The sequence below is a fragment of the Dipodomys merriami genome, unplaced genomic scaffold, assembly GCF_024711535.1.
Source record: "Dipodomys merriami isolate MVZ:Mamm:240054 unplaced genomic scaffold, mDipMer1.0.p SCAF_285, whole genome shotgun sequence".
Lineage (NCBI taxonomy): Eukaryota > Metazoa > Chordata > Mammalia > Rodentia > Heteromyidae > Dipodomys > Dipodomys merriami.
In genome coordinates this window covers 80861-369218 of record NW_027204326.1, presented here as the reverse complement: position 1 = coordinate 369218, position 288358 = coordinate 80861, and the positions used below count along the sequence as shown (strand labels likewise).

Here is a 288358-nt window from a genome sequence, read left to right as displayed (position 1 = left end):
TCAGGAGGCTGAGGTCTGAGGATCACGTTAAAAGCCACCCTGGGCAGGAAAGTCCATGAGACTCTTATCTCCAATAAGCCACCAGAAACCCGGAAGTGGCACTGTGTCTCAAGTGGTAGAATGCTTGCCTTGAGCTGAAGAGCTCAGGGACAGTGTCCAAGCCCAAGTTCAAGCCCCACACCTGACAGGAAAAAAAGAGATGAAGGAAGAAAGAAAGCAAGAAAGAAGGCAAGAAAGAAAGCAAGGAAGGAAGGAAGGAAGGAAGGAAGGAAGGAAGGAAGGAAGGAAGGAAGGAAGGAAGGAAGGAAGGAAGGAAGGAAGGAAGGAAGGAAGGAAAGAAGAGGAAGTCTTTCTATGTACCGAAAAGTCTGCCCACCATCGTTGTCATGACAACTTGCACCCAGATGATTCTGTCAACGCTCTGGCCTCGGGGTCCCTTGGTCTTCCTCTGTGGAAGGAGCAGCCTCACCACCAGGGCTGCACCCACGTCTGTGTCGCTCACGCCTAAGTCCCATTCTTTTCATTCAAGCTCATGCTCTTTGGCCACCACCTCTCCCACTCGCTTCCTCTGGGTGGCACTGGTCTTGTCACCGGATCCCTTCGGTGACTCATCTTTCCTTTTCCCATGTGAATTCCATAGCCCGTCACAGTCCTCTCTGACTCCATCCACCCTCACTACGTCATCCTCCTTGGCAAATCCATTAACTCCTCTCAGCCCCGTACACTACAATTTCACATCTAATTATTTCTGAAAGCTTGTAGCCGTATTCACTGCTCTCAAAACACTTCCCAGGAATTCGAGTGTTTTTTGATTGCTATTTGGTCATCATAACACAGTCCCATCATCTATTCACCCTTGTACTCCTTTATCTGGTTCATAAACTCCTGTTTATCCTCAAATATTGAACACCTTCATTCCCATTTTTTGTTTATTAAATAACTGGTGAATTGCTTGGTGTTTTCTTGGTATAATTGTAGCAAACAAAAGCAAATTCCTAAAAACTACCAGCACCAAGTCTACCGGTCAGCCCTGAGCACTGCAAGTCTGAGCGCCTTAACTCTTCTGAGTGAATACCTCCAAACTCATGGTTTAGGGAACCCTTCATGTCTACACCCGCTTTCTTCACCTTCTCATCCACACGAGAGCATTATGCATCCTATTTTCTCCCACTACTAAATCATTACCATGGATGCAAATATACTATTACTTTTTCCAGTCTTTTGAAGAAATAATAAAACCACTGTTTTCTTTCTCTGTCTTTTAGAGTACCAGATATGAAAAAGTTAAAAGTTTGTTATCTACTCATTCTTTTCACTGCGCCGGCTTCCATTTTGTCTTTGTTGCATCCCAGTAAGCATTTGGTATTGCCACTCCTCTTACAAAAGATATCAATGACCTCTCTCTTGTTGTATCCCTGGATACAATTGGCCTGACCAATGCAGTGGACACATTTGAGCATCCCTTTTGTCCTTCATAAAGTTTTTATTTTGTTTCTAGTCTAGTACAGATCCTTCCACCACGCTAGTTGTCCTTCCTTGGTATGCTTTGATGATTGCTCTTCATCTCCCCAACTTCATAATCATTGAAATCCAGAGGCGTTTGGTCTCCCATGTCCTCTCCTCTCATCCCTTCTCTTGCTGACATCTCCACCTCCATGCTGGCTGCTCCCAGCGGATGTTTCCAGTGGATGTACATGTCTCCTTTACATTCCTGCTTCATAAATCTGACTTCCCACTCTCTATCTTCCATTCTTTCTCTAACTTATTCCAAACCCAAATTCTTGCTCTTGCTTTCAAAACCTGATTCACCCTTAGAAGTTATCTAGATTTCTGTGTTCAATTTTTCAAAGAATTCTTTCAATCCTCTCTGTGTGTCTTTCTGTCTATCTCTCTGTCTCTATCTCTCTGTGTCTCTCTATTTCTCTGAGTCTCTCTGTCTCTCTTTCTCCCCCCCCCTTTCTCCCTTCCAGCCCTCTCTCCAAAAGAACTATTATGCTGAAATTTTCACCATTCTTGGAAATACTCAGGTGCTGATTGTTGCCTGAGCTTTCTATTTCTTCAAAGCACTCAGTGTGTGAGGAGTAACCAGCTCCACATATTGTACATGTTATGTGCTTTAACCTCCAGCATGACAGTATCAATGCAGAGAAATGTTTCTGCTCTTCCACTCAACACTTGTATGATTTGCAGAAGGAAAACCAACTGCAAGATGATAATCAGATACACATACCCCACCCACTTGACAAGATCTAGGCCAACCGCAACATTCTCTGCTCTGGTGGTTCCTATTTTCCTGAATCAGAAGTGAGTGCTGCTTCCCTCTGTGCTTCAGGCCTTTGCCCCAGATGCCAGCACTGGTCGCTCACACTCTGCATCCCGCGCCTCCCTGCTGGACTTCCCAGGCCGCACTGTCTGCCCCACGCTGGTGCACATCTCGGTCAGCACCAGGGCTCTGCCCACAGAGCCTTAGGCTTGTATTCTATAAATTGAAAACAGACACAGGTGTATTGCAGTTCCAACTTTAAAACCACAGAACAAGCCTAAAATCTTCATGAAACAAGAGAGTAATGCACAAAGTAAACTTAGGGTAATGAACAGAATATATTTGTTTAAATTTTTACAACTCCTAGTGTTCAAGATGCACACTCAAAATTAAAAACATGCTCGGGTAAGAAAGTAATGTGCCCGAGCTGGGTCATCAGATTCTCCTCTTGGAAACTTCTGGCATGGAAAAACTCCTCTGTTTGTAAAACTGTAAACACACTAGGATCTTTGGGATGAAACAAAGGATTAAGAACAAGAATAGGCTGAGAGTCTTGCAGAATTTGTTTAAAATACTCCAGGCCTGAGCGCAGTTTGTTTGATCTCTGTCTTCTGCTTCTTCTAGTATGTTGAGGGAGTTGCTCAATGCCTCAGCCCAGTGTCTCTCTGTGTCTGCATCTGCATCTCTAACTGCTGCAGGCTGCATGGCACCCTAAGCCCAATATGCCTTTGCTATCTGAGGGCCACAAGGCAACTTCCTTTACTACGACTCTATAGCAACAATACTCCTGGTTAGCGCAAGACTGCAAATGCACCTGCACCTACAAGATTCTTCCAAATACTCAAAGTGTTCAATCCTTGTTTGTTCCATCTTTGAAAATACTCCCGTGGTTGGTAAGGCAGTTTTCTACATAGAAGGAGGATCTCTGGTCATGTGAGTTCCCCCAAACAATGAATGTTTTTCATATCTTATTTCAGAAGACAAGGAATTTGGGCTATGCTTTCATTGATTCAGCTCCAATCAGCAATTAATTACACATGTGATTTAAATGCTCAAAATAATTGTGTTTAATTCCCAAGAAAAGAGAATCTACTTCATCAGCAAAAGTAATTTAATTTAATGTTAGCAAACTCATTTCAACTGCATTGGAACGCATGTGATGGAGGCATTGTCTCTCATACAGATCAGACCACAAATAGCTCTTTCCAGACACAGAACTCCAGTGCTCACGTGTACTTCATTTGTTTCTGATAAAGAAAATATTTTTCTTCCCAAACAGTAACATGTCTTACCGGAAACAGTTATGTTCTATTAAGAAGCTGTAACCTCCTAACTTGGCAGCTTACACAGCCCACAAATCATCAATTTCCAGATAAATACAATCACTTTGCAAATCACTGAAAGATTTTTTTAAGGTGCTGACTAAGAACTTTGTGGGATTTGCTGAACTACTTCAATTAAAATATATATTGATGCATTCTATGTCCCTGAGAACAGCAATATGGTAATAAGCTCTAAAAACTCAGATCTGTGCCTTTTTGTGGCAGCAGCCTACTCTTTTTCCTTTCTCTAATCAGTAATCAGTTCTTCTAGAGGTTTATATGTTCAGTATGTAATTTGATTTTCTTCCCTGGCAGGCTCTTACATAGACTGAATACAGAGATTAAAAGTACATATATTTAGAATCAAGAAAACCATAATGTATGTTTTTGCTGCTCAACAATGCCAGGGCCCTGTACATTAATCAAGGTAGCAGCGAGCTCAGAGAAATAGCTGATCTTTATTCAGTGCTTCAGTATCAGATACAGAACAAGGGAGAGGCAGGGGCTGGTGAGCTCTTACCCGAACAGTTTTTCATCATTTGATAAAGGAGCTCCTCTTTCACTCCAGCCCTGAACCTTAGGAAGATATGGGATGATGAGGCCGTCATCGCATTGCACAGTGCTACGTGCCAGTCTGGGACTCCCGTCTGGTCCTACCAAGGGATTGCCCCTCCTTTTTCCTTTCATAATGGAACTGTATCTTTAAATGCAGTATCCAGACTCTACCTTAACACAAAACACCTGTTGGGGTGAGATCCCCCCCACTCCGCTGGTTTGGGCATGGTCTCTGCTCTCTCTGATGGGATGCGGTAACTGTACCTGGGTTACACCCATCTCCATCAGAAAGAATGACTTTGCCCCATTTGGGAAAAATTATATTAAGTGAAGTAAGCCAGGCCCAAAGAAACATAGGTCCCATGGTTTCCCTTATCTGCAATAACTAGTACATGTGTAAGACAAGCAGAAAAGGCCAAAAGCTATGTACATATGACCATATAAGATGATGTTAAGCAAAATGAACTCCAAGACAGGAACACAAATACCTTTTTTCTTTATTGCTATTGTTTCTAACATATTTATAATGTACCATGTGATTTTTTTTGTTGCTTTGTATGTTCCTCCCCATGGTATAACCCCTGCGTTCACTGTATTTGATGTCGGTGCCCTGCATCTTGTATACACTTCTCTAATTCAGGGAGGGGAAGGGAAAAAACAAAATGCTTACATAAGGATACAGGTTGACCCATTGTAACAATGAGCTGTACAAAACACTATGTTGAAAATGAACTTTACAACTTCAGTGTGGTGGGGAGCGGGGGGAGTTGTTGTGGAGGTGGGAAGGAAGGGGTAGTAGGGGGAAAACAAAGGAGGAGGCAACAATGCTCAATAGGAAATGTGCTCATTACCTTGCTCAAGTAACTGTAACCCCTCTGTACAGCATTTTTACAATAAATAAGTACAAAAAAACAGAACACCTGGTGATGGGACTGCAGATAAGAGACTGGGAACAGGTTTCACCCAATGTAAGATTTGATAACTCATCCCATCCACTGACTAACACAGCTAAAATTAGAATAATCTTGATGATTAGACCTAAGTAATAAAATGGCAAATATTCATGGACAGGTTATGGAGATTTTTTTTCCCAGAGAATTTAAGGTTGATTTTTTTCTAACTCATTGGAAGAATCAAATCTGTCACTTTCTAGCAGAGATACATTGTGTGTGTGTGTGTGTATGTGTGTGTGTGTGTGTGTGTGTGTGTGTGTGCATGCCAGTCCTGGGATTTTGGTGCTGTCCCAGAGCTTTTGTACTCAAAGCCAACCAGCCACTTGAGCTACAGCTCCAATTCTGGCTTTTTGGTGTTTTATTGGAGATAAGTCTCAGGACTTTGCTGAGTGGGCTGGCCTTGAACCACAGTCCTCAGATCTCAGCATCCAGAGTAGCTGGGATTTACAGGCGTGAGCCACCAAGCACTTGGCTGAGACACATTTTCCTCATTATTATTTTTGGGGGGGGAGGTCCAGTCGTGGGACTTGAACTCTGGGCCTGGGCGCTGTCCCTCAGCTCTTCAGCTCAAGGCTAGCGCTCTACCACTTGAGCCACAGCACCACTTCCAGCTTTCTTTTTCTTTTTGCTTATGTGGTGCTGAGGAATCGAACCCAGGGCCTCAGGCATGCAAGCCAAGCGCTCTACCACTGAGCCACCTTCCCAGCCCTTTCCTCGTTATTATTAAGGTGCTGTACAAAGGTTGCAATTCCATAAGTCAGGTTATGGATACGATGCTTCTTCCACAGTGTCACCCCTTCTTCCTTGCCCCCTATTTTCCTGAGATACATTTTTAGAATACAATAAGGGGACGCATGTTTTCTGCCACATGTGGAAGTTGAAAACCTATAGCAAGACAGAGTTTTCTCTGCATGGTTTCTATGAAGATGAGCTTAAGTACCCGGGGTCCGCACAGACCAGGCCTGAACAAACAATAGGATTAAAAACTAAGGGAAGGGCAGCTGAGGGGGGAGACACATTGAGATGACTGCTTTGTGCAACGGTAGCTCCTTTGTACAACACTTACAGATAATTAACAAAACATTCTAAAATAAACAAGTGAAATGAATTGGAGACACTCCTAGGGGTGGTGGGATGCCAACGGGCTCACCTTTGGTTTGTCTGCTGTCCTCCCACATTTCCGTGTCCAGACGAGCGGTGTATTACGCACAAAGAAGCCTCTCAAAGCACCTGTGGAGCAATGCCTCCCTGGCTCCACCCTCTGTCCTCCTGTTTGCAGGTGCCCTTTTCTGCTCCCAGTCCTCCCTCTGGGAAGGACACAGGGAAATGTTCCCTAACTGCTAACAATCCTCTCTGCAGGAAGATACCAGCTGTTTCAGTAAAATAAGTAAATACGTTTCCAATCAGCCCAGCCACTCTTCAACGCAGCCACTTAATGCATTAGAACCATTCATTATTATAGCACAATTTTAGACCACATAAAAATAAACCACAACTGGTCCTTTTGATCTAACATGAACGAATGTCAAGAAAGCTCAACAAGGCCCTTCTGTGCTACGACTAGACAGATTTGATGGCTGTGGGGTATGGGGAGCGCTGGTGGGTTGGGAGGGTGGGAAATAAAGGAAGATCGTGGACTCTAAATAGCACCCAGTTGTGGTGCTGACCTCAGTTCAATACACTCAGCCCCAAGCAGTCAATGGCTTCCAAGGGAAGACAGAACCTGTCAGGAATTTGGAGTATCTCTAGCACCTTGGGTAGAACCCGTCAAATAGCATGCAACCAGGAAGTCCTGTGAATTAAGCACAGACAAGTAGATCTATTTACCTCCACCCCCACCCCCCAGGGAACAGCTTCCCAAGTCCCAGCCGGAGCAGCCATGGCCCTGTTGAGGGATGTGGGGACCAGGGCCCTGGGTTGCCGTTCCAGTCTGGATGGAAGAGACAGGAAAGTTGGCACGTGTGACCAGAGGGTGCGAGCTTCCGCTCAGGCACCCGATGCCAGCGCTGCGTCCTGCAGCTGAGGATGAGCTGTGACTAGGCGCAGCCCAGCCCCCGGTGAAGACACACCTGATTACAGACAGCAGTGACACACACGAGGCGAGGAAGGCAAGCGCTCACACTCCAGGGTCACCCCGTCCTCCGTCAAGCCAGCCACCGCACACGTCACCGGTTCGGCGTCCACGTCTTGTTCTTCTGTAGCTTTGCCAGCCCAAGCCCAATAGCAAGAGCACATGGGGGGGGGGGGGAAAGCAGGCTGCGGGTGGAGCCTGCCGTCGGCCTGGGGCTGTTGGCAGTCGCTCTCACAGGCTCCCTGTGCCATCACGGCCTGGAGGCAGGCTCAGAGAGGCTCAGCAGCCCTGGCCGCTCACCTCCCACTGCAGCTTCCCCGGGCCATTCTCATTTTCCTCATCACCTCCCGCCCCGACCCAAGCCTCCTCCCTCCCCATGCACAGCCCTTGGCCCACGGAGCCAGGCAGCTGCCAGCAGAACCTCAGTCACTCTTGCTCTAAGATGAAAATCACTGGGTCTTCCAGTGTCCTCCAGGAGTGACGTTTTTGATCCACTTCAGAGCGCGGCCAGCAAAGGAATAAAGCCCCAGGTGCTAACACAGGCTGCCATTGACTACCCTGCCTCCACCCTCTGGTCCACCACCCGGTGGTCTGAGCCGATCACCAACTGAGGAAGCGGCCACGGAAGGTGGGATGAACTTCAGCAGAAGGAGCGGTGCTGCACCGGCCCCAGTGACCCATATCTAGTGACCCCAGGCAAAGGAGACATAATTATGATACTTTCCTGTAAGCGATAGTGATGGTTCCAGCTGAATTAGTCGAGGCGGCTTGTGAGAAGGACACAGCGAGGCTTTGCCCTACGAAATGCTCTACAATTTAGAGGTTGCTTGATTCTCTAAGAAGGTAATCGTATACCACTTGGAAACCAATCCCAAACATTTAGAGCTGGCACGAAGTCTACCCACAGGTAGGTGGATATTGAGCAGCGAAGAGATCAAGGCTGGCACTGGGAAGAGGGACTGCTGTGACAATCCTGGTGTCAGACCTTAGCAGTCAGAGTGGAAGGCTAGACAACTGCAGATCAGAGTCAAGTAAGCAAGGGCAGTTCACAGGATTCCTTAACCCTCACTTATCAGCAGTTCGCTTTTCAAGCACCATCTTCTTCAGAAACTCACTTCTTATAACACAGAGAAGAGCGGGGCCTTCAGGCATGTGAAATAAAAGATGAGAGTTGGACGTCATCCGGAATGCACACCCACTCCCTGTTCTCCGCGCGCAGCGTGACCTGGACGCCCTCTGGAGAACCTCGTAGGGCACACAGACTCCCTGAGGGTGGGGAACTCCAGTCCAAGAAGGAGGCGCTGAGGAATGGCCGAGATGTCCTCTCATCCACCAACTGCGGGTGGGAGCTCTCGGAGCACAGGGACCTATTCCAGGCTCATTCTCGTGAACACAAGCTTGGAAAACAAATGGAAATGGTAGACGGAAGAGCCTCACAAAGGTGAGGAACGCCATGCAGACTTGTGAACAAGGAAAGCACTGGCACCCGTGGCTCAGGCAACAGAGACACCAGCACGGAGCCTGGAAGCTAGGGTGCCACCAAGACACCTGCCCACGGACCCAGCTGGCCACTTCAGATACTTTCCCCGGGCTGCAGCAAGGGGAGAGCTGGGAAATGCACATCTCATCATGTCATTTCCAGCTTTAAAATCCTGCAGTCGGAGGCCGGGCTGTCCACAGGGAAGTCCAAGGTCGTCAGATGGTGGGATAGCTCACAGGCCATGCGCAATCAGGCCAGGGCCTGCATGATCCTCAGCCTGGGCTGGTCTTTCTAACCTCCTTTCTTTTCCAATCTTGTCTTCTCGTCCTTCTCTTTCTCCTTTCACTTTTGCTTCCCCTTTTCCTTTCTCCTCCACCTCTTCTTCCTTTTCTTCTTCTTTCTCCTTCTTTTGTCTCTCTCTTCCTTTCTCTGTCTGTCTCATTATCTGTCTCTTTCTTTTCTTTCTGTCTCTGTCTCTCTCTGTGTCTCTGTCTACAGCTCTGTCTCTTTCCCTCTTACTTACTTACACACACACACACACACACACACACACACACACACACACACACACACACACACATTTATTTTGTCTTTATGCTCAGAAGTCACACCAGGCTTACAAGTTCCTTTGCTTACTCTTTATATCTTTCTGTGTGTCTCTTACTCCAGGCTCCTTGAATGATTTGATACTCCAGTCAGAATCACTGTTACCCATCCTCCCTCCACTCACTCCTACTTATTTCCTCTCAGGCCTCAATCTCATTGCCACATCCTTACCAAAGGCTCCTTCAGAAAGCCAGATTTCATGCTACTCATTCCAACTTGTGCCAAATTTGCTAACGCATGTGGTTTTTCTCCCACCAAATTAAAGCACCTGTAGGTGCAAGGATCAGCTTCCAGGGCAGGTCTGGAAGATAGAAGCCTTGGGGGATATTGGGGGGAGGAGGGAGGAAACAAGCAGGGAAGGAAGAAAGTGAGATTTCAAAGGCAACACTCTCACCATTGTGCTATAATCTCTGAAGAAAATGGGGCAGAGGCTCTGATTCCTTTGATTTAAGAAACACTCTTTCTGCAGTTAGTGATGTGAAGTAAATGTAACTTTGAAATGTTTGCAGTATACTAGCAAAGATTATATAGTTGGTAGCATGCAACAACAAAATAAAAACTCAGAGTGAGTTAAAACTCCATATATAATGTTCTCATATGAAAGGAGTTGGGCGTTGCTAGGTGGTTCTTGGGCATTTCAAGGGTCGGGCACCTGCCCACCGCCGTAGCCTTCCTCGATACCTCCTCATCCTCACAGGATAAGCACCAGCTTGTCATCCCAGGACATGGTGAAGCAGGGGAGAACAGCAGAGTCTTGTGAAATACTGACTTACACTCCTTCATCAGAACGTGGAATTATCTCAGCCAGAAAAAAAGGACTGGAAAATGTAATGCTCTTCAGGCACATAATAAAAAAATCAGTGCTGTTACCAAGGAATTGGAGCAAACAGGTCTAGATCAACACGCAATAGCTTCCTGCCATGGTAACTAGTTCTTCCTGCACCAATCATTTGATGATTCTTTTCCACAAATCTCCAAAGTAACAACACAATTCCAGGCTCTTAAAATTGAAACCGGTCTCAACGGCAAAGCTACAAGGAGCAAAAGAAAACAGACAAAAAATAAATAAGTAAAATGAAATGAAAACAAAAAGAGCCCAATAACCAACAGCACGGTGAGTAGCCACCTGACACGCAAAGTTATACGAAAATGGAAAATGTGTTCCTGAGGAGTCTGCCCTCGGCCCCAAGCACGCCTCCCTGCAATGCACTACACACAGACCAAGTTAGGCTTTGCCGACACCTCTAAGTCAATGGGTAGCCTACTGCCAGCATTCCCGCCAAGAGCACGGATTTGATCAATCACGTCGCCTAGCTCGTGCGGAGCAGCACCATGCACCACGCGATTTCCAAGCTCCGCGTTGCTGACGAGAAAGGCTTGTAACGTATTTCCAGGGAGGGAGCGCGCGTGCGGGTCCCAGAGGCGCCCATGTTGTCTCTCTTTACCTCCCCAAACAGCTTGACGAGGGCTGGGCAGCTGGGCCGATGGAGTTCTGTTGTACATTAATGGGGATGGATGACAGTGACAGAAACTCGAGTGTCACAGGTGCCGTGCGGCGGGGGCCGGGGTCTGAGAGATGGGCTGTGATGGGACCATCTGTCACCCGAGTCAGGGATGTTCTCCAACCTGAGCCGTGCGTGGTGCCAGGCCTCCACCTGATGTCAGGCAGCCTGTTTCTTTATTTAAAAGAAACGTAGCCAGGGCTGGGGGCCAGGGAAGAGGCTGCGGCTCCTCACCGCAAGCCACAGGAAAGCTCATTAGCTTCATCTGCAAGCCTGTGTGACCCAAAGCTGGGTAGTTCCAGAGAGAAGGGTGAACTGTGCTTGCCTCCCTAGGGACTAGGACTCTAGGCCTTTGCCCTCTGCCCTTATGGGACATTCTACCAGGCATCTGACCCAGACTTATGAGCCCACATTGGCCCATCTGAGCCCACAATCCTATCCCTCCCCAGTGCTCAATCCATTGGCTGTTTCATATTAGAGCACCCTGCTTCAGCCTGGGCACATTCCCACTGCGTTATACAAACATAAGTTTAGTTACAGTTCTTTGTCAAACTCCTAGGACAAGCAGGCCTTTAGGACTAAAGTAGAGATTGGCGTCAGAGAACCGAGGAATGGTTGATTCCTGGAAGCACGCCGCTTCACACCTGCCTTCTTCAACCGGCATCTGGACAGGCCTTGGGGGCCGCGCTTCCTCTCAGCTCTGCAGCATCTCTGGTGGGGAAGGTAAGTGAGGAGCCCTGGACCCTGCACTCAGCCGCAGCCCCAGGCTGGCACTGGTCCCCTGCAGAATTCAACCTGGAGTGAAGAGCTCTCTCCACCAAAGGGAAGCTCATTCCTCTCACAGGCCGGCCCACTTAGAACCTGCCTTGCCAGTGAGTGATCTTGAAGTCATTGGACCTGGCCAGCTTGCTCATGGTGTCAGCGCCAGGCTCGGGGAAACCATGCCCGGTGCTTGCATAGCATCTGAACCCATCTGTGCTCCTCTGGCCCCAGAGCCTGGGCGCTCAATAGGAAGATGGGCCCCTGTCAAAAGCTCAGTCTTCTCCAGCCTTGACCCCCGTTGTCTCTAGAAGATTCACAGTGTTGCTCTGGGGCTTCCCTGGGGCAGAGTGAGGGGAGGGGAGCTGCTGGCCCAGCACAAGAATCTGGGGAGTCATCATGCTTTCCCAGGAGGCTTCCATGCCCTGGTGTGTCTAACACCACATTGGTACAGACGTGCTTCTTGCCTGGTGGGGCTGGATGGCCGGCTGTACAGGCAGACACATGCTTGCCTTTCATGGTCAGGATGTGTACACCCTTCCACATGGGGATCCTCTGGTGACGTCCCACTGGGAGTTTTGGTGACAGGCACATGTGACGGTGGCCTGAAAACCAAAGCACCTGGGTACTCAGGATTGTCAAACTGGAGTGGCCCTTGGCCTTCTCCCGGGGGTGGCTTGGAGCAGGTGGGGCTGCAGGTGGGAGGCAGCCTTGAGCCTTCCCAGGAATCAGCAGGTGAGGACATGGCTGACACCCAGCCACGCTGCCCAGCCACCTCCCCCCAACACTCCCTTTGGAGTCTGCTGTTTGCCTTAGTTTCCCATGCTTACCCGTTCTCCAACTTGACATGCATGCTAATTGGGGAGAGCAGGGAGGCGGGGGCGGGGAGGGGGAGGAAGAGGAAAAGGGATTCTGTACAACCCAAGTAACACAGCAGGGTGCACAAAATGCCTCTCCGGATCTTTAATAAAAAGAACCTTTTGAGATCCTGGAAGGCAGGTGTGTGCTAAGCGGAGAATTCTGGTTTTCCCTCAAGACCTGCCACACATGGATTTGGAAAGATGATAAGGAAGATCTAGTCATAAAATAAAAGCGGATGCTCCACAGCGCCTTTCCCGTCACCCTGAGGTGAGGCCCAGGACCAGCCGGGGCTGGAAGCAGACCGGCAGCCACCTTGCCTGCATAGACGCACACACCCCGGAGAAGGGAGGCCCGCGCTGAGGAGCAGCTTCAACACAAAACCCAAGGCAATCTCATCTTCCCTACAGACCCACGACAGCCTGTCAGTCCCTAGAAAGTGAAGGCAAGCCAGGCCCTTGTGAGCATGCTCAGGACACAGCCCCGGGGGCTGTCAACGTGCCTCAATAAGAGACATGCCCTGGAGACAGCCGGCGTTCACCAGGCTCTGACCCTCTGTGACTTCAATGTCACGTCGGGTCACAGTCTCCTGGAAGCTGGCTCATGCTTGCAAGTGTAAGGCTACAGAGAGAGCAAGTCGAGGAGCTGAGATCTGAACAGAGAAAAACTAGAGTCTGGTGAGTCTCCTGCATGGCCCCCCACAGCTTCCCCTCAGCACAGCGCTGATCACCCAGCCCTCTGCTCCACAGAAGCCCCCGTGAGTCGCCTTCAGACCACAATGAAGCGCGTAGAGAAGAGTGGGGCGTCCAGTCTAAGCAAAGCCAGGAGATGGAGAGGCACAAGCATGGGCTTTTCCCTCAGGAAAGCTGGCCGGTCTGTAAGAACCCAGAGAGGACCTACAGCCCACCAGCCTCTGGATGAGGCTTCCTGACGTTACCCTCGCTGCTCCTGTAGTGCAGATATGATGAGCCCACGAGACAGAGACAGTGCCAAGGCCCACACTGCGGACGGCACGTCGTAGAAGATCCTGAAGACTGGGACTTTGGGGTCCGGGCTGAGGTCTGTCTTCACTCACCTCACACACACCCACACATGATTGTCCTGAGTGTGGAAACACCCCTGCACAATCGCACACAGTGGACCCAGACCCTGTGGGTGTCCAAGCCGCTGTAGCGTGGGGCGCTGGCTGCTCTGTGTGCACTCTGCAGCCCGGCACCTGCCGGGTGGGGCTGGCAACGCTGCACTGACCTTCCTGCCCAGCAGCTGGCCGTGGACGGTTACAAGTCGTCACCAGCCTCTGCAGCTGTGTGGAGCGGCCCCCGAAGGCCAGCTCCCAGCAGACAGAATCACCCACTCCTGGTCCAACTCTAGCCTGTGGCCTTGGTGGGGAGGACCTCACTTGTTGCTCTGAAGAATCGCGTGGCTGGGGGCTTTAGTCTGCCCTGTTGACAAACCAGCCATGGACAACCCAGGGGTCCCTGTGGTGTGTCCCTGGTGAGGGTCATTGGAAAGCGATGGTGACAAGTCTTCCCGACACCTTCCCTGAGCATGCACCACAGGGCACTGGGAGAGGCATTCACAGCCACTCAGGCCCCCTTCCCGAACTGCCTTCAGTGACCAGCATCCTCAGGAGGCAGACGAACCACCATTACCTCCTGTGACGTGACTCGGGGTTCATGTGAGCCAAGCCAAGGTGGCCTTGCTCAATCACCTCAACCTCATGAAGGTCTTCTAGCCCCCTCCCTCATTTTCCTTCCTTCCTTCCTTCCTTCCTTCCTTCCTTCCCTCCTTCCCTCCTTCCCTCCCTCCCTCCTTTCTTCCTTCCTTCCTTCCTTCCTTCCTTCCTTTCTTCCTTCCTTCCTTCCTTCCTTCCTTCCTTCCTTCCTTCCTTCTTTTCTTTCTTTCTTTCTTTCTTTCTTTCTTTCTTTCTTTCTTTCTTTCTTTCTTTCTTTCTTTCTTTCTTTCTTTCTTTCTTTCTGCAGGCAGTGGGCCTTGAACTCAGGGCCTCATGCTCTTTCTACACTCGCTATCTCTCTCAAGATTGGTGCTCTACCATTTAGGTTCCTAGCCCTTCTTTTCAAATGAGGACACTGATAATCAGAAAAGCAAGGGCTAGCCGAGCCTGTCCAGATTTCACATGAGGAAGTCCATCTCCATGATGAAAGTAGAACTCAGTAAGATTATACTTTCATGTCTAGCACCCCAACAGTGATTGTGATCGGCATCCGAAAGCCACATTACCAATCAGTCACAGGGAACATAATAAATACAAATCAAACAGCCAACCATGTGTGCTTCATCGTCCCTTAGTATGTTTCTGGCTCTGTTCCTGAAATACAAAGAAATATAAAATTTAATGTTTTGTGTTAAGATCAGAATCTCATGATTTATACTGGTAATCCCTGCTTTGGGACTAGGGTTGAAGTATTTTTAACCTTTTCCTATTTTTATATATGACTAACATCAAGCCTAGTGCAGAATAAGCATTTGAGTTCTGGCTCTCATTTTTCTTTTTTATATCTGGGAAGATATGAAATAAAAGCAACAACAAAACCAGGCACAATACTGTGCTCTCAGCTAAAACCTCTGAGTGTGTTTTTGTTCTAGGAAAGCTATTTGCTGCACATGGAAACATGCTGGGGATGGATGATGCAGCCTGTCCAGCTTTACTGAAGATATTTTCAGGGCAGCAAATGCATCATGTTTATTTAAATACACATGAAAACCAAATTTCCCTCCCCTGTCTACCTTTCCTGAGCAACAAAGAAATACATTTCATTTGAGAGCTGATTTTACACTCAGTTCTTTCTACAACACTTTCTGCTGGGGAAGTGTTGGGCCCGCAGGGAACTGGCATCTGTGTCAGTCCGAACCTTCTCCAGAGCTAACAGTGCCTGCCTTCCACCTAACAGGTCTGCTCTGCAAGAGAAACTCCAACACATACTAGACCCAACAGGCATACGTCGATTCACAGACATTGTAACCAGTCACGTTGAAATTACAACCTTCACTTGACGGTTAGCGACTTCTATCTATCTTGAATACTGATTGCCTTAGTAAGTCTTGCAATTTTTGTTAAAATTAATGCTTTACAAACCCTGTTTGGGGATCCTCTTTGCACCAATCAGGAATGAGGCTCTTCCTGGACAGAACTAATTTTTTCAGAAGGATATTTTATTCTCAAGTGGAAAGGCTGTGCCTAGAGAAAGTTTGTGGCACAGAATAAAAAAGAAAGAAAATAGATTAGACAATGAAACAGGAGGCTGAGATCTGAGGATTGTGGTTCAAAGCCAGCCTGGGCAGACGCATCCTTGAGACCCTTATCTCCAATTAACCACCAGAAAACCAGAAGTGGCACTGTGGCTCCAGTGGTAGAGCACTAGCCTTGAGCTGAAGAACTAAGGGACAACACCCAGGCCCAGGGTTCAAGCCCCATGACCAAAAAAAACAAATTAAATATAGAAGTACTCTATGACCCAGCAATTCCACTCCTGGACATTATCTAAAAGATCACAAATCAGGATACAGTAAGGCCAGAACAACCATGTTTACTGTCACACTATTCACCATAGCTAAGGTATGGAATCAGCCAGTTGTCCCTCAATGGATGCATAGGTCGAGCAAATGTGATACATAGATATATACATATATATACATACATATACATATATATATACCCACACATGTATATACACCCATATATGTACACATATATACACATACACACAATGGAATTTTACTCATCCATTAGAATGATATTGTGCCATTTGTAAAGAAATGGAAAGACTTACGTTAAGTGAAGTAAGTCAGGCCCAGTATGGAAGCTAGAATTAGCCTATGAATCTGTAAGCAAACATACTGGCTGGTATGCAAGTGGTTACAAATGCATTAGCTGAAACATGATAGATTGAAGGTAGAACTCAGTATAATTCCTTAGAAAGGCAAAGTCAAAGCTCAACAAAACAAACACCAGGAAACAGGTACTTGCAAGGGACAGAGTAGGGATAAGGGAGAGAGGTAGACAAATGGAGAAGAGAAGTGGGGAGAATGTAAAGAATTCAGTGCATATACTACAACATCAAGGAACGTACGGGGAAGGGTGGCTGTGAATGGCAGGTGAGAACATTGATCGAGATGCATTATAAGCATAAACTGCTTTGTTAGATGGCAACTTCTTTCTACAACTACTTAAAAATACAAATAGCAATTTTAGGCAGACATTTCTACACTCAGGACTCTATTTATTTCTTTATTATTTATTTGTCAGGAACTAGTTCATTTTAAGATAAATTCACTCTTTCACTCTACATCAGTGGGCAGAAACAATAAGATGCCATTAAAGAAAGCTAACTACAAGTATTTCTGGAATTGTGGCCACAGAATTGGCTTTCTTTCCCCCAAAGCAGAAGCCAGCTTATATTATCTTATTCATGTACTGCTATCTTCACTTTGGAGGGAAGGTTAAATTATTCTGAAAGCTATGAACCATCTACATATTTATTCTTTTTAAAGGTTCTGTGGTGTGTTAGCATCTGTATTGCCAGAAAACAAAATTTTCTTCAAAGTTATTCTTGGGCAGGGCTGGGACTCAACCCATATGTCTCTCAGCAAGTTGCAGCTCTAGGCTTTAATTTATGTGACTTGTTCCAAACTTGTCTGCAGTGTCATTTGGTTGAATGAATGTGTGGCGCCACCTATGGGTAGGACCTCCTAAGTTCACCTTCCTTTCTATAAAGGGAGCTTTTCAATCAAGTATTTGACAAACCCAGGATTTTTGAGATTATTCAATATTCTTCTAGACTGTGTGAGTGACAAATAAAGAAAACATTGCTTTTTATCAACTTATTCTTTCCCTGAAATATTTGGAGAAGAACTTCTCTTCTGCTTGGACCCTTAGACTGGGTGAATTCATTGGAAAAGACAAAGAAGTGTTTTCTCCTCTTCTCTAGCGTCTTAAAATATTTCCCTTGTCTCCCCTTCCAGAACTGCTTAAATACTTGTCTGTGCTCCTGCTCTTCAGGAAGAGAAGAAGATCATGCCAGGTCAGCAATTAGTAAGCTAACCCCAAACTGTGAGCATTCGTCTATACTGTTTTTGTTCACCCAATTGCTCAAATATGTAGACTGTAATGACTAAAAATTCCTCATGGATAGAAGCCGAGGGAGAATTTCACAGTGCATTATCCTTACACAATAAAGATCTTCCAGAAAACACTCAACCCATTATAACCTTAGAACTCAGATCCATCCTCAAACTACCCTGGGCACGTGTGCGCACATGCATACACACACACACACACACACACACACACACACACACACACATACACACGTGCGCGCACACACACACACACACACACACACACACACACACACACACGACCATATATACCATGTCATCCTTCCTCCCCAATTTTCTAAGTTATTATAAGTTATTGAAAGACGACTGGAGAATTTTCTTCTTTAATGAGTAGGAACGGAAAACCAATAGAAGCAAAACACTGTTTCCATTGACATTAAGCACCTTGACTCACACCTTCCTTCGCATCTTTACCATAAATATCATGGGCATGCACATATCATATCCAAACTTCAAAATGCATGCATTACATGGGGCCAGTGTTTGCACTCAATAAAGCTTTCAAAAATCAGGAGTTGGATGGAAAAAGGAAATTATTTTTTAATATTTCTGTTAAATCCATCTGCCCAAATGATAGCCATTTGTTTCCTCTCCTTTTTTTCTCTTAATCTTCGACATAACAAAGAGCAGTTGGGCAGCTACTGCTGGTGAAACTCAGCGATCAACTATCTTGTAAATGAGAAGCTGTGGTTGTAAAAATGGATTTGTATATCACCGGGAGTGGCGAGCGTGTCTGTCTTGTAAATTTAATTAAACAGCAGGTGCAGGAATCAGGTCATATGGCTTTGATGTGCCCCGTGCGAGGGTGACAACCAGACAATGATTCTAATATGGAGACATTTGCATACATTTGCATTGGACCGCAGCGAGCTCTGCGGCTCTCACCCACTTTCCTATTTTATTTCTAGGAAGTTGAATAAGATTTAAATGAATGATTTCTATTTAGACTTTGGAAAAATGAAAGCAAGGTTGGAGCACTAAGGCAGGAGACCAGGATCGGGAGATGCATCCTCCGCGCACACTCCCAAAAGCATCCGCCCCAGCTGATACGTGGAGACTGCCTCCAAATGGAAGGAAACAGACAGCGAGAGGCGGAGAGAAAAAAATCCACACTGTGTGTGCTTCCTCCTTTCGGTCTTTGAAGAAGGTGTGGCATTGATTAAGCTCTTCCTTCAGGGTATTTGCCCTGGGTGGGTCACAATGATTGTCTTTGCTCCTGAGCTGCAAATTCTGGAATATAAACGTTTCAGATAGCGCCGTTGGCATCTTGCATAGTTTTCTTTTGTTAGATAAATAAATGGCATGTTTTTCTGCAAGGAGCCTCTTTTGCTCTTACTGTTTTGTATATCAGAACAGAATAAAAATGCCATGGCTTTACCTAAGGTACTCTGGACCGAGCCTGACAAGTGCTGAAGTACTGAGCAACGATCTTCAGAGGAAATCACTCGGGGAGTCTACATGCTCCCTGGGTTTTCTGAATCAGCTCCCCTCCTGAGCTGCAGGCTCGCAGTTCCTTATTACAAATCCCTGTTGCCTCTATGCCCACATCCACTTCCTTCCCAGCGCCTGGAATTTCTAAGGCTGCACCAGGCTGATCCTGTGGCTTACACCCTTTCTCCTGAGTGGAGCCCTTTCACCCACAGGAGACACAGAGCAGCAGGGCTCTCTGTATTTGACGCTAATTCTTGTGGGCATCATTGGAAAATAGGATGTCAGAAGAAAAGATGTAACTGGGTTTCTAGCAAATCTGCTTTGATAACCGTTTATTGTAAGCAAATCCTGTTACTAGGTACAGTGGAGATTTCAAGGATGTCAGCTTTTATGTGTATATTTCCTTAACTGTGATATTATACAATCGTTGATATTACACAATCTAATTAACTTGCTACTGGTTATCAAATGTGGTTTTAAAGAAAATCTCTTTAAACGCTACATAGAAAGTGGGGAAACCTTTGCTTTTGCCTTTTGGCATCGTTCTGTTTATTTCCCTTGCCGTTAACTAGTTGGACAAAGGGTTTCAACTCAACCTGCCAGTCCATGAGGACAACACGTCCTGAACAATGTCGCTCCTTCCATCCCTCTCCCATCTCTCCCAGCCCCGTCCCTCCCCTCCCGTTGCTGCTTCCATCTCCACAGGTACCTTGAATGCTGTGCCTGCCTTTGCCACCCCTCCCTCCCTCCTTCCGTCTACCTTTAAGGTCATTGCTGAGACACTCGGCCCGCTGTCTCCTAACTGCATGCCAGATTGGAACTGCTGGTGTTTCCCACTGTGTGGCAACTCTCCGGGGGCAGGAATGGCCTCTGTTTGTCACTATGGAGTCAGCTGTTAGTCCAGTGTCTGGTATGCAGTAGGAGTTGATAGACAGATAAATAGACTAGATAAAATGGGGGGGGATTAAAAATTAAAACTAAGACTAAGTGTAGATGACTGGCCATAATGACAGCTTATACCTGACACCAAAAAACCAGGAGGGGGTGAGTGCACCCCTGGGAAGAATGTGGTCTGGAGGTCACCGAGGCACGCACGCAGACAGATCTTGCAGAGGCCCCTGACTCTAGAATCTCTGCTGTGTTAAGGTCACAGCCACCACAGAAGGCCCACAGCCTACGCATGCGCCAAGCCCCAGGCAGCTGCTGTGACAGAGGCAGATTCACTACGTCGAAAAGTCTGAGAAGAGATGCAATTGCCGACCGCCTTCTCAGGGCTGGAAGCAAGGCCAGCCAGACGTCCCGCCGTCCAGCACAAAGTTAAGTTCTGACTGTTCAGCTTTCGTGATTTCTCCAATTGGACCCCTTCTGCATCCTAACGAGGCAAAGCGCATCTAGCTGCACCACCTCGCAGCTGGCAATTGTCTGCCAAATCGTATCTCCCTGCCTAAGACAGAGCCCAGCACAGATCACACACATCCAGTCCGTCCGGGGAAGAGCCAGACACAAGTCCTGATAGCAACAAGCCACGAAAGTCTTCACATAGCCCTGATTGTGACAGCTGGAAAAGCTTCGCCACATCAGGACCAGCGGCATCTACCCTCCGTGTCCCTCACACTCTGGCTGGTCCCCTGGGGAGCTGGATGGCACCGCACCCCCAGGGCAGGCTGAGAGGCCTCTCCTTCACCGTCGCTCTTTTTGGGTTCAGAATTGTCTCATGCACGTCTCCGTCGGGGACTCAGATCACAATGGCCCTTCCATCCTCGACCCTCCCCTGTCATCGCTGGACTTTTGAGAACGGGACCTAGGCAACGTCTGACCTGTGACCCCTGGCTGAACCAGCATCCCTTTTGTCAATGTTGGACCAGCCAGCCCCAGCAAGTCCATGGGGATGGCCAGTGAGCTGTGCATCCTGCCGCTCTGCTTCTCTCCCACAGATCCACAAGAAGGGACCAAGCGGACATCTCACCTGGCCCTCACCCCAGCTCAGATGGCCTGTGCACCAGGTCACCCTACCAACAAGACCAGCAAGGGGCCTGTGGGCACTCAAGCAGAGTGTTTTCCTTTCCCTTGCAGAGAGCTATTCTATTGTGATTGCATCCACTGCGACCACCCTGGAGGGAGTTTTCTCTCTAGCTGTTTGGTTGCAAAGAGATGTCATGCACTTTGTGCGGCTCCCTCCTAGCCACTCACATGCACTGGATAGACAGCGGCGGCTGCACCACGCAACACAGTGGGTCTGACTTCACTCCGAGGGGAGCACATTCCTCGCACACAGTAGGTACTTGAGCCGGCAGCTGGATTTAGATGTGCCTTCTGGTGTGTCCATTCACACCTTCCCTCTGGGGGGGCCCATCCTTGACCTTCCTCTCTGCTGGTGGGATTGAATCCACACTGAGCACCTATCAACACTTGCTGCTGTCCTGCTTAATTACAGCAGAGCACCTGATGTCTCCCAGGCTCTCTGGAGGCAAAGTGACATCTGGAAAGCCCTTGGCCAGGCCCCCTCCAGGCCCCTCCACTGTACCAGAGGAGGAAATAGGCGTGTGAGTCATGCACGTTGGTCAGAGGGGCAGCGTCCCTCCACAGAGACCAGGGCGAGGACGGAGTCTTCAGATCCGAATGAGCTGCGACACTGCTGCGGTTCTGGGGTAACAGCAGGATCTGAAGGAAGGGCCGGTCCTCTGAGGAACCCCACCCCAGGGCCCCTCTGTGGCTCCCTGGCCGAGCGACTGGCTTGACAGCTGCGGTTTCCAGGCAAGTCATCCAGCTGTGCTCACAGTTCATAGCTCTTTGTCCCCTCCATGTTTAGCTGTCTCCCGTGAACGCGCAGTTCCTCTGAAGTCTGTCTTGTAACTGACTATTACCCTTCACAAAGTCCTGTGGTTTGGGGAGTTGGGTTTTCTTCCTGAGCCACGTCTCTTCCAGCCGAACATGGGGAGCGTGGGGACCGCGGATGCAGGCGCACAGCCCAGCGCCATGTGATGCACAGCTTTGCTCTCCAGAACTCCACTGGCTGCTTTGAGACCCTGAAAGTGACAAGTACAGCAGTCAGTAACTTTCCATGCCGTTGCTCGGAGTTATGATTTCAGGGGTGATCCAGTGGCAGATTGTCACAGTGGCTTGTGGCACACTCAGCGCTGTTACTAAACATGATGGGGAAATGAAGTGGGAGGAGGAGGGTGTAGACCAAGAAGATACATCCCCATGTGGACTGGAAGGCAGGTGTTCATGAGTAACAGACAAGAAAGACACACAACAGACAACATAGGACATTACAGCATTTATGTGGCTCCCTTTAGGTCCTCTGCCTGCCCTTTTTTCTACCCCAGACTTTGCACATGTTGGCCACTACAGAAACGGTGTCTTCTTCCGGCCCCTGTTTCCCATCCTGACCTGAATTTGCTCCAAGTGAGATTCATGTTAAGCAGAAACGGGAAATGTGTTACTGGTTATAAGCAGACCAGCTTCTAAGGCAGCAGCCTTATCTCTAAGCATCGGAGAAATGCAAATCAAAACCACAGTGGGATATCTACTTCACTCTCAATAGGTTGGCCATGACCAAAAAGACAATAGATAAGAAGTGTCAGTCAGGATGTGGAAAAAGAGAACCCTTGCATAGTGCTGGGGCCGGTGCAGGTTAATGCAACCAGTATGGGAAATAGCGGGGAGCTCCTTACGTCTAAAACTATAGTTATCAATGACATGGCACAGGCATATGTATGTATGTGCATATGTATATATGTATGTATACATAGAGGGGACATTGAAACTAGAATGCTACAGAGACAGCAGGAGCACTGTTACAATGGACGTGACTACTATCCTTCATGAAACACTGTAGTTTAGGAACTTGTCTTCTACTTCCTGCAATGATGTGTGAGTGATTGTCTTGCAGTGAGCATTACCAATTGTAAGAAAGGCTAACTGAGAAAAGTAACTAGTTCTTAAAGATACAGTAAAACCATGAAGCTGAAGGCCTGAGAGAAAAATGGTAACGCTGACTGCCCATAGTCTGAGTCACCATGGCCAAGGCACAGAGTCAATCTGCATGTCTGTGAACAGATGAGTGGATAAAGAACATGTACTATATATGTAACGTTGCAAAACAGCTCAGCCTTAAAAGAAACAAAGGTAATGCTGCCATCTTCCACAGTGTAGATGAGCGTGAAATAAGCCAGGCACAGAAAGGGTCATTCTGAAACATGTTCATCCATGCTGAACGTGAAGGAGTTGAGCGCATGGACATGAGGCATTGGGCAAGCATGGACCAGAGCTCCTGTGCTGCAGAGCTCCATCTGAGCCCAGGGAGTCAGAGTTCTCACCACCCCATTCTGCTCCCCCGTGTCTGTCTGTCAACTGTCCGTGTGGTGGAGGGGTGCCCCGGCATGGCACTGAGAGGCAAGGCCTTGTCAGAGGCCTTCAGCCAATGGATATCTGCCCTAGAATAAGACCCCCAACCCCTTCTATTTTGTCTCCTGGCCATGAGATAGGTGATTCTGTTCTACTGGCTCCCAACCACGACATTGCCGTGCCACGGAACCAAAATAAAGGGAACTGAACTCTCCAAAAAACGTGAACCACAATAAATCTTTTTTCTTTATAAACTGACTAGCTGGGATAGTCGTTAAGGTAACAGAAAGCTGACTAACATACCTAGGGATAAGGAAGTATCTTTATGACAATCTGTTGTCACAATTCAGTTTGAGTCTTTGACAGCTGTATGATTGGTTTCAATGTCTAGGCTATTCAGACAGTTATACCTGCTCCCCTCAGTACCTGTCTTTTAGTACCAGCTTGCTTTTCCCTTCTTCTTGCTGCAGGAATATCAATGGGCATCCCATTTATGGATAAATATCGAGAATTTGTCCTGGAGGAGAACTGTGTTCGACCAAGCATCACAGCTTCATCTCAACAAGACACGCGAGCATGGCGGTTGAGTCTCTGTCTGTGTTCATCCTACTTCTAGTGGTGTCTGACATGTGAGTTTGTTTCTGAATGGCAGAGAGAAGTGAAATGCATAGACATTTGTGCAAATTAAACTTGAGCAGAGATCCAAATGTAATGGCAATAGAAAGAATGCCCAGGAAATCTGTCTCAGTGGAAAACAATACTCATGCCTCTCCCCACCTCCCCCCACCCCCAGCCACACACACTCATTCCTTGTTGCAATCCATAAGGCCAGGATTGTATAATAGACTGAAGAGCATTTTATGAAGTGTTTTATTTTAACTCAGCATTGGATTCATACACAAAAAACATGAAAATAGTCCAGGGATTTTGAATGTGTCCCATTCTTAGTTTCCTCCATTATCAACATCTTACCTACCTCAATGTGGAACACATTTGATACAACTAATGAATTGCAATGAGCTGACATCGACACATTATTATCATCTACTTTAGTTGGATATCCTTAACTTTACCTAATCTATTCATTCTCATCATCCAAGATCCAGGCCAGAAATATTGTAAGATTTCCATTCATTACATCTTCCTTGACTTGTTGGAAATGACAGCTTCTCAGCCTTTCCCTATTTTGGATGACCTGACCTTCAGAGTTCTAAGAATGTTGGCTGTCTCATCTGTACAGTGTCTCTCAATTTGGGCTTTTTCTGATTGTTTTTCCCAAGACAAACTCTAGACTTTGAGAAGGAAGATGGCAAGTATAAGATATTGTTTTGTGTCACTGTAAAGAGTCCATGATTTCAGGGTGATTTGTTATTGTTGAGGCTTTATAGGGGGTGGAGAGGTGGCATTGTTTGCGTGTTTGTTTCTGTCACCTCTGGGCTTGAATTCAGGACTACTCTTGGAACCATTATCCCTCAGGTCCCAGGCTCCTGAGTAGCGAGGGTCACGGGTGTGAGCCACCTGTGCCCTGTCATGATTTGTTATTGTTGATGTTCACCTTGATTGTGTGGCCAAGGTCATGGCTGTCACTGTAAAGTTTCTCACTTCCCCTTTTCTGAACTGTACTCTGGAAGACGTTCTCCATGAACTCATGCACAAGCAATAGAGATTTGCACTTCCTCTAGGGGCAATAGATCTACAACATTTGTGTAAAACTTGAAGATTTATATTTTACCCATTTATCTGTTCATCTTTCCATTTATACATGCTTTATCAATAAGTAGTATTCATAAATATTTATTATTGTATTATGCACACTTATTATTTTATGTCTTTTGGGCATGTTCCTATCAATGTGGGGTCTTTGTGGGTTTTTTTCAAGACTGGACTCCAACTCAGTATATGACACTTTTGCTCATTGGCTAGCTCTCTACTACCTGAGCCATGCCTCCAACTCCTTTGATTTAGTCTCAGCCTTTTTGCTTTATTTTCCAACACTGTAAGATGTTCCTGGCTCATCTTTCATATTTCCTGACCAAGTCCTGCAATCAGATATTTTTCATGAAGTCCTAATGTCTCTGCTTTTGGATAGAGCAAAGAATATACTAACCTGTGTTTGTTCCTGTGTCTATAAACATTTTCATATGTTGTCACCTGCATCTCTGCTCAGTAGTAGGTTCTGAATTAAGATCACATGAGGATGTTCTTTTTAATTAATCAAAAGTAAGAAGAGAGATGGAAAATATATTTTTGTTGACCTTTCTACTAATAAGCAAAGAGGTAGGAGATCTGAGAAATACTGATAATCCTATTAATACCCAGAGCTCAAGGTAAGCCAAAGTAGAGTGCTCTCTGGATGAGCAGCACACTTCTGTCTTGAAAGCTGGCATGGACTCGGGTTTCTTACCAAGACTGATGTTCCAGGCCACTGCTATGCTTCACTCAATGAGGCAAACCCATCGCATGAGTATAAAGAAGCTGTGGCCTTTGGGTGGCAGCACAGATGTGCAGAACAGGGAGAACTGACAAGGGCACTCACCTCACCTCCAGAGCAAAGCAGACACAACACACTGAGGAATGACCACAGGGTCGACCAGAACTCCTCACCATAACAACAAAAGTGAGCGACGCAAACAGAGCACATTGCCCACTCAGACAGGTCCTAGGCAAGGTGACCTTCTCTTATGGGACAAAAGATACCCTGGGGATGGGACAGGCACAGAACAGCCCAGATTATATGCAAGAGACTCTTCCTAGAACAAAGACCAGCTGTCACCACTGAAGGAAACCAGTGCAGGAGTCAAGAAGGTGAGGGAAGAGAAGTTGTATTCAGACAGGAGGAAGGACAGCAGCATAGCTCCACAGGCAGCCTTGTGGCTATTGAGCATGTGAGGATAATGGGAAGGCGATCAGTCAGCAGGAGAGCTGTGGACCCCAAAGGGAGGCGGACAACAAGGAAGATAAAAATGGTGAAAAACTGGGCTTTTTAATAAAGGTAACAAATTTTTAAAGATGCATCTTCCTGTCAACAGAATGGCCACTTCGAAGCAATGTGGTCTTTACAAAAGAAGAATGGGATAAAGTAGACTGCCTTAGGAAGCAGAGAGGCCCCACCCTCAAGTCCTTTCTGAAAATGGGAGGACATGCAGGGCAGAGGAATAGGGATCGACAAGGAAACTGAAATAGACACCTGGTTCCTGGTACAAAGGCAAACAGACCCGACATATAGTAATGGTGAAGTTCTGGTCATTCTTACATGTCTATATATTGATGATTCATATAGACACTTCTCGTTCTTACATGTCTACATATTGTACATTTAAAGAGAGACTTCTGAGCAGGTTGCCGTGGTTTTAGAGCAAATGTGCCAGCTTTGCTTCCCTCTGAAGGCGGTGGAAGGTGGGAGGGCTCCCGAGGTCAAGCTGCTGGCAGATGAAGGAGAACTGATGTCTCTCTAGCTTGGCTCAGTAGAGTCACGAGGATGCTAAGCTGCCAGGCATGGCACAGCTGGCTCTGTCTAGCGGTGGACTCGGCTGGACAGTTCTGAGCTATTATAGCTTAGTGGCACACTCCACATTTGCTCTGGACTTCAAGGTTTTATCATTTCCTGCAGTGAGGACCTCAACCACAGCCCTGGGGCCTCTGCTCACCCTTAGTCGGCATTCCCAAGCCATGGTGTCCCTGGACAGCCCCCAGAGGTGTCTGGAGCTTCAAAATTCCTGAGTGTGGCCTCATTTTCTGCGGCTTACACTTTTATCACTCTCTGACAGCCATTTGCTCTTTCTTCCCAAGCCTCTTATAACTTATTTTAAATCAAGCTCCATGGCCAAGTGTTCTGTACACCACCAAGTTGGAATTGACCCTTGTCCTTGAGGGGCAAGAAAGCCTCCCAGGCTGGTGACACGCTGTCATCAGGACATAGGGTCGCAGAGCTGGTGACACCCTGCCACATCCCAGGACATGGAGACACAGAGAAGCCCAGTCTCCATCAGTCCTGCCTGTCACAGCACATGAATCTCTGCCTCACAAGTCCATGGGATGGTGGCAAAACTGAGAGAAAAAAAAATGAAGAACTGGGTTTTCTTTGCTCTATATGTAATGCAATTATGTATCACTCCATTTTGTGCCCTTTTCCTTACTTCTGACTTCATCTATTGGACATGTTGGAACCGGAATAAAGGTAAGGTTAACTTGTTTCTCAGAGGTCAGAAAACATTATGAAGGTAAGTATAGCTGGAAGAAGTACACGAAAAGGTTTTAATCTGCCAATCCTAAAGCCAGGTAAGGAAAGTGAATGGCACCAAAATATACCTGCCATTACACTTTCAATGGAAATGGAAGCAGTTCCTCTGTGGATTTTTTTTTATTCCACATAGACAATTTAAACCTTTTCCATTGTAATCAATAAAGTAGCCTACCTAGTATCCCAGATTCTGTTTGTCTTTTTCAACTCATGCTGAAAAATCTTCCATTTTCAAAGGGCTCCAGAAAGAAAAGAGGAGAAAAAAGAGAGAGTGATGCCAAGTAAAGCTAAACTCACTACAACTGTGGCCCTTCCTCATTTATTTTAAGATTTTTTATTGTCATGTTTTAGGAACAAATATTCAGAATTCCTCAGGTGCCTGTATAAAAATATACACGGTAGGTTCAGCAGAAAATACCCAAATCCTTTTTGCACAAAGTATTTCAGGCAGTTTTATTTTATACTGTGATCTTGAGTTGAGACAGAAACTATGGACGAGATACTATGGACTATAAAAATGTTCAACAAGAAGCTTGACTGTGACCCAATTAGATGGAACCAAAGCAAATAGCATTTTTTTATTCTGTATCTAAAAGTCCCACTCATAAATTTAAGGTCACAGACAGTAAAGACCAAAGAAAGATAGTAATTACAAAAAAGGTGTTGTATTTTATAATTCTCAGAACTGAGGTATTTAATTATGCTTAGGTCATAGTGCCCCTAAGATTTGTACAGTAAACAACCTACACAATGGTGTACAGGAATGTGTTCTCTATAAGGAGTTAGTATGCAGAAAGGGTGAGGGAGGGGCTATCATATTCTGCCTCAATGTTGGGCAAGAATGAAAAAGAATGTTTGTGTTTCTTAAATAGATACTGAAAAGACATGCAGTATCATGAAAAAGAATAGCCAATTTCAAATCCTGGATGTGGACTCTGAGGCAAATGAACTCATCTATCTTTGTCAATAAAATGAGGATCATAAAATGAAGCCCAAAGAGAAATTGTGAGAATTTGATAACCATTGTGTTATTTTTTATTGCTCTATGGTGCATCACATGCATTAGGATAATATTGATAATATACAGTGTTTAGCACATTGCGGCAGTTTTTCATTCATTTATTTTATTTGCTCTTTGTGATTTGTGGCAACTTTCTTAATCTAACTCATGTTCTTCCCTGCTGTGCCAATGCTCGAAATTTCAACGTTTATTTACTTGACTCTCTTGCAGCTATGATGCTGGTAGTGAGTGCTTGATGCCCCTCAGCAAATACCCTCATCTAAAAAAAAATCATCCTTCTGACTGGATGTGGTGGTCCACATCTGGAATCCCAGAATTTAGGAGGCTGATACAGGAAAATGATGAGCTCCAGGCCAGCCTCAGCTATATAATGAGATTCTGTTTCAATCTCCTTAAAATAATAAAACTATTCTTAGTATTAAACCAGTGTTGCACTGCTATTTATGAAAAGAAAGGTAAGCTATCTAAAATTGTGTTTTGGGGTCCCTGACTGAGAGGAAGCATGTGACAGCAGTCTTTTGTTCCTGGTAAATACCCTACGGGTCCATTGCATCTGATAATGGCATGGTGGGTAAATAACTGTACAGGATCTGGTCATGATAGATCCTAGGATCTGGTGATGAACCCCACATTTAAGGCTCCTGCAGTGATGCAGGAACATGTCTAGTTTTCTAATGATTTAAGTTTGCTAGAATTCACGTTAGTGCAAAGTGGCTTAGAGGTTTTGAAAAGTATCTGGGACATGCATTTCTCCAGGGGATGACACTGAATAGATTTAAATATTTTTAGTCAATACGTCAAACATAGGGAGGAGATGTGTCAAATTTGGTGTCAGTGTGCAGCCTTCTGAGTAAAGAGTGTTTCTTGGATACACAGGTACTTCTGAACTGCCCAATGGAAGCCCCAAACTTTCCTTAAAACTGTCTTTTGATGAAAAAAAGAAAACCACTGAACTCTCTCTCTTTGGGCTGCAGGGTGTTGGCTTTCAAAACACACATATCCAATGAGAAGGTTCTCATCCTCTGTGGTGTCTCCCCACCACAGGTAAGTATCATCAACCAGGTAAGGGATGCACAGTTCAGTCTTTTTCTAGAAAGGACCCACTTACCCTCCTGGCAAGTGAGGAACAAGTTCAAGGCTCCAGGATGGTATAGATACTTTTTTAACCTTTCCCTTTGTCTGGTTTTTAGGCAATGCTAGATTTATCCTTCATGGCTGCCTGAATGTCAGATCTTCCTCCCAACCTCAAAACCTCTTGTCACGGTGGTCAAGTTTGGGAGAACTTGCTGGGGCCCGCTCTCTGCTGTCCTCTGCCAGTGCACAGGTCCCACACCCAGTTTTTGTCCTGGATCCTTGCATTCTCCTAAATGGGCTCTATAAGATGTCTTTCTTTTGATAATGAGGAGTACAGTTCCCTCAGCACTGCTCAAAGGAATCTCTTCAATACATCAGTGAAAGAGACGGAGAAGAAAACAGAAAATGAAACAAAGAGGCTCAGAGTATCTTTTTTTTTCTTGACAAGAAGAGGGTTTGAAGTCGGAGCATTGTACTTTTGAAGATGGCGTACTACCACTTTGGTCACACCACTTTTTGCTTTATGTTTTCATACAAGGTCTCATGCTTTATTTGCCTGCACTGGACTTGCACTGTGATCCTTATATCTCCATCTCCTAAGTTGATGAGATGACAGGACTGTGCCACTTGTTTTGATATTCTCTCCCTTCAAAGGGCTGTCATATTTCATCCAACTGGAACAATGGTCCTCAGTACAGCCTGGGTTTCTTCTGGTGTTTTCAGCCCCCCTTCCACCTCCAATGTGTCACTGTACTCCCCTTCTGCACACACTCTTTACTACTCATCTTCAGGGCCCCTGTGGAGTCCTGAGTTCAAAAGCAAAAGGATTAGACGTAATTAGGTGCTGTGAACAGGCCTTATAGAATCCCTATTGATGGGAAGCACTTTAAAAACCTATACTGAAAGTGAATTCCAAACTGTTACAACCATGGCAGCACAATTGAAGGGAGAAAAGCTGACATTAAATTCACTCCTAGAAGAAAGTGATAGATCCGAGCCGACCTCAGTGCCCCTCCTGGTGAGACTGTGGCTCTGTCATTGCCCTTGGGGCCCAGTCTCCATGTCTGGGCCAGGGTGCACTGTGGTCTCCCCCCAACGTCACTCTGTCAGTGACCTCTAAAACCAACGTTGGTCACCATCCAGACACCTGCTCTCATACGGGGCATATCATCTTTCATTTGCCAGAAACTAGCCCTGAGTACCTTGGTCTGTCTGGACACTTCCCTCCCTTTCCCATTCATAGGAAAAACAGAAGGAAAAGAAAATTGATGGCTCTAATCATTCAACAGGAGTCGGATAAGCCAAGATCCCACCTGGCCTGGTGTGGTGAGCCTCCCCGAGCCCCACCCAGGGACCAGGATCTGCAGCCTGTGGAAAGGCCTCCTGAGCAGACTGGGGGTGGGGCACAGCCCCGGCTCAGCCACCATGGCTCTGACCCTCCTCCCTGTGTTCTGCGATGGTGCTGCTGCTGCCTCGGATGTGTTTCCATTTCAGGCACAGCAAACATGTGTAAATACTTTATTAAAATTAAAAAAGAGCCCAGCACATGAAGTGAAAGCTGTTCCCCTCTGATTGATTTTTCAAAAGCTCCCTAGACTGCTTCTGTACAGATGTCTGCAAAATGATTGGATGCAAAGTGGGTTTAATTCATAAAAGCAATAAAACGTTGCTTATTGACTGAACAGATGAACTAGCTGAGGGGGGATAATTTGGAGTTCTTATTGGAAATGCTTTGAAGAAGTGTAATGATAGTGGAGAGACAGAGCCTTATTAGCTGTGGTAAATATATTTTCCTACAGAATGCTTAGGAGATTTTGACATAACTAGAAAACAACCCTTACAATTTCAGTTACGCTGACTTTTGGGCTAAACATGTACAACTTGCAGTCTCATAAATCACAGTAACCCTTGATTTCCACCATTTCAAATCCGTATATGAATTTCTGAAGGGTTACTCCTCCCAGCCCTGGAGATATGGGGTCATTGGTTCTCGTCCACAAATACAAGAGAGGGAGACAAAGACCCGAGCACTGCTACCATACTGCTCAGAGGCTGTGCAGCCAGCTAAGGGGTTCTGAAGAACCGGCTCTCCCTGGAGAGTAACGTCTGCTAACACGAAGAACGCTGCGCTCCTCTGGTGCATCAAGAAATGATTCTGTTTTCCCCAGTCTTACAGCTCCATTTTTTTTTGGGTCCGGTCGTGGGGCCTGAACTCTGGGCCTGGGCGCTGACCCTCAGCTCTTCAGCTCAAGGCTAGTGCTCTACCACTTGAGCCACAGCGCCACTTCCGGCTTTTTTCTTTTTGCTTATGTGGTGCTGAGGAATCGAACCCAGGGCCTCAGGCATGCAAGGCAAGCACTCTACCATTGAGCCACCTTCCCAGCCCCTTACAGCTCCATATTTAAGAGTATGTTGCTCTTAAAAGTTCTGAACACTGCAGCTGCAAGATAACTGAACTGTGCTGCCTTCTTACACATGAGAGATAGGTGGCAAGTGTTCAAGTCTTTGTGTTATGACATGGCTAGCAAAGGATGTCCCTCAGATGCCAGCCCCTTTGCCCTCGTTTACTGATCTTGAATTCAGTCAATACCATTTAAATATTTTAAACTCTGTTTTTATGTAAGTTAATAAGCAGGAACATACACAATGAGTATAACTCAGAAAAAGACTATAATAAATATCGATCAAATGGGTTGTTAGAACCGTGTGTGTCCATCTACAATGTGAAACTGTGTTAGGAGAAACCTGGTCCATCCAGGAAGCCTCTTTCCTGAGCCAATGAGATGATGCTGCATGGATTCCAACATTGGGTCCAGAAGACCACATCCCCTTCCTGTGCAGTTTCAGAGGTGAAACCCAGAGTACCATTAGAAACATTGGCACCTTTAAAGAGCACATCATCTGCTGGAATTTATTTGCATGCCCTCTTCCAAGGAGACAAGCACACCACCTCCCCTCTGCTTGTCACTGTAGGTCACTGCTGGTGGGCTTCTATATTAGGCAAATAGATCAAGAGTCCATCTCACCTCTAGAACTTCATCCTTGGCTTGCTTTGTCAGTTTAGCAGTTATAATACAGATTTGTCATCAAGTGGAGGCAATGTAAATATTCAAACAAATTGTTGATGAGTTCAAATGTCGGTGCCATGGATATTTGAATCATATTTTATAGCATATTAATACTAACTTTATTTCTTAGTCTCTGACAAAAGAAGTGCTAAAAACACATCTGGGATGGATAGAATACCGCACATGCAAAACCCACTCTTGCTCCAAGCTCTGTTCCAATGATCTGGTTAAGAAAAAGGAAGTCACTTTAACCATTCATTTTTATTAATATATTTTTATTGTAAAGATACTGTACAGAGGGGTTACAGTTACATGAGTAAGGTAATGAGTACATTTCCTATTGAGCATTTCCCTCTCATTTGTTTTTCCCCTACAGTTCATTTTAACCATTTGTGTGTATTCCCTCCTACCTTCAATCTCAAAGAGATTCCACAGCCCACACTTCTCATAGTGGCTATCTCCGATGGCCAGCTGTCTGTCCTCATGATTACCATGGAAGGGCCAGGTCCCTTTCTACATGGACCACTGGGTCAGCAGCTCCTTGAGAAACATCAGAAAGTCTCAGAACCCTTGCAGACCTGTTTTTACCTCTTTATGCATTTATACTCTGAGGATAAATCCTTCTCAGAGCATCGAATCTTCCCTTCCAGTTCACCAGGGAAGAGCTTTGAAGCCCTTCACTTATGAGTGTAAAAGACTCCGTCTTTGCTCAACTTGGGAAACCACTGTCTATCTTTCAATTTACTTCACTTATTCCAAATTAAAGACTATAAAGCAAAAAGCACATGGAAAGAAAATGTCTCCAATATGTATTTATATTCTATTGAACAAAGAAATGAAGAAACAGTGCAATTTAAGATTAGACTGCTCCAGTCAATTACTTAATGATGGAGCTGACCTTGAAACTCAGTATTGCTCACCCAGTTAGCTTTTACATTTTGCTTCATTTTAGGACAACTTTGGTGAGTGTAACTTGAGGGTTATGGAACACAGTTTTCAAATTCATATCCTCGTTGTGACATCCCCCAGGACTATGGCTTTGCACCAATGTTTGGTGGCCCTGCTTTCCATTGTACAAATAAGAATAAGGCTGCTACCTATAGCCAGGCATCAGTGGCTCACACTTGTAATCCTAGCTACTGGAAGGCTGACAACAGGATTTCAGTTCAAAGCCAGTGTGGGCAGATAAATCTAAGAGACTTTTATCCTCAATAAACCAGCCACAAGCCAGACGTAGAAGTGTGGCTCAACTGGTAGAGCATCAGTCTTGAGTGAAAAAGTTAATAAACAATATAAAGTTCTGAGTTAGAGCCCCAGTACTGCCGCAATTTTTAATTACCTATAAAACATTCAGACAGTATTAAAAGCTCTTAACTTTATAGTATCTATTATATATTGTAATGAAGAGCATGCTTTCAGATATAGCAAAGCATCTTGTGCTTTTAACATGAAAAGACACATTTCTATACACACTTGGTTCTGAAGTGGCAATCTGTAATCAAAAAGAAAGAACAAGCATTGGTCATGAGTAACAACACCCACTTCTCTGTACTGTGTTGAGAACATCTCTCACAGAGAAGATGTTCAATGTTCACACCTCTTCTCTACTGGGTCAAAACATAGATTAGTTCAGGCAGTGGGATACCACTTGGTGGACAGAGGGGATAGTGGTTAGCCTTGAGTCTACAGTTGTGACAGATACAAATGAGTTCCATAAGAAAAGAAAAAGAGCTAGTGAAATAGAACCAAATACCATGATGGACAATAAGAAAATTGGAAGTGATGAAATTAGAAAAAAAATCTAGAAAAAAATCTAAAACAAAAGAGGATTTGTTTTCCTTTGAAATTACTGTACTAAAATTTCTGAGGTGCTAACTCTACAGTAACTTTCAATAAACAGCCATACCATCTAGTGCATAAAGCTCACGTCCAAATGGTTCAATCCAGGAGGCAGATTAATACTTAACTTTTCTTAAAGATCTCACAGTACTCTCTGTATTGACTATATTGGCACATTAACTGGATGGGAAAGAATTTGAAGTAATTTATCCTATCAAATCTAGTCTGGGTTTTTGAGTTTTGCCATTTATCTTACTAGATTGAAGACAACTTTTCTTATATGGTATTTCACCATATTCTTCCTGTGTCACTGGCGATCATGTTCAAAGGCCACCGGCCAGAACAGAAAGTAGAAACAGTATTGGGTTGACTTAGAACCATTTATTTCTACTCTTCTACCTGCCACCAGCCCCCGATGCAATATGGACAAAACAGACCAATGCACAAAGCGTTGCTTTCCTCGTCTGTAAATGGGATATTTGTTTCATGGTCTCTTCAATGGTCCTCCACAGGGCTCATGAGCTTGGTAGGACTGCGCTTGATAAACCCAAAAGGAAACAGGGAGGGTCACCTTTAGTGTCTGCAGAGAGCCTGCTACTTGCGTTTGAATCTTTTGAAGTTGAACAAAGACAGCAGCATCAGAGCTCTCTGAATTGGAGCATTAGTCACAGCCAGGGCATAAATGACAGCTCCCTTCCATTCTCCGTACCAATTTTAAACAAGTAATATGAAGAGAGTCTGGTGTGTTTAAATCTCTTTTGAAAGTGTTTTTGCTGCACTTCATATTGTGTCCAGTCTCCCTTAGGTCAAGCACCCTTCTGTTACATTCTCCATGGTTATGCTCACTACACTATGAATATTCATCTGATTAATATTTCCAGAACCACGAGTTAAAAATAAAATATCTATTCAAACACAATAGGCAAGTTATTTTATGAGATGGACATATTATAGGATCTGAGTGGTCTATGACAGCGTGCGTCCCTTATCTATTCTCATGTAAGAGACAAGAAAGAAAGAAAATCAGAATCAGAGGTCAGCTTTTCAAAAATGCAGCTACCAGAATTTCAAACACTCCAGCCAGCAGGAGAACAAAGCTGAGAGAACAATGCCCCTTCTTTGAATGAAGGTGTATGGATAGTGAATCAAAGATTGTCTTTGACTCTGAGAGAGTAAATTGTTTTCAAAAATGTGGAATGAGACAATTTATCTCAGTTATAACTATTGGAGGTATAAATTTCTATCACTTTTAGGGCTCTTACAAAAGTAGATGCAGAGGAAAAGAAGGGCGTTGAAGATGTGGGGGGAGGTGGAAAGGGCAGGAGAAAGAATGTGTCAAAACACTTTAAGAAATACACAGCATTCATGGAAGCAAAATCATGTCTTCTTTTTCAAAAAATGCATTTCAAAATCAATGTTCTGTGCATAAATGTTACATGAATACTAGCATATAAGCAAGTATATTATTATATGGAGGGGTATATATATGCATTTGCATGCTCCTACTGTCTATAAAATTGAAGCGTTTCTTTCAACTATCATGGAATTTCATGCTTATGCATCTAAAATACTGGTATATGTGCATGTGTCTACCTGAATACACACATATGTGTTTCACATAAATAATTACCCTAAGAGGAAAGATGACCTTCTACTAAAAAATCTTATACTGTGAATTTGTAGTTGGGTGTAGACCAGCTTGAGAATTAAAGACTCCCAGAGGGACTAATCTTTAGAGACCCCACATTCTTTAGTGTTACCCTAAGACCCTACCCTGTTAACAAGATATAACTTATCTAAGAAAGAAATCTCCCCATCGTCTGGTAGAAAGAAGGGATAAAGAATAAGGAATAAGAGATAAAGAGAGTTCTCTGTGTACTTCAAGTCCTTTAGCAAAGGAGTTCCCACAAAAGAAACTACGTTATCAAGTTCTAACATCTGTGCCTTTTATTATAGTCTAACTGATTTGGGAAAGTAATCAAGTTTAAGTCCCTTGATGCAACATTCTTGTCTCAATTAAGGGATTGGTGAGGGTGTGGGGCCCAAAAACCTTAGGGAATACAGGGGTATGGGTTCCCTAGAGCACTGAGCCTGGCCATAGCAATATAAAATGTCTTCCCTCCCAGATTCCAGCATCTCCATTAGACACCTGTCACACAACAGTGTCAAAGTAAATGACAATTAAAATAACAACGATTAACATTCAAAGGACCGCAATGAAGAAAATGTAGAACACACAACAACAGATGGGTCAGGCAAGCAGAAGATGGACATTCTGAGAGAGAACAAAAGGAAGTGCTAGAAATCAGACACACTGAAATAGCGAAGAGAATGCCGTCCAAGGGATTGTGAGCCAATTTGCCACGCCGACTCCAGTGGAGTCTGCTTAGCATGGGAAATCATCTATCAGACCAAGATAGGGGCTTCAGAGACCTATCTCTGAGTCTTGGGACTTCACTGAAGTCTACCTCAGAGAATGGGGCTTTACAGAAACCTATCTCCAAGTTTTGGGACTTCACCGAAGTCTACCTCGGAGAATAGGGCTTCTAAGAGGCCTACTCCTGGAAAAAGGCTGGCAAGCCCCTGGGAAAGATGTGTTTCTGTCTTTCTTCTCCTCATAAGAGTGCCTATTAATCTTTTACTGTTTCTGCTGCTCATTGTGCTTACTCATTGTCAACGTTCCCTTATTCAAAGCTCTTTCTTAAGAGTGTTGACGACTCCAATATCTGATGAGTGTCTCAAAAATATGACTAACTCACCAGAGTTAAGTGCTACCCTGCAACCCCTCTTATGAAGGCTAGTAGACAAGTTATAAGTAAATATAAAAGTATTGGGGGTTTCACAAAATCAATCCAGCAGAAGGAATTGTAAGAGATTTACAAGAAGCTGTAGGCGCGGCTAGAACAGAAAGAATGTATGGCAATTGCGGAGATAACTACTTAGGAGAAAGAACTTCCTGGTACTCTCATTTACTAAGAGACTTGCTAGATCTAGGCCTCCGTGACCTTACTATTAAAGAAGGAACAGGAAAAATCTTATGGGATAATTAAGGCCTCTATAGAAATAAGGTAATGGTTAGTTGGTGACAAACGCCGAAACTCATTATATTTCTTAGAGATAAGTCGGAAACAAGTGCCTTTCAGGCGACCAGCTGGTGACCACCCAAGAATGAAGCCCTGCAGCAAGATTGTGTAAACTTTTGCCCTTTCAGGCGACCAGCTGGTGACCATCCAAGAATGAAGCCCTGTAGCAAGATTGTGTAACCTTTTGCCCTTTTCTTATGAAGACTTCTGTTATAAAAGTTTGTTATCCTCTGCATTAAATCGCACTCAGCACTCAGCACTCAGCATCCACTCCTAAGGTGTGTGAGTTGTCTGTTTGCCATCTCCCCATCCTATTCCAGGTTCCTCCCCTAGGTATCCTCCGTCATCCCGACAGAACCCGGTCCGCGGCACCAATTGTTTAGCCAAGGAAGGAATCAGACCTCTAGAAAACAGTCAGCAGATACATCTCACACTGGAAGCAAAGATGTAAAGAATGACAAAGGAGCGGAGGTACAAATGTTAGGTAATTGCAAAAGATATAGCATAGTTGAGACAGGAATATCAACAAAGGAGATAAAATGATTGAAAAGGTGTTTAAAGCAATAAGAAGTAAAAATCTTCTCCAAAATTAATGTCAGTCATTAAACCACAGATCAAACACAAAAAACAGAAATACATACCCAAAGTTTTACAACATCTACAGTCAGGTATATCATGTTCAAACTGAATAAAGTTAAGGAAAAGGAGAAAAAAACTTGAAAGAAGCCAGGGAAAGGGAAGGGATAATTTACATTGGACGCTTCATCAGATCCCATGCACCCAGGAAGACAAAGGAGTGAAATATTTAGCCTTGAAAGAAAAGAAACACTTGTGTTGAATTCTATTTTCAGTGGTCAAATAAATACTTTTTAAAGCAAACAAAAATTGAAGAAATTCGTCACCAAGAGCTTTGTGCAAAGGGTAAAGGATTTGAGGATTAAATGAAAGTAAAATAATACTACAATAATACTACCTATTTTTCTCATTTTCAATGGATCAAACGGCTTCATTGTTCAAAGTAAACATAACCGTTTGTTCTGTGCTCACAGCTAATGGATAGTAAAGTAAATAATACAAGAAATTCAGAATATTCTGTTATAAATTACAATTCCTAGAAGCAGTCATGGTGCTATTAGGAAGTAAACTTAAATAAGCTATAATGTAGATTACAAAATCCAAAGTCACCACAAAAACTTAAATGAATCTAAAACCCAGTCATGTCCATTTTCTTATCATTTGTGTGTGGTGGTAGTATAGCAAATATGTAAATCTATATACTTGTCAAAAATCAATGACAATGCATGTTAAAGGATACACTTTAGTGCAAATACACTAAAACTATGAAAATTGAGCCAGATGTCAAGAAATCTAAAAATGGAATGTCAAATGTCAAACAAATCCACCTGCCTTTCAGATGTATGATATACCCTTGCTAAAGGTATAACGGGTACTTAGAAACTGCCTTTGCTAAAAAGCACCGACCCCTGGCTTCTCCATGTGTCCAAAAGGTCACCGTGAGCAGGGCAAGAGCTTTGCATCTGTTTGCTCTGAGCTGTCCACCCTGTGGTCACCTTGAAGCCATCCCCAAATCAAGGAAGGACAGAGCTGATGGGAAATGTCCAGTGACAAGTCAAACTCCAGACACCAGTGCTCCTGTGGCCAGGTGCAGGTCCACCATCCCAACACGATTATCAACCGGACCACACCTCTGGCCAGTACTGCTTCACGGGACACATACCTCTCAAAGGTTAATGTTGGATTAGAGCTAGAGGCAAAAGGGTGTGTGTGTGTGTGTGTGTGTGTGTGTGTGTGTGTGTGTGTGTGTGTGTGTGTGTGTGTGTGCGCGCGCATGCGCACGCATGCATATTTATGAAAATACTGGTAATGTATACACACATAAGTTGTCTACTCTATCCATTGAGAGGCCCTCAGCATCTGAGCTTCACTGACCACAATGTTTCTATTTGGATGTCTCACTAGCAGTCCACTATAAGAGGGGCCAGGACTCCCTGGAGAAGCATGCGAATCTAGGACGAGGCTGGGAAATATACAGAACTTGTGGCAGCTCATTGTAGAAAATACCAGCATTCCATAAATGAAAGGATGAGGCCTTACCATGCCAAAGGGAAATAAAAGCTGACCCCATAGTGCTCCCATTTATAGAGGTAGAACCACCGTGAGCACCATGAAGAGCATAGTATTTCATTACAAATGATGGCATAAAGCAAATCCACAGCCATGTAAACAAATGATCGCATACTCACAAGGATGAAGACAAGCCTCTGGTTCAAGGCTGGAGAGCGGCCTGCACTGGTGCTGTCCAATGAGGGAGGTGTGTGGTCTACCTTCTACCCTTGGGAGTGAGGATGACTCGGTGAGCCACCTCCAAGAGCAGAGACTAGAGAGGAGAAATGGTGACTTTGCAATGGGAAACCTTGCTGAGTGGTCAGGTTAATCTCACCTGCTGTTAAGTGGACACCAGATACCTGCTGACATGATCTGATCATGACAGGAAGGGACTACCACAAAAGATGGGGGCATGCGAAGACTAACAGAATAAGTACCAAGAAATGGGCACTTGCTGGGGAGGAGGGGAGAATTCAAGAGGAGAATGGTAGAAGAATGACCTGGAAAACAAGTCAAATGCAGCAAAAATGCATCCTATATGCCACAGAACTGAGAAAAACAAGGGAAGGGGTGAGTCCAAGGTGGGTGGAGATGTTGAAGGGATGACAGAGACCAAGATGCATTGTATCCATAAACCACTTTGTGAAATGGCAAAATAAATAAAAACATAAAGTCAAAATTAAGAAAGGTGAGGGAAGGGATGGGGCAGGGACATGCAAATGGGACCTAAAATGGAGGATTCTTGGGGATAAGAGGAAGAGATTACAAGGCTTCTGAGAGAAAAACATTGTGACATACTTCGCAACTCACAGCCTCTGTTAAGATGAAAATAACCCACCAACATCATAGTATACGGGTACCATCCAGGGGTCTTGGATTCTTTCTCCACCGAACAAAGAATTGGGAGGCAGGAAAAGTGGAACAAAGACAAAGTTGCTGGAATGTAAGTCTATGACACCGGGGATGGAAGGAGAACCTCAGAGCTATGGGCAGGTTGCTATAAGCCCACAATCCAGACCAGGACAGCTACATTACTCTGTATGAGGTTTTCTCCACCTGCTTTTCCTGGCAAGGAGGATGTCAGTATAGATTTCTCTGTACAAGAGAGCTAGAAGGAGGCCTGGAAATTGGTTACCTGATACAGGCTCATGGCGTCCCTCTTTTATAATGCTTTTGCTAGAGTCTCAGCTATGCTCGTATGTGGTTATGTCACTATTCTCCTTACCCCAAAGGGAAGGGTTTCTGCCCCCTGTGTGGGTCTGTTTTGATTTCATCAGGCTGTCTGTCTTCCCCAGGTCTTCTCAATGGGCTGTTTCCACCCCCGGGGTCCCCATGAAGAGGAGGGGTGTCACCTTCACTAAGTTGCTGTCTCGATTTATCTGTCCCATCTTTCCCTTCTGCTTCTCCTTCAGTATCGTTAGATGCCTATGAGTCTCCACCATCACCACCTAAGGACTAGCAACAGGCTGGGCCTACAAAAACTAATGGTGCCAGGAATTATCAACCTTTAATTTGACAAAACACAGACTCAGCCCCTAAACCACACCCTGCAGGTCAACTGGACCTGCTGCTGCTCCTCTGTTTCTTGAAACTTGTTGTTCTGTAAAACCCCCCTTCAGCCTAGTTGAAAACTACGTTCTCTCGTGGTGACCAGCCCCATGGGGTGGTTCTAGGGAGAGACCTCATGCCCCAAGCCCTCAAGCGTCAACAGTTATCTATGCCAGCATAAACATACTTCCCACCCTAGAGAAGACACGCTACTAGTCTATTGAAAGCATTTTCTTCTTTTCCTGATAAACTTTTCCATCTCTGCTCACAAGTTGCAAGAATTGGAATCGCCTTGCTAACTCTTGAGTAACCAGAGACCGAGTCTACTTGTGAGAAAATAAATGCACAAATGTTTCACAAAATGCCTCACCAGAATTCCTCCAACCGTCCAATGTCACCACGGACATGGAGAGCTTGAGAAAGTGGCACAGGCCAGATGAAGACACAGGGAGAGTGACAGCTCAGTGGCATGTGGAGTCCTCACGGGTCCCTGGGAACAGGAAGTGGGCGGTACTGGAAACTTGGTGAGATCCAAAGAAGGAATGGAGTTGGTTGCTGAGAGTGAGTCCACACTGGTTTCTGCTCTTGAGTCCACACTGGTTTCTGCTCTTGAGTCCACACTGGTTTCTGCTCTTGAGTCCACACTGATTTCTGCTCTTTTTTTTTAAGTTTCCAGTGGAAAGTTTTAATGAGAGCATATAAAACCACAGGGATACAATTAAACTTAACCATGAAAATGCGAACGCTTCTGTTATATCTGTGCATCCACAATTTAACAAAAGATAAAAGCATTTTCCTTTACACTGATTCTGTGTTCAGGATATCCACTGGATTGCTTTTTTCTTCAAAATCCCATTATGCCTTTGTCACTGGTAAGTCAGTTCAGCAATTAACCTTGGTTCTTGCATCCAATAAGAAAAGAATTAAAGCAAGATGAAAAATTCAGTGAATGTGATGGGAAAGTTTATTTTTAGTCATCTTTAGGAGCCATATAAGCACATAAATGTTTCTGGGTGAGAAATTCAGGGATGAGAATCTCCCATTTGAGGCCTGCTCCGAACCCTGTGTCTGGGACAAAGTGCAGAATAGAACATGAGAGCAGGGGAAGACTAAAGAACTCCCCACTAGACAGAGCAGGGAAACTGCTAAGAAACACTACAACTGCCTCTGTAACCTTCGTCAGGGGTCATTAGATAGCACTTGGGCAATCCTTTGGCATAAACTCTGATAAACTGGCTGATTGACAGGTGTCATTTATACATCAGATGTGCACCTGCACTTCCTGCTGCCTGGGATAATTGTGTGCATGCTTCTCATCGACGTTGAGGAGACTCCAAAGTCCTGAGTGCTAGGACACCAAAAGTCATTGTAGATATATCGTCCTTGTCCCCTGTGTGAGTGTACTGGAGGGGAAGTCTATATTCCTGGGGAAATTCCCTGTTTATTGGGGCATGGAACCAGTTTGTCCAGCCCCAGGAATTTTAAGCACCATTTGGTGATCTCAGGAGGTCAAAGGGTGATCTTACAGGTAGACACAGGGCCAGCCTTCACTAGTGGTCCCAGTCACCATGGAAAGTGCACTCTGCCTGTGACCCTGGAGACCCTGGACCCCGGACTGTCTGCCTGCCTCATCTGGCTCCTCTGAAAAGGCAATTCTTCAGACTCAAAAGTGTAGGAGCCCCAGTACATTTGCCAGCTCAAAAGGTGAGTAGGTAATATGATCTAATGCAGTGACCCCGCAATTTGTATTACCTTCTCACTCAAAAATACGGTTGTCACTCATCTTCTGAGACGTAAAAGGATAAGATTTATTTCTATATTTCTCCACACGTTTTTGTGAGCATCCGTTAATTGTAGAAAGGAGTCTCCTGAGACATGTCCATACGTGCACACGAGGCTCTGATTGCTTACAGTGGACAAGCAAGCAGGGATAACCTGGTGAGATTTCTCTTCCTGTGACAAAATTCTTCAAAGAACAACTTGGAAGCCATTGCCCATTTAGAGTTTTGAGACCATAATGGCCAGGATGATGAGGGTCTAGATCTTTCTAAGATACCTCAGCAATCTTCCCTTTGCCCACGTGCAATGCCCCTCACTGCTTTTTAATGGCCTTAATCTCATAGTTACTCTTTTCTTGGTCCCAACTTTCAACAGGCTCCAATTATATATTTTGTTCAAATCTTTCTGATCTGCTTTTTACTCGCAAATCTCTATAAATGGGGCCAAAAGCAGTCAGTAATAACTATTGTACCATGGGATGAATGCCAGGCTTCTGAGATTTACTCGAGATTTACTCGCCCTGAATGCATTGATGTTAAATCTAGCCTCACTCGAGCTTTAGAATATAGACAACATATCAGCAACTCCATTGCCAGAATGGAACATACATGACCTCAGGTCTAGTTCCTAACAAAGTCTCTTGCCCCTATGAAATTATTGCATATGCAGTCTTTACGGGTCCTCAATCCTGCAAGAATTCTGGCCTGTGTTCCTCCAGTCACCCACTGAGCTCTGCTTAGAGCATCCTACAACTCCTCTAGCCCACATCTCCAACTGCTTCCAGATTCCTCCCACATGCCAGTTCCACGAGCCCAAGAACCACTACTTGGTCAGGTTTGGTCACAACAAATATTCCATGTCTCTGACATCTACTCTCTATTAATTCTTTCTGCATCATTCTGATGAGGCGCTTGACAAAAGTGACTTCAAGGGGAAAGGATTTCTTTTGTCTTCTGGTTTCAGAGGCCTCTGTCCACCATGGCTCGCACCAATGTTCCTGTGCCTATGGGTAAGACAGAAGTCTGCAGTGGGACAAGATGACAACGCCCATCTCCATGCTTTCACAGATTCTGATCGAGGCAATTCGGAAAAGGTATTACTAAACTTATTTTTCTTATCACACATTGGGACCCAAGTGAGTTGGACATTTTGATCATTCATTACTAAAGCTTATAATGTATTTCCATGTTAAGCGAGAAGAACAGAAAGCTCAATTTACATCCCAGTGTTAAACCATGTATATAACCCAAGTTTGTTTAAAAAATACATATTAAGAGGGATTAACAGAATGTTAAGATGCCCCAACCGCATTCTCTCCAACTCTGTGCCTCAGAAACGGCTCTGCAGAGATGCTTCTGGAATGAGGGATGTCTTGTTTCTTAACTGCAATACAATTTCACAGAACGTGGAAATGAGAGACAGAAAAGAACTATTAAATCATCATGTCTGCTCCCTGCCGGCACAAGATTGCTCCCTGCAGTATATTTTCCATTGCTTTGTCGATTTTGAAATGGCTCAAGCAAGGAGGTTTCTCTCTCCTCCCACGGGAGACTTCAATGGTTTAATGGCACTCGCTGCTAAGATGGCTTTAATTTTCCTTCGCTCAATTTTCCTTTGCTTCATTCTCTTCTGTCTTTTCCAGTTACACTCCCTTGACTTCGCTCCCCACACCCTTGCGCTTTGGGGAGTCGTATCATCTGCTAGTCATCCCAGGCCCGCATGAATGCAGCCCTTTTCATCTCTACTCTGAAACCCAGCACTGGGCTTTCCTTTCATTGTTCTCCTTGACTTTTCCTTGGACGCAATTTGATGTGTCATCAGTTAACACCAGGGCAATTTAAGCAAAATAGAGTTACACTATTTGGATTCCATTTATTCCAGAACTCTATGCCATATGCTTCCTATATATTGGGATAAAATCAGGCTCTTTTGTCATCATTTTTAACATTCACTTAATAGACAGCAATGAGCTATGAAGAATCACACACTGTTTGCCCCCAGATTTAAAACCCCATCCCAATACATTCCAGTGTAGCCAAAAAGATGTGGACAACCTTTATGTGACAAATTACACGATTAGAGCTAAACCAACTTCCTAATCATGCATAGCTTTCCATGTTCCTCTTATATAATTTTAACACGAATAGGCTATGGTTTATTTTAAGTAAAATACAGTGTGGCATTATTACAAATAATAATACATTCAGTAATTTTTTCTTTCCATATAAGAAAATTGTGATACTTACAAATATTTGTGTTGGGCGTGTGTTTGAACTCAGCACCTGACACATGCTAGGTGAGTACTCTACCGCTTGAGCCACAACTCTAGTGCTTTTGTGCGTTTAGTGTTTTACACTAACTGGAGTCTTAAGTTTTACCCTGGTTGGTCTAAAACTATGATCCCCTTGTCTGTACTTTCTGGGTAGCTGAGACTATAGGCATGTGACACCTCTCTTGACCTAGATCTTTGTGCTATGAAAATTAGCAGCCTTATTCTTCCTCACTCTGTGAAGGATTGTAGGAGGAAAGCAATCAAACACTGAGCATTTGCCTGAAGCAACTGAAGTCTGAATGTTCCTCAGTCTTTGTTTCCTTTCTTTCATTAGTGCTCAGAGTTTCTGTTCTGGTAGGAGAGGGGACAATTTTCAATGTGGAAACATTTCTAAGTAAACACATCTGGTGAATTGTCAAAAGTTTGAGGGCTAGCTATCTAATGTTGTTGACATTTGTTACTACTCATGTCTTCATCCTAAATGAATATTCTATTTCTTATCTAATCTTGAATTTATAATTTGGAGTATGCTTTACTTCCCCAAGGAAGACCTCTAGAGTCATCCAGGGTTCATTACAAACCCATCTTGGCTTTTTAGATCATGTCAAGGGACTTCTGCAACCACAGCATGAACCAGGATGAAGGTCTAGGGACTTACCGGAGCTGAGGGAAATGCTGCTTCCTTGTCACGTGACCAAATGCAGACTCCCAGAAACATATCAAAATATTTAAGCATAAAATCAATTCATCATAGTTTGAAAAGTCATTTTAACACTGAAATTATTATAAATTCTGATAAATAGTAGCTATAGTTTTAAGAAATAAAAACCTAAGAGGCCTTCTTTAATTAATAAATTTCTGATCTACAGTCTGAGTGACTTTCCTTCATCAAGACTTTCTGAACTATAGACCTACCCTTAAGAAAGAACCCACATATTACTCACCATTAGCTGATGTAATTAATGTGCTGTAGAACAAATTCTGGGACTGATTCCACCACAGCAGCTCCTATAAATCTAGCACAGTGCTCTTTGCAAAGTAGAAATTCAAGTATGTGATAGATTTATTCAGTTATTGAATTTATTAAGAGATTAAGAGAACCAGACAGAAATCTTCAGGAAGCTTATTAAACAAAGAGTCCCTAGTCCTTAATTGCTAAATTGAGCTGACACCATGCAGAGACAGGAGAGTGGGAGGTGAAGGCTGTTTTCTTTGCCCTGTGATTGTGTGTGGTTTGTGGTCTGTACTTGGCCCTGGGTCTCCTGTCCTTGAGAGTAGCTTTCCACCAGAAGTGTCCTACTGGGCCAAACATCCCATTTGTTCCCCCAACCTGGGCAACAGGGTAACAAATCATGCAGAATTACCGTCAGCCTCAAGCCCCACCAGAGGTTCTTCAAGATGCCATCTGGGCTGATGTGATTTATCCAGATGTATTTCTTAAATCTTTAATTAGCAACAGGTTTTGCATGAGGACAGAATGCAACCTCTGGGCTACTTCATCTGCCTCCTGGGAAGGCTTGGATCCAAACATGTTCTCCTCACTCGCTCCCACTGTAAGTATTCTTTGTTAGACATAAGGAAAGACAATAATCTTTCTGGTGCTCTATTGAAGTCTGCACAGTGGAAACATATATATATATATATATAGATAGATAGATAGATCCTATATATATCCTATATATATAGGCTCTGCAACAGTTTCTTCAACAGAATCAGCAACTTGGGAAGAAGAATGCGTGCATGCTGGTTGCATGCCTGCTTCTGTCAGTTTTTGAAAGAGGGAGAGCTGAAATTTCAGACAATCTTTCTCAATTACCTCTTGTACTTCTTTCAGCTTTTCAACACTTTTTGGAAGCTGTGTTATTAAGTATGTCAATTAACCTAATCAAAGCCTGTATACTTGTAATATTCTGTAGATAAATTCACCCTCGTGTTGTTACAGAAAGCTCTTCTTTGTCTCCAGTAGTTCTTATTTCCTCTAGAATACAGTTTCAATGCAAATATAATCACTCTAGTTTTCTAATCTGTCAATTCCAACATACTGATACTGCTTATAATTTAGGGGCACAGAAGCCCTGAGTGTCTTGCAGAATGTATTTTAATCTTCTATTCAATCCACTATGACAATCCCTATATTTTCATTCACTGTTTAGACCATTTATATTTAATGGGATGTTTGCTAACATTTGGTTAAAGCTATTACTTGTTTAATCATTGTTCTATCTGTCCTAATTTTTCTTTTATTTAATCCTATTTTCTTTTTTTTGAATTTCAATTTTTTTTATTTTTAATTGTGAAAATACTGTACAGAGGGGTTACAATTAGATGGGCAAGATAATGAGTACATTTCTTATCCAGCATTGTAGCCTCCTCCTTTGTTTCCCCTTCCCATCCCTTCCCAGCCTCTCCCCCCCGCCCCCCCCCACCCAAACCTCCCCTCCCACCACCAAAGTTGTAAAGTTCGTTTTCGACATGACAGCTTGTACTTCTCATTGTTGCAACGGGTCCACCTGTATCCTTTTTAAACGACTTGTTTTTCCCCTTCCCCTCCACAAATTATACCAACATCAGATACAGTGAAAGCAGGAGTTATACTGTGGGGGAGAGACATACAAAGAAACAAAAAATAGTCTTATAAATGCGTTAGAAACAAATGCATGAAAGAAAAAAAAACATTTGAATACATATCTTAGGGTTCGTTTTCCTAACATAACCTTATCTGACCTTTTCTGCTTGACTCATACATATACTAGATATTGCAAATAAGGGAAACCATGGGACCTATGCTTCTTTGGGCCTGGCTTACTTCACTTAATATAATTTTTTCCAACTCTTTCCATTTCCTAACAAATAGGGCAGTGTCATTCTTTCTGATGGAGGCATAGAATTCCATTGTGTATATATACCACATTTTCTTGATCCATTCATCTACTGAGGGGCATCTGGGTTGGTTCCATATCTTAGCTATAGTAAATAATGCTGCAATAAACATAGTTGTGCTGGTAGCTTTAGTGTGGTCTTGTTTGTAAACATTTGGGTAAATGCCCAAAAGTGGAAGCTCTATGTGGAGTCTTTTGAGGAAGCTCCATACTACTTTCCAAAGTGGTTGAACAAGTTTACATTCCCACCAGCAATGAAGTAGGTTTCCCTTCTGTCCACATCCCCTCCAACATCTGTTGTTATTAGAGTTCTTGATTTTTGCCATTTTAACTGGGGTGAGGTGGTAGTTCAATGTTGTTTTGATTTGCATTTCTTTTATGGCTAGGGAGGTTGAACATTTCTTCATGTGTCTATTGGCCATCCTTCTTTCTTCTTCAGAGAAGATTCTCTTCAAGTCTTTAGCCCACTAATTTATTGGGCAGTTGTTTCTTTGAGGATTTGTTGTTGGGGGATTTAATTTTTTGAGTTCCAAGTATATTTTAGATATGAGACCCTTGTCCATTGTATGGGTAATGAAGATCTTCGCCCAATCCGTGGGCTTTCTATTGATCTTGCTAACTATGTCCTTTGCCATGCAGAAGCTCTGCAACTTCATGCAATCCCATTTGTCCAACCTTTCTTTGATTTGTTGTGTTTCTGGGTCTCTATTAAGAAAATTTTGGCCTGGGCCAAGGAGACCTAGGGTTTCTCCTATTCCATCCTGTAATGATTCCAGAGTGTCTGCTTTGACTCAGAGGTCTTTGATCCATTTGGAGTTAATTCTGGTGCAGGGTGATATAAGGATCTAGCTTTAGTTTTCTACAAGTAGTTAACCAATTTTGCCAGCACCATTTACTGAAGAGGCTTTCTTTTTTCCATTCTATTTTTTTAGCTCCCTTATGGAAGATTAGATGGCTATAGGTCTGTAGGTTCATTTCTGGGTTTTCAATTCTATGCCATTGGTCCTGAGGTCTGTTCTTGTGCCAGTACCAAGCTGTTTTAATTACTATGTCTTTATAGTAGAGTTTGAAATTTGGTATTGTTATTCCTCCAGCAGTGTTCTTTCCATTGAGGAGCGTTTTTGCTATTTGGGGTCTTTTATTGTTCCATATGAATTTTTGGATTGCCTCTTCTATTTCCTTGAAGAATGAGTTTGGAATTTTGATAGGTATCGCATTGAATTTGTAGATAGCCTTGGGAAGTATTGCCATTTTCACGATGTTAATCTTTCCAATCCAGGAACATGGGAAGTTTTGCCATTTTCTAAATTCTGTTTTGATTTCCTTTTTCAAGTTTTTAAAGTTTTCATCATAGAGGTCCTTCACTTCTTTGGTTAAGTTAATTCCTAGGTATTTTTTTTTTGTGGGGCTATTACAAATGGAGTTGCTTTCCTAATTTCAACCACACTTTTCTCATTGTTGGCATACAGAAAAGCCATTGATTTTGGGAGGTTAATTTTATACCATGCTACTTTGCCAAAGTTTTTAATCAGCTTGAGTAATTTGGGAGTGGATTCTATGGGATTCTTTAAATACAAGATAATATCATCTGCAAAGAGGGAGAGTTCTATTTCTTCTTTCCCTATTTGGATCCCCTTTATGTTTGCATCTTGTCTTATTGCTGTAGCTAGGCATTCTAATACTAGATTGAAGAGAAGTGGAGAGAGTGGACATCCTTGTCTTGTTCCTGAGTTAAGAGGAAATGGCTTTAGTTTTTCACCATTAAGTATAATGATGGCTGTAGGTTTGTCATATACAGCCTTAATTGTATTGAGGAATGTTCCATGGATTCCTAATTTTTCCAAAACCTTCATCATAAAGGGGTATTGGATCTTGTCGAATGCTTTTTCTGCATCTATTGAGATAACCATGTGGTTTTTATCCTTGCTCCTGTTGATGTGATGAATAATATTAATTGATTTGCGTATATTGAACCGGCTTTGCATCGCTGAAATGAATCCCATTTGATCGTGGTGTATCATTTTTTGGATGAATTGTTGAAGTCAATTGGCCAAAATTTTGTTGAGAAATTTTGCATCAATGTTCATCAAAGAAATGGGTCTATAGTCCTCTTTCTTTGATGAGTCCCTGCCTGGTTTTGGGATGAGGGTTATGATGGCTTCATAGAATGTGTTCAGGTGTGAGCTCTGCTTTGAATGCCTTGTAGAATTCTACTGTAAAACCATCTGGTCCCGGACTTTTCTTAGCTGGGAGGTCTCTTATTGCTGTTTCTATTTCAATGCTTGATATGGGCCTGTTAAGATGGTTTAACTCATCTTGGTTTAGTTTTGGCATGTCAATATTTGCTAGGAAAAGGTCCATTTCTGCCAAGTTCTCAAACTTATTAGCATAAAGTTTTGAGAAGTATTCCCTTATAATGTTCTGAATCTTGGTTGTTACTGTGGTAAAGTTTCCCTTCTCATCTCTGAGTTTATTTATTTGGGTGTGTTCTCTTCTTTTTCTGTCTGTATTTGCACAGTCAGTAGTCTGCAGATACAATCTAGTTCAACAGATACATCTATTCAACATCAAACAACTATATATTAATGGGCTACAAACCGCAAAGAAGAATTTGGTAAACCAGAAATTATTAGGTTTAGGGAGAGATGTGGGTAAAAAATAGGAATAGAGTGATGTGGGAAGGCACAGGGAGAGTTAACTTAACTAAGTCCTAATCTCAAAGCAGGAAATAGGTTGAATAGGATGAAAGTAAAGAGAGAGAAAAAAAGAAGACAGAGAAAGGGAAAAAAGAGACCAGAAAGAATAGAAAAGTAAAAATTAAAAATTTTATGCAGAGTCAAAAACAAACTATTCAGAGAAGAATGTGGATATAATAAGAGAAGGGGAGAAATATAAAGGAGATGTGAAAAACTTAAAAATAAAAATATTACATAGGTTTAAAGAGATAGTACTGCTATTAAGGAATTTAAGTCTAAGAGGTTTTGAATTAAGTAATAAATTTGTGGATTAAGTGTGTACACAATGGGGTATAAGGTCTAATAATCGACTATGGGTTTATCTGAGGATGTGAAGAACAACAATTAAGTCACATAAAGAAGAACCAAAGAGAAGAAAAGGTGAAAAGGATAAGAAAGAAAGAAAAAAAGATCAGAAGTTCAGTAGAGCTAAAAAAAAAAACAAAACAAAATTTTAAGAAAAAGAAAGAAAGAAAGAAACACACACACACATAGCCCCCTAAAATAAAAATTATAAGAGGAAAAAAAGTTGCTAGAAAACAATTGCTTTTCAAAAAAGGTAAAAATTAAAAATTTTAAAAAAAGTTTTAAAAAATTTTTATAAAAGGTACAAAAAAAAAGAAAAAAAATTCCTTGATTTTTTTGGGAGGGGTGGGAAAATCCTGTATCTCCCTTGTATCTGTAACCAGCCTCTTGTTGGAGTCTCTGGTCTGCTTGTGGTGTTTGATTTTCCTGTGGCTTTGATGGTTTCTTCAGTCAGTTTTTTGAACAGGCAGAAAAATGCTCTGCTTTACCCAGGATTTTGTGATCCTCCTCCCAGGTTAGTTCAATGGGAGGGGGATCTGCTTTGAATATCACAAAAGAGGGAGATGGCTTTTTCCTCAAGTTTGGAGATGCTGTGATGAGTAGAGGCCTTTCAGCAAACTGTAGCTTTTCCCGGGGGCTAGTTTGTGAGAAACTCACAGAGTCCAGCCTGGAGCCACTCTCAGGGTTTCTGTTTACTGAATTTCAATTGATTGGCAAGACTGCTAGAGGGAGGGGCAGCCTCTGGCCCTGATTACCCAGTGAAGAAAGCCACTCCTGGGGCTGGCATCAGAGCTAGGTGACTTTTCCCTGGGTGGAGCTGAGTCTGGCAGGTCAGGTTAGGTTCTTGTGACCTGCTAAATGACTCCAGTTTTCTTTCAAGGCCTGAGTTGGAGCTAGCAGCTCCGCCGAGCTTTGTCAGTATCCAAGATGGAGATCTCCGGTACTGGGGGATAGGGGGTAGGGGTGGCCTTCCCCCCTCTGCTCCCTGAGAAGGAGTGAGGACGTTAGGCTTCTACTCATGCCTAGTCTTGGTTCCTGGGTCTTCTCTGGTCTGCGAACTGCAGGATGAAGATGTCTGCTCCTTGTTGGTTCTTGCTGGTGTTGAGTAGAATCCACTCACCCGCCACGTCTGGCTCCTTCATTCCAGACTCTCTGTTTTGCAGCAGCGGCAGCTGCTGGCAAGTGCTCAGATCTGTCTCCTTGCCTGAATTTTCCCTCTCTGGCCTAACTCTCTGTCCTGTGATGGCACACTTGGTGTGATTCTCTGGCTTAGGACTGTTCACTGGAACTCCAAAACTGCTTTCTATGTGAGAGCTTGTTTAGCATCCAGCTTCTCCTCTGCCATCTTCCCACATGAATCTCCTATCTGTTCTTTAACAGTTTCTTTTTGTTACTAGTTTTGAGAAATTTCACCATGCTGTGCCTTGATGCATCTTCATGTATCTGGTACTTACATTTCACCAAGCCTTTTCTGTTATAGCAAGTTATGGTCACTGAAAATGAATTCAATTATATGTAAATTTTCTAATGCTCTTTCTGCTTTTAATTCTTCTCTGTTTGTTCTTTCCACTCTGATTCAGTTTCTTAGCCAGCTCAGCGCTATAACTTTCTGCAAAGAACTTCCTTTTCATATCATTTCTCCCCGTGAATGAATACTATACACAATAATATGTATATATGTATATGTACATATATAATTTTAACATCATTGTTTTCCAATTCTAAACTGAGTCACTTCTAACCAGGCTTTTAATTCATTGGTTGGTTTTCTGTTTTTTGTTTGTTTTCTTCTTTTGTTCTTCTTTTGTACTAGTAGTGGGACTGAAACTCTGGGCCCTGTTCTCTCCTTTGGCTTTTTTTGCTCATAGCTGGCTCTCTACTGCTTGAGCCACACCTGTACTTCTGCCTTTTTTGCTGGTTAATTAGAGATAAGAGTCTTGTGGACTTTTCTGTTCAGCTGGCTTTGAACCGGGCTGCTCAGTTCTCAGCCTCCTGAGTAGCTAGCATGCCAGGCATGAGTTAGCAGCCTCCAGCTCTGCTTTCCTACCTTGAATTTAGCAGAGCATTGTCGCCAGCTCTGGTTCTAAATTAGGATGTGTCAACCCTAGCACCCTCCTCCACCTGACTGAGACTCTCAATGTGCTGCTTCCTCCTCAAGTGTGAACAACACCTTTCCTCACTCAAACATATGACTCAATAAATGGCTGCAAAAAGTAGTCTAGTAGTATACCCCACAGCTGACTGTAGCCATTGCCTGGAAATGTCAGCTGCATCTTTTCACATGCACTGGATATGCATAGAGGAGGAACTTAATACTTTGTGTACTGAGAGCATCTCTGGATTCCCAGGAACCCAGCTTCTAAAGATTTAGTTCTAACTCCACTCCTAATCCAGAGCTTAATAGAATAAAATCAATAAAATGATGTGTTCAGCTATCCCACTGACAGGAGGATGTGCAGGTGTTGACTTTCTGGCAAACATCTTCCTTCACCATTCACAGGAGCTAACCTCTAGGGATCATCCCTAGAGACAGCAGAGAAGTTACCCTGGGGCTGAGCCTACACATCTTTTCAACCACAGAGTTTGTCAACAGCCAGGAAAGAACAACACTAAGCCAGGGATCCAGGCCAAACTTAGCTGGCATCAATAGCAGTGGAAACAATACCACTTCTGGCAGGAGAATGGGTGTGAAGAGGCTATTTAATGAAGACAGTCAGGTAGACAGCCAGTCATCCCCTCTGTGGAAAGAAGCTGAAATGCTGGGGCGGAAAGAGGGAAAATCTACCTTCGATTTCACATATGTGTTTCTAACATCTAGATCATCTTTGGAGCTGCTGATGGCCCTAGAGCTTTATTATAAGGCTTACAAAGAAGAAAAGAAAGCTAGAAAGCAAGCAAGAAAAAGAAAGAAAGAAAGAATGAAAGAAAGAAAGAAAGAAAGAAAGAAAGAAAGAAAGAAAGAAAGAAAGAAAGAAAGAAAGAAAGAAAGAAAAAAGAAAGGCTAATGTAACACAATATGTTTAAAAATCTGTGACTCTTCTTTCTGGGTTTCCAAGGCAAGACTAGAAAGCCTATGTCTCCATGTCCCATCTCCACAGGGAGGCATAATGTTTGACCAATGCCGTTGTCCATGCTTCTGTCTCTGCCATGTGGAGCTCCAGCATGGTCTTATGACTTCCTGCACTCACTGAAATATGAAGAATGGATAGCACTGGTGGGAGTCCCGACTTGAGGTAACCTTTTGCTCCATTTCTCAGCAATGTTTCAGACAGTGTTTGATCTGACAGCTTGATGGAGAGAGAGCCAAACCTTCATATGAACATCCCATACAGGGGACAGCTGACACCTCTGGATCTGCATTCCTTTGTCCCAGGGTATCCCCTACCCTCCCTGCAGACTTCTATACCCTACCCCATCAGACCACAAAAGCTGTCTCACTATTGCCACTGCCTTCCCATTTCTTCATCAATGCTTTTGTCTACATTGATGCTATTGTCAACATTAGGGAATACAAACTTATCCATGCCTGATTAAAGCCATTCCTAACACATAGAAAGTAACCCACCATCTGCTGGCTGCCATCAGTCTTTCCCTTATCTTCCTACATGGACAGCTCCTGCTAACCATACCTTCACTGCTTGAATAGACAGCCCCCATTTGTATTATCACAACTCATGGGTTATCTCAAGGCTAGAAGACAGATATCCCCCAGTCCCTTCCACAAAGCCTTGCTGATTCCCCAAGTTGCAGCTCAGATCCCTTCCATTCTGTCAAGTCTACCCTTGGAGTAGCCAGCCCTAAGACCACCACTGACACTACCAGAACATGGCATTTCACTTAAATATCACATTTGGCATTTAGTTGTACATGTCTGTGTACTTACCAATTGCCATATGAAGAATGTATGTTCTTTAAAAGCATTCTTCCAGTTAAGAAAACATGATTCAGATACACAGTGTCTTGCTTAAGATTAAGTTCGTAAATTGTAGCATTATAGCTTGGGCCTCTTTCTTCATGGCCCTTGCTCTATTATCACATGATCTGCAAACCTGCGTCCTGCTCCTATAGAACAGGGGAATCAGGAACAAGACTGTGGATGTTAATTCTGTCTTTCTAGTTGTTCTTCAACAAGATTTTTATAGATTTATATCCATAAAATTTATATCCATAAAATTAATTGAGGATATCATTGGGGTTTCTTAGCCCTTTGCAATAAGGTAGAATTCATGGTAGGTCTTTCTTGAAAGATCTCTATCTCAATTCCTTACTAAAGGGGGTCACTGCCTAGATGGTGCCCAGGGTCTTACCTTTGTCATTTGGTGAAAATAAAAATAAAGTTTTCTTAAATCCCTTTGGTCTTTTATAGCACAAATATCGCCATGCCGTTCTACAAAGAGCCAAAAACAAAAACAAACAAACAAACAAAAAAATCTTTCTTCAAGGAAACTGTGTACCAGATCTCAAGGTCAAATCAAGGAGCTGCTTTATGAACATTTTAATCTGAAGTTCTCCTACAGGTTGAGGGCATTGTTGAGGAAATGCATATTTTTCTCTCCTACACCTTCCCTGTCGGTATTCCAGGTTAGAAATTCTGAAGCTTTGCAACCAACATCTTCCTGTTCATTGACAATAGGCCCCATGGTGGGTCCCTGTGGTGGGAGTCAACGTTTTCATGCTGTGTACACCTTTCAAAGGAAGTCCTTGCCTGAGACAAATTTTCTCCAAAGGTTGTAGTTAGTCATTTTCTTCTTGTTAATAATTCCACACACATTGATCTCACAGCAGCTGGTGATTATTTGGCACAAAACACTCTAGAAAAAAAAGAAATGTGCTCCAGTACCTGTTTCCCACTTGGGCCTCTCCTTGGGAAACCAGAATACTCTGAATAGCTTGGTGAAAATGGCGAGTATTCCCAACAATAAAGCCTCAAACTTTTTATCCACCTGCCCTCAGGAACAAAAGGAAAACATTTTTTTTCTATTCAACTGAATTTCTTCAAGCAGCTTCGAGAACAAAGCCATCGATAGCTTCACCCCAGTGCAACTCAGGCATAAACCATTAAAACAAGGCACTGGCTTTTCAAGACCAACTTCTCCGCTCTGCCCCCCCAGCATCTCCTGCAAACAACGATGCCTTGCCATGCAGGGCCTCAGAGCTACACCGGAGCTCATTGGATGCTGGAGAAGCCACTCCACGCGAGCAGCGTGGATCCTTGGCTGTGGCCTCCTCAGCAGCTGAGTCATTGAGTATAAACAGTAGGTGCTCAAATGTGACTTGTCAAGCAAACCAATGTGCATTTCTTGGACAGCTATCCGTATCCGTTGTCAAATGCCAGAGGAAAATTAAGATATTTTTTAATATGATTATAATTGTTGCTTTTCTAAATTCCCTTACCGGTATAGTCTGAAAGGCCCTGTGAGGTTTGTCAGGTATATCATACTCAGATGCATCTAGGTTTCTTGTTCGTGGAACTTGCTTTCAGCTAGCTTTATCAATTTGTCTCCACTTCACCGCCTCCAAATGGGGGTGGGGTTTGGTATAAAACAAACTTGTCATTGAAAATATTTTTTTGTTCTGAAGGCGTTAATATTCCTCTGCGTCTCAAGGTGAATTAAAACTCCTGTAAGGAATTCAAAGCACCCTACAATTATTCCCAGCCAAACATTCTATGTCCCACTTGTATGTTCACACTCTGATCTCTTTACAGGAAAGCCTTCTCATTTTTACTTCACCAAGCAACTGTTTTCCATTCTCCCAGAGGTATCTCCAGTCAAAGACTCTCCAAGAAGCCACCTCTAACCACTGCAACAAAAGTCAGCCCCATGAACGCCACCCTCCCAATAAGTGACTCTCACCATTCATTTTGGTCAAAAGTGATGCTAAGTCAAGTCAGTCTCAGTGAAACCAGGAGCACGTGTTTTTTTTTGTTTGTTTGTTTTTTGTTTTTGCTCATATGTGGAAGTCATGTCTAAGTTACAAACAGATACAAAATCATATATAGGCTCATATGTATATAAATATATTATCTAAAGTATGGTATGCATAGGGGAGATTTGCAGTGGTGTAACTCCTTCCGACAGGTAACTCCTGTTTAACATAATACTGTCAGGAAAGGGGGAAATCAAGGGAGCGGAGGCTGAGAGTTGAAAAGAGGAAAGGTGGGCAAATACTATTATTTAGTCAATGTTCAGATATAAAAAATGGAACCAGGTAACTTAAGAGGATGGGCAAGGTTGGGAGAGATGGGGAGAAAGATGAAAGGGGAAACAGTGAACAAGATGCGTTGTACTCATCAAATCACATATGGAATCAAAATCCTTTTGTACAACTACTTAAAGATAAGTTAACTTGTTTGGAAAAGCAGCATTGTTGCAGGAATTAAAATTCAGTCCTAAATAGGACTCTTAGACAAAAAACTGCAGCTCCTAAGAAAGCCTACTAATGAATATGGGGGCTATCTGTTTTGTGGTGAGTCACTTGTCACCTAACAGTGAACTAATCAGAGAAGTCGTGACCATGGCTGGAGGGGTGTGTATAAGGAGGTATGTTTCTGTGGCCAGTAATATGTGGAAGTGTGAGCTCATCAATTATTTGAGCAAAGGAATTTGGCCATTCTATCCAACCCCACCCGAAGCTCACAAAGACCTAGGATTGAAGTAGAAGGAAACTGATGAACATTTGAAGAATCACTTTGGCTTCCCACTGCAGCCTGCAAAGTTCTCGCACAGTGATGGATGGGGCAGGTGAGGGAGAAGGGACAATGAGGCCAGGATGGTGTGTCTGAAGGAAGATTCAGTCCTTCACAGAGACAATAACCTTTAAAACCCATTCTACAGTGACTGTGATCTTCAACTAAAGATGACTGAGAAGGAAGAAGATGTACTCAGAGTAAAGCCATAAGTCCCACATGCCAAGGCCGAGGAAGCCCATGAGGAGGAGAATGGTGAGATGCTCAGGATAGCCAGAGAGGGTTGGGCCAGGATGAAGAGCATAGGAAGGGTGGGAAGGACTCACCCAGAGGACAGTCTGAAAAGCAAGGAGACCTCAGAACGATCTCAGAAGGTATCATGGCACCCTTATCTACCTTTCATTCTCACAGGCTCCAGTCTCTCTGGTTCTTAGTCCTCATCTGTGCTTTGTTTTCTACTCTTGACCTTAACATAAAACCTTCTACTCCTCAATGAGTGAACTCTTTTCCATGTAAGTCTGGAACCATTATGCATTTCAGATCTCTTCTTTCTTATTTAGCCTTGGAGATTCTTACAGAATGCAATCTTATGTGTACCCACACCCATGGGGAAGAGGTACCTCTCTGCTTTGAAATCCAAGTCAGAAGCTGGTCAGATTTTCCTGTAGAGGTCCTGCAATAAAATACTGTAGCCTTTCCAAATCATAGCTGGTCACCTCTTTCACTTGCTTTTTGTCTTGTTTGACAACCATTTGAAAACTACTGTGACTAGTCCTTGTTCTTGGGCCTGCTGAAATAAGCCATAGGCTAGTTTGTCCCTTGATATCATAGATACTGGCTTTCAGAAGACAGTTGATAATTGTGTCTTTCCAGGAGCAGTTGACACTTTTTGAGATAAAGACATCATGAGATCAAATTTGAAAATGTTGAACTTAAGCTTCCCTGAAATACTATCTGGGGATATTGAGTTTTCATTCAGATGTACAGAAGGGGTGCTCAAGGAGAAATATGGACATAACCCACACTTATCTGGTGATAATGAAATTGACATAGAGTTTCTGCAGCATTACAATCTTCATTATTGCTGTAGTATAATGTCAGAGATGCTTAGATACCTCTGTATACTGACCAGTTTTCCTTAGCCTTTTGTGATTTTTATACCTTCTATTGGTGACAACTTTTCCTCTGCCCATTATATAATCGTTAATAGTTTTCCTTTTCTGTAAAACAAAAAATTGGCAGTTTCTTTTTATATGAAAAATCTTTATTTTTATTCTTATTTTATAGATTTATTTTTATGTATTTATAATTGTACCTCAGTATATTGAAAATCTTATTATGTTTTGACTTCCAATATGGCTTTTGGAAAACTCAGATATCAAATTGTTATTTTGTGTGCCTAATGGTTCCTTTCTATTATAAACATATTCTCTTTGCCTTTGTTCTAGTTTCATTAGGGAGTGGCAATGTGAGGATTATTTTACTATTCTTTTTTAGAGGTTTTTAGGGTTTCTAGATCTAAGGACTGATTTCTTCAAGAATTCTAGAAAAAAAAAGTTGTCACTAAATTATTTAAAACTTCATGAGCACTGATTTGCCAAAAGTTAATCATTTCAGTTGCTCTGCCAGTATTTCTACTTCACATCCCTGGGGACTCTACAGGGTCTCACTCAACTTCTACTTCTCTCTCAGCTGTGCTCAGTTCTCTTCTGTCTCCAAAAAGATTTTAGTGTGATTTACTATATCATTTTTCTTCATTCTTTTCACTTAATCCTCTTATAAACCTTTTTTTCCATTCTCTTGTTTTTGTAGGTATTATAACATTTTCAATTACCCTCAATATACATGAATGAAGAGACATGTTCCCAAGAAATGATATCCATGCCCCTGAACTTCTAACCTTAAGTAGAAAAGAGATGTTGCTGGAGAAATTAAGCTTATAGATCTTGAGACAGGGAAATTGGTTTGTGTCTCTAGGTGGATCCAAACTCATTACCTTTAAAGGAGAGAAAATTCAGAAGAGCTCTGTCTTTGTTGTTATTGTTCTACATGTACTATGTGATTTTTTTTTGTTTCCTTTGTATGTTCTTCCCCCTATGGTATATCCCCTGTTGTCACTGTACTTGATTTTGGTACCCTCATCTTATATATACATTTGTCTAATCTGAGGAGGGGAAGGGGAATAACAAAATGCTGGAACAAGGGCACAGGATGACCCATTGCAATAATGATACCCACAAGACAGTATATTGGAAATGAACTTTACAACCTCAGTGGGTGTGGGGAGTGAGGGAAGGAGGTGAGGGAGGGAAGGGATAGTGGGAGAGCAACAAGGGAGGGGGTAACAATGCTCAACAAGAAATGTACTCATTACCTTAACATGTAACTGTAAGTCCTCTGTACAGTATCTTTACAATAAAAAAAAGAAACAGAAGAGAAATGCCACAGGAAGATACAAAATAAATTAAGAGATTCTACAAATGAGAATTCCACTCAGCCTTGCTGACTCAGTAATGCTGAAAATTCCTCCCCGCAAAATGACTATGAAGACACTGTCACTGGGAGAAAACGGCATCTTGGATTAACAATGGCTTCCTCAAAGGACCTTAATCACAAGAAACCAGACGTACCAACAACGTGTGTGGACTGGGAAGTCACTCCCTCCACAGACTGCTCAAAACCCTAGTCAACTGTCAGCTAGAATTTGAATTGATGAAATCTGGGACATAAAAGTCTGATGAGCAAACTTGGACTTTTAACCTACATTAGTTTCTAGATAGCACACTGCATATTGTTACACAACCGTAAGTTGGGATAATGGTCCACAGAAACAATAGAAAATAAATGAAACATGTTAAACATAATATCAAAGCTTTACTATATCTATTGTATTGTCCACAGACAGCACTATTGGTAACACCAGGAAATTCATTAGGATTGCTGAAGATCACCCCCAACTCTTGGAACTCCTGAGCTAGAATTCCACTGTAATCAAATCACAGGATCCCAAGGTGATATGATAAACTTCCTGAAGCAATGTGCTTGACTATGTCAGGTCAGCCACAGTCAGGTACTGACTGAAATCTTTGTGGAATCATTAGAGTGTCTTGTTTCTGGGCATTCGTGCTCATGTGCCTTGATTCCTTGTGTATTTTATGACTTTTGTGAGTTCCAATGTGTTGGCATATTTCCTGTTCAATTTCTGAATGTTAATGTGTTTGTAGATCTTTACTGAGTTGATCTGGGGATCCTGAGGTCCTAAACTCATAACAAGCTGAGTTCCTTCAGGAAAGAACTGTATTGGCTTTTACTAGGAGTTAGAGACACTCCGTCCCAGCTTGGCAGTTCTCAGAGTGTAGACTTAGGTCCACACCTCTGTATGGCTCTAATTTTGGTTGTGAGTTATCAGGATAATTTCTTTTATCGTCAACTTTGGACAGATATCTGAGACAGGTGATTTACCTGTAGTTACCTGAGGAATTAGTATGTTTTAGTTTTCCCTTGTTGAAGGGTATCCCTGAAAGCAGGGGTTCAGGTGAATACATCTACTGAAAAACTTCCACAGATGATTTTGGCTGCAAAAAATTTTCCCATATTCCATATGGCCTTGAAAGTTGAAACCTGAACACATGTTTACTGGGTTACAAATGTCCTCGTGTTGATGGCTTATCTCGTTACTGTGATTATCTTTAGTTTTGGGGTGGTCTTCATTTTCATTTAATTATTCATATAATTAAAAGATTTTATAGATAACTAGATAGACCATAAATAGATGTGCCTGGGAAAATATCTTTTTATTCTAATCATTATATCTAATTAATATACATACTGATGGAATCAAATCCTTCTGCTGAAACTAAATCTCGGGCAGTAAGTAGGTCCATGGTCAGGTGCCAAGGTGAAGGACTCCTGAGCTCCTTGCACCAGATGCAGGATTGTTATTGGCTTGTCAAGTTGAGACTAATGTCCATGTGTGTGAATATTCTGTTTGGGAATGAGGCTGTCCCTGGTTTTGGTATCACTTTTTAAAGTAAACAGTTGCTAACCCGGACCAGGTACTGGAGGTTGGATATGGGTGTTACCCCCTGAAAGAAGCAGGCTTGAAGGAACAACGTTTTAATTCTGAAGTTTAAGATGGTTTCCCTTGTGATAGTCAAGTGCAGATGTCAGCCAATCTGTTAGCCTGGGCTCAGAAGAGAAATATGGGCTTGAAACCATTTGGGACAACAAGAGGAAGGACAAATATTTCACCTTGTCAGCTGGAGAGAACCGAGCTGTCAGACCCTGAAAGGAAATGTTAGGGGAAATTCACAAATGGCCACAGGAACCAGAGACTGGTAAACAACATTTGCATAAAAACGTATGCATTCTCAGTAGTAAGGTTGTTCTAACAGAATTCTGACAACAGTAGCACCTGAGAGGTGGGTTGAAGACAGAGGCATTTGTTTACCTCATTATCACCTTGCAAAGAAAGGAAAAACATCTCAGGATTCACTTTATTTTTAAGTGGTATGATGTTGTATGAAGTTATTTAATCTTCCCTTAAACAAACAAACAACACAACACAAAAGGAACAGAAGGTAAGTACCATAAACAGAAGCTGGAGAAAACTCGGGAAAGGTAGTCTGTTATGCTGTGAGGTGGTACCTGGCCTTCCTTAGTTCAGCTCCACTACAGGTGCTGTCTGGTGCCACCTGCAAAACTTCAACTTGATGAAAGAAACCCCTGGAGCAGAGTCTGCGTCTGAGTAGGGAGGTCCGGACTTCCTAGCCGGGCTTTCCTCAGACTCAGAATCTGCCTTGTGCCTGCTGTGGCCCTGTGACCCAAGATCCCCCTCACCCCCTGCCCCCGCCACCCAGGGCCCAACCAGAGCTGGCCCTGTCTGTTGCCTCCTGTGGTTGGAGGTCCTGACTACTCTCCAGCTCTTCTTATTCACCAGGCCCCCATCATAGTCATCTTTCTAGACAGAGATCTACACTTGGTACCTTTACTGCAAATGTCACCTCTTGCATCCCACCTTTCAGATGAAAGCACCACAGATATGGATCTTGGCATGAGTCCCACAAAAGATTGCCATCGTTACTAACAGCCCACAGCTACTCTGGGAGAGTCTAACTCTCATTAGGCTCTGAGTTCTAATGGTCTAGAGTAAACCCAGCAGACAGGTCACATCTGCTCCCAGCCTCCCTCCTTAGAGCTCAGCTCATGTCATGGTCCTCTCCATGTCCCAGGAGAGTGCAGTGCAGGTGGCGTAGACATGTTGATGGATCTCTGTTCCTTGAAAGAGGGAGGTTTCCAGAGATTCAAACAATCCATTCAACAAATATTTTGTGGCATGCGATTGTGGGCACAATAAATTCATAATAGTAGCAAAAGTAATATCCTTGTCCTGTCTTTATGACGTTCTCATAGGAGTTAGAGTAGGAGGCGAGAGACCAAGAATAGCCCATCTATAGAACATTCCCATGGTATTCAATGTCAGGAAGAACAGCACAGTGAGAAAGGAGAGGGGAACGGTATGGTCCTCAGTGTCCAAGAAAGGACCCCTGTCATTCTTACTGCATTTACACAGAGATCTAGCTGGTGAGAAGGTGCATGGACTGTCTCAAGGCCAACTGACCCCACAGAAAGAACCTAAGGGAGAGGTTCCGGGGCTGCTGGCTCATCACATTCAGAAAAGAAAGGGGAAAGCACGGAGGCCTCAGAGGGTGACGGTGAATGCAAGGGGTTTGGCCATGGACGAGGCTCACCATCTCGGCTTTCCCATCTATAAACTTGGAGTAACACAATGGCCTCAAGCTTGGGGGTTTGCCATGAAGAATAATGTGTTGACATAGAACAGGACTCAAAGTGTGCACTGTAAAAATAGACATTTTAGGCTGGGAAGGTGGCTTAGTGGTAAAGTGCTTGCCTAGCATGCATGAGGCCTTGGGTTCAATTCCTCAGTACCACATACACAGATAAAGCTGAAAGTGGAGCTGTGATTCAAGTGGTGAGCACTAGCCTTGAGCAAAAGAAACTCAGGGACAGTGTCCAGGCCCAGCCCCAAGACTGGCAAAAAATGGACATGTTCTATCCTGGGATTTTATGAATACGATCCCTTTGCCTGATGTTGGCTGCATACACCTGTAATCCTACTGACTTGTGAGGCTGAGATCTTAGGGTAGAGGTTTGAAGCCAGCCCAGGCAGACAAATCTGAGAGACTCTTATCTCCGATTAACCAACAAAAAAGCCAAAAGTGGAGTTATAGCTCAAGTGGTAGATCACCAGTCTTAAGCAAATTAGCCAAATAATAATGAAAAGCCTTCATCCCTAGCCATAAAAGAAATGCAAATCAAAACAACATTGAGATATCACCTCACTCCAGTTAGAACAGCAAAAATCAAGAACTCTAACAACAACAGATGCTGGAGGGGATGTGGACAGAAAGGAACCTTACTTCATTGTTGGTGGGAATGTAAACTTGTTCAACCACTTTGGAAAGCAGTATGGAGGTTCCTCAAAAGACTTCACATAGATCTCCCCTATGATCCAGCAATCCCACTTTTGGGCATTTACCCAAATGTTTACAAACAAGACCACACTAAAGCTACCAGCACAACTATGTTTATTGCAGCATTATTTACTATAGCTAAGATATGGAACCAACCCAGATGCCCCTCAGTAGATGAATGGATCAAGAAAATGTGGTATATATACACAATGGAATTCTATGCCTCCATCAGAAAGAATGACATTTCCCCATTTGTTAGGAAATGGAAAGGTTTGGAAAAAATTGTATTAAGTGAAGTAAGCCAGGCCCAAAGAAGCATAGGTCCCATGGTTTCCCTTATTTGCAATATCTAGTATAGGTATGAGTCAAGCGGAAAAGGTCAGATAATGTGATGTTAGGAAAATGAACCCTTAAATATGTATTTTAATGTTTTCGTTTCTTTCATGCATGTGTTTCTAACGCATTTATAAGATTATTTCTTTGTTGCTTTGTATGTCCCTCCCCCACAGTGTAACCCCCGCTTTCACTATATTTGATGTCAGTATAACATGTGGAGGAGATGGGGACAAACAAGTCGTTTAAGGATTCAGGTGGACCTGTTGCAACAATGAGAAGTACAAAATGTCATGTCAAAACCAGCTTTACAATGTCGGTGGGGGGGGAGGGGGGTATAATTGGGTGGGGGGAGGGGGGAGGCTGGGAAGGGAGGTGAAGGGTAAACAAAGGAGGAGGCTGCAATGCTTGGTAAGAAATGTATGCATTATCCTGCCCATGTAATTGTAGCCCCTCTGTACAGTATGTTCTCAAATAAAATAAAATAATATTAAAAAAATAAAAAAAAGAATGTAAAGCCTTGAGTTCAACTCCAGTACTTGCATGAGAGAGAGAGAGAGACAACAGAGACAGAGAGACAGAGACAGAGACAGAGAGAGTAGATAGATAGGATCTATTGATTATATCCAGTCAGATCAGATAGGATAAAGGGTTGATGACTGAAAAGAATTTTGTTCATGAAGAAGGTTAGTACCACCATACAAGGAGAGTTTATAGGCAGAAGTAAAATATTAAGTATGCATTGATGACTTATGCATTAATTCTTTTCAGGTAGAAAGAGGGTATCTTAATACCAATTATGACAAAAGAAAACCAAAACAAGCCACATAAAAGGTCTTGATTGACGAATTTGTGCTCTTGCTAAAAATGGGGAATGTAAATTGCTTGTAAATGTATGCAGCACAAGACTGTCCCAAAGGCAAAACTCACAGTCAAGCATCTTTGAGGGTAAACTCTAACAAGCATGCAAATGAACTCAATGAGAAGGTGCTGTTTCTAACTCTGAAAATCCTTTGTTCGGTAGAATCCATACAGTATTCAGTTCTTCATCATTTCTTTGTTGAACAGTGATTTTTTTTCCCAATGTAATCCTAGACTTGGGCAGGTGCAGCTTCCAGAATCACAGAAGTCAGGGTCAGGTGGGGCGCTCAGAGAGGACTCATAGGTAGAGAAACTCTCTGGAAAGGAAATACAACTCATGCAAGGCCATGGAGGACCAAGACCCTGCCAGGCCCAGAACGCTGGACATGACTTCTTTTCCACACCTCATTTCTACTTCTGAGATTGATCATGCAGTACTTCTCATCCTGTCAGTCAGTTACACTACCCCATCTCCATAAAGAAATACCAAAATGTCTTGGAAATATTTTTTGTTAATACTTCATAACGGTTTTATCTTGAAGATAACACCGGTGCAGAATACCTATAGAGTTGAACAAAATTCTGGCAAAAATTCATATTTGGACAAGTGCTTTTAGTCTCAAACCTACCACACACCAGCACATTTTGCCAATTGAGGCTGAAGAAAAATTCCATTTTTTAATCTAGAAAGGTGGAAGTCCTCTTGTGGAAGGACTCCATTTCAAACTCCAAAGTAAAGCTAACAAAAGTAGCACATTTTCACAAAACTGCAGAAGCTTGATTTAGTCAGTGAGAATTTTTCTTTCACACAGATCTTTGTCATCTCTCAGCTCCAGGGAGGAGGGGGCGCTTAATGACAAATTAACAAGGTGCTACTGTCTTGAAACTAGGAGACGTTTTAGCACATTGACATTCAGCATTATGACCTGCTTCTTGCTAGACTGCTAATTAATATTTGCACTGGCTACAGAATTAGCTTGTGTTTTAAGCCTATTTCATATTCACAGACAGCCTCTAAGCAAAGCAGGGTTTTTTTCTTTCATCAAAAAGCCAACTTTAACTTTTTTATTAATATTTATAAGAAGAACTAATAAGTATCAAATTTTGCTAGACCAACAGGCAACCCGCATGCTTTATCCGAAGTGCACCACAATTGAGCAAGATAGATAATATTGCTTCCATTTTGTGATTTAGTATCTATAAAAACTGAAATAATTTACTCAGGAACCTCTCATTGGAGAGAGTTATACCTGAAAACTCAGATCTTCTTTCTTAGTGTGAAGATGTTCTGAAATTGACCTAACCATCATCACCACTAAAGAAAGTCCACTCCAAACAGAAGTAGAAACCAATTCAAAAATCTAAGTGTTGCCAGGAACCTGTGGCTCACACTTGTAATCTGAGCTGCTCTTGAGGCTGGAATCTGAAGGATCTCAGCTTGAAGTCAGCTGGGGAAGAGTTCAAGGAGGCTGAATCTCCAAAATAATCAGTAAAATGCAGACTGGGGGAATGGCTCAAGTGGTAGAGCACTAGCTGAGCGAGCAAGCAAACAGAGCAAACACAAGGCTCTGAGCATAATCTCAGGTACCAACAAGAACAAAACTGAATATTCCTAAGGGATGGATAGCTGCCGTAAACTGTTTATGTCAGGATGAATTCATATATTGAAGCCTCCATCTCCTTTGTGATCATGAGTGGAAGACAAACCTCAGGGCAGTAAAAGGCCATGTGGGAAGGACCTATGAATGGGACTAGTGCCCTTGCAAGAAGAGAGAATCAAGAGCGCACATCCTTTCTCTCTCTCTCTCTGAATGTGAGAGGAGATCTCCAGAGGCCGCAGACAGGGGGGTGCCCTCACCAGACATCCCACCACCAGGTCCTTGACCTGCAACTCCCAGCCCCCACGCCTGTGGGTGAGGAGTCAGTCTTCTGTGCAGTAAGTTGTCTTAGCAGATAACCTGCATTACTATGGTCTTCATTCTCCAAGAAGAAAGAAATCAACTGCTCCTCATGCCCAAATAGTTTGGCTGGGAGTTATATTAATACAGCAAAGCCCAGAAATCCCACCAGCATGCACACCCAAATTCACAACAAATAACTTTTCTTTTTCCCAGTCTGTGGGATTCTTTTATCTTTCATATAGATTGTTGTCATCTCTCACCTCTTGGAGGGGGGGAAGGGGCAGGGAGTCTTAATGACAAATTAACAATTTCAATTCAGTCTGTGCTCTGGCATGAACCCTAAATCAGATACTTTGAGCAGCCCTGTCCCAGTGTTTCTTTGTGGACACAAGACAGTTTTCTTAATATCAAGAGAAAATAGTGCAAAATACATGAACGTGTATTTTTTTTCAGTCCGGTCTTGGGGCCTGAACTCTGGGCCTGGGCACTGTCCCTCAGCTCTTCAGCTCAAGGCTAGCGCTCTACCACTTGAGCCACAGCGCCACTTCCGGCTTTTTTCTTTTTGCTTATGTGGTGCTGAGGAATCGAACCCAGGGCCTCATGCATGCAAGGCAAGCACTCTACCACTGAGCTACCTTCCCAGTCCTATGAACGTGTATTCTATCTAATCAACTATGTCTTTGTGAAAGAGTTCACAAAAGTACAATTAAGTGGATGAATAAATTTCGATTCACTCTAGAAATTCCTCCTCACAGTCACCAGAACATCAGCAAAACTTAGCTTGTATTAGTTGTATCATTCCCATACTTGCATACAATGCGCCCCCATCAAAGTTGACCCCCCCTTATATTCCCTCATTTCATTCTACCTTCTTAAAACAATTTCAACAGGTTTGATTGCCCTATTTGCATATATGTAAATAAAGTCCTTTGAGCATATTTAATCTCCATCCTCTTTGTTGTCCCACCTCCAGTTGATAACTCCCAACAGAGCCTGCTTTACTTTGCTGTCATTCTTTTTTGTTTTAATTTATTATTGTACATTAATTGTACAAAGAGTTTTCATCATGGTGGGTCACACATGCATATATTTTAATTTAGTCATATTAACCCCCTCTGTTGAACTTTCTCCCTATCCCCCCACCCACTGTTCAACAGTTTTCAGTGAATTCATTAGCCATCTAGATATATAGACACAATTTATTTCAATGTTATTTGTAATTTGTCATTATTTATTTATTTATTTATTTATTTATTGTTATTGTAAAGGTGATATCGTGAGGGTTACACAAGTCAGATAAAGAGTACACTTCTTTTGGAACAATGTCACCTCTTCCCTTGCTCTTCTGGTTTTTCCCTCCCATCCTCAGTTACAAGCTGTATAGTTCATTTTCAGCAAGGTATCTAGTGACTGTCACTGCTGTTCACCCTTTGTCCCATTACTTCTATTGCTTCCCCTTACCCTTCCCCAAACAGATAAACTTACATACAAGACAAAAGGTACAGAAATCAAAAACAGTAAAAATAAATAAATATTATTTTATAAGGTCAGATGCACATAGATATTGCACCTATGTGATTCTCTCCAAAGAACATCCTCCTTTGGTCTCACTCTGTGTGACTCTTTAGAAACCTGTATAATTTATCATGTCCCAGTGTATTTTTTTCTTTTACATTCCAGTGTATTCACTTGTAGGTTAGTAGGTACATTTTAGTTTAGTTACCACAAATGAGAGAATGTTTCTTTGGTTTTGGCTTACTTCACTTAATATAAATTTTTTCCAAGTCTCCATTTTCATCCACTGAGGTGCATGTGATTGATTCTATATTTTGGCTATGGTAAACAATGCTACAATGAACATGGTTGTGATGGTGGCTTTAGTGTGGCCTTGTTTGTGGTCATTTGGGTAAGTGCCAAGACTGGGATTGCTGGAGCATAGGGGAGCTCAGTGTTTAGTCTTTTGAGGAACCTCCATACTGCTTTCCAGAGTTGTTGAACAAATTTACATTCCCAAGAGTGTAACAGAGTTGTCTTTTGACCACATCCCTACCAGCATCTCTTATTGTAAGTTTTCTTGATAATGGCCATTCTAACTGGGGTCAGGTGGAATCTCAATGTTGTTTTGATGTGCATTTCTTTTAAGGCCAGAGATGTTGAACATTTTTTCATGTGTCTATTGCCATTCTTAGTTCTGGCAATTTTCTCTTTAAGTCTTTGGCCCATTTACTAACTGGATTGTTGTTTCTTTGGGGGTTTCAATTTTTTGAGCTCTAACTATATTTTAGATATGAGGCCCTTCTGATGCATAGCTAGTAAAGATCTTCTCCCATTCTGTGGGCTATTTATCCTGCTATCTATGTCTTTGCCATGGAAAAACTCTTCAGTTAATTCAATCTCATTTATCCAGTCTTACTTTGATTTGTTGTGATTCTGGATCTTTACTCAGGAAGTTTAGACCCATGTCTAGTAGCCCTGGTGATTCTCCTGCCCCTTCCTGTAATATTTTCATGGTATCTGGCCTCACACTGAGGTTTTTTGATACATTTAGAATTGATTCGGATGCAGTGATATACAAGGATCTAGCTTCAGTTTTCTGCATGTGGATACCCCATTTTGCTAGCACCATTTTTAGAAGAGGCTGTCTTTCTTCCAACCTGTGTTTTTGGCTCCCTCATCAAATATTATGTGACTATAAGGTTGTGGGTTCATTTCTGAGTCTTCTATTCTATTCCATTGGTCCTCAGGCCTGTTCATATGCCAGCTCCAAGCTGCTTTTAGTATTATGGCTTTATAATAATGTTTGAAGTTTGGTTTTGATACGCCTCCAACACTGTTCTTCCTCTTAAGAATTCCTTTTGTTATTTAGGGTCTTTTGTTATTACATATGAATATTTGGATTATTTTCTCTATTTCATTGAAGAATGTTGTTAGGATTTTGGTGGCTATTGCATTGAATTTGTGAATTGCTTTGGGCAGTATTGCCATTTTGACAATGTTAATTCTTCCAGTACAAGAGCATGGAAGTTTTATGTATTTCCTTAAATATGCTTTGATTTCTTTTTTCAGATTTTTTAAGTTTTCACAATAGATGTCCTTCACATTTTTGGTTAAGTTAATGCCTAGCTTTTTTTTGAGGCTAATAAAAATAGAGGCACTTTCCTGATTTCAGTCCTACACTTCTCATTGTTGGTATACAGAAAAGCTACTGATGGTTCTGGGTTAATTTTATAACCCACTAATTTGCCAAAGTTTCAGATCAGCTCAAGTAACTTGGGGGAGGAATCTTTAGGGTTCTTTAAATACAGGATCATGTCATCTACTTTTCCTTTCCCTCTTTGGATCCTCTTTACATTTTTCTCTTGCCTTAAAGCTCTTACTAGTAATTCTAGTACAATATTGAACAGGAGTGGAGAAAGTGAACATTCTTTTCTAGTTCTTGATTTTAGAGGAAATGGCTTTAGATTTTTTTGCCATTAAGTATACTGGCTGTAGATTTGTCATATACAGCCTTTATTGTATTGAGAAATGTTCCATGGATTCCTAGCTTCTCCAGAGCTTTTATCATAAAGGGGTGTTGGATCTTGTCAAATGCTTTTTTGGTATCTATTGAGATGATCTTGCGGTTCTTGTCCTTGCTTCTGCTGATTTTTTAAATACATTAATTGACTTATGTATATTGAACCATCTTTGCATCCCTGGAATGAATCCTGTTTAATCATAGTTTATAATTTTGGGGTGTTATTGCTGAATTTGGTTGGCCATAATTTTATTGAGAAGTTTTGCATCAATGTTCATTAAAGAGTTTTTATCATGGTAATTCACACAAATCATGTATTTTAATTTAATGAGACTAGCTCCCTCTATTGCTCTTTCTCCCCATTCCCAACTTATTGTTCAACAGATTTCAGTGAATTTCTTAGCCATCTATATACATAGACACAATTTATTTCAATTTTATTTGTATTCCATCATTCTTTCCTCTCTTTTCTTTTCCTTCATCCTGGAAAGAGTTCCACAATTACAACTATGTTGGTGTTGGTGGTGGTGTGGTGGAGGGTGTGTGTGTATGGTATAAGTTCCAGAAATGAGTGAAAACATGAAGTATTTGGCTTTGTGATCTTGACTTACCTCATCCAACATAATGATCTCCACTTCTACCCATTTTCCTGCAAAATTATGATTTTCATACTAGCTGAGTAATATTCCAGTGTATACTTATATCTTGATGCATTCAATGGTTATTGGATACTTCAGCTGATTTCATTTTTAGGGGATTGTGAATAATGCTGCAATAAATGTAGGTATGTTGTGACCTTTCTTGTATATCAATTTTCTCTCCTTTAGATAAATGTCTGAAAGTAGAATAGCAGTTTCATAAGGTAAATCTTTCTTTTTATGAAAAACATCCATATTCATTTCCACAGTAGTTGAACTACTTTACATTCCTTTCAACTGTGTGTGAGGAATTCATCTCCCCCATATCCTCTCCTGCACTTGCTGTTTGTTTTCTTGATGGCTGCTTTCTGAGTGGGTTGAGATAGATTTTGCTGTAGTATTAATTAGTATTCCCTTCATGGCTAAGAAAGTTGAACTTTTCTTCATATATTTTTTGGCCATTAAGATTTATTCTTCTGAGAACTGTCCACTCAACCTTCTTCCCCCTTAATATTAGCTTATTTGTTCTTTTACTGTTTAGTTTTTGAACTATGTATATTTCTGAATGTTAATCTCGTAGCTGTTAAATAGCTAGTAAAGATTATCCCCCATTTTTGGAGGTTATCTCTTGGTTCTCATCACTGTTTCTTTTGCTGTGAAGAAACTTTATAATTTTATGCATATCTACTAATCAATTTTTGTTCTTTTAGGCAATTGGAGTCCTAGTCAGAAAATAATCCCCTTCCAGAGTCTCCCCTATTTTTTTCTACTGGAGTTTTCAAAGTTTCTGATCTTAATATGTAATGAATTTGGGCTTGAATTATGTACAAGGAGAGAGGATGGGGTATCGTTCATTGGCAGGTAGAAAATCTGCATGCTGTCCAAGCAACATTTGTTAAAGAGGTTGTCCTTTGTTCAGTGAATGTTTTTGGCTACTTTATCCAAACATAGATGTCTACAGTGGTGTAAATATTTTTAGGTCTTGGTCTTCTATTCTGTTCCATTGATCTTCACATCTGTTTTTGTGCCAGTATCACACAAAATGTTAGAAAATCTCCAGGGTCACATAAGTAAAACCATTATAACTACTTCAACTGTAAAGAATGTAAAAATTCTTATACTGCATTAAGACTTTGGACATGTATAGTATGAGTTCTGTAGATCTCCCAGTTTAGGACTCAATGTGTTTCTTCATGAAGAGCACTAGAGGAAGGGCAGTTCTGTGCATTGGAGGTGTTGACTCAACATGCTGATGCTGCTTGCTCCCTGGGGCTATCCACACAGGGATGGACAGGTAGAGCATAAATTCAGGCTGCACAGATAAGGCCTGACCCTTTTGTCCACCAAAAGCTCAACAAACATGGGCTTAATGAGTGTTAACAAGGCGCCCAAGTGAAAACCATGATAAGGAATCCAAAACCAAAGAATCAATTACAGTGCCAAGAGAGATTCACTAGCAGATGTGAAGTCACAACAGGTTGGCAAGTCAGAAAAGCAATAAACAAAGAGCTTCAGAAGTATCAAGTGATGGGTATGATGCTGGAGTCCATGTTAGTTCTTCCCAGTAGGGATAGAATATTGTAACCTTAACCAAAAGGAGAGGTAGAAGAACTATAAGGAAAGAGAACTATTAGACATCATAAGCAAGCAAAGTACCAATTGAAAGAGATTTGGAGCTAAAACCAAGTCGTACATATTTCCCATGATTTGATAATGTTTACTAAGAGCTATATTAATATCCAACATCTTTGGAATATGTATAAGGAATGCATCAACTCAAAATCACATGGCTTGACCTAATAGGCATTGATGTTGCCCCAATGTCCATGTAATCTGTCCTTATTGAGTGGTTCCCACAGAGCTCCTCTACAAGGCAGCATCCATCCAGGGATCCTGGCATCTTCAAGTACTTCAGAGCCACCCAGGACCCCAAGATGTTCTCCACATCCTCAGCAATGAGGGAAGGACAGGCTGCAGAACAGGCAGGGGGCTCTCAGGCACCGTCATGCTTTTCTGTATCTCAGTGGCCATATGTGGCCACAAGTATTTTAAGAAGGCTGGAAATGTGAGCTTCTGCCTCTTCAGCCAGTGTACACATATTCCATTCAGGTTCACTCCAAGCAGGCCCAAACTTAAGTAGCTATTGGATTTACTCTATGAGATAAGTAGTGGAGACTTTTAAAGCTATTAAGTAGAAATTAAAATTTGATGACATGCATGCATATCTACAAAAAACAACTATGGTAAGAAATAACAAGAATGAAAGCATGCTGGCAGTAAGAATTTAAAACATGACTTTGTACATTGAGCAAGGCCTCCAACAGCACCTGGAGTTGTGCCCCTTGTACCAAGCAGGTCAGGGAGCTGACCTGCTCCCTGCCAGAGGAAACCAGAAGTCAAGCCCTGGCACCCCCAGGCTCCCTGGATTCCTCTAGGTGAAGTATTCTTCACTTTATTTTGTGTTTCGACTGTATTTTGAGTCTCATTACTCTCTTCTGTATTTCTTTTCTTCCTTGGTGATCAAGGTCAATACTTGAACAGATGGCATTCCAAACTTCAGCTTGAAAAGGATTGGGAGAAAGATTAAACGTTCTTCATGTACAAACTTACATTGATAAGGAAATCAGTCAATTTCTTGTTTTAAAGAAAATGTGTTCATGTTCAAGTTGACATCTTACTTATTTTTTTAACTTTCATTACTTGTAGTATATAGTTCGTGAACACTTATCTGGAAAAATGGGAAGCATAGTAAAGGAAAATGATATCCCCTCCCCCCAGTAATGGAGGTATTAACATAAACTGGCTTTGATTTATGTCAACCCAATTGGGGGAGATTTAAATCTCATAACATTTTTTGAAACTTGTCTTTTCTGAATTTCCTATTAACTTCCAATATCCATGTGTGCATTATACAATGAAATCACACTGCATATACAATCTGTAATTTAATCAGGTTTCAGAATCAGTCAATACATCTCTTATCATTAGTTCAGGGGCTGTCATGCTATCCAGGGGCTCACTGCCACTATTTGACTCCCATAATCAAGATGACTTTTGAAGATCATTTGCTGTGAGTTAAAAAAAAAACAACACTTTGATGAGCAGGTCAAAACTTTCTAAGTAAAGATTCAGAAACACAAAAAAATCAAAGAAAGACTTGATAAATGGGATTGCATCAAACTTAAAAGTTGCTGCATGGCAAAGGACACAGCGTACAAGCTAAAGAGAAAGCCCACAGAATGGGAGGAGATTTTTACCAGAGAAAGATTTGATAAGAGTAAGAACCTCCTCTGTATGGTATTTTCACAATAAAAAAAAGAGTAAGGACCTTATATTCAGAATATATTAAGAGCTCAATGATTTAAATCCTCAAATTTCAAACTCTCAAAGAAACAAAAACTCAATAGGCTAAGGACTTAAAAAGAGACTTCTCAGAAGAAGTAAAAATGTCCAGCAGACCCAAAAGAAATGCTCAACATGTCTTACCATTTAAAAATGTATTTCAAAACATCAGTGAAATTCAACCTCAACCCTGTTAGAATGGCCATTATCAAGAAAACGAACAATAACGAATGCTAGGGAGGATATGGACAAAAGAAAACTCTACACTGTTGGTGGGCATGTAAGCTTGTTCAACCATTCTGGAAAGCAGTATGTTGGTTCCTCAAAAACGTAAATAAAGAATGACCTATGATCCGGCAATTCTACTCCTGGGGATTTATCCAATAGATCACAAACAAGGATATAGTAAAGCCACAAGCACAACCATGTTAATTGCAGCATTATATACCATGGCCAAGAAACAAAATCAGCCCAGATACCCCTTGATGGATGAATGGATCAAGAAAATGTGGTATATACATACCATGGATAATTTCAGTCATCCATCAGAATGATATTGTGCCATTCATAAGGAAATAGAAATACTTGGAAAAATTATATTAAGTGAAGTAAACCAAACCCAGAGAAAGAAAGGTTGAATGTTTTCCCTCAGTTGTGGTAGCCAGAATATACAAATAAACCTGCAAGTAAAAATTTTGGGTGGTATGCAAGTGGTTACAAATGGATTAACTGAAGTATGGTAACTCTATGGAGATCCCAAATAGGGTAATTCCTTAGAAAGACAAAGACAAAGCCCAACAAATAAGCCCCCAAAATAAGGTACCTGCAAGCGAGTGGGGGCACGGGGAGAGAAATAGACAAATGAGAGGGGAGGGTGAGAATGCAGTCAAAAACCCATTATTTATACTACAAAACTAAGAGAGTAAGGGGAGGGATGGGTTGAAGTGGGTTGAGAATAATGAAAAGGGTGATATTGACCAAGATGCACTATATTCATAAACTGCTTTGTTAAATGGCTACTCCTCTGTGCAGCTATTTAAAGATAACAATAAAGAGAAGCAGTTCAGGGATGGCTCTCAGTCCCAGAGTTCAAACCCCAAGAAAACACCAAAAAGTAAATTAATTAACCATTTTGATAGGTATCTCGGTATTTAGGTACCTGATTAATTTCCTATGATAAATCTCAATTTTTTAAACTCCATGCATTTTCTAGAAAAGTGTTTTTTGTAGAAGTCACAAAAGAATATGGATTGATGTTCTCATCTTAGTTAACCTAACAAATTTCAATCTATGTCTGACACACATTCAAACACAGCACGAATTGTCAAGATATTTGGGCTTTAGGCTGGACCTTTATTTTCATAGTAGTTTTAATGTTTGTCCACACCAAGTTTATCCTCTTTCCCCTCTGAATGCCTAACATCTTCTTCAAAAAGATCCCAGAGGACATACCATAAAAACTGTCTGCTGCCTGGAGCTCTCTCTCTGCCTCAGAAAAACAGCAAATACAGAGCACCCAGTCCTCAGGAATTCCTGGAAAAAGCCACTTGGTATTCATGACTCCTGAGCTTCTCCATGCTGAAGATCCCACAGGAAAATGCAATGATGAAGGCTACCAACTCTCTGATGGGTCTTTTATTTGGAATCGTTACCTACTTTTATGTTCTCTGTGATTATCCATTCCAACTTTCTTATTGGTGGTTTTGAAAATATTCTCTCATTTTCCAGACTAAAGTACTGGGGGCTGAAGGAGAGATGTGACCCTTGTTTTATCTAGACAGAGCTTCTTTACATAAGTATCTGCCCCAGGCTTGGTTTGGATGGCCAGTAGATAACTTCCACAAATGGAATTGCTACATGCTATCATCAGTCAGTACCTCAAGACAAGGGGGGAACCTGACATGGAGGCCTCCTTCTCCCAAAGACAGTGACTAGATGTATGATGGACCTATGTAATACCAAACTCTTGGGGTACCCTGAGTATGCTGTTCCTTCCTGAATGTAGTACACAAAACATGGGAGGTCCATGACCAGGCCATGTACAAGCAAATGTAAACCTGCCAAACAATCACACTCTGGGCTGTTTCAACCCAAAGAGAGAGAGAGAGTTAATATGCAAAAATTATACAATAGATTCTTGTCATTTCAGAACTTGAATTTTCCTCTCACCTACCAGATCCTGCTATTAGGGGGACTGGGTAGGTGGTTCAGTGGTAGAGTGCTTGCCTTGCATGCAAGAGGCCTTGGGTTCGATTCTTCAGCACTACATAAATAGAAAAACACCAGAAGTGGCGCTGTAACTCAAGTGGTAGAGCACTAGCCTTGAGCTGAAGAGCTGAGGGACAGTGCCCAGGCCCAGAGTTAAGGCCCCAGAAGCAGCAAAAAAAAAAAAAAAAAAAAAAAAGGATATTTGATCTCTTAGAAACTGAATTTTAAACCACTGCAGTCAGAGCTGAATAAGAAGAGAAAGACCAGTCAAGGAATCAGTCCTAAGGCAGAGACACACTTAGACTTGGTTTCACCTGTTGCGGTTTCACCTGCTGAGTTGGTGCTGTGGGCTGACTATGGTCCCCTTGTTCACTCCATGATATTCTGGAGGTTCTAATCCCTGGGATTTTTTGTCTTACTAGACAACCAGAAGTAAGATGTCTTCCTATGAAATCCAGCCTTCTGGCTGCTCCAACCACAGCTGTGTTTGAGTGAAGAAGATCCTGGCCTGTTTGAACCTGGACTCTGTTGACTTCCATTTGGATACTAGAAGCTGCCTCACTCAAGAAGAACAAAATCTGCCTCAGACTATCATTGACCATCTTCAAGTGTCAGAGTGCTGACACTCTGAGATGGTCACTTTAAAGTATGGTATGTGACCTAGGGAAAGGCTTCCCTGACTTTGAACCTCAGCTCACACCTACAGAGTGTAAGTCAGTATTTGGGGGGACCTAAGCCCAAGCACTCACTTCCCCCAGGATGTTCATGGGGATTCTACGAGCCTCTGTCCAACCATTGCTCTCCTTTATCATTCTAAGGGACACAGCAAAATTCACAATGTCTTGGTCTATACTCCCAGGGCATACAGAGAAGGTAATTACAGAAACTCCACCCTGGAGTTAAGGAAGCAAATGTCTAACTCCAGCCAAAGGTGAGAACAATTAATATAAACCTTCTTCTAGATGGTGCTTTCTCGCTCCAGTATGGAAGAGCAGCCTGTGGCAGTGGCAAAGCTTGATAGGGAATGTCCTGTGGAAAACCTAGAGACAGATTTGTGTGATAGCTAAGGGGGCTCCTGACTGCTCTGGGGATGGCGGCACAGAGCCCTGGTGCCTGAATTCTCCACTCCAGGCCTTTGACTGGCATTCATATCTAAGATCAAAATCTTTCCTGAGTCACTGTGACTGGTCTCAGGATCCTTCGGATAACATGCATTGCCATTAATACTGCAGACCAGTGTGGTAGGGGGTGGGACATCCTGTTGCTGAGGCAAACCCAGTGTATGAGGAGGCGGGACATCCTGTTGCCTCTGACATCCATACTGCAGACTCCATTGCCTCAGGAGGTAGAACATCCTATTGCCTCTGATCTCAGGTCCTTTGGCTGTGAAGCTCTGTGTACCTAGAATGATTAGTTCACTTAGCTACTACTAAGCAGACCTAGTTACCATGTATCATTTGTTTTATATAAGTGAGGATGCATATTCATTCTCTTCTTTAATCTTATAACAGCTTCAGCAGTAGGGTATGAATTCTGTGTGTGTGTGTGTGTGTGTGTGTGTGTGTGTGTGTGTGTGTGTGTGTGTGTGTGTGTGTGTATGTGTGTGTGCTGTTCCTGGGCCTAAAACTTAGGGCCTGGGTGGTGTCCCTGAGCTTCATTGCTCAAGGCTAGTACTTTATCACTGGAGCCACAGCTCCACTTCCAGCTTTTTTTGGTGTTTAATTGAAGACTAGTGTCTCACAGACTTTCCTGCCTGGGCTGGCTTTGAACTGTCATTCTCAGATCTCATCCTTTTGAGTAGCGAGGATTATAGGTGAGCGCCACTGACACCAGCATGAGTTTTCTTTTACATCTTGGGAAGTTGGGACTTGGACCAGATGATTGATTGACTTGAGGCTATGTAGCTTTCCAAGTCCAGATTGAGTGTTGTAAGCCTGTCTTTGGGAGTCTCTATTCTGTGCTATTCATACAGTACTGCCACCATCTCCTAATTAAAACAAACAAACAAACATGGGTCTGCTCCTGTTGAGGATTGCCCAGCACCTGGGAGGTTTTAGTGAAAACCTAGTGTGCTTTCTCCTGCTTTGACCACAGCAGTCTCTGTGGGTGGATGGCAGGACTCATCCTTAGGAAGGATGCCCTAAGTGTGAAGAGTAGCCACTCTTCCAAAGAGCACCCGCAGATCCCCCTGTGATCCTGATCTTGCTGGAGATTCCAGACACTTCCCGTGGCGATGGTGGTGTCCACTCTGCTCGGCTGGAGCTCCAGCTTCATTCAATCCATCTCAATTTTTCTTCCTCTCTTTTGTTTTCTCTTTCTAGCTATGATATATATGTAATATAAATTGTATGACCAACCTGTCAGCATTTCAAGACTCTATTTACTGATGCAGTAAGTTTCCCATTGTGACTTGAAAGTTTATAAACTCTGGCCCCTTGTTAGTGTTCCATGATGTTGGAATGTTCCTGAGCACAATGGTGAGAGGAAAGTAGATCAGTCACGGGGCTTCTTGGCACAGCCATCCTGAGTGCTCCTGCTTCAAGTGTCAGAGCTACATTCACTCCAAGATTCCACGCTCTGCCTGGAGATCTGGGAGAATCCCAGCTTCTAGGTCATGGGCCTGTGGTTCCAGCTACACCCGCCTGAGCTCAGAAAGCAATAGTTGGGCCTGTCCAAGGATGGCTTTGCTTCCTGACTTCATTGTTGCATGTGAGCGTCCTTTAGCAAATCAAGTAACCAAGTTTCTTACTGAAAATGTCCACAGGATATCTGGTTGGGGAGCACAGAATACCAGCACACTTGTTTATTCCTGGGCCCTGTGGTTCAGGACAGATCCCAGGTCTTTCGTATCTTCCTGGATGAGGAAGGACAGCAGCCTGGAGACTGAAATTGTGCCAAGGTGGTGGTAAGGCCATTAGCAGTTACTGATTGGGCCCAGCGTCTCTGCTTCTTACGAAGGAATGGGTACTCAAAGCCAGGATGCAGCATTTAAAGACATGCTGATCCATCAAAGATGGCCTTTAATGAGGTTTTGTATTTCTCCCTGATTTCTTTTCACAAGGTTTTGTCTCCCGTTGGGCTTTTTCTGCTTCAGGTAAGAATATGTCTGGGCTGGCCAGGGTCCTGGACACCACAGGTTTTCTTCTACTGCAACAGCGACACCTGCTGTTGAGAACAAAGTTGGCAGTTGCCACAAAATTCTGCAAGTCCGCATATTCTTTTTTTTTTTTTTTCTCATTCTTTGTTTCAATTTTTATTATAAAGGTGATATACAAAGGGGCTGGGAAGGTGGCTCAGTGGTAGAGTGCTTGCCTCACATTCATGAGGCCCTGGGTTTGATTCCTCAGCACCAGAAAAACCAGAAGTGGTATTGTGGCTCAAGTGGTAGAGTGCTGACCTTGAGCTGAAGAGCTGAGGGACAGCGCCCAGGCCCAGAGTTCAAGCCCCACGATCAACAAAAAAAAAAAAAAAAAAGTGACATACAGAGAGGTTATAGTTACATAAGTCAGGTAATGAGTACATTTCTTCCCTCATTTTCTCCCAGTTTTTTCCTTCCCAACTCCCCTCTCCCACAAGTATAGTTCATTTTCAACATAGTGTCTCCTGAGTATCATTGCTGAACTAGTTCACCCTTTGTCCTACCATTTCTGTGAGACTTCTTACTTACCCTCCCCCAAATCAGATGAGCATATGTACAAAATAGAAGGTACAGAAATCGGCTCATGAATGTAATCCTAGCTACTCAAGAGGCTGAGGTCTAAGGCTCGCAGTTCAAAGCCACTCCAGGCAGGAAAGTCTCTGAGATTCTTCTTCCTTTTTTTTTTTTTGTCAGTTGTGGGGTTTGAACTCTGGGCTTGGGCGCTCTCCCTAAGCTCTTCAGCTCAAGATGATCTCTACCACTTGAGCCACAGCACCACTTCCAGTTTTTGAATGGTTTATTGGAGATAAGAGTCTCACGGACTTTTCTGCCCAGGCTGGCTTTGAACAGAGATCTTCAGATCTCAGCTTCCTGAGTAGCTAGGATTTCAGGCTTGAGTCACCAGCGCCTGGCTAAGTCCATGAGATTCTTATCTCCAATTAACCGCCAGAAAACTGGAAGTGGCACTGTAGCTTAAGTGGTAAGGCACTCACCTTAAACTGAAGAGCTCAGGAATAGCACCCAGGCCCAGAGTTCAAGTCCCATGACCGACCAAAAAACAAAGACAAAAACAAAAACCTCTTGTTTCTATTTCTTGGGGTTGATTTCAATAGAATATGGGCCAATCTACAGCCCCCTTCTCACATGGAGAATCCATATTAAGAATCAAACTGGCTATTAATAAAAAAAAAGACATACATTAATGCAGAGAGGCAAACGAGTCCTGTTTCAGAGGAAAATGATCATTTGGTTTCCTTAGGCCTCCTTTCCCCAACTACAAATTAAGAGGTTCCCATTGGGTGACCATGGATGAAACTTTACCCCCTCGCACATATGTTAAGTAGTTACCTCCGGTGCCTATTGTATCAGCTGTCTCTGGCTTCCAGCTCTGGCTTGAGGACAAGATGAAGAACGAGCTTGGACAGATGCTGGAAGCCAGCTACCAGCAGGTACCATATGCGATCCTCACCAAGTTCCCATGATTCAAGGCGAAAGGCTCCATCCCCACCAGCACCCACCGTGGCTTCAAGCCCTGCAAATCTGCCATAGTCCCCATGTTCCTGCAGAAGAGAGTCCTAGCTCTTCCCCTAGAGGTGAAGTGAAGCCTAATGTCTGCAGATGCTGGCTCACTGTGTGCTGTGAAAGACAGGCATTCCAGTACGCAGGCGCTGTGCGGCCACAGAGCCGGCCACCTCTGCAGACAGGTCTCCTCCAGGCGGTTTTGGCCGGTCTTCAAGGGCTGTCTCTATCCCTCCACCGGCTCTAGTCTAGCCGTGGAACCTGAGCTGGAATCTGCAGGATCTGTGGGAATGTCCCCGGCTCCTGGGTGCACTCCCAGCCCCATGGGACTGGAGGGTATGGGGAGACTTTATTTTCCCTCTCTCCCAGGCCGATTTCACTGATCCTCTACACTTACACTGTTTCCTCCATCCTGGCATCTGGGCTGAAGGCTGCAACACAAACACTGAGACCAAATTATTATTTTTTAAGGAGAGACAGAGACAGAGACACAGAATGAGAGAGGGAGAGAGAGAGGGAGGCAGGGAGGGAGGGAGGCAGGGAGAGGAAATCTTGCCATTTCAGATGGGGCAGCAGATGGGGCTCTTGGCTCTTGCCAGGGTTTCAGCTGACCCCGGGCACCACGCTGGGGAAGCACGCTGTCACTGCCCACCCAGGCATGCAGAGACCCCCGTCCCTTCCCGCTTCCGTGCCCCCACCGTGAGAGGGAATCGTAGGATTAGCTGGTGAGTTTTTGCTATGTGACCCAGGCAGCTGTGGTGCAGACTCTGCTCCTGGATACCTGGCCTCCCTTCAGCTTTGAAATCTGGCCTGTCTTCCCTCCAAGCCTCGACTTTACCCTCTGAAGCTGGAAACCAGGCTGCCAGCCCCTCATCCCTGCCGCATGCGGTAAGAGAAATGTGTGGAAAGTTCCCTGGTGAGCAGTTTGCACGTAGTAGATGTTCAGGGAATGTGGCTCCCCTTCCTTTTTAATATATGCCCAGCCGAAGATATGCACGTCTCTTCGCAGCTTTCTCCTCTCCCAGCTGGTGAAAACTAGGACCAGGACTACCACCTCCTCTTGGATGGCATCTGCAAGGCAAGCTCTGGCGATACATAGGACACGTGTGATCAGCACTTGGGACTCAAGTGCCTAATCTCAAATGGTTTAAACTATGGAAATTTGGCCCACCTTTAGTCCCAAATCTTGAAGCTGTCCTCCTGTTTGTGATCAGCCTGTGCCAACTCATTCTGACTATTTTCAGCTGTTCCAAGCCCTCACTTCCTTTGATTCCTGTGTGAACTGTTCATTTTAATGATGATGATGATAATAATAATAATAATAATAATTTGCTTCAAGCAAATCAAACTCTTTGCCCCTGTTATTTAAAAATATAGCTGGCTTAGTCAAATGTTACTGTTAGACATACTGTAGAATCCAAAAAGGAATTCCACTGGGACGCATGTGAATATGAAGAAGTACTTAATATCACACACATTGTGAAGGAAGCATGGGAAGAAGAGAAGGAATACAAGACCCAAGCCAAGCTAAGTTCCCCAGACCGATGGAGGCCAAGGCACCGAGCCTCACACAGGACTCCCTGTCCAGAGGAAGAACAGAAGATCACAGCCTGTCACGGCCCTCAAGACTCAAGGAATGAGGGAAGAAACAGCAAATCGGAAATAGAAAAAAAAAAAAAAAAAAGTAGAATAGAATCTAGGAAAACTCATCCCTGACTGGCGCATCAGAAGGGGCTTCGTGGAGAGTGGCAGAAATCTGGATCATAATGAGTCTGCAACTTCAGTCACGTGCCTACCTTCCCGCTGGTTCTCCTTCGTACCCCCAGGGGGCTTGCTACCCACAGACACGAGTGATGACGCCCACCGGTAGCACACTCGTGCACTCCCTGAAGGCTCTGATGCGCTTCTGTCCAAACCGCAGACTAAAAAGCACTTCCGGTTTATGGACGTCTGCGGGAGATGCTTTGCCAGAGTGACAGGCAGCGTGCTCTGCTTCTCAGCACAGCTCCTGCGGGGGACTGGGGTCTTTCCGGGGAACCTCCGCCCCTTTTCAGGGTGTCTCCGGGCCCCGTGGAGCCTGCGGGGGGCTCAGCTAGGGAAGTGCGCAGACCCTCAGTTCCCCACCTCTCCAAGTGGCCTGTAGAGTAGTGCTGTGCACAGTGGACATTCATGCCTTTACCATCTGCCGACTCAGGGCATAGCTCTGAAGTGAAAACCCGAAGTCAGTGCAGATGAACACGTCATGTCTCTCCAGTCAAGGCCGACCTCTCTCCAGGGACACCTATGTCTTTGGGAGTCCAGGAACATGACCAGTGATGTGTCCTTGATGTGTGTGTGTGTGTGTGTGTGTGTGTGTGTGTGTGTGTGTGTGTATGAAGACAGCCTCACCAGTGGGGCAGCAGCCCAGTGCAGGCAAGCCCTGAGCAGCTGCCTTAACCACGAGGCTCTCCTGTTCTCTTTCTTCAGACTCGGCTGATTCCTCTGCGGCTTCACGTGACGGCCTGTGTGCAGATCAAAATCTCAAACTTGAGGCTATGTCTTTAATCCCAGGTACTCAGGAGGCTGAGGGTCCTGGTTCAAGAGTCTGGGTAAAACATTAATGGGATCTTATCTCAATAAAAATCTAGGCTCATCCTGGTCATTCCAGCTCCACAGAAAGCATAAGTAGGTGGATCACAGTCTGGGAGGAGGCGGGGCAAGCATAAACACAGGACCTCGAGTGAAATCTAACTAAATCAGAAGGAAAAGCTGCGGTGTGGCTCTCAGGTTCTTCAGCCCTGGCCTAGCACCTCCAAGGCCCTGAGTTGACACATCAGCCTCCACCCTCGCATTCCCATGTGGGGAAACTGAGTCCCAACCGCACAGGGGCCATTCACACGGCAGCTTCAAGGCAGAGTGGAAAGCAGAATGAAGTGGGTGATCAGTGCCCTTCTGTGATGTCGGTGTCTCTCCGTGACCACCGGGGACCCATCCCCAAAAGGACAGCAAGTTGTGTCTCGATGTACGTTCTGAGATCTTCAGCTCCCTGCCGGTGGTCAGTCAAGCGCTGGCTGGAAGGAGCGGAGAGGAATACATTTGGGAGAAATCCGCTGGCTCCCCATTTATTTCTCTTTAAGTGCCGAGGAACTTTACAAAATCTGTCTGGATAGCTGGATTTCAGGGGGGGAGGGTGGAAATGAGGTGTCAGGAAGAAGCGAAAGGCTACTAAGACACAGTCCCCCTCTGTATCCCTGGGACACAACCCCGCTCAGACAGGAAAGACAAGAGAAGAGTGGCATCTGCCCTGAACGCGCACAGCGGTTGCTCCCAAAAGCACGCTGTGCCACAGCAGGGCCCTGTGCTCTGGGCTGGGCGTCCCTGGTGATCCAGGGATGATCCACGTGAGCGTGAGCGCGTGCAGAAGGGCCGCTGCTGCCCCGGGTGGGTGAGGGACTTGAACGCCCTCAGATCTGGGCTCTTGGAGCCATTTCCCTGCGCCTCCCAGTCCCAGTGTGCTTCAGCGAGGAAAACGTACTCCGTTTTGGCCCATTTCTCCATTACCAGGAGGCTGGGGCTGGGAGATGAGAAGTTGCTGCATCCTGGCCCTCCCCGTCTGTGGGTCAGGAGGCCCAAGGCCTTGAGTGTGGAGCTCCACCCACAGCCTCACGGAACTCACTCTCGTTTTCAAATGAGGCAATGGGTGGAGTGAAGAGGAGATGCCGACCTTCCACTGTGTCAGAGAGGAAGGGGAGGAGGGTCTCCTCTGCCCCAAAGGCTGACACCAGGAACAGAAAGGGAACTAGGAAGCCAGCGTTTTCTTATTCATGAGATACATTCCTGATCGCATCTATACACTGATTTATAGACTTTGCTTTAAAAAAAAACAAGGCCAAAACATTGTAGCATTGAGCCAGAGACAGGAGTTTTCACAGAGAACAGGGCTGAAGCATGTTGGAGGGCCGTGGAAGTGAGCTAGCCCTCTGGGATTTGGGTCAGAGGGAGGACAGAGCTATCCGGGGAGTGGGGAGAGGGCATAGTTGAAAGTTGCCATCCACTAAAGCTGGGCTTCCAGGTGCACCCGCCATGATGCCAACTATGCCAGCCAGGGCCTTTGCCGCACCAAGGTGTGCCTCATCTGCACCTGTCTGGACTCTTATCCACTGCTTCTGTCACTCACAAGATACGGGCATCCTTCCATGGAGGTCGGCTCCCGCCCCCCCCCCCCCCGCATATCCTTATGCCCAGCACAGAGTGAGCCCTTGCCAATCGGTCTTGAATAAATGATAAATGAATAAATATTTTAAATTACACATGCTGTTCTCTGTCCCTCAAGTTCAAGGAGGTTTTTCTTGTTTATTGCTAGATGATGCAGATCTAGAAATAACCCAGTACTGCTGAACACTAAACGGCGTGGCCTCCACAGACTGGAGAAGGAGTAGAGTGGCTCCCTCCTAGGAACGGAAGCTGGGCAACGTGGGTGTGGGGCTCAGGCCTACAGGCTGCGAGGTGCTCTTCGTGGTGCAGCCTGGGTCTGTGCATCTGGAGCTCTGTGGGTTCAGTGTGAAGTTGAGATGAAGAATCACTGGGCCAGAGGCTTGTACAGCCCTTATAGGAAGAAAGCACTGGTGTTGGCATTGGTGCTGGTGTTGGCACTGGTGCTGGTGTTGGTAGTGGTGTGGGTATTGGAATTGGTGTGGGTGCCAGTGTTGATGCTGGTGTTGGTGCTGGAATTGGTGCTGGCCTTAGTGATGGTGTTAGTGCTGGTGTTGGTGATGATGTTGGCACTGGTGTTGGCGTTGGTGATGGTGTTGGTAATGATGTTGGCATTGATGCTGTCATTAGTGATGGTGTTGGTATTGGTGCTGATATTAGTGATGATATTGGCATTGGTGTTAGTATTGGTGCTGGTGTTGGTATTCATATTAGTATTGGTGATGGTGTTGGTGCTTGTGTTGGTGCTGGTGGTCTTGTTAGCATTGGTGTTGGTGCTAGTAGTGTGAGCATTGGTGATAGCATTAGTGAAGATGTTAACATTGGTGTTGATGTTGGTGATGATGTTGGCATTGGTGTTGACATTGGTGGTGTTGGTGATGGTGTTGGTGATGATGTTGGCATTGGTGTTAGTGTTGGTGCTGGTGCTGGTATTTGTATTAGTATTGGTGCTGGTGTTGGTGCTGGTGTTGGTGCTGGTGGTGTTGTTAGCATTAGTGTTGGTGTTGGTGCTGCTGGTGGTGTGAGCCTTGGGGTTGGTGCTGTGATGTTAGCATTGATGTTGGCATTGGTGACAGTGTGTGTGCTGGTGTTGTTAGCATTAGTGTTGGTGTTGGTGCTGCTGGTGGTGTGAGCCTTGGTGTTGGTGCTGTGATGTTAGCATTGGTGTTGGCACTGGTGACAGTGTGTGTGCTGGTGGTGTTGTTAGCATTAGTGTTGATGTTGGTGCTGCTGGTGGTGTGAGCCTTGGTGTTGGTGCTGTGATGTTAGCATTGGTGTTGGCATTGGTGACAGTGTGTGTGCTGGTGTTGTTAGCATTAGTGTTGGTGTTGGTGCTGCTGGTGGTGTGAGCCTTGGGGTTGGTGCTGTGATGTTAGCATTGGTGTTGGCACTGGTGACAGTGTGTGTGCTGGTGTTGTTAGCATTAGTGATGGTGTTAGTGCTGGTGTTGGTGATGATGTTGGCACTGGTGTTGGCGTTGGTGATGGTGTTGGTATTCATATTAGTATTGGTGCTGGTGTTGGTGCTGGTGTTGGTGCTGGTGGTGTTGTTAGCATTAGTGTTGGTGTTGGTGCTGCTGGTGGTGTGAGCCTTGGGGTTGGTGCTGTGATGTTGGCATTGGTGTTGGCATTGGTGACAGTGTGTGTACTGGTGTTGTTAGCATTAGTGTTGGTGTTGGTGCTGCTGGTGGTGTGAGCCTTGGTGTTGGTGCTGTGATGTTAGCATTGGTGTTGGCACTGGTGACAGTGTGTGTGCTGGCCCAGGTGCTGGCTGCAGTGGCTCTTTGCTGTGGGCCCTCTGCAAAGCCCAGCTCACACACTCATGTGGCAGCTCATAGAATTCACATTTTCTCAGCAGTGATGGGCAGGCAGACAGTTCTAATGGAACGGAGAAGATCAGGGCAGCCTAGTCATACAATTGACTGCCTCCAGGGTGCACCTGCGGCTTTTCCATGTTCACACTGGCCCCTCCACCACGCTGGAGGTAAAGACATACACAACAACCCCCCACCATAAACCACCAGGTCCCCGTAGGCAAGACCAGCATAAAGACCCCTGCCAAGGGGTCTCAGCTGGCCGCTCTGCCCTGCAGGCCTCCAGGGCTTCTTTCTCGGATGCCAGCACTTTCTGTGCAGACTCATTTATTCCCCCATTAGCCCCAGACACAGCTTTAAGCACAGAGAAGAGCACCTGCTTTTAAAGGCAAATGACTTGGTGATCATTAACCAATTCCTAATAAAGAGAAACCTTTACACTGGCTGCGGAGAGCAGATGTTTCCAGGGCTTAATGAAAGAGAATTATGCGCCGTCATACCACAGACGCTGACCTCCTCTGGGGCCCCCATTAGAACAAGGCCAAACGTCCTTGCTGGCTGTTTGGATGCACTCAGTGGGACTGGCCGCTGGGTGCTGCAGGTCGAATGACACGCGTGCACAGCAAGCCTGGTATGCTCACAAGTACACACCTGGTTCTGAAGGTCTACACACACAGTCACAGCTCAGGCTGCCCGCAGGCAACACTTCGATAAATACAACTCAATCAATAACCATCCCAAGGGAACTCTCACCTCGAGAGGCCAACGCAGATTTAGGGACACTTGTACCAAGGGATCTAGAGAACAGGAGCGTGACTTAGCAAGGTAATGACACCTCAGCTCCTCTTCTAAGCATCGTGAATAGGGAGAGGGAAGTTGCTTATCTTCAAGACCCATTTTCTCATCTACATGGGGTGTTTTTGATGATTAAGCAAGCATTGTGTACATTGTGTATACTGCTGTATTGTAAAAGTGTATATAATACACACACGCATACATACACACACACAGCAGGTGAGCCCTGTGAAGATCCTCTTCTCACTGGTGACCAACCCTGCTCTTCCCCCATTGGACCAGGCCTCATCTTCTGGAGACTGTCATGGGCGGGCATTCACTTTCCAGATCAGCTGATAGGCTGGTACCTGCGTTCCTGATTCACGGCTCTCAGGCAGCCGTCCCTGAGCCATGCTTTTCCAGCCCAGGCACAGAGGTGTCCAGATCTGAGCCAGATGTGAGCCACCCCCCCCCACCCTGCACACAAGGGCACGGATGGCCCAGCTGCCCCCCAACAGGACTGCTGCTCCAGCCCCACAGGGGACAGAGGCCCTCTTGTCTCAGCCCCTCCCCTGTTCCCAGAGGCCTTCTGCCTCTGTACTGTGCAGCCTGGACACTATCAGCCTTTCCAGGGCGAGAAGAACTGTGTTTTTTATTGAAGTGGGTTGGTTGAAAGTTCCTGCTTTGGTGGTTTCCTGGCTCTTGATGATTCCGCTAAGACAATATCAGCAAGTTAAAAGAGACAAAGAGGAGCTGCTTTGGGATCAGAGAAGATGTAAATGTAAGATTCTGTCTTGACTGGTTCTTCCAAGATGGAATTAAGACACACCTGAGGAGACACACCTCAGACTGTTGGAAAAATAACAGAGGTGTACGCTTTTGAGATTGCTTGTACACTATTAAACTTATTTCAAAGTCTGTTAATGGTCACCTTATGTAACTACATTTTACCTATTCAAAGTAGCCAATCACAAGCAGATTGTGAACTTGAGCTTGACCAATCTGAACAGAGGGGCGGGGCCTTCTGGGCTAGGGATAAATAGGGAGCGGCATTCCTGCCGTGTTTTGCCTGCCAGGTTTTTGGCTGGTGGTGCACTCTTCTGCAGAAGTGAATTTTGCCTTGCAGAGACAATTCCTCATTTTCATGTCTAGTGTGACTCCAGCGATTCTTGGAGAGCGTGTTTATGACACCAGGAAGCTCCCACCCCGCCAGCACTATGCTCAGACTAGAATCCGGCTTGTGGAGACACACCTGCAGTTTTACACCTTCAGCTCTGCCACTCACTCTGCTTCCTACCAAACGTTCCAGTCACCAAGAGCACAGAACAGCCCTCTTGGCCGTGTCAGGAGACTCCTCTGGGGTACGCTGCCGGTGACATCCTGACTAATCCACCGTGACAAGTCAGCCAGTGAGATCCTGATGGATAAGCCAGCAAAGCTGGGAGGCAGGCAGTCCAGACACGCCCAGCTGCCAGGGGAGAGTGCCGCGCCCTTGCTCACACATCCTACTCAGTATGGTAGGGCAGTCTGTGTTTGCACGTGTGCACACCACCCTATCTCCCCATAAACCACAAAGCCCATCTCTCCCAATTCCTCCTCCACCATTCTGTTCCGGATGGTTCCCGCAGACACTGTAAGCACCACCATCTCTTCTAACATTCGGTCTCTCATGGTGGAGGAGTGGTATTTCCAGAGCTTGCAAAGTATGCCAGGCACTCAGCCAGGCCCTTCGGCAGCCACATGCCCTGCATTGTCAGTGAAACCACCTGAGCTTGGTGGAGAGCTTACTAAGACCAGCCAGGCCCAAACATTTTTGCAAGCATGATCTCATTTAAAGCACACAGCAGGAATAAAAGCTCCGAGAGGGCATAGCCGAGCCACAGCATGCCAGCTGGCCATGGCCATACTCATGGAAGGATGGCGGCTTGCTTGTGACATCATTCCCACACCCCGATGGGCTCGGGGAGGGCCAGGTGTGGGGCTACCTCCATCCTACAGCTTGGAAGGCTCTGGAGACTCTTGAAGCGCATATTTCTCTGGGTAATAATAGGCATGCTAGTGATTTCAGAATCTTGGCAGCAACCCGCAATTCAGCTCTTCCCCGCAAGGAGGCCAAGCCTCAGGGCACTTACCAGAACTGCGAACATGCTTTCTCTCCGAAAACATTCTGAAAGAAGTAGGAAGGGAGGATGCTTGAGCATGGAGTAAAAGGACCCAAAAATCTATGACTCATGTCATACACACACACACACACACACACACACACACCAACACACACACACACACACACACACACACACACACACCAACACACACACACACACACACACACACACACAAATAAACATACAAGCAAACCACAGTGAAGTAAACCATAGCCCCCCCCCCCCATATCCTGGTTAAACGAAGGTGCTAGAGTGCCATCTGCTGGCTATTACTTGGTACTGCATGCTGGCGCTGCACGCATCCCCACACACACACCTTTCTCCTTTCAACCTCTATCACAAATTTCAACATCTAAAACCAAAAAGCAACCAGATCTCAGGCTCTTGAAAATTCAATTCAGCCACCTGGAAGTCTGCTGAAAGCAGAGTCCTAATTTAACTTTTGGTGTCCATACTAGGGGGTTTGAACTCTGGGCCTGGACGCTGTCCCTGACCTTCTTTTGCTCAATGCTAGTGCCGTACACTTGAGCCACACATCCACTTCCAGCTCTTGGTGGTTAAGTGGAGATAATGTCCCATGGGCTTTCCTACCCGAGCTGGCTTTGGACTGTGATCCTCAGTTCTCAGCCTCCTGAATAGCTAAGATCACAGGCGTGAGCCTTTACGTCGGTCCCCTTGTCACGTATCCAAGCACACAAATCATTCTCGGTACTGTAGCATCCTGGGCAGCTTCATAACAGTCTATAGTTCACTATAGGTGAAATCTGATGACTCCCATTTCATATATCTTAATCTCCAACCATCCTGACTCCAGTAATATAGCTTAATAGAACATCTAAAACCCAGCAGGCTGCATCTCCAGTGTTTTCAAGATCATCTTGGTTGTTTGAAGGAGAGTAAGAGGCATGGCTGGATGAACGTTAGGAAAAGAACTCTCTACCAAATAATCCTCTGGTATACAGGTTGGCTTGATCTCAAAACAGGACCAATTTCTTGCTAAGAGTATGCTAGGGACCAGATGCTGGACAGCCCCACCTGCTCCTCCCCTTGACGCAGCCCTCCTGGCTCATGGGCAGAAGGGCAGCTCTGGCAATTGGACAGTGGCCTGGCCACAGATGTGTGCTGAGTCAGCATCCAGCCTCCCTGAGCTGAGCACCCAGCAACCCCAGCCGAAGCCAGGGGCTTTGGAGGCTGACCACGCCGACTGGCTTCCTTGCTGCGCCACTGTGACCTAGGGCAACCTAATTCACCTCTCAACCTCCACATTCTTCCCCTCGAAATAGAGGCAGTGACCACCCCCATGGGGTTGCTCTCAGGATATGCCCCCCTCACAGGCTACAGAAGGTGCAGCGCAGTGATCAGGCCCAAGAGATGGCAAGCCCTTCGCCTGTGGCACCTCTGGTGACCTCGGCGTCTGTGCCGGGGCTTAGGACTCTACAAACACTGCAGGCCTGTCCCTGGGTTACTGGTGTCTCCACTCTGGAGACCCCTGGTGTCTCCCTCCTGCTGGTATTTTCACATTGGGTTCAAAACAAGCCTTAGCTATACAATGAAAGGCCGGGGAGGAAAGGAACTTTGAAAAGTCTCTCTCTCTATTTTAAAATTTTCTTATGAAAAATTCCAGCAAAGCAAACTTCAAGAGCGCCTCGGTGGTGAACTGCTGTTGCTGCTGCACTCTGGGAAATAATCAGGCCGCAATTAATGAGATGAAGCTTAGTCTGCAAATCAATCAGCCCCTTGATTATCTGTGGTGGGAATGAGGGTGATTGTAGAGGAAAAATGAGGTTCCCGAAGAAAACTACACAGTGCACCTGTTATGAAATTGTAGCCCAACTAACTGAATTTCAGGCTTTGCTCTTTCTTACAAACTGGGCTGCATTGTGAATTCCAGTTTCCTTCACTATCTGGTTACATTTCTCCAAGCTAATATTGTCAGTTTTCTCTACTGTTTTAACTTGAAATCATTGGGGGGAAAGCAGCAACAGCAACAAATACTTCCCAAGCTCTTGGAGCTGACGTAGGGCAAATGGAAACAGACTTCAGAGAAACCACACCGTTCCTGTACAGACCAGCTTCCTGACATTCAAGCTGCAAGCCGGAGGATCTCCACTGGCTGGCCCACTACCTCTGAAGTAGCTTCAAATCCCAGCAACTAGAAATCTTCCTAACTGCCTGCCCTCCAGACTCAGAAACTAGGCTCCAACGATTAATCACTTGAAAATATTTGCATAGAAATCAGCCCTCATTACACAACCCAAGAACCATCCTCCACCATCAAGTCCCAGCAGAAAATTCAGCTTGCGTTTAATGAAAAAATGCTTGCAATTGGACCTGTGATGCTCAGAGGAAAAAGTAATGTCTCTGTCTTCCCGCAGAAAAGAAGGATGCTGAAACACGTTTCTCTTCGGGCCCCTGAACCTTCTCCTTGGCTGTCTGTGTCATTCTTAATAAAGTGATTTTTTTACTTACCTTTAAGTAGTCGTACAAAGGAGCTACCTTTCAGCAAAGCAGTTTATGAATACGGTGCATCTTGATCAACATCACCCCCCCATTAATAGTGAATTTTACAAAGGACTCTTGCTGATCAGTTAAACGAGAGCCCTCTTTGATGTCCGGTCCCCCTCAGTGTCTGACCAGGACTCTCTTCCCCTCACATCTCCGTGCTCTGATAGCCCTGGCGTCCTGGCTTCCGATGGAGGATTGCTTGTAACACAGAAACGACGATGATTCCACTGAACCGAACGCAAGGCTGTCATCCATCCAGACTGAGCTCCTTGTGCCTCAGACTCAACAGGTCAAGAAGGAGTCTGTTGGCTTGGATGATTGGTCCAGCCTGGACTATGAATCCACAGTGGAGGTGAGAGAGTGTGTGTGGAGCTTAGAGGATCTCTCAGCGAATCTTCTAGCCTAAGCCACGTCCAGTCCCTCACAAGGGCCTGTGAAAACTACCAAGAAGTGCAGAAGTGCTGCGGATCCACCTCTGAGCCAAGGCTGTGGCCTTCCTACACCAAGGGAAGAACTTCAATGCTTGCTAAAGAAGAAAACAGACCCGGGAAAGGTCCGAGAAGATGGTCATTACGAACTCTATGACTCTGTGGTCACTTGTGAGAGCAAGCAATTATCCTGAGCATTTCCTCTTCATTTTGTAAAGAACGCATTTTATATGATCGAACGTCTGCAAATCAGATGTAAGAATGTTCATTCATACTTGCGGAATTCTGGAAGGACTGTGTAGGGAGGGAGGATGGGTATTTCCCCTCTGTCCCGGAAGGCACACCTCACCAAACTGCTGGAAGTTAGATCCAGCCTTAGAGAAAAAGTATTTCTCCAGCTTTTCCATGAGTCTCTTAGAAGAACAAGCAATTTTTGATTGTAGCTGATTGCAAATGCTTTCAGAGAGAGGAACCCGAGTCAAAGGATCACTGTACAAAAATGACAAGGGACTCACTGTGGCAATGCTAAGATGATGGAACTCATTACAAGGATGTAACTGATGAGCAAATTTGGTTATTTCTGTGGTTCTCAGTAGTTGGATAGAAAAGACCAAAGCCTAGCATTACACTGATGTATACACCAGTGAATACTGAAGCTCCTCTCAATAACCAGGAGAAATGAGCGCATCCATCCTTAGCCAGCTTGGAGCACACAAGGTAAGATTTCTTTCCCAAGATTTCTTTTTCCAGCAAAAGTTTAGCGAAGCAAAGAAACTATGTGAACTGTGAGATTCTTGCCAAAGTGAATGTTCGGTGTAATTCTGGAACTCCATCCCTGGCCCAAATGGGGAACTCCAAAGAGCAGGTGTGTCCGTGGCAGTGGGTGTGGGAGCAGGGGCTGTCCGACCTTGAGCTGGAGCAGGGCCCAAACGGTGCTCTTGAGCTGGGTGCCTGTAGTGGAACTCCAGCCTGTGGACAGGTGTGCAGAGCCGTACAGGAGCATGTGAGGAAATGGAGGAGAAAGAGCAGGCAGACTCATCTCAACAGGCCAGAACTGTTTATTACAACATCGAGGGGCTGCAACCTTCCTGCGGGGCTGGAGGTCGTGCAATGGGGCGGGGCTGGCGTTGGGCTTGTATGGGGTCTGGGCAAAAGAATACAGGGGATATGGGAAAGGCTATCGGGGCTGGGAGGCGGGGGCTTTCCGTGGGACGGGTTCAGGACAGATTGCCGGGCCTGCACACATCTGCAGGCGCATACCTGGGACTCTGGGGTCTGGGATAATGGGGTTGAGGGTCAGTCCTTCAGAGATAAGCAAATCTTCCTGAAAGCCTCTGCTGGGGTTCTTAGGATTCTTAGTTTGCTCTCTTGGGAGAGGAAGCTGCCTGAGCACCTGACCCCGAGGCCTGGTCCCCTGCTGTCCCTCTGAATACCATTAATGGCTCTCTAAATAACACAGGCCTTCCAGAAACAATAGCAGGCTACTACATCCGACCAGCACCCACACTCAAGTGAAGCCTGGTGAGAAGTTTCATTCTCCGCAGGGATCTGGGATGACATTAGAAGTGAGAAGAAATAATACAGAGGCACAAAACCCTGGAGAAGAATGTTTGCACAAGCACATGTGCCTGGGCACTGTGGCTAGTCAGACCCGAGGCCCGGTCAGCCTCTTCCCTCAATGACACGCAGCGCACACGGGGCTGGGGTCCAGGTGAGCAGGCCCAGGCCGCCCAGGCCAGCTGTAGAGCAGGGTCTCTCCCGCCGCGCAGACACAGCCCGATAGCCTCTTGACTCCACAGCCAGCAGTACCTCTTCTGGACGCAAGGGACAGAGCTAGAGATGCGGCCCACTTGGGACATCTAGAAACCAAGAAAAGTGAAGGCTTAGACTAGGGCCCATTGTGCTCAGAATGTGCTCTTCATAAAGAAGGAACTGGGAACTGGGTGAGCCCAGGGGACTGGTGGAGCTGGATGGGGGGGAGGAGGGCTGGTTAGGGAGAAGGAGGGCGGGATGGGGAGGAGGGCGGGATGGGGAGGAGGAAGGATGGATGGGGAGGAGGAGGGCTGGATGGGGAGGAGGGTGGGATGGGGAGGAGGAGGGCTGCATGTGGAGGAGGAGGGCTGGATAGGGAGAAGGAGGGCTGGATGGGGAGGAGGAGGGCTGGATGGGGAGGAGGGTGGGATGGGGAGGAGGAGGGCTGGATGGGGAGAAGAAAGGGCTGGATGGGGAGGAGGAGGGATGGATGGGGAGGAGGAGGGCTGGATAGGGAGGAGGGATGGATGGGGAGGAGGAGGGATGGATGGGAGGAGGAGTGCTGGATGGGGAGGAGGAGGGCTGGATGGGGAGGAGGGCGGGATGGGGAGGAGGAGGGATGGATGGGGAGGAGGAGGGCTGGATGGGGAGGAGGGCGGGATGGGGAGGAGGAGGCGGGATGGGGAGGAGGGGGGATGGATGGGTGAGGCTGGCACTGGGCAGCACAATGTCCTCCGTGGACACGACTAACTCCACACCCCTTACAGAGCTACGTGGAGACAGTGCAAGATGAGACAGACAAGACCAGGGCGTGGAAGCTGAGTAAGTCGGCCATGTGCTAGGGAAGAAGGGATGGCGAGCGGCGGGGGGGGGGGGGGGGGGGGGGGGGGGGGGGGGGGCGGGGCAGGGGGGGAATGTCCTGTGGGATGGGAGGAGCGCGGGCGGGGGGAACGCGGGTGGGATGGGAGGAGCGCGGGTGGGATGGGAGGAGCGCGGGCGGGGGGAACGCGGGTGGGATGGGAGGAGCGCGGGTGGGATGGGAGGAGCGCGGGCGGGGGGAACGCGGGTGGGATGGGAGGAGCGCGGGTGGGTTGAGCGCGGGTGGGATGGGGGGAGCGCGGGCGGGGGGAGCGCGGGGGGGATGGGAGGAGCGCGGGTGGGAGGAGCGCGGGTGGGGGGAGCGCGGGTGGGTTGAGCGCGGGTGGGATGGGAGGAGCGCGGGCGGGTTGAGCGCGGGTGGGATGGGAGGAGCGCGGGCGGGTTGAGCGCGGGTGGGATGGGAGGAGCGCGGATGGGGGAGCGCGGGTGGGATGGGGGGAGCGCGGGCGGGGGGAGCGCGGGGGGGATGGGAGGAGCGCGGGTGGGGGGAGCGCGGGCGGGGGGAGCGCGGGGGGGATGGGAGGAGCGCGGGTGGGAGGAGCGCGGGTGGGGGGAGCGCGGGCGGGGGGAGCGCGGGGGGGATGGGAGGAGCGCGGGTGGGGGGAGCGCGGGCGGGGGGAGCGCGGGGGGATGGGAGGAGCGCGGGCGGGGGGAGCGCGGGGGGATGGGAGGAGCGCGGGCGGGGGGAACGCGGGTGGGATGGGAGGAGCGCGGGTGGGATGGGAGGAGCGCGGGTGGGATGGGAGGAGCGCGGGCGGGATGGGAGGAGCGCGGGCGGGGGGAGCGCGGGCGGGGGGAGCGCGGGGGGATGGGAGGAGCGCGGGCGGGATGGGAGGAGCGCGGGTGGGATGGGAGGAGCGCGGGCGGGGGGAGCGCGGGCGGGGGGAGCGCGGGGGGATGGGAGGAGCGCGGGCGGGGGGAGCGCGGGCGGGGGGAGCGCGGGGGGATGGGAGGAGCGCGGGCGGGGGGAGCGCGGGGGGATGGGAGGAGCGCGGGGGGATGGGAGGAGCGCGGGCGGGGGGAGCGCGGGGGGATGGGAGGAGCGCGGGGGGATGGGAGGAGCGCGGGGGGATGGGAGGAGCGCGGGCGGGGGGAGCGCGGGCGGGATGGGGGGAGCGCGGGCGGGGGGAGCGCGGGCGGGATGGGAGGAGCGCGGGCGGGATGGGGGGGAGCGCGGGCGGGATGGGAGGAGCGCGGGCGGGATGGGAGGAGCGCGAGGGAGCGCGGGGGGGGGGGGGGGAATGTCCTGAGGAGGTAAAGCGTTCCCCAGTGCTGGGAGGCCAGTGCAGGGGTTCCCGGTCGGGGTTCAGGGGTTCCCGGCCGGGGTTCAGGGCTTCCCGGCTGGGGGTTCAGGGGTTCCCGGCTGGGGGTTCAGGGGTTCCCGGCTGGGGGTTCAGGGGTTCCCGGCTGGGGGTTCAGGGCTTCCCGGCCGGGGTTCAGGGGTTCCCGGCCGGGGTTCAGGGGTTCCCGGCTGGGGGTTCAGGGGTTCCCGGCTGGGGGTTCAGGGGTTCCCGGCCGGGGTTCAGGGGTTCCCGGCCGGGGTTCAGGGGTTCCCGGCTGGGGGTTCAGGGGTTCCGGCCGGGGTTCAGGGGTTCCCGGCAGGCCTGGCTTGGTCTGGGAACAGGCAGGGCCATGAGGAGATCCGGCAGCTCAGCCCTGTTTGGAGCAGGCACGCGCAGGGACCTCCCTGCCGTTTCCTGCAGGGCTGGGCAGGAGGGGAAGATCTGGGGCCTCCTCCAGTCAAGGAGAATTCACCCCAGAAGAGTCCTTTCCACCTTGTTCCCAGGGGCCGAAACCCCCAGAGGATGGCGTACTTCCAGACCATAATGCTTTGCTCTTTGCTCGGGCCATGTTCCCATGACAACAGCGCACAAGCCCCCTCCCGGCAGCCACCCGAGCCCCGCCCATCTCAGGGTGAGCCGCGGCCAAAGCCTCTTAGTGTCATTAACCAGCCAAGTCAGAAGCCAGGGAGGTGTGCCCCCGGGTAAAGCACTGAGGCACCTTGCCCAGACCCTGAGCTCAAGCCCCGGTACTGACACTGTCTGTCTGTCTGTCTGTGCATATGCAGTTACTCAATATTTCCACCTCCAGTCCCTCTGTAACCCAAGTACAGAAATTAAAGTTTTGAGTAAATCTGTTCATCGACTCAAGTGTTTTCTCTTTTTCTTCCTTTTTAAAGTCTCCACCTCATCTTCGTTTTCTTTCTGATTCTGTGTTAAGTCCTCCGGGGCCGAAGTCTGGACAGGAAAGTACTGCTCTCTCAGTCATCCGTGTCTCCTCAGAATCCATGGAGCTCCGTGGCCGGCTGATGCCTGACCGCTGGCCCTGGAGAGGCCCTGGGCCCCATCTGACCACGGTTTGGTCCACACGGCTCACTGTGCATCTTAGGGAAAGACTCTGGAAACTGGAAGGCTTGGCTCTAGTTCCCCTCTAGGGAATAACCATCCCCCAAAACGTGAACATTGATGCTTCAGGGCTTCACTGGGGAAGAGGCACACCGGCACAGGGGAGGGGGGCACTGCACATGACCCAGAGATCAGGACACAGAAAACAGAAGCCTTTAGTTAGTTCCTTGATCATCACAGCATTCCCTGATGGGCATCTCCCCTCACGGCCACGCAGTCTACTTTACAATGCCCACCTCCTGGGAAGGGCCCCTTTGGATGCATGGAGCTGTGTGTAGGGGCACAGGTAACTGCTGCAGACGCTCAGGTGACTCTCATCACCCCTGGTCTGCAAATGTCTGTCACTGTGACACACATGTGGGAATCTGTCATCATCACGGGTGTGCAGGTATCTTTCACGACCCAGGGGCAGGAGATCAAGCCACATCACGGCCAACATGCAGGGACCAGCAGTGAGCCATGGGCAACCAAAGAACGGTCATCTCCAGGCGTGCAGGTAACTGCAGCTGCCACGGAGAGCAGGTCTGTAAACACCACGGGGGGGCTGCCATGACCTGTGACATGCAGGTCACTGCAGGGCCCTGCAGAGATTAGGGTTAACTTGCAGTGTGGACCTGCCGGTGTCTGCCATTACCACCTGCAGGAGATGGTGAGCATGCATTCCACACCAAAGCATACACTTGGTATAATGTGGTACACACTGGAGAGGGGAAAAAGCCTTTTCCAGCAAAGCACTGGGGTGGGGGGAGAAAGAGAGACAGGGGAGAGAGACAGAGACAGAGAAGAGAAATGCATGGCATCAAACAGGTACGTCACAAATTGCTACATTTGAGCCTTTCTAGGATTCTCAATAAAACCAACTATTGTAAAATCTTTGGAATCCTAGTGGCAATTGAAGCACTAAAGGTATGCACTATGAAGAAATAGTCAAACGTCTTAGGTGGGTTAATATTAGCAGAGATACACTGGAGGAAAAAGGATTTTTATCCTTTAGAAGCCTTTGCTTGAGATTGTTTCAGTACTTCACGGTTGGAGGGCATGCAAGGCTGGCAGTGGTTTGAGAACATGCAGCATGGGCGTTCGATGCGTAGAAATCCCCGTGACTTGTTTGAAGTATTCCATAATATGAAGCTCAGAAGATCCAGTCATTCCTCTCTTGTGGTAGTGCTTCTAAACTGCTGCTTCACAGTCGGGTGCTGTCACTGCCCAGCTTGCCATGCTGTGGGCCATTACTCTTCACCTTCCTTCCTTAGTTTAAACTTAATTCCTTGTTGTTCTTCACATCCCAACCCTCAGAGCTGGCCCCACGTGCCCAGGACAGGCTGAGCGTTTCTGTAGCTACTATGCCAGGCATGGTCTGATGGCTCTGGGCACCTGCCTTGCCTAGTCTGCTGCCTGGCTCATTGCCCTGCTTACATTGACAAGATACAGAGATTTCTACCTCTTTACCTTGGTGAAGATCAAATAACACGTGCAGAGCAACCAGCTCACATCAGAGGCCCGGCTTTCTGTCATTTCTTCATTCCCCCTTTGCCATTTCAACCTGCCTGTCCTTCCAACATCCACTCTTCCTCCAGGAAGTGTGTCAGAACAGCTGGGACTGCCGGCGTCTCTGCATTGTGTCCACTGACACAATCCCTGCTTCCTGTCTGACGCCTGAGCACAGAACTACAAGAAAGTGTGCTGTGCTTCTTGTCATTTCCTACTGTCCCTTCCAAGAAGTTGTTCCCAGTGCTGGTAGGAATAGTTGCACGCTTGTTAGGGACTGTGAGATCTCCATTCTCCATTGGATAAGCAGAATTTCTCTCACTCTAGCATGTGAAAAGCAAATCGCAGCCTCCTGGTCTTTTCTCCCATGTCAGCCAATGGAGAGGGAATTATTTGCACAATTAGGCTACAGGAAAAATGGAAATGGGAGAAAACACTTGTTCAAGTTCAGGAAGCTAGCTAGTGCTTGCACCAAGGACAACCCAAGGACAACCACCCATTGCCTTCAGGTTAAGAATTCTTCCCCATAAAGGTGCCCTCGCATGGCTCTTCTGGAACTCAGCCTGGCTCATGCACCCAGAGGCTTCCAACATGCATGAATCCCATGCGAGAAAGACCGGAGTTGCAACAGAGGAGAACAGAAGCGAGCCACCCAATAACTTAGAATCGGTTGTAAATAAACATGAGACAACCCCCTTTCACTTCCTATAGTAGACGGGTCTCTCTGTACCTTAAACATCTAGCTCTCTGCCTGGCACATATGCTGATCCTAGGGCCTGAACTCAAGGCCTGCGCACTGTCCCTGAGTTTCTTTTGCTCAAGGCTAGTGCTCTACCACTTGAGCCACAGCTTCATTTCTGCCCTTTTGTGGTTTATTATGGATAAGAGTCTCACAGAATTACCTGCCCAGACTGGCTTCAAACCGCAGTCCTCAGGTCTCAGCCTCCGGAGTAGTTAGGATGACAGATTGAGCCACCAGGGTCCAGCTATGTGTCATTCTCTTTCATAAAGGATACACAGAACTCTCCAAAGCACAAAGACAGAACCTCGCATTCCAAACCTCTTCTGCGGGACTGATACCCCGCAGGGCCCCCTTGCCTCCGGCTGGTGTGTGAACAGCTTCTGCGATACACACTGGACCTGGGGAGCAGGTTCTGAGGTCCCGGGAGGGGATGGCAGGGTGCTGAGCAGTGAGAGCCAGCAGGGAGAGAAGCGCTCCAAGGTGAGACTGCCGAAGGGCTGGGCCAGATAGACAGACGGACGGACCATCAGAGAGTACTGGGGATCCTCAGCCAGGTAAGCAGCTCAGGCAGGGCAGGGTGAGGGCAAGCGCAGAAAGGACCTCAGCATTGCCAGGAACTGGCTTCAGGGGCTGCAAACAGAAGGTAATCAGCGGGCTGGGAAGGTGGCTCAGTGGTAGAGCACTCGTCTTGCATGCTCAAGGCCCTGGGTTCAATTCCTCAGCACCACATAAGCAAAAAGAAAAAAAAAGCCGGAAGTGGCGCTGTGGCTCAAGTGGTAGAGTGCTAGCCTTGATCTGAAGAGCTGAGGGACAGCGCCCAGGCCCAGAGTTCAGGCCCCATGACTGGACCCAAAAAAAAAAAAAAAGAAGGTAATCAGCAACATGGCAAGTTCCCGCCAGGAGGGGCGCTGGAGGGCTGCAGCAGGAAAGGCTTCAGGGAGGACAGGAAAGGGGAGTGGAATTGGGTCAGCACCTGGAATTGGAGCTGCCAAGACCCACAGGGATGAGGAGGTCCTTCCCCTCCTCCCCTCCTCTCCTCCCCTCCTCCCCTCAAGGAACATGCCCTACTTCCTGCTATCAGTTCACCGCTGCCTTAGCAGAACTGGTTGGTTAACACAGGATCTGATGTTCTTGTTGCTTGAGGAATGCTCTGGGGATGGTCCCTGGCCTGCCAATGGCTTTGTTGTGGTCCCCAAACTCTCACTGGATTCAGCCCTCCAGGGCCAGAAAGTTCGTATCTTGTCAGAGGAAGAACCCTCTCCGCCTACCCCCCCACCCCCCCAGGATTGGGATTAACCAGGTTGGTTAATGCCTAGCAAAGAAAGAGCAGCAGAGCACTTCAGCCGCAGGGAGCTCATCCCTGCTCTTTGACCTTTTACTGGCATCTGTGGACAAGAGTGTCAGCCCTGGAAACCGGGGTTAATTTGTCATTAGCGTCCCCAGAGACTGGGCGATGGGACACACACACACACACACACACACACACACACACACACACACACACACACACACACACACACACACACACACAACAGCGCAGATCTTGGTCTCCACCAGTTGCTGGCACTCATGAGTCACCCGTCATTCCTTCACAGCGGCATCAACATCCAAGCCATGTTCTCAGATCTCCACTCTCCGCGCTCCTGCCTGACCTTGTGGTCCTTCGGGGGGCGGGGAGGAGGGCACCTCTGGTGTCTCTATGTGTATTCTGATCTCCTTTGTACGTAAGGACTCCAGACATATTGGCTTAGGACCAGACTTCCAGCCTCAGTTTACCTTCCTCAGCTCTGCAAAGGCCTGATCTCCCAGCGTCATCGGATGCTGAGGCACTGGGGATAAGAATGTCACCGGGGCGGCTAGGATTCATAGTAAAGATGATGAGGGGAGAAGTGAGGGGTCCTGAGATGGGGGACACTTGTAGGATGGGGGGATCAGGAAGATCTTGGGGATACCGAAAGGGGCACCTTTACAAGAGGTGTGTGGGCTCGAGGTATGATGGTGTGGACATGTTCTCAAGGAATGCTGACTGTGTGCGTGTCACAGGCTACTGTGAGACGAGAACAGACCCCACGTGACTGCTTCACCCCTGGGTGAATGTTCTGGGCTGCCTGATGTCTAAGAGAGCAGAGGCCACAGAGAAGCAAAGCCATCGTCCACAATGCTAAAATCAGCTTGTGAAATGGCTCTGTGGAATACCGCACTAGTGTGTGGGAGAGAAGGAAGACTTCCCATCTCCTGACAGGTGAGTGTGCAGAATGATCTTACCGACCTCAGTGGAGGGCAGGTATGGGCTCACCCTTGCCTAGACAGCAAATGGAAAAGGTTCAGAGGAACATTCCAGAAGCCTTCAACCAGATGTACCCATGTTGCTCTCTGGATGGTTTTGATGAATGCCATTACCCATTAGTGAGGACAGACCTGAGACTCCTAGTTTACTTCGTATGAATCAACTAAGAATTACAAGAATGGCTGAACATTGGAAATTGCAAATTTCAATCAATTTGTCCAGACTGAAGGCTCCATCAGTAGTACATGGTAGAGGCTGGACTCTCCAGTCTCTAGAAATAGTTCTAGCAAGCATATTGGCTTTGCTTAGCTATGAAGATAGTAAAAAACAAAAGCAAAAAGAAGATGCTTGTCTGGAATATGAGTTTGATCCCCAACATTTCAAAAGAATAAAAAACATATAAACCTAATAGGGCACCCTGGAGAGCTTATAGTAACAAGTATGGTTTTGTTGCTCTGTTTCGTTTATTTAGACAGAGTCTACGTTCAGAGCGCAGACTGGCTTTGAACTTGCAGTCCTTGAGGGTGGGATTATAGGCATGTGCCACCACATCTACCTCTGGGAAATATGTTTAGAGCACTGAGGTCTTGCTAAATTGTTATGGGACAGAGACACCCTTGAGATTCTTCCTTCTTCCGTAGATCTCAGCAATGTAAATGTTTCCAGGCCAAACCCATATCTTCAAAAACAAAAACCCATGAAAGTCTGTTTTGAGACTTTCCAGTTCTCTGATTATACATATTATATATAATATACCAGACAGAGAAGAAAGTACAGCTCACGGGAAAGGATTTGTCACCAGTTGCAATGACCAAAACTGATTTTCACAATTTTACTAAAAACTGAAAAGTGATGTGGAGTTTAAATATACACAGATTTTTTCCCCCCAGAAATCATCTTCAAGGGATAATGCTGTGCTCGAGAACACCGGGGTGAGGGGATCAATAGATGTAGGAGGGAGAAAAAGGCCAACTTTTTCCTATGGATCGAGCACGCAGGTGGGTGGAGGGTGGGGTTGTCTGCACAGATATCTCCTTCCTCACAGAGGAGCCTGGGGGCAGGGCAGTGGGGTCATCAGCAGACAAGTCTCCACTCCTGATATTTCTGACAGGGACCAGCAGCAGGGGTGCGGAGGGTCAGGCACCTTCTGACGTGAGTAGACACTGATGGGCCAGAATGCCTGAGAAGCAGGGCATACAGACTTGCATGGCGATTCTCAGAATCACCTCAAAATAACACCCCCTCCCATTGTAGGCTGCGCTGATGGGAAGATTCTGTGCAGAAAACCACCTCTGGGATGGGCGGACTCCTACTGGGGAGGGGGTGGGGAGCACAAAGTCCTGCGCCTTCTCGAGGGACTGGTGGACGATGGTCCCAGAGTGACGAGTATGTCTGTGGTCTGTGGTCTGTGGTCTGCCCTCCTCTCAGGTTGGAACCCAGGTGAGCTGATGCCACCAGAGGCCACCTGAGTTGAGGGGAGCTGGGCGTGAACCCGGTACTCTCTCTGGGCCCTGCTGCTGTGGACAGGGCCTTCGGAGGTATTCTGTCCCTGTAATTAACATGCAGGTCAGGCTGGACGGGGAGGACTGAGCACACGGGGAGGACCAAGCACACGGGGAGGACTGAGCACACGGGGAGGACTAGGCACACGGGGAGGACTGAGCACACGGGGAGGACTAGGCACACGGGGAGGACTGGGCACACGGGGAGGACTGAGCACACGGGGAGGACTAGGCACACGGGGAGGACTGAGCACACGGGGAGGACTAGGCACACGGGGAGGACTGGGCACACGAGGGAGGACCAGGCACACGGGGGAGGATCAAGCACATGGGAAGGACTGAGAACACTGGGGAGGACTGAGCACACGGGGAGGACTGGGCACACGGGGAGGACTGGGCACACGGGGAGGACTGAGCACACGGGGAGGACTGGGCACACGGGGAGGACTGGGCACACGGGGGAGGCTCGCCTGCGGCCTTCGGAGGCGTGGAGGCGAAGGTCTCAAGCATCTCCTGGTGGCTGGACGCAGCCAGGCCACACGGCACGATCAAACCCGCTGGGCAGCCTCACTCCGGGTGGCTCAGGTACGCAGGCGCCCAGCATCCGGGAAAGGGGCCCTCCCGGGCGGGGCCGCGCAGAGGGAGGCCGGGAGTCCTCGCAGCCTGCGCGGGTCTTCGGTCTGCAGTGACTGCTGGTCTCACGGTCTCCACGGCAGAGTCTGGACAGACCCACCCGTGCCCAGCACCTCGGGGACTCCTGCCCCTCCTGGGCCTCCACAGCTCCACCGCGCTGACCACTGGCTCTCCTGGGGTGGACAACAGCCAAGCCTAACCTGTCTGACTTCACAACAGGCCCCGCCCTGGGACCCGCCCTGGGACCCGCCCCGGGCCCCGCCCCTCACAGGCCCCGCCCCCGGCCCCACCCAGCAGGACATGCCCAGGCAGCCACCCCCCGCCCCGTCAGGCCCCGCCCCTGACAGGCCCTGTCCTGCTCACGACAGGACACGCCCACAGCAGCCATGTCCCTACAGGCTCCAGCCCTGACTGACAGGCCCCACCCACGACAGGACACACCTCCAACAGGACGTGCCCCCATTGGACCCCACCCCTCCAGGCCCTCTCCTGGCCACGCCCCCTCGGGCCACGCCCCCGCCTATGCCTAGCCTTCCCTTTGCCTTGGCCCGGGCTTCCTTTCCTCCTGCTCTTCCCACCCTCTGGTGGCCACTCCTTTCTGGCCTGGGAGTCTCCTTGGGAGCTGCTCGTGGGCCCCCACGCATGCTGCTGGAGGGCCTGGCCTCCGGGATCCAGGGTCCCAGTGACGGTGGTCTGCGGGCAGAGCGTGGATCCGCCCGGTGTGTTGTCGAGTTTCAGCCCCTGCCCGCCTGCTGACCCCCCAAAGAGGGGGCTCTGCGGAATGTGGGAGCCAGATGGCCCGGGCAGCCCTGCAGGCCTGGCCCCTGGCCTGCCGTCCTCCCTCCGCTCCCCCCGCTGGGGGCTATACTCTGAGTCTTCCAGGACTCCAGTGCTGCTGTGGATCGGGCTGCAGCTCACACAGGAGAGCAGAGCGGTGGGCGGAGGACCCAGTCTCTAGGAGAAAACCTCCACACGGCGGTAGACAGAGGAAGGATCTTGTATGTCCAGGGGAAGAACAGGACTAAATCACACCGGTAATGCCGAGGCCTGGAGGACTTGTAAGAGAGTCATGGAAAGACAGGAGGACAGCATCCTACAGACGGAAGGGGGTGCTGGGGACACAGGAAGCAGAAAGACAAGTCAGGAGCCCCAAGGCAGTCCCAAGAAATTGAGGAGGATGTGAACCCAGGCCTGATTAGAGTTCAAAGCCACATCTAGCTACCAGTGTGCAACGACATCAGGCGTGGGAAACACTTTCAGCAGGAACTCAGGTGAATTGTGCCTGTTCTCGCATCGCGCTTGTTTTCAACACCGGAGTCTGGCATTTCCAAAATCAGCTGCCTCGGGACTGACTGTAAGTCTTTGTCTTTGTGAGCCAGGCCTGCTGGGTTTCCTCACTGCAGGCAGTTTTTCGCAGGTGCCTTTGCTTGCATTTTGCAAAACAGAAACTTGCTTTGTGGTAACTTTTCTTCTTTTGTGTCTCCCTTCATTGTCTGCATCTCCTAATTGGTGTTTGTAATAACTCCCAGTGTCATCTTTTCTTCGAGCTTCATTCACATGCTGATTGCTCCATTGTCATTAATAAAAACATCGAATTATTATTTAACATTCATTGTGCACCAACTGTGCGTTAGGACTTGTGCAGAATGGACAACCTAGTTTTCTCATCTCTGGAAAGTTCTCAAATAGCTGAGCACAGTTGGGTTTTTGTCCTTTCTGGAATCCAAGTGAGTCTTCATTGAAGACTGGACTGCTGGCGGGAATCAGCAAACAAAATCTGCAGAGGTTCTTCCTCCTGAGAGCGATTCACGATTCTAAAGCAGCCTTTCCTCATCTGTTGCTCTTACTGCTGATCACAAATATCTATCCTGCTAGTGTTAGCTCATTCCCAGACTTCAACCCTATGAATATATATTTGCTCATTCAAGAAGCAAACATTAGTTGAGCCCTATGTGTGCTCGGCCATTGGGCGCCATCCCTTCATACCTCCATTTCTCATCTCCTAGCTCCATCCCCACCTGAGTACTCTTCATCGGCAACACTTATGGCCTTCGCACTTGGAGTTTCTCCAGACCCTGACCCACTCCAAGTGCAGCCCGAGGGCCTTTTTTTCCTCTCATTCAGAGTGTGATTGCCAACTCTCAACCCTACCAGGCTTTGAGCACGGTGAACACAGGAGCTAGGTAGCACCACACCTCTTTATTTTGGTTGTCATGGTGATCTGCACAGCAGGTGTCCACAGAGGAGACCCAGGCACCCAGGCCAGCAGTGTGGTCATTCTTCATCTCAGGTTAGTCTGGTTCCTAGGGTTTGCCTGCACTCACTTCTGTGTGTTCCAAACTCATTCTGGCTCACTTCCATTCTACTTCAGATGGTAGGGAATGTCCGGTTTCCAGAGTGGTTCTTTCTTGTGAATTTATTTGCTGTCATGGAAACACAGTTGGGAAGGAGCATACTCTGTGCTCAATCCTTGCTGTCCAGACCTCAGCCTCTTTTCCGCAGCTCTGCAGGGAGACCTCTCGGAGCATCGTTACCTGGCCCACGCCATTCAGTGATTTGGGGTGTCTGGTGTGTCCTTCCACAGGCTGAGGGCTGGGTCTCCCAGTCACCTGTTGGGCAAGGCTCTGAGCTTCTGAGCTTCGAAGGGTTGGGAGGATAGCAGTGTCTTCCTTTGCAGGTTGCTGAGAGGCAGTTGCTCCTCTGGACAGAAGGTGGAGACCGGAAGCAGTGTTTGTCCTTCAGTGAGCACCTCTCCTGCCAATGCTGGTCCCGAAAACTCCGGGGAGCACTGAGGGGTCACTTGGGGGTGACAAAATCCCAACGGCAACCCCTTCCCCTCAAGAGCCCAAGAGTCGTTTCTCGTCGTTCTCACCGATGGTTTGCACCAGGGGCAGCCACACATGAATTAATAAAGCGGAGGAGAGGTTTCAACCCAGGGCGCGTGGCGCAGCGCGGTGAGGCGGAGGGAGGCTGCGGCCTGCTCGGTCGCTCTGTCCTTGTGATGAAATCGTTCCGAGCCTCTGCCTGAGTTTCGCAGGCAGCTGCGGCATTGCACGGAGCGTGACATCTGCGCATGCGTGGTTTGTCCTCCGCGTTCGCGGCGGTGCTGACACACCCCGCGCATGCGTGGTTTGTCCTCCGCGGTGCTCCACCAGAGTCTACTGACCGCGCGCGGAGTGGGTTTTCTAGGTCAGTGATAGGAAACAAAGGGGGATCCATGGAAAGCAAACGGAAATGACCCGATAATCACGCAGGAAGCAGCGGGTGACGGACGTTTACCTGTCCCTCGGGAGGATCGCACCGTCTATACTCTTTGGGTTTAGTTGTTCCCTGGTTCTGCCTTAGAAAGATGCTCCCGGGAGGAGTGCCGTGCACAAGAAGCCTCCCTGGCATCCAGGCCGCGCCGGTGAGGACCGGGGTGGGGTGAGCACTGGGGTGGGCACTGGGGTGGGGTGAGCACTGGGGTGAGCACTGGGGTGTGGTGAGCACTGGGGTGGGGTGAGCACTGGGGTGGGCACTGGGGTGGGCACTGGGGTGTGGTGAGCACTGGGGTGAGCACTGGGGTGGGGTGAGCACTGGGGTGGGCACTGGGGTGAGCACTGGGGTGAGCACTGGGGTGGGCACTGGGGTGAGCACTGGGGTGAGCACTGGGGTGAGCACTGGGGTGTGGTGAGCACTGGGGTGGGGTGAGCACTGGGGTGGGCACTGGGGTGAGCACTGGGGTGAGCACTGGGGTGAGCACTGGGGTGTGGTGAGCACTGGGGTGAGCACTGGGGTGAGCACTGGGGTGAGCACTGGGGTGTGGTGAGCACTGGGGTGAGCACTGGGGTGAGCACTGGGGTGAGCACTGGGGTGGGCACTGGGGTGGGGTGAGCACTAGGGTGAGCACTGGGGTGGGCACTGGGGTGAGCACTGGGGTGAGCACTGGGGTGTGGTGAGCACTGGGGTGGGCACTGGGGTGGGCACTGGGGTGAGCACTGGGGTGAGCACTGGGGTGTGGTGAGCACTGGGGTGAGCACTGGGGTGTGGTGAGCACTGGGGTGGGGTGAGCACTGGGGTGGGCACTGGGGTGAGCACTGGGGTGTGGTGAGCACTGGGGTGAGCACTGGGGTGGGGTGAGCACTGGGGTGTGGTGAGCACTGGGGTGAGCACTGGGGTGTGGTGAGCACTGGGGTGGGCACTGGGGTGGGCACTGGGGTGAGCACTGGGGTGTGGTGAGCACTGGGGTGAGGTGAGCACTGGGGTGAGCACTGGGGTTGAGCACTGGGGTGGGGTGAGCACTGGGGTGAGCACTGGGGTGAGCACTGGGGTGTGGTGAGCACTGGGGTGAGCACTGGGGTGGGGTGAGCACTGGGGTGGGCACTGGGGTGAGCACTGGGGTGTGGTGAGCACTGGGGTGAGCACTGGGGTGGGGTGAGCACTGGGGTGGGCACTGGGGTGAGCACTGGGGTGTGGTGAGCACTGGGGTGGGCACTGGGGTGGGGTGAGCACTGGGGTGAGCACTCCAGTGTGGTGAGGACTAGGGTGGGGTGAGGACTCGGGTGGGGTGAGCACTCCGGTGGGGTGAGGACTCACGTGTGAGGACGGGGCAGCAGGCTGTGACCCTCCAAGGGGCCCAAAGGCCTCACCCCGCCCCAGGTAGAGAGCTGCTCTGGGCACTGGACCCGGGCCCTGTCTCAGTGTCTGGCCATCCCTGTGGATCCTGACGCCAGCTCCCAGGCAGCCTTCCCCACGACCACAGGAGCCCCAGTGGACCTTCCCTCCCTCCTGTCCCCCAGGAGCCTGGGCCTTCCACACTGCTAACCACTGAGTGATGCCCAAGGTTTTCTCCATCCGTCCCTCCCTCCCTCCCTCTCTCCCTTCCTCTCTTCCTCCCTCCCTCCCTCTCTCCCTTCCTCTCTTCCTCCCTCTCTCCCTCCCTTCCTTCCTTCCTTCCTTCTTCCCTCTCTTCCTCCCTCCCTCCCTCCCTCTCTCCCTCCCTCCCTCCCTTCCTTCCTTCCTTCCTTCCTCCCTCCTCCCTCCCTTCCTTCCTCCCTCCCTCCCTCTCTTCCTTCCTTCCTTCCTTCCTTCCTTCCTTCCTTCTTCCCTCCCTCCCTCCTTCCCTTCCTTCCTTCCTTCTTCTCTCCTTCCTTAATTTTGACACCAAATGTTTATATTCACACATAGCTTCATTTTGCTCTCCAGCAGAGAACTTTCTGGTTTAATCCTTCAAATCCAGTTTGGCTCAAGGAAGGGAGTGCAGGAAGAATTGTTTCTAGATGTTTCCTGCCCTCCCCACCCCCAGTAGTACTTGGGAGGCTGAGATTCTGAGGATTGTGGCGAAGATGAGGATAAGACCCTCATCTCCAATTAACCAGCAAAAAGTGGAGGTGTGGCTCAAGTGGCTCAAGTAGAGCACCAGTTTGAGCAGAAAAAGCTAAGCAAGAGTGCAATCCCCCAAACCAGCACACAATCCAACAAAATAAAGCACAGAGTAGGAGCAGTGGAGCTAGCTTTCATATACTGAATATATGACAGTACTTCATACAAGGGATTTGAGCATATGAAAATTCTGGTCTCTCAGTGGGGCCCTGTATACATGGTCTCTCAATGCCCTGTGCACATGGAAAGACCACTGACTTTATTATATCAGAAGTAGCCAGGTCAATTATGCATCATTGTGACACCATGATGCTCCCTGTAAAACAGGACAGGTATGTCAGGAGTCTGTCGAAGTGCAAAGAGGGAGAATTCTCATGAAGCGCATTTGCCAAAACTGCAGCACTAAATGGTACCACAAGGCACCAGGGCATGGTGCACAGTTAGACACACTGAGTCCCTGAGTGAGCTCGATGATTCTGGCATCTACCACTTTTAGTAAAGTCTCAGAACATAGAATCTGGGTTCCCAGTGGCAACCCCCCTCCCCAATCCTTCCTCCTTTACCCCCTCCGTGGCCTGTCCTCTTTCTGGTGTTCAGGCTAGCAGGCAAATAAGCATCATCTACAAAAGACAGAGCCAAGCAGGATTTACAAAAGTCACCTGTATTCCAGCCAAAATATCTTTAAAAAAGAAATCCCTTCAAAAGGGGAGAGAAAGGACATAAGACTCCATACACTGAAAATATGTATTGAAATTACAAAGTCAGACTATTCCATATGATTCCAAAGTTACAAAACACAACAAGAAAAGGCATTCAAACATCTCTTTATACATCACAGTGTTAGTGGCACAACACGGACTGACACCGCACAAAAACACACACCCACCCAATTTGTTTTGCTTTTGTTCTACCACCACTTGTCAAATATACATGATGTCTGCATATGCGTGAGTCCTTCATGCATATTATTTTACAAGACTCAGATACACCCAGGGCGAAGTGAGGAAAGCACAAAAGTCAGGCATGTGGCACATGGTGACCCCTGGCCGAGGGTCGTGGAATGGTGGAAGACGGGATTTCACATGTCAGATGGGGGCTGAGAACCAAAACAGCATGCGCTCCAACTGGAGATGCATTGACAATTATATCTTAATGCGGGTAAGAGGTTCCTTTGCTCCTTTTGGGGGTTTTGGCAATAATCAGTCATCAATCTGTTTTGTTTAGCTTCCTAAGGGCTTAGGCTAATTATATGGAATAAACAAGCTTTGGTATTTTTTTTAAAAGAGGCCTTCGTGAAGCTTTTTACATGCAAAATGTTCTCCCTTGATGATTTCATTGTGATTTACATATATACACAGGTGTCTTGACTTCTAAACGGGAATCCGGGAAATTTACAGAAAGCCCACCCCAGTCCTTTGCAACCTTGTGAATTTTAAACATTACCAAGGGAAAAAAATTCTCTTCCAATTGGCGAAATCATGTTGGTAACATCCAGGGATAAACACATCGTGAAGTTCTGTGGTTTTGGTATCTGACAGCCTGATCCCCAGTCTCCAGGTCCTGTGTCCTACCAAGTCCCGGCCGGGGTCCCGCAGCGGTTTTTTGAAATATGGAACACGCTGTGAAAATCGGATGCTGCAGCTGTCAGCTGTGGGTTCTTTCGTCTGAACTCCTGGGAGCTGAGGAGGAGGAAGTGCTGTGGACAGGAGCCGATAAGGCTCAAGATTTTGTTCTTGCTTGGGTGCTAAATCAGCCTCCACCCTAGGAACTCCCACAGGGACGCCTGGGAGGAGGCAAAGCCCTACTAGATGGACTACAGGATGTACAGCAGAGATCAGACACAGTCAGAGAAACCCACCAATGTGGTCAGCTGAGATACCTTAGTATCTCAGGTACCCCTCCAGGTCAGCCAGGTGTCCCCGCAGGACAGCCTGTAGTGGCCCTGGGCCTGCCACTGAGGGCCTTTCCCTCTACCCTACCACCTTCACTGTGGTGAATGAACAGCACAGGGCCTCGCTGGGTAGAGTGGACATGCTCTGTAGGAGATCAGCCTTCACAAACTTCATGCTCGGCTTGGATAAGCCATGCTGCGTGTCTGAGTCTGCTCAGCTCATGCCTCTCCATGTGGCCCTGGGAATTGACAAGACCCACTGCCATTTGCAAGCAGCACACTCCTGGACATTGGCAGCACTTACTGAAAGAGAGGGGGGCCCCCAGAGTAAATGGGGGTTTATGACCTCAGTGTGACCTTGCTGGTGGCTCATGACCGACTCAAACCTAAATGTGCCAGAAGCAAAAGCTCAGAGCAGGCAGGAGCAAATCAGACAGCCCCTGGCTGACCCCGGAATCACCCTGACCCTACCTGGATCAAGCATGTGCTTGGAGGACACACCGGAAGTAAAGGCACAGCATGGTTGGGGCTGCTGATGAGCACAATTTGGTGAGAGACACTCCGCTGCTTTGTGGACAAGGAAGAGAGCCAAATCCTGGGCATCCAGCCTTCTCAAAGGCTCCGGCTCCCAACGCCCCCACGGGACTGTCTGCAGTGGGAGGGACTCGTGCAGGTGCAGTGGGCAGTTACTACCCTGGGTGGGAAGGCTGGAGCAGTGTGAAGACGGGCCCCGGGCACACTGGACAAAGGACCACAGGGTGACCACACAGCCACAGCCAGGCAGCCATACTCCCAAATTACAGATGGAGATCTCAAGCCCCGGCCTCTTGCCTCAGGCTAGAGCGGTCAGCCCATCCCAGAAAAACCAACTCAGTTCTTCACAGTGTCTCCAACCAGAGACTCGGGGCCTGAGGGTCACCTTTGAAGACTCACTCAGGCATGTTCTTATCCAATTTGTTTGTTTGTCCAGGGGCTTGAACTCAGGGCCTCTCCCTCTACCTAGACCATTTCACTCAAGATGGAAACTATACCACTTGAGTCACATCTTCACGTCTGGCTTTTTTGCTGGTTAACTGGAGATAGAGTCTCATGGACTTTTCTGTCCGGGCTTCAAACCTTGATCCTGAGATCTCAGCCTCCTGAGTACGTAGGACTACAGGTGAGAGCCATCAGCACCCAGCTTCTTATCCAAGTCTTGAACTTTGAACTTTGAAGCTGTAACTACACAGAGAATGTTTGGGCCAAAGTTTTGACACAGGACGGATCTTCTAAATGGCTTTAGTCTCGTGAGAAAATGGGTTTCAGCCATGAAAAGAACAAATGGTTGTGTTTTTCCTCAATTCACTGTCAAGAAATGAAGATGACCTTTCGGGACAGGGAGGGGCACCAGGACCTGAGACTGATCACACACCGTGGACTCACACACGCAGACACACAAAACCATATTTTAAAAATGAGCTTGCAATGAAAAAAAAATAACAGATTAGAAAGGATTTTGTTTCGTTTTACTTCTTTGTAGATTCCTTAATCTGCCTCCGGGAATCCCTCCATGGGGACTCCACAGCACGTGCCTTTGTTGCTGGTAAGCACGCTTGGCTTTGGGAGTCAATTCTCTTTAAAGGAAGCATGTTGTCCACTTGTCGGATTCGAAGGACAGAGAACAGTGCAGCTTCGTATCCATCCGGGCTTTGCGTTGCCGTGGAAACAGTCCCATACAGCCCTGGGAAAAGCCACGTGGTCCCATCCCACGTAGAAAGAGCTAAGCAAAATGGCGGGTGATTTCCCAGCAGCCATGGTCAGCTGGTTAACCTCAAGGCTGGGCTCGAACTCCATGAGACACAAAATTTCTCCAAGGAAAAAATGTGAAAATCCAGAAAACTCCAGCTGGCCTCTTAAGAGCCCCTCAGCTGTTAGCAGAAACCCTGACTTCCAAGTGTAAATAATGCACACTTCGAACTGTGCACTTGAAAATGAAAGCAAGAGGCCAAACTACAGTGATTCTGAGTGGAACTACTTCCAAAGAAGATATTTGGTTCGAAGATATGCGAAGGTATGCTGTTGATGAGCAGGGAGGCGCCCGCCCGGTGAGCTGGCTGAATCACCAAAGAAGAACAAAAGGCAAACCTAAGTGGGAATGACGTTCCTCTAAACGTGTCAATGTTTTCAAAGTGATGTAGTGTATATGACCCACGTTTATAAGAATACGCAGCTTACAGCATTGAAAAGGTATTACAGCAAGTTCAGGAAAAACACAGAGTGCATAAGGCTTTCTAAATCTCCTGAAAATGGGTCAAAGCCAGGAAAGTCATTTAACTATAACTTCTTAAAATGCACATTTCCAGAAAGGCATAGGATGGCATATATGCACCTTGTTGATTTTTCACTACTCAGTTGGAAGAAAAAAAGCCTCCTAAAAAGGATTTTACTAAACGCCTTGAGTAATTAAAAAAAAAAAAAACTTGTCCTAAACAGAGTGCTTGTCTCAAGTGGGAATCACTGGCTTCTGTCTGAAGAGAGCTGGAATCCTTAAGACTTCGTCCTTCAACAACAGGACGCCATCTTGAAGCAGAGGAGGAAACAGACAAAGCTTTGTCTAATCAGAACTCTTAACCTGCACCAGACAATTCCCAGTCTCCAGCCGTGGTAGGAAACTGCCTGGGAAACTGCCTACCAGGCCATCGGCCTGGTCTGCAGAGACTGGATCTGTGGGACAGGATACTGGGCCTCGCCGTGCCCACGCCCAGGTGACCGTGCCTGCGGCCTCAGCGAGCTTGCTGGTGTCCCTGACATCGTGGCATCCAGCCTGACGCTGTGAAGCTCCATGGGGCACATAAGGCAAGATACACGTTTAGTGAGAGGAGAGTGGTGGGTTGGGGAGCCGTGCTTCTCGAGGCAAGGGTCTCTCCCGGCACCAGCCATCGTCTAGGTGGGTAAGGGGTCGTCATCACCTTTGCCGCACTTGCATTTGCAGCAGAGTACGAAGGGAGTGGCCAGGAGCAGGAAGGGAGAGGCCACCAAGAGTAGAAGCCCAAATCCAGCAAAAATCCCCACGACCTGGAAGAAGAAAACCAAAGAGGAAAGAGGTAAGAAGGGCTGGTGTGTAGGTTCCATGGCTGAAGTAGAAACCACACAGCCACCCACCTACCCACCCATCCATTCAGCCACCATGCATCTGCCCATTCCTCCATCCTCTTCTCTCTATCCATTGAAACACCCATCCAGCCATCTACCCACCTATCCAACCAACCATCTATCTATGCATTCTCCACCATCCCCTCCATCCATCCACACATCCAGATATCCATCCATCATCTATTTATCCAGCCATCGATTTCTCTATCAATCATCCACCCGCCTTCCCACCAGCATGGAGCCACCCACCCATTTCCTTCCCTTCCCTTTCCTTTTTTCCTCCTTCCTGGATCCCCTTCTCCTCCCTTACTTTCTCTCCTCTTCATCCAGGCCTCTAATTAACCAAACAGAGCCTCAAGATCCCACTCTTATCTAGACAATAACCTAAGCACCATATACACAAAGTACTTGTATACAAGGGCACTGGATGCTTTTGCCCTCAAAGACGGCCTTGTCTGGTAGAGAGACCAAGATTTCATCAGTGGATGACAATGTATCTTAGGAAATTGCCTTCAGGTTGTGAATAAGCGATGGACGCTTCCATTTGTTAGAGAGAAGTTGAGCTCCCAGGGGGTGGAGGCTGAAGTAATGACCCAGCCCTGGACTCTTCTAGGGTTTAAAGCATAATGGTGAGTGTTACAGTTTAATTTTTGTTTTAAAACATATTTATCCCTAGCTGTGTGCAAATGCTGGAAGGAATAAGCTTCTAATGTAGACATGCTGTTGTCTAAATCAGGCAGTACAACTGTTCCAAGGAGGCTCAGTTTGCTTTTGACTAGCCTGTCCATCATCTGTGTTCCTCCCAGCTCATGGAGTTAGACCACCACCCAGTGGTGACAGAGATGAAGTACATGCACGCACTGGGCGTGGGGCTCAGATGCTGTCATTCTCCTTACCTCTGTTGTGCCCTTCAGCTGGACCCCAGGAGATGCCCTTTCCAGACCTGCCACAGGTATTGTGAATAACAGTCAGAAACTATCTGTCTGTCCTTCCTAAGGGTCAGCGTCTGGCTGAAACGAGCTGCCCACTAGCCACGCTGGACCTGGGTGAAACATCTTTTCCTTATCGCTCAGAAGAGCCAGCATTGGATAAGGCTTTCCTCTGTCAGGTGCCAGCATCCTAGAGGAGAACATCATCAACCTGCCGGCTCTTCTACGTGTTGGCTTGATTCCGGGATGGTGCTTGGATAATGCCAACACACCCTCCACAGCTCAGCAGTGGTGGGGTCCGGGGTAAAGGCGCAGGAGGTGGATGATCAGACGGAGGCCCACACACGGGCACCGTGGAACCCTAGAGGTTGTGGGAGCTATGGCTGGTATGAGAAGTGTAACAGGAGAATACGAGTGGAGAAAGCCTGATACATCACACAGCGAACTTGTCCCAAGACCGGCAGAGTGCCTGTCCTTCACTTTGCCTGATCTCTGCCACATCTTGATAGCCATTATCTATCTTCTGGAATTCGCCCTTTGTTCTGTGAATGGAAACTGCCCCAAGCTAAACATGTATAGAGAAACATGTATTGGAGAAAGCTCAAGAGCTTTGGGGTTCTGTCTTGTTCCTCTTGACCCTTGCTTATGGGTCTCCAGTATCCCCCTCCTCCTCTCCCACTATCAGTGCATGGCTCTAGCAGGGAACTCAACAGCTAGTGACACAGGCGCCAGCTCTCCGGTGATGTGCCACAGAGCCAGCCCAGCCCCCCTGAGATCTCTTTCCTGTTTCTTTCCACAGGAAGCACAGGATATCAAGTACAAACTCTACCACGGGGAACTAAATAAATCATGCAAAACCTTGAGGGGACAAAGATGTCATTTTTTGTTTGTTGTTGTTGTTGTTTATAGCACTTCGTCTCCTTGTTCAGAAGGGTACTGAACAAAATACGTTTGGTGTAAAACATGATAACTCCATACATAGAGTAAAGGTGAGCTGCAGTAGTCTCTAAAGGCACAGAAGATGCAAATCTCTTGGGAAATTTTAATCACTTTCACATAGTGCAAAGGTGGGAAGAGTCACAGAGTCAAACCCCACAAGAATGACAGATTAGGGCTGGGAAGGTGGCTCAGTGGTAGAGCGCTTGCCTTGCATGCTCAAGGCCCTGGGTTCGATTCCTCAGCACCACGTAAGCAAAAAGAAAAAAATCCAGAAGTGGCGCTGTGGCTCAAGTGGTAGAGCACTAGTCTTGAGCTGAAGAGCTGAGGGACAGCGCCCAGGCCCAGAGTTCAGGCCCCATGACCGGACCAAAAAAAAAAAAAAAAAGAATGACAGATTATCCTGTGAGGGCGTCACCTCCAAAATTAGGGGAACAGCACAGGGAGGTTCGGGTGTAGTTTTGAGACTCTCGGGCACTGCCAGCAGGGCACGGGCCTGCATGGTAGAGAAGGGTCCTCCTTGGTGTACAGGAAACTGGTGAATTCTAGGCATGGGCCTCTCTGCCAGGGGCTGTGCACCCGACCCGCTGTGGTCAGGATTGGGACTTGGGAAATGAACCGAGTAGGGAGCGAGAGAGTTGAGCATGGCATCCATAAGGGTTACAGGGTACATAACCCTCAAATACAATTCAAAAGCTTACGACCTGCCGTGGTCTAGCTGCAGGAAGTGGGGTGGGAGCAGACCTTAAAGACAATGGAGGAGATGTAGGTGGGAGAGAAGAGAAGCAGCTAGAATCAGAGTCCGGGGTGGAAAAGGAGGATGGCAGGCCACTCCAAGAGAGTTCTTCAGAGAGACGGCCAGGCTGGCACTGGCTTCTCTGTAGAGACGGAGGTGGGCCCAGGAGTGTCATGAAGAAAGCCTTCTGATTGTGTCCTTGGGCATTTTACTCTGATGCTCTAAATCCTTCAGTGGCTCCGACTGCCAGGCAACACGGCACCCAGGCGTCTCCAGGTCCAGGCATGCTCTTCCCGATAGTTCTAAGCCCGCACAGGCCCTGGCTCCTCCCGCAAAGTGCTTTGCTCTGAACCCTTCCTCTGATGTGGCTGGACCTGGCTTCCTGTCCCTTGCCTTGAGCTTCCAGCCGGATTGGTCAATGAGAAGCACTTCCCTGCTTCGGGTGCTCATTCTGCTTTGCAAGCTCAGGAGCGCCCAGAGCCCTGCCCCCTCCTGGGAGCTCTGTGTGGGGAAAGCAGCAGCAGAACCCAGGCCCTGCTCGCCCCCCTCTGAAGCACAGCTGCTGGCAGAGAGCAAGAGAAGGGGTGACACTGTCCAGAGAGAAACGCACCTACTACCTCACTTAGCTGCAACCCCTCTGCCTTTCTACATCACCTGCATAGTATCGCCTTTACGATAACAGTGTAAAAAGTGAATTTAAAAAGGCCAGCCGGTCCTTACTTCATCCAGCTACCCCTGATAGGACCCCTGTGTCCAGGACACAGGACCAGCAAGCAGCCCCTGCCACCAAGGACACCCAGGTGCTTTTGAGGAGATGAAACACAGGAGGAGAGAGGAGGCCAGTGAGTGGGGGGGGGCGTGGGGGGGACCAGGAGGGGACGCCCCGTTCCAGATGGAGAGCAGGAGACTCGATGTTCTCACATAGGACATGGGGCCTGAACAGGGTGGGACAAGGGCAGCCTGGACAAGCAGGGCCGGGTGTAGACAGGACGCAGAGGGTCGCGAGGACGGATGTATGTAACAGCAGGTGCAGGGCCACAGAGAGGCAGAAGGGAGCTTTGCTCCTGAGAAGCTTTGCTCCTGGTGGTGTGGCTAAAGCAAGGGGAAGGAGATGGCTTGGCCCAAGGGCAGAAAGCTTACAGTCCCGCGCTGCTGGGGCTCTCTAAGCCCACAGTAGGCTGTGGTAAGGACACTGAGGAACACCAATCCTCTTTGTCAGCTGAAAGCCCTTTGTAATAAAAACAAAGTGCAACAGACCCACAGGACCATCCGCAGGTCCCCTGAGAACAAGGCACAGGCATGACGCCGGTCCGCAGAGGACATGAGGGACCCGGCAGGATCCAAGCCCAGGAGCCGGGCAGGAGAACGAGGCCTTTCTAGGCAAGTGTTCACGTTGTGGCTGCCCAAACCACAAGAAGAAAGGGAACTTCAGGTCATGGGCGCTGTCATGTGTTGGCTTTCGTTAGCAGAGACCACTGCGGGCCCCAGGATGGGGCCTGAGGGTCCCTCAAGTGATGGCTACGTGTGGACCTCACTGCTGCTGTCTTACCCTTCACAAACTTGGGTCCTTTTGTGACGGGCCATAGAACGCTTTAGGACGCTCGTGGGACTGAGGGCTCCTGTGCCCGGGGCCTGTGCCCACCTGTGTGATGTCTGCGTGACAGCAGGCCGCCCTGGGGCCCCAGCAGGGCGCTGTGTGGCTCACTGGCAGATGCGGGGTTTCCAGGTGTCTTCTCTGCCAACAGGGGAGGGTATGGCAGTGTAGATGGCCTCCTTACAGTTTCCGTGTTGCTCACGTGCCTCCTAGCAGTGTCGCTGGCCAGGAAGCCACCGCTATCACAAGCTCTAGAAGACTTGGCTCATTTCTAGCCGATACATGTGCTGACTACACTTAATGTGACCACCCAGGTGACACAGAGAGGATGACTGCAGTTATGCCTTCCTCTCCCCCTCTTCTGTGGCACCTACCCTTGCAGCCCAGCCGCCATCTTGGTGGGAAGCTCAGGCCACATGAGGAGACAGGGAAAGGGTATCTGACCAACAGGTGGAATTCTGTCTGTCCAAACAGTACATTCAACTTTTAACCTACAGTGCTTCAGACTGTGGCCTCCATTGGGAACCCAGTCTTTGTGGATATAATCAAGCAAAGACATGATTAGTGGGGTGAGCCTTAACCTGCTATGACTATAATCCTTACCTATACAGGGAATTTGAACCCAGAGACTGACACGCATAGGGAACAAAGTGTGAGGACATGGAGAGAAGGTGGCCAGGTGCAGGCAGAGGGCTTGAGTGGCACATCTCAAGCCAAGGACTGTGAAAGAGGGTGGAGGGAGGGAAGGAAAAAAGGCAAGGAGGAAGGAGGGAGGGAAAGGAAGGAAGAAGGAAGGAGGGAGAAGGGAGGAGAGAGGGAAGAAAAGGAAGAAGGGGGAGGGAGGAAGCAAAGGAGGGGGGAGGGAGGCAGGAAGGGGAGGCCAGCAGGTTCCAGAGGAAGCATGGTCTTGGCCAGTTTGCAGAGCTTTGTCCCAGCAAAGCAGACACCACAAAGCAGAAACGGCAGGAACACTGAAGCTGTAGGTGCCCCAAGGAAGGGCAAAGCCAATAAAGTCAGACCAACTCTCAGGACCACGGGCCAGCAAGCAGAGGTGCTTGGGTCAAATCAGGCCACCGTCCATGACATCTTTGCAGGATAAGGAATGGAACATACTCTTACTACTTGTTGAGGCAGCCACCCCTGGGGGTGGATCAGACCCCAGTGCAGTCTGCCTGGGGTGTGCAAATGTGTGTGCCGTTGGGCCTCCGGTGGAGCTGACTGCTGCAGAGAGGCCACAGTGTCGGTGGGACCCTGGTGCTTCCCAAGTGCCCCTCGCAAGTCAGGCAGTGCACCTGCTGCAGGCACAGATGTGCAGCTCAGCGAGGCGCCAGGCGCCGGTGGCACACGCCTGTAATCCTAGCTACTTGGGAGGCTGAGATCTGAGGATGACAGTTTGAAGCCAGCTCACACAGAAAAGTCTGTGACATGCTTATCTCAAATTAAGCACCAAAAGCTGTGGCTCAAGTGGCAGAACACCAGCCTTGAGTTTGAAAGAGCTAAGGGACCACATCAGCCCTATGTTCAAGCCTCAGTCCTGGCTGAGGAGGAGGAAGAGAAAGAAGATCTTTATTCAAAGTCTAAGCATCACTTTGCACAAGGGCCTTTATCACCTCCCCAAGCTGCAGACATCACTGAGTCCTGCATTCCTCACTCTCTCTTCCTTTTACCAACTTGCTGACCTCAGCCCCTGCTACAAGGTTCTTTGCTACAGGGAGCATCAGGATTAATAAACCATGGTCAGCAGACAGACAGATCACAGCCAAGGTCATAAAAGTCTGATGTCAGAGACACTCCGAGTGCGAATTGGGCAGAGATTGCCTCGAACCCTGATCAAGGCGTAAGTTCAGCCCAGTGAGGGGCTCTTTCCAGATTTCTTTCTGTATAGCAGACCCTCAACCAGCTTGTTAATCTAGAAACACACATACACATGCATGCACACGTACGCACACACACTTCCTCTCTCCCTGTGAGAGTGAAGTCGTGGGTAGCCACGACTCTTACCTGCGTCCGATGCCAGATCACGGATGCGCGGGAGTGGCCCAGCTTGTTCCGGCAGGGCCCCTTATCATAATGGATCAGGAGGAAGTCGTCCTGCGAAGCACAGACAAGGCAGGGGTGAGTGGGGGTCAGCGTGGATCACCACACTGAGTGTTCTCTATGTGTGGGATAGGGGGTGGCAGCCAGGGAGGCCCACATGGCACTCCCGGCCACCAGAGGGAGCTGACCAGCTCTCACTCTGCGGCCCAAAGAAGGGGCTGGGAAATGGAAGCATTTCCAGAGTGTAGAAAAGAGGATGTTGCTGGAAACACCAAGAAATGATGGTTTCTTTACATAGAAATACTGATCTCTCTGAGGTCCCCTTGTAAAAGATGCATCAAATTATCACACACCTAAATAAGAATGATAATTGTCAATAAATTGTTCAAAACGTTGAACTAGCTGAGAGAGAGAGAGAGAGAGAGAGAGAGAGAGAGAGAGAGAGAGAGAGAGAGAGAGAGAGAGAGAGAATGTTGAATACACAAGGCTCAGGCAGGCACGGGGATCTGCCTGTTGGATCCCACGCGATGGGTTTCTGCAGCTCCTTCCAGCACCCCACCTGGGAAGTGCTGCCCATCAGCACACGTGCCCAGTGCTGTTCCAAGCACCTCCTCCCACGATTTCTGTTCAGAGTGTGCACAATCCCCTCCTGTCTCATAGAGCGTCTAGTTCATGCCTTCCTCCACCCGCACGCAGCTCACCCACAACTTCCCATCACCGGACCCTCAGCTGCCCGGCTCCACAAGGCAGATCCAACCTGCCCGGTCACTGCCCGAGGCAGAATCCCCACGGGCATCCCAGCATGCAGAGAACACTCAGCTGCACCTGCACCTGGGCCCGGCCCAACCTACCCAGACCAAGCACCAGTCAGGACAGGCATGTTTACTCATTTTACTGACTGCAAATAAGCAGGAAACCCAGGTGATAAGAGAATCAAGGCGCTTTGCTGAAATCAGGCAGAGACAGGGAACAGATGGTGTCTTCTGGTCTTCAGATCAAAAAGGCAAGAGTCCTGTAGTGGCCTAGACCAGGCCTGGCCTTCTCCTAAAGGCTGGGCGCCCCTGGTTACCGGTGCCTGGTGAATGAGCCCTCACTCAGCCCACACCGCCAGGGGCACAGCGGCTCCACCCAGGGCCCGCTGCTTGTTCTCAGCTACCGCAGGCCTCACATCCATGATAAAGTAATTTTTCTGGGAAAAACAAAATTGTTGAGGCAGCAGATAAGAGAGTCTGTGGCTGGTATAAGCACGTATAAGATCCACCCTGCCTGAGAAACACCCCAAGACTCCTAATCCCACACCCCACGACCATCAGATCAAAAAGCAGGAATAATGCCCTGCAGCCAGACAAATGGGTGTCACAGCCCGATGACAAGGCAGATGCTTGCCAAGCAAAATGAAATTCCCCTTCATGGAACATGTGCAGTACGCGCTTAGCTTATCTTTAAGCGAATACTTGGGACCCCTAATCAAGGCCTCGTGTGCTGCTTATCATTAACATCACCATAACAATGCATTCTGGGAATGTGCAGTTGAAAAACTGTCATATAAACACACTTGCCACTCAAAATTTTCCGTCATGAATTGCACCCCCCCTTGCTTCCTCCCCTCTCCCCCCACCCAAGAGAGAAACCCTGCAACCCTGCCCTAGTCTCCCCACATCATTGTCCCCACATCATTACTCAGGGCTCGCCGGCTCCAGGCGGCTACCATGCTGTGGAGTATATTACGTTACTTTTACGTCCACAAACCTGTTCTTTCTCTTATTACTGGCACACCTAACAAATACCACCACCCTCCAGTAACAGTATACTAAAATGATTTATGTTGCCAGGCACCAGCGGCTCATGCCTGTCATCCTAGCTACTCAAGAGGCTAAAATCTGAGGATCATGGTTCAAAGCCAGCCCGGACAGGAAAGTCTGTGAGACTCTTATCTCCAATGAACCACTAGAAAACCAGAAGTGGCTCTGTGACCTCAAGTGGTAGAGCACTCGCTTTGAGCTGAAGAGCTCAGGGACAGCGCCCAGGTCCAGAGTTCAAGCCCCATGACCGACAAAAAGAAAAAGAAAAAAGAAAATGATTTATGCAACATGGTATATAACTCTTAGGTAATAACTATATAATTCATACAAATAAAATACTCAATGCTTTTAAGAAGGGTAGATATTTGTGACTCACAAGACTCACAAAATACTTTTGTTTCCATGCATAATATTTATTTTGTTCTTCTATCATACATTAATTATGTTTTATTGTGACATTTCCTTCCCTGCATACAACACACTTTGATTGAATTCATCTTCTCTATTACTAATGCTTAGCCTCTTCCTTCCATGGTTCTGGGGCTTGAATTCAGGGCTCTGCCCTCGCTAGGCATGCACAGCTATAAACTTTCTGCTGAGCCAATGCTTCTGCTTTCTCAAAGGTCCTGGAAGGCCGGGTTTGCATTTTCATTTGAGTCTCTGTACTTTATTGGGTTAGGGTCCACTTGTGCTTTTCTGTCTATGGTGTTCATTTTATTTGGTGTCTGGTGCATACGTGTTTACAATATATCTCTTCATGTTGAATCATTCCTTCATCAATATCAAGTAAAATTCTTTGCCTCTTCTAGTTTTGGCTTCCATTGTACTTTCTCAGAAATGAAGACAGCCGCTCCTGCTTATATCTAGTCTGTACATACTTGGAAAATCTCTACCCATACTTTGGCTTTAACTCCGTCTTTACTTGCATAGCATATTTCTTACAGGCAACAAATGATTGCTTTTTAACCAAATTTGCCACTTTGTATATTTTGTTGATAGAACTAAGACATTCAAAATTATGCCTGAAAGGTATGTAATAATTTCTGTTTGATCATTCCCTACTTTCCATTTGCTCATCTACTCATCTACAGGTGATTCTTTCTTGTATTTCCATCATTGTTTACATTACTCCTCTGCAAGTTTGATTTCTTTAAGCCAGCCAAGTGACCATGACTTCGTTTAGCTGCAATTTATACAAAAAGGTTCCATTGCTTCTTTGTTTATAAGGCCCATACTGCTCAGTATAGTTATCTGGGTTGACAGTATTTTCTTTCAAGGCTTGTAAAGATCATTCCATGTGTACCTTGCTTGTGATATACGTGTGTTGAGGAATCTGCTATTATTCTGAGAGGTGACTTGGTACTTGTTTTCTGCAGCTCTAATTATGCTCTGCTTGTTTTGTATGCCTGGCATTGTATAAAATGCCTTCAAGAAGTTCTTTTCTTGCCTTTTCCCTTTAGAGTCCCAGGAGCCACTGCGGCAGGATGCCCATCTGTTTCTCAAGAGTTTAGATATTTGCTGCTATTCATTCACTGTGCATTTTCATGCCTTTGCTGGTACTTCTTCTATGCCCATCATTCATAGGTTTAGTCTTTCACCCATGTCCTACACATTCACTCATAGTTCTTTTTAACTCTTGGAATCACCTGCATATTTTAGTACATCTGTGCCTTTTCTTCAAGCCCTGGGGAGATTTTCAACTGAGTTTTTATTTGATTTATTGAGGTTTTTAGTTTCAAATTTTTAATTGACTCTCCAGAATTTCTGTGTATTTAATTCTTTTATGTCTCACATTGTCTTCATTTCATCCAGCCCTTTTCAGATTCATGTCCTCTTTAACCAATCATTCTTAAAATTACAAAAGCTATCTAAAGTTATGAAGTTATTACTGTGTCCTCTGGTGTACAGTCCTCGGGGGTATAGTTGTTGAGTTTTACAGGAGTCACGCCGTCACATTTTTTCACATCTATTTCTTTGGTTTGATGCCAAATCATTGGCTGGGGAGTTGTCTCAGCATTCAGGCAGGACAATGTGTGGTGGGCTGAGCTGCTATTGCTCACCACTGGCTAGGGGTTTGGCTCAGTAGCCAAGCGTTCATTCATGCTCAGGCACTGGTCCCAGTTGCAGGAATTGCTCAGATAATGAATGCGAAGCAAACTGCAATCGTTTATGGAAGTATCTGCCATCTATCTCCTTGGGAGCGTTTTCACTGCAGAACTTCCCTTCTTTGTGTACGGAAGCTTTAGGTAGCTGCAGATACTTTCACAGCCTATGGGCCAGAAAGTTTTCTATTTGCTCCAAAAGGGCCCCCTTCCACTCATTACTAGCTTGTTTTTCTAGAATCAACAAATACCCAGGCTTAAGAGTGTTCCCCAAATATGCCACAAAGTGTTGTGCTTGGGGGGGGAATGGGGGGGATAGAGTACTAAATTCTGCACTGGCAGATGAAGAATTAAAGCCTCTCAGCTTCTGACCTTCATGCTTCCAGACCCTGCTACCAATCTCCTTTCTGTTGGCAGGAGGCAGAAACTAGAGACATCACGTGGTTTTTAAGACCTGGGTCTTGGGTTCTTGGTTCCACCTGCTAGAAATCCTCACTGGAATGTAGGTTCTACAAGCAGGGTTCCATGGCCTTAGATCCCACCCAGAATGTCTCAAGTAGACACTCCTTTGCTTCTTAACTATCTACTAGCCTGTTCAGAGAAGGACAGGCAAACTGAGATGAGATGAAGGAAGATGTGGAAACCATGAGGTTCAGAGGGTCTAGACTTATGTCCTTGGAGTGGGGGGTGGGGGGGACCTTCCTTAGCTAGACACAGTTTCCAATGGCTAGTCTCCATGTTTTGGAATTACTGGATGTTTCTGTGAGAATAGACACAATGGAGCATGCTCTAGACAGCAGCCATCACTGAAATGCATAAAGATTAAAAAGGAGGACTCAGCACACTAAGGTTTAAACTTGGCTGTTAAACTCTGGCTTGAAGCAACCCTAGTTTAAGCACTGAGCTTGGATTTTAGAGTCTGCAAGGCTGGATAGTGGGTCCCTTCCTGTCATGGGTTTCAAAGAGACAGTGAAAACTTCCCTGGACTTCCTCTCGAGAAAAGGAAATGATCATTCCAAATCACAGAAATGCTGCATGAGATGATGACCTCAATAAATACTAACTACTTTCTGCTGGGTGGAAGGAACTACCCTGCTGCTACAAGTAGCTCGTGCTGTGCTGGAGCCATGTGGACAGCTGAGAAGCAGCAAGGCTTCCTGGGAGGCAGGCATGGCCAGACGCTGTCTGGAGCCATCGATGGTCCTGCAGCCCTGTGTGTGCACCAAGAAAAACCTAGGTAACTATGTCCTGAGAGAAGAGGAAGCCAGGTAGTAAGCCCTTTGGGCTCAGCTGCCCAGGGCTCACGGCTGCATCTCACTGTGCAATTATGAGCTCTCCTAGAATGCTGCTTAGGTCCTTGGCTCACAGCTCACACAGTGGACTCCTGCTGTGGGGATCCGCCCCCCACAGCAACAGGGTCACTTTTCAGCAGCCCTTCATCTTCACAGGACAACAGGAAGCTCCTGGCAGTGAGGAGGCTTTGACGGGAGCAAAGGGCTGTGCTGCTGTGGTGTGGGTCAGACAGAGCCGTAAGGGAAGCAGGAACTGGGCTATAGGGCCAGGACAGGCAGTGAGGGCCACTGCAGGGGACACAGATGCCCACTGCTGTGTGGAAAGGAAAGGTGTGGGCTTCCTTCTTCTTCTCCCCTGTCTACTGGCTCAGACAGCAAAGGAGCGAACGGCAGAAACTACAGCTATTTCAGAAAGCAACCTTTATCTCCATCTATTTCTGCTTCTGCTCCTGAGTCCCAGGGGCTAATCTCCTTCCTAAGTGCAGGCCAGGCATAGGCCATTAACTCATAACTCAGTGATCAAAATGCCCAGAAAATAGAGAAATATAGAAAAGATTTTGAAGGGTGGAAATGATGCTGTCCTGCTTTAGTTGATCTTCTAAACATGACCTCAGTTGCAGCATAAAACCAAAGAACAGAAGTTCCAACTTCAGTTAAAGATAACAAATCATGTAGCTGAATCATTAGGCTTGACCCCAAAGTGCAAATGAAGCCTCTGAAATAGAAGAATGGTGATAGTTTTCCAGATTTATTCAGCTCCATCAGACTGAACAGTAAATCAAACCGTCCAAAGCTGGTAAAAAAAACAACAGGCTCTACAAAGGAACAATGCCAGGAGATGCTACCCTCCGCATTGGGTAAAAGGTGGCTTATATATCACACATCTGTTACCTCATTTAATATGCTCTCTCAAGTAGACACTCCTTTGCTTCTTAACAATCTACTGGCCTGTTCAGAGAAGCCAGGCAAACTTTCCAAGTTCATCCAGTCTTCAGGGTTTTAAGGCCACTTTTCTGTCACCTTGGCAGGCTAAGCTGGCCACTAAGATCCATCGGATGCTGAGGTCAACCACTGGCCTCACACAGACCCTCACCCACATGGCCTTAGATGGCCAAGGTAAGAACAAACAGGCAAACGCTTCTGTCACACAGGTGAACTCCCAACAATGAGGCTAAGGAGCTTGAACTCACCTCCTTTAGATTAAATCCCAGGGCTTTATACTAATATTGAAGAATCGGATGCATTCACCTTTGCTGCCCAGAACAGAACAAAGATATCTTTTCATTTTTGTTGTGACCCAGGACTTGATTTACTGGGACTTTTGCCAACTGCAATGCTCAGTACATAGTTAGAGCTATATTATATTCTATATTATATTATTATCATATTTACTTATAGTCTTGAAAGTATGTACAAATGAACTCTTCTTAAACCTGAAGCTAAGCTGTCACCATGTTGGCAAGATTCCCCCTTCCAATGTGAGCGAGGGAGGAGAACGGGAAGCTGATAGAAGCACCTAGGACAGCAGGCCTGAAACTCCAGGGCAGGGGGGACTTGGAGGGGGCTGGCTCCTGGGAAGAAGGGTTGGAACAAAGTCATGTTTTACACTGTAAGTGCTTCTGTCCAAAGCCTGCACTTGGTGCCTGCCACACAGGCAGGGAGAGGCTGCACACTCAGCATGGAAGAACTTCGGGAGAAACCCACGTTGGGCTAGAACACTCCATTCTGCACACAGAAAATGGCGCACAAGCCTTTCCCTGTCCCGTGGAGAACAGGAGTGTGGGTGTGACATGCAAAGCACCTGGTGCAGCCCGGCTCACTCCACCCCTGCCTCTCCTGAACCCCACTGTCCGTCCCACTAACAGTCCCTGCTCAAACCCACCAGTTGAAGCCCTGAGCCCCTTCCGCTGTGTGGGGGTGTCAGGTTAGGTAGATAGTGAGGGTAGGATCTCATGATGCAATGACTGCTCTTCTCCTAGGAGAAGGACAGAGCCTGCTGCCTCCCCCGTGTAAGAACTCAGTGACGAGAAGCCAGGAAGGAGCCTGAAGTGGAGGTGCCCACTCTCAGACCTCCTGGCCCGAGCCCTGAGACAGACCAGGACATGGCCCTGGCTGTGGTGCCCCAACCCAGCAGGGAACCTGACACCCCTCCCTGCAACAAACCCAACGCCTCGGCCCGGCTGACCCCAAGCCCGCACCCAGCTTCCACCGCCCGCACTGCTGACGGAGCTCCTGCCTCTGACTCCATCACACCCAGCAAACTCACCTCTGCACACACACAGAATAAGATCCCTGCTGCCGGGCATCGGTGGCTCATGCCTGTCATCCTAGCTACTCAGGAGGCTGAGATCTGCGGGTTGTGGTTTGAAGTCAGCCCAGGCAGGAAAGTCCATGAGACTCTTATCTCCAATAAACCACCAGAAAACCAGAAGTGGTGCTGTGGCTCAAGTGGAAGAGCGCTTGCCTTGAGCTGAAGAGCTGAGGGACAGCGCCCAGGCCCAGAGTTCAAGCCCCAGGACTGGCACAGAGGGGGGTGGGAGAGAAAAGAAAAGAAAAGAAAAGAGAAAGACCCCTGCTGCCATGTTCTTCCATCGCAGACATAATTGCCTTCCTCCCTGGAGGAAATGGCCGCTCTGTTGATGCTCAGGCCCCGCCCCCGACCCCCCCCCCCCCCGTACTCACATCCAGCGACTCCAGGCAGTACCAGCAGAAGGCATGCTTGCAGTTCTTGCACATCATCTGTGCGCAGCCTTCATCCCGCTCGATATACACCTTGCACTTGGGGCACCGCTTGATGGGCGCATCAGGCTCTTCCATCTTGAAAGCAGAGCTGTGTGTGACAGTCAGTGAGGGCCAGTGTGCAGGGACTGCCAGCACCCCACAGCACCAGAGGGCAGCAGGTCGGACCACCCGGTGAGCCCTGCTTCACTACAGAGACCGTGTGTGTACACGTGCGTGCGCTCATGTGTATGCCAGTAGTGGGACTTGAACTCACAGCCTCACCCTCCCATTGAGCTTTTTACCTCAAGGCTCAAGGTTGGTAGTAAGTTCTAGGTACTTTGCTGGGATCAGAATAAAGTAAGTTATGAACACACACCCCAACACACATATTAATCCACCTGTTTTAACTGACAGTGCTGTTCTCTGGGGAATGCTGCCTGGGTTTGTGTGGCCATGAGCATGAAGAGAGTTAATCCTCAGGTGGAAGAGATGCTGAGCAACCATGGCTTCTTTTGGGCCTAACAACTAACTGGCAGCAGGAAAAAGGCCGGGTAGACACCTCCATTTCCTGTCTATGACCTTTGCCCCAAGCCACTCTTTCCTGCGGTCACTGTGCAGCCATCTTGGAAGCACACAGAAGAAAGGAGCAGACAGAATATCTGACCAGCTGCCAGATGCAATGGCTCTTCCTGTGACACGGCTGCTCCTGACCAGTCTGTCAGATGACCACAAGACTATCACAACACCCACAGAAGCCACCTCTGAGCACGCTGGAGATCGGCACTATTTAACTCTGAACACTTTGCTCATCCAAACTCATTTATCCCTCATACCTGGGGCACTGAGCTGAGGGCCTTCACACCTGGAGCACTGAGCCGAGGACCCTCATACCTGGAGCATTGAGCCGAGGGCCTTCACACCTGGAGCACTGAGCTGAGGGCCCTCACACCTGGGGCACTGAGCTGAGGGCCTTCACACCTGGAGCACTGAGCTGAGGGCCCTCACACCTGGAACACTGACTCAAGGGCCCTCACACCTGGAGCACTGACCTGAGGGTCCTCACACCTGGAGCACTGACCTGAGGGCCCTCACACCTGGAGCACTGAGCCGAGAGCCCTCACACCTGAAGCACTGAGCCGAGGGCCCTCACACCTGGAGTACTGACCCTAGAACCCTCACACCTGGAGCACTGACCTGAGGTCCTCACATGAGCCTGGAGCACTGAGCCGAGGGCCCTCACACTTGGAGCACTGAGCCGAGGGCCCTCACACTTGGAGCACTGAGCCGAGGGCCCTCACACTTGGAGCACTGAGCCGAGAACCCTCACACCTGGAGCACTGAGCCGAGGGCCCTCACACCTGGAGTACTGAGCCGAGAGCCCTCACACCTGGAGCACTGAGCCGAGGGCCCTCACACCTGGAGCACTGAGTCGAGGGCCCTCACACCTGGAGCACTGAGCCGAGGGCCCTCACACCTGGAGCACTGAGTCGAGGGCCCTCACACCTGGAGCACTGAGCCGAGGGCCCTCACACCTGGAGCACTGAGTCGAGGGCCCTCACACCTGGAGCACTGAGCCGAGGGCCCTCACACCTGGAGCACTGAGTCGAGGGCCCTCACACCTGGAGCACTGAGTCGAGGGCCCTCACACCTGGAGCACTGAGCCGAGGGCCCTCACACCTGGAGCACTGAGTCGAGGGCCCTCACACCTGGAGCACTGAGCCAAGGGTCCTCACACCTGGAGCACTGACCTGCGACCTCCACCCCTGCTGCGTCCCTCCCTCTATCCAGCTTGTTCCCCCCACCCAGGAAGAACAGACTCCCTGGCTGACAGTTCTGCTCGTCGGGGCAGCTGGCTTGATGAAAGCATTCCTCCTGCTCGGAGCCCAAGTCCCACACAGCAAGGCACACGCTCACCGTGGCTCTGAGCTGGCTCTGAGCTTTCGGCTGGTGCTCCTCCATGTGGTCACACCTCCAGCCTTTTGCTGCTTTAATTCTTTTTTCCAGATGGTTGCTTTCCACTTCCTGGGATGGAGTTGGCCTGAGACCCTCCTACCTGTGACTTACCCATAGCTTGCCTTACAGGCATGTGTGCCAGCCTCACGCTCAATGCTCCTGATCTTTGCCTCCTGAGTAGCTGGGATTAGAGGCATGAGCCGCGTGCCCAGCCCTAAATTCTTTTCAATTTAAAAGCGAACTGCAGGCCAATGTGGCCTCACAGACTGTCCCTGAGAATGGACAGGGGCTGTCGCAACAGTCAGCGTTTAAAGTGCACCTCCCAGTTCCCAGGCTTCACACAGTCTCTAGCAAAGAGTCCTCACAAATTAACCATCAAATAAGAAACAGTAAGTCTGAATGAGACACAAGAAGAGGAGCAGATGCAGAGGCTGGTGCATGGACAACAGCATCCTCTGGGGGCACCTTCCGGAAGGTAGCACCCCTCCTTCCCTGAGGCCCGCCCCGCCCCCACCCGAGGCAGCCACGCTCATGGAGGGTACCTGGTCTCCCCAGGAAGGAAGGTGATCGGCATGGACTCCGAGCAGCCTTGGCCAGGGTGCCAGCTGGCTTTGCAGAGGGAGCAGAACTCAGTGCTGCAGGCTTTGCACTGCACCCGCTGCGGGGTCTGGAGCCCCGGGTCCTGCAGCTGGCACACCGCCTGGCAGGAAGACACTGGACACCATGTCCGGCAGGGGTCGAAGAGCACCTCTGGCAGAAGGAGAGAGAGCACAGGCACATCAGACGCAGCAGGACACGGGGCCGGCCCCAGCAAGACACTGCCTAACCCGCCCAGCGGTGAGGAGGCCCGGAAGTGCCCTCACACAAAATCAGCCCACTTTCTTCCTTGGTGCTCCCTGCCCCCCCAGCTCCTCCCTGGCACCCTCAGGAAGCTCACACGGGCTGATCGTGCCCGTGGCTTTCTGGATGCCCTCTTGCTCTGCAGGCCGGGCTCACAGCCCTCAACCGGAGTCCCTACACTCTGCAGAGCTGTGCCTGCCTGCCAGGCTGGGCTGTCTGCAGGCAGCACCGCGACTCCATATCTGTCTCTTCCCCCAACCCCCCAGGACTCAGCTTCCTGAAGTGAGGCCTGCATCCTCTTTGGGTCCTCACAAAGAGGCCCCATGCTCAGACAACACCAGCCCTCAGACGCGAGCATTAGAAGACGCACGGGAAGGGAAGGCGACGGCTGGATTATTCTTCCAACCAGATGCTTCATCTGCCTGTCTCCTCTCCCAGCGTAATGAGTAAACGCAGCAGCAGGGTTTACCTCTAGACTTACACCCCAGTCACTAGGAAGCCTGATTTAATGGAATTAGTCAGGAGGTTTATTTTGAAAAACAGGATACAGTGCCACTCCTATTCCTTCACAACGCTGTCCAAAGCCATGTTTAAATAGAAGGTCCTGAACTGCCCTTCCTAGGCAGCCTGGCTAGAGTTTCATTGCCTGCCGCCCAACTGTCCTTCTGTGCAGCTGACACTGAATTTTCATGAGGCCTGGGCGTGGAGCACAGGGGACCCAGCACACTGCCAAGCAGCCATCGGAGGCCAGAGGACTCGGCGCTCCTTTCAAAGGCCTGCAGCTAGGCCCAGGGTTCCATGGCTGATATTAGGGCAGGATGTAACCTCAGAAAAACCTAAATCCAACTGAGGAAGCTTGGATGGTCACAAAGGTGACTTACAAACTCCAGAGCTGCAGAGCTCTGCATCTGGAGGCCAAAGGATTTCGGCAAACCTGAGTGATGGACCAGGGACAGGCAGGGGCCATGGGAGCCCCATGGTCACCTGACACACCAGCACAGGACAGGCAGCAGCTCAGCCTCCAAGCTGTGTGATCACATACACGTATGCATGCACAATGACGTGCACACATGCGTGTGTCCTGTGGGTTTCACGTTCCCCTAACACTGGGGAAACCAGAGTCCATGCAATGGCCTCATGCAGGGTGCAAACTGGGTAGAAGGCCGGGCGGGGATGAGTGAGCTTCGTGCACTCGGCCGGCTCTGAGTCTGGGTGGCATCTGCTGGATTAGAACCTGTAAGTGAAGGTTCCAGGGGACCTTAATTACAGAAGCATGGGTGGGGTGGGGTGGGGCTCAGCCCCACTTGCTAAGCTCTGATTCCGCGTGAGCACCCTGCCTCTTATCTAAAAATGGTGAGTGAACTCCTGAAGAATGTCATTGACGGGGAGCACAGGGGACAAGGCAGCGCCGGGTAATACAGGCCTCAGGAGCCTGGGAGCTGCCTTCCTGTCTGACCGGCTTCATGGACCAGGCCAGACCCGCAGTATCTGACAGCCAACTGTCAGCTGTGGGCAGCTCCCACAGCCTCTAACCTCGGGACCCTTGTCCTGTCTGAGGGCCTGTCCCGTATGCGTGCCCTTCTATGATGGCCCCTGGTTGTTGGTGGTGGGAACACGGGGCGCGGGGCAGAGAGCTGAGGGGACCCAGTCCAGGAGAGGAAGGAGGTGCATACCCCCGCGGGGCTGGGGCGCCAGGCTGCCTGCCACCTGGGAGAACTTAGGCCAGTGAGGGAGGAAAAGTTCTAGCCACTCGCCTAGCCCGGGAGCCCCAAGCCGCTGGCTCTGCCTGGCAGAACCTGTGTCCCCTGCTTTCGCCCAGGACTTTCCCTCCCCCCCCACCCGCCTACCTTCCCCCTGCCTTCTCCCTCTGCCCGCTGCAGGGGAGAGCCCCAGACTACCCACACAGCTCCTCACGCACACTCCATGGGGTGTCAGGCTCTGACCCGTGACACAGGGAAGACGCCCAGGTCCCGCTTCCTGCCCAATGAGACCCTGTGAGCAGTGCCAGCACACAGGAGGCGGCCTGCCTCAGACTCCCGGGGGCTGCTGTGATCTGCCCAGCCTCCCTGCATCCCGGAAATCTGAGGTCTGGAGGGACCAGACACCCAGAGCTGGTCTTCTCCACGTCCCTCCCTGCATTCACACAATGGGAAGAGGCCATCTCATCTCCCCTGCATGGAAGACCCTTCTCCAGGGTGTGGAGGGTAAGGGAGGCCTGGGGAGGGTTTCCATGGCGATGACTCCACTCCTGCAACCCTAACTGGTCCCATGGGGTTGTCACACATGGAGAGAATCCACAGGGCAAGATGGCCTGTCCAGAACAATCATCTGCCATCATGCCAACTGCCGTCAGCCTCGCTGGGCTGCGGGGTACGTCCCAGACAGCATGGCTGGCAGCTCCAGGTTTAGATGTCTGCCAGTGCCCACGGTCCAGCAGCGGCTGCGGTGGGTACACAACGGCCAGAGCCCAGGCCTGCAGCAGGCCTCAGCCACGTGCTTTTCCCACAGTGTCTGTGGAAAACAGGGCCATGGCAAACCCGGCCCTCGGCGTGCTCTGTGTCTTCCAGAGCACATTTCTCTACTGTATTTTGTTTACAGATAGGGGAAATGTTTGCAAACAAGGCAAACAATGTGTTTTCTGAAATGGCGGGAGAAACGACTCCTAATTCCAGCCTCCCATAGATGTGTTCGTGGCACTATAATTTGTGTTCGGAGCACTATAATTCGTGTCATGGCACGATAATCCATGTCATGCCGCAGTAATTCGTGTGTGGGAGACTGGAATTGTGGTTAATTTCTCAACTAACCTTAATGAAGCAAGCCCCCAAGAGATCTCTAATTATCAAAATGTCTGATGCTTCAAAGAAACGGCTGACTTTTTTGAAATCGATTTTACTTTTAAAGCAACCCCCCTCCCCTTCCGCCCCTAGTCACAAACTCTGGCTGCCACTGTGCTGCCTGCCTGGAGAGCGGGGAGGGAGGGCTCACACATGTGGGGGTGGGATCCCAGGAGCCGTTGGTTCTTATCAGAACTGTCAGTGGTCAGTGGTGGGCACACCACATACTGCTTCACTTCTCTGAGCCTTCCTTTCTTATCCTTTTCCCTTCCTTCCCTTCCTCTTCTCCTCCCCTCCATCTCTTTCTTCCTACCTTTCTTTTTCTGTTGAGCCAGTACTGGGGCTTGAACTCAGGGCCTGGGCACTGTCCCTCAGCTTTTTTGCTCAAAAGCTAGGAGTGCTCCACCACGTGAGCCACAGCTCCATTTGTGGCTTTTGGTTGGTTAACTGGAGATACAGTCAGTCTTAGGGACTTTTCTTCCCTGGCCGGCTTTGAACTGCGATCCTCAAATCTCAGCCTCCCGAGTAGCTAAGGTTACAGGTGTGAGCCATGGGTATCCACCTAATTATGCTTTCTTTAAAAAAAAAAGTCCTAAAGCCAAGACTCAACTTCAGCCCACCTTGGACCAGCGCCTCTACCGTAGGTAGGCTAGAGAACTCCAGCAGCTCCATCCCTATGTGGCCAGAGGAGCTTCCATACAGACATAGGGACATGGAGAGAAAACACCCCTCCTTGCAGGTGGTCATGCAAACAGACGCAGCAGGGTGGGCACAGCTGGGCCTCGCCAGGCCTGGTCATCACTCCACGGACGTGTGAACCAGCCAGCCACACCGGGGAGGGCAGGTGCTCAGGGAGAAGAGGAGCCTGTCTCCCCACCGCCCTCCACTTCTGCTGGCCAAGGTCTGGGCTGGGGAAGTAGAGAGGTGTACGGGAAAATCCAGGCTAAGCCGATGTACCAGGGCAATGCAAAGACATGGTGGCAACTTAACCTTGCTCTTGGGCTTTGTGGATGTTGTTGGAAAATCATTGAAATTCGTCTCTTCCTAAGACCTCCTCCTCTGACTGTGCTGGCAGGGAGGGAAGGAGGTAAACATTTGCCTTCTTTCTGGTGGTATCTCCAGGCTTGTGCAAGGGCCCGGATGTAATCCAAAGCCATATTTTAACTCCCAACATTCTCACATTTCATTTAGACAGCACTTTTGCAACATGTCTAAGTCCTTCATTTAAAAAAAAATAAACCTTTAGTGTAACGTTTGTAAAATATTTTCAAGGGAGAGGTTTGAGGGGTATTTTCCTAACCTAAGTCAAGTTGGCTTCACTTTGATGCAAGATAAAAGAAAAAGTACTTTAAAAAAAGCTAAAATTAATAGGTAGGAAAATTTACCCAGCTGCATTTTAAAATTAATTTCATGTCATTGAAAGTTCATACTCTTAAAACTCAAATAACCCCTCCCCCTCCCCACAGTTCCTTTCAAGATTCTCTCTGGATAATGTTTTCAGATAGGGCAAAAGTCCCAGAAATCCAAGTTAGTTGATTTATACCTAACCATACTGAATTTAGCACTGTATCACATTATAGTTAAGGTATAAACTTCCACAGAGCAAATGATATATGGCATTTGAAGAAGTGGTTTTCAGGCATCATCATGCATGCCTGTAGTATCAACTAACTGGGAGATGGAAACAAAAGGCAATGCTGGAAGCCAGCCTGCACAAAAATGTTCATGAGGTCCTGTCTCAAAACAAGCCAGGTATGGTGCTATGCTGGTGTAAATCCCAGCAAATGGAGAGGCAAGGATTGTGGTTCAAGGTCAGCATGGGCAAAAGGCAATCAGCACCAAGACCCCTCAACGGTTTAACAATTCCAATGTCCAGAGAATGTCAGGAATGCACTCCTCCTTTGCTTATTTTTCCTGTACTCTCTCTCTTTCTTGACTTTTTCATTGATGACTAGTGCTCTACCACTTGAACTACATCTCCACCTCCAGCTTTTTGCTGGTTAATTAGCAATGACAGTCATAACAGACTTTCCTACTCAGGCTGGCTTCAAACAAACCTTGGCCTTCAGATCTCAGCCTCCTGAATCGCTAAGATTACAGATGTGAACCACTGTGCCTATTTTCCAGTAGCTTCTTATGGTTGTCAGCTGACAGATCCTCTTACCTCCCAAACAAAGTCCCCTCAAACGAGCCACATTCTGGTACAGACATCATAGCTGGATCATTTTCCAGGCTACCTACCTCTTTCAAATTGTAGCTTTTTATATCTTTGCATAATTTCAGCTGCAACCATGCACTCAATCTAAAAGAAAAAGACATGAACAAGTTGTGCAACAAGCAGAGTGCAGGAATATAATGCAACATAACCCTCTCTGCGCCCTCTCCCCCCGGCCAGAAGCCTGGCAGGACAGGGCCTCTCAGCCACAAGCACACATGCACACGTACCTCACTCTCCTGAAGGTGGCCCTGTTTAGGACAGGCAGCGTCAGGACAGCTAATCGCAGTTTCTAGCCCTTCTTTGATCAAGAGCTCAACATACTGTTTCAGGCACTGGTAGAAAAACAGAAGAGAGTCTGTTAACATCTTTACTTCCTGAAAGCTGAGGACACAATGATGCACTCAGAGAACAATCGAAGCCAAGTGCCAGTGGTTCACACCTGTAATTCTAGTGAGATCTAAGGATCACAGTTTGAAGCCAGCCCAAGCAGAAAATCCATGAGACTCTTCTGTCCAATTCATCAAAGGAAAGGCCTGAAGTGGTGCTGTGGCTCACATAGTAGAGCACTAGCCTAGAGCAAAAGGAGCCAAGGGACATGCCCAGGCCCAGAGTTCAAGTCCTAGCCCAGGCCCAGCAAAAAAAAAAAAAAAGATGGGTCAAGGGCTGAGCCTGGTAGCTCATGCCTATAATCCCAGTTTTAGTCAGAAGGCAGGGATGGGATGGAGGGATCATGGTTTGGAGCAAGGAGCAATTCCAGGGGAAACACTAGTATTTCAACAATAAGGCTGGATGCAGAGGTGCATGCCTGTCATCTCAGCTAGACGGGTGGCACAGGTAGAACTGGGTGGTCATAGGCACAAAATACAAGACCGTGTCTAAAAACAGTGAAAGCAACAGAACTGAAGGTATGGTCCAAGTGACTGAGTGATTGTCTAGCCAGTGTGAGGCCCTGAATTCAAGCCTCAGCATTACATGTGTGTGTGTGCATGCATACACACACACACACACACACACACACACACACACACACACACACACACACACACACAACCACCAGTCAAGTGTCCTATTCCTTATCATTTTATATTTTCCCTATGCAGCTCATTACAACCCTAGGTACATTCATTTGGTGAGTATTTACGGGGTGTCTGCTCTGCATCGGGGTTAGCTCTGGAGGGTGGATCGTGAGCTGAGGCTCCAGCAAGTCCACACCCAGCACCAGGGCACAGGGCCGCCAGTGTGGTAGACAGCGAACCTGCTCACAGGCATGGCCTGCGTCCACTCCGGGCCAAGGTCCTGTGTCTTCTGCATACTTTCTCTGGCACCCTTTGGTTGTACAAGAGGGCTTCACTCTGACACACCCATAAATGCCGACAATGATCAGAGACATGTCCCCCGGCACTGCCCCTCACCCTCGCTCCAGCGCCGTGCTACGTTCTTTATCTTCCATTCTTGTAGTTAACCCTTAGAACACTGAGGAAAAGCCTGGCCATCTCATCATTCTCCTGTGAAATTCCACCACCCAGTAAGGAACCCATTGCTTTAACCAGATGTGAGCTCACATTTACTTGGCTGACACACACATGCTTTCCTGGAGGACCAGGTCATGTGCAACGTCCATCATGGCATCCTGGGCCGTTACTGACCACTGACCTTTCCTGGGGGGCGAGATAGGAAAATCTGAATGGAGGCAGTCAAAGACAAGCACAAGCTAATGGGAAATATGTCGTGGCTCTTCTCAGTTCTGATTTGCTCTTGCTTTATAAAGTATGCTAGCCTTAGAAATTCAATGTTTAACTGAAAGCACATTTTTTTCCCCTTTTTGTGCCAGTTCTAGGGCTTGAACTCAGGGCTTGTTGTTCTTGTTCGGTGTTGTCACTGAAGGTGACATGAAACATACCTTCACTTCCAGGTTTTTGCTGATTAATTGGAGGTAAGAATCTTATCTCTGCTGGGTGCCAGTGGCTCACGCCTGTAATCCTAGCTACTCAGGAGGCTGAGATCTGAGGATCACAGTTCAAAGCCAGCCCATGAGACTCTTATCTTCAATAAACCACTAGAAAACTTGAAGTGGCACTGTGGCTCAAATGGTAGAGCACTCGCCTAGAGCTGAAGAGCACAGGGATAGCGCCCAGGCCAAGAGTTCAAGCCCCACAACAGACAAAAAAAAATAATATTATCTCATGGACTTTTCTGCCTGGACTGGCTTTAAACTATGATTCTCAGAACTCAGCCTCTTGAGCAGCTAGGATGACGGGTGTGTAACACTAGCACCAGTGACAATCACATGATAAAGAATGAGGAGAGGACAAGTGTCTTCCCTGGGGAAGCTCACTTCCACAGAAGACCAGACTCCTCACAAGATCGCACCGGATCAATTTCTGATCACAGTCCCAGGCTGACGATGACACACACAGCAGCAGCACTGGTGTGGTATTATAACACAATTAAAGTACTGAGCAAATTCGTCAAGAAAAACACTTACGCTGCTGCGTGCACTCCTAAGCCATTACCTCCTCCTAAGATACAGACTGCATTCCATTACACAAAGGCAGATGAAGGAAGGGGCCAGCTGCGGTTCTCCCCTCCACCACTCTTGTTTCTCATCTGCAATCTGGAATAATTTTGTCTACCTTAGGTAGAGTTGTAAAAGAGCCAAAAAATACATGGGGAAAAAACATATGCTTAGTATGTAAAGGATAATTTCATCAAATATTGAAGCAAAGCAGAATATTTCCTTCATCAAAGACTCCAAGCTGGGTATGGTAGTTCCAGCCTGTATCCCAGCTACTCAGCAGGCAGAGAAAGAGAGAATCTTGGTCTGAGATCGATGCAGACAAAATGTTAGCAAGACGTCCTCTTTAACGGTAGAGTGAGAGTGGCGATAGGTTTCTGTCATCCACTCTGTGAGGTAGAGGTGAATAGGAAGTTGTTGGTCCAGGCCAGACCAGGAAAAAGCAGGATGCTCTTAGAAAAATAATGAACACACTCAGGGCTGGGAGAGTAGTAGTAGTTCAAGTGATAGATTGCCTGCCTAGTACATTCAAGACCCTGAGTTCAAAACCCCAATGGAGTTCTGGATGGCAATTTCTTTAAAAAGTGGAAATCAGGCCATCTTCGAAGGGCCATCTTCAAGAACCATTTCTGAGGGCCAAGAGGAGGCCCTGAGACTCTGCCCAGGCTCAGCCTAGCCAGCTGACCGCAGTGGCCCAGAACTTGGATCGCTCCCAGACGCACCTATGTGTAACCCATTATTGTATACGAGCTTGAGCTCGCGTAGACAAGCCCAGTCTCGGGGTCATTAGAGGTGTGCGATGGGAGAGCTGTCATAACCACCAACATGAGGTCTCCCGGTGAGCCAGGGCACAGGACCAGGGAAGACAGGGGTGTCTCCAAATCTCCATCAGGGCCCACCCCTGGTGACAACATAGCTAAGGCATTACAAGGTTAGATGTCTGGGTTTCAGGGGTGAGAATGGCTTGCTTACAGCTGTTCACAGCTGGCAGAGAAACGGAATGTCTTGTTTGTGATATGGGTACCGGAAGGAAGGGGAAGTGCCCACGGGGGCACTGGGAGTTTGCTGCTAGACAGACTCAAGCAAACCCGGTCCTTCTAGATGGTCCACAGAACAGGTATGTGGTATGTGTGGGTCACAGCTCCCAAGACCGTAAGGTGGTACGCTTGGAACAATTCCTAGAGCACAGAACCACCCAGAGTGTCTGTTACCTCATCCATCTTTCTCCGTGACCAGTTTCTTACAGGTACATCCCTCAGCAACAAGATCGTTATGACTTTCTTTAATTAAGTTTGTCTGTATGGGGTCTCTGGAGGATAATGGGATGTCTCAAAGCCGTGGAATGCTGAAAACTGTCAATATTGGGCAGAGCAGTCTATAATGACAGAACAATACTCTCCCTAAGAAGCAAAATACAATTAACGCTGGTATGAAGGCTACACCCTGGGGAAGAGTGTAAACACCATTGTTCAAGAGCCTGCATACGGCAAGCAGAAGTGAGTCGCATCTGGATGAACGCTAATGCACAGAACTTGTACACCATCAGAACACAGCTCTGTGCAATATGCACAGTAATTACACCCATTTGTTTACGGCATAGGGACGGATGAGGCTCCGCAGTTCTGACCCTGCCACCATCAAACTGGCTGTGTTCTTCCAGTTACAAAGCAGGTCATGACTCACAAGCCATATTTTCCAATCTAATAGCAAAAAGATGTCTTGAAATAAGTACAGTACAATAAGTAAACAGAGAAGCATCTGCAACAATAAATATGCAGTTCCAAAGCAAAGACGAATACAGTTCTCCATTACTGCATCAGCAGCTTTCAGCATCCCAGTGTAAGTACCAGATTCACTGGGTCAGTCACTTTGTCTAGCTTAGCCCTATAAACAGGCATGAGAATTGTGGATGGCGTTAGGGGCACCACTGTTTTCTACTTGTGAGAAAAACAAAAACAAACACAAGGATCAGGAAAGTTAAAACCCAGTGCAAAGTCAGCTTTCTAAGTCCAGGCACTCGGCTTTAAGCCCGGTTCGCCTAACTCCAAGTTGGAAAGCTTGTGTACTTTGTTTTCTAATTGCCTGCTTTTACTTCAGTGATGGGGGAGAACAAAGGAGGGCTTGACATTGGTCAACATGTGTGGCAATCAGAAACAGATATGCTGAGTTGAAACCCCTTTGGATAACTAGTTAAAGATTTTTTGTAATTCTAAAGAACTCTTTTTTGTGTGCATGGTGATACATGCTTTTAATTTTAGCACTTGAGAGGCTGTTCAAGGCCAGCAAGGGTTACATAGCAAGACTCTACCTACAACAAATCTAAAAAGTAAAGAAGAGAGATGAGAAGGGAAGGATAGAAGGAGGGAGGTAAGCACTGTTGGAGGTGTAGTAGTGGGAATGGAAGGGATAATCAAGAGTGTGAAAGGGTGAACAAGTTCAAAGTAGTCTGTTTGCCCATTAAAAATAGAACAACTGAAATTGTCTTAAGAAGGGGAATGGGATAAGGGAGTGTGATCGAGGGGCAGGGAATTTGGGGTACATTGTATGCATGTGTGGAATGTCACAATGAATCCTCCTGCCCTGTACAACTAACGTATGCAAACAGACACTTCATAAAACCCTCCTTCGGACACAATGATTTAGTATTCTCTGGTATCTTAGATACTTTTTCACAGGGCAAAGCATCACATGCACTTTCCAGCAGCAAGGCCTGAATGGTTGTCACCTAGAGTGCTGTGAACTTGAGCATGAGTCCAGACAGGGAGACCTGGGGAGCTAGCGTGGGGGGTGATGCAGGCTTCACACAGGCTCAGCGGAGGCTGCTGCCCATGGCCCACAGCACAGTCAGGCTCTAACAAGGTAGCAAGGAGCGTTTTCTGGGTGGGATCAGGGAAGGCCTAGGAGATGGAAGTTTGGCCAGAGGGACAAAGCAATTCCAAGAAAAGAGGCTTCAGCTGTGTACAGGGAAGAAGGGGGAGGGGCGGCGAAGCCACAGAATGTTCCAGACATTTCATTTTCCACTGTGCCTTCCAACTCTTTGAAACCCAATGAGGAGACATCACTGCTGATGTGTACGTATACCTCCACCGCAGCACAAGTTCCCCGCCAGCGAGGAGTGGACCACAGAGACAGACCCACGGAGCCCACGTTGGTATCCAGTCAGAAGTGTGTCCTAGCTCCTTGAATCCCATTGGCTACTGATGACCCTTTCAACAGGAGAAATGCCCAGAAACTGGGCTTCCCGGTGCCCTCGTGGTCTAGGCTAATCAGGAATCACGATTTACAAGCTTTACATGCAGGCCAGTTAAAACAAAAGCAGCCAGACCCTCCACAGCCCTGGGTGAGGAGCAAAGCCTGAGACCACAGAGCTGGGTTTGAATCCCAGCTCACCAGCTTTACCAGCTGTTCCACAAAGACCAGGGCCTTCCTCTGTCAGCCTCTGCCCCCAGAGTGGGAGGCCAGTTGGATGGTCCTAGAGCTCAGGACACTGCCCTCCAGAAGGTCTCCAGGCAGCACCCAACATTTCTGGAGCCATCTCTCCATAATGGCTGATCTGTGGATGTCTCACTTCTAGTAGATGTCAGGTTCTTTGAAAAGAACTATTTATGGTTTATCTAAAGTGCTGGTAGTAGTAAGAGGCAATCAGTGTGGCATGATCGGCATGAGAGGATGGAGGGGGGGGCAGGGTGGACATGGAGTAGCCAGATGCCTGGCAACACGTTATTCTGCATCTCAGCAAAGGAGCCAGAGCCCTGAGGCCGGGGGCAAGCCAGAAGGCTTGCATACCACTACTGCAAAGCGGCTGAGTGGCTGAGGCCCATGCTTTGCAGGCCAGGAAGGCCGACCCTCTACCTGCACAGCCTCCACAGGGGCTGGCGGTCGACCAGACACCAGGGAACCCCATGAGAGACTCGCTGGCCAAGGAACCTAGAGCCAACAGCCACAAGCTCCCCTGTCTCATCCAACAAGAACCTTCAGGCTCGAGGCTGCAAGTCTGGTTTTACTCACAAGCCAGGGAGTCTAAACTATGAAGAATGTTCCTGAAAATTATGGGAATAAAAAAAGAAACATAAAGCTTTCTATGCATTACTCTCTGCCCTGCCAACCTGCAAACCCTCTGTTCCTGCACAAATGCGTCCTGTGCTCTCTGATACCGCAGCTTCACCACCTGCCACAGCTTTACTACATGCCACAGCTGGCCACAGTGAGGTCACCGCTGTGGGGAAGGGGCCTTCTTTCTGTGCGTGTCCAGGACCTGCATCAGGAAGGACAGCTTCCCGGGTCCCATGGCAGGCCAGAGAGGCTTCCACGATGATTTCCCTCAATGGCAGAATGCAAAATAATATTTTTTGAAATGAACTTGAGGAAATGGAAACAAGAGATTCTTTGTTGCTCTTATTGCTGTTTCTGTTGTCTTTTCCTTTTGTCTGTTTGTCTTTGGGAGGGTAAAGGGGGACACAGAAAAGGTGAGACCAAGGGTGAACAAAGGCAGCGGTGGACTCACTGGACACTCTGCGGGAAATGAACTATACAACTTGCGGTGGGGATGGGAGGGAAAAACTGGGAGAGAGCGAGGGAAGGGGTGGTGTGGTTCAAAAAGAAATGTACTCATTGCCTGACTTATGTAACTAGAACTCCTCTGAATATCACCTCTACAATAACAATAAAATATATTTAAAAAAATACCAGGCATACTTTGCAGATACTATCCTGGATGCAAGCACTGTTTTTTAGGCCCACACAAAGCAGGGGCTCAACTGGTGGCTCATTTAGCCACTCCAGCACATTCTACAGTTCCCCCCCTACACACACCTACCACCCACTTCCTTCATCTATTTAGGCAAAATCCCTGTCACCAAAAAAATCTCTACAGCACAGTAGTCCAAAGTGGGATGGTCTGGTCCTTTCAAGACAGTAGGGAGGGCTGAGGAGCCCCAGCGCCCCACTGGGAGGGTGGAGATGCTACCAGCCCCCACTGTGGGTCAGGTGAGCGGTAGTGATTTGTACAGCTGTCACCTTCCCGGTGACACACGGGACTATGGCTGTTGGTGCCCAGTGAAGGTGTGGCCATGACAAGCAAGATGGTAGGAAGTAGCTCCTTAAAGAGCACTGCGTGGGAATCTGCTGGGTTGGGTGTTGGCTGGACTCCGGGAGAGTTCTGAGCTCTCCCGCCTCCCATGGGAGGGTTTCGTGGAACTGGGGACACAGGCTGGAGGATGGGAGCCCCGGACTCACAGCCACTGAGACCTCCCAGGAGCAACACGCAGATGCCAGGGAATGGGCACCGACGCTGTCTATTCAAGGAAAAAGCCATCCGGTTCGATGCCAAGTCTATCCAAGACAGAGTCACGAGAAGGGGAGGCAGAGGGCTGGGCTCCACCACCATCGCTTGGCCCGGGCTAGGCACAGGAAGCACACAGGGGCAGGGATGCCAGGCACGCCAGGCCATGGGAGAGAAGCTGCCAGGATATCAGTCATTGAACCTGTACGTTTTGCTGCTTCACAGTCCAGAGATCTAGGCAGGCCCTTCCTGACTTCCCAGAAAGGGTGGTGGAGGACGGACTGGGGAGAAGGAGCCTCGGGAAGCGGGGTACACTGGCCCCTCACCTTGTGCTTCTGTGGAAGCCACCGGGGCAGCCTTGAGTGTGACCAGCATGTTCCAATTGTTGCATATGAAACACACAAAGTCAGGAGGAGCCAAAACTCATATTTGATCTAACCAAGGATTTATCTCGAAGCCTTTCCAGTTGAATTTAAGCAACGCAATGCAAGCAGCGGGCATTACAAATAAAAGCAGAGGTAGGAGGAGCAAGGTGAGACCCCTCACCGCTTCCTCCTGTCCACAGAGATTAATGTACTCAGCACGGAGGTAGCTATTTCTAGATGGTTAATGGTCTGGGTAGCTGAAGGTAAGGAAAAGAACAGATAAAACCTGGGTTGGTTTTGTCCAAGGGTATGTCTGCATGAGATTGTGACAGGTAAATCCCTGCACAAGTTCTCAGAACTGGCAATACCCAAGGGTTAAACTGTAAGAGGGATATGTCACAGATTTAACCCTACCAGAAAGCATCAGGGTTTTCCAGACAATGGAGGATCATCCCCTCCAATGGTGAAACCAACAGATTTATTGGGGGGGGGGCGGGGAGAGGCAAGGGAGTAACTGTTGGTTTTGTATCTTTTTATTTTGTTTTTATCTTGTATTAGTCCTAGGGCTTGAGTTCAGAGCCTCAAGCTCTTTTTTTTTTTTTTTTTTTTTTTGGTCCGGTTGTGGGGCCTGAACTCTGGGCCTGAGCACTGTCCCTCAGCTCTTCAGCTCAAGGCCAGTGCTCTACCACTTGAGCCACAGCGCCACTTCCGGCTTTTTTCTTTTTGCTTATGTGGTGCTGAGGAATCGAACCCAGGGCCTCAGGCATGCAAGGCAAGCGCTCTACCACTGAGCCAACTTCCCAGCCCCTCAAGCTCTTTCTTAACTTTTATGCTTAAGGCTAGTCACAGCTAGCTGGGTCACAGCTCCATTTTCACTTTTTTGCTAGTTAATTGCAGATAAGAGTCTCATGGACTTTCCTGCCCAGGCTGGCTTTGAACCTCAATCCTCAGATCTCAGCCTCTTGAGTAGCTAAGATTACAGGACTCAGACCCCAGCACTCAGCTTCAAGAGTTTCATCTACTTGGTTCTTCAGCAACGAGGAGCTGCGAGACTGAGAAACGGGCCCGTTTGGATATTGTGTCAACAGTGGGGCGAGATTCTAGGACCCCACTGCAGTAGTCCTGGAAGGCTTCCTCATAGGGAACAACAAAGGCAGGCTGGGGGTGGAATATTAACCTTGACCCAGGAAGATCTGCAAATGCCCCCGGGCAGTGCCCAGCCCTCTGTGAGAAGCCGGCGTCTTCCCAGGACTGTTGTTAAGGCAGGAAATGGGGCATCTGCTGGAGCCTGTGTGTTAGGAAACTAACATGCACAGGTGTCTATCTTAGGACAGGCAGGGTCTCTGGAGAGGACGGCAGCTGCTAAGCTCATCCTGGGGCCCCAGGGAGGAAGGCGGAAGTGGAGGGGTGTCCAGACTCCCTGGCTCTGGTGAGCAAGGGGTGGAAGGGCAGCATGGTGATACGTTCAGGGGCGTGCGCCTCTCCTGCTTGCCGTGGGATCTGGGAAGACGTTCTTCCTGACGCTCAGGTCCTGGACACAGGCAGTTGTCACTGCATTAGGCTACAGACTAGGAAACACAGACGGCAGGCTTGTGAAGGTTGTAAAGCACCCTTAGGCTCTGAGGGGACTCCTCTGCGGGGCGGGGCGGGGGGGGGGGTGTGAATCGTGGCTGACAATGAAAGCCCTATCAAACTGCCCTCTTCACCTCATGTTCTAGGAGAAAGGCCTGTGGAGTCAAGGGACCACCCAGAGAACATTCCAGAGTAGGCCATTCTCCTTTCCCAGCAGTGGGCTCCTTCCTGTGGGATACAGAATTCTGCCAGTTCCACAGGCTTTTAGAAGCAGGGAGGTGACCCAGTAGGGCATTTGGCACACCAAAGCCATCAAGAAGTGTTAGTCCCCAATCCTTTCTGTCAACAAGCTGAAGTTTTATAAGCGCCTTAAGACCAGAGATAAAAATGAAAAGCTCTGGTTTGAGGCCTGTGAGTCCGGTTGATAGAGAAGCAGAGAAGTCCGGGTGCCATGTTAAAGACACAGGTTGGGAAGGTGTTCTGGGCACTGACACAGAAAGACCACCTGGATAGTCAACACTGGGGTGCTCCTCCATCCTAGTCATAGGACTCCCCATCTCTTTGCCTCTCAGACCACAGAAAAGGGGTCTGTGCCTTTGGAAGGAGGGACAGGTTGTCTGACCCAGGTTGGGCAGCGTGGGATTGAAAGAGCTGTGACTATTAGCCTTATTCCTACCTCTGGTCTTCAGATCCACCCAGACCTGAGCTCCTCCCTGCCCTGGAGCTCCTGAAACATAACTGGCCACTCCCTCTCTCTGCCCTGACATACCTGGGCACAGACCGCCACGGCCCCAGAGCTACCCACCTGGATAGGGTCAGACACCATATTGCTCCCTCTCCCTGGAGAGATATGGCCTCTCTGCTAAACCTTATAATAAGTGCCTGCCTCTGCGTGGTCCCCTGGGATGGTCAGTGATGGATCTTAACCGTGACAAAGGCCCATACAACAGGAAACAAAAAAGGGGCATAAATGACCTTTCTTGTCCAGAATGGGAGGGGCCCAAAGAAGAATCTACATCCAATAAGAAAGGCCTGGGGCAGTTAGGGACCCCCTACTTAACAAATCAAAGCGAAGATGCATTCCCTCAGAGGGAAGGGACTAGAGACCAATATTTGGAGGGCTCAGTAAAGAAGCCTGGAGTGAAGGAAAATCCCTGTTCTGCTAGGATAGCAGGGCCTGCCGATTATTTTTTCTACTTCCTTTCACTTTCAAGTAAACTTACTCAGTCTAGACTCTTAACTGGCCAAGAAAAGGACCACTACCCTAGGAGATAAAGGGAAGAGCTAGTCCTCAGATTCCCCCTGGAGACCCCTAGCAGGGTGGGTGAGGAGTCAGGCCTGGGTCCCCGACCTCTAGGCTGACTGGCTGGCACCAAACTCTATGAATTACTCTTTACTTGTTGGCGTTCTCCTGAACCAAGAAGCCATTAGCTCAAGAACATTTGGAAAAGCACTTCCTGCTGCTCCCTTTTGCCAGGACAGGCTGACCCCACACAGAAGGATGGCAATTTCCTTTCCTCTAGAGCTAATGTTCTTATGACTCATAGAACCCCTCTCCTGGAAGAGTGAGGGGCAGAGCAGAGGCAGCGCAGAGGGAATTCTAAATTCACAGTGAGGAGCACCTTGCCCTTACTTGCACCTAGCCACATGGAACTCGGGTACACCACAGTAAACTATTGTAAGATGACATTATGGGCAAACAAAATGAAGCCCTTTCTACCAACATTCCCACAGTCCAGGGTCTAGAACAGGAGGACACACTTTTACCAACTCGCAAATGAGTGTGAGTTGAGGCACCGGATGGTTAGAGTCAGGAAGCTTCCAGCACTGTGAGATGGCTCAACGTGGTAAACTGAGGCAGTGGGATGAGCCTAGGAATGGAGCTGTAAAGGAAGCCAAGGGCTGAAGAGCCCTGGGCCTCACTGGACCTTAACAAGGAAGAAGCCTCCATCCTTCGAGTGAGGTGCTGATTCCACCTAAAGAAGAACACTCTGAGCTCCCCGCGGGACCCTCCTTGTCCTCCTGCCAGTGGTCCAGGGAACGGAGCCCTAGTTGCAGGCCAGGTTCCAGGCCACTGGCTGAACCAGTTAGTGAACCCATTTCTATTATCTAGGAGTACCTGAGGGTCGTAGAGCCAATGAGGCTGCCTGCCTGCCTGGGAAGGAAGTGCCTCTGGGATCTACAGGAGTTACCATTAGCTCTCCCCCCCTCCACGTGACAGGTTTGTAAGGGGAGAGATCTATACTCAACCACATGCTCACCACCAGGAGACTCTTCTGAGATGATACAGAGAGTCTGCTCACCACCCGGCTCCTGAAAACAGGCCTGAGCCAGGAACAGGCTCTGGGCAGCATATGTCTGGTACACTGAGGAAAGGCAGAGTGGACGGTGTGTCAGGCTAGGGTCATGTTGCTGCTCCCTTCCTTCTCGTAAGTACCCAGGAGACCTTGGGGTGACAAGGAGGCAGCGTGTATCTGTTAGCAAACGCAGGGAGCCCCCAAAATGAACCTAGAGCGCATCCTGTGGGACCAGTGTTTGTGAGAACACTCACTCCTCTAAGGCAATCCATCCCCTGCTCTTTTTTCCTCCTGCAGTTGTAAGTTCAAACTCAAGTAAATCGAGGAGGAAACTGGCCTGTGGTGAGCACAGGACGGGCTTCAGCACGCACCCTTCCCTGTGAACTTCCTTCCCGTGCACAGCTGAGCTTGGTGAGGCTCCTCAGGGCAAAAACAGAGCTGGCCTTTAAGGTAGGGATGAGGATGCCCAGCTTCAAAGCTCACAGCTGCCTCTCCAGAGCTACTTCTTCTCTGGGATCACTTCCTTTGGAATTGGACTATAATTCTGAGTTAGTCTTGGTGTGTGTGTGTGTGTGTGTGTGTGTGTGTGTGTGTATGCATGTGTGTATATGTGTATGCATGTGTGTATGTGTGCGTGTATACACACAATGAGGCTTCTACTCAGGGACTAGAGCTTTTTTGCTCAAGACTAGTTAGTGTTGTACCACTTGAGCCACAGCTCCACTTCCAAATTTTTGGTGGTTAATTGAGATAAGAGTCTCATGGACTTTCCTGCCCAGGCTGGCTTTTTATTTTTATTTTTGCCAATCCTGGGGACTTGAACTTGGGGCCTGGGTACTGTCCCTGAGCTTCGTTTGCTCAAGGTTGGCACTCTTCCACTTGAGCCACAGCACCAGCCTTTTCTGTGTATATGATACTGAGGAATTGAGCCCAGGACCTCATGCATGCTAGGCAAGCACTCTACACTGAACTCAAGGCTGGCTTTCTCTTTCAGTCTGACTCAACGTTTTCCCTTTCATCTGTCCTACCAAAGGTCTCTGGTTTCTCCACTGCCTGAGCACAATGGGGTGATCTGAGGACCCCGTAAGAGAAGGACCCTTGGCAGAAGGTATCTTGGCATTTGCACACACTGTTCCATCAGCCAACAAACAGGAGCTTCACACCACAGTGAGCTACTGAAAGAGGAATGACAGTGGACATTTAAACTGTTAACAACCAGCTGTGGAAACAAATCGCCTGTATTGCTCCTCTGCACTTGGATGGAGGCTTCCGTGAGAATGCAGTGCTCCTTGTCTCCTTTGGTATTCCCTGACCTGAATGCAGCTTTTGGATTAGTAAGGGTTGCTTATTTATTTAGACAATTCTCTAGAAGCAACCAAAAAAAAACAACCCCAAAACAAAAAACCAACCAAATGAAAGCCTGGAAACAAAGGCAGGAAGACTGGGATGTTTTGGAAGAAAACACACAAGGCCCTGGCAGCTGGCAGGTGTCTGGAGACATGGCAAATGTGCAGGAAGGTGCTTGCAGGAAAGAGGGAGCACTACCCAGCCAGGGAATCTGGAAAGGTCCCCTCAGGCCTGGAGAAGGGGGTTCCCCAGAAAGCAGATTATTTATTGCATCTCTGTTCACCTTCCTAAGCTTCCTCTCATGAAGCTAGAAGCCCCACTCACTGTGCTAACTGACTACAGCTTTCTCTCCGGCCATTCTCCATCTCGGGAAAGTGTCCAGCCCTGCAGGCTTTAATGAGGTGCATTTCTTGGATGTCAGCTCCAACAGCGAAATGGATTTACTTCAGAGTTCAATCCCTGAGGCTTTATTGATTAGCTATTATCAGCTCTGCACTCAGCTAGGTCTTGGAGGGGAGATGGAGAATGAGCCAGAAAGTCTTCTTCCCTTCAGAAAGTCAGAACCCAGCATCCACCAGAAATGAAATGATGTGGACTTCAATTAAGCCTGGAAAGTCTGGGTTCCTTCTCTATGAAACAGATGATGAAGGTGCTGAGCTCTGAGCCCATATCCCCAGGCTGAGATGCAACCTAAGTGAAATCGAGCCTGCCCAGGAAGGAGGGTGGGTGAGGAAGGCATGGAGGCAGGCGGTGGGAGAGGCAGACAGATCTCACGGCCACCCTGGAAAAACCCACAGGCAGCTCCGCTCCTGAGCATTTACAACCACAGTCAAACTCAGAGCCAAGGGTGTGTTATTTACAACTTATATGAAGATTTTTTCCCTATTCTGTACTTTTTAAAATTACACCTGTGTTATTTTCTCCATTTTCAAATTGATTGAAATGTGACAAAAAAGATTGCATATTTAAGGTGTACAATTTAGTCGTTTGTTTTTTTGTTTTCTGTGTTGTTTTGTTGGCTTTTTTTTAATGGGGGGAGTGGCTCTTGCTATATATCCCAGGCTGGCCTGGAACTTGTGATTTTGCTGACTCAGCACTTAACTTGTGTGTGTGTGTGTGTGTGTGTGTGTGTGTGTGTGTGTGTGTGTGTGTGTGTGTGTGTGTGTGTGTGTGTGTGTCTATTTCTCTCTCTCTCTCTCCTCTCCCCCACCCCCCCATAACTGAAAGCTTCTAACCTGCCACTGACATCTCTGAAAAGCCCTAGTAACCCAGTCCTGGCCAAAGTGTTCATGAGTTGACTTCTTTGTTATTCGATTCTAAAATCAAGAAACATTAAGTATTTTCAGACACAAATCCTGAACCTTAACTTGTTGAGCGAGAAATTTCCATATGCATCAAGAATTAATCGTTTGAAGGTGGGTGGTAGCTTTCACCTGTACTCCTAGCTACTCAGAAGGCTGATGGGAAAATGGTAGTTCAAGGCTGGTCTGAGAAAATAAAAAAGAGAGAGTCTCCCCTAGCAAGGGTTATGGAGTGAATCTGTCATCTTCAATAAGAAACCATAATCTAGGAGGACTGAGGTCCCAGTATGGGCCAGGGCAAACCGTGATGATACCCTACCTTAAAATAACCAGTGCAAAACAGGCTGGAGGTATGGTTCACTGGTGGAGTGGCAGCCTGGCCAGCACAAGGCCTGAGGTCAAACCACAGCACGAACACAAAACAAAACAGACAAAACAAAAATCATTCGGTCCCTAGGGGCCCTAGGTTCCCTCACAAGGGCTTCAGGGACTTCACGTCACACACATTCCAGTTTGGCACTCACAAGTGAACCACAACACCAGTCTCAGACACGATTATTAAATGAAGTGTGAAACAAGATGCCCTGTCAAGCTTTCTAAAGCAAGACGCCAGCTCCTAGCATCCTGTGCACACAATGGCTTCTGCAGCCTGAGCCGCCTTCACCGAAACGTACTGTGGTCATCTGCCTGACACAGTTCCTCCAGCAACCACCTCCTCAGAGCACCAAAGGAGACCGAAACAAAGGCGTGTCATCCTAACACTCAGTGCCAGGCTCTGCTTAAACCACAGCCAGGAGTGGAGAGCCAGGAGCGTGCGCTGAAATGGCTGACCCCGTGTGTGACCCGGGAGACCCTCTGAACCGGCTGATCCCCTGCGCGACCCCGAGACCCACCAGGGTACAGAAGATGCACTGGCACTGGGCCAGGGTGGTCATCTGCTCCACTGGATACTCCCCGAGGCACAGCTTGCAGGACACCAGCGGGTCGAGGGCCAGGTCCCAGGTGGGCCGGTACCTTGCTGTGGTCATTGCAGAGCAGCCTGGAATGAGACATGCACACGGTCAGACCTCCCTCCGATGGCCTCTGAGACAGACGGCAGCCCCTCCCCGGCGGTGGAGGGGCCCAGGCTGCTGTTGGCGGGGAAGGGGCATTGGACACTACTCACTGGGGTCCCCTCAGAGGTTTAGCCAGGGGACTGTGGGCAGGCTTTCTTGCTTTTCACTATTCTGGTGACTTTTCACGTCCTCCCCCTTGCCTATCCCTTCAGTATGCAATTAATAATTACTGACGCCGTCTGTCAAGCCCTGGCAACCTCAGCACAGAACCTGTGTTCCAATACTGACTGCTATTTGGTGGGCTGTTCCAGGTCCCCCCGTCAGTGAGGCTGGTCCACAGCCCTCTGTCCCTGCACATCCCTCCCTTCCCCACTGGCTGCCCTTCACTAGCCTGGGCCTCCAGAAACATCTCCCTCCAAAGGAAGACCGCTGCTTCTCTTCTTTCCCGCCTCCACCCACCAGTTCTCTAATTTAAACTCATGCCTTGTGCTTCTGAAAGGCACTGCTCTACTCCTTGAGCCACAGCCCCACTCTTCTGTGCTGTGGTTTTCAGCTAGGGTCACTCTTTGTTTTTGTCCAGGGTCAGCCTATGACTGTGCTCATCAGTCTGCCTCCCACATAGCAGAGATGACAAGTGGGCAACACCACACCTAGCTTGTTGTTTGAGACGGTGTCTTGTTGACTATTTTTACCCAAGCTGAATTAGAATGTTAATCCTTCCATCACTTCTCCTTGCCCCTTCCCCACTCCTATCTGCATCTAGATTTAAGATTTTCTAGAATATCGAACCCCACGATGGCATAGGTATGGGGTAGATAGGTTCACTTATCAGATCCAGGATGCATAGAGGATACCTGAAAAATAGATCCTCACCCCTTTATCTACCCAGGATTTCTCCAGTCATATTCTAAAGCACCAGCAGCATCCAGTGTGATTACCTATTGCCTAGTGCTTACACGCTATTACCAGGCTTTTTCTCCTGAACCACGCAGTCAGTAAGCCAGGAAAGACAGACGGAGAAGACACATGTCCAGCCCACAGTCAGCACCTGACCATCCAGTGTTCCAGTCATTCCCAGGAATGACTCTAAGCCTCATATATTTATTTTGTATCTGAAATCAGTAAGTTTGTGTTTCCTCATTCCAGGAGCCCCTTCTGTCTAAACTCATGCTTCCCAAACTCTGGACACTGAGTAAGATTCAGTTAAACTTTCCTATAGACTTTCTGGCCCTGCTATCCAAATCTTAGGCCTGTTCCTTAGCTAAACTCCCTCTCTCTCTGGGCAGAGTAATGAAACAGATTCAGATGGCAAAAATATTCACATTCCATGCTGGGGTATGAGGTCACAAGACACAAGACACAAAGAAGATTTGTCTCATCTAGCCTTGTGTATGGAGCAGAGGGCAATGCGCTCAATGACAAGGACACATGCAAAGGAAAGGGAACGGAAAAGCTGACACCCAACTACAGCCACCAACACAAGGAGCCCTGGGGTCCTGGAGACTCAAAGATGAACACAGGAATTCCTCACCCACAGATCTTCAGATGCAATTCAGGGTAAGAAGTTAGCCAATAATACAAGGCAGTACAGGATTACATGCTGAATCAGTGCTAAAGATACTTGGTAAAGAAGACAACGTCGAGGTCGATGAGGCCTGAGTTTTGGGGGAGGTTGCCTTGGGAAGAGGAAGTAGCTATCAAATCAGGAGGAAGTAATATCTAATAGCTTTCACTAGACCCAAGGAGCTGAGCACCATGCCAGTTGAAAAATGTGGTCAGACATTTGCACACAATCTGTCTACGGCCAGCACACACAGCAGCTTAACCACTGCTGGGCTCAGTTTATTCACCCAAGATCAGACACCAAGGTGGACAAGCTCATCTTCTGGAGATGGTGTGGGATTAAAGGAGCTCAAGAAGAAGTCCTGCTCCCTAGTAAATAGTCAATAAAACCCCCACAATGTCCAGCTAGCTTTATCACTTTGTAAGAAAAGACCCTAGGGGGCTGCAAAGTTCCAAAACCAGGTATGAGATCTCGCTGTCATTTAAGTTAGCTACTCCAAAAACAGGAAAAGCTTGACATGCCTTCTCAAATTCTATCAACCAACACTCCCTGGGTATCACTGAGCACAAGTCTTTACTTAGGGCAAAATGCCCAAAAGTTCTTGCCTGGGGCACTCAGTGGGAAGGGAGGAACCTGCTGGACCTGAAAACCCACCCAGTGAGCAGATAAGACACAGTGGCCCAGGACAGAGGAGCAGGAGGGCAGACACGTGAGAGGCAGGAGAGAGCAGAGAGGGCTGGAAGTGGAGCAGCAGCTGTGAGGGCGGACTGGCTTCCCGCACACTCTCAGAACGGAGAGGGACCTGGTCTGCAGGAGGCCCCATCTCCACTGCTGTAGGACGATGGCAGAAATCCAAACGCCTCCAGGGTGGAACCTCAAGATAAGTAAACAAGCATCCTAACCTGACTAAAGCAAGGAGGCATCTCAGAGGCTCAGCTGTCTGGGGTACAGGAGGCCATCAGCTCTGACCCCAAAGTGACGTTCATGTCAAACACTTCTCTGAACCTTGACTACAGCACTATTACTAAGAATATTATTATTTAAAGTGCCCTCAAGGATTTTCTTGGTCCTATGTACATAGAATACTTTCTCTCTCTCCCTCTCTCCCTCTCTCTCTCTCTCTCTCTCTCTCTCTCTCTCTCTCTCTCTCTCTCTCTCTCTCTCACACACACACACACACACACACACACACACACACACACACATTTTTCCCATTTTAATTCCCCTATAATTCTTTCTCCAAGTATCATCTGTGAAAGTCCACTGTAAAAAGATTGTTGAGAATGTTCACGAGTCCCAAGAGGGCTGATAACCTTCATTGAAAGTTCCAAGGCCCCGGGCAGGCTTGGAGAACACTCAAGGTTGGAAGTATCCCTGGGCCGTGGCTGCTTACTGGCCTCTCTGCGCTGGAAGGGGGGAGGGGCAGGCTGAGGCTGTCAGTGCTGGGCAGGCACAGGGTCCCATACTAGGAGTCCTGTGGTATTGCTTTCGGGAGAGAGGAACCGGGCAGACCTGGGTTCAAGCTCTTTCTGCCACATGGTAATGGGATTTTAGAGAATTTCTTAACCGCTTAGTTTTTTTCCCCTCTGTCAAAACCTATATAGAATCACCACAGGTGTGGACTTGTAGAGAGTGAGAGAAAAATAACATATTTAACATTTCTGGGCATCTTATCAGCTTGGGAAGTTGGGAGATAGGAGAGAATGAGGGAAGGGTGACACTGGTCAAGAAGCACTGTATTCATAGATGGCTGTGTTAAACCCATGTATATGATTACCTAAAGGTAATAATAAAATAAAGAACCAAGAATGAGTCGCAGATTAAATCCAGAAGAAGAGCTGTACTGAAGGGAACTGACACGATACATTTGTCTTTTAGAAACCAATGGCTAAGATCCTTGGAGAACCATACATCGGAGTCCTGGAAGCCTCAGTTGGATGAGTCTGGGCCCACCCCTGCAGGACATCAGCCCAGAGGTCACTTAAAGTGGACCGCACAGTGGCAGAAGCCTCCCTGGGGGGAGGGGGAGGGGGGATGGGGACCGGGAGTGGGGATGGGATGGGGGGGGGAGATGGAGACACTAGCTCCTCCAGGAGCAATTTCCCACCTCATGAATGCCTTACCCTCTAGCCCAGCCCACTGCCCTTTCCGCCTTGCTTGTTCCCAGTCCCCTGTCCCCCAAAGCTCGAAGTCAGGCTCCTCTTGCTGTTTACAGCTTCTCAGAGTGACCCTGGCAACTGGGAGGCCCTGACCTGTCTGGCTTCCTTTCTTTCTGGAATGTAATTTCCACCTGAGCCCCAAGGGGGCTCCCCGCTTCCCTAGGCTCAAGTGCGCCCCTGGCCTGGCCAGGGCTCTGGCACACCCCCACGCCTGCACCTGAGGCAGGCACCTCCCCATTTCGGGGGTTACATCTGTCTTGATTCCCATCCGGTGTCTGACAGTTTTCTATGCTCTGCTCAAAGCCAAGCTTCAGTCGGCAACAATGATGCAGGCAAACAAGGACGTATTGTGCAGGGATATCACAGAACGTCCCTACACACTGCAGGACCTTCAGACGCGACACAGCTGCACCCTTGTGAGAGGAATTTGCTAACAGAATCGCAGCACCCAGGAAAAGAAAAGAAAACATTCTACATTTTCCTACTGTGAATGTCAAGTCATAAAAAAACAACAAACTATTTTAAGAACATCTGGCCAATTACAAGATTATTCAATTTAAGCAATTTGGAATGTCTAGAAACCAAGTCACTTTTTTTTTTTTTTTTTGGGTCCAGTCATGGAGCCTGAACTCTGGGCCTGTGCGCTGTCCCTCAGCTCTTCAGCTCAAGGCTAGCACTCTACCACTTGAGCCACAGCGCCACTTCTGGCTTTTTTCTTTTTTCTTATGTGGTGCTGAGGAATCGAACCCAGGGCCTCATGCATGCAAGGCAAGCGCTCTACCACTGAGCCACCTTCCCAGCCCCCCAAGTCACTTTTGAAGCACGGTGGTATGCAGAGGGCTGTATGTGCACTGTGACACGAGACGTGTGAGAGAACAAGAGAGAACTGGAGGAGCTGGCGCCGGTGCCCGGTGCCTGCTCAAGAGGCTGAGAGATGAGGCCTGTGGTTTGAAGCTGGCCTGGCCATCCACATCGGTGAGACTTTGATCTCTAATTAACCACCAAAAGCTGGAAGTGCAGGTATGGCTCAAATGGTAGAGTGCCAGAAAAGCTAAGGGACAGCACTCATGCACTGAGTTCAATGGCACAAGAACAGGAAGGAAGGAAGAAAGGAAGGAAGGAAGGAAGGAAGGAAGGAAGGAAGGAAGGAAGGAAGGAAGGAAGAAAGGAAGGAAGGAAGAAATGAAGGTAGAAAGGAAAGAAGGGAAGAAGAGAGGAAGGGAGGGAGGGAAGGAGGGCAAGCTGGAGGAGACAATGCCCTCTCCTTGTAACAGCATAGCACTCGGTCAGTGTAACATGGGTGAGGTCTTTCCACTCTCTCCCCCTTAAAACAAAGCTGGAAAGGAAGTCATTCCCAGCCCCACTTCTTGCTCATTCCACTCCCTCCCATCCTTGCTTGTCCTTCTCCTTGCACACCACTTTCCCAGCCCTCCTGGCCCCCAGGCCAGCATCTCTCCCTGGAGCTCTGCCTTAAGTCTCTGCATGTGGCCTGCTACGTTTCTCTTGCTCCTTAGAACAGCAGCAGCAACATCCTACGGGAACTTGCTAATTTGCAATTTCCCGGGCACCAACACAGACTTACTGAATCAGAAATTGAGCAGAACAGCACACCAAGCTGTGTTTTTCACTGTGGGAGCCTGGCTCCCAGTGCAGTCCGTCAACCAACAGTGTGGGGTCATACTACTTGAGAGCATTTCCACCCACATCCATCTGATTCCAAAGTCCACATGGGCTCAACGTCATCCGATGCCCGGCTCCTCAACAGAACCAAGAGTCTGGGCTGCACTCTGCATATGAACAGTCACGACTCTGTGATCAGAACTCTTTCTGGTTCAGTGAGGTTTTCAAAGTTGTCAATATGTATGCTTGCTTCTCTCTCCACAACTGCAGGAGAAAGTTCTATGCGCCATCCTCCTGGAAGGGGCTTGTCATGATCCAGAATGCGAATAACAGTATGTGGAGTGACATCTACTTAACATGCCTTGGGTCTTGAGCTATCGTTTGCAGACATCACTCAATTATCTGCACAGTAGCTCTGACATGCCTCTGTTGGGTGGGAGGTGACAGATAAACAAGAGAGGCTGGCAGCATCCTCAGGATAGTGGAAGAGAGCTGGAACTATCCATAGGTTTAGCTCAAGATTGACACTGAGGGTTCAGAGAGAAATATTTACAGGTATGTGATTCCACACTGCATAGTCTTCCTGCTTTGTTAGCTGAGAGAGCACAGAAACAATGGCATCCATTTGCAAGGAGCTTGCCTAGAGTCCAGATTCTGAGACTTGTACAATGGGTGGTGCATACCTGTAATCCCAGCACTCAAGAGGTTGAGACAGGAGAATCATGACTTTGCATCCAGTCAGGGCTAAAGAATGAAATCCTCTTTCTTTCTTTCTTTCTTTCTTTCTTTCTTTCTTTCTTTCTTTCTTTCTTTCTTTCTTTCTTTCTTTCTTTCCTTCTTTCCTTCTTTCTTTCTCTTTCTTTCTTTCTTTCTCTCTTTCTTTCTTTCTTTCTTGTCTGTCATAAGGCCTGAACTCTGGGCCTGGGTGCTATACCTGACCTCTTCAGCTCAAGGCAAGCACTCTACCACTTGAGCCACAGCACCACTTCCAGTTTTCTGGTGGTTAATTGTGATAAGAGTCTAATGGACTTTCCTGGCTTTGTACTACGATCCTCAGATCTCAGCCTCCTGAGTAGCTAGGATTACAGGTCTGAGCCACTGGCATCTGACTAATAGTGAAATTCTTTCTCCACCAAAAAAAAAAATGGTGCCTCAAATTTAAGGAATCAGGGTGCACTGGACACAGAGATATTAGTAGCAGCACCAGGGCAAGAAATATCCCAGGTAAGTTTGTAATGCCACAAAGCCAGGATTACCCACAAGAAACAACACCCTCAGTGTTGGCTCAGAAGCCAGTACTGAGAGCTCTTGATAGCTAATGCTCAACAACTAAGCAGCAAAGTCCTATGAATCGTAACCCTAATACAAAGAAATGTCCACTGGATCAGTAAATATTAGAGGGAGAAAAGGTGTATGGCTTACGTGGGAATGATCTATGTAGTTTTGGTCACCGCACTCTCTTCCCTGGGTGAGGGGGGGGGTGGGGTGGGATCAGGAGGTAGTGCACCAGTCGGCCAGGGAGCAGAGGGTGGATGAGGGAGGAGAGGATCTGATGAGGATTAGATCTGATGAGGATTACACTCCACCTCACCCCATCATAGGCGAGGAATCAAACAGCGAAGAGATCCCAATTCAAGATGAGCCTTCAAAATACCTAACCAACCAATACTCCTCTCAGCTGCCAAGTAAGTCTGAGAAACTCATCACCCTGACTCCTGAAGCAGACAAAAAGCTGGGCAAAAACTAAGGAAGTCTAGACACAGAAATGAAGTCTTTCGTGAATAATGTATCAATACTCCCCATTGATGAGGACAAATGGACTTCAGTCATGGATAATCCCAGAGGACAGGGGATTCCCGCAGAGGAACTCTCTCTGATCTTCCTGCATCACACTTCTGCCTCCAGGCGGTGGTAGAAAAACCTATTAATCTCAATCTCGACCTCCCTAAAATAAAAAGGTTACTGTTTAAAACATGAGTCAGGGGCTGGGAAGGGGGCTCAGTGGTAGAGCGCTTGCCTTGCATGCCTGAGGCCCTGGGTTCGATTCCTCAGCACCACATAAGCAAAAAGAAAAAAGCCGGAAGTGGCGCTGTGGCTCAAGTGGTAGAGCGCTAGCCTTGAGCTGAAGAGCTGAGGGACAGCGCCCAGGCCCAGAGTTCAGGCCCCATGACCGGACCCAAAAAAATAATAAAACATGAGTCAGGTGTGCTTCCAGGTCGATTACCCTAGCACTAGGCAGGAGGAGGCTGGGAATTCAAAGCTGTGTAGTGAGCTCCAGGTTTGTGCTTGCTTGAGAAATATTTCAAAGCAACAATAACAACAACACTTGGCTGTTTTCATTTAAGTCCAAACAAGCCCACCAACCAGCAGAATGAACAGGAAAGAGTAACATTTTAATTTTCTGCTAATATTGTTACAGCCAGCACCAAAAAAAGCAATCTAAGAAAGCCAGCTTAAATGTAGTTGAAGCGGTGACTTTATTAGCCATTAGACTCCTTGGGATTTTGATGTGCTAATGAATAATGAATGTTCAGTCCTGAAAGGGACTCAACTACACCATGAAACAGCTTCTCTAGCCGATGCTAAGAAAGGAGGTAGTGCTTTGTCACCTCATCCCAACAAGCATCTCCACATTCAGGTGTTTCAGGGAGCAGGGGAATCAGTCATAAAGGGTTATCAATGGACCAGAACAAGCTGCCCACTTGCCTAGAATTCCATGTTGCTCAGGACCAGATGGTGACAGATTCACTGGGAAAAAAACCTCTGGGATTGAGCAGAGGCAGTGGGTGCTTTGTACCTTCAACATACACCTGTCCAGATGAGGGAGCAGGTGAGTCATACTAAGATTCCAAGGTAAAGAGCAACTTCCATGACTCCACATGGAAATGCAGAGTAGCTAAGTGATGTCTCCTCCCACACACAGCCCAAGCGTTTCCCCCATCCCACCTGGAATTCTCCTTTCCCATAGAAAGCAAAGAGGAGCTCCAGGGCCCCTGTCACTGCACAAGAGGTAACCTCAGATGGACACCTATGCACAGGACAGAAATCTTAACAGATTGACACACCAAGGTTTTTGACTGTGAGTTCGACTGGATTGAGTCACACCTGGGAGATTCATATATTACACTTCTGGGCATGTTTGTGAGGAGGTTCTCAGAGATGATGAGAGAGGGCTCTGACCTCATCAGTGGTATATTCCATGGATGGATTCAAACTTTCAACGGAGTACGAGGAAACAGTGGGTCTAGTGGGAGGCAGGGGTCACGGGGGACTGCATTAGGAGAATATACAGTGGCCCTGACCCCTTCTTGTTACTCATTCTCTTCCAGCCACCGTTGGAGTGAGACCTCTACCCCTCAACACCCCACCGCCATGATATTCTGACCTCTCAGACTCAGAGCAATGGAGCCAGCTGACCACGAGCTGAAATCTCTGGAAGCAGAAACCAAGCTAGATCTTTTTCTCCTTTCAGAATGAGTCTCTCGGGTCTGTGTCATGGCAACTTGACAGAATCGTCTGTCCCACACACTGAGTCTCTTCTTGGGGACTCAGTCCAGAGAGTGGGCGCCACCCTTCCCCAGAGTGCAGATAAAACACTCCACGCACGAGCTCAGCATTTCTCGGAGGCCTCAACAGGATGGTCTGCTTCCCACAGAGGGCCCCAGACACAGCCAGCTTTCTGACCCCCATTCAGGAATGAAACGCAGAGGAAGACAGAAAAGCCCTATTATTCCAACTCCAGTTCATGTGCCCTGATAAACATTACGCCTCAGCTGCTGCCAGGGAGCAGCACTTTAAAACAAATCAAACACCAAGACATTAAATGTTAATGTGGAAAGGGATCTTAGGAGCACCCCCTCCTGGCACACAGAATTTCCTTACCTCCAGCCCTTTAGAGACCTGCTAAGAAGTCGCCACCGCCCACCTCAACACCACTTCCTTCTCTGTGGTAATGAACCACCCTCACAGCATGACTGCAAACCTGTCAGCTTCGGTGACACAGTTACAACTGCTGCTGCTTTGCTTTCAGATCTGGCACAAGGAGAACAAGGCGGATGAATGTCTGCAGAGCTATGATAAAGCCTGGACAGCCAGGGCTCTAATGTTGATCTCATTCTCATCACTCTGCTACACAAAGAACCATTTGTAGGGTGCCGGCAGGAGGCTGGGGGGAGGGGCTCGGTTCTTCCATCATCTGCAGTTTTTGTAGTTCTCAAAGTCAGTGTTTGTGAGCGTGGTTTAGAACAGGCCTGTGGCCAACTCAGCACGGAGCACAATAGTGGTTTCCTTCAATGCACCAAACACAAGGCCTGCTGCCCGGGCAACAGCCTGGGAAGTTCCTGGGTGTGCAGTGTGTCAATCGTGTAGTCCATGGAAGAGGATGTAATGGGGGCAGTGGGGGTAGGGGTGGCAGGTCAGGTGGAAATGGACTCAAGGGAGACTCAAGCTCTGGAGATGCTAACCATGCAACCCCGATGCTCACTGTATACGCAGGGCGACCAGTGGCCTCTCCTATACTACGAATGCTGTCTTCAGACTGCTGGAAGCCAAGACCATCTTCTCCTGACTCCAGCCCCCTCGAAGTCGCATGACTCAGCTGGTGGGTGAAAGGAGAATGGATCTCAAAGTGTGGAGGTGGTAGGACCGTGAGGGAGAGACAGGGGAACAGTTAGGGATTAAAAGTGGTAGACATAACATACGGCAGATAACAAATGTCTATATAATGGTGCTTCTTGTCCCCATAGTGCCTTGGACTCCCGCTTCAGTGCTGCTTCTTCCCATAATGCCCTGGGTGCTCACTCAACCAATGAAAAGAGCAAGGTGACACCTGCATAAGCCATCAAGCAATGGACACAAGGCCGGGAGGAGATGGGGAGGGCCCTGTACTATAACGACCGTCCTCTGAGAGGACCCCACTGGATTCCTCCTTGGGCTCCTCTGGAATGGAGTCTCTCTACTTTCCTTCTAGGGCTTTCCATTGACTTTGAAATAAACTTACTCTGTGTTCCTTAACACTTTCCTGACTCTAATTCCTTAAAGGCTCAAACACTGATGACAAAGACCAGGTCACAAGGATGCACCCCTGAGAGCTGTGTAGACAAAAAGACCTTTTGGGCAAATCCAAACTCCATAAGTCTCTTTCATTCTTACTCCTACATTCACATGCCTCTAATCTTTCTCCTCAGTCCTTGCAGGTATTAAAAACTGAACAGAAAGTTTCTAGAAAGTTCTAAGCACTTGTAACTACAGGATCAGAGTCATCTGTACCCACAGAGCAAAGCCTAGTCATCTTCACTAGCCCCTTGTCTAGCTGAACACTGGCCTTTGAAGAGTTCATCGCAGGGAGAAGGGGAAAACTTAAGAGGTACAAAGTGCCAAGCTCTCTGTTCAAGATAGCTTTGGAGAGACAGTGGGATAAAGCTTTTTCCCTTAGTACTAGATTTCATCTTTTACTTACCTGATAGAAATCTGCACCAAATACAAAGCAAATTACCTATTACCTCAAGTTCCAAATTTCTTATCAAGTGTATCCTGCTGCTGTGGCTTCTTAATAGATGGAGAGGGTTCAGAAGAGGCAGGAGGAGACAACTCCAAGGGTTGAAAACAACTGACTGATGCTTCAAGTGAGGGAGACAGAAGACTCTAGAAGGCTCTCCACAACCCGCAGCAGAAGCTCCAGACTCAGTGAGGAGTTTAATATGAAGAGAGAGGAAGAAGAGAAGGAGGAGGAGGTAGAGGAGGATGAAGAGGAGGAGGTAGAAAGGAAGAGGAGGAGAAGGAGGAGGAGGAGGGGGGGAGGAGGAGGAGGGGAAGGAGGAGGAGGAGGAGGAGGAGGAGGAGGAGGAGGAGGAGGAGGAGGAGGGGGAGGAGGAGGAGGAGGAGGGGAATTGATTCTATTCCTAGAGTCCTAGGCCAAAACAAGCCTGACTTCAGGGAGTCCCAACAAATGAGGTCCATCCACTGGCCCCAGAAATTAAATGGAAAAGTAATGATGAAAAAACAGGAAAGGAACTGAATCCATATAGCCATAATAGGAAGACAACGCCATCAAAGGTCTCACTCAGTGAGCTTTAGGTCTCAGTGGAAGAAGTAGGCTTGCTGGCCAGAGGTCAGCAGGAGTCCTTGAGGAAGCTGTGCTTTGGTTGGTCACTGCCTCAGCTTGGGTCACAGGGAGTCACGGTGTGAAGGAAATGGAGCTGATGAGGGAGGAGGAACCTCTACTTGGTGCTGAGGAATTTGTCCCTGCTCAGATTTCAGACTCTGTACTTTGAGGGATGTTGGTCTTTCACACCTGTTTTCCTGGAAGTGGGTGATGTGGTCTCTGTGACCTGACACTCTTGCTGGGGGGTAGGGGTGGGCAGATCGGCATGGGCTCATTTGCCTTCAGGTCTCTGCTGTTCCTAAAAGGTGTGAGGCAGCGACTGAAGTCTCCTAGGTGCCACACCCAGGGTCTAGATGCTGTAAGAGCTGGTGTGTGTCAACCTATTGGGAATACATCGCCGTTACCTTGATGTCCTCAGCCTTGAAGGTGAGAAGGTTACTAGCTTTTGACGAACGCTCCTAATGGTCGCCTAGAAGCCCAATGGATAAAGTTGAGCAGGAATCTGACTCAAAGTTTAAGGCAAGGCAGACGGATACAAAATGTGTAAGAGGCAGCCGGGCGCTGGTGGCTCACGCCTGTAATCCTAGCTACTCAGGAGGCTGAGATCTGAGGATCGCGGTTCAAAGCCAGCCCGGGCAGGAGAGACCGTGAGACTCCTATCTCCAATAAACCACCAGAAAACCGGAAGTGGCGCTGTAGCTCAAGCGGTAGAGCGCTCGCCTTGAGCTGAAGAGCTGAGGGACAGCGCCCAGGCCCAGAGTTCAAGCCCCACGGCCGACAAAAAAAAAAAAAAAAATGTGTAAGAGGCAAATTAAAAGCTGCTTTGGCTGGGCCCGTAAATTCACTAAAAGCAGAACAGAAGCTGAAGGCCCAGCCCCTGCTCTGCACCAGTGTCCTCTGATCAATCCACTCTCTCCCGTAGTCACTTTGTAATCACTGCCAGGAAGGACAAGATTTACCACTGATATGCGTCTTGTGATGAAAAAAAGCAAATTGGCCCTCAGACAGGCCATGCCCTCTGCTGTCCCACGAGCTCCGCAGAAAACATAATACACGGGGGAGGAGGCTGGATCTTCAGTGGAGATTCTACTAACCTGGGAGATTCTAATAACCTTTCCCCCCAGGGGTAAGGCAGAGTCATCGAAGGCACTTTCCACTAGGGGGAAAAGGGGACAGTCCAGGTAAGAAACTGAGCGGCTGTCCCTGGAGTACAGTAACAAATGTGGCTGACATCAAGTAGATATCATCTAGGTACTCTGAGGGAAGACCTGCTAGGACGGGGTGTTCAGGCAGCGTGGGGACAACAGCAGCAGAAAGACAGAGTCAAGAGTGACTCCAAGACCTCTGACCCGAGGAAGAAGAGAGCTGCCAGTCTGGTCTGAGAGAGTCTGGTGGGATCCAGGGTCTCACAGTCTGTGTCCTCCCTGGGGACACAGCATTACCACACCGGGCAGGCTCGAACCTGAAAACCTCAGGCCAGACTTCTCTCTCTTTCTCTTTTCCTTCTATTCTCCCCTTTCTTTCCTTGTTTTCCTTTTGTTCCTCCTTCTTTCTTTTTTTTGCTACTGGCTACAAGGCCTTTTTTTTTTTTAAAGAAATGTTTTAAAGATAACAAATCACAAGCAAACAAAGAAATCGAGACCATGCAGCCTAAAATATTTGCCCCCTTGATCCTCTACAGACCTCTGCCCGCCGGGTCTGACCCCACGTGGTCACAGGGTCAACAGAGAGAGTCCAGAAGGAGGCTCCCAATGCAGAGGAAATTCCAGCCAGAAATCCTCCAGGATAGGGGGTGATAGGTCAGGCCCAAAGAAAGGCAGCCGGACACCTGCATCCTGAATCCCACCCTTAGTATTTTCCTCACAATAAGAGGCCCTGTACAACCTTGTGCAGTGCGGGAGAAGAAAATAACCGGGGATGGGAGGTCCCCTGTCTGGGTCCAGCCAGACGCACAGGGATGGCAGAAGGCTCCACACAGACGGTGAGCTTCCAGACCTGCTCAGACTGCTGCACCTGCTGCCTGCCCACCTTGCATTTCCCAGACCTAGCATAGAGCTCTCCAGCTCTCCAGGCCCCGAAGGGATGAGCTAAAAAGAGCTCACAGCTCAAGCTCTGAGCTTCCAGGCACTTTTCTTTTTCCTTTTCGCATTTTCATAAATATGTATGAGTTACACCAACAGGTTACCATTGTGATTATGTCCATACATGCACACAAGGTACCCCAATGAAATTCATCCCCGTATCATCTTCCTCATTCCCTGTTTCTGCACTTTTTAAAACAATTTTGATAGGAGACTTCTGAAGAAGAGAAACCAAACCTGGAGGGTTGAAATCCCCTTTCTGCCACTGGAGCCCTCCCAGAGCCCAGGGACTCCCACTGGGGGCAGGCAGACATGCAAATATGCAAGCACACAGGCCACCTAGGAGCCTGGGCCTGTGGTCCCATCTCCAGAGCTGGAAGCAGTAACAGCTGGCATGGAGCAGTAGGAGCAAACCCCACTGGGGAGCACCCCTGTTTCACTGACCTGGAGACCACAGGCTCTTCTAACACGTTCCTATGCTATCGTCCAAGCCAACCCCTCTTTCTGCATTTGCGTGTAGCCCCAGTTGACCGCTAATGCCTCTCAGTTAGGACCTGTTGCACTACAGATAGGCAGAAGTAGAGTGCTACTTCATAGGGTCTCAACTCTTTTCCAACGTAAGAAAGGTCTGAGAACCATCCAGATGCCCTTCATTCTAGGAAACAAGTAAAATGAGCCAAAGGATCCCAGGGTGGCTCAGCACTGGGATGATGACACCAGTGATGTTTCCAGACGGCACAGCCGCTCTGTGAACGCGTCCAGTTTCTCAGCTCTCCTGTCACCGGTGTAAGACAGGCCACACCTCCCAGAGCTCTCTGCTCCTTCCACGGCTGTGCGCTACAGAGGTGTACTTGCTTATTTATTGTTTCCTTCCTTGTCAAAAATGTAGGCTCCATTAGAAAGTCAGCAGTCATCTTGCTCTTTAGAAAAGAAACATGGCTGTGTTTTGTTCTTTCAATTCCTGCCTTGTTAACTAGGTTAGAAAAAAAATACTAGTCTCCCTGCCCATGCTTGCTCCTTTGGAGAGCATGGTGACTCCTGGTGGCTCATCTGTCCAGCAACCATGGAGTTCAGCAGGTGTGATGCCAGTCTCCTCCACTGTTCACAAAGAGGGGAGTCCCACTGCATGCAGCAAGCCGCGTCTGGCTTGCCCTAGGTTCCCCACGGTGTAGAGCAGCCGACTCTCCGAGTTAGTTCCTCCATTTGGGGTATACATGTCAAAGCGGGAGGGCTCAACACTTTTCTGTGAAAAGCTGTCGGAAGCAGCCAGACACACTCACACTTATCAGACTTATCAAAACACCAATCAAGGAAAGGGGAAAAACAAGCAGTACTTGTTGGACCCAGAGAAACGATCAAATGTATCCAATCAGAAAAGAGACACTTCAGGCTATCACAAGACAGCCTAACTTGTCCTTTGTCACAGGTCACTTCCCTGAGTAGATTACCAGGAGACAAACCAGATTCTCTCTGACAATGACAGGGCCTGCTGTGGCATGATCTAGTCCCCTGGCTTCAACGTCTCTGTGACTGGTTTGTTAACCAACACCCGAACGCCTGCACTGGCTACTCTGCATTACCCTTTGAAGTCCAATAGCTTCATTATCAATGATTTTTTAGCTTTTATGACTTGGGTGCTTATTAGTAATTAAGATTAGAATGGAACAAAGAATTCAGAATTGCAAGTCACGACTAAACAAGTATTTGGTGAAATAAAGTCAATGAAATTGATAACAGACTGTGAATATACTGGAATTAAATAAATTCAGATACCATGGAAAGATGCAAACATGATAGTCTCTAATTATTTTCACAGGACCCATGTACTCATTTTCTGATAAATAGTATCATGAGATAGCCTTAGAATAAGCTATGCTTTCCAACATTTGTATTCTATTTTATGTTTTGCGATGCATCATCAACCCTAGAGAGAGATGAAGTCAACTCAATTATCTTCACTTAACAGATAAAGAACCGCGGCTTAAGAAAGACACCCTTCCACCCAACAACTTCCCAATGCAAGGAGTGCCAAATGCAGAACTGGAAGCCCAACACCCCTTCCACACTCACTGTCTACCAACTGCCTGGGGAGCACGGCCTTTCTTTCACAAGCAACAATTCCTTTGCCCACACAAAGGTGTGATTGTTAATTAGCCAGATTTCACCTGTAGAGGCTGCCTTTCTAAGTAAGAAAGCAAATCCATCTCTTTTAACATCTCACAGAAGAAAAGTCCTTCCTCCATCGTAGAGTCCTCCAGAGTCCCCCAGGAACTTAATAAGGCCTTTGGCATATGGACACTGGAGGAAGGTCACTCGGTTGATCCAGTGCTCAGAGCTCAGCCACACTCCCCCACAAATCCTCTCAAACAAGGCTGGTGAATGTGTGTCCTGCTAGCTAGGATGGTGGGGGCTGGGGGTGAGGATCTGCTATCTACTTGGAGTGAATTTGCCTCTCCAGAAGGAAGGCAGAGGTATGGAAGGCTGCAGTATCAGTTTTCTCTAGGCAGGATTGAGGACCACAGACGAAGGTCCACCCGCCACAGCAACATCCTACCCCATCAGAAGAGCTTGTCTGCCATCTCTATTGTAGAACCCATATTCCAACCTGCACCAAGGCAACACCCATGGCTGCCATGTCCCTCTAACTTCTGGCCCTGGCCAAGGAGAACCCAAGTGTGAGGAATTCATAAGAGAATGAAGACACACTGCAGCAATGGTGTAAGCACCCTCGTGTCCCTCTTTCCTGGGTGGCCGTGATCTCTCCTATTCTACTTCTTTTGGGGGATGACCCTATGAAACAAAACTAGAGAGAAAAACAAGCCAGGAAACTTACTCAAAATGAGTTCCGACATTTTGACAACAACCCCACAGGTGCAGAATGAGAGCTCTGGCTTAAAGAGAATAGTCCCAAAGAGAAGAAAACCCTGAACCGACAGTCAGGGCTCAGACTGCATGACCAGCTCAGCGTTTCCTGGGTGTGAAGCTCTGTGCAGAAGCCAACCTGGAGGGGGCTGAGCATAATCAGGTGAGCTGATGCAATTTTTCCTGAAGGAAATCAGCTGCAAACTTCCAATTATTCCCAAGAAAACCTCAGTGACAACCAGGGAACAGTTTCCAAGGCGAGATGCCTTCCTGCTGGGAATACCTCCTGGGGATAATCATGTAAGTCTAGAAAGCATACTTATTTCCAGCCCTGTTGTAAACTTGAGTTCTTCATCCTAGAACAGTGGCAAGGTGGCCTGGGCTTGGAGCCAGCCTGGGGAGGGGACACAGTTGTGGAGATGGTAATGAGTCCAGTGGGAACAGGTGTTCCGGGGGACCCACAGCTCCTTGGTCACTTGGGAATCATTAATACAGCTTCAGCACAAAAATAACAAGCCCGTGACGCCCCAGCAATGTCCTCCTCGCTCACAAGCTATCAGAGGCCAGCTATGAGCATTCTGACATGAAGAACACAGGGCCCCCTTTTCTATGTCCAGTGTGAAGAGCAGGAGGGGCAGGAGGCTGGGATGTAGTCTGCATCTGCAAGGACCCCCAACCAGCCTGACACCTGCAATGGACATCTGCCCATCACTCTCTGGGACCCTGGGAGCTCCAGTAACTCCAAGTGGTGATAAAAATGCAAAACCACGGTCCACACCCACACAGCATGCCCACCCACCAATGCTTAGATTCCATTTCTCTCTCCACAACCTGACTCTGAGAGGGCAGTAATTTCTTCTTACTTTGTTCACTACTGTAGTCCAGCACCTGCACCAACTATGTGCCCCATAAAGACCAGTCGGTAAATTTCATTTGACATTCCAAGACTCTCCACCTGCCAAGAAGCCCCAGCTGCAGCACTAAAAGCCACCTCCTCCAGTATACCACGTGCATCCCTCCCGGTACCAGCAACTGCTATGGCTGGATAGCACGGACTATGGGGTATAATACATGACATGTGCAAAGCAATATGGTTTGATAACTGCTTACGACAAGGCGTGATTTTTGTCCACAGTGAAATAAAAATGCTCAGTAAACAAAGAATATTGAAGCTCAATGTTGAGAGGGCCCAGTAAACCCACGTAGAAAGTGAGGTGTGCATAGTTACCTACACGTTAGTGTGGTGGCCTGGCTCTCCCTGATGGCTGCCAGCTCATCCCTCGGCCATAGCCTGTCTTTGATGGGCTCTGTGTGCTGGGTGCAGCTTTGGCCCACTCTGCCACTCTGTTTGCTGCACATCCATGCCCAACAGCCCTTAAAACCACAAGGATGTTTTTGCAATTGTAATGATTTGGCTGCAGCCATGGAGAAAGTGACAACCAAACCTACCTAATGGTAAAATGTAAGAAAATACCACCTGAAGAGGCAACATTGATCAAGACATTTTAAGATGTTTACATGGTTTGATGGTATAACTGCATTTCTGGGAGTTCATCAAAATATTAGAAGTGTGTAAATGTTCATTACAGCATTTCCTATAATGTGAAAAGGCTGGGAGGCCTTGGGATAGTACTTTAACATCAGACCAGTACAAGTGGGAAAACACACAAGCGTGTTCCAACGAATGCCATTCGGAATATACAAAAGGGTGCGTTCAGTGTGGGATCTAGGTCAGTGGCAAGTGAGAAAAAAGGCCATGCTATGCTCCTCAAGGGATCACTGCAGACAAAGAAACAGAGAAGGTCTGCACAGATAAAATCATGATTTGATTAAAAAGGAGAGAGACAGCACTACTTTCTGCAATATTTCTTTATAGCTATAAACTTCAAACCTTGAAATGCTAAGTCAAGTCCAAATTAAATGTAATTTGAAATCCAATTTCAAAACTTGCAAAAATATTGCACAAAACGGTCATCTCCTTAATATTTACAAAGCATTAGTAAATGAAACAGTAACAGTTTTCAAAGACGATGATGAAAAGAGCAAGATAATATCTATGAAAGTCATCAGAAAAGAAATGCAAACATACATCTATCACAATACCATTTGGAATGGGCAAAGATGCTGGGCCACCTGTGCTGTTGGTGAGGCTGTGGGGCAACCAAGGAGTCTGATCTCACAGGGCGCAACACAAAATAATATGATCTATGAACTGGGGTCTGTGTCAATATGTACCCGAATTTTACCTATTTACTCACCGATGGACCAATCTCACTTCTAGGCATTTGACCAATGTATGTTGTCAGTCATTATGATCATGTTCCTAATCCAAGAGACTGGGGAGAACCTAAGCAGAGCTGGGTGTGGTGGCTCAAGCCTGTAATCCCAGCAACATGGGCGATAGAGATCAGATCATGTTTTATTGGCCAGCTCTGGTAGAATAAATTCAAAAGACTCCATTTCAACGAAGGCTGAGTGCTATGGGGTGCACCTGCTAGCCCAGCTACTAGGGAAGCGTGATGGGTGGTCGCAGTGACAGGTACCTGTCATCCCCAGTGATGCAGGAAGGAACAAGCTGGAGAATCAGAGCTCAGGCCACCAGCCGTAAAGCAAGACCCTACCTCAAAACCAGCCAGTGCATGAAGGGGCTGAGGCATGGCTCGAGTGGCAGAGACCAGCTAGGAAAGTGGAAAGCACTGAGTTCAAACCCCAATACTACCGAGAGAGAGAGAGAGAGAGAGAGAGAGAGAGAGAGAGAGAGAGAGAGAGAGAGAGAGAGAGAGAGAGAGAGAGAGACAGAGACAGAGACAGAGACAGAGACAGAGACAGAGACAGAGACAGAGAGAGAGAGAGAGACAGAGACAGAGACAGAGACAGAGACAGAGACAGAGAGAGAGAGAGAGACAGAGACAGAGACAGAGACAGAGAGAGAGACAGAGACAGAGAGAGAGAGAGAGAGAGAGAGAGAGAGAGAGAGAGAAGGAAGGAAAAAAGGACAAGAAAAAGAAAAAGAAGGAAAAGGAGAAAAAGAACCCATAACAAGATTCTCAGTACATTTCTTTAAGTAAATTATGGATATTTCAAAACTGATGATAATTATCTCTAACTTTTCTTCTGCCTTTAATTTAGTTCAGGACTCACTGGCCTCCTCACTTGCCTATGTGCAGTTAGTTGTAGTTCAGTAAAGGATAAATCACACACGTGTACACACACATATAGTTACATGTGCACACATACACACACACACATACAAGTTCCCGATAATATTTGATGTAAGTTTTCTTCTCTATACTCGGAGTTAAAAAAAAAGCCTATCAGTATATTTTTGTTCTCCTGCCTGTCTCTTCCTAATTTAAAATCTGAAATTTATTGTTGAAAGGAACAATACACTTGACACTTGTTCTCATCAGAACTGAGCAGTCAGATAAGAGCTAAATTGCCCAGCGTGAAACTTCTATACTGCCAGACTTCGGGAAGAGGTTTTATTTTCCCCTTAAGGACAAAACAAATAGCGTCAATTCAAATGAGAATTAAGAACTCACAGTCGCTAGCCCTTCCCTCGCTAGAGCTGAGAAGGGTAGATGTTGCTAGCTCCCATACCCTGAGGAGGCTGAGGCGTGGAGGATCTCAGGAGCTGGCTGGAGGCCATGCTGTCCCCTGTCTAGGAGCTGGGGCATGGATCTGGGCCCCTTCTGATACTCTATGGAGTTCTTTTGTGAAATGACATTAGAATGCACTCAGCTCTGATTGCCAGAAGGCAGCCCTCCTCCTCCTACCAACAGTAGACCACCTGCCTTAATTCAACACTGATCAACGCTTCTGGTGAGCAGAGGTAAGAAGTCCATCCCATCTTCTGATACAGATTGAGCTGGAGCTGGAGAGGACTGACCCAAGATGAATTAACGAACAAACACTAACCACAACATACAAAGTGCTCACTACAGCCCTCTCCGTGAATCCTAATGCCCATGTCCTTCCTTCTAATGATAGCCCTGTTACAAGCTGAGGCTCAGAAATCATGAAAACAGTTAAGTCAGAAAATCATATCTGGAAAGGGAGGGCCTGGCAGAAACCATTCCAGACCCTGTGGCCCTGGGATCTCTGTAGACACCAGGACCCTGACACTGTGGTATGAAAGCAGACACAAACAATATGTAAGCCAATGGATGGCTTGATGCCACTAAAACCTGTTCATAAAAACAGGTGCAAACAGGTGCCTGGCTGGATTCAGCCCCTGGACCACATGCTGACCCTTGGGGTAGATATTGATGATTTCCTGGTGGCGGAAAGGATTGGTCTTGTTCTAATCTTCTCCTTTCTCTTAATGTGGTTAAGAAATGGCTTTCCCTAGACCCCACTTCCGTACCAGAGATTTAATCTGGATGTGAAGATGACCACCTCCACAGGGTCCCCTCACCCCATCCACCTCCAGAGCTCCACAGGACTGCGTGGCCTCAGGCACGGGGGACCTGGGTCCAACCCGGGCTGTCAGGGAAGGGAGAAGGAACGGCTCTCCAGGCCAGGTTGGGCAGTCAATCTGCAGGCTTGACAGCAACATGAACAGGTGATAATGTTAACCCATCCAGTCCAGTCTGTCATTAAATGGTTGGCAATTCTGGAGCCTCAGACACTGCCCAAGCCTAATGTACATCCTGCACGGGGAAAGTGTCAACTCCCCCAGATCAGGGAGCCTGGGCCCGGATCTAAGCTCAGCCACAACCATGTTGGTCACCTTCGCAAACACCAGCTCATCACTGAAGCACCACCTCAAGCTTTAAGAGCTGCACAAGGCCTTGTTCAACCCTCTTAGCAACAGGCACAGGAACTTTCAGATTGATTTTATAGTCTAGAATGAGGGAAAGCAAGGGAAACCAATAGGTAGATTGGAACAAAAATGGCAGAAATAAAGTAGCAGATGGCATGTGGCCCATCTAGGCCCTGCTTGTTCCCACGCAGGAACTTAAATGTCTGCCCAAAGGCTTTTCCTTCCCATCATGCCCTGGGTGTCTGCTCAATCAATGGAAAGAGCCAGGGCCACACGAGTACAAGCCATCAAGCAATCAGCACAAAGCCCAGGGGACACGCTGGGGGAGGAATCCTGAACTATGGAAACCACCCTTGGAGAGGAAGGAGTCTTCTGGACTCCACATTGGGACTCTCTCTGAACAGTCACTCTATTTTCCTTTTACAGCTTTCCCTTCATTTTCAAATAAACTTGCCCTGTCTGCTTGAAACACTTTCCTGCCTTTTAGTTCCTTAATGGGTGGGGAAAGGGATGCAGACCCTAGATGGCATCAGCCGAACTAAAGCACTGTCCAAGGTGGAAAAAGTAACCAGTGGCAGAGTCTAGTGTCAGCAGAGGCAATCCAGTTCCAGGATCCCATTCTTGAAACCCAAATCTCCATCACTCCTGGGCCTGGTGAGTAGTGGTACCAGACGTGGTTGATTATTACAGGATTATTGCACGATCATTACATGGTGGTTAGAGGACCTGAATGAGTCTGGCCAGCAAGTGGCCTGGCTAACTCCCCTCTGCTCATCTGTTCTGCCAGATGTGAGCACCTGTAGGCCACCATCTTCTGGGAGTCTGGGTCTCAATGCATCCCTGGAACAGAACCAAGTGCTCGGCCTCATTAGTTCACCCAGTGATATCACCTAGGATGGTACACAGCCCCAGGACACAGCTGTCTGCCTTGTTAGCTGTCTTCCTAAAAACCCATACGGCAAACGGCGAACCTCTAAGGTAAAACAGTCAATCTGCTGGAAGCCAGGAAGGGAAGGAACCAGAAAGGAAGCTGGTCCCTCCCGGGACAGCTCCTAGCACCACAAGCACACTCCAAGAAATACCAATTAGCCAGTGCACAAAACAAACCACCTGGGGCCATTTCCATCCATCCCTACCCACCTGAAAAGTCCTTCTAAAACAGACAACTACTTTACAAACATTGGAAGCCATGAACATGGCTACTTGGTTGTTTTTTGGTTTTTTTTTAAAGGGTAAGTAGAGGAGAACATAGAAAGTTACATAATGTCATTTTTGTAGCCAGGGGGAAGTTATCTCCCCACATCTGACAGATGCAGAAAGACTCAAAGCTGCATTTGAGACTGTCGCCCAGTGTCGCTGCATGGGTGCCAGCCCTGGCTGTGAGAGATGCAGACAGAGAAGAGATGAGCCTGGGAGATGCGGAGGCCACTGCGTGTTTGCTTTTGCTGGGGCTTCAAGGGAAGTCGGTGTGCGTACTTGACGGCGTGACTTGCATTTCCTGGTATAAGGCTGCTGGAGGAGGGCAAAATTCTTCCCCCAGAGCCAGTGCAGAAACAAGACTCCGTCCCCAAGACCCTCTGCTCATGAGCCAAGCTGCAATCTTTCTTCCTTGCAAACTAGCAAAAAAAAAAAAAAAAAATGATGGGAAAGAAATCTGCGTTAAGTTCAAAAGAAGCAAAGCAAGCCTCCAGAAATAGGCATTCTGCACTTTCTTAAAGTACAATGGAGAAACAGCCCCGGTCTCATAAGGTGCATTGTGATAAGGTAAACAGAGACCAGGAATTCAATCTGTGCTCAAACCAGGCAAACGCTCAAAATCCAGATGCATGTCGTGGGCATCCTACCAGCCACCCCTCTTTTAGCAACAGCGCACAGAAGCAAGCAGCAGAGACCAATTAGGAGACAGTTGTGTGGCTGCTCAGAGCAGAGACTCTAGGGCCACTGACAAGCTCAAATGGCGGCAAGAGGGTACCAGGGTGAAGGGCTGGGGAAATCTTCTTCATCCTGGAGCTGTCTAGTCCTCTCAGCAAACCCCACCTAGGGACTCAGACACCTTCACAGTTGGCTGGCCATGACCAGGTCCTCTGAGTTTTATCTCTGCACAGTTCTTTCCTGCACCCAGGCTGAAGATGGGGTCACCATATACGCCACAATGGGCCATCACCAAGACCCTCTCCTGACCATCCCTCCTCTGTTTGTCAGGCCTTACCATACCAACAACAGCAGGTGGCCTCAGGACACCAGACAACTGGAGCAAAATTAAATTAGGTAATGGTTCACAGGCTTGGGGATGGGCAGGGACACTGCACAGGGCGGTCTTGTTCCCAGAGGCCCCGGGGTAACTTCCCGGGGAACAGCTGAGTCCAGCCAGCAGGAACAAGGACAAGGTAGGACATTGAGACAGAGTAAGATAATGAAGTAAGATAACAAAGCCAGGCACAGTGGCTCACGTCTGTACTCCTAGCCACAGGAGGCTGAGATCTGAGGACCATGGTTTGAAGCCAGCCTGGGCAAAGCTATGAGACCCTCCCCTCCAATAAACAACCATGAAAAAGCCAAGAGTAGAGCTGTGGCTCAAGCGGTAATGTGCCAGTCTTCAGCCAAAAAGCTACGGGACAGTGCCCAGCCCTGAGTTCAAGCCCCAGTGCTGGCACAAAAAAGAAAAAAGAAAGGGAGAGAAACATGCAGACATCAGACAGGACTAGAAACAGAAAACAGAGAAAGAGAATGCAAGAGATGCAAATAAGAAAAACATAGCAGGAATACAAAATGGCACCTGGACTCAGTGAATAAAACCCCTATCCTCAACACCTCTGGGTCTATGTGTTTTGTTTTGTTTTCCTGTAAATGATTTTGTACTCTAAAATCTGCATAGGCCATGACTCAGTAGCAAGAGATGACCTAAAAGCTCTAAGCAGGATGAGGGCATTGGCCACAACGTCTCTGAGCCTGGAACTCACTGTGCAGCAGACACAGTATCCCTCTCTCAGCCGCACGCTCCACTGCAGGCTCTGAACACTGAGGGCAGCTTGTGGAATGGACACCCAGCTTCCCTGACAATCCTCGGGTGTATCGGCATGGCCGAGGTGCATCCAACACCATGGCTGACTGCGTCTGTAACAAGCAGGCTTGCAGGTGGTTCTGGGAGCATTTTGCAGAGCTGGGAAATGGTGTCTGTCAAGCTTGCAGCTCCCTGGGTCCAGGCAGGCCTTTCCGGGCCAGCTGGCCCTCCTGCCACAAAGCCTCACCGGCCGTGCCTCGAGCGCACATTCAGCTGCACGGCTCTTTCCCGTGTCCCAGATGACATCACTGGCTGTCCCAGCCAAGAAGGTGGGGAACAGATGGCCACTCTGTTTCTGGCTCAACCAGTCAGGAACCTGTGCTGCAGTTAATTCTGACCAACTGCTGATCCCTGCATTCTCCCAGCCCCACCTTTACATAAACCATCCAGAAAAGGAATCCGTCTATTCCCCTCTCCCCAGTCATCCCACAGGATGGGAAGATACTCTCATTTTGCCTTGTCTCATGGACGTGAGGAAACCCAGGAGGTTCTAGAACACACCTCTCTCAGCCTTCACAAGGATGCCCCCAGAGAAGACAAGGAACTTGAAAACACTGGGCCAGGATGGGATCTGGGCAGCCCAGCTGCTCTTATACAAGACCATCTTGGTCAACAATCTTCTGTCTTCACCCCCAATTTCACTTTGTTCCAGTCTTAACGGCAATACCCTGGGGAAGAGCAGCCACAGTGCAAGGACACACAGCTCCAAAAACAACTGTCCCATAAATTCCACAGACACAGGAACCCTTCAAGGAGGGTGCCAATCCCCCCTTTCCCTGTGACAATGCACACTTCACAAAACAAAGCCATCTATTCCAAGGATCCCTCAAAAAATAAAAAGACTCCCAGAATCCAATAGTTAGCACTGGGAGTCCAAAGGCATATTTATGCTATCTGATCATGTGACTCTGCCAGGAACCCTCTGACCTTACCACACTTGGCACAAAGAGGACAGAAGTCCACAGAAGGATCTTCATTTAGCTTTCCCCAAAAGCAGACCCTGGGACAATGGTCCCTGAGCAAGGGATGTATCTGAGGACTGAGTTTCCTAGGAAATTCAGCTACAGACATGGGGAGGCAAGTCAGGCAAGGACAGGAGCCAACGAAGAATGCATCCTCAGTGGCCACACAGATAATGGATGCTTAACCTCACGGGAAAGTTTGGAAAGCTATCGCCACACCCAGCCCCGTGGTCAGACCCAGTAAGAGAGGCAGGGTCCTGCCAACTCTGTCACCCACCAATTGAGAGAGCTCAGGGGTGGGCCACAGGCCCCTCAGAGCACCTCTGTGGCCAGGATGAATGCCAGTCCCACAAGTAGGCACTAAGGGGAAGTCCACAGCAGGACACGGGAGTCAGCCACAGAAAGCCCTAGCAGACCTGGACCCCTCTCTTCACCTTCCTCTTCTTCAAGGTTTTCTGTGTAAAATGACATGAGGAGTCAGATTTCTCTTGACATTCTCCAAGGCTGACATGTGATTATTTGTGAGCTGAACTAGGCTGCCACTGGAGGAAGAGTGAAATAAATACACAATGAGGTTAGAATTGCTTGTAAGCCAGGTATTGGTGACTCCCATCTATAATCCTAGCTCCTTGGGAGGCTGAGATCTGAGGACTACAGTTCAAAGTCACCCTGGGTAGAAAAGTATGTAAGACGCTTGTCTCCAATTAACTAGCAAAAACCTGGATGTGACAAGAGTTCCAGCCTTGAGCAAGGGCATGGGGCCCTGACTCCAAGCCTACCTGGAGCAATGTCTACCCACAATCCCCCGCACCACGGTGCCACCCACTGCCTATTCACTTCCTATGTGCTGCCCACAGCTCATTTCCCCTTAAATAGAGATAAAATGGGTTCAACATCCCTCATTCCCTCATCATTATTTACTGTGGTGCAAAATCTCCAGGGCAGAGGCTGCCATGGAAAGGCAGACTGTACCTGAAAATCTTTTTTTTTTTTTTTTTGGCATCTACTTGGACAGTCTAGTGCTTGAGATTTCTCCACTGACATCTGGTCTTTACCCCTGAACAAACCTCAGGGAGCAATGGTCCCAAGTTCTGGGAAGACGCGGCTATCATGCCAGCTCTGGGCTGTTGGGGCATCCTGTGGTTGTTTGTTATGAAGAAAACACAGAACAAGTGGAGGAGAATTTTAAAATAGGCCAAAGGCTGCATACAACTGCACTCACACAGCCACCAAACCACTACTGCATCTTACGACTAAACACACAGGGCAAGAAATCAGGCAAGCACAGCACCTGGGAGGCCAGAGATACAGCGATTCTTAACAAGGGAACAGCTCCAACAGTGAACATGTGATTTTTGCTATTTGCTGGCTTCTCCCTTTCTTCCTTCTTCCCTCCCTTCCTTTCTTTCCCTCTCCCTCCCTTCCTTCTTTCCTTTTGCTTTTTTCTTTCTTAAGTAATACTAAGCTTATAAAATCCATAGGCTTCTCAATGCTAAAGATGTCACTTTATCCATTCACCTTTCAAACCCACCATTGTAATTACAGCACTCCCTTCAAGAATCAACACACTCAAAGACCTGGAAAGGATGCACACAGGGGCCGATGGCCTGATTCTGGAGTATACGTGGCCTTCCAGTCGTTCATTAGCTGTAAGTCCTCATGGGAGGGCTGAAATGGCCATGGGTATCACATTAGGCTCCTTCAGGAAGTTGATTAAACACACGCACACGCGCGTGCGCGCGCACGCGCGCGCGCACACACACACACACACACACACACACACACAGAGTACATATAAAACTAAACAATCCAGCAGGGGAAATAATGAATACTTTGCTGGCTGATGAATTTATAAACAATCGCTGCTTTATTTACATGAGCTCTTCGACACCACAATTCAGCAGGATGCATGGGTTTACAGGTAAGGAAATGGACGTCAGAAGGCCAAGTAGTCATGCGAAATTTCACATATATTAGTAAATAGAGATCAGACCCTGTATTGCATACTATTTCTACAACAGGACACAATGCCTACGGAAGGGGACAGAGTTCTGGGCATCCCTAGAATGCCAGGAGCACTCAGAGCTGCTTCATGCTGGGCTTCAAGCAGTGGAGTGAGGTATGGTATGAGTGAGAAGATTTTATCGGAAGGGTCAGACAGCAGTGGAGCTTTATGGCAGTCTCAGCAAGAGCCTGGTCTCTCCTGTGACATGCCACTCTGGAAATACAATAGCCATTGCGTCCTTGTACAGATTTCATCTCTCCAAACCCACTACTGTCTCCAGAGGCAGGATCTTCTAAGGATCCCAAGAGTTCCACTCAGTGCCCTGAGCACAAAGGGTTCTCAGCTAAGTCTGTGCATCTGAAAATGGACTTTTACTGGATTTTAATCTCAAATATAACATAGCTCCACCCCTCAGAAAGGCACAGTCCTTCCTGGCTAGATCAGGGCTACACAAGACCTTTCCCATCATAACATCTGAGTACAATCAAGACCAAAGACGCAAGCTGAACAGAAACCAGATATCTATGGAGCAACAGACAGCCTCCTTGTGATGCAACAGGGAGTCCATGAGGATCCTGGGCCCCGCTCCTGTCTGGCTTTGGAAAGAAAACCATTTAGTACTTCTCTCCCTGTTGCAAAAGTTTCACATGCTCTTTTAAAACATAAAGGGAAAGAAAAGGCATAAAGAAAACAAATTGCAAATCCATGATCAAAGGAAGACACCCAAAAGACCCTTGGTTTTATTTCAAACACTAAAGCAGGGTTCTTAAGAGACTCTTCCCCATATGCAAGGTTGTATGCACATGTACACAAACATATTATCTAACACAGGGGAGGATTCTAAGACTGTAACTCCTTGGAGGAACTAACAGTTTAACAAAAATGAATAGCAGGAAGTAGGGATCTGTGTTGCTGGGAGGGGGAGGTAAGGGGAGAAGGGGGAGATGAATGGAGAGAGGAAGATGAGTGCATACTGTCCAACTATTCAATGGACTTTTGGGAAAATGGACCCAGGTAACTTGAGGGGAGGGGTGAGGGAAGGAGAAATGGGGAGACTAATGGAAGGGGTGGCACTGATCAAGATGCATTGTACTCAGGAACGGAGGTGTTGAACTGAAAACCCTTTGTATTTTTTTTGTCGGTCATGGGGCCTGAACTCTGAGCCTGGTTGCTGTCCTTCAGCTCTTTAGCTCAAGTGCTCTACCACTTGAGCCACAGCGCCACTTCCAGCTTTTTCTGCTTATGTGGTGCTGAGGAATTGAACCCAGGGCCTCATGCATGCAAGGCAAGCATGCTACCACTGAGCCATCTTCCCAGCCCACCTCTTTGTATTTTTAAGAGTTACAAACCTTAAAAAAAAAAAAAAGCTTTTCTTCAGTCCTAAATATGTGAGCATCCACACATACGTTTGGTCACACACACATACACACACACACACACACACGCATGCACACATGCGTGTGCGCACACATGCACACACATTTAGTTGGCATTAGGCTGACTGAACAATGACTTCATAGTCACTTCACAGCCAATGCTAAAGTCACCTGTGGACAGCACTTTCTCAGCCCTCCCTGCGTGCTGCGGAAGTAAACAAGCCACTTGTGAGTGAAGGTGGCCGAGGGGCAGGCTGCCATCCCCACAAGAGGGGACGTCTTCCCACATCACGCTGGGCGCCGCATCCACCACACCCTTTCAGATGTGCCTCAAGACCACCTGGCGCAGACACTTCCTTTCTGAGATGGGGAAATAAATGCTTCATCCAGGAGGAAGGAGCTGGAGTGCGCTGACTTCCACCATCGCCCCCTGCCCTGTAGCTCTCCCACGTGGTAACTGCTTTCTCCTGAAATTTCCAAGGGTAATTGGCGTTACACACTGTAGCCTTCACTGCCGCAAGTTCCCCAAGGCAGGGCCTTCTGAAGGTCAGATGCAAACTTCTGCTAGGCTGCCTTTTAGAAATAAGAAAAGGGAGGGTGATTCTAAGAGTTGATCTGGAAACTTCCAAGGGCTTGGCTCTGTTGTGGATTCCACTGCACAGAAAACAACTGGGTTGTACATCTTCCCTAGCCTACTTCGGGGGAAGGAAGAGGCTGCACATCTTCCCTAGTTTCCATTCAGTATTCCAAGGGCTTCGTGGCCATAAAACACACTCCCACCCTCTTGGGACAGGCTGCAGATTTCTAAAGAAAGCAAACTCTTCCAATCTCAGGATCTGGGTCTCTGGAAAACAACAGGAGAAAGCAGCATAGAAGACCAATGACCTCTGTGCAGGGCAGGTGTGGGTAATTCCCAGAGCCCACCCATGCACCTTGGCTAGCAATGTCCTGGGCAAACCGGGACACTTGGTGCTCTCCCTCTGCCGGTGCACCTGTAGACGGAGTCAGGAGAACCCTAGTTTTCTACCTCCCTCTCCACAATCCTGGGAAGTGCTGTATGTGCCTTTTATTTTGATCTACTTTCTGGTTCCCACCCTGGGTGTCCTCCTGGAAGAGCAGGCTGTGACTATGGCAAGGACTGGTGAGACACACCTGCGGTACGGATCGGAGCTCCCCAGAGTCCCAAAGGGGTGAGGACTTGAGTACCAGGTGCCAGTGTCACCTCAGGATCGGAAGCCCCATGCTCTCTGATGGATTGGCAGGGTGCTGGGGGTGGAGAGGTAGCGGGAGCACCCACATTCTCTTCTCCTAAAGGCAACAAGAAGGCATCAGAAGAGCATGCACAGCAAGTGTGACTTAGGAGCCTGGCCCCCGGTAGAATGTAGAAGGCGGAGCGGTATGCGAAGGCCTCCATGATGTGTGTGTGCACAGCGCACCCCAGCTGCGCATGAGCACACGGAACGTGAGACTCCAAGCCCTGGTCTGCTCCGGTCCCATCCTCTGCCTTCCCTGACAGGCTGTGGTGAAAACAGAAGTTTCTCAATGTGGGTGACATGCCTCTTCTCCAAGTGGGAGCCACAGAGGCAGGGGCTGAGTTGAAGGTAGCCCAGGGAGCGTACTGGGGGGTGGAAAATAACCGTCCCTTAGATGACTGTGTCAGGCGAACACACGCGTGCGTGCGCGCGCACACACACACACATGTACGCAGACCAAGGGGTCCCCCAGTAAGATACAACGTTGTGGGCAACCTGAAGCTAACCCACACATGGGGCCGCTCTTTAGTATTTCATAAATCCACACATCTCGCCATATGCGGAAGTGCTTTGCAGGAGCAGCTGCAGGTGTGATGGAAGGAGCCCCTCATGATGGAAGGCATCTTGAGAGCCGGAGCCCTTGGGGCTCCTGGGTTAATTCCATGAAACCCAGCAGAGCATGGAAGATGGCCACCAAGAACACTGCCAGGGCCTGAGGGTGAGCCGTGCTGGCGCTGCCCGCTGTGCATCGGCACCGGCGCTGGCCCTGTTCATGACAGCAGGCACAGACCCCCCTGGGAGCCAGAGGGAGATCAGGACACAGGAAAGTGGTGGTTCCGTGTCTTCTGCCCCAGCCCTGTGAGACATAATATTTGATTGGAGGGGAGAAAAATTCAAAAACTCTGCTACCCAAAAAAGCTGCTCTGGTAAAGACCCAAAGTAAATGTCTGAGCCACACTGGCTATTCAGAAAGGCCCAGCACAACCTGAAACACCAGGGTCCCCGCCCACAGTGGAGGACCTGGGTTCCTGTAAGCCAAGGAACCCACCTACCCACACCGCCACGATGCGGCTCTAAGGCCTACACCTGTGCCACTGGTCCACAGGAGAGTAGCACCAGGGCCACACTGCTGTCCATGCCAGCCCAGGCCACCGCCATCCTGGGCCCTCACTTCCTCATGCCAGCCCAGGCCACCGCCATCCTGGGCCCTCACTTCCTCATGCCAACCCAGGGCACCGGCATCTCCAGCAGCCCAGGGCACTGTGGTCCACACCAACCCAGGGACCCAGAGCCCATGACAGCCAGGGCCCTCCCCTCCTCATGCACGATCTGTACACCCGATGGTGGGACTGTGAAGGAGTGGCCAGCAGGGAACCTCTGGGAAATCAATTACGGTCACATGGACATTCCCAGAATAGTGGACGCAGGCTGTGGCCTGGCACCAAAGCAGCCACATCAAAGTTCCACACACTGGCCACTATGATTCAGAAAAAGCGGTTGCCACATACATGGCTGGTGGGGAGAGTCACAGCCCGGACCGAGCCGGGGTCCACCAAGAGCACCATCCAACTGTCAACAAATGCTCGGAGGACCACGAATCCCTAACCCTAGATCTCCAACCTTCTTTTGAAGGTTCCTAATAGACAACATGCTTTACTTTCCCTCCTAAACGAGGTGATAATAATCTAAGAGCAGAGAAAGGACACGTCGAAGGCTTGTCCTAGCTGCTGAGTTCTCTGGGTGGAACCTTATCATAATTCCTTTCTGTTCTCTGCCCTTCACAGCCCTTCCCTGGGAGCAGCAGCTGGGGTGGCATCCTCAGAGGGGACAGGCCCACCCAAGTTCGGTCATGACCGAGTTCCATGTTCAGGTGGAGGAAGAGGCCCTGTGGCTAAAGAAGACAGCCGCGTGCGTTTCCATCTGTCACCTTCAAGGCAACGTGACCCAAGTCCCTGGAATCCCATCCTGATGCCTCCTCCCTCTCCTTAGTCTATCATTTCCTAACTGGGTACAGCCAAGATCAGGCAGCCTCTGCTGCAGCCCCAGAATGGAAGCCGAGAGCCTAGATAGGGAGCTGCTAAAACAGGCAAATTTGGCTGGAGCGGTGGGCGGCAGGAGTGAGCGGTGGCCCGCGGCACCTAGGAGACAATACACAGTTCCAAAACTGGAAAGGGGGTGGGATAGGGGTGGGAGGAAGTGAGGACATTTCTTTTACTTAAAATAAAAGCAAAGAGGAGGCTTGCAGAATGGCTCAGGTGTTCTCCAGGGAGCCGAAGGCTTCCAAAGTCCACGTGCTCTGAGAGATTAACACAAGACCACGGCACGATCCAGCCCCACAAACACTCATGAAATCCAGCTCCGGGAAAAAGCATCTGAGCTATTAGAGAAAGGAGATGAACAACACAGCATGCTCACACCCCTGCCGATGCCACCCTTCTCCACAAAGTGTGGGTTCTCTGAGCCCAGGGACCACTGATGCCAAAGAGGGCATCAGGCAGACCAGTGTCCCTTAGAGCAACCAACTGTGTGCATGCATTCTTCCAAAGCCACGCTTTGCACACATTTAGGGAAATTTTGGATAATGTCATGGCTTCACTCAGAAAACATTTACTGAAAGCTTATGAAACTGCCAGTATTCTCAATGTTCAAGCAGATGCACAGCTAGAAAGCTCCATGGCCACACAGCAAGAACATCACTGAGAACAGGGCAGAGGGAGACAGGAGCACAAGGCAAAGGATAGGTCTTCTTGACCAGATGAGCTCTAGGTCCATGCTTCCTTTGGACCCATGGCAGAGTCCTCGCTTTGCAGGGTAGGCTAGGGGCAGACTCTCGACCTTCCCTTCCTCCAGTCTGGATGGGCTGTGTGACCAAGAACACTGCTTCATAGGTTCAGAAAAACCCCAAAGTCCTATAGACACGGAGGGAGTTTTCAACACAGGGTATCTTATAGTTTGTTCTTTAAAAATGGGTCTCCCATAGGAACATGTCTCAAGCAACAGAATTGCCTGCCCACTTAGCAACCACAGGGCCCTGAGTTCAAACTACAGTACCAGCCAAAAGAATAAGCTCTACCAAGTGGGTAGAACAACCAAGGAGACTGTGGCTGCAGGAGAATATAAACGTGAAGGCTCCCTGCTCATTTTCCTTAGCTCATGCACGGGTTAAAAGGCTCTCAGACCATGAGTGAAGGTACACTAGACATCTCCAACCTGTCCGCAGAAGTATAGTGGGTCCTAAGATAGAAGCAGGGCCCTGTCCCAGGATGTCTGTACAATAAACAGAATGTCTTTGAGATGGAGATCTGAGGTACACATGAAACAGACAGAACCTCAGTGTCTGAGATTCACAGACTGAAGACCCAAATGCAAGTCATGAAATCTGGGACCATCACCTAAGCCCCTGACAACGCATCATCATCACCCAGACTTGGGCTCTAAGATTGGCCCTGCCTTTCATAGGCTGTCATGGGATGAAGGGATGAAAGAAATGACCACTGGGAATGAAGTGCAAAAACATTACAATGGACAGATAAGACCTGGGGGTGGGGAGCTACAGGATTTCACTCTGGGCCCTGACTCTGAGTCTGTTGTGGTGCAGCTCCTGCAGGCTAGGGTTCTGAGAACACCAAAGAAGGCCTATCCTTGGGAAGTTCACTGGGAAATAAATGACTTTTACTGCACATCTCATCCCACAGAAGCAAGAAAGGAATTTACCAGTGGACAGCCTGGATACCTGAGTGTCAGACACAGTCCCCTGTGAATCAGCCCCCTTAACCTGTGGTCTGGGCTATTTTGGATCCCTCAAATAAGCTTTTAAAAGGTGAGGAGGGATCACCTTATTTTTAAAGGCCCCAGAGGGCTCACGGCCAGGTCGTCATGTTTTTATAACTTCTTCCATGGGTCGGGAGCTGTACGGATTTTGTACTCGCTGGGAATTTAACCCATACTTAAGTGTGCTGATTATAGCTGCAAACACACTCTAAGTTCCAGCGTGCGGTTGGCGAGGTGGACGGGGAAGCAGCTTTGGAAATTTACAGCCCAGAAATAGCATGCGGTCTGTCTGCTTGAGAAGAGCCAGTGCCACAGTGACACACCGTGAGAAGGCCCACAAACATAAGCCAGCAAAGAAAATGGGGTTTCTGTCCCCCTACGCTTCACTGGACACCAGACAGATTCTTCCAGTGCTAGAGACCTGGAAGGAGGCCAGCAGTGGGCTCTCAAGCTACGAATGCACACAGAGCTAGACTGGTATCGATAGGGTGCCCTCCAGCAAAATGCCCAGCCCTAGGGCTGAGTTGACAGGAAATAATTAAAAGGGGAAAGGGACCAAGCATTTCCTGACTGGCTTGTCTTGCATGGAGTAGCAGCTGTGCCTGATGGGCTGCGGGCAGCAGGAGCGCCTGGAAGAGGGTGTGAAGGTCTGGACTCTGCGGCTCCATCCACTGGCTGGTCTTACGGCTGATCCAGCTCCCAGTTCCTCCCCTAATGAAAGGGAGGTGTCAAGCGCAGAGTGTTGGTGGATCCTGGGCCCCTTAGCTTTCTGTTGGGAGCCAGAGCACGTAGGACCTGGTGGACATGAGCCACAGGGACCCCACGTGGGCTCTGAAGTTAGCAGGGAGCAGAGTCTGCTTTTTGACATCTTGTGACAGCAGGGTCACCCCACCACTATGCTCTAAACCGCTTTTGAAGACCCCCAGCACTAAATGATCTCTGTGATTTCCTTGAAGCCAAACTTCCTATGATCTGGCCCTTAGACATCCGTGGTGCTTTACAGTAAGACACGGAGAAGAAAGGAGCCCTCCATTTCACCCCGAAAGGGCAGTAGACACCTACTAGACTATGCCTGATAATGAAATCTTCATGTCTTCTAAACTGTTAAGTCACTGGGGGAAAAAAAAAAAGAAACAAAACAAAAACAGAACAAGGAAGTTTCATGGAAAAAATACATAGCTAAGTTCTAAGGGCCAAAGTCGTAGGTATCTTTGGAAATGCTATGACACATGTACAAAAAAAAAAAAGGGTAAAGAACACATAAAACCATGGAATCAATAGCTCTAGACACCACTTGGTAATGGCCTATTTTAATCTTCTCCATGACTGTATATGTGTGAAGACGCTTACTACTACAAAGTGATATCAGATCCATCCACCTTGCTCAACTTGGCCCAAACTGTCTTTCCCTACTCTACTCTGACATCATATCACTAATGAGCTGCAGAAGGGCCAGAAGAACCCTGCCCTAGTGAAGCTCCCAGGCTCTTTTATGCCCTGAATACTGGAGCAGGCTTTGAGCCAGGGAACATACACACACACCCCTTCAGTGGCATCAAAGACCATACTGGAGACACCTGTTTCCCTCTCAATCATGCACTAGGTTCTGAAGATCCTTCCCACTGGGACATAACTAATGTCCACTTGAAATAGACAGAACTAAAAAAAAGTAGTAACCTAACTTCTAAGCTTGTAGGTCAATTCAGAGTTTAAGTAAGGGTCTTACGTTTGGGGAAAACAAAGGAATTAAAGGAAAAAACATATGTTTTAATATATATTTATATATTATATATGTATATACATATAATACACATACTCACAAAAGTACAAAACAAATTTCAAATAACAGATACCAGCAGGCCAAGGATCCTAAGGTCAATGCAATTGACTTGGGTTTCTGTAGTGAAAGAATTGTTCACATTTTTTTTTTAATCTGAAAGATCGATCAGGGATTGCAGAAGAAAACATGGAAGGTTAAGGCCATGTGCTAGTGACTTATCCTATAATCTTAGCTACTCAGGAGACTGAGATATAAGAATCATGGTTTCAAGTCGGCTGGAGCAGACAAATCTAAGAGACTCTTTTCTCCAGTTAAACAGCAAAAAGCCAGAAGTAATGACTCTAGGGGTACAGCATTAACCTTGGGTGAAAAAGCCAAACAACAATGTAGGGCACTGAGTTCAAAGCCCCATCACCATCACGCAAAAACAAAGTTTAAAAATATAAAAAACTAAACAAGAATATACATCAACAAATCCATGAAATGCTGTTAGTGCAGTACTTACAAAAAAGTCATAATCCTAAATACTTATATTTTTAAAAAGAGGGCTAAACATTATTGAACAATTCCCAGCTTAAGAAAGTAAAGGGGGGGGGCTGGGAAGGTGGCTCAGTGGTAGAGCGCTTGCCTTGCATGCCTGAGGCCCTGGGTTCAATTCCTCAGCACCCCATAAGCAAAAAGAAAAAATCCGGAAGTGGCGCTGTAGCTCAAGTGGTAGAGCGCTAGCCTTGAGCTGAAGAGCTGAGGGACAGTGCCCAGGCCCAGAGTTCAGGCCCATGACCGGACCCAAAAAAAAAAAAAAAAAAGAAAAGAAAAAGAAAAAGAAAGTAAAGAGGCAATTGGAGATTAAATGCAAACAGAATGAAAGAAAACATGGTATAACCCCTGTTTTCACTGTATTTGATGTTGGTATAATTTGGGGAGGGGAAGGGAAAAAACAAATTGTTTAAATAAGGATACAGGTGGCCCCATTGCAACAATGAGATGTACAAGATACTGCGTCGGAAAACGAATTTTACAATTTAGGTGGGGGTGGGGGGTACTGTTGTGGAAATGGGAGGAAAGGGATGGTAGGGGAAAAACAAAGGAAGAGGCAACAATGCTTGATAAGAAATGTACTCATTGCCTTGCTCATGTAACTGTAACCCCTCTGTTCAGTATTTTCATAATAAAAAACTTATTTTAAAAAATGAAAGAAAAGGTCTTTTTTTTTTTTTGGTCGATCATGGGGCTTGAACTCTGGGCTTGGGCGCTGTCCCTCAGCTCTTCAGCTCAAGGTGAGCGCTCTACCACTTGAGCTACAGCGCCACTTCTGGTTTTCTGGTGGTTTTATTGGAGATAGGAGTCTCACCGTCTCTCCTGCCGAGGCTGGCTTTGAACCACAATCCTCAGATCTCAGCCTCCTGAGTAGCTAGGATAAAACATAAAACATATTTGTCAATAGATAGAACCAAGAGAGTAAAAAAATAATAATAATATGATACATACTCTCTGGTGGGTTGCTGGAGATAAAAGGAGAAATGGCCTGAACTATATTTGTAATAAAAAAGAGATGTCAAAGTATGAGTTACTTTTATGTTCACCTAACTTAAAAAATAGGGAAGTACGAATATTTTCCTAGAACTATAACTCAAGAAAACTGACTCCAGAAAATTAGAAGTTCAAAGAATCCTATAAGCTTCAGAACCAATACAGCAGCTAGAAACCTCATGATGAAATCTCAACTTTTGATTTTCAGCTGAGAATCACCAGTTCCAGGAACAAATTAATTCTCATTCTGCAGAAAGTCTTCTGGGAAATAGGTGGGGGAAATGAGAAACGGAGCAAAGACACACACAAACCCTAGGCCAAACTCTCTCATGAGTGAAGAAGGAAAAAATTTAAAACAAAATCAGAGCAAATAGGATCCAGATGTGTATCAGAAGTGCATTTAAACAAGCTGGGTTTGCCAAAGAGTACAAGAGAGCTCGGCACTGGAATCAGCAATCACTTATTCTATAACAGAAAGAGAAAAACGGTGGGAACTAGGCAATACCCTAACACTCGCGGAGCAAGCCTTTGATTCCTCTCTTCACATACTGACAAAAACAGAACTTCACAAAACAGCAGCACAGGGGATTGTTTTATCCAGCAAAGATATGTAGAAAAAAGTGACAATAAATATCACTTGTAATGAACTTAGATCATCCTTTATGAAAGTCAGGTGCAAGGAAAGAATATCTTATATGGCTTCCATCCAGCATAGCACTATAGGCCCCAGTGCAAACCAGAAAAAGCATGACAACTGATCAAAAAGGAACAAACAGGTTTTTATAATCCACAGGTAGGAGGATGTATAGGCACAGTATTCATTAGCTGGGCGCCAGTAGCTCATGTCTGTCATCCCTGCTACTCAGAAGGTTGAGAATAAGAAGATCACAGATGGAAGCCAGCCAGCACAGAAAAGTTCTCACGAGTCCATCTCCAATTTATCAACAAAAATCTGGGCTGCAAGCATGGCTCAAATGGTAGAGTGCCAAACAAGAAAGCAAGCTGAATGAGCACAGTGCCCTGAATTCAAACCCTGGCACTGGGGGAGAAAATACTAAAGATTTAGTAATAATACAAGAAGCTTTTTAAAAAGACATTTATATACTCCAGCAATATACCATTTCCAAAGATGTCAAACGAGAATGGGTTGTCAAAAGACAAATAGGAACAAATTCCACAAAAGATGAGTAAAAACCTAGAGTAAAGCACAAAACTTCAACAGAAAAAGATTTCAGGAGATATATATACACAGATAGCAATACTATGATATTGAATAAGAAGGTTCTGTATCACACACAAAAAGACGTCAATGTCTTACTGTTTACTTATTTTTGGAAGTACTAAGTTTTAAACTTATGGTCATGTACTTGCTAGACAAGCAGTACCTCCTGAGCCACCTCCCCAGCTCTACTTTGCATTTAGTTACTTTTCAGGTAAATTCTAGTATTTTTACCATGATGAATCTTCTGCCTCTGCCCCCTCCGTTGCTGGGATTACAGCTTCAGTTGTTTTCTTAGTTTCCTACTGAGCTACTGCGATCTGCAACCTACAGGTCTGAGGAAATCCTCAATAGGGCTTCTACTGGGGTTCTTTCTTTCCTGCTGATGCTCTTAGTTTCATAAATTAACTCTAAAATTTTGTAGAAGGGCAAAAAGTTAAGTACACACAAACACTGCATTCTGAATAAGAGGCTGCAAATTCTCCTAGAGAATTTGCTCTCATTTGAGAGCTGCAATCATGGGGAGCAAACTGTATGGACACAGTAGTAGACAAATTAGCCAACAGATAGGGATAGAACCAAACCGTTCAAGGTTTGGTTCTATAATCCTAGCTACTCAGGAGGCTGAGATCTGAAGATCCCATATCAAGACAGGAAAAGTCCATGAGACTCTTATCTCCAATTAACCACCAAAAAGCCAAAAGTGGAGCTGTAGCTCAAGTGATAGACCATTAGCCTGGAGAAAAACAAAAAGCTAAAGGACAGCACAGAGGCCCTGAGTTCACAAAAAAATAAACAAACCAACTTCAACCTATGGTGACTCAACATATAACAGAGGATGATTTCAGATCAATGCAGAGATTAAAAAGAACTATCCAATAAAAAGTACTTGGTATTGTTTTTTCATGTGCATAAAAACTGTCAAAATGGGAAAGTAAAGGGACAAGGTTTAACCTCAGAACACAAAAGGATATATTAACTCTAAGCCTTATCAGTGGGCAGTGCTGGTGATTCAGTATGGCAAAATCAAGACTGTCTATTCATCAGAAAGACACATTACAGAAACTGCACACATAGGGCACAGACTCAGATGGTATTTTTAGCACACGCCACTAGACATAGTCTTCAAAGCAGATGAATAATGCTTTCGAATCAATGACACAAAAGACAATCTAATGGAAAACTAGACCTAAGGGACAGACAAAACAGAGGCTGACCCCTCTATACAGTATTTTCACAATAAAAAAACCACAGAGGCTGAGCAAGCATTTGAAAAGAAGAACAACACTGTAACTATGTTAATTTCACTTTACTCTTCATCTGGCAAAAGAAGATGCAAAGATTGGCAAGTATTGGGATAAAGAAAGCACACACATTTTCTTTAAAAAAAAAAAACTTTATTTTTATTGTAAAGGTAACATTCAGAGGGGTTACAGATACATAAGCCAGGTAAATGCATTTCTTTTTGGACAGTGTCACCCCTTCCCTTGTTTTCTCCCAGTTTTTCCCTCCCATCCCTACCCACAAGTTGTATAGTTCATTTTCATCATAGTGTCGAGTGAGTACCACTGCTGCATCTGTTCACCCTCTGTCCCTCCATTTCTGTGCCCCCTCTTGCCTTCCCAAAGACAGATAAATGAACAAACAAGACAAAAAATAAATCAAAAACAGCAAAAAAAAACCCCTCGTTTCCATTTCCTGGAGTTCATTTTGATAAATATTATTTTGTATGATAGGCTGAAGGCACACAATTTCAAGGGAATTTTCATTCAATACTGCTGACCACGCACATAGGTACGAGAACACTGCAAAATCACAATGACACGTTTTTGTAAAACATTATTAATTCACCTTAGTTTGACTAAAACTGGCATCTTGGATAGTTAATCAAGAGGAGGAAAATGCACTTATGCACCAGGGACACGTACAAGAACATCAACAGTTGCAGGCTTGTGACAGTGGAAATGGAAATCAACCCCAGCATCAGCTGTTAGAATGGCTGCACAGCTAGGGAACTGGAACACATTATTTAATGCTGGTATGAGCAGATGCAGCTATCTCAGGCCCTGTGATTAAACCTTAGAAACAGCACACAGAGAAAGCGGTCCACTTATAGATGACATCACTGCTCATGAGTAAAATGAGATATAGTTTAATGACACAGTCCGCCTAAAATAGCATGGTAGATCAGGACAAGGTGGTCCAGCCACCAATGAGTAGAGTAGAAAGAGTCAATGGACACAGCAGTATTTTATGAAGGCCTGGTTTGGAGGGCAGGCTGGTGGATCATCAGTGATTATGTTCCAAGCCTACATGCAGGGAACAGCCTAATCACGACAGCCCATCAAATAGGACTGGTTCACAGCAATCCAGAGAACAGGCCCTGGTGGCTCATACTTGTCATCCTAGCTACTCAGGTGGCTGAGATCTGAGGATCACAGTTTGAAGCCAGCTCAAGCAGAAAAGTCCATGAGACTTTTCTCCAATTAACCACCAAAAAAAAAAAAAAGACAGAAGTGGATCTGTGATGAAGCCCCGCCTTGAGCAAAAAAGCTAAGCAGGACAGTGCCTAAGACCGGAGTCCAAGCTGCAGTACCAGCACAAAAAAGAAAAAGAAAGCCCCTCTCAGCATACTATTAGGCATAATCCTGTTTATATTAAAACGTACCATGTTTTTACAATTTTTTGTAGATGAGTAAATTAAAAAAAATAAAACCTTCTAGTGGAGAGAATTCCAAACTGTTACTTAAAACTCTCTATAGTTTGACTTTCATGATTTTACTGTTTACACATACTTAAGAATTAAGGTGGTGCTGGGAACAAGGCTCAGTGATACTGTTTGCCCTTGGTTCAATCTCCAACACTGCTAACAAAAACACTAGAAAGCAGACTTAAGGAATTAACTAGTAGTAACCTTTTGGAACTCAGCTACAAAGATTAAGATATAGGATAGATCACAGATTCAGAAAACCCAATGTTGGTTTATCATCAGTGAATTTAAAGAAAACATGGCAGGTCTGGCAAATTTATGTCCTTAGAAGGAAGTCCTGCACAAAACTAAACCCGCCACCCCCAGAGTCCCCATGGTCTTCGAGCCAGCTGGGTGCTCAAGTCTACTCCTGCTGCTTGTGATTTTTCTTAGCACAGAGGAAGTCCTCTGGTCCCTGCTCTAGATTGGCCCTTTCCTGAAGGCTTGGGTCCAAACCTGCGTGGCTCCAGGAGCCTGAAGATAAAAGGTGAAAAGCTGTCCCTTCACTCTGTGCCGTGTCTTCCCAGATCCGCACAGTCCTCCAGCAAAATCAGAATATTCTCCCCTTCAGAGATCAAAACATGTATTGTACTGGACACTGGTATAAGCTTATATATACATATGTATATATATATATATACATATATATATATGTATATATATATATACAGTATAAGCTTATACCGTAATCCTAGCTACTCAAGAGGCTGAGATCTGAGGATCTTGGTTAGAAGCCAGCCCAGGCAGGAAAGTCCCTGAGATTCTTATCTCCAATTAACCAGCAAAAGGCCAGAAGTAAAGCTGCGGCTCAAGTGATAGAGTGCTAGCACTGAGCAAAAACAAAAAAACAATACTAAACTAAACTAAACTAAAGGATAGCACATAAACCCTGAGTTTTAAGACCACAGCACAAAAAGAAACAAAACTATACTGAGTGACCACTGAAACAACTAGTCCTTCTCGCAGCTAGCTGTGAGCAACACTGCTCCCTAGCCTCTTGTCACCATGGTAAACACACAGCAGCCTCTGTCCCCCTCCCTCAGGGCCCGGATGGGGCTGCAGGTGATCACATCTCTGCTTTAAGCTCTGCCAGCTATGGTTTGAGTGTGTCTTCTCCAAGTTCATGCCGGACACTCATGCCCCTAAACGGATATAATAACAGCCTTTAGAGGCGGGGTCCTTAGGAGGCTGGGCTTAGAGGAGGATGAGAATGGAGCCCCAGGATGGTGGTAGTATCTTTAGAAGAGGAAGAACGAGTTGACTTGCAGGCTCGTGCTGGCTCACCATGCCCAGCTCAAGTCCTCACCACATGCCAGGCGGAATATGAGCCGCACCCCCAGACCTGGAAGCTAAATAAAGCTCCATTCTTTACAAATTACCCAGTCTCAGGTGTGTTGTTATAGCAACAGAAAACAGACTAAGCCTTAGCCCTTATTTGGCATTTGAGTGACTAATAGCTCAGTGGGGCTTACACTGTATGAAAAACTTTTTTTCTTTCTTTCTTTCTTTCTTTCTTTCTTTCTTTCTTTCTTTCTTCTTTCTTTCTCTCTTTCTTTCTCTCTTTCTTTCTCTTTCTTTCTCTCTTTCTTTCTCTTTCTTTCTCTCTTTCTTTCTCTCTTTCTTTCTCTCTTTCTTTCTCTCTTTCTTTCTCTCTTTCTTTCTTTCTCTCTCTCTTTCTTTCTTTCTTTCTTTCTTTCTTTCTTTCTTTCTTTCTTTCTTTCTTTCTTTCTTTCTTTCTTTCTTTCTTTCTTTCTTTCTTTTGTTTTTGACTGGTCCTGGGTCTTGAACTCTGGGCCTGAATACTGTCCCTAAGCTTCTTTTGCTCAAGGTTAGCTCTCTACCACTGGAGCCACAGCGCCACTTCCAGCTTTTTCTGAGTAGTTTATTGGAGATAAGAGTCTCATAGATTTCCCTGCCTGGACTGGCTTCGAACCATGATCCTCAGATCTCAGCCTCCTAAGTAGCTAGGATGACAGGCGTGAGCCACCAGCACCCAGCTTGCCCCATTCTTTAACATATTGCATGCTCACTAACAACTCATTCCTAAGCTAGAAGGAAGGGCTAGGCCCAGGTCTTGCACAGTCCATGAGTCTCAACATCCATCTCTCAAAATATACCCAGAGAGCCCCATGTGTGTGGCCTTAGGAAGATCTCATTTCTTTTGGCTTGAATAGCAGTCAAAATAATTTGGGGAGAAGGGCTAGACGTACAGCTGCTTAAGCAAAGCACTTGCCTCTCTGGCCCCAGGCCCAGAGTTCAAACCTCAGTACTACCAACAAATAAATACATGAAACAAAGTAAAACAATAAAGTAATTTTAACTACACAGATTCTATGTATATTCTATAATCATCCTTTAAAAATTCCTATTAATTTGAAGCTAGAATATAGCTTAGTAGTGGATACTTGCCTAGCATATGTGAAGTACTAGATTTACTCCCCAGCAGGGAAATAAAAATGTGTAAGAATTTCAAATAGTTGAAAAAGATGGAAGTTCTGGAATGATGATAATACTGCCTCTTTTAAAAGTAAATCAATCACTGGGTGCCGAGGGCTTATGCCTGTAATCCTAGCTGCTCTGGAGACTGAGATCTGAAGATCACAGTTCAGAGCTAGCTGGGGAAGAAAAGTCTGTGAAACTACCAAAACAAAAACAAAAACATAAAAACAGTAATGGAACTGTGGCTCAAATGGTAGAGTACCAGCCTTGAGCAAAATGAAGCTCAGGGATAGCACTTAGTGCCCAAGTTCAAACCCCAGGGCCGTACACACAAGAAATTAGAAGCTTAATTAAAATTCAAAAGATTCAAGTTTTTTCCTCCTGAAATGTGTGTACTTATAAATAAGCATTATTTATATGTATAATAAGAACCAATTCAAGATGAATGTCATTCAAATGTTTCATCTAATATAGAATAGATAGCAACTCTACTACCTTGCTCATGTACACCTGTTGCTGGGAAAGGGGATCATGCCATCTGACAATGAAACTCAACTCTTCTGAACTCTTTCTACATATAAGCCAAAAATCACAGTGTGATAAACTGAAAAACTAATGCAATCAGCCAGTCTCCCACCAAAAAAGACCTTTGGAAACCACAGATCTGCTCAAGAATTGAATATGTCGACACCGGTGGTTCCGGCCACCAGATTTGGGAAATAGCTCCTCAGGCTTCACATAGGTAGACTGTTTAACTCAACAGACGGACAAACACTTTTAAAAGAAGCATAAATGTTTCCATTCTTGTGTCAATATTATTTGCATTGTAGATCACTCAAATGACCAGTGAGGTAAAGGAAATCCTCCTGGTCAGAACAAAAAGGGTTCACCTAGTTTTTAATTACAACTAAATGTTTTTAAATTTTATTGTACATGTATATATACATATATATATACATATGTATATATTTCATATTTATATTGTATATATAATTGGAGGAGAAATATTTTAATCCACTACAGATTCTTATAATCAAAAAGTCAGGATTAAAATGAGACTGCAGTAATTGAATTATATTATCCATTTTTATAACCATTTACAAGGGCAAGATACTAATGGTATTCTCATTCATATTTAATGAAACAATGGAAAATGAAGGTAAGAAGGCAGACTGCATGCTGTTTCTTTGGTAAATGTGTGCGTGCATATGTGTGCGTGTGTGCGTGCATATGTGTGCGTGTGTGCATGTCTATGAAACTGTTCTTAAGTCTTTGGGGAAAAAAACAAACATGTTTTTAAAACTGGGGGAGAGTAAGTTTGTGCTAAGCGCAGAACCCTTGCCTTCCACTGCCCTGGCCTCCACCTGCTCCTCATTCAGGAAGCAGAACAGAACACAGCTGCCTAGACAGGCTCTTTTTAAGACCACCAGCACCCTTCGCACGCTTGACGGGGTCTCCTGTGGACATCAGGCTTCCCACCCAGAAGCTGGCACAGACTCTGGTTTCACGCACACTCAACCCCGAGCACTGTCCTCTGAGGTCTCCATCTCTGCTCTTCCCCTTCCAGCAGGATCAAGGCCTTAGTTTGAAGAAGACTCTTTCTCCCAGTCTGCAGTCGCTTCTTGGAGCCTTGGGAATTGCTCTAGACTGTGCTCAGCTTTGGAGAGCTGACGTTCACATCCTCAGTCTACTCATCACTCAAAGGGAAGCATCTCCAAGAACATGTGGAGAGTGAGGCTGCTGTTACTTCTCTTGACCGTACTCTCAGTCACTGTATCTCTAACCATGCCTCTTCCTAAAAGTAAAGAAGGCCCCTTTCTCCACATCAGCAGTTCTGTCTGTACTCACAGAGAGGTGGATTAGGGGACAAGGTTTGCCTGCCTCCTTGGCATTCTGGAAGGGCATTGGTTCCACTGGCGGAACAGCTCCAAAGGGAGCTGCGGTGAGCCGGGAACAAGCAGCTGTGCTTCTGCAAGGCCCAGCTGTCCCCAGGGTCAAATGATGGTCAAGGCTGAGCCAAAATTTCTCAGCCAAAGATTTCCCTTTTTTAAATTACTTGGAGGCAGGCAGGAAAAAGAAAACACACACAAAAGCCTGTCTTGTGCATGCAGCTACTTCAGTCACGGGAGGGTGACTAGTGTGTGTTACTGCCATAGGAATCATTTCATTTCAGTCCTAAGCAAGTGCAAACATCTTTGGTGGAGGTGGAATGTCTCTGGGAGGTGGACTCCAGCAGACACCTAGAGAAGCCAGGCTCCACTCATTCATTTTCTGCCACTCCTTAACCCCACCCTCAGACCTGGGAGAGTGTACTGTAACCCCAGGAGCCTAAGTTAACACCACCCTCAGACCTGGGAGAGTGTACCGAAACCCAGACCCTAAGTTAACACCACCTTCATGCCTGGGAGAATGTACTGTAACTTCTGGACCCTAAGTGCATTACATACAAAGATACAGGCATTAAAGTTGTTTAAAAGGAGATAAAAGATTATAATTCACTTATTTCCCAAGGAATAGGAAGCAAGTGTAGCAACAAACACCACTCTTCATGTAGCCATGATCCTGAACGCAGCAACTTGGCAAAGAAACAGGTGAGCCAGAGTTCCCAAATCACCAAAGGGCTAGACAGGTAATGAGGGTCCACAGTGTGCCTGTCTAGAACATTCCCCAGCAGGGGCTGGACAGGACAGGCAATACTCCTCTGCAAGGTGACTGCAGAGCTGGTGTAGGGGGTGGGGAGAGGAGCCAAACTCTGGATCTCCACAAGCGCTCAGATTCCCCCCTCCACACACCACTCAGCACCTGTTGTCCATGGCCTCAGTTCACGTCCTCTGGCATTCTGAGCTCCACTGTGCTGACCATGTCCCCAACACTCATCCTGAGGTCCTCTCCTCTCTGCCAGACCTGCCCCCACGGCGGGGAGCAGCCTCTCTCTCCTGCACACCCTCCGCTCTGGCCTCTCACTTTGTCCTCTCTGCTCTGTGCCTCCAATTCTGGAGGCTCAGATGTCTAAGGGACCAGGCTGGGGGCTTCTCATCTGTGGCCACACACTGGGGTGTGCTCTCTCCTTCAAGTCTCCAGACTGAAAATCCCTCTAGCACTGTGTGCACAGATGGTCACTCTTTCCTACTGCACAAAGAAAAGTTAGGAGGCCAGAGGACCACAGAGCTCCTTGCTGGAGCGTGGGTCCCTCTCTGCCCCTGCTCCCTCCTGAGGCAGGGACTCATGTACCTACAATCCACACGGCACCCAGGCAAGGGGCCATAGGGAGCCTCCATCCTGCAGCCTCAACGCATCACTCTGCCAGTCACTCCCAAGAATACACAGCCAGGTCGAGAATGCGTTCATCTAAAAAATAACTCTCCTGACTAATTCACCCCCACTCTACCCCAACCATCATCCCAATCTGAGCTTCCTTGTGCAACAAAGCTTCTCCAAACAGCTGCCAGCCATCTTACTATGACAGAGTTCCAGCTCTGCCAGGGCCATCAAACCATCCCCATCAAAGCCACAATGACCTACATGGCTCAGATCCAAGCACAGACTGGTCCTTACCTCACCTGACCCATGAGCCCCTGGCCATCGCTCCTGCTTCCTTCTGGAGTTGGCTGCAAGGGGTCTCCCAGGATGCACTGCTCTTGGTTCCCCCAGGGGTCTCCCAGGATGCACTGCTCTTGGCTCCCCCCCACAGAGGCCTCCCAGAATGCACTGCTCTTGGCTCCCCCAGGGGCCTCCCAGGATGCACTGCTCTTGGTTCCCCGCAGGGGCCTCCCAGGATGCACTGCTCTTGGTTCCCCCAGGGGCCTCCCAGGATGCACTGCTCTTGGCTCCTCCAGGGGCCTCCCAGGATGCACTGCTCTTGGTTCCCCGCAGGGGCCTCCCAGGATGCACTGCTCTTGGTTCCCCCAGGGGCCTCCCAGCATGCACTGCTCTTGGCTCCTCTAGCCCACAGCCTGTCTCCTCAGTGCCCCTCACTGGCCTGGCCTCACTTCCTGCTATGCAATGCTGGAACGTGCTAGAAGTAATAAACTTACCATTCCTCTTATTTGGGATCTGGTCTGATCCATTCCCTCTCTAGTGAACATGCTCCACTTCACCTACTGGCTCTGGATATAGATAGAAGACACACAGCCCCCCAGAGGCTCCTACCATCTTCCCGGACTGATTTCCCTCCATAGCTGTGACCCAGACGTGCCATCTCCTGGCCTGTCCTGGCCTCGGCTCAAGGCAGGCTCCCTCCCAGTCACCCTGCCGTGCCTCCGCATGCTCCTGCAACTCGCCAGCCTGCTAGGCACCCACCTCCCTTCTCGCAGCAGTGCCGGTCCCAGGGCTGAACCCCCAGGTCCCACAGCTGCAGAAGTCCACACTCAGGTGTCACCTGTTCAAGAGCTCCCTAACTGTCCTATTTAAAACCACAACCTGCCTGGCCCACCGTGTCCACCTCTGGGCCTTGTACACAGCCTGTCTGCCTCTGGTGCCTCACTTCCCCAGCCTCCATTCACACCTCCACTTACAGGGTCTCCACGCAAGCAGGCTAGAAGGGTGCGGGACACACGTGGTGCTCAGTCTCCAAGTCCTCCATGAATGAATGAATCCTGAATGTGGCACTTTGCCCTGCAAAACTGTTCTCCATCTCCAACATGAGGCAGGCGACATTAACCTTGCATGCCCATTAGGAACAACAGACAGGACTCGAGGAAATGCAGTAATGGCTTAACCTACATCACACGCTGAGGACATTCTTTCAGCCTCATTTTGGGAGACCCATTTGGGAAGAAGGACAGAGTTCCATCCAGGCAGGCCTGGGCTTTCCCAGCAGAGGCCTGAGACTCCGCTAGGAAGTGATAAGGAAAGGTATCCCACTCGCAGTTACCTGTGAGAGGTGCAGAGGAGAACAGAGGGGTGTCTTCCAGCCAGGCCTGGGGTCCCACTGTGCTTACGTGCACACGGCTGGCTCTTCCCTCCCTTCAGAAGCCCACATGGGGAGGAGGAGGAGCAGGAGGTCTCTGGAACCAGGTGTCCCACCAGGAAGGGGGAGCCCCAGGAGCATCGGACTCAGCAAGGAGTGAAGTACCTGGAAAGCAAGAAGAGGGTACGGCAGTCAGGACACAGGAGGGTAGTGCCAGGGAGGGGCCAGGCCAGCAACAGAAGAGGTGCCCCCAGCACTGCCCACTGCCCAGCCCTGCCCAGAGGGGAAATGTGGAATCAGCACACTGAACATCACGGAATCGTCACATTCAACATCCCGTACGCCTTGACTGTTCATTAAGAGATACATTCATCAACACAGACAACTCTCAGAAAATGAATGGTCCCCTCCTTTGCTTAACCACCCAGCTTTGTCTCAATGGGTAGTCCACAGAAGAGCCCGATCCCCAGAATCAATCGCAGACAGTGTAACTCTGAAGTGCAGAATAAAATAAATGCAAGTCAAATTAAATGGTACATAAAAATATTTATAGAACTGAGGAAGGCAGCCAGGCACTGGTGGCTCACGCCTGTCATCCTAGCTACTCAGGAGGCTGAGATCTGAGGATTGTGGCTCAAAGCCAGCCCAGGCAGATAAATCTGAGAGCCTCTTCTACCATTAACAAGCAAAATGACAGAAATGGGGGGATGGCTCCAGTGGTAGAGTATCAGTCTGAGCAAAAAAGCCAATCAAGAGCATGGGGCTCCGAGTTCAGGTCCCAGTTCTAGTGTGCACGTGCGCACGTGTGTGTGTGTGTGTGTGTGTGTCTGTGTGTGTGTGTGTGTCTGTGCACATGCGCGCGCGCACACACACACACACACACACACACACACACACACACACACACACAGAGCAAAAGAAGGAACTCAAAAGATAGAAGAGCTACAGGGAAGAAGCAGTGAAAGAGAAGACATAAAATGTCACTATTAGTCATTACATTCAATGTTCTCAACTTCCCAATCAAAATAAAAAGGTTGATAGAGTGAATACAACTGTGTGCCTTTATATACTCCACACCTTACAACAGTATTAAAACCAATAAAACACTCAGCATTTAATGACAGAAATGTAAGACTTGCACATTAAAAACAAAAATATCATTGAAATAAAGAAGTCCTGCCTAATAGAAAAAAATATGTATACACATACATACACACACATATACACACAGACTGGAAACTATGGTTAGACATAAAAAACTGATTAATAATTGCCAGGTAGATACAATATAATCTCTAATAAAACAATTCCAGCTGCCTTTTATTTATTTTTTAACAAAACCTCTCTAGCTGATCAAATTTTTTCAGAAATCCAAGAGGCCTTGAATCCTCAAAGTCTTGAAAAGAAAGTTGGAAGAGCAACAGCCCTAACATCAAATCTTACCACAAGGTTATATGAATCAAAATACCATAACAGTGACACAAAGACAGATGTAAAGGTTAGGTGTGGGGGAAGGGGATGAGGGGAAGGAAGGGAAGGGAAGGAATAGGAAGGGAAGATAGAAGGAAGAAGGAAAAAAGGGATGGAGAGGGATGAAGATAGAGGGAGAAGAAGAAAGAGGGAGAGGGAAGGAGGGAGGAAGGGATTAGAAAACAATAATAGAGTAAGGCAAGATTATATCAGAAGTTCCCAAATTTTGCTTTCCTCAAAGGACAACTTAGTTGGCAGGGACTGTGACAGTGGTGTCTGAACTCGGCTTATTTTTGTTTCTGGTTGGGGAGAAAGAACCAAGTCTGCGTCAACAGCTTTATTCTCCTGCCCGATCTTGTGGCCCATCCAGCCTGCTCAGAGCCACCAGGGACCAAGGACACGTCAGTCTCTGACTGGATTCCTCCCTCCCTGCTTTCTGGCTGAAACAATGGTTTCCTGGCCTTGCAGCCTTTGGCGTTGCATGGCTCAGGAGCGCACTACTCAGCGCCTTGGATGCCACTCCTGCCACCCCAGCACAGCCCTGAGGGCCCAGGCCTGGACCAAGGTTCTCTTCCTACCTACAGCTGTTCCTCTGTCCTGAATGGCTCTAGAAAGCGGCTGCATTGGGCTGCAAATCTATTCTCCGCCTTTAGTTGGCCACAGATTTTTGACTCAGACAAATTGCTCCATGCTTCTGCCCTTTTTCTTAAAGTAAGAAAAGCCAGTGCACAGAACTGTAGCATCTGGCAGGAAGGGAAGGGATGCTCTCTGCTTAGCTGGTGAGAGGAATCTTCTGGAGTGGCATCATAAATAATACACACACACACACACACACACACACACACACACACACACACACACAGCGCCTGCCAGTCCACTGGCCTTGCAGAGCTCTCTGCCTGGGGCTGTGCTGGGAGCCCTGGGCCCCGCCTCTCCAACTGTAGGCAGGTTAGCAAGCCCCCCTGCCCCTCATCCCCAGTCCAACAGCCCACTGTCACACAACTGGCTTGCATTTTCACTGCGTCAGAGCCAGAAAGTGGGTAGACCTAAGTGTGGTCACAATTCCCTCGGAGGCCGTGTGGAGGGCATGCATGTGTGAGCCATTGCTGAGCTGTGACAGGCATCATAGATAGGTAAAGGAAGGCATGCTCTTTTCTCAGAGTGGTCCTCCAGGCCTCTGAAGCAGTTAGGTTTTAAGTAAAACCTAGATGAGATGAGGAAGGGGAACATGAGGTCCCTCATTGAAAGCTTGTTCAACCAAGCGTGATGGAGGCCGGTCCTAAGGGAACCATGGTGGAAAGAAAGAAAAGCCAGACCCAGGTAGATTCTGAAGGAAATTCTGAAAGCCACTGGTGTAGGAAAGGATAGAGCAAGGAAGGGAAGGGAGAGGGAAGGACATCGAGGGATGGAGGGAAGGAGAGGGGGGGAGAGAGAGGGAGGGAGAGGGAAGGAGAGAGGGATGAAGGGAAGGAGAGAGGGGAGAGGGAGAGAGGGAGGGAGAGAGGGAGGGAGGGAGGGAGGGAGGGAGAGAGGGAGGGAGGGAGACAGAGAGGCAGCAAAGGGCATGGGCGGCAACTTCACCCCTGCTGTGTCCAGCTGCAGGGCTGGAGGCTTCTTCCAGCCACATTCCCCCTACTCAGGCACAGGTACAATAAATAATAACACAAGAAAATAAAATAAACCTGCCTTTAGCCAAAACCAGAATGTTACCCAGGGAATGAGAGAAGTAGGAACACAACACAGACAACATTCCAGAAAGAAGAGTGAAGACAGGATAGTGTGTCAGTGAACACTGAAAGGGGAGCAGGGCAGAAGATCGCAGGGGTGGAAGTATTTCAAAGACCAGGAACAAAGGAGAGCTGGTTGCCACAGAGGAAAGGGGTCTCAGAAAGCGTGGCTGATGCCCGTGGTTCAGAACCCCTGAGTGCACTATACAAGCAGAAGTGGATGGCATACCAAAGCTGGATGACTGATCTTAGGGTGGGGTAGGAGACCATGAGACAAACTGAGGAAGCTCCTGCTACGAAGATGGAGAGCTGGCCAGAGTGGTCAGCTGCTCAATTCCTCAGTAAACATGGAGGAGGATGGGCCGGAGGATATAGCAGATTCCCACAGTGTGGAAGAGAAGGAAGGGTGATAAGTCTGAGGGCTCAGCTTGGTAGCCTCTCAAAGACCACACATGGGAAGAGGATAAGCTGTATAAATAAAGGGGTGATATCTACATGAGTAGAGAATGCGCTGGCCCTGTATGCATTGAAACAAACAATGCCCAAGACGTACCGGCAAATAAAAGACACACTACAAACCAATTCATACGATATGGCTGCATCGGCATACACAACTCTCCAGAAGAATGCAAAGAAGAAAAAAATGATAGCTGGGCACCAGTAATCCTAGCTACACAGGAGGGCTGAGATCTGAGGATCACAGTTCAAAGCCAGCCTGGGCAGGAAAGTCTGTGAAACTCTTATCTCCAGTAAACTAGTGGCACTGTGGCTCTAAGTGGCAGAGTGATAATATTGAGCAAAAGAAGCTCAGGGACAGTGCCCAGGCCCGAGTTTAGCCCAGGACTGGCAAAAAAAGAAAGAAAGAAAAGAAAAGATGATAATCACATTAGACAAATTGGAACTTACTTTTCAATTTGTTTTATTTTGAACTTTATGTTACTCATTGTATTTATCACTTCACGTGTCAAGAGGCTAAAGATTTTTGCTGTTGTAGATTTTACTCAACTCACTAAGAGAAAAGTCATTCTTTTTCTTTTTTCTTTATTTTTATTTTTATTGTAAAGGTGATGTACAGAGGGGTTGCAGTTCCATAAGTCAGGTATTGAGTACATTTCTTTTGGGACAGCATAACCTCCTCACTCATTTTCTCCCAGTTTTTTCCGTCCATCCCTCCTTTCCCTGCCCCAAGTTGTATAGTTCATTTCCAACGATCATTGCTCAATTAGTTCACCCTTTGTCCTACCGTTTCTGTCCTTCCCTTCCCTGCCCCATCTTTTTCTTTTTTTTTTCTGACAAAGGATCACAAAACTCTATATCTAATCTATATCATATGCTATAGATAGATACAGATCATACATCACATATCTTAAGCAAAATATATTGAGTTAACTCATCAAAAGACCTCATTTCTTTGCATTCTGGCTCCTTGAAGCAGCCCTGTAGTACAAGCTCTAGAGCTACTGGAGCTCTTCGTCTCCCCTTCTTCCACACAGTGACTGGACACTGTCATTACTTTTTCATCTTTAGTAATTTTTTATTGTTATTATAAAGGCAATGTCCACAGGGGTTTCAGCTACATAAGTCAGGTAAGGAATACATTTCTTTTTGGACAATCTCACCTCTTCTTTGCTCTCTCCCAGTTTTTCCCTCCCATCCCCGCCCACAGCTGTTTGGTTCATGTTCAATGTAGTGTCCAGTGAAGACCACTGCTGCCTTAGTTCATGAATGGACAGTTTAGACTCTGCTTGCCAGCTCAAAAGTGATCACTCCCAAACACTGCCATAGCCCCTTATGCACACACACACAAGAGGGTCCAAAGGAATCCCTCCGCTTCTCTCTCAGTCTTCCTATTTCCAGGTGTAGGACTGCTGATCTCACAAATCAAGATTTCCAAGCACAGTACAGCTCTCACACAGCACGGCTCCTGTGGCCGCTGTCGGTGGAGGTTTTCCCATGTGTGATTTGTTTGACTTTAATATGAATAGTGGTCTTGTCCCATTTCAATAAAGCACCTCTCTGTCTGCATTCATCGGATACTAACGAGTCCTGTGCACTGGGAAACACGAGGTCCCACAGGCCTCCCTTCAGATGCTCTGCAGTTACTTATTTTCCATTTGCCTCCTCTGGGGGAAAATAAAATATACTCTTCAGAATGGAGATCATTGTCAAATTACAGTGACAGCACAAACTCATTGGCTCACTTGATATCAATTAATTAAATGAGGTTAAGTTGATTTTTTAAAATTTTATTCTCTTGCTGTGATGAAAGATGGTTGGCTAATTCTACCATTCCTCCTAATTCTAAGAAATCTCTCATAAAAATGAAGCCAACAAAGGACCAATTGATGGACCCGACTGTATGCCAAATGAGACACAAAATAAGAAAGTTGTTGTAGTGGAGCCATTACCCTGGTATGGGGCGGGTGGGGTGGGAGCTAATAATTTATTTAGAATGGTGAGGTGAAACACACACTATAAAGAACTCAGAAAGCAACTGCTTTCACAACTTTGAAATGGAATGAGCACACTGATGGAGGAGGAGCTTCCAAACAGCAATTTGCACTCTTCTCTGCCTAAGATGTGCAGATGGCAGGAGGTAGGGGAAGGGGAAGATTTGCCCCTGGTGCAAATCTTCTCTCTCTCCTTCTCTCTTTGACATTTTTATTGTCTTTAAGCAGTTGTACAAAGGAGTTACCCTTCAACACAGCAGTTCATGAATACAGTGCATCTTGATTGATGTCACCTCTTTCAACATTCGCACCCCCTCTCCCAACGCACCTGTTTACTCGATTTTCTTAATTTTGTAAAACTGTTATTGGATATTTATGTATACAATATATCTTGATCCGTGTCACCCCCTCAACGTTTTCATCCCCCTTCGACACACCCCTTCCCTCACTGTTCTCAATTTTGTGATACTACATTGATTCTTGACTATGTTCTGCCCGGCTTGGCTTCCCCACTTCACTGGTTTCCGCCTCTCCTCTAGGCGCCACCCGCCTTGCAAGCACCCATTTCCTGGTAGTTATTTTGTTGAGCTTTCACTTAGTCTTTCTAAAGAATTATTGGCTTGATGCCTTTATCTCTTTCATAACAATGTAATCATAGAGTATCTAATCTTTTTATGTCTGGCTTCTTGTGTATTTCACATTTAAGAATGTAAGTAACATCTTTCTTAAGTCTTTGATGAGTCCACCAAAGTCATTTGTTACATGTTTTTTATTCAATAACATTTGGATAACTAATGGCTGTAAATCATTTAGGCCATGTCCCATAGGTGAGAGACAAAACTTTCTGTACAAAGAGTAGCTAATTATTTCACACTTAAAAGAGCACTTTTATCCATCAGTAAAACACTCTGAACCTCCAACCTATGCAGGAGAATCATGAGCAATTCAAGAGATGACTGTAAAATCCAAAGCTGATGGGAAGTTACTTACAGGTCAGCGCCATGAATGTACCTAACGGCCTGAGGTTCCTCTGCAGAGCGGAGTGCAGTGGGGCCCGCGCCACCACAGCCAGTGCTACCAGGAGGCACGCTGAACACCTGTGAGGGCTACCTCACTCTCCCGGGGACACAACCATAAAAGCAGAGACCCGAGGTGTGAAGAGCCGCAAAGGGGCTCCTTCCACGTTTACAGAAGAAATGTCTGCAAAATGAAAACCTGTCACGTGCTAATTCTAGAGTCATCACTAAAATAGATGGCAGAGACAAGTAATAAAAAAGAAAGATGCAGGGTTGGGGATTTCGCTCAGTGGAAGAGCACTTGCCTGGCAAGTACAAGGCCCTGAGTTCAAGCCTTAGCTCCAAAAAAAAAAATTAGTAATAACCTATGTAAGAAATAGAAAACTGTGTCAAATAATGCCAATAACGGATCAAGCATATGGAAAATCACACTGAACTGAATAGCCTAAACATGTCAGTAAAAAAAGACACAGATCTCAAAGTAGATTTAAAAGGCAAACCTCAGCTGTATATTGTATTGTCTACAAGAAACCAACTTTAAATGTGCAAGTGTAAATTAAAAGTAAAGGATAAGCTAAGCTAAGACAAATGAAAACAAAGCCGAACCAGCTATGTTCATTTCAGAGGAGTTCAAGAAAAAGCAGTAGGGACAAAGACACTTCAAAACAAGCAAGGAGCCAACTCTCCAAGAAGGATAAAAACCCTTCACATGATTAAATCCTGGAGGAAGTGCAAGGAGAGACAGACAGATCAGCCATTAAAAGTACCGCATATCCAACAGCTCCCGCCAGAAATGCACAATGCCAGTGGGACAGACGTGACCTGGCCGGCACCAGCCCTGCTCCTGGTCTGCTTGAGCCTGGCCACTGCCATCAAGGACAACAGAGAACACTCTCCTCCTGCTCCTAAGACCACTGCCACTAGACACAACTCCAACGTGCAAACAAATGAGTAAGCGAGATCATGCCAGCTCTCACTTCATGATGGATACCAGTGAGAGAGAGACAGCTGGAGCCTAGTGACAGTGACCCACGTCTATAAGCCGAGATCAGTTCAGCACTATCCCCCCTCCCCGAAAAAAAAAACTCTCAACCAAGAACTAATAGCGAATAACCATGGCTCAAGTCTGTCATCCCAGCTACGCGGCAGGCCGAGATCAGGAGAAGTATGACTCCAGATCAACTCAGACAAAAAAAAAGCTCACAAGAACCCACCTTAACAGAAAAAGCCACTTGCGCTGGTGTATGCCTGCCACCTCAATTATACAGGGACTAGAGCGTCCAGGCTCTCAGGCAAAAAGTAACACCCTACCTCACCACTAACCAGAGCAAATAGGGCTGGGAGCAAGTAGGAGAGCATCTACCTGGCAAACATGAGCTCTTCAGTTCAGAGGGAAGCAAGAGGGAGAGAAGAAAGGGAAGGGGCAGAGGGGAGGGAGAAGAGGAAGGGGAGGGGAGGGAGAGCAGGGAAGGGAAGAGGAAAGGGAGGACAGGAAATGAAGATCCCACCGCCCTCTATCTGGACACTGAAGATGGGCCACTGGCTTTTGCACTATACATTTAACACAAGACAGCCATCGAGACAGAAAAAAAAAAGCAGGAAATGGTGGAACAGTAACATTTCATTTCTTTTGGGCTATTTTGTCTTAGGTGAAAAACTAGGAGAAATAAGTAACAACCTGGCTGGGTTTAATTCCTCCCACAGTCGGCCTGCTTGTTTGAGAGGGAGCCACATTGCCCCCTGAATTCCCCCATTGTCAGCGCGGGGCGGGGGGGGGGGGGGTGGAGCAGGTCGGGGGCCCCTGCCTGGAGTGTTTCAGGAAATGCTTTTGGTGGTTTGTGCGGTCCCAGTTCCCACGGCCCAGCTCTGAGGCTGCCCAGGGCCCAACCTCGGGGACTGGCCAGTCATCTCTGTATTCACCTTCTGGATGGGCCCTCCATGGTCCTCTTTAAACTCTCCCATGTATGATGGCTTCAGAACAGCCCCTAAGAAAAAGCAACTGCCTCCTTATATAGATGAATAAAACGGGAATGTGGTCCGGGATGTGAGAGGTCACTGTGCCAGCCCTCTTGAGGCTGAGGTCCAGGCTAGGATTTCCCCTCCCTGACCCCACATCTGGCCTCATTCTGCCCCAGCGCTGACCACTGCAGCCAGGCTGGGACAAGCGTGCAGACAGCACAGGCACACGGCCCAGGGGTTCTGCCCCTGACCCTCAGCCTCCACAGCAGTAGGGGCCCCACAGGCAACAGGGCGGCCTTTGCCCTGCGCTTTGGACCGAGCTCTGCCCATAGGAGCTTCCTTCCTTGCCTGTGGCCTGTTCTTCCTATCACCTGGGGAAAATTCCTTCCAATAATAAAGGGAGCCCAGGATCAAGAAGCATTGCACTCACAAGCTGATACGGAACTGAAACCCTTTGTTAAAAATTGCTTTTAAATGAGTGGTGGAAGTGGATGGATTATATCTAAAAATGGTTTAACTAAAATAACACAGTTCACTATGGAACAAAATCCCATGGTTACTTAGTGTCAAACCAGACATTAGTTTTGGTGTCCTGCAAGGACAGAGGTGTCCGGAGACGGCCAAACGCCTTCCATAAAGGGACGCATTATGTGTACAAACATGGCGTGCATCCTCCAATAGACCTGAAATCATCCTTAGACATGTTATAGTTCTAATTCCTAATACCATGCAAACACGTCATGTAGGGAACAATGACATGGAAAAAACTCTGTACATGCTCAGCATAGAGGAGTCATCCCCCCCCCAAATCCTTTTTATCCACGGCTGGCTGAGTCTCAGGATACAGAAACAGCCAACGGTGACACCACAATAAAAAGCCAAGAGCAGAAAAAAAAAAAAAAGATGTCACAATCCCCTGAGTTATGATTTTTACCCCTAAGCATATTTTCCATGTTTATAAATCAAATTACATAAACAACTCTGTCTCACAATTATTTTTACTTAATAACATAAACCTTTTCCCATGACCACAATCTCCAAAAATCTTATCTAATTACAGCATGATATTTACTTAACCAAACTTAGATGTTTTCCATTTGGGGCTATTAAAAAAAATTAAAGCATGTGTGCATAAAGCATTTCTCCAACTCCACATTTTCATGTCATTTCCTGAAGCTGGGTTGCAAAGGAAGAAAAATGCATTTATCCTTAAGCCTTCCCTTCTCCTAGTTTAGGCCTAAAACCTCATTCCTCCAGCTGAGCCAGATCATTTTTATCATTTCCTTCCTGTTACAGAGCCAGTTCATCATGTTAGAAAAAAAGTCCCTTACACTTAATTTCTCTTCCAGAAAAATTCCCAAATAATAACTTTCATGTTGACCAAGAAAACTTTTATCTTATCTCCCTGTTATTTATTATGGCTTCACAGAGTTACATTGTAACTAAGTGGTTCCTACATAAACAGTATAGTGTGGAAAACTACTTAGCGTCAATACAAGGAAAGATTCCATCATAACTTAAAGTCCAAGTATGATTGGGTGAGTGTCCAAATAAACATTATATTATTAGCAGCCCATTGAAAGTCAGTTTATAGGAATGGGTGAATTTGTAATACCATCTAGGATGCTGTTTCAGGGAAAATAAAATGTAAATGCTCAAGCAAGATCTTAATATCCTTAATAGCCTTTGTACTCAAAGGCTTGAGTACTTGCTTAGCTTTTTCTACCACTTGAGCTACACCTTCACTTCTAGCTCTTTTGCTAGCTAATAGGAAATCACTGTCTGTAGGATTTATCTGCCAGGACTGGCTTCAAATCTTGATCCTCACATCTCAGCCTCCTGAGTAGCGTCAGTTACCAGCACCTAGCAGTATCCAATATCTTCTATTTAAAAAAAAAATGTTGTGTGTTCAAAGTTCGGCACACTCATGTTTGGTGTACTGTATCCTGCTCTGGAAATTCAAGGAAGACCCATCCCTCTGCTCCAAGAGCCCCGATGGCGGGATCTGAAGTGGGAATGTCCAAGTCTCGGCTGCTCCCCGAGTCAAAAGGTTGGGAGGAGCAGAGCTCCACGCAGGGATGCGCCAGGGCGCCGGGCCTCACTTCCCTCCACACCTAACATCAGAAAGCATTCTAGTTTCAGGGAAGATGGGATCTCTCTCCAAGTGTGCATGAGTTTTCAGTTGCTTCAATGACAGTTCCATTTCACTGTCATAATAAAACACACGTGGTAATATCAACCCTGGGTCTTTTGCTTTGTTTTGTGCTTCCAAACTAATACTTACCTCCAGGTTTTTAAAATCTCCCAGTTGGCAGAGCTCACGCGCTTTGACACCGAGCCCATGCAGGGAGGACAGCCATGCTGACCTCTTCCTGTCACACCCTGGATGCCGGAGCTCCCTGGGAAAAGACCAGGTGAGGAGGCCCCAGGGCCTGCCAGTGCCAGGAAGATGGTGAGCCCGTCTCTAGCCATCAGGACAGAGCGGAAAACGCCAGGCAAGGCTGAGGAATGGGAAGGGACTCTACCCGGGACCCAGGCCACGGCGTGTCAGGTGATGACAGGCAAGGATACCAGCCCCAGGAAGCAGGCCAAGAAAAGCCACAGACTGAAGATCCAGGGGGGAAAGTGGGTCAGCTGTGCACGTAAGGTCACAGCTGAGGACTGCGGCCTCCCTTAAGGAGGTCAGAGACCAGAGGAGGTCAGTTCAAGGACAGCAGTACTTGGTGAGGGATCGGCTGGCTAGGGCAACATCTGAGAGTTGAGGATGTGCGGACCTGGGCTGTGCGCAGGGCAGGAGACAGAGTTGGGTACGGAGCCCCCTCCCCCCCCCCAGCCTCTCTGGCCATCTACAGGGCCACCGGTTGGTCCCTGAAGAGCCCAGGGCTGGCAGAGCCCTGCGGCAGCTGAGAGAGAGGCAGGGGCCAGAATGTGAAAGACGAAGAGGACATGTGTCCACTAACTAGCCTGGAGCAAAGGCGCTAAACGCCCAGGTATGTTTCAGTGGTCAACACATTCTGCAAGGAAAAAGGTGAGGTTCGGCTAACCACAGCGTGTCCTTCTGCACATTAAAACCAACAACCACCACCATAAGAGTGCAAGGACAGATGAATCTCATTTAATAGTAAGATTTAATAGGTGCAATAGCTGAGTCCTAATTATAACAGGCTGCGGGAAGATGGTGCCCACGCAGGCCAGAGGGCAGGAATCCAGAACATCCCGCTCACTGCAGACACAGGTGAGGATGGGGCAGGGACAGCAGCACACCCCAGCTCAGACAGGGCAGGGCCCCGGGGGGTCAACCCCCAACCCCAGAGGGACAGAGCTGCTCAGAGAGGCCTTAAACATCCAGAGAAACACAAGTCTCAAGTCAGAAGGACCCTGGGACAAAGCAGAATGCAAACTATATGTGTAACTTTGAATTGCCTGGTTGAGGAAAGAGAAAGGAAGGAGGGAGGGAGGGAGGAAAGGGCAAGGGGAGGAAGAAAAGGAGGGGAGAGAAGGAGATAGAGGGGAGGAAGAAGAGGGGGAGGGGAGGAAGAGAAGAAGAGGAGGGGAAAGAGGAGAGGAGAGGGGAAGGGCGGGGAGGGAGGCAGCCCCTATCTGCCACACCAAGTCCCTCTCTTAAGGCCTCCAACAGGTAGACAAGGTCTGAGCTGTGGCTCCTAGGGACTTGTACTTCATGCCCCGGGCCTCGCCAGGGAGAAAGGCAGGCAGGACACGTGAAGGAAGGCCAGTGGGAAGTGATTAAGAGGTAGGAGCTGCTGCTGGCCAGTCTGCCTGCAGGAGTTACAGGTGTACCAGCAGGAGGAAGCAGAGGCCCAGCCCCCGGGGATGCCTTGTCCTCATAAACTGACACATTGAAAGGTAACTCCTTTGTTCAACCATGAATAGGGAATAACTTACAGCCCAGCATCCCTCACCAGCACAAAGGCTGGCCCAGGGTGGGACTCAATGAATTTTTGATTGAGAATGAGAATGGAGAAGCACCCCCACCCCCCACCCGCACCCCCGGCACGGTCTACCCTGCGCTTTCATCACAGAGACACTGAGACAGATCCTAAGCCTGGCCCAGTGACCCCAGGATGCCACCAGCTGCCAGGGCCATGAGAGCACCCAGTCTCACCCGCCTTCTACCCATCCTCACCCCGTCTCTAGAGTTCTTAGTGCACTTTCCAATTCACAGAACTGCATCTGAATGAACTAAGACACATCATCACAAGGTAGATGAATTGCGCATTGCATGCGTGACTGCATGGGTGAGATTTCTGGACTTTGCTAAGGCGCAGATTGAGCACAATAAGCACTGAGTGAGTCTGTACTGTGCGTGGCTAGGCCTCGCCACACCCCACTCTGTGCTGTTGAACGGAAGTGAGTCCCTCCTGAGTGCAGACTAGGTTCAGTCTCACCACGCCCCACACTGTGCTGCTGGACAGAAGGCTGGGGTGCAGGTGCTCTGGGGACACTCAAGCCGGACCTTGCCCTGGATGGAAGAACAGCGGGCGCGACCCTTCGTTCCAATCCAGCGCGGTCAAACACAGCACATCTGTCACGGACTCCACTTTGTCCAGGGCTCGAAGACACGCCCTCCCTGCCCCTAACTCATCTCTTCTCATGCCTGAGGCTCAGCTCTAACCCTGAGACTGGGTCCGAGGCTGCAGCAGCGACTTCTGTCCCTTCCTCACTAAGGACAGCAAGGTAGGAAGAGGAGCCCGGGCTCTCAGTTCCGTGGAGGAACGGAACAGCTGTGCAGGCACCGCCACCCAGGCCATGGGTTCTGATGGGGCGCTGTCCTGTGATTCTTGATTAGTGGGTGCCCTGTGACTAGCCAAGCACATACATATTACCACGCACAAATACAGGCGAACATGTATATACACGTACACACATGACTGTGTGTTCCCACAAGACAGGCTCACCTGCCAACCCAGCACTTAGCTGGGGTCTTTGCAGAGCTCCCACTGTGCACCCCTGAATCCAGAATGTGACTCTACGTCCTTATGGACGTGCTCTACATCCTTAGGGATCCCGCTGCGTCCTCCAGAACTCCAGCCTCTTCTTCCCTCTTCCTCTCTTCCCCTCTTAGTCTCTTCTGTTCTCCCTCTGCATACCTGCAGCTCATGCGGGCTGGCAGTTTGCTCCCCCCCCCCCCCCCCAGTGAACTCTTTTCTTCCTCAACCATATGGCAGTCTCTTTTTGCCGAATCTTACAGTCCCTAACCCAGTATGGCTGAGCCCTGACAGAGAAGCAGCTGTGGGACGGAGGATCCAGCGATCTGAATCTGCCTCTTACCGGCATGGGCTCACTTCACACTTCACTACTGGCTGGTGACCTGCGATGGAAAGGCGTGGCTCAGTGATAGCCGGACCCTGTGAAGGAGAAGGAGCCCGAGAGTGGAGTGGGGGCGGGGGGGGGGGGGGAGGCAGGCCGAAAGGGCCCGAGCCTCGGGTGTTCACACGCTCAAGGGAAAGAAGATCTTCATCTGTTTTCAATTCTCTGCCACTTCTCGCCCTATTGGCCAACTAGACCGGCTCAGCTCTCAGGGCTGTGTTTTTAAAAAAGGTCTCAGGAATCAGGGGTCAGTTCCGACCTGCTCATCCAGGGGACTGTGAGTGTCTAACACCTGCCAAGTGATCAGGAAGAAACACACATGTTTTCACCATAAAAAAAAATTTCCATCCTGAGGTGCTGGCTCTTATAGCCTGGAGCAGGACTTTCTATTCCACTGTCCTAGATGGTTAGAGCTCAGTGCCTCTACCTCCAGGATGTCCCAGAGAACACAAGGAACCCTGCATGGCTCAGAAAAGAAGGCTCCAGGGGCAGCATACGGTGACAGACAACCTCTAGCCCCAGCTACTCAGGAGGCAGAGACAGGAGGATCACATTTCCAGGCCAGTCTGGACAAAAGGAGACTAATTTGAGTTTGAACTCCAGTACCACCACTACAAAATAAATAAAAAGCTCATGTCTGTCATGTTGGGACTAGTCTAAACTGGTCTCTCTGTTGTCTACACTGCCACAGAACCACCCCAGTATCCCAAGGCTTCCCTCCACACTGAGCACAGCACACCTGAACCAAGCTAAAGCCCGCTAGGGCTATGCACTGCTCTCAGACCCAGACTTCCAGAAGGGTCCGAGAGACCCAGCATCGCCAAATAATGCTCTGCTCCTGCCGGAGAAGCGACTCCAGACTCCCCATCTCCCACAGCTTCCCTCCAAAATGATCACAGACACTCAGGAGGAGCTTGACGTGCACAGGGGGACACAGAAATGAATACGTTCCTGCCTTGGTAGAGCGTGTAGTTGAGTAGAGAAAATAAGAGTTAAACAAATCACTAAAATTAGACTAGATCAATGCAGTTATAGGTTCTAAGAAAAGTCGCTATGGAAGTACCTGGGGGAGAAGCAAACCTGCCAGCTGGGAGCAGACCAAGCCCCCTATCAAGCAGCCTGCACTTCTGCAGTCCCGCCCCACCTCCGCTCAGACCCGGACTTCCATCTCTCCAAGGCCAGTCCTGGAAGAGATCTCAGGAGCCACCCCTCGGCTATGAGAAAAGGGGGGGTCTCTGTGGTGGGCCTTCCTGGTGATGGGATCCCCGGGAATCTGACCGAGCAGGGCGACAGCCAGGTCCACACTGTTGGTGATCAGCCCTGGGAAGCCAGGACGGGTCCAAGGGCTAGGATTCCAGGCTGCTCCACCCAGGGCCATCCAGGAGCCTGGAGCATTGGGTATTGGTAGTGTGTGAGCAGGGAGTGACCATGAGTGCTGAGATACTCCTGGGGGCCAACCCAAAGCATCCCAAGACAGTTCAAAAATATCTGCGAGGACAACGTTTTAAAATCTACATAGGTCAGAGAAAGTTTGAGGTAAGAGGGAAAAAAGAGAGGCTGACTATGCCAAACTCTGCCCAGGGGGCAGGAAGCAACCCCCAGCCCCGCAGAGGCTGTCTCTACCAGCAGACAGAGGCGTCTCTAACAAACAGCAGGCTCCCACCCTGCCCTGGGGGAGGTCCTGCTGGGGAAGGGGTAGGGTCAGCCAGGTAGGAATCTGAGGATCCAGTATGGAATGTGAATTATCTATTGACACTGCAGTAAGGCAGGAACAGCGGGTGAGGAGGGAGGAGTAGGCCACAGGGCATGGGCTGGGGGCTGGGTCATAGGTGTGCACCTCAAGATGTGCTAGCCAAGGTCAACTGTCTGCCCAGGCAGAGCAGCCAGCATCAAGCCTGTCCTGGTCCAGCGGGTTGCTAGAAAACTCCTCCTTGGAAGCCTGAAAGGCTCTCCCCAGAGCAAGGTGCTAGAGAGGTACGTGTATGACTAGGTGAGACACAGAACAGTGGGTGATCATCATCTAACAGGGAGATTGTGCTGTCATCCTCCACTTTCAGAATCTGAGCTCCTCCCTTTTTGCAGTAGAGCAGTTGGCTCCCGGAGGAGACCCATGCTGGGCCCAAGGCAGCCTTGAGACTTTACAAATCCCCCCTCCCCAGCCTTCTCAAGCCACTGAACCAGACAACCATGTTCCTGGACTGAGGAGGACAGTGACTGCTGCCGTCCCTCCCTGGACCCTCGCCCCTACCCAGCAGAACTGGAGGTGGGAGAGGGAAATGGAGGAAACACCAGGAAAGAGGCTTCAAAGGAAACAAGACCAATGCAAGTGCACTGCCAGGATGCCACAGATGAAAGAAACAGGCTTCAAAAGGAACCTCAGGTGGAAGGGCTGAGAGACAAAGGCCACGTTCTCCACCACACAAAGGTCAAACCGCTAAGTTCACAGCTGGCTGCGGCCCTGATTTTGACCTTGAGCCTCTAATTAATTTGCCCGGTGAACTTGGATTCCAGTGGGCCTCCAGGCCTTTGGTGTCAAAGCCAGGCGTCACCAGGCACCTCCGACAACTTGTCTGCTTGCTCTAGACCCCTGTCTCCCCCAGCCAGGCGGGGGTAGAAACACACAGCCAGACCACAACTGAGACAGAAATCTACACAAAGTACGGATGGCCGATGCCAGCCTGGCATGCGCCCGGTGCTTAGTGAATATTAACTACTGTCTCCTCCCATGCAGGGTCAAGCACAGGAGATGACCAAAGCCTGGCTGACGTACAATATCAGGCCATCAGGAAGTGACTTTTGTCTGCCACAGCCTTCGCCCTGCACACTCACTCCCCAGAGAAGCTGGCAGGATCGCCAGGAGGCAACTTCCAACTCAGGCATTATTAGTTTCATAGGAAGAAGATGGAAGGAGACGGAGGCTCTTCTGTCCCAGACTCATTTCTCAACAAATAACCTTGGAGAACAGCTGCCCTTCTGAGAGTTAAAATATTATCTGTTCCCCCTTAAAAAACAAAAAAGGTTGTATGTGGTGGGTTGTCTGGAAAACGCTGCTGAAGCAGGGCATTCTTCCATTCTTCATGATGAAAATGAGATGTCAAGTTGACATCTCAGAGCCATCGTGGGAGAACCAGGGCTGTCCAGGAAGGTGGAGACATGGGTTCCTGGACTTACGGTCAGGCATCGAGGGTGTGGGGGGAGGTGTGAAGATGCTAATACCCGGCGTTATGTGAACAGTGGCTTCCATTACCTTCTCCATCTAATTAAGGAAAGGTATCTATAGTCAGCAATGCAGAAACAAAGGAGAGAGGAGGCTGGGCCTCGTTCACTTCACAGGACTTTGCCAGACTTGAAGGAAGCAAAGCCAGGCACCTGACTTTAGTTCTTTGATCTTGAAAGCTAGAAAGGACCCCTGAGCAGTGATGTCCAATGTCCTAGGAAGATGCCTTCCCCACAGACTTCGGACAGCCTCTGATAGTCCTGACTCCAAGAAGATGGAGTCCTTGCTTGGGCAAATGCCCTGGCATATGTCTCCACAGCCAGGGTGCAGACCAGTATTCCATCTCATTCCCAAGAGGGAAGAGAAATTTGAACAAAAGAAGGCAGCAAGACCAAATAGGAGAGTGTCCCAGTGGAAAAATCAGCATTCTCTGGGTCAGACGGTGTGGTTGGTTGGTAGATTCCAGTTCTGCCAGAATCTTGTGGTCCCAGGCTGAGCAAGAATTCTCCCGCAGCACCAGCAGCCTCAGGTAAAGTGTGTGAAGTCCGTTCAAAGTCCCCGACCCTACACGAGGGCCCGGGAACCTTCTGGAAATTGGCTTTACCATCCAGCATCCTGAAGGTGCTGAATGTATTTATAAAATTCACAAACCTGGCAGGACTCCAGGTTTCCAGAACACCAGCGGGTTGCACAGCCTGAGGGAGCCCAACTCTCGGGTACTTCGGTTCCCCCTCCTTAGTGTCCCTTGGCCAGGCCCGGGGAGGCTCACATTGGAATCTGGGCATCATCAGAAAAAACACCAACTCCCAAACTCCAGTCTCAGCATGGAGATGCCCCACCCTGTAGGAAATGGGATCTGTGCACCCATGGTCCCAGTGCCACCAGATCCTCAGTCACCTATGTCTGCTGCAAGTGACATCCTGGGGGGGATGGGGGGAGGACCCTAACTCTAAATCCCCTCCCCTTCCCCCTCACCATCGCTCAGGGCTCTTCAGTGGCTCCCACTCCACCAGGTCAACCCCACCAGGCCAAGCCCAGAGTTTTGGTCTGAAGCTCGTTTGTACCCCCCAGATGATTCCTCCCTCCCCCTCCCCAACCTCTTTCTCTTTCCTGAAGTAGACACAACTTTGGTCTCCTTCAAAGACATTGGGCCAACCCCACCCCGGGAAGGTCCAGGCACAACCTTGCCACACCTCCCCGATCCCCGGGGCTGGGGTCTGCACCCAGGCCCCCTCTCGCTCAGCCCCTCGCGTCTCGGCGCTCCGGCCTCCTTCCCTTCTGCCTGGCATCCTGATAGGCGACTATATACCGGCTGGCTACACTGGCCAGGCCGGTCCCTCGGGCCTGCCCTGCAGCTCTGGGCCCCCGCCTTCCCCGGAACGCCGCGTGCACGCAAGCGGGGCCTCCGGACCCCCCGGACTGTGTCCACGCCCGCGGCCCGACCCGCGACCTCGCGCGGCGCTGCTCGCGGGGCACTGATCCGGGCACGGTCTCCGCACACAGCACCGGAGACACCGCAAACTTTCGGAGCACCGTCCCGAGACCCGGCCGGGAGGACGGTTAGAGGGCGCAGATCCCGCTCCCCACAGCCCTGAGGCCCGACCCGCGGGGTGCACGGGCCCGGGCGGCGGAGACCCCGCGGTGCCGCCCCGGCGGGCCGGAGGGCGGGGCGCCCGCCCCGGAGCGGAGGCGGGCGGCGAGGGGCGCTGCCCCCCCCGGCCTCGGGCGGCCCCCGAGCGTTCCCGCCCTGCCCACCACCCAGGCCGGGCCCCGGGCCTGCGGGCGCCCCCGGGAGGGGCGATGCGGGCGGGGAGGGCCGGGCGCAGCGCCGCAGCCCCGCGTCCCGAGGAGCCGCGCGGCGGGCGGGCTCGGCGGGTTCCGGGCGGGCGCTCACCGCGGAGCGGGCGCCGGGGGGGGGGGGGGGACGGAGCCCGCGCGGTCCCCGGAGCCCCGCGGGGCCCCCCGAGGCCGAGCCCGCCGAGCCCCCGGCCGCCCCGCGCGCGCGGCTCCGGCGATGCCGACACAAAGAGGGCGCGCGTCACCTACCTGGCCGCGCGGTCCCGGCGCGCAGCTCCGACGGCTCCGCCTGGCGCCGCCCGCCGTGCCGCCGTGCCCGCCCGCCCGCCCGGCAGCGCCCTTTATTCCTCCCCTGCCCACCCTCCGCCGAGCGGGGACGCGGGCGCGCCCCGAGCCGAGCGCGGGCTCGCGGGGGGCCGGCCGCCTCCCCTGCTCGCCGGCGCCCCCTGCCGCCCCCGGCGCGCACCGCGAGGCCCGCGCGGCCCCAGGGCGCGCCTGGTGGCGGAGCGGGGGAGGGAGGCCGGGGAGCGGGGCTTGCAGGCCTAAGAAGGGTCAATGGCATGGGAGACCCCAAGCCTCCTCCCCCGCACCCCGGCTGCGGACGGACGAAGGCGCGCGAGGGAGGCCTCCTGACCGACCAGAGCCTGGGGCCAGGAAAGAAGTGTCCCCCAAACCAGGTGCCAGGAAAGGGCGGAGAGCAGGGCTGCGGGGCGCAGGAGCTGAGCGAGCCGGGCGCTGTCCCGCGAGGTGACCTCGGAGCTCCGGGCTCGGGGTCAGCCCGGTCCGTCTGTCCGCGGGCCGTGCCCCGCGCGGCGGCCCGCACCGCCACGCCTTCCTCTTCTGTAGGGTGCTTATGGCCACGACCTCTGGTGAACCTCAAGGTTCATGTCTGCATCAGACGTGCTCAGAGGAAGGGACACGGTGTTCAGAGGAAGGGCTGCCCCGGTGTTCAGGTTCTCCATCCTCCAGAGTTATGGGGAGGGGGGATCCACGTTGGTCTCCTCCTCCACCCTCCACGTCCCCCCCCACCACAGACACAGAGCCCCTGGGGTGGAGCTTCTACAAACCCACCCAACCATAATTCTTCCATTTTCTCAGGCGGACCACGCAGGTGACATGTAGTAAAGGGTTTCACACGGTAAATAACATCACTGATAAACTAAGTTCTCCACGGTCCCCTTACTCTGTGGGTGAGCTCATTTCTCCAGTGAATTAAACCACAACCATTTTACCCACCTTGGGGTTCTTTCCAAATTGCTCTTTGTCTTCTACATGGGTATGTTTACTACAAAAAAAAAAAAGAAAGAGAAAGAGGCTGATCTCTATTGAAGTTATTCTGCTAAATGTACCTTCTCTTCAAATACGCATGAGCACTTGCCTTCTGGGGCTTTGGTTTTAAATTCTTTGTGGAGACATGGTCAGTTATTCCCAACGTGAAGAACCTGAAGAGTGGAGTTTTCTTACTCTGGTCTCTCAGTAAAAGATGGAGACAGGTCTGTCCGAGGGCCTCGTTGAGGTACAGGCATGCACACCGCCTTGGCCTGCAGGACACCAGTTAGAGTCGTGAGTAAGCCAACCAGGAAGGCCTGGGAAATGGGACTGAAATCACTCCACACGGTATTCCCAGATGAAGAGGGCTGCGCTGACACAGCTTCATTATGAAACCAGGAAGTAGAAATAAAGTTGGAGAGACTGTGGAGGTGTATCTGGGGTGAGGAGCAAAACCAACTGTCATCTGACTGGAGAGACACAGAGAGAAGACCCCTACATTAGCTTATAAAGCACAATTCCCAGCAGGTCACGAAGTGCACCTCGGGTATAACTTTCTTTCTGAGGCCTTCCAAATCTACCATCCTTTTCCCCCGTCTCTGAACACACACGGTGTCTGGTTTGTTTCTATGTGGGTATGGCCCTCCTTCTGAGGAAATGCATAATTGGAAACATGTAGGAGACCAAGATCCCAATTCAACAGCGTGGAGGGAAGGAGGCTGGACCCTGCCTGCCACTCTGGGTGCTTTGGCATTTTCTGTCTGATCTGAAGAGTCTATAGAAGAGTGATGGGCCCATTCCTGCATGGGCTTCCCCCATAGGCCCGAGCTTAGGAAGTGCTCTGCTGCGAGAAGACGTGGCCCCTCTGGGACCAGGTGCTCTCCAGCAATAAGCAGCAAGCTGTCCGCTCTCTCAGGGTCGTTTCGCCCATCAGGTTGGTCTTTACTTCTGCCCCCAGGTGGTCATGCTGGCCCTTTTACAAGACATCCATTGCTCATGTTGGTGCCAATGGCAGCCTGGCTCACTACCCCTCACTGAACATGTGTTTTTGAGACTACTTACAACGGCAGTACATAGTAGGGAGAAAGCCAGCCAGAGAAGTGGTATTGATGCAAATGGTTCAGAGGCCGGAGAACTGGAAATCCATTCTGAAGATTTTCTTACAGACAAAAAAAAAAAAAAAAAGGAAGTTCAAGATTCACCTTTGTGGCTTAAAGGAACAAAATAGACAATGGAGTTTGTGTGAATGTATGTTCACACATTCTGTAAGCCCAGAAAATTTGCGTTCTGTTTTCTTTAAAATTTTTTTAACTTAAATACAATTTCCCACTTCTAGAGAGTGGTAGGAAATATAAAAATATCCGTCTTCATCCTGACCCTCTCCTTAGGGACACACCAGACTCCGGGGGATTTGTGGTCCTGGGGGTGCGGGATGTGACCTCTCACCCCTCATCTGCAGCTACTCACACGCTCACCCCAGAAGCCAGGCTGCCTCTGCAGGAAGCACACGCCGCGTTCCACGAGTGTGTGGCTCTGTGTCGCTTCCCCCACTCCCAGGGCTAAGCCAACCACTGGAGAAGAGTTCCACTCTTGGGTGCTTTATGAGAAACTTTCCCCCACTCTGCTCATCTCCCAACACTCGAACACACCCCTCCTCTCTCACCCCTGATGTCCCCGTCTCACCAGTGGTTGTAGCATCCGCATCCACATGAGCTGGGGCAGAGAAGTTGTAGTCCAACAGTGTCAAACACAACTTCAAGAAATAAAGTGGAAATGAAGAAGGCACTTCACCATTGCAGTCATATAAGGACACCAGCAGTGAATTGTGTGTGTCCTCTCTCTGTTTCCCCCCAAAAAGTTGTGTGGAAGATGTTAACCTCCAGTAACTCAGAATGTGGCCCGTTGGGATAAAGGCCCATTGCACATGGTACCGGTTCAGATGGAGTCACACTGGAGTAGGGTGGGCCTTGAAGCATCGTGACTACTCTCCTTACAGAGGAGGGAAATGTACACACACACACACATATATACGCGCGCACACACCCAAGGAGGAAGTCACATGAACGTGACATCAGGGGTGACGTGATGCTTCCTACATACCAAGAAACACCAAAGATCGTCAATGAATGGCTGGATGCCGAGGAGAGACTTGGGACAGATGCTCAGTGTCTCACAGGGACCAGTCTGCACCTGGATTGCAGACCTTGATTCCCCTGTGTTAGTTATGCTTGTCAACTTGACTGGGCTATCGGCTGCCCACATAGCTAGCCAAGCCTCGTTTCTAAGATGTATCACCCAACCCACCAAGGGCTCAAAGGGAACAGAAAGGTGGACCAGAAACGAATTTGCTCTCCGATGGGGAGCATTAGACTTCTTTTGCCCTCCCATGTCAGAACTCCTGGCTCTTAGGCTTCAGTTTCTAGAATTTACACCAGTTTGCACCCAGACTGCCCACCACACCTCCAGATTAACACTTGTGATCTCAAACTGAATTCCATCACCATTCTAAGGTCTCCAGGTTACAGGTGGCAGATCATGGGACTTGCTTATAATCACATGAGTCGATTGCAACATGTATATTAATATACATCTACACTCTCTGTTTCTCCTGGTGTCTGCAGGACATGAACACACCTCCACATCTGTGAGACAGTACATTTCTGCCATTACCCTAGCAAACTAAGATGGGCACCTGGAATGGATTAATGAGTGATTTCAATTGAGAGCCTACGAGTGACAATGAAAATCAAAGTGCCATCCCAAAGTGGGAAAATACAAGGTTCATATGTTAATGAGAAGATAATGCTGTTTTTCTTGTTATTCTTCCAGAAAATAGAAACATTTTCTTGTTTTGCTATTAAACAAACTTTGCTCTTTTCTACTCTCTATCATTCAAATACAAACATCATGGATTCTTAATAGGCATTTTGAATCAAAAAGAACCAGAGGGAAAGTTTTATAATTTCATACAAAATTACTCCAGATTGTGAAAAGTGACACTCATGTGATAACTCATCAGTAACTATCAGAGGCAGATGGTCTGGGCTTTATTACGGGATTAAATCTCAATAGGGGACCAGAAACTGAGAATATCACAAGTAACAGACCCAGCCCACAGAGACTCACAGCTTAGGAACACAGCCTGCTGAAGAGTCAGGCAACTCTCCAGGGGTTTGTGGGGTGCACAGGGAGCTGCACCTTGTCCCACTGCTCAGCAGTGTGGGAAGGGGCCACATCTCCTGGCCTGGAGAAGATTAAAAGCTGAACTTGGAAGTATGATTTCTCTTGAAATACATATATCAGTCTTATAGCCTTGTCGCATCAAAATGTGTGATCTCAAACCATTGTAAGCCAGAGACATCCATGCTTACCTTAGACCAGTTGTATAAGTAACTCAAGTCCTTCCACGCATCTCGGTCTTAGATGCCATTAGCTTCTTTTTGCCACCATGAGAGAATAGTTGACACAGACCACTTCAGTAAGCATTTATCTTGGCTCAGTTTCTGAGATTGCCCATGGCCACATAACTCCTTCACTTTGGGCCTGTGCTGGGGAAGGGGAGGAGGTGGGGAAGGCTGGGAACAACAGAGCTGCTCACCCATGGCAGCCAGGGAGCAGAGAGGAATGAAGGTCTAGGGACAAGGCCTGCTCTTTGAGGCACACCTACAGTGACAAACTTCCTCCAATTAGACCCTGCCCCCTACTTCCCACTAACTCACAACAATACCATTGACCCATGAGTCCATTCACGATTGGTCCCCTGATAAAATCAGAGCCTTCGTGATAGAATCACGTCCCAAATCCCAGCAGCTATCACCCAAGCCCCATCACCCAGAGCGGGAGAGTTTAGATCAAGCCCTCACAGACCTTCATTCGCTGCTGAGGACATATCTTGCTGGTGAGAACCTGAGTATCTCACCCTTAATCACACAGCGGGAAATCAAAATGATCTTCTACTCAATCCAGTAACTGCAAAGATTGAGCCAGCCTTTTCGCTCCTTGGCCTGTCTCTGACTTAGCTGTCTTGTGTGCCTAGCTCTTATCCTAAGTTTCTGGATTTCTCAAAAGTAGAAATGCTGACTCCCCTACTTTGATAGTTCCTGTGATGTCCAGCTCAGTTCTGGTTATACCAAGCCATTCTTGAAGTAGACTTTGGGTTCAAAAAGGTCCTGCTAGATGTCACCTAGTTAGGGAAGGCAAAGAACTAGGAAATAGCTCATTTCCCTACTATTCTCTCTACTCCCCTCACCCAGCCTGAACCTGTAGAAAAGTAGTATGTGTCTAATCTGTTCCCACCACAACTTGACAAAAATAAGATTTTTGTTTGATATTTCTCCAAACTTCTTGAATTTGTAGGAGATCAGATTCAGTTGTGAGGAAGACTCGAGGCTGTGTCACAGGCAAGGGAAGGTTGTATTTAACTGGAACTTTCTAAGAGTCATCAAGTCCTCCTCCTCACAGGACCTTCTAAATCTGACCTTGCTCAGATCGGACCTTACCATGTTCTATGTTATGTGTGACTGAACTCTGCTCCATCAGCTTCATATGCTGGAGCCTGGCCTCAATGTGGAGGGGTATTTGGTATTTGGTAGGTAATTGCAGTCTAATGATATCATAAGAGTGGAGCCCTAGTCTGAGAGGACTGTGAGGGCATAAGAAGAGGAAGTGTGTGTGTGTGTGTGTGTGTGTGTGTGTGTGTGTGTGTGTGTGTATGAGAGAGAGAGAGACAGAGACAGAGAGAAAGAGAGACAAACAGAGAAAGGCCAGCAGCTGGAAGGCAGGAAGAGAACACTAAACTCAATCAACACCTTGTCTACTCGAGAAACACATTCCTGTTGTTGAAGCCAACCATGTTGTGGTGTTTTCCTGGGGCAGCTAAGATGACTGATGCAAGTTAGTTCCCCTGGAGTAGACCTGAATGCCTGCCATCTGCTCCACCTGCTGCAGCAGGTCCCGTTGTCATACTTCAAGCAACCATGAGGTCATTGGCTACATAAACAGCACTGCCTTTACATGTGCACAGGCTTTTCTGACACCTCGAGAACAACTTCTTGGTGAGGAGGATTTTCTTTGAAAACACATTCTATCCTAGGCACTAAGAGAGAACTGGGAGAGGTCAGTCAGTCCATTTGGAATGTGAGGAGGGTGTCAGGGACACATGGGGGGCTGAGTGGAAAGCAGCTTTGGGGAAGCTCCCCAACCCCTGGAGGAATGAGGATGCAGTCCGCCGGTGCTTGGCACAGTTGTTTTCGGAACTGTGAGAACAAAGTAAGCACATCATGGGAGAAGCACATTGTATGGAAGCAAGAAGATAAAAGGTGGGAGTCCCAGTAACTCCCCCTGGCCACGCCCCCAGCGGCCCCACTTCCTTTCTGTAGACCCCGCCTCCTGAGGGTTCCATCCCCTCTCAATGTTCCCGTGGGATGGGTCCAAGCCTTGGATGCAATTCACAGCTGTATATAAACATGTCCCACAGATATGTGAATCCTCGCAGTCATAAAATCAATGTAGAGAACATATAAACCCAATACAACGGTGGTTTTCTAGTCAGCTGTGGTGTTGTTTTGGGGTTTTTTTGAATGCTATTGAATGTCTTCACATCTATTAGTGTGAACTGTTCAGGACTGGATGTTCTTATTAAAGTAAAAAAATGCTAATTGGCCCTGAAAACCTTCAGAAGGTTTTATGGAGGAAGAAAATGCTTGGGTATAGGCTCCATTTCAGTAAACCCCATGCATAACTGGAACAACATGAGCTAAATTAATAGTTACCTCTGGGTGATGCAGTGACAATGAGTTTTATTTTCCTCCTTTTGCTTCATCTACCTTTCAAACGTTCTTCAAGTGCGTATTTCCTAGAGTTATAAAAATTAAATGATATCTAAGTTTTTCTGATGTATCTAGCTCATCAGGTTGGCATCTGAGTTGGGTTGATTATACCCGTGAGGTTTCTCTGTGAGATTTGCTGTGACTTCATAGGACACATGTCTGTGGGGGCTTGAGCCGTGTCCCTGAAATGAGGTCACTGGAGCCTGACCACCAGGATAGCAGGCTCTGGCAGCCTCCATCTTGTCTTTGCATTCCTGAAGCTCTGTCCTCTTGGGGAGGACTAGGAGGCTTCTAGATAGACTTCAGGGGGACACACTTTCTCCCAAGGTGGACCTGTTGCCATCTGGAGTTCCCGTGCAGGAGGGAGCAGGCAGGAGACTATGATACATCTCAGGAGGGCCAAGTCCAAGACAGGAGGGCCAAGTCCAAGACCGGAGGGCCTGGGGACGGGGGTGGGGGGTGGGGGGGACATGGGGGCTGGGGCAAGAGGGAAGGCAGGCTGAGAAGATAACGCGCAGACAGTTCATATGCTGCTGGCTCACACGACCCAGCCATCCGCATTCACAGAGTGGACTGGACAGCTAAAATTCAGGGTACAGTGCTACCCACCCTTGGAAGGTCGTGTAACGCGCCACCGGCTGTCCCTCTGGCACCAGATCTGTCCGCGTGTCCTGCTTCCTCCCCCTCTCGGAGGCCTTGCTGGTTTTACACCACCATTTATGCCACCGTGTACACCACCTCACTGAGGCCCACAGGCCTTGGTGGGAACTTTCTGTCCCCAGCCCCCAGTTCCCGGCCCCTGGCTTGCGCTGCGCTGTCACTCTGGAGGGGGAGACAGGTTGTGAGGATCCACTGGCTGCTGCTGAGCTGACTATGATGTCTTGCACTTCTGCAGCGTGAGTCTGCTCATGGCGATGCCAGAGGCAGCTCCCTGGAGCTGTGCAGGGACTGGGTACTGGGGCTGGGAAGGGGGTTTAGTTTCATCCCCGCTGTTATTTCTTCCCAGGTCACAAAAGAACAGCAGCACCCCACCCTTGTGGCGGCTGGAAAGGCTTTGGAGCCTTTGACATCCGTGCAGGGGTTGGTCCTTTAAGATGATCAGATTTGGGGGTACAGGGTCTCCAAGTTGCTGGCTTCAGTTTTCATGGAGTATTTTCCTCAGTGGTTGTCTCCACATAGTATTTCTGCAGGGTGGGCTCATGAATAATTGATGACTTTGATGATTTCTAATGCCTAGTTGCCTTTAGTGGTCAGTTTGTAACAGTACATAATTATTCCAAATATATGCCAAAGATAAGATTCATAACATCAAACCACTGAGAGAGAAGGAAGGTGCAAAAATATTTTAATATATGCAATGTTACAATATATTAGATCTATGCCCGAGTGTCCTAAATGAAAATGTGCATTCCCTAAAAACAACTTCATACACTTACTCAAAGCCTGAGTGCTTGGTCTCTGTCTATGTACATTTTTCTCCATGAGAGGGTATGGTGCAGGATGAGCTATTTTTGAAAGGAATCTGATTGCAGTCATATTAGGTTCCATGCAATGATTAGACTCCAAACTCCAATGATAAAAACAAAACATAAGCCCGTTCTCCAGAGATTTCAGCCAAATGACTCTTTTCACATTCAAACTTGAAAGAACACAGCAACAGCCATGTCATTGAACAGTAAGTACAGAGATGATTAGTACTTGGTATGCAGTAAATAATTCCTTTTGTCCTGTCTATTCAGGCTTCATGTGTTAAATCTTATTTTAACTTAAGCAAGATTTAGGCACACAATTTCTGTACACACTTCAGAAACTGCAGTCAATTTCCCTTTCCCTTTCCTAATACAAAGGGTTTCACAAAACCCACAGTCATATGTAAGAATGAGAAAGCAGAACAAAACACTCATCCACATTTGAAGTTTGCTCTGAAGATAAAAGTTCCTACTTCTCTAATTCAGGAAAAAGATAGGTGACTATTTTAAAGCCTTACAAATCCCAAGCTGCTGTGTGAAGAGTGAGAGGTTAGAAGATAAAACAGCTAGAAAATGTCCTGAGAATGGGTTACTTCCTGAGTGGCATTTTGTTTTGTTTTATATATGTTTTCTTCAGGAGAAAGAGAGATGTAGTTTCCTCAGCTAGAATGAAGGGCACTCCAGCTTGGCTTCAGGCTGAGAAACCCGCACTGACTGTACCCCTGGCGTCTGACTGGGAATCAAAGCTCACTCCCTTTTACTAAAAGTTTTAAGTTTAAGCTGATTATACGGAGTCTGCATAGTCTACATAATATCAAAACCCTCAGAGAAAAATCGTTTGTTTTTTATTTTTAAGCACAGAAAACACAGCTCTCCTGTCTTGAAGGGGACCATAATCATAGGCCAATTATAACGATGATTGAACTTGGAAAGCGTTTTATAAGAGAAAGAAATCATAAAAGCAAATCTCTTCAATTCACCAAGTCCCACACAAAGTACTGGGGTCAATCCCCAGGGCGGGTGGAGTTTCTCACAGGTGCTTAATGATATCAGACACCAAGCGCCCTCTAGTGACCCCCACTGGAATTGCGGCTAAATTAAATGACTGCTGGGGGCAAAACAAACATTTCCATTGCTTTTGTTTCTCTAAAACAATGATAGGAAATCGTTATTTTCCAGGCAGTTAGATGGTTTCTAGTTACATAACTAAACTACATGCAACAGACCAACAAGAAGAAGAGTTTGATTAAGTAACATTCTCCTACTTTCTTTGTGGGAGCTAGAAAAGGGACTGGGTCCTTTCATATTACACTGTATCTTATTTCCACTGATTAGGATTACTTGAGAAATAGAATAGGGTTCTGTGACTCCATTTGCACAAATTCCAGGCACATGTTCTCCTTTAATCCTGGATATCGTGGCTTTAGCTTCCAGTGCTTAGCTAGCCACTGTTACTGCACAACACAAGAAGACAGTCAGCTATTCTAAACTCCTGGTTTTACTTGACAGACATGTGTGGCCTGAGTAACGGGCTAGCATAGTCTTCCACCACCGCCCTTGTCTTATCATCAGGAGATGTAGAGTGGATCTTGGTTTTGCCAGGAATCTTGGAAGAGACCCAGCATGGACTCACACCACAGTCACCGTGTGCATGGCAGGAAGTACTTTTCCCTCTTCTCTGTGCTAAGTCTTCCTGGCAGCAATGACATTTAGTAGTTCTCGAGCTTCTCTGTTTACCCTTTCTTCACTTCTGAATAAAAGATTTCAGTGGAATAAAGGCAGAAAAGAAGTGCTGCAACAAACAGAAATTATTGGTAAAGATACTTGGTAATGCGTCCAGATGGGAAAGCTGGCATCTCAGTCTATATTTGGTCTCAAAAGGAACTGACTCTGAGAAATTTTTTTAAAATACTGTAAAAATAATAGCTTCAAGATGAAAACAAAGGAATTGCAGTAAAATCACTCAAAGGGAAAAATCAAACACAGACACTGGTCTCATAGAGATGGCTGGGGCTCATTTCCCACAATGCATCTGTGAAGTGGGTTATAGGTCCTGGAAGTAGGCGGATAATGTATGCTTTCCTTTGATTATCATTCTTCCATTCTGCTCCTTTAAAACAAAATAGAAAACCCAAATAAAATCAAACCAGAAGTGCTTTTTACAAAGCCAACCAGCTAATACCCAGCTGTGGTTATGCATTGTCCACAGACTTCAGGCAATGTCCACAAGACTGCAGGCATCTACAAGTGACTCTGGGTCCACAGGTAATCAGGTGTGGTGTTCAGGAGGAAATCAGACTTCTGGCCATGAAGAAAGACCAGTGGTTTGTCACGGCAGCGGTGGTGGCTGCACCTGGCTTTTCTCCCCCAGCGCGTGGAATCCTGTCGCATCTCAGCGTCACCAGTCCAACTTCAAGTCTGCCTTGCTCCATACGTACTTCCCTCCTCGCTTCAGAAACATCTTTTCATCAAAGCCACTGAATTTGATTGCTTCTTCCACGCCAACATCCAGAATGGACTTGGAAGGGTCCTTGCGTCCATTTCTGCAGTTCAGAAAGCGCATCTAGAAAATTTAAGAAAGAAGTAGGTGTGTTTTCACAGGGCTTATCCTATAAAACTTGATGAGGGTAGAGGAATCAATCTGAAATTTTGCTCCCACTACGTTCATCAGAAGGAGGTGGGGAGCAGCCCGTTTGGGGGTAGCCTTGGTCCAAATCTCCAGACAATCATGACAACCTGCATTTCCAAACTCCCCGTTGGGCCCATAAACTGAATGTTACCAGGATCAATTTTTCCCCTTATGCTCTATCAACTTTATTAATAATCCTCACTGATAAACTTGAAAAGAACAAAATAATCTGTATTTTTATCTACTTCTCACAAGGAAAAAATCCTCCGAATCCTGCGTAGACATGGAGCCCGTAGCTCTTGTTGGAGGTTACTTCTAAAAAACAAAAACAAAAGGCCACCTCACCTTTGAATGGAATTATTTGACCTCTGCTAGACAAGGGTGGCCCATCCAGAACAATAACAGAGACAGAGAAAGGTGGGAGGCGGAAGGAGAAGGGTGGGCTCCCTTTTCCTTTCCTAGGCATGCGGGGGTGGGAATCCTGACAATGGTTCTCCTTCCAGCTGTCGCCGTAATCAGTGAATTATAGCTGACCATTTCTGGGTTAGTCAGGGTAAGGCAAAGAGAGAGCTGGCTTTGCTGCCCGGTCAGACCAGAGCCCCTGGGCTAAGGCTGGTTCCACGTGACAGCCGCAGATGCACGGCTTCGAGGGGTGAGTACAAATCCACAGACCCGGGTCACGTTCAAGCCGGGGAGATCTCTGAGTGCAGAGCATGGCACAGGACTAAGCTAGAGCTCACGGTAACAGGAATCACCAAGTACATCCAGGTTTCGCCTCCAAGAAGAACAAACCCATACAAAACAGCTGTGTTCATGTTAGCCTACTGGCATAGCTGCTTAATTGGTTCTTCAGCAGTCCTTTCTTACTCACGAGAGAAATACTCACATATTCATCCAAAATGAGGTAGGAGTCTTTCATCTGCAAAGAGGAATCAAGTAAAAAGTTAGCTTTCATTTCACAGATGTATTTTTCAGTGTGTGTGCTCAACTGTGTGTCACTCAGTGTCTGTCTGTGTTACGATTCTGGGTTCAACTTTCTGTAATGGGTTCCAGGTGAGGGTTTGTGGAATCTCCTTCCATTTATTCGCAGGTGACTTGGATCACAGAATAAGAATTTCTGGACACGTCACAATGGCAAGAAAACTTGGCAAAGCTTTTATTGAGGAAGCAGGCAAGCAGAAAGGCAGAGGCACACTAAAAGGGAGACACACTGGGGTCTTTGACCTTGTGTGTGTGTGTGTGTGTGTGTGTGCAATAAAGGCATATGGGGCACACTTAATCACCCTTGGCACTGCAGTTTCTTCGCTTGGGCTCAGGATCTCTAAGACTGACCTGCTCATTAGACTAAGATCACTAAGTTTTGGCATCCATTCAAAGAACAAAATATGCATTCTGCCTTACATTTTAAAGACAGCTGTTTCTCCTTGAGGTAAGTACTTTGTGCCAGGAGGAATCATACTCCTAAGTATTTGTTTTTCCAGGATACCTATCCTTTTTTTTCCCTCTCTTAATGATGCTCAGTTTTCAAAGCACACTGATTTGGGCTAGCTGGCAAGGTCAGATAAAGGTGCTCTTTCTCTTTTTTCTCCTTGTACTAATTCCACAGCTTAAGAAGGAGCACAAGGGTTAAAGAAAGGAAGACACAGAGCTCATTTCTGAATTGCTGGCCTCACGTTCCCTGATTTATCCTGCCTCAATTTCCTTAAATCTCATTTGAGTGTTGTGGTTCTAAGAGGGGAGGACCAATTCCAGTCTCTTCCGATTCTGACTAGCCGAGATACTCTGCTTCAGGCTACAAGCATCAGGTAGTCACCCCAAGGACTTCTCTGAGCCTGGCTGCCCTCTCCCCTCCAGCGGTCTTGCACTCAGCACTCTCTGTGAGGTGGCCCCATACAATGACGTTCCCGATTCACAAGGCACAGTGCAAGACTCTCTTTAACTCTGTCCCCATAGGGGCTGAAGAGTAGCTTTACCCGAAGATGCCAATATTACTTTAAGAGGACCTGAGACCAGTGTGTCATGCAAGCTAGCAGGCAAGGTCAGATAAAGGTGCTACCTTGTCTGCATGCTCTTATGAGTAGAGATTGGCCAGCTTTTTTCTGGAAATGGTTAAGTAGTTTTAAAAAAGTGTTTTGTGATTTATAGACCACAGCTAAGCAGCTCCACACTGTACCCCCCAAAGCGATCACAAAAGAACGAGTAAGAGAATAACGTTGGCTGAGCTCCACCATAACTCGAGTAAACACAGCCTGACAATGGAATCCAGGCTATTTTCATCAATCATGAATATTATCCTCGGCTTGATCTAACCCCACCCTCCACCTCCAATGTTCTGAATCAGGAAGCAAGCTGGGGCTTCTCCCTCAGTCCTCGGCTGACTGACTTTTGTACAGGTCAGGTCGGGGCCTGCTGTGAATCAACAACCACCTCTTACCACAGAGTCCCCATATGCCTATCCTCCAGGGCCCGAGAGCTCACACGGAGGTGTGAAGTGAGCTGGCCAGCAGATTGGCAGCATTATGGTTTGCTCCGATTCAAGCCAGGCCAGCGAACACCAGGACCTGACTACTCTCTCGTGATGTACACGCTCTTCCCAATCTGTGGATGGAATTTGCGCTCACTGGATGTATCCCACAGTACCTATGGGAGACAACTGGCAAAGCATTTCCTCTAGTCGATCAAACCTCTTAAGTTATTCATAGAAGTAACTCTATGACAATGCTGATATAAATAGAACAGCATTCATTAGTTCCTCCTAGTGTCTGGGCACTGAATCACCTATTTGGCACATTCTGTATCTGTGAATCACCATGTCAAGATTGTATGTGTGATTCCATGGAATCACGTCATCTACCTGTTCATGGAGAGGGAAAGTAAAGCTTATGCAACACTGCATGCAGCTGGTAGGCAGCCATCATGTATCTCAACCCCTCTCCTCCCTCCCGATTCTGGGTCCTCTAAACTAACAACACAATGCTCTTGGGGGAGGGATCTCTCCCCATTGGAATCTATCTAACTGTGCGATGGCAAGCAAAACCTTTTTGCATACAACCTTCTGGTTAGATTCAGGCACCAAACAGGACACTTCTTTGTGGCGCTCTAAGAATTCTTCAAACTCTTCATCACTGATGACAAATCTTTCTGCTTCTCTCAGAGCATCTTCTCCAGAATTTTCACCCTCAATTAAGAGGCACTGGAAGACCTGAAAGATTAGGAAGAGCTGCTGGGTCAAGAGTGTTCTACCATTGTAGGGAGGAGCAAACCCATTTGAGAGGTTACCCCCAGCTGGGATCAATGCTGGCTCACCAGCTCATGGCTGCCGGTGGTAGCCAGGTCCTGGGCCTCTCAGAGGGGAAGCTGCTCAGGAAAGCAGGCTTCGAGCCTCATGAGTGATCAGTCTGAGCATGGTACCTGACCCAGGGCCTCCATTCCATGATGATCTTGGAGAACAAGGTTCCTACACTGGCAAGAGCCAATGCCCTCCCACCAAGGGCCAGAATCCTGAAATGGTGAATTTAGAGTAATTCAGAAAGTGAGGGAAATGGCTGGGACGCAAGAGCAAGCCAAAGAAGGGAGCAAATATTGAAAGTGAGAAGAAAGCCATGAAAGAAAATAGCTCTCCATCCATCTGTTGAGAGGCCCCAAAGAGAAGGCCAAGGGAGTCTTCTCAGAGGGCAGCTTTGCAGTATGGGGTGCCTCTTGTATCCCTCCCCTGGGCTTTGCACTGATCCCTTGAGGCCTGAGTATGTGCTGCCCTGGCTCTTTTCATTTCATTGGTTGAGCAGACACCCAGGGCATTATGGGAGGAAGAAACATTTGAGCCAGTGTTCAAGGCATTATGGGAACAAGAAAGTACAATGACGGACCCATGTCAGGGTTCACATGTCACTTTTCACCCCTATCTCCCTACCAGTTCCTTTTTCTCTCAACACTGTACATACTTTCATATCTGTGTGAAGCAAATAAGTGTGTCATGGTTGGCACCTGATTAATCATGACACTGAAAAGTCACCTTGACAGCACGAGAATGTGAAAATAAAGTAATATTTTAGAGCGCTGTAAAAAAAAAAAGGAAGAAAATATATGAATCTATATATTTTAAAAAGGCCACGCAGAAGAATACACGTAAAGGACACTCAGGGGAAATCAGCATCAGCCAAAGAGCAGAGATGGGGGACAAAAGGGAAGAGGCAAGGAGAGGTGGCTCTGAATTAGACTCTCAGGGCTTAGAAGTTGTCCTCTGGCTTGTGGCGTCCAACTCCTCATTTTTGTAAGTCCCTCCTCTTCCTGTCATCCATCTTTCTTCAGCTTTCATCAACCAAGAAAAGTACAACTGAAAGTTTAACAGGGCAGGAAGGATGACCAAGAACAAGGACTTACTTGCCACAAAAGGTCTCAGAGTCAGGATTGTTTTCAGTTTCACTGACGAGCATCTCAATGTTTTCTGGATTGTTGAGTCTCTCATTTTATTAAGTTTTTGGTCTGAGCCTGGGCACAGTATCTGATGCTTTCACTCACTAGCTGATGCTCTACCTACCGGCTGACGCATGTCTCCAATCCCTGTTGACACTCTTAGTGTTTGCTGGAGCGGTCTCTCAATGTTTTCTAGATTGGTGAGTTTCTTAATGTTTTTCTGTATTAGTGAAACTCTTGGTGTTTTCTGCACTGGTGAGTGTCTCAGAGTTTTCCATATGGGGACAGTCTCTGAATGCTTTCTGGATTGTTGAATCTCTCAGAGTTTTCTGGATAAAAACAGACATAGGCAATACTGTACACTTACCTTCCAGCGGACAGGGTTCAGGGCTCTTATCTGTTTGTTCATGTCCTCTTCCACGTTGAATCGATTAATGACAGAATTGATCTTGAAAGCTACTCGGTAGTCTCTGCACCACATCCTCAACTTTTGAAGATTTTCCACATGGTTCTTCTTTCCTTGACCACGGCCAATGAGGACATTCACTTGCTCATCGAAGCTGTCACAGGAGATGGCGAGAATGTCCAAATATTCACCTGCAAGAAAACAGTCATCAAAGCACAGAGCTCGTTAGTTCACTTAAGTTTCATTATGATAAAAAACATAACTTGTTTGCCTCTGTGCTGTAATTTTTTTGGGAGGAGGGGTCTGGTCATGGGGCCTGAACTCTGGGCCTGGGCACTGTCCCTCAGCTCTTCAACTCAAGGCTAGCGTTCTACCACTTGAGCCACAGCACCACTTTTAGCTTTTTTTCTTTTTGCTTATGTGGTGCTGAGGAATCGAACCCAGGGCCTCATGCATGCAAGGCAAGCGCTCTACCACTGTGCCACCTTCCCAGCCCCTCTGTGCTGTAATTTTTAAGTAACAGCTTTCCTCATATCTGAGAAAGTTGCTGAGATATTAGTTGTAGTTCCATAAAATAAATTAAAATAAAACCCGATGAAATTATTTTAAGAATAGGGAATGAAAAGGGTAAGAGAGAGTAATAGAAGAAGATATGTTGATGGGGGAGATTGCATGCATGCTCAGCTGTGTCATAATAACCCTCTCGTGCAGTTAATGCATACAAATAAACAGCTCTTAAAAATGTGAAATCATGTAATTATGGAGCTAACGTGACCATTCTAAAACTACATGTATGTGAATGAGGACTTTATATATTTAAATTAGGGTTTTTAAAACTTATATAGAAATTGTGTAATATATAAAACAAGTATATTATTGAAGTTTCTTGACTTATCTGTAAGCAACTGTAGATTTGCTTCTCCTTTCCCATCATACAGACCGCACTACTTTGTGCAAGACAGATGTAGTATATCCCCAAACTCATGAGCTTCTTCCCAGGTCTTGTGCAAGCTTTATCTGTCTAAATGTTTACAGAGACGCTATGCCATGCCAGGCACAAGTGTACCAGAAGCTGAGAAAACTGAGATAAATGAAAGCCAGTTAAAAACAGGCCCCTCCTTGCAAGGCAACACATTAAGGGCTCTGATAGCCGGGTGTTACCCCAGCAGAGGAGGGTTATTTCGGTTCTGTGACCTCACTTCTGTCTTTCCTGTGACCCCAGGGACCACTCTGGGGTCAGCTTTTCAACTCCATACTCCACATGCATGCGTGCGGGACAGTGCTGTCTGGGGCTGCTGTTCTTTACAAGCTGGCCAAGTGTGGCTGGCTTCTTGGATACGAGGACTTCCCAAAGCTGACTCCTTTTTCTTGAAATTACTTTCAAATGACAGAAGTTGTAAGCCACTATATGCTAATTTACATGAACTGATTCTAGTCTGATTTTAGGGTTCACTTTGTGTTACCTCTGTATAACAGAGGTATAACAGGTATAACAAGCACCAAGCACAAACCAGAGCCAGAGTAAAACAATGATCTATTACTGGGAACAACTCAAATTGTCCTAAACATTGCTCTCAAGTAGATTGGTAATGGAATATCATATCGGGATGAAGCAAGTCACTGAACATGTAGTCGCTCACTAGCCCTCCATACTCCCCAACCAAAGTTCAAACCAGACACAAAGATTTAATATAGATTGCAGACTTCAGTGGTCTGAGCACCAGACCCAGATCCATATAAACTCCTCCCCTTGCCCCCATTAATGAAAGGTTATAATTGGTTGTGAACTTGGTCACTGCCACAAACAGGGCCTCCTGTATTCCTGCTCGGTTCCTACCACCCTGGCACTTTCTGCATGTTTATCTGCCATACACACATTTGAGCAGTGTGAAGCAATCTTCTGATCCCCTTGCTGCATACCCAGGAGACAGGCCCGCCAAGCCTGGAGGGGAGGGTGCTGCTGGGGTTCACACCCCAGACCCTCATTCGCTGATCTCTACCCCCTCGGCTTTCCAAAGTGCTTTTCTCTCTCACCGAGTCTGGTTCCCAAAGCTCTTTGACCTCCCACGCCCATTCCATCACGTATCTCCCTGTGGTCTTGTCTCTGAGCTGGGAATCCTCTCTTTCTGCTTAACCTTTATCTGACAGACTGCTCCAAGCACACACATGTCCCCATGCTGGAAGGGACATCACACTTCTGGTCAACATCCCCAACACATCGGAAGGGAAGGATCAGCTCTGCCTTCCAAGAACTCAAAGCTCCAATGATTCACAAGGCATGGAAAGGAGAAGAGTTCTGTAAGAGGAGGCCTCAAACGTTTTCTGAAATGACAATCGTAAGACTGAGCACAATTTTTAGAAGCTTCCTAATGCCAAGCATGGCCCTAGAGATATCACATGCCAAGTTAACTATGGGACCTCAGCATTCTGCGGGTCTTAATCCTGGCTGCACGGAGGGGCTCCTGGGCACTCCACACCAGTCAATCTAAACACGGTGAGCTTCTGATATAGCTGGTCATGGGTCTCTTGTAGTCCTTCCAGTATTATTTATTCTATGATGCAGCCAGGAAATGTGCTAATTAATGCCATAGATTTCAACCCTTGCTGAGTCAGACAGCCCAAGGAACTCATCTTCTCCACAGTCTGCACTATCTGTTGGGCATACATGTTTATTTAGAGTCCTGCAGCATTAAAACAGCCCTACACACCACACACGACTTGGGAGAAGATTAGGGTAAGCAAGATTTGTTTTTCTTTCCTTCCTATTCCACCGAAGGCCTGGCTGAAGGCCCGGGATGGAAGGAAATGCAGGACCCAATGGTATTAATAGCAGCGCCTGAGGTGTCAGGCAATGGACTGACCGTAGTCCTTGAACCACCTCTCCCGGATCAGGCTGCCATTGCTCACGATGCTCACACTGGGCAGGCCCAGCTCCCTCTTGCAGAACTTCACGAGCTGGCCCAGGTAATCTCCCCTGTCGTGTATAAAGGGTTCTCCTCCAGAAAAGTTGATCTTCTCCATGCCTGGGAGAGGACACACACATCTCATAAGTCAATATTTTCATTAGTTTTGTTTTGATATTTTCGCTCAGTTTGGATGGGACACACAGGGCTGTCCTGAGCCCCTGTCCCATCCTTTGTTTTGTTTTGACCCAAAGTCTCACTATGTAGCTGTGGCTACCTCTCAATCCTCCTGCTTTGGCCTCTGAGTGCTGGGATTACAGGTTATGACACCATGCTTGGCTCTCATCCATTTGTACTCTAATGGCAAGAGTATATTTTTTCAATTAAGGAAAAACAAAAATAAACCCCACCAAAACTGGAACAAAGATGTCTACTATCTTCTCTTTCCTGGTTCTTGTTCCTATCATCAATCTAGCTCTACTGGAATAACCACATCTTTAATTCCTGGTTAGAACCAGGAAAAGAAAAAAATTCCTGAAGAGCTTGTTCTTGTTCCTTTTTACTTTTTTAAACTATGTTAAAATGGAGGCACTTGAATGCTGAGAGGTAGTTGCCCAGATGAACAGATTTGGCTTAGGAGGTGAAGGCATCATGGGCAATCCAGATTTCCCAAGCAGGCCAAAACCCCTCATGAGCCGCTGAACACTTCGGAAGATGAGCGGGAGCGCGCCTCAGCTGCACAGCTCCTAAACTCCGTTCTGTCGGACACGTGAGCGTTAGGTCAGATGGAAGTTAGATTGAAGGGCTACATTTCCATAGGATAACGCGCTTCCGCTCAGTAAGGAGACAGTACAGATGACCAGGCGCACTTTCTTACTTGGGTGCCCAGCTGTGGGTAGGGGACTAAATACAGAGCTGGGCAAAGGAAGTCAGAGCTGATAAAACACAGACTGCATGATTTCATTCATAGAATGCCCAGAACCAGGAAGCACAAATAGGTGTATGCAAAGGCACAGGGTAATAGCTGTGCACCTGGGCTCCCCATGTATGAAATCATCAAACGATGCGTGGAAAGCAGGATTTGGGCATGACTACTCTCCTCCACAAATAAGTTCAGCCTGGAGAGGAAAGGCTGCTGGCTGCGGAGATGATCTAAGAAAGACAAGCAGCAAGATGGAAGGAAGGACAGGATGAAGTGAAGATGCTGCATTTGAAGTAGTTTTTTCTGAACTATCCTCAAGTGACCAGCATGATGGCGTCTAGCCAAGCGAGTCTGGAGAGCAAGGTCCCTGCCATCTCTGTTAATATCATGATTTCTTTTTTAGAAGTTTCCTAGGAACAACACACACACACACACACACACACACATACACACACATGCAGCTCAAACTTGACTCAAAGCTCAATTGTTGCTACTGCTCTTCGGTTGAAGCATTTTTCTTGTCAACTTTCCTCTTTTCTGCAGGATTCCGAGTGTGTCTGACTGTCCCAGGCTGTTTCTCTGAGGATCACAGGCTGGGGTTGTGCCCGGGTGTCCACTCACTTCCTGCCAGGCTTTAGGAATAGCTGCACCTCATCGCTGCCCACCTTGCTCACCGCTGCACGGCTTCCCGCCGGGCAGTGCTGCCTGGGGTGGCCAGGGGCTGGCCTCTTTCTGTCAGCCCTCCTCTGCAGGGTGCAGTGCCCCAATTTCACCCAGGACTCACCTGCTTCCTTCAGCAGCCACAGCCCTCGCTTGGCCTCCTCCAGGGGCAGCACAAAGGATGTCTTAGCAGTGTGGAAACAGAATCCGCACTTATAGTTGCATTGGCGAGTGAAGTGGTAGTTGACGCTGGTGGGGATCAAAGACGGAGTCCCTTCTTCACCCTCCTCCCCCTCTTCCCCTTCCTCCTCTGTCTGGGGCTCCCCCCAGGGGTTGTGCCCCACTCCCTGCTGTCTCTCCTCAGCACCCAGCCCCAGGAAGGCTGTCTGCAGCCGGCAGAGCAGAGCAGTCAGGCTGTCCCAGAGGGAGCCCAGCGGCTGCCTGCACAGGCTCAGGAGCCTCTCCGCCAGACTGGTGGGCAGGAGCATCCCCATGATGCCTCGCATCCATCCTGCCCAGGACGACCCTGGCCTCTTATATAAGGGTGGAAGGGAGCCCGCCTCCCAGCACGCCCTCATGGACTCAGGGTCAGGACCCGGTGAGGGAGGAGGGACACACCCCTGCCAGTCACTCTCAGCTGAGTGAGTTTCTATTTTCTCATGAGTGAAAATGAAAGTAGACACAGAGCCAGGACAGGACGGGGCCAGCAGGCTCCCTGGCACCCCTGCAAAGCCTTCTACAGAGGACAGTGCCCAGGAGCTCTCCAGCCTGCCCCTGTACTCAGAGAGAGACAGTCACTTCTTCATAACACTGTGTGTGTGTGTGTGTGTGTGTGTGTGTGTGTGTGTGTGTGTGTTACTGTGGCTTGAATATAAGGATCAGCGTGCTTGCTCATGGCTGGTGCTTTACCAGTTGAGTCGTGCCCCAGATTGGCTTTGAGCTACCATGATCTTCTAATCCCTCCCACTCACCTGGAACATGAGCAGCTGGGAATGTGGGCACCGGCCTCCCATGTCCCAGAAACATGGCCTATGTATTTTTTTTTTTCTTTTCGGTCATGGGGCTTGAACTCTGGGTCTGGGCGCTGTCCCTGAGCTCTTCAGCTCAAGGCAAGCACTCTACCACTTGAACCACAGCGCCACTTCTGGTTGTCCGGTGGTTTATTGGACAGGAGTCTCACGGGACTTTCCTGCCTGGGCTGGCTCTCAGCTGTGATCTTCAGATCTCAGCCTCCTGAGTAGCTGGGATGACAGGTGTGACCACCGGCATCCAGCTGCAGCCCGTGTGTTGTTGCCGTAGCTTGAGCACCCCTTAGCTGAATGGCAAGGAACTGGAAATGTTTCAGATTTGTTTTTCTCTTGGGCTGGGTATAACACTCCATGGAATACTACTTAGTTATGAAAAAAAGAAGGAAAGCATAGTGTTTGTATAAGACATTTGGGGGGAGTGACGGAAGTCTAAACATGAGATTGTCTGTGTTTCTCATACACTTATAAACATAGCTAGAGGGGAATGTCAAACTTTCAAATACTTTTGTGCATGAAACAAACCACAGGTGGAATTTTCACTTGTGGTATCTCACTGCAGACTCAGGCTTATCAGAGGTCTACTCCAGGACTCCCAAAGAAAACAAAACCAGTATCTTAAACAGACATCTTCCCTCCAACATTCAAACTCATTGTAGCACAATTCACAGGAGGCTACATATGAAATCAACATATGGGTCATCTCAGAAGTGGGTAAGAACATGTTTTATAAGCACACACATCATACATACACACACACACACACACACACACACACATACACACAAGGACACACATACTGAATGAAATCAAGTCCTTTGATGAGCTGGACGAACATTATTTTAAGTGAAACAGAGGATATATTAACCCATGCTGAATGACTGCAGTTACCCCAATAGTTAAACTCAGAGAATGATGATTGGAAGGTACCAGGAGGGATAAAGTTTTGTTGGTTAGAATTTCAGTTTAGTAGAAGAAATTTCAAGAGATCCACTGTCGGACAAGGTGATGACAGTTCACAGCAATGTGCCGTCTTGGAAGCAACATAATAGAAAGGTTGCTTGACTCTGGGCAAGGTGGGAGGACTGTGGAATCTTAGCATCAGGCCCCTCCCCAAGGCCACAAAAGGCAGGAGCCATCGGGAAGTTAGGTTTTCATTTAACTTGCACATTGGGATAGTGTGAAAATGCAGACATGTTTATTCTCATACCATTTTCAGACGTTTTTTTGTTTTTTCCCAGTGAGGGTAACTGGATGCTTTCCCCAGATGCCTCACAATTGGCAAGAATGACCGTGGACTGCCTTTGTTTTTTAGTTCTTGTAGGAAGCAGGTGGATCCCTAAGGTAGACAGTTCCTTCTATTCCCTCTATAATCAGAATGGTGTTTCTGTGCATCTTGAGTAAGGTGGAAACACCCAGAAATCCAGCTCTCAGCTCGTAGCCGTGTGCTGCTAGGCCTACTACCTTTGAGGGCTCAGTCAGCCCTGTCTGTGGTTCTTCTGAATGGAAACAGAAACAACTTGTTTTCCTGGACAGGGAAATTGAAAGTAGGCTCTGCCAACAAGCTGCACAGTAGAATTGCAAATGATGGTTATGCAACTGTTGATCTGACTCAAGCGCTTGAAATCATTTGAGCTAAAGGTGTTGTAAGCTCTTCTCCTAGGTTAGCCTTATTGAGAAAGGCTTCTGAGTCATGTGCATACAAAGTCAAGTATCAGATAAAATATTAAAAGGGAATCACACAGGATTTGCGAAGCAAGATATTATGAGTTGAATTACAGGTTGGCCCACTAGTACATAATTGAGAGTAAATTTCTTTACAAGTATGGTGTTGTGAATACTTCCGGAATTACCCATAGTGATGTCTCCTTCACACAAGGCATGTTAAAGATTATGGGACAATGTGGACCAAGCCCTATGGGTAATATTTACCACATGCATGACAGAGGCCAGACACTGTGTTTAACTTCGAGTTGATTCACATCACAGCTCAGAAAGCATGTCACACAGAGAGGAGGAATTTGAACTATGATTTAAGCCCTTACAACAATAATCAATAATTGCTCAGCATGATCATGTTACTCTCTCATTGTGTCCTAAGTCTGCTCTACCCGGGGCAGTTTTTTAATTAATTAATTCAGGTTATCAGGCATACTTTTTTCCTCCTTCCTTCTCCTTTCCTTTGTAAGGCGTTCCCATGCCTCAGATAAAAATATTGACATGGATGAAGTCTAAGTGGATGTAATTTTTAAAAATCTGTTGTCAAAATGCTCACAAAAGTCACCATAATTTAACTAATTTTTAGAAAATAATTTTGGTAATTTCTGAGCACAGGTATATTCCCTCTTAACTCGTCTCTGCCTCTCCAGGAGTGGGGTTCAGGCACGGCAGACTTTCCCTGGCACGTAACTGATTTAGCCAGGTTAGATGCTTTACTGCCAGTACAGTCAGAAGTGCTGCCCCTCCGCCTCCACCAGACAGCTAACATGTGTGCATCTGACTTTCTGGTCAGTTTACAGGCCTGCTGCCCACCCTGCCTCCCAGGCCAGGCCTGACAGCAATCATGGGGTTCTGCATCTGCCCAGTATGCACCCTCCACAAGGCCTCTTCACCTATTTTCTGCAGGATAACCTGACAAAGCTATTCATGGCTGCTTTTCCCATCTGCCTGGAGTCTCCCAGGGCTGCACACCAGGGACGGATGCCTTCTGATATGAACCGGGGCTGACATCCAGGCTGCCCTCCTTGGGATTTTTCATGTTGAAAGGAATCCAAGCACAGCCCGATAACTGCAAAATTTTGCCATTTTTTTTCTTTGGCTAGCAGCTCTCCACCTAAACACTTGCAATTCCTAACCAGCTCCAGAAGAGTATTTGAGTCCTCTTAGAAGTACCCACCTATAAACAGAGGCTGTGGCACCTGACTGGGCTGCGGGAATTCAGGACTTCGTTGTAACCATGGCATTATTTCTTTTTTTCTTTTCTTTTTTGTCGGTCATGGGGCTTGAACTCTGGGCCTGGGCGCTGTCCCTCAGCTCTTCAGCTCAAGGCGAGCGCTCTACCTCTTGAGCTACAGCGCCACTTCCAGTTTTTTAGTGGTTTATTGGAGATAGGAGTCTCACGGTCTTTCCTGCCCGGGCTGGCTTTGAACCGTGATTCTCAGATCTCAGCCTCCTGAGTAGCTAGGATTACAGGCGTGAGCCACCAGTGCCTGGCCTATGGCATTATTTCTTTAGCACATCTTTTACTGAAGCATAACATGTCTAATGTGAATAATTGAGATAGGTACAGCACAATGAATAAAAATGCAAAGGGCATTATAATAAAGATACTGAACTATCTGGTCTGGTGTTTGTGGCTTATACTGTAATCCTAGTTATTCAAAAGGCTGAGATTAATCCTAGTTATTCTGAGAAATGAGATGTAGTCCTAGTTATTCAAAAGGCTTAGATTAGAAGATCAGTTTGAAGCCAGCCCTGCCAGGAAAGTCTGTGAGATTCTTATCTACAATTTGCCAGCAAAAACCTGGAAGTACAGCAGTGAATTAAGTGGTAGAGCATCAGGGTTGAGCAAAAAAGCCAAGGAACAGAGTCCAAGCCCTCGTGGGGTGAAACAAAACAGAAACAACACTGAATTTAGCAAGACTTTGAACCCATTAATTCACCTTTTCCTAGGTACTATACCCTATCTTGCCCTGAATATAATCCTGTCCTCTTTTCTGAAACTCTACTACTCCATGGATAGAATCGCATGGTATATATTATTTCCCATCTAGTTGCTCCCACTCAACGTCAGATTTGTAGATTCATCCTTATTTTTACTTTATCTGTATAGCTGGTGCATTTCCCGAGCTCTCTAGGATTCCATCAGATGAATACCACACAGTTCATTAACCATCCCATTATGGTGAGAATTTGGATTGTTTTAGATGATGTGTCACTAATTACCTTTCAAAGTTCAGTCCACACATGCACGAATTTATGTTGGTATGCGTGACCATTTAATGGGATCCAGCAGTAGATCACTAGTTGATATTGTGTGTGCTCTGCCTACAGCAAGGCCCTCTACAATTTTACAAGGTGATGGACAGCCCGAATAGTGTTGAGGAGCTGTTTGTTCCACAGATTCCCCTTTGTTTAGTAGTGCCGCTATTTAAACTCTGTTTTATTTGTGGTTAGCCCTGGCATTTGCCAATGTCTTCAGCAGGTTTCATTTCCTGAGGATGGAAGCTCTTTTCATGTTTGTCAGCCATTTGAAGATTCTCTTTTCTGATGATGCACACACTCGAGTTCTTTGCCCATTCTCGCACGGGAGTTTATCTGCTGAAATTCATTGTCTATTGTAATCTTTGCTGGCTATGCCTCTCCAATCATCCTAAGCTCATTGTCTTTCCTTTGTACTCATGCCACTCTAGACTCATGGGTATAGATGAAGCCCATCTTCCTGCTCACCACCAGGATGCTGGGAGGGGTAGAGACTGGAGACTGAGCAGTGGCTAGAGGGAGCTGACTGCAGAGTTGGGAGTTAGAGGCTACAATACAGGCCTTTACTGAAGGGGTTAAATTAAAACCAAACTGGTGAGAGGTCCTCAGCCCAACAGGAGTCCTTATCAGACAAGGAACGCTGGATGTGTAATGAGTCACTTGGAAAGTCAGAGAAGGTGGGAGGACACAGGCTGGTTCTCAGGACAAAGCCTCAGGGGAGAAAACCTGAAAACACACAAGCACTCTAAGCTCACACTTCCTGATTCCTGCAGTTAGAGAAAATGGCTTTTCTGGTGTTTATGTAGCCTGGAGCTGGGCTGGTAAGACAGAAAACCGGAGGAACCCATAGAGGGGGTGGCCTGGGAAAAGGGCCAAGGGAAAGTTACTGGAGCTGTCTCAGAGAACAGAAAGAAACTGCAGGAGACTGCGAGGGGCACACATCACACACAGGTGAGCACATCTCCACACAGCCAGGTTGTGCAAAGGCCAAGGTACTTGGAGAGATCATACACAGTGGTTTTCAAAGAGGTAGGAACGCTCTAGAGTTCTAACTCAGCCTGTTAATTTTTTCTTCAACCACACAACTGTAGATCTCAAGTTATTTTCTCCCAAAAGAAAACATAACCTAAGCTTTAACCTATTTGATTAAGATGTAATTGTTCTCAGTTCATTATTTCTCTCTCTCTGTTTACTCAATTTGATTTTTTTTAAGTGGAAGACTATTCTTTTTTTTTTTTTTTGTCTTTTAAAAACCTGTTAGAGTAGGTTGCTGGTGGCCACTCAGGAGGCTGAGATCTGAGGATCAAGGTTCGAAGCCAGCCTGGGCAGGAAAGGCCATGAGACTCTTATCTCCAATGAACTACTCAGAAAAGCCAAAATGGCGCTGTGGCTCAAACGATAAGCGCATTGGTCTTGAGTGACAAACCTAGGCAAGGACGCAGGACCCTGAAAAGGAAAACAACAACAACAACAACAATAACAAACAGAATAAGGCAGGCATAGAGCAAGCGTGCAGCGCACACGCAGATGCACGGCCAGCCTCGGTCCACCTCCGTGCTGGTAGACTGGACTTGGACATGTTAAGGCTGTGCTTCATTGGAGGTCCCCATCTGGGCAGCCGGTCCCGGCGGGGGAGCCTGGGGCTCAGGCTCGGGTGGGGCCGCGGCGGCGGCGGGGTCGGGGCCGAGGGGGCCGGGCTTGGCGAGGCAGGTGGGGGCACGCACCGAGGCCCCGCGTCCCCCTGTGGGGCCCGCGCCTCTCGCTTCCCTCCCCGCCTGCGTGGGGCCTCGGCAACCGCTAGTTCGGAGCCCGGCTAGTTCGGGTCCACGGATCGCCTGCCACGCCGGAACCGGGCGGCCCCGGGGCTCCATCCCGGAGGGGGGGGTGCGGGGCCGGGCGCGCGGGGGGGGGGAGGGATGGGGTGCGGGGCCGGGCGCGCGGGGGGGAGGGGTGGGGTGCGGGGCCGGGCGCGCGGGTCGTTTCCGGCGCCGACCGCGGCTCTCCGCGCCCCGCCCCGCCGCCGCCCTCGTTTCCCGGGCGGCCCCGCGGTTTCGATTCCGGGGCTGCGGCCGCCGAGATGCCCACGGCCCTCGCCCGCCGCGCGCGCGCCCCGCTGCTGCTCGGGCGGCTCCTGCGGCCGCGGCCGTCCCTGCGCGGGGCCTGCGCGGCGGCCGAGGCTGCGGCCATGGCCCCGCCGCGCCGCTTCGCGCTCGAGCTGCCCGGCTGCGCCCTGCTCCACTTCGCGGTGGGCGGCGCGGGGGGCGCGGGCGGCGCGCGCCCCGACGCCCGCCTGGCCGCGCTGCTGGGGCCCCCGGGGCGCAGCTTCTCGCTGTGCGTGCCCGCGGGCGCCGGCGGGGCGCGGGTGCGGGCGGCCCGGCTGCACCAGCGCCTGCGCGGGCGGCTGCAGCGCGGCCCCTTCCGCGGCTGCCAGCTGTGCCCGCTGCTCGGCTACGGCGGCGGCCCGGACGGCGGCCTGCAGCGCGGCTTCCTGCTGCGCGACCCCCGCGGCGGCCCCGACACCCGCCGCGCCCTGCTGGAGCTGGTGGGCTCCTGCCCGGAGCCCGAGCGCCCGCACCTGGGCGAGTTCGAGGCCGACGCGCGGGGCGCCCTGTGGCTGCGCCTGTGGGCCCTGCGGGACGGCGGGCGGCAGCAGCCCGGGGAGCGCGCGCGCGTCCTGCCGCTGCCCGAGCCGCCGCTGCACCCGGCGGTGCCCGCCCTGCACAGCTCCGTGGTTTTCCCGGACCGGGACGCCGCCAGGGCCGTGCTGCAGGAGGTAAGAGCAGCACCCCCTCCCCCGCCCCTTCCCGTCCCCCCCACTCCCGGCCCTAAGGAGAACGGGTCCCACCCGCTGGCCCTGGGCAGATGCACGTCTGTAATCCAGAGGTTGAGAGGTGAGGATCGTGGTTCGGAGCCAGCCCGGGCACACCAACGTCTGTGAGGCTCTTTGTCTTCGCTTGACTGCCAAACAGTTAGAAGTGGAGCTGTAGTTCAAGTGTTAAGAGACAGTGTCCCACAGCCTGATTCCAACCCCACTTCCAGCATGGGACACACACACACACACACACCACACGCTCGCGCGCACACACACGCACACGGTGCCTGGATGGTGTGTGTACTAAGGTTGATAAATTAGTGAGCCACACTATACCCAATGGCGCTAATCCACCAGGAGTTTCCCTGGGACATACGGCAAAGCCAGCTCCGGGGAAGAGGTTCATCTAGGTGTGCTCCCGGTGATGAAGGAAACCGGGCTCAGGGCAGGTTCTCAGGGGACTGAGAACCACACACCGGTGGTTCTGGGGGAGGCAGGCAGTCCTGCGCGCCCTGGGGAGCTTGCATAGACTTCTTGGGTTGCACACTGGTGGAAGCTTCCAGATCAGTGCTTGGGGATTGAATCCAACCACACTGGCAGTTATTCTGCTTTGGAACGCTTGGTGCCTCAGTTTCTTAAGTCATAAGGTGGAAAACAATAACAGAAATTTTCTCCCCGAGGTTTGGAGACTGGTGGATAATAATAACAGCAATACTAGGAGTACAGGATTCTCTCATAAAGTACTGGTTTTGTTTGCAGCGCTGGGGTTTGAGCTCTGGGCCTCCCACTTTTGAGGTGAGCATGCCATGGCTGGAAGCAGGCACCCCCAGACTTGACCTCATTAATTCTTGTAAAATGCTTGGCAGCCTTCTAAGCCCAGAGGTGAGGGTCTGTCTGGGCCTCAGCGGGAGGTGCTGGGTGCTGAGGTAATGGATGCAGCCGGGAACTTTGAGTTCCTGGGGACACAGCTCCCATCACTTGATCCAACACCCTGAGCAGCCGAGGATGCAGATCCTGCAGAGAACAGTATCCTTACACCCGTGCCATCTGTGGCCAGGTGGGGCCTGTAGCCCTGCCGGGGCTGAGTGGTACAGCCTGTGCTGGGATGCTAGGCCTGGCCTCATCCTGAGGGGCAAGGGAGGCCTGCAGCCCGGGTGATTCAGGGGGCTGCCGCCCCGTGGGGCCTCAGCTACTTGCGGTTAGGTGATGGAGGCCAGCCTGCCTCTGCTTCAGAACCAAGCCTGGCATGGTGCTCGGTTCTACTTAGGCCTCATCAGGATGGCGGTCTGTCTCTCCCGTGCCCAGCGCTCTGCCCTGATGTGGGTGGATGTTGTTTTGCAGTGTGTATCCTTTATCCCGGAAGCCCAGGCAGTGCTTGACCTGGTGGACCAGTGCCCAAGGCAGCTCCAGAAAGGAAAGTTCCAGGTGGTTGCCATTGAAGGACTGGACGCCACTGGTAAGAGAGCGTGACTTTGTCGTTATAAGTGCTAATTTTAACTGATGAAGGTGCAACTGTGGGCCGAGCCTGGCATGAATCTCTTCTTTGTCCAGGTCCTTTGCTACGTCAGCCCTGGGCTGCATGGTGGAGTGAGCATGTGATGTAGAGAGAGTGAGGCAGGAGAGAAAGGCCAAGCCACTTGCCAGACGGGATGCAGGAAGACAACCCATGGCCTCTGTAGGGTCATAAAGTGCAAGGTCCAAGTGGTACCAGGTTGGGTGCTAGGAACAGAGAAGGTAGGCCAGGCGACCAGAGGACAGAAGGTGCCCCGACAGAATGATGGCCTGAGAGGCGCAAGTATGTGGAAATCCAACCAGAATGTGTGCCCAGGAGCTATAGTGGTTCAGAGGCTCCTCTTGGAACAGAATGGAAGTCAACAAGAAAATGGAAAACAAGAGCTTCCTGTGCTACTCATGAGATGTCTGTACACGGAAGGAGTCTCTAAGGACAGCGGAGTACAGGGCAGGGGAGGGTCGCCCAGGAGAAGGCTGGCACGGATCTCAGAAAGGCGAGCTTTTCCTCTCATGCTGACTAGAGGGGCTCAGATGATCATTTTAAGGGACATAAAACAAAAGGTAGTTTCCACATGGGACTGTTTGTGTTTAGCCAGGTGGACTGGCACAGGTGGTGGCTAGCATTGTCCTGGCTCTGTCTGAGTGATCAGGGAGGAGAGGACGTGCACCTGCAGGAGCTACGCTGTGCTGTAGGTTTGCCAGCTGCAGAGAGACTTTGAACAGCATCCGTCAGTCATTCAGCCGGAGCGCTCTTGTGATCATCTCTTTTGGATTGCTTGAGCTAACTCACATGCTATGGAATTACAGAAAAGGTACAAAGGTTGAACCTCAAGGCAGGCATGTGTAGCTGCAGAATCCACTGGCAGCGTGAAGTGGAGAAAGGAGCAATGCTCTTGCCACGTTTGCATCCTGGGTCTGGCCTGTCAGCAGAGAGTGTTTGGGTATATTTGCTGCCTTCTCCCAAGCTCAGTTTCTTCATTTGCCAGATGGTTAAACAGTATTTTGGAGTCTTTGGGAGAAACTGGCGTGCTGCGTGGGAATCTATGTCCTAGTAGACTCTCTGACATGATTGTGGGTTTTAGGATACATCTTGACAACCCAAGGGGAAAAAGAAGAGTGAACAGTAGGTAATAAAGTCTTGATAACTTCACGTGTTAAGGATGATTGGAAAATATTAAATGTAAACAGAAGGAGCTCAGAGAAACTAGAAAACATCCTCTGGAGTAGATTCTATTCGCCCACCATCCATCTTGTGCTCCAGGAAGATGAGACCAGGAAGTAGATGAGTACACACCCATGGTGGAGCCCAAGGGGCCAGGCAGGATGGCACCCATGCTGGGACTCGCAAAAGGGGTAGGAGAAGTGGACAGAGGATGTGAAGGTGTCAGCAGGGGAGGCTGGGGGGGGGGAGAGGAGGTGGAAAGACCTTCCTACAGGGCTCTTAGGCTGGTGTTGGTCCCAAAGTCAGACCAGGTACAGGTAGTCAGAGGAAGCTGTCCCAAGAGTTGGGTGGCCACCAATGTGGCCAGGAATCAAAGTAGCAGACAGCATGGGCTCTGGCTTCTAGAACTCATAAACAGGAGCAGCAGGTTCTTTGCCCTCTTAGGCTTCTAAGAACAGAGGCATCCGGAGTTTCTCTGGTTCCACAGCATGCCAGGAAGAATCTGGTTCTGTAATCGCCTCCTTCAAGTTAGAGGTTGAGAGCTTGTCTTTGCTCTTTCTGGGATGTCATTAACCTTCGGGAGTGTGAGGGAGGCTACAGTATGCTGTCTTCCATGTGTGACTTGCAGGTAAAACCACAGTGACCCAGTCGATTTCCAAGGCCCTCAACGCTGCCCTCTTGCAGTCACCGCCCATGTGCATCCGACAGTGGAGGAACATCTTTGATGAAGAACCACCCATCATTAGAAGAGCTTTCTACTCTTTGGGCAATTATCTTGTGGCTTCTGAAATAGCTAAAGAATCCATGAAGGGTCCTGTGATTCTAGACAGGTAGGTACATTTTCTCCCTAACACGAGTGTATGTGTGTCCACGTGCAGGTGCACACAATTGTTTATCAAGTGGAATGGTCTTATGATTCTAATAGCACCAGTGTCTATGATTTATTAGTTATCTGTACCAGTTAGTGGCTTGAGAGTCACCTATGTAAGCTCTGAGTAAAAAGAGGCAGGAGTAAGAATTCCTGTGCTGAAGAAAAAGTTGTGGAGGGAAGGGTCATTTGCAAGAGCAGAGCCAGAGACAGGAAGGATTTTCTAGAAGAAGGGCAGTATGCTAGAAACACGGTGGAGGAGGGGTGCTTTCTGCACAAAGGTGGCGAGCAGTGCAGGGGAAGGCAAGAAGCCAGGAAGAGTGGATTCTATAGAGAGCCTGAGGAGCCGCCGAAAGGTTTCCGATAAGGGAGTGACACAAATTGTTTGATACCTTAGAAATTATACACATAAGAAAGCCATGCCTATAATCTACTAACGAGGCTGAGATTTGGAAGATCATGGTTTGAAGCCTTCACAATAATCAGCAAAATGCAGGCTTAGAAGTAGGGCTCAAGTGGTCAGCTGAACTCACAGCTAGCAAGTTTGAGCTCCTGAATTTGTACCCGAGTAGACCCTGAATTTAAAACTCTGAAACAAAACTAAACAACAACACTAAAAAATCTGAAAAAAAACAAAACTAAATCAGAACTAGCTGCAAATACAACAACATGAACAAAGAGCATAGCAAACAAATCATACTTACAATCACCATGACTCAAAAGACATTCAGTTACATGAGATTCTAGCCCAGCTGGTGGAGACAAATTAGAATTACCTAATACCTACAGTGCTAGACAGTCACATGGGGTGGGGTGAGGTGGGGATGGCTAGAGATCGATGCTGGTATAATCACTTGCAAGTTGAGATGTAGCAGAGGGAGAGCTTGTTTCCACCTACTGAAGAAAAATTCTCACCAGAGTTTATTCTAGCTTTGATCACACTGTGAGATGTTTAGAAGCCGGAAGCCCAACAGGAGAAAGGGTAAGTGCTGGTGTATGTATAAAACAGCAGGCTGTACAGCCACATAAACAAGTACTGTGCTTCTGTGTGTGCAGGTTTCAAAGTCATAATTCTGACTGAACGAAACAGTTTGCAGAAAGATGTTCCATAGAGTGCATGTAAAGCTACACTGACTGCAAACTGTGGAAACATCAAGGGACATTGAGTCCCAACGTCAAGAGCACTATCCTCCCATGTATATAATTAAGTTGGGGAAGCTGGGAACTGCTGGCTCACACCTGTAATCCTAGCTACTCATGAAGCTGAGATCTGACAATCATGGCTTGCAGCTACCGTCCAGACAGGAGTGTCTGTGAGACTCTTACCTCCTCTAAGCTACCAAAAAGCCTGGAAGTGGAGCTGTGGCTCAAGTGGTACTATTAGCTTTGAGCAAAAGCAGCCCAGGGACAACACCCAGGCCCTGAGTTCAATCTCCCAGACTGGTACCAATGGAAAAAAAAAGATGGTGAGGAGTTCACGGATCTCACTGTAGAATGAATAATTAACGTTACTTATTGTAACAGCATTATTAATTACAAAATTAATAACAAATATCAATGATAGTTATCAGCATTGTTAATGTGTGATCAATAGTGCTGTTAATATTGCTATAATGTGCATTTAATTGTTTTCTCTTGAAGTATACTTACTTTGGGAAAGATGAGTAATTGAATTGGCGAATGTGCTATTAAGAAGAGCATTAGTTATAATGTGAACGTGGAGCTTTGGGAGGTGAACTCATCTGAGTTGTCTGTACCTGGTTGAGGAGGAGAGCTTCACCCCAGCCAGCTCTTTCTCTCTCTGCATACCACATTCTCTCCTCAGTGGGAGCCACTGACCCGCGTGCCATCATCCTGTTCCAGTTTCTCCCGCTGAGAACTGCCTATAAAATCCCCTGCCCGTGAGGTCACCCATCAAATGCGGTGTGTACCTCACTTCTTTGATGCCACATTGTGCTTCTGACATTCGTCACCTTTGCTCATTGTGATTACTTCCTTTTATTCGCTTTGGTGAACGTTCTGTTTCATATGAGTGGAGTTTCAGGGACCTGAGTTTCAAGTATATCCAGCTTGAGGAGTCACTGCCAAGTTTCTGGAGTGGTAGAAACAGTGAAAACCTCTCCCCCCCCTTCCCCACTCCCAGGAGGACTGTAGAGCTCTGGTGATTGCAGCCTGACTGACCTTCAGTACTGCCGCTTGTAAGCTGTTCTAGCCTCTGTGCTGGCTCTGTCTGCTGGTGGATGGGGCATTGCTCAGTTCTTTGGGTTCAGGTCTAAGATGAAGACATGGTCTCAGGTGCCACCAAGAGCAGGAAAACAGCAAGAAATGATTGGTCAGTGCAGTGGAAGTATGCCTCAAGATGGGAGGAGAGCAGTTGTGATCAAGGTCGAGGGGTCTGAAGTCCTCAAGGTTTGGAATATTCACTGTCCAATAAAGTGGTGGCCCTGCCTTCTCCAAAGGGTTCATTGACCACACAGTGGCTACCCCAGGGTGGGAAGTCCTGGACCTGTGCTTCCAGAATGTGAGGGCAGGCTCTGTGCATTTCTTCCACTCTGCCTTCTAGGTATAGCCTTTGCCAGTGACAGGACTTGGGGCCCTCGTGAATCTATCCATATTCTGGTACAGGAGAGGTCTGGCTATGGGGCGTGGTCCATGTAAGGTGGATGCTACCTCAATGCTACCTGAACGCCAGGTGCAGGGTGTGGTGACATCTGGGGTTCAGGATTCTGTGTGTTCAAAGGAGAATGGCATCATGAGGCATTGCCTCATTCCTGTTCACATCTCCCCAGGTACCCATGCTAGGAAAGTGGCTTTGCTTTATCTGGAAACATAGCTGATGAAATACCTGTCTGCAGTGTTCTGTGAATAGATCCCTCTGGTGGTGTGTGGAGAATGAAGAGTCTTGGTGCTGGAGGGGTATGAAGGAAACAGTATTAACAGTATATATTAACTATCCTGGCCAGAAAGGAGTCTTAATTTGGAGAAATGACCAGCAAATCCAGCTGAAGTCAAAAAGTTATAGGCAACCCTCAAGTGACCTGAGCAGCCTAAGAAGTCTTGTTCCCTTGGGAGGTGCTTTTGTCCAGTGACGTGTGTACCATGTGGTCAAAGTGCTCAGGTTACCATGTTTGGTTCCATCTTTGACCTGGGATATAGACATGTTCTGTGGATTGTGACTTCCTGAGGCTTTTTCCTTGTGCAGGTGGGTGCCTGCACTGTGTCTCCTGCTTTCCCGGTCTGTGGTATCATGAGTCCTCCCTGCCTGCCCCCCAGATGTGTGATGTGCATCCCACATGTAGATGCAGGTAGAAATGCTTGGAAACCAGCACTTCAAATACAGTGCCTTGGCCTAAGAGCTGTGTTCTCTCTGCCATCAAATTGCATTATATGTCAACTAACAGAGTTTTCCTGGTGCCTGGTAAAACTAGCTCGAAAGAATTGATGGTTGGCTACAGACTGTGATTATTCAAAAAGAGCCCCAAGAAAGGACTCTATAAGAAACAGACCCTCCATTCTTCCCTTGACTTTTCTTCTCTGTGCCTGTGAATTGTCTGCGATTATGGTCTGTGAAGAGACTGTAGCACCTTGTCAGAGGTAAAGGGCAGCTGTGTGTTGTCCAGGTGGGTTTGTTTATGTTTAAAGATTTTAAAAATGAAATCCATTTGAGACGCGTCCCTCCTCTCACTGAGAACGGTGGGTGGCAGTGTTCGTGGAGGTGCTGACTTCCTTGCTTCCGTTACTTCTTTGCGATGCATTTCTTTGTTTGAGACAGAGTCTTCCCATGCAGCCCAACTTGGCCAGGAATTTGCCATTTTCCTGCCTCAGCCTCTGAGCACTGGGGTTACAGGAATTAGCTATCATGTTCAGCTCCCAAATGACTATTTTTCAATGTCCATTTTTATTGATGGTTTTTCCTGCAAACAGAAGACTGTAAATTAAGAGATCAGCCTCTGTTTTTGTTCAGAGTGCTTCAGTCAGTGAATAGGGTGAGTGCTCTGAGTACTCAAATCAGTGAATATGGTGAAGGTGCCAAGGCAGCCTGGGCACCAAGGGAAGTCTTGCTGGAGTTGGGGCGGAAGGCGTCAGATGGAGAAAATGGAAGGGTAGGTTCTGGTCAGTGATTCACAGGAAGATATCCAGGCAGGGTGCAGTGTAACTGGGGGCTGCTGGGGCCTGGAGTTCTCAGAGCACTTGTATGGAGGAGCACGGGGGCTTGGAGGGACGAGTGACAGGAGCACTCATTGACTCCTCACAAGCTTTGTCCTTTTCAGTCCTGTCTGTACTGGTTACTGGAGTCTGAAGTACTGGCAGCTTTCATTAGACATTGCCTGGTAAGGTTTAAGTATTGTCTTCTTACACTGATAAGATGCTATGAGGTTGTTTTCTTTTCTTTTTTTCTTCATAAAGCACTTAATTGTTTTTGCAATAGCTATGAGGGAACGTGAAGCTCTGTGTCTTCCATTTGTGAGGCTCATGTAACCACACTGACTTAAGTGACTTTTATCAGTGTTTGCAAAGCAAGTAGGTAGCAAGTGCAGGGATTTATGTCAATACCCCTTGTCCTTCACACTGTGGTTAGAAGTTTAAGTCTAAATCTGTTAAGAATTTAGGATTTCTGGGCTGGGAAGGTGGCTCAGTGGTAGAGCGCTTGCCTTGCATGCCTGAGGCCCTGGGTTTGATTCCTCAGCACCACATAAGCAAAAAGAAAAAAGCCGGAAGTGGCACTGTGGCTCAAGTGGTAGAGCGCTAGCCTTGAGCTGAAGAGCTGAGGGACAGTGCCCAGGCCCAGAGTTCAGGCCCCACGACCGGACCCCCCCCCCCAAAAAAAAAAAAAGAATTTAGGATTTTTGCTTAGTTACTAGAAATTGGGAAGGTTGCTTTTTTTTTGTTTGTTTGTTTGTTTTGTTTTGTTTTTTGGTCGATCATGGGGCCTGAACTCTGGGCCTGAACACTTTCCCTCAGCTCTTCAGCTCAAGGCTAGTGCTTTACCACTTGAGCTACAGCACCACTTTCTGTTTTCTGAGTGGTTTATTGGAGTTAAGAGTCTCATGGACTTTCCTGCCCGGGTTGGCTTTGAACCGCAATCCTTAGCCTCCTGAGTAGCTAGGATTACAGGCATGAGCCATCGGCGCCCATCATGGTTGCATTTTGAGGTCAGATAGGGTAAAAAAGTTTGCTAGACCCTATTTCATGCAGCAGTTGAGTGTGGCAGCCTGCCACTCTCATCCAGCTATAGTAAGGTTTGTGAAACAGGAGGATCAGAGTCTAAGCCAGCCTAGGAATAAAAGCTAGATACTTACTCACAAATAACCAGAGCAAAAAGGGCGGGAAGTGTGACTCAAGCAGTAGAGACCTGTCGAGGAAGCATGAAGCCCTGAGTTCAAACCCAAGTATTGCCTGAGAGGGAGAGAGGAGAGGAAAGGAAGAAGGGAGAGGAGAGGGAGAGGGGAGAGAGAAGGGATTTTAAAAGAATTGAAAATGTGGAGAAGGAAGCATGGTGCCTCTTTACATTCCATCAGGAATACGAGTGGTAGGCAGGAGTCCTTTGATGATCAATTTGAAGTTTCACATTGAGTCACTTCAAATGAGAATAGGCCACGAACAGGCAAGAGTATTATTGTTACAAGGATCAAGAAACTGCTTTGTTTTTTTCCCCTAAAATCACCAGTACTTCACTTGCGCGTGCCCATGCCCAGTGAGCGACTAAAAGCAGAATAAAAGTTGGCATGTCTCCCTGCAGCAGCCTGGTGCTGTCTCTTTTGCTCTAGGTCATCCCCTACTGCTGTCCCCTTGGGTTCTGGGATGCGTCTGATGGATAAACATCCTGTGATGAGTGTAGAATCTACCCGCTAGGCAATGCTGGCTTTCGTATCTCAGATAAAGCCCAGCTTGGCCAGTGAGGCCCACACTTGGACCAGGACCAGCTACCATAACACACTTTATCCTCCTCCTCCTTCTGTCCTCTGTGAACTCATGCCACACCCGAGGACACAGATACCCTGGTCCTGTCTTCCCCAGGCACCTAGCTAGCACTGCCTGGTGTGCCTTTTCTGCCTGTCACCATGGTTTTTTCTCTTTGGTTGTGTGGCCAGTGGCTTGACCTGATTTGCCGTGGCCTCCAGAGTCAGGCCTCTGACTTGGGAATTCATTCATATAATGAGTTATGACAGTACATGTGCTAGTTGTCATTCACTCATTCACACAGTTAACTATATTCGTTTATTACATATCTAGTATGTATCAGATGTGGTTTTCAGATTTGGAAATACAGAGATGACTGGAAGACATTTCCCACTCAGGGGTGAATTGTCCAGTGGAGGAGACATGTGTAGGCTATCGGCTCAGTCAGTTCAGCGAGAAGCTGATAGGAAGATTTCATGCCAGGCCACAGAGAGGCAGACCAAGAGCTATCCATCCTGCCTGGGGGCCACAGGAAGGGTTTTGCTGGCTGAGAACTTCGCTCTTGTTAGGGAAAAAGGCCTGGAAAAAAGCCTACTGCAGTCTGAGAGGAGATTCCTCACTGTCCAAGACCGCGTTCTGCAGGCAGTGACACGCCATCAGACTCCTACAAAGAGTAGACACACTGGCATTGTGTTTCTTGTTATGATTTTCCTTTTACTGAGAAACAAGATTGTCTCCACCTCTCCAGTAACTAAGCAAAGCTCCTAAATTCCTAACAGATTTAGACTTAAACTTCTACCCTCAGTGTGAAGGACAAAGGGGGTATTGACTTAAATCCCTGCGCTTGCCACCTACTTGCTGAGCAAACACAATGTAATGACTTGGGACTTGGGGAAAGACCAGGGGTCTTCTGGCCCAGGGTTTCCTGAAGGAAGCGTTCACAAGGCAAGTTCAATCTCACAAGGAGGAACTAGATGGGCTTGCTAGATTTTATTTGGCCAAGACACAGCATTCAACACAAAGGAGCTACCAAACACATCTGTCTTCTCCACTGTTGTCCCCCAATGCCAGAAAACCCATCTTGCAGGACAAGGCATTTTTAGCTCAGTACGTGCTTGGTCAGGAGCCAGCTTGGCTTTCTAGCTGCTTCTGATTTCTTATATTTGATGGTTTTGAGGATGAAATGCAAGTGTCTTTAGTCTGCTGAATGCTGAGAAGCCTTCCGTATGGTTTCAGAGTCCTGAGCAGGCCCTTCTCTGGTGCTACCTTCACTCCCCCCCTTTGTTCTCAGGTACTGGCACAGCACGGCCACCTATGCCATTGCCGCCGAGGTGAGTGGGGGCCTGCAGCACCTGCCCCCAGCCCACCACCCCGTATACCAGTGGCCGGGAGACCTGCTCAAGCCCGACCTGGTCCTCCTGCTCACCGTGAGTCCCGAGGAGAGAGTACAAAGGTTGCAGGGCCGTGGCCTGGAGAAGACCAGAGAGGAGGCTGAACTTGAGGCCAACAGCATTTTCCGTCAGAAGTAGGTGGCCCCAAGGCAAGGTGGGGGTGAGGGGTGGGTGTCCCTGCCTGGAGATGAGCCTGGGTGGGCACTGGCTTTATGAGTGACGCGGTCCCCACGTTTCAAACACAAGAGGCAGACCCCAGGCTAGGCAGCCCCAGCCAGCCAGCTCCTACTGCAATAGCAGAGCATTGCCAGAAACAGCAGGGACTATCTTTTCCCTGGCCCTGGGCCCTGCCTCTGGGCTCCTAACTTCTTTGAGCCTCACCCTCCTACTCTGCAGAATGGGAATTCTTACTAGTTCACCTTGACTACAAAAATGGGAAGCATTGGACAGAAGGCTAGAGCTTGGCAGGTAACAGGGATTCAGGAAAGGCTAGCTATTGAAGAGCACTCCTGATCTGTCATGTATCAACCCAAGCCCGTTGAAGTTCTTCCTGGGGGCCTGGCTGGTGGCTGGGCAGGAACACTGATGAAGGGAGCACTAATAAAGGGAGCATTGAGAAGAAGAGGGTAGAGACCTTGCTTCCGGCTGGTTGTGTCAGTGTAGGGAAGTCAGCTCTGCAGGGGTGGCTGTGTGGAATGTAAGGCCAACTCCTCCCTGTGCCTGTCCCCAGGGTACAAAAGTCCTACCAGCTGATGGAGAATCCAAGCTGCCTGGTGGTGGATGCCAGTCCCTCCAGGGAAGAGGTCCTGCAGAAGGTTTTACAGCTGATCCAAAACCCTGGTAATTAATTGGAGTTGCTCTGGCCAGCCCACCAGGACAGATGTCTGCTTCATCTTAAGCCAACCCTTTTCCTATGCAACTTCCCTTGATGTGTCTTCCATGCTTTCTGCAGGGAGAGAAGTAGAGCCTGGGTGTTTTCATTTTACTTTTACCACTGTCTTCTTTTCTGACTCACGGATCCATCCAGCAATTGCTTTCGCCTTAGTCTTATGAACCATCTTCTTGGAGCATGTTTCTGATTTCATGACAACTAAAACTTGCTAAGGTTTTTCTTAGCCTGCGAGCACCCGGTGTGCTGAAGCAATCAGGAGTACCTTCCAGCCCAGTGGAGAGTCCGCCATCTTGGATGGAAGGTGGGGTCATCACTGTTGTGATGGGTTTGCAGCCGCTCCCTCCCCTCCAGAGCCTACAGCCAAGTGTTAGCTGTCAGAGGACATTCCTCCTGAGCCATTTGCCACAGGGATTGCTGACAAAGAAGCTGTTGATGATGTGTCTGAGGCTCAGAGCCTCTGGAGTGTGCAGACACATCCACGCCTCTCACTGTTTTGCTGTTTCTATCCCACTCTTTCCTCAGAGATGCAGCTCTGAATGTAACGAGCAGTTTGCATCGAACCCAGCCAATCCAGCAATTTATTTATATTGATGTTTATGTCACGCGCTTCCTTAGTGTAGGAGCTGTGAGTCACTAATTAAAATTGAAGCCAAGATGTGAAGTGCAGTGTTTGTTATGTGTTTTCATTACACAGATTTACTTCATCTTACTCAATAAGCACAGTGAATTTGAGAATGGGAATTTTTTTTTAACTCAAGTAGCTTGAACTTGAATGTCTTATGATTACATATGAAGTTGGCGCTGAGATTTGTTTGATTAGAAAAAAGCTGAGAAAGGGGAAGTTTAAGAGCTGTGTGTTCCTGGCGGAGTCACTTCACATCCAATAGCACTTTGTTACTCAGTCCAAAGGGGACCAATAATTCTGTCTGAATAGGAGGCTGAGCCAGGTGATTGATTTAATTTCCTTCCCGTTCTAACCATAGATGGATCAATAAATTACTTTGATCCTGCCTACCATTTCTTAGGAAGACTTAACTCAAAACAATTAAATGTAAGGCCTTACCAGATTTATCATATGCCATCTTATAATAAAGTGTGGTATTGATATTCTACTGCCTTTCGAAAGAACTGTAGATAATTTATATATAATGTATATTAAATGTGACATTGATTTCGATTGAAAATATTTTTGCAGCTAGTAAATAGAAGTAGGGTTCATTGCAAAATATGGCATCTAATTATACTATTGATTTTATGTAATTAAGATGTTTTGAAAAACTCACACCAGTGGCCAAGAAAAATATTCAATGCTTTCTTTATGTTTCTTGCAAATGAATAAACTTGCTATGGGTTTCCAATCCATGCCGTCATCCTGGGTATTGATTTGTCTGGAGAGCAGTTTCTCTTTTCAGTATTCTGCAGCTGTGATACAGAAGAGAACTGGGCCGTGGAAGCAGAGGAAGTGAGCGAGTCGCTATGGGGAGTTTGTGGGCTTTGGGAGGGGAGGAAGGCCCTGGCTTTGCTCCCCCTCCTTTAAATTGTAACAAGATTAAAAAAGAAGTCGCTCTTTGTGCACGGGATAGGTAGATAACAGACTTGATCTGTAACATCTGTCAGCCTGGAGACTGCCTCCTACCCCAAGACCAGAAGACAAGAATCACGTGCTTGCCTCTGCATAGGCTATGTGGGCGTCATTCCCAATCCTGGATGGGCCACACGTGGGCCTAGGTACCAGTTCTCCCTTCCATCTTGACAGAATTGTAGCTTGGCACCTGTGCAGCATCCCCTTCCACGGCTCTCCAGCTAACTGTGGGCACCTGGCCAGGCTGTTATCATTAAGCAGGAGGAACATGAGCAATGTCAAGTGGATACTGTCCCCTTCTTTCACTCTTCCTTCTGGCTGTGTTCAGAGGAACGGGTGAGCCACGTCGAGAGCAGGAAGTTGATGCCAGCACGGAGAAGGAGAACAGCAGAAGAGGTGGAGCCATGCCCACTGCACTACGGGAACCCTTGCTGTCTTCCTGTTTCTCTGCACACAGCCCGTGTTCTGTCCCCGGTGCTTTCTCTCTTTTGCATTGGTTTGAATAATTTGATTACCATGTGCACTGGTATAGGCTTATATGTTTGCAGTGTATTGATCTTGATGGATCTGTAGGTCTCTAGTTTCCTTTTAAGTTTTCTTTTTCAGTTTCTCTGTCACTCCTCCCTGTCCCCACCAACTCCAGTTACATATTAGATTGTGTGAAGATGTCCTGCCACTCGCTGGTCATCTAGGTGAAAACTGTTCCTTTTATATTAGGTTTCATTTTGAGGATTGTTGTTTCATATATATATATATATATATATATATATATATATATATATATATATATATATACACACACATATATACACACAGAGATATTTGGTATATACATAAATACATTTAATTTACATTTATATAAACATTTTTATATACATTATTTTATATACACATATATATAACTATACATATACTTTATATATAGTGTGTATGTATGTATATGCATATGCATGTATATGTGTGTGTGTGTGTGTGTGTGTGTGTGCGTGCGTGTGCTGGTCCTGGAACTTGAACTGAGGACCTGGACTCTGTCCAGTCTTGGGGCTTGAACTCAGTGCCTGGGCACTGTCCCTGAGCTTTTCACTCAAGGCTTGTGTTTTAACACTTGAGCCACAGATCCACCCCACCTTTTTTTTTTTGTCAGTCGTGGGGCCTGAACTCTGGGCCTGAACACTGTCCCTCAGCTCTTCAGCTCATGGCTAGTGCTCTACCACTTGAGCCATAGTGCCACTGCTAGCTTTTTCTGTTTATGTGGTGCTGAGGAATTGAACCCAGGGCCTCATGCATGCAAGGCAAGCCCTCTACCACTGAGCCACCTTCCCAACCCCACACCGGCTTTTTAATAGTTTATTGGAGATAAGAAACTCATGGACTTTCCTGCCTAGGCTGCTTTTGAGCCACAATCTTCAGATCTCAGCCATCTGAGTAGCTAGGATTACAGATGTGCTATACTTTGAATTTTACTTTGCTAGATAACAGAGATATGTTTTTTTGTTTTGTTTTGTTTTTTCAGCCTGATTTTGGGTTGCACTTCAGTGTCTTGGAAAGAGATGGATGGATCTTTTTGAACATTGCACTTAAGATTTGTTAATTGTCCCCCAGTGTTGAGGCAAGGCTCTTGTGAGTACTCTCCTAAATCCTACTGGATTCCAGAACGTTCTTGTTGGGGGCTGACATAGACCCTCCTGGCCTGTCTGAGTGACAGGTGTGCCCCCTCCAGTCTGTGTGTGTTCCTCACCCGACCTGGCCCAACGCTCAGCCAGGACTTCAGACTCTCGGGCTCTCTGTGCATTCTTCATTCTTCATAGGTCGAGCTGCCCGGATCTGAGCTCACACTCCCCAGCTCAGGCCGTCAGCGCAAACCTCTGGTCACGGACTCATTTTCTCTGGCTGCTGTTGCACTGTCTTTGTGCCTGTGAATCGAACTCTTGATACTTCCTCTTGCCAGGTCAGAAGTCCCTAGAGTTCTGTTTCCTGAGAGGTACACCCAGCTTAGGGCCCTCGCCTGACTCCCTGGTGTGAAGCCTTGTTTTCTTCTTGTTTTTTGTTTTTTGGTCGGTCTTGGGGCTTGAACTCTGGGCCTGGGCTCTGTCCCTCAGCTCTTCAGCTCAAAACTAGTGCTCTACCACTTGAGCCACAGCACCACTTCTGGTTTTCTGGTGGTTTATTGGAGAGAAGAGTTCCACCGATTTTCCTGCACGGGCTGGCTTTGAACTGCGATCCTCAGATCTCAGCCTCCTGAGTAGCTAGGATTGCAGGTGTGAGCCATGGGCGCCCGGCGCCTTAAGTTTTTATAGTAAGGAAGGCAGCAAGTATGGCCAGAGAATCTCTGAACTAGACGCTGGGCCCAGCTGGGCCCACTTGCGGACACTCAGCAAGACGCCTCAGCCTTGTGAGGTTTCTTTTTGTTTTTGTTCTTGTTTTTGTTTTTTAAATTTATAAAATAAACTTAAAACACAGGCTTAAACCTGTGATCCTAGCTACTTGAGCTCTTAAGTAGAGGATTATGGTTTGAAGGCAGCCCAGGTAGGAAAATTCTTGAGACCCTTAGCTCCAATTAACCACCCCAAAGCCAGAAGTGGAGATGTGGCTCAAGCGCTAGAGCGCTAGCCTTGAGCAAAAGCACTGGGGACAGCGTCCAGGCTGAGTTCCACCCTTAGGACTGGCACAAAAACAAAACAACCAACTGCCACCAACAAAACAGAAAACGATGATAAAGATGAAAATGGATTTCAAGGTGAATATAATCCCAGTGTATAATTGGGATTTTAAAATAGCAATGCCTCTCCTTTTGATTTTTAAGCAGGATTATTTGCAGCTCGTGCGTCAGTGCTGTGGGTTACTGAGAGGCCCCTGTGTGGTGGGAGGTTGCCCTTCAACCAAGGCCTGTCATGTGGTGTGGGGTCATAGCACTAAAAAGGCCGGTCCTAATGGGTGTGGTTGTGTTGAGATAGGTTTCAGTTTCAGCAGAAATGGGAAGCAGCCTGAGCCATTTGACTGCTGCGCTGGGATGGTATACTGGATGCACACTGCACTGCGGTGAACAGCCCAGGCCGCTTCATCACGAGAGCACGGCAGTCCTGGATGACAGGCATGATTCTGGCTTTTTGTTGTCTTCTCATCAAGCTGTTGCTTGGGTTCACTTGTGAATCAAGCTGCGCTCCACACAGCACACACGCGCGCTGGCAAATTATCTCTAATCTCCAGGCTTATGTCATTTACTTAACATACTTCCTTTGTTTCGAGCAGTGGAAAAAGGTAGTTCTCCTGGGAGGCATGGTTCTCCCCCTTTAAAAGTGCAGTCAATGGGGCTGGGCAGGTGGCTCAGTGGCAGAGCGCTTGCCTCTGGGTTCAATTCCTCAGCACCACATAAGCAGAAAAGAGCCAGAAGTGGTGCTGTGGCTCAAGTGGTAGGGTGCTAGCCTTGAGCTGAAGAACTGAGGGACAGCGCAGAGGCCCAGAGTTCAAGCCCCACGACCGACAATAAATACATAGAAGTGCAGTCCAGTCTCCAGCCTCTCCTTACTCTTGCAGCAGGGCCATTTCCCATGCAGGGCAGTGGAAGCTTGAAGCCATGGATTGGTACTGAAATCTCTCTATATTCTTGACCATAGCTTTGTTCTATGTACTCTTGATCATAGGTATCATAGGGGTGATTATATGATATACTTTTCCCTTAAAGAAAGCTCATTATGACTTCTCTTTGACCTGTCTGAAGGATCAGCATCATGATTCTTGCAGTTTACAGCCATTGTTAGGTAAAATTGTAGTTAGTAATACCAGCCAACAATGCTGGGACAGTTGTGGTAATTGAGGCAGGCAGTGAATATGAATCCCGGGGTAACCTATGGACAGTGGGTAGCATGGACCAAGGATGTGTTGATGGCTCAGCTAAGGGGTATCGTGGGTGGACACCGGGACTCACCATGGGGGAGGAGTTTCATTGCTTGAGTCTTCATACTTGAGATTTAACTCGTGTGGCTCTCTTATTGATGGAATGTTCCATTGAATGTTTACTGATAGACTCTGACTACTGACATCTTGGAAAGTGAGGCCGTGGATTGGAGGAGGTGGCTGTGGTTTTGTGGGATTCCTTCAGTCTGCAGCCACAGGAGGAAAGGTTGCCTCTTTCTGTTGGCCACGAATAATCTGCTCTTTCTCCTGAGCAGTCCAGATTTTGTTAGCAGAGGAACACAAGCTTAGACCTTGTTGAAACTGAAAAATAATCCGAGTCTTTGACACTCCTGTTGGGGAATCGCACACTCTGTGCAAGAGTCAGAGATCTCCTTCTTCAACGTTCCGCACCCCAGCCTTTTTGTAGGATGGCAGCCAGCCTGTGGGGGTCACAGCTGAGCTTGGGGTGTCCTCAGATGCGGGGAGCATATTGGGTCGTTCTCTCCCCAGCAGAGTGTAGTCTTGCTGGTACAGGCTGTTGAAAGTCAGGTCTGGTAAGCCTGCCTTACTAACTCGGTCTCAGCACCTGTCTCCTTGGCCTTTGGGTCTCTGGCACATCTGGTACCTCTTCCACCCTGCGTCTGACGCTGTGACCTGCCGTCAGCCTGGGCCTCATGTCACCCAGTCACCATCTTCTCCATGAACAGAGTTCAGAGTTCAGTTTTGTACCACTGGAGCCTCCTCTCTGGACTCACAGACCATAGGGTGTATTCCAGTGCCCAGGAGCTGTGGGTAGTTATGACCTCTTGTGCTTAATCAGTGTTCAATATGATTGATTGAGATGTGACCAGGTTCTAGGCTGGATTGGAGACACCTCAGCTCCCATGGGGCTGATGAGAGCTTCTCCTGTCCTCAGGTCCTTCCCTCCCTCCCCTCCCTTCCTCCTTCTCTCCCTCCCTACATCCCTTCCTCCCTCCCCTCCTTTCCTCCCTCCCTTCCCTTCATCCCTTTTTCCCTCCTTCCATCCCTCCCCTCCTTTCCTCTCTTCCTTTCTTTCTTCCTTCCTTCCTCCCTCCCTCCCTTCCTCCCTCCCTCCCTTCCCTCCATTCCTCCCTCCCTCCTTCCCTTCCTTTCCTCCCTTCCTTTCTTCCTTCCTCCCTCCCTCCCTCCCTTCCCTCCTCCCTCTCTTCTTTTCTTCCTCCCTCCCTCCCCTCCCTCCCTCCCTCTTTCTTCTTCCCTCTCTCCTCTCCCTCCCTCCCTTCCTTTCCTACTTCCTTACTCCTACCCTCCCTCCCTTCCTTCCATCCTTTCTTCCTCCCTTTCTCCCTTACATCTTCCTCCCTTCCTCCCTTTCTTTTTCCTCCCTCCCTCCCTCCCTTTTTCCTCCTTCCCTCCCCTCCCTCTCTTTCTCCCTCCCTCCCTTCCTTCCCTACTTCCTTCCTCCTACCCTCCCTCCTTTTCATGCTTTCTTATTCCCTTTCATCTCCCTCTCTCTCCCTCTCCTACCTCCCCTCCATACCTCCTTCTTTCCTTCCTTCCTCCCTTCCTTCCCTACTTCCTTCCTCCTACCCTCCCTCCTTTTCATGCTTTCTTATTCCCTTTCATCTCCCTCTCTCTCCCTCTCCTACCTCCCCTCCATACCTCCTTCTTTCCTTCCTTCCTTCCTTCCTTCCTTCCTTCCTTCCTTCCTTCCTCCCTTCCCTCCCTCCCTCCCTACTCCCTTTCATCCTCCCTCCCTTTCTTCTTTCCTCCCTCCCTGCTTTTCCTTCCTTCCTTCCTTCCTTCCTTCCTTCCTTCCTTCCTTCCTTCCTTCCTTCCTTCCTTCCTTCCTTCCTTCCTTCCTTCCTTCCTTTGTCTTTTCCTCTCTCTCCTTCTATCCTTACCACCACTTTCCCTTCCTTTCTCTCTTCCTCCTTTCCTCCCTCCTCCTCTTGCTTTCATTGTCTAGATGTCATTTGTTAATGTCTTATTTTTACTGAATGTTTATCATTCATGTTTATAGTTATTCCTATAAAATGTCAATTTCCTTGAAGCTGGATTTTGTTTATATTTGCATTTCCTAGGTAAGTGCTCCTCTCAGATTCTGGTAATCCTTGCCAACTGCTCTGATTAGTAGCAAGACTAAAACTTGTGAGTGACTTCTTTATTTGAATACAACGCATACTTCATAGGTCATTACATAAGATCCACAGCTGACCTTGTATCCAGTGTGCATTTATCCTGCTCACCTGTTCATGCACAAGTCTTGCTACAGTGCCTCCTTGTGGAAAATCTGTCACTTTCTCTCAGGGCCAAGCAAAGTTGTTGGGTTGGCTACTAGGACAGACTCAGACCAAACAAGATGATTGATTGGTGTCCTGCACTCTGTAACTGTATTCCACTCCTTACCTGTCTATAAGAGATTAATGAGATTCTCCCCAGGGGGCTGGGCGGTGGGGCGGCTGACACTGTCCTTGTTCTCCTGTGATGGGTGATAGGACAAACCCAGATGCCAGGGGTAACAGCAGAGGTCCTGAAAGGGTGGAATCAGAATAGATAAAATGCATGTTAAACTGAATTAAAATGAGCAGATTGTCACATACTCTAATTTTGGACATCTCTTTTTGTTGCTTTGCATTGAAAGGTTAAAGTTTGAGGCAGTGACCACTTGTTGCTTGTTTCTGTCTAGCAAAGCAACACGTGGTGGTAATCCAAACTCCTGGTTGATTGTGTGCCTTTAAAAGACCTGCAAATCCTTAGCTCGGGGCTCTCCTCCTGGGCTCCACTGTGTTGGAGTGTAGGACGAGGCCCGAGCTGCAGCCCGCTTAAATAAAACAGCTGTAGAGTCTGAGTCTCAGTGGTCCTGCGACCTTGGCATAACATATTAGTGGGAGTTCATCCGGGATATCCCCCAAAGATCCCCTAGACCTCAGACTCCAAAGGTAAAACAGTGCTGTCTTTGTTAATTTGTCTTGTCCTGTTGTTTGTCTGTTTTACTTTTGTTTTCCCTTGTGAGGATGGCCACTCTGATTTGTAAAGGGTTGTCAAAGCGGACGTGCTTGTACAACAACCCTGGAGGAACTGGGAGACGTCCCAGATCCTCTTGTGGGGTGGGGGTAACCCTGCCGTGTGGAGTGGGGGTCTTTGAAACCCGCCGTGTGGAGCAGGGGTCCTTGGAACCTTGCTGTGTGGGGTGGGGGAACCCCGCCGTGTGGGGCGGGGGTCCTTGGAACCTTGCCTGTGTGAATTGTGGGGCGGGGGTCGATTCAGTGTTGGGCCGGAACTGACCAAGAGGGCCTCCTAACCGAGGTCCAACTTGCCCACTGTGGGTCTGCTCCTTCTGCTGTGGGGCGTGGGTGTCCCATTAAAGGAGTCAGGGGACCAATTCAGGAGATATCCACTTCGTAAGCTTTTTTTCGTAACTGTCAGGCCTGTGTGTGTCTTGCTTGTACTGTTTATTGTTTTTTGGACTGTATGACTGACGGAACTGGAAACCATGGGCACCACTCCATCTAGCCCCCTAGACTTACAAAAAGAAACTAAGAAAGAGGAAAAGAAATTGTACCCCCGGTTTTTCAGGGAGATAACCTGGAAGAAAAATGTTTCCTCCCCCATACTCCCCTTCCCAGGTTCCTTTTGCAGAACCTGAGAAATGATCAAGAGGAGGAGGGAGCTATAGAACCCTCGGCACCTGCCCTTAAAGTTTCTGAGAGGCCAGTCACTCGACGACGCCGTGGGATCAGCCCCCCTTCTAATGCAGCTGTTTTTCCCTATGCGCCGTAGGTCCTGTGGATGCCGATGGTCAACAGCAACTCCAATATTGGCCATTTTCTACCAGTGATCTATACAATTGGCGCACCCAAAATGCCCCCTTTTCTGAGAAACCCCAGGATTTAATTCGTTTGCTTGAAACTATTCTCTTTACTCATCAGCCCACTTTGGATGATTGCAGTCAGCTTCTACAGGTCCTTTTTACCATTGAAGAGAGAGAGACCATATTCGAGAGGCGGCCTGGAAGCATATCCCTGGCCCCGCCGGAGCGCCCATCACGGATCCTGCCCTGATCACTGCCTATTTTCCTGAGATCCACCCAACATGGGACTGAAATACGGTTGAAGGTAGGGAGTGACTCCTCGTCTACCGCTATCTAGGCTCTGTTGGCAGGTCTCAAGGTGGCGGCTCGCCGACCTACTAATATGGCCAAAGTTTATGATGTTAGACAGGGAGGAAGTGAAAGTCTGGCAGCATATCTTGAGCGGCTCATGGAAGCTTTTAGAGAACATGAAATTGAGCGTGAAAAGAGAGGCCGGGCCAAGGAAAAGAGGCCAGACTTGTTGGACTCGCCACTATCGCATGCTCAGCATACCTGGTTCACAGATGGCAGCAGTTTCATTCGAGATGGAAAAAGGTACGCGGGTGCAGCAGTCACTACGGACACTGAGATAGTGTGGGCAGAAGCAGCACTCCCCCAGGGAACGTCTGCACAAAGAGCTGAACTAGTGGCACTAACAAAAGCCCTACAAATGGGAAAAGGGAAGAGACTAAACATTTACACGGACAGTCGGTATGCTTTTGCCACCGTGCATGTCCATGGAGCCATTTACCAAGAAAGGGGGCTGCTGACAGCTAAGGGAAAAGCTATTAAAAACAAACAAGAAATTTTAAGCCTCAGCCGGGCCTTATGGGAACCAGCAAATATTGCCATTATGCACTGCCCTGGCCATCAAAAGGGAACTGATTCTATAACCAAAGGAACTAACTTGACTGATCAGGCAGCTAAGGAGGCGGCCCTCCAGCCCAGAGCGGAAGTACTGACTCTACTAAACCCAGAGCCATGAGCTTTGCCTCCTGAGCCTCAGTACTCCCAAGAAGACTTGGAGCGGATAAAGAAAATTCCCATGGCCTATAAACCCCTGGACAGAGAAGGAAACAAAGACTGGTGGAAAACTGGTGAGGGGAAACTGATCTTGCCACAACGATTGGGCAAGGGGATTCTTAAGAGAATCCATCGGGTCTCTCACATGGGAACCCAAAGAATGCAGGACTTGCTCCAACACTCAGAAGTAAAAATTAGGCAAGGAAATCAACTCATTGAGGACATTGTTAAAAAATTGTAAAGCCTGGGCTGGGAAGGTGGCTCAGTGTTAGAGCACTTGCCTTGCATGCATGAGGCCCTGGGTTCGATTCCTCAGCACCACATAAGCAAAAAGAAAAAAGCCGGAAGTGGCGCTGTGGCTCAAGTGTTAGAGCGCTAGCCTTGAGCTGAAGAGCTGAGGGACAGCGCCCAGGCCCAGAGTTCAGGCCCCACAACCGGACCCCCCCCCCAAAAAAAATTGTAGAGCCTGTCAGCTCACCAATGCCCCCAATCAACCGGTTACAAAAGGAGCTCGCCTCTGTGGAGATAGGCCAGGTGTGTATTGGGAAGTAGACTTCACAGAAATTAAAACTAGAAAATTTGGATATAAATATTTGCTAGTTTTTTTTTTTTTTCTGTTTGCTTATGTGGTGCTGAGGAATCAAACCCAGGGCCTCAGGCATGCAAGGCAAGCGCTCTACCACAGAGCCACCTTCCCAGCCCAATATTTGGTAGTTTTTGTAGACAATTTTTTTAGGATGGGTTGAAGCCTACCCAACAAAGCATGAGACCACGAACATTGTGGTTAGGAAGATCCTGGAAGAAATCCTACCCAGGTATGGCTTTCCATCCACCATCGGGTCGGACAATGGACTGGCCTTGTCTCAAAAGTAAGTCAGGGAATAGCCGAGGCACTGGGGATGGATTGGAAATTGCACTGTGCTTATAGACCCCAGAGTTCAGGGCAGGTAGAATGAATTGGACTCTATAAGAGACCTTAACTGAATTGGCCTTGGAGACTGGCGCAGACTGGGTATCCCTCCTTCCTTTTGCCTTGTTTAGAGTAAGAAATTCACCTTATCAGCTTTGCTTTACTCCTTTTGAAATAATGTATGGACACCTTCCACCCATTAAACCTAGCCTTCAGACGGAATTGCTTGCTGATTTGGATGATACTGAATTTCTGTATAAACTTGACTATTTACAGCTGGTGCATAAGAGTATGTGGCCCCAGCTTAGAACAATATATGATTCTGCTTCTATTCCTATCCCCCCATTTGTTTAAACCAGGGGACTGGGTGTTTGTTTGAAGGCACAACTTGAGATCTCTGGAACCACGGTAGAAGGGACCTTACATGGTGCTACTGGCTACACCCACTGCCCTTAAGGTAGATGGCATTGCTGCTTGGATCCACTGCTCCCACGCCAGACTGGCTGACCCCTTTGCCTTGGACAACCGTGGGGAAACATGGGAAGTCTCCAAGCATCCTACCCAACCACCCCGCATACGCCTCAAGAAAAGAAAAATGGACTGATTGTTATTGGAATACTCGTTCAAGATCAAGAGCTGTTGTTTAGTTTTGGGCCAGAGCCACAAGATTGTGGCTCAAGACCATAAGTCAAGGGGGGGAATGAAAAGTTAAAGTTTGAGGCAGTGACCACTTGTTGCTTGTTTCTGTCTAGCAAAGCAACACGTGGTGGTAATCCAAACTCCTGGTTGATTGTGTGCCTTTATAAGACCTGCAAATCCTTAGCTCAGGGCTCTCCTCCTAGGCTCCGCTGTGTCAGAGTGTAGGACGAGGCCCGAGCTGCAGCCCATTTAAATAAAACAGCTGTAGAGTCTGACTCTCGGTGGTCTTGGCATAACAGCATTCTATTATTTTGATTTGTTTAGTCATCTATTTTGGATTGTTTTTTTTTTCACAAGAGAACAGATTTTAAGATGCTTTGGGAAAAAAATAAATATAAACCTTCTCATTTAGGTCTGTGTTCTTTATTCAGAGATCATGTGTTGTTCTAAATCGACCTTGAAGCTTTTTACTGTTAACCTTGAATGTCTTTGCATGAAGGAGAATATTAAAGACATTTCTGTGGAAAATTGTAACGTTGGTTCCTGGTTATGACTTAGTTTTGCTTGCTTTTTCCTTTTTTAAAAATATATTTTATTTAAAAAATTATCTTTAAGTAGTTGTACAAAGGAATTGCCTTTATCAAAGTGGTGTATCAAGACGATATGTCTTGATCAATGTCACCTCTTTCAACATTCTTACCCATCCCTCCTTACCCATCCCTTCCCTCACTCTTCTTAATTTTGTAGGACACCCATTGGATTCTTGGCTGCATTTTCCTCCTTGTCTCCCCTTCATTGTCTACTCCTTTCTCCTTGACCCCACTCCACCCCTATTCCTGGTGTTTTATTTTGCTGAACGTTGACTCTGACATTCTAAGGAATTACACTATTTGAGGTCTCCTTTGAATCAACTGTATTTCAGTGAATACATTTGTATACACTTGCATACCACCCAAGTACTTACAAGTTTAATGACCAATTCTATTTAGAGCAAACACAGGCTGTTTCCACTAGGGGGAGGAAAAGTGCTAATTTCCTAGGGAGCTGTTCTTGTATGGAGCTCATTCCATACAGACTGCTTGGGAAAAACAAAAAACAAAAAAAAACACTAGTCATTTTTTATTTAAATGTCTACCCTAATGAAAAATCAGAGAACAAAACCTGGAATGTTTCTAGGTCAAAGAAGCAAATCTTTGCAAGTGGCTAATTTCTTGCTTCAAGAATTCTAAATACAGCCCTGGGGTCAGAAAAATATTCAAAGCAAGACCTTAGTGATCACAGAACCTCATCTCTTTCTTTAATAGTTGCACAAATGAGGTTCTTGGAGGGACCTGCTCACCCTGGGTCATATACTTTGTTAGTAACAGAAGCAACTAAGGGAGCAAAGGAACTTGTGCCTGTTGTTCCTTAGTGCTCTTCACATGCGTTGTATTGTGTCAGCAGAGCAGATGCAATAAATAACACACGTGTATTTATGTGCGCACACCCACACCTGCACATGTTTTCCTTCCTGTGAAGTTTATGGTATAGGATCTGGCATTAAGAACCATTCTGGGGTGTTAGGTGTTCTCATTCACTTGCTATTAAACCTTCCCAACCCAGCATCCCCATTCCGTGGTACTGGATGTAGATGGCACTGCTTATGTTGGACTCAGCTAGTGGAGTCTGTTGGGTCCAAGCACTTGTAATTACTGAGTGGTCATCAAAATACCACAGTTAGAAAACACATCGTAAACTTTGCTGGGGAGTTTCCAACTTTTATATGAACATACACGACATTAGTGTTGGTGCTTGTTTAGCCATAAATGAGGGTGTGTCCCACTCCTCTGAGAGAGGAAGGGATTCCAGGGTGCTATCGCATTTCACTGTTGGCTGAACCTGGTCTGCTAGCTCTTCCAAGCCCCTGCATTCCGAGTTCATTAAAAGAAAAAAAAAGGCTCCATATCTTCTATGGTGAAGTTGTAGCAAAAAGAGAAAAAAAACCCCAAGAAATGTGAATTTATTAAGGAATAATTATCTCAGTATTTCCCATTAGTAAGACATTCTTGGAGAAGTGAACCTCGTGCCTGGAATACTCCGATGAGTAGTTCTGGTCTACTTTTATTTGAAGAGAACTTGCATTGAAAAGTTAGGGTTGGGGTCTTGGAGATACTCTGTAAGATGTGGGGAGATGGTGTTCCTCTTTTTAATTGAAGTGATGAATATCATTTTTTTTTTTGGGTCCGGTCGTAGGGCCTGAACTCTGGGCCTGGGTGCTGTCCCTCAGCCTTTCAGCTCAAGGCTAGCGCTCTACCACTTGAGCCACAGTGCCACTTCCAGCTTTCTTTTTTGCTTATGTGGTGCTGAGGAATTGAACCCTGGGCCTCATGCATGCAAGGCAAGTGCTCTACCACTGAGCCACCTTCCCAGCCCTCACTTTTCTTATGTGCATAAGCACAAAGTGATGGATGGAGGGAGGCACTTTAGGTGGCAGGTACATTTTTGTATCCTCTGGCACTAAGAGAGTATGTGCCTTTGCAGAGCTCAGCTGCATGTTGCTGTTTGATTCCAAGCAGCCCACGGTCCCTCCCTTTCTATAGGCCCGAATTCATGTCCACCATAAACGGACTTCACTTCAGTTCCAAATCCCTTATGTTTGTTTTTAAACAGGATTATAACATATGTGGTGTGTGTGTGTGTTAGGGTTCTAATAACTGGAGAAAGCATGCTTGCTTTTTAATATAGTACATTCTGCAATGCATGGGTGTCACAAAACCTTTAAGTAAATCAACCTCTTGTTAAAAGAAATCTACTTTGAGTTCCCAGCTGGCCTCAACATCACCAACGAGTGACCACTTCCATGACTCCCTGGACATAGCGAGGATACAACTGTCACCATCTCTTTCTTCCCAGGTGGGAAGTGTTTTGCTGGAAAAAACTCTACTGCCCCCAACAGTCTGTTTTTTAAACAGCACTCAAAATGAACTCTATAAAACTCAGATCAAATCACCCACTAGTTTGTCTCATACTGAGTGCTTCTTAAAAGTCTTTATTTAGTGTTACTCTGACCATCACTCCTATACGCAGTCTAAAATAGTTCATTTCACCAGCCTCTCCTTGCCTCAAATTCCTTACTTTGTCTTGATCTAGGTCTTCATCCATACACCTAAGGCTGGTATTATAATTATACCTATACCCATAGTCACAATTCCACTCACCTTATATCCTACCACACCCCCATCCATACCCACACCCACACCTGCAGCGACCTCTGTATCTGTAATATGTACTTGTTTATTTCTCCTCCTGCTGAAGTGTGTAGACTCCATGCATGACTTCAGGAATGGCCAGGCCCCTCTCTTCTCCTGAGGACCAGCATGCTCCTTTCCTCCCAGAGATGGGCCTGGCATGCTTTTTGTCTTCAAGTCTTCCTCTGTGGCAGATTGCAGTCTTCCTGGCAGAGATCACATTTCCCAGAATATCTGATCCTTGTGTCCATGTATGTGAGTTATCTACAGGGCACTTAAATGTCATGGAGCTGCACTAGTCTTTTTAATTAATAGGATTCATAAGTGCTCTCTGGAAGTCTGTGTGATGAAATCCGTTTTTCCCTATTTGACATTTATGTGGCACTCTTTAACATTTAAAATATATGATCTCAATTTACTGTCACAACAGCCTGTGAACTAGCTGAGAAGAAAAGAAAGATCCTTTCTCCCTGTTCTCCTCTCCTCCTTTCCCTCTCCTCCCTCCCTTCCTCCCTCCCTCCCTTCCTCCTTTCCTTCCTCTTTCCCTTCCTTCCTTCTTTCCAAAACGGAAAGTGATTTGATGGAAAAGTCCTGGAATTCTAGTGACCCCATTTTAAAATTTACAAGATACATTTTTCTAGCTATGGAAAATGAATGAGTACCTAAAGAAATGTAAGATTTGCTTGCTGAGATTATACAAGACAGCAAACTCTACAGTGGGAAATGTACATGGAGGCAAACTTTGTAGAACTAGAAAAAAAAATATTGAGAATTGTTTAAAAAAAGGTGTTACCCTTTTGACACCAAAATCGTATTTGTAAGGATTTTCACTAAATGCATAATTGTAACTATAATAAAACATTAATAAACCAAAAATTCCAGCACTGTTTACACAATTTTTAAAACATTTTATTGTCAGGGTGAAGTACAGAGGGGTTACAGTTATATATGTAAGACGGTGAGTACATTTCTTGTTGAACTTGTTAGCTCCTCCCTCATTTTTTCCCATTTTCCCTCCCAACCCTCCCCCTAAGTTGTACAGATCATTTCCAACATATTGTCCTGTGAGTATTGCTGTTGCATTGGTTCACCCTTTGTCCTTTGTCTCACCATTTTGTTGTTCCTCTTCCCTTCCCTAATTCAGATAAATGTATATACAATATTCAGAGTACTAAAATCAAATACAGTGACAGCAGCGGATAAACCATAGGAAAAAGAAAAAAAGCACAAAAGAGAAAAATCACAAAGTAGTACATTATACATCACCCTGCACTAGAATCAATTCCAAATGGATCAAAGACCTCAAGGTAACATTACAGGAAGGAACAGAAGAAACTCTAGGGCTCCTTGGCACAGGCTGAAATTTTCTTAATACTCAAAAACACAACAAAACAAAGAAAGGTTGGGCAAATGGGATTGCATGCAACTGTAGAGCTTCTGCATGGCAAAGGACATAGCTAGCAAGATCAATAGAAAGCCCACGGATTGGGAGAAGATCTTCACTGGCCATATAATGGACAAAGGCCTCATATCTAAAATATACTTAGAACTCAAAATATTAAATCCCCCCAAAACAAATATATGAAATTTTAAAACAAAAAGCTAAGTGCTGAGCAAACGTCTCAGGTCTGGCATAAGGCTGGAATGGGACCGCCTGCGGGCATGGGAGTGGGCTATTCCCTGGAGAAGGCTGGTGATACCCTGGTGTCAGTTAGTGGCTTCTTTCTATTCTAAATCACTTCTGCTTGCAGGTGGAGACACAGGTAGACCAGGACAGGTTGTCTGAGCTGCTGCAGTGGGCAGGCCCGGGAGAAGCAGCTTGCTGGGTTAGAGACACCAGCTCCTGCTCAGTGGGAGGCAGCTGAGCTGGGTTAGGGCCCCTTTCAGTCGGGATACTTTGGGAGGTCTCACTTGCTCTTGAGTGCATAGAATCTGGAGAACCAGGTTCTCAGACTAGCTGTGTCCTTAATTATAATATGCTTAATCATAATACACTTCTCTCTTCTGCCGTGTTCTCATCCAGCCAAGAAAGGGGTTGGCATTTGACCCAGGCCTGCACCATTGCTACTGCTCCCGTCTTTCTCCAGTCGTGCTCTGCACTAAGCAGGTGGGACAGCGGCTCTTCGGTGGTCATGTTCTCCTTACGTGGGAGGTGGCAATCTGCTCTCTCCATTTACTCCCCAGCAACCAGCATGGGGCTCAGTCGCCTGCTGTAGGCCATGAGCAGGTGCCTGAAGCCAAGATTGCAAACACTGGGAGATCTTCATGAAGGGAGTCTCCATCCAGCATGGGAGACCCCTGCTCTAATTCCTGAGTCAACTCTGGTCCCTGACCCCTTACTCCTCTTCTCAGAAGTCAGGTGAGATACCTGTGGTATTTGTTCACAAGGATTTGAACTCACACACAGGAATTGTGGCTAGGTCATGAGACACTTCCAGGCCTGGAGCCCAAGACCCTCAAATGCCTCAAACTGGCAGACCCAGAGGCTGACAAATTCCCCATCCCAGTGCTCCAGGCTTGAGAAGCTAGAGTCCTGGGGTTGTGGGGGGAGCCTTGTTGCTCTGGGCTTTAACCACCAGCCGCCCTGGCTCTTGGAGGCTACCATAATCCTTGGCTTGCGGCAGCATTGAGCAGCAGCAGGCAGTCACCGATGGTGCCTGCTGTGGTAGGTCTGGCCAACAGAACTTGGATGCTGGGGCTGCAGCCCAACAGTGACAGTGCTACAGCTCTTGGGCTCAAGAAGGCTGGCTGAGGACCAGCTTAAGGCCTAGCAGCAACTCAGATGTCTTCCGGAACCAAGGACCCACAGTGTCTCCTCTTCAGCTCTTTATTGCCTTCATCTCTATTCTTCTCGCTGCTGTTGCTTTGGGCTAGCTTGCTCTGTGTTCCCTGGAGTCCAGGACTATTTCCTTGTGAATCTGTCTTTAGTGTGCTGTTTCCCCCTCTACTTAAATGACCTTGGAAGTGTGTCCTCCCGTGCGTTCTCTCCCCATCTTTCATCTTGGTTTAGCTGGCCATCCATCTCGGGACTGTGAATGAGACCTGGCAGGACAAGGCCTGCTTCCCAGGCAGGGCATCCTTCCCAGAGCAGCCGCTCTGCCCAGCTGTCCCTTGCTTGCCTTGGTCTGTGTTCCCCCTCTACCAGGGGTCTCAGCTACCGATGGGTGTGACCATGGCACCTCCCTCAGTGCCCTCTGTGCTGGGGTCCCTGCCCCTGCCTAGCCGGCCTTTCTCTACTCTCTCCTTACACACTCACACTCTCCTACAAGCCCTGCTCCTGAAAGCGTCCTCATTGCAGGGAGACAGGGAGACCACCCTGCTTTCCTTCCTGTGAGTCAACGAGGGGTTTTTCTTATCTGCCACAGTTTAATTTTTGTTGGCCTTGGTCTTGCATCTATTCATTCTATTCAAAATGTTTGTTTTGCAAAATAACACTTGCAAGACATTCATGGTGAGTGGAGACATCCTCCCCACCGTCCCCCCTCCCTAACCCTCCCTCTCCCACCCTCCAGGCTGCTGTGAGCTCTCTCCCATACAGAAAAACACTCCTGGGGACTGCAGATCAATATGCTATTCTTATCTCATTCCTACAACACTTGGAAGATTTCAGGGCATATTTTCTATACTTGGATTTTCACTTACAAATGGAGCTTAGGAAAAAAAATATGTATCTTGGATTTTTCACATGAGAAGAACATAGCTACTTTACTTAATGACATATTTGTTTAATGTTTCATTGTATGGACAAATCATTATTTTCTGCAGCTGCTTTCAGAGGTTAGTCATCATCAGTGCCGTAAATGACCAGGGTATGTGTGTGTGTGTGTGTGTGTGTGTGTGTGTGTGTATGCACATGCACGTGCTTACACACACACATTCATGCATCTCTGTGAGCTTGTCTGGAAATGCATAACAAACTAAACACTGAGTCCAAGAGCACATTGAATTCACTCATTCCTAATTTGTTCAGAATGGATCATTTTGGTTTCAATTTAGTTACATGAACTAACAGCAATACTGTTCTACTCTAATTTTTGAGAGAAATACATATATAATTCTGATTATATTATTTTAATTTATATATTTAATATCAATGAACCTGAATACCAACTTGTAATATTTGTGAGTCTTCTGTATGTGTATTTCTTTTGTTACCATAGAATATTGATTTGTAGAATTTGTTTACATAATTGTCATGTATACTGTACATGTTTTTTTTGTCCATTTGACTTTAGGTTATTTTTTTAGGAGGTAGTAACCCTACTATGTATTGAAAAGGCCTGGGCTGGTATGTAGCTCAGTGCTTGTCTTGCACATACAACATCCTGGGTTTAATCCTCTAGTACCAAAAAAGAAAAGACAAAAAAAATGCAGCTAAAAAAGAAAAGTACTAATCTTTCCTGTGGTGGCTTTAGATTTTTATGCTTTGCTTAGTGTACTGTGTGTGTGTGTGTGTGTGTGTGTGTGTGTGTGTGTGTGCGTGCATGTGTGTGTGTGTGTGTGTGTGTGTGTGAGAGAGAGAGAGAGAGAGAGAGAGAGAGAGAGAGAGAGAGCTGGGGATTGAATTCTGGGCCTGGTGCTTGCTAGGTAGATATTTTACCACAGTGGTATACCCCCAGCCAATGAATAACAACATTTTTTTCTTCTTTCATGCTTTTCTTTTTATCTTTTTGTGTTAAGATATATGCTGGTTTTCCTACTCACCCATCTTATGACAGATTTTGATGGCAAGGGCTATATTTGCGTTTTAAGTGCACTGGAGATGTAGCATTCTTGGTGTAACAATGTGCTTACATAGCCTTCTGATGGGCTGTGGTGAGCGTGTTTGTGTTAATCCACGGAGCATGTGGCTCTGATCAGAACTGTTCTCTGTGCAGCCTCTGTGTGCTGCTAGACCCTGGGAGCCCTTTGTCCATTTAAGCCTTACCCCCCCTTCGGGGCATATGCCGTAGCTTCTCTGTGTGCTTCTTAAGATTATGGGCGTTCTTGAGATCACATGTCATGGTAGTGGCAGAATAGGGTTTTGAATGCAAGTCTGAGTGTTTTCAAAACCCCAAGATTTTCATGGTGGCAAGTGTCTTGAGTGGCTGCTTTCTAGTCCACTCACTGAAATTTACAGTCCTAAGGTCTCTGACTTCACATGAAATATTTTGTTGAGTTGGATTTAAACCTCCTTCCATGCACTGAACGCGGTGAGGTAACGCTCATAAATGTTCCGCGTTGGCTCGTGTCCCAGTGCAGGAGCTATGACCACCTTTCAGTGATAATTTCCTTCTAATTGGTTGTGACTAATGCACTGTCATTCTGGAATTTGTCACTCACTGAAATGTACCTTAGCAAATGGAGCGTGCTCCCCATCTAAATGTAAATTTACACACACTAAAACACAGCTCGCTAAGAGGTGGATTAAAGGTGACCGGAAGGCCCCAGAAGGTTCTCAGAGCTGGCCACCTGCCGGGTCACAGCCTCAGGGGAGGGAGAGGCGGATGGAGATGGGGAGACTGAGGAACAAGGCCTTGTGGAATGGAGGTTGGGGGGTACCCCTTGGGTGTGTCTCCTCCTAGCTGTTTTCCTCCTGAGTATCACAGAGACCTGGCTGTATTATCCACTCTGCTCTGTGGAGGTTCTGGGGGCCATGTTACAGAGGCGGGGGGACCCGGCACACCCCCCCCCCATTCTCCTTTTCTCCATCTCTTAGTGCTTCATAGATAAAAATACTTGGAAGCACACATTTGAACCCAAGAGTGAGTCCAGCTCACACATTCTGAGGCCATCTCCAATGGCCATGGAGGTACCTGCTCCCACAAAGCAGTACACCCTGCTCTTACTCTGAGCACTGTGGGTGATGGAGCCTCCCACACCATGGCCCTGGTCCCCAGGACCTGCCCGTCAGCCAGGAGAAAGCAGGTCACCAGCAGTGTCGCAGTGCCTAGCCCGCCCTTCCCTGGGAGGGAACTGAAGCTGTGCAGGGCGACACAGGTGCTTGGTCCTGTGTGAAGCTTCGAGGGTTGTCAGAGGCCAGGGGCCTCAGCCAGCTGCTCTGGGGCCAGGAGGCCTCCATGGTCACAAAGGGTGGGTGAGCAGCCGGAAGGGCGGGCTGGACCCGTGAGGGGTGGTCAGTGAGATGGCATACCCACGCAGGGATGGAGGGGGCTCTTTGCTTCCCCTTCTTCTCTTCCCCCCTCTCTCCTTTTTGTCCATCTGTACTCAGAGCTGTGATTTTAAGACCTCCAAGACTTTTAAGATTTCTACACCGAGTCACATTATACGAGTAGAATCGTAGGGTCAGGTGAATTCTTATTGTTGTGGGACCAACAACAAGATGGAAAGAGACTGTGCAGTGGAAGTATCCTTGGAAGACAAAGTATGTGTGTGTGTGTGTGTGAGAGAGAGAGAGAGAGAGGGTGGGGGAGAGAACGAATTGAGAAAGATTTGCAAGGCATCTCATTTCTTCTTTTTATGAGCTGGTGAGAAATTAACAAGTGACTTAAGTGGCCATTTCCACTTTGCGCTTCTGTAAGAAGGGGGTTTTGATTAGCTTTCTATTCCTAGCGCGAATGCTAGTATATCTGTCTTCCAAATTTGTTTTGAGAATTGTTAGAAAGGGCTTGTCTTATCTTACATGTAAAAACAAATCTTTGTTCAGTTGATGGTTGCTGTGATTTTACACCGGGTTAACACCTGCCCTAATGGATTGATACACATGGAGCGGCATTGTTACCGTTATTTAATTTGTATTTTATTCCCTCTGGGCAGACAGAATCCATCATGCACATAGTGAGTTTTGTCAGCTGGTAATTTCTCTGTTCTTGTAGAAAGGTCAAGAACACAATTTTGGAGAAAAACTTAAATATTTGCCCTACAGACCAGCTTTCTACCTTCCTTACTAACATTTCCACTGGATTTCCAGCCTGTGCAAGGAGCCTGTCTAAATCGTGCAGAGATAAGGGGTCTGTGCTGGTCCCACAGGAACACTCGGACACCCTCATTGTTTTCTCTGTGTGAGATGCTTTCTGTTAGGTCTTTATTTCCCCTGTTGGATACAATGATTCTTACATCTATTCAGTTCATAAGGAATTCCATAATTCTCATTTTCTGTATCCTGAAACCCATGGTTTCTAGACTAAAACCTCAGAAACAGGGACAGGCCCAAGCTTATAATGGAGGAAATGGAAAAAGCCATTTGCAGCCGCAGTGGTCCACAGCTGGACCCTGCTTAGAGATTTCTCACTGCTTGAGCTCAATTCCCAGGTGATCTACTGCAATGTCTCCTTTATTGTCTTTTTTTTTGCATTTAAAACTGTTTTTTTCTTGTAAAAATAGTGTTCAGAGGGGTTACAGTTACATGAGTAAGGTAGAGTACATTTCCTATGGAGCGTTGTTACCTCCTCCCTTGTTTATCCCCTACCATATTTTTGGTCTTGTGTGGCAACCTTAGTACTTCTGATTTTCCAAATACCCCTCTAGGCATGTGATGCAGTCTGCACGTTCTGTTCTAACTCACTGTGTTTACAAAGCAGGCTCTGGAGATGAGACGTAACCTCCCAGACTTGCTCCAATGCGTGGAGGCCTGCCGTTCCCCTATACACCAAATCAAGAGACATGGTAGAGGGCATATGTCTTGGTGAAAGGGGGTAGATGCCCTGACATGGGGCATGCTGTGGGAAGACAGCATTTCAGCCAACCTTCAGCCATCTTCTGGGTACAGACACAAGTTCGGGTTTAAATAGACAAAGAATTGAGTCAGAAGGTGAACCGCACACAAATGATTATACCTAATACCCAAGTGAATTTCCATAGATCCTTATCTCAGTCTTTGCTCTGAGAAGGTTCTAGAAAACCTGTCAGTGTTGTCTCACCAGAGGAGAGCATGGTAAGTGGTCCTTCCTGAGGGTCTGTGTTGTTTTTCCTTGGAAACGTTTCTTCCCCATCCCTTTTTGTTATTATCAACCTCCTTCTTGGACTCCAAAGTGATTGCCAAGTGGCTTGGAAAGAATGGCGTAGACGATGACAGATACAAAATAAAGGTAAAGTTGCAGAGCTTTTCTCCTGCTTTTAGCTAATCTGGGGGCCCATGAACATAGTAGTTTTCAGCAGAAGTATAAGTACAGATACAGAAACACATGCTGTGGATCTCATGTATCAGTTTCTAATAAGTGATTTAAGACTGAGAAGGTATTTCTGTTAAAATTGCAATTTCAGTTATTGCATTCTTGGTGTTCAGAGATAAAAATCATTTATTCATTGTTCCTTTTCATCATTAAAAATGAATTATAAGAACATTTAGGCATAGATACATATAGCAAACCATTTATCTTGTCTATTTTTTGTTTATAGTACTTTTTCTTTTATACTAGTTTTTTTTCTTTTATAGTACTGGCATTTGAACTCAGGGCCTTGAATTTTCTAGGCTAGTGCTCTTTCACCTGAGCCTTGTCCTGGCACTGTTTTTTTTTTTTTTTTAACTTTTTTTTTTAACTTTTTGTTGTTGTTGTTGGCTATGCCTTTTATATACTGGTCCTGGGGTTGGAACTCAGGATTCGGGCACTGTCCCTGAGCTTTTTTCCCTCAAGGCTAGTGCTCTACCCTTGTAACTGAATATTTTTGAGATTGAGTCTCATGAACATTTTTATCTGGGCTGCATTGAACTTTGATCTTTCTTTGAACTTTCATCTCAGTCTTCTGAGTAGCTAGGACAAGATTTTTTAGGTCCATAGTTAGTAATGTTGAGTACTCAATTCTATAATTAAATCTGTATTCATTAAACAACTCACTTTACCTTCTCTTCTCAGCCTCGGGCAGCATCCTGTCTACATCCTGTGCCTGTGAACTGGGCTGCTCTGGATTCCTGGTGAGTCGGTGAAATCACACACCGCTATTCCTCCTATGCCCAGCCGAGCTCCAGGTTCACCCTGTTGTGACATATTTCAGAATTTTCTTCCATTTAAGGTTTAGTAATATTCTATTTCATGGTTATAACACATTTTGCTTTTCCTTTCATTTGTTGAAGAACATTTGATTTGCTTTCTCCTTTTGCCTTTTCTTCATAAAAATAACAATTCTGTTTCAAAGGAAATAAGAAAGTAGTTTATTTGGAGCCAAATTCAAATAACCATGGCTTAGAACATGGCTTCAAGGTACTCTGAATGGAGTGTGCTTCCATGAAATGTGAATAAAGAAATCCATAAAGCCATACATTCAGGTAGACAGGGACACTGCAGGAGGGAAATCTTCGCTGTAGGGTTCAGATCTTACAGGATTCTTAAGGCTTTGGGATGAAGTTGCTAAGCTCTGAGATGCTTAACTAACAGTGATGGGATGTCTGGTCAGAATAGAGGTTGAAAGTGAAGGGTTATCAGAGGGCCTGAGGTAGCCCAAGAGAGCAGACCAAGCCTGCAGCCTCTATCCCTCCATGCCTGGGGTGTTCTTGTCAGCCAAGCTCAAGTCTGCTACAGGATTTTTAGTGCAGATGTGGTTTAGAGTGTCATCTCCCTGGGCTGTTGTGAACCATGGTCCCCTTTCCCTTCTGGAACATTCCATTTACATCAATAGATCCAATAGCTGCCTTCTTGTCCTCTCTAGTCTATGAGAGTTACATTAGTTACATTTTCTGTACTTTTAAAACTTAATTTTATTTATTTGTTTTTTTGTTTATGTGATTCCAATGAATCAGACATAGGGCCTCATGTATGCTAGGCCAGCACTCTAACACTAAGCCATATTCCTAGCCCTTTCTGTACTTTTCTTTGGGGGGTCCGGTCATGGGGCCTAAACTCTGGGCCTGAGCGCTGTCCCTCAGCTCTTCAGCTCAAGGCTAGCGCTCTACCACTTGAGCCACAGCGCTACTTCCGGCTTTTTCCTTTTGCTTATGAGGTGCTGAGGAATTGAACTCAGGGCCTCAGGCATGCAAGGCAAGCGCTCTACCACTGAGTCACCTTCCCAGCCCCCTTTCTGTACTTTTTTGAAAGAAATTTCTCCCCTTCTTCAGTCTCTCATTTTGTTAATGTTCTTCCTTTCCTTCTTTTCTTCAGGGATGGGTTGGATAGCTCCTATGATGCAATTCTAGATTGGAACCCAGTAACTTGCCTCCTTATTAGCTAGGGATGTTAAATTAGGGGTCCCCAGAGTGAACCTCAGTCCAGTGCAGTGTCCTCAGAAGATGCTGGAAGGCTGAGCAAAAGCCATGTGAGGACCAGAATGTCGTAGCCAAGGGTTTCTCAGAGCCACCGAAGGCTGGGAGAGCCGGGGACAGATTGCCTATAGGCGTGTGGTAGAGCGGTGCTGTCCAGCCTCGAGACTCTTCCTGACAGCAATCTTTTGTCGTGTTGTATTTGTCCTTTAAAACCTATTTTTTTTTTTTTTACTTCTAATGCTTTAATCTTAATGGGTTTGGTGAGAGAAAGGATATTGGCTTTGAGTGGAAAGAAGTAAGCACACACACACACACACACACACACACACACACACACACACACACACACACACACACACACATCTACTTACTTCTGACTGAACTTGGATTTTCAGGATGGAACCAGCTTCTGTATGGCCTCGTCCCCAGCCACCACTGAACTGAGCAGCTTATGAGACACCCCCAGCTGCCACACTCCTCAGACAATGTCATAGGCTGCAAATGTTTCTGGGCACCCAGTAAAAATCCACTGGAGCCAGCTGGTTCCCTAAGAGCCTGGATTCCACCGATGCCGGCAGCCATGGGCCTGCAGTCAGAGGGAGCGGCCTACAACACTCTACCCTGTGGGACATGGACGTTTTCCTCACATATACACACCAACTGTGTCCTCGGTCTTTCTATCCCTTTCCCTTGGGATGTGTGTCCCAGCCTCCACAGCGCCCATCCATCAGCCACACCAGCGTGGCATGCACGGCTACCGGCAGGCCCTCTCCTGCTGTTCTAATGAAGCGGTTGTGGAGTCTGCAAACCTTGGGGAAGGAGTATGGAATGTGGGGACCTAGGGAAAACATGCTGTGATTAGCCCCCGACCTTCACCCTGACTGCACACACATGAGAGACAGCCTCACAGGAGAGCAGCCACACATGACTCTCCGTGGCCCACTTGGAAGCTGTGAGAAGGGGAAACTTCACAGACTTTGCCTATGGAGTGGCTTGATTTCAGTACGGGGTAGAGACTCACTTCTCTCTTTTCTTTAGAAAGTGATTTCCAAACACTATTTGGGATAGGACCAAAGAACACGTGAATTAAAAAAGCACAGCTCGGGCTGGGAAGGTCGCTCAGTGGTAGAGCGCTTGCTTTGCATGCCTGAGGCCCTGGGTTTGATTCCTCAGCACCACATAAGCAAAAAGAAAAAAAAGCTGGAAGTGGTGCTGTGGCTCAAGTGGTAGAGCGCTAGCCTTGAGCTGAAGAGCTGAGGGACAGCGCCCAGGCCCAGAGTTCAGGCCCCATGACCGGACTCCCCCTCCCCCCAAAAAAGCACAGCTCATGGCTACCTGGGGTTTCAGTCCAGTGGGGAAGGCAGGAAGACAAGCATGGAGGGAGTAATGAACGGGGCAGCTTTGTGGGGTCTTGAAAAACAGGCAACAGAGGCATAACTTGGTCTGGAGAGGAATGGGAAGGCCTCTACTGCGGAAGGAAGAGCACCCTGAGTGGGAGGGCTCAGAGAGGGGCTCAGAGAGGATGGGGGAATATAGGATGAAGATTTCCAGGAAGGGCAGTGCTGAGTGAGGATTTGGACCACCTTGGACAGACACCATGCTATGGGGCTGTCTCCTGGCTCCTGAAGAAGGACCTTGCTCTGGAGCCCATGGGATTGGATGTGATTTCCGTGGAACATTCTGGATGGAGTGTGTGTGATAAGTCCTCCACAGGACCGGGGCGGGGACAGAGGATGAAAGAGATGAGAGATGAGAGAGAGGCTGCAGACAAACAGTCTGAGCCGCTCCAGGGTAAGCACAGTGGACATGAAGGTAGGCTTCTTAACAGTATAGAAGATGGCTGGGAAGGTGGCTCAGTGGTAGAGTGCTTGCCTGGCATGCATGAAGTCCTGGGTTTGAGGCCTCAGCCCCACATTCACAGAAAAGCTGGAAGTGGTACTGTGGCTCAAGTGGTAGAAAGCTGGCCTTGAGCAAAAGAAGCTCAGGGACAGTGCCTAGGACATGAGTTCAAGCTCCAGGACTGACCCCCCAAAATATTGAAGAAATGGCATACAGGCAAATTTGATGCTTTGTCCTCAGCTTTGAAAGTAGGATGTGTGGTTCGAACATTTTTACCAAAGAAATGAGGAGCATTGTCTATTATGCCTTCCTCGTTGGAAGCCCTTTTGGTTCTGAGCATCTGAGGGATTGAAGGAGAGGTGTGAAGCGGTTACTCTGATGTACTACATGAAAATCTCATTAATTTAGAACACAAGGGACCAGACAAAATAGATTTTGAATTAATTAGGTTTGCAATCTGCGAAAGTTTTACTCAGAAATATAGGACA

At 47.6% G+C, this 288358-nt stretch overlaps 3 protein-coding genes and 1 long non-coding RNA gene across 5 annotated transcripts; 2 read left to right on the top strand and 2 right to left on the bottom strand.

Annotated features, from left to right (window-relative positions):
- Nucleotides 1-111483: 111483 nt before the first annotated feature.
- LOC138838610 (E3 ubiquitin-protein ligase RNF144A) lies at nucleotides 111484-221076 on the bottom strand. 2 transcript variants are annotated; one of them, XM_070038002.1, is made up of 10 exons: nucleotides 220999-221076; nucleotides 201750-201950; nucleotides 190291-190350; nucleotides 153416-153561; nucleotides 138072-138176; nucleotides 137868-137928; nucleotides 132492-132699; nucleotides 129958-130105; nucleotides 122044-122133; nucleotides 111484-115769 (listed from the first exon to the last, which is right to left on the bottom strand). In XM_070038002.1, exons 4-10 carry the CDS (start codon nucleotides 153548-153550, stop codon nucleotides 115638-115640), a joined length of 879 nt encoding a protein of 292 aa, XP_069894103.1. In that variant the 5' UTR covers nucleotides 153551-153561; nucleotides 190291-190350; nucleotides 201750-201950; nucleotides 220999-221076; the 3' UTR covers nucleotides 111484-115637. The 2 variants fall into 2 exon arrangements, with proteins under 2 accessions (XP_069894103.1, XP_069894102.1); XM_070038001.1 differs by lacking the exon at nucleotides 190291-190350.
- An 8098-nt stretch (nucleotides 221077-229174) lies between these two features.
- On the bottom strand, nucleotides 229175-241790 carry LOC138838609 (S-adenosylmethionine-dependent nucleotide dehydratase RSAD2-like). The gene is made up of 6 exons (XM_070038000.1): nucleotides 241373-241790; nucleotides 239625-239786; nucleotides 236725-236954; nucleotides 234997-235146; nucleotides 232831-232863; nucleotides 229175-231878 (listed from the first exon to the last, which is right to left on the bottom strand). The coding sequence occupies exons 1-6, from the start codon at nucleotides 241752-241754 to the stop codon at nucleotides 231714-231716; spliced, it is 1122 nt and encodes a 373-aa protein (XP_069894101.1). The 5' UTR covers nucleotides 241755-241790; the 3' UTR covers nucleotides 229175-231713.
- Nucleotides 241791-248439: 6649 nt separating this feature from the next.
- On the top strand, nucleotides 248440-261453 carry LOC138838608 (UMP-CMP kinase 2, mitochondrial-like). The gene is made up of 5 exons (XM_070037998.1): nucleotides 248440-249027; nucleotides 250408-250522; nucleotides 252369-252570; nucleotides 259801-260034; nucleotides 260631-261453. Exons 1-5 carry the CDS (start codon nucleotides 248440-248442, stop codon nucleotides 260746-260748), a joined length of 1257 nt encoding a protein of 418 aa, XP_069894099.1. The 3' UTR covers nucleotides 260749-261453.
- Nucleotides 261454-270038: 8585 nt separating this feature from the next.
- On the top strand, nucleotides 270039-273206 carry LOC138838606 (uncharacterized). The gene is made up of 2 exons (XR_011375679.1): nucleotides 270039-270365; nucleotides 272393-273206. It is a non-coding gene; the product is annotated as an uncharacterized lncRNA (long non-coding RNA).
- Nucleotides 273207-288358: the final 15152 nt, after the last annotated feature.

Excerpts from the sequence above, each read along its gene's own strand:
- LOC138838610 (XM_070038002.1), bottom strand. The coding sequence starts at position 153,550 with ATGACCACAGCAAGGTACCGGCCCACCTGGGACCTGGCCCTCGACCCG. Across the intron at positions 138,177-153,415 it reads AGTGCATCTTCTGTACCCTG|TGCCTGAAACAGTATGTTGA; the intron begins GTGGGTCTCGGG and ends TTTTTCTACCAG. Across the intron at positions 132,700-137,867 it reads AAAGCTACAATTTGAAAGAG|AGGTGCTCTTCGACCCCTGC; the intron begins GTAGGTAGCCTG and ends TCCTTCTGCCAG.
- LOC138838609 (XM_070038000.1), bottom strand. The coding sequence starts at position 241,754 with ATGCGAGGCATCATGGGGATGCTCCTGCCCACCAGTCTGGCGGAGAGG. Across the intron at positions 239,787-241,372 it reads GTGGCTGCTGAAGGAAGCAG|GCATGGAGAAGATCAACTTT; the intron begins GTGAGTCCTGGG and ends GTCCTCTCCCAG. Across the intron at positions 236,955-239,624 it reads GAGGTGGTTCAAGGACTACG|GTGAATATTTGGACATTCTC; the intron begins GTCAGTCCATTG and ends GTTTTCTTGCAG.
- LOC138838608 (XM_070037998.1), top strand. The coding sequence starts at position 248,440 with ATGGCCCCGCCGCGCCGCTTCGCGCTCGAGCTGCCCGGCTGCGCCCTG. Across the intron at positions 252,571-259,800 it reads GGTCCTGTGATTCTAGACAG|GTACTGGCACAGCACGGCCA; the intron begins GTAGGTACATTT and ends CTTTGTTCTCAG. Across the intron at positions 260,035-260,630 it reads AACAGCATTTTCCGTCAGAA|GGTACAAAAGTCCTACCAGC; the intron begins GTAGGTGGCCCC and ends GCCTGTCCCCAG.